Source organism: Leptosomus discolor, chromosome Z (assembly GCF_034619465.1).
Source record: "Leptosomus discolor isolate bLepDis1 chromosome Z, bLepDis1.hap2, whole genome shotgun sequence".
NCBI lineage: Eukaryota > Metazoa > Chordata > Aves > Leptosomiformes > Leptosomidae > Leptosomus > Leptosomus discolor.
This window is the reverse complement of record NC_141419.1, coordinates 14778486-15066843: the sequence shown is the minus strand read 5'-3', so window position 1 is coordinate 15066843 and position 288358 is coordinate 14778486. Positions and strand designations below refer to the sequence as shown.

Here is a 288358-nt window from a genome sequence, read left to right as displayed (position 1 = left end):
TTTGGTGCCATCAGATACTCTGGTAGCAGAGTGCTCTGGAAAAAAAAAAAAAAAAAAGAGGGATGGTGCCAGTAACAATAGCTAATATCCAAATGTGAAATCTTAACTCCACTGAACTAAATGGGAATTTCACCCCATAGCATTATGTCCAGAAATTTGGTGCCGCCTAGATCCCAGGGTGTTACCAGCTCCTCGTACAAAGAGGGAACAAAGAATAATGTTAGAAAAACCCTTTTAAAATACTGCTTTTCTCTCCCAGGTACAAGATGGGCAAGTTAATATTTTCTCTTTTTACAGTAAAAGCAGCTGTGATTTTCTTGACCACATCAAGCACAAAGCTTCTGGGAGTTTTTGTCTGGGCAATGGTATAACTCAAACTAAGTGCTATTCCACATTTAACCCTTTATGAAAGAGATGCTCTAAAGAATTTGCAGGCAGTTTTTATGCCTTTAAGAGTAAGGATTGAGAGTGACATATGGGTTCACCAGTTGGTAAATTACTGCTTGCCTGTCAGTATGAAATAACATTCAAATAATCATTATAGCTATTTTGTGTAAGTACTTTCACTGGCAACCAACGATACCTACCAAGCGTGAGGTGAGATGCAGACTAAAACCTGTAAGTGTAACTTGGCACATGTAACAGTTCCGTGGTGAATTCAGACACTGAATGTGTTTGCAGCTTCACACAAGGTTCTCCATTCCCAGATTTGACATGTTCTGGAGAGAAGAGACAGTCTCTTCCAAAGGGTAATTTTTTTAATTATTAATTTTGGCATGTTATTGAGAAATGGAACTTGTGGCTATTGAATCATGGAGCTCTTTCAGATCAAGGTCAAAAATGGCATTAGTGTGATTGTCTCGAATGAGACCTTAGAAGTCACAGCAAAATCCGCTAAACTCATTAGACAGTGCAAAAGGACTGGAAGACCAAAGGCTGAGACAATGGCAGGGGCAGGGTGGGGGGGACAATGAGCTAATTTACAGTGTCTATTTGTGTTGCAGGTTTGGAAAGAAAGCCTTCTCTGTTTTGTGACATAATAAATTGGGTGGCACAGAACCACTGGACAAACTTGATAGTTCAGTTGCTGCTCCTTTACAGCACTGCCCATCTCATGCACAGTTTGAATTTTGGACACAGAAAGTACCATCGAGTGGGAAAAAATAATCTGACTCTACTGTCCTGGTTTTAAAGCTGGGCACCCCTCAGGCACACCATTCAGTATCCTCTGGTATAAGAGGATGGAGGAGAGAAGGCAAAAACTGTGGTAAAAACAGTTTATGGAGTGTGTTTTTCTCAAGTCTTCTTCATAAAGGCAGCACCATTTATAACCAAAAGTCTTTATTATGGTTTTGGCCCCAAGTGTCCATCTACTGGCAAAGCTGTCCCCGAGAAAAACAACAGCAGCAGTAATGAGAAAAAAAACCACAGAGGAAAAAAAAAGGCAATAAAGCCAGAGCATAGTGCTGCAGATGTACAGATAAAAGCCTCATAAAGTAGACCCCATAAGGTCTGGCAGACCCACCACAGCACCTGAATTTTAACTCACTAAACCTAGAAGCATATAACAGTGCAGTAGTTCTTTTATACTCAGAGCAAAGCTGCTTGAGATATTACTTCCACCCACTAGCAGGGAATGCAATTTATTTGTGTTTTTGATCTTATACATTAAAACAAAACAAAATTTTTCTGACTTCTGGACAAGCAAACTGGTGTTAAGGTTAAGCTAATGCTGTAGCTTTTCAGTCCAGGAATGCACTTCTTATTTGTACTCAAGCCAAGTTCATTCACTTATATTTTCGCTAAAGCCACAGTCTTTTGAAGATGTTGCACTTGGACTTCCTCCCTGCCAAGTTTCTAAATTACAATGTGCTGTGTCCATGAGAAAACTGAAGAAGATTTATTAGAACAAGGTGCCAGAATGTTTCTGTCTCCCCCACATCAGGCCAGGGTAAGTAGTAGCACATGAAAAGACACCATCAATACATTTTGTCCTTCAAATTTATAAAGAAATTTTTTTTCTCCTGTCCTAACTGTGCTTGTAAAAACACTGAAAATAACTTGAAAGAAAATGTTTACTGATGTCTCAGAACTCTTTGTGCACGTCCATTCAAAAAGAAGAGCTCTCTTCAACTCCTACCACTCTTTTGTCATCACAGTAGGCTATAGACAACAGAAAGACCCATTACATCAGTGAAACATAAACTATAATTCTTAGCTTTATTCATGAGAAATTTATTAATTTGGAATTGGTTGGAAAACAGCAAATCAAACACAAGCTTCATTTCAGTTGGATCAAAGAAGAAAAATAATCTAGGATGTGAAGCCTGTCAAAAAGGTCCACCATGTTTCTGTTTCCATGAGGGGGAACATGCCCATTCAGATGTCTGCTGCTTTCTTGTTGAATTGCTGTGCCTGACACCCCAGCCTTAGGCACACACACAATCTTGCCACTACACTTTGGTTTTTTTCCCTTGGACAAAATGCCACCTTGGGTCGCAGTTCTGCAGTTCAAGTCATCATGGTGTTATATGATGTTATAATTCTTCAGAGTTTGGGGGAAGGCAGCTTTTTCATTTCCTTGTTTTGATTTACTTATGTTGATAATTAAGTTTTTGTGAAGCTTAAAAAATATTCCATAAAATACTGAGATGGCACAACTGTTAGATACATACCAAGATTTATATTAATAAATTAATAACTGGCAATAATTACCATTTCACAGCATGACTGGAGACAGCATATTTTCCCTTGTATATGATGTAGGGAAAAACTGTTATACAGTCAGCATTACTGTGTGGTAATGTTGGATTTATTATGGAGACCACGGTTCATTAGGGAGCCTGATCATTTCTTTAACAGAAACACTTTGCCTTTGTACTGAGCTGATGTAAACTTACAAATGTGAGAAGCTCCACACGGAAAGGAGAAAGCTTGAGTGCAGCACACAGAGTATGAGAAAGTGCCTGGATTTTCAAGTGGAATAGAGGTCAGGAATAATATAGTATTGCATATGATACACAAGTTTCCCTTAAGGCACAGTGGTAGCACAAACTGCTACCTCCTAGAAAGAAGGGGTTTTGAATTGTTAAACATTGCATACTAATAACCCAAATGACTTTACTAATTTTCATAAATACAAATTCTGATTACCCTCTTCTAGTCAGGACTTCATGATTTAATGCAAATTGAACATGTCCCACACGCACAGCTGGATTTTAAAGTACGAGGATTGAGTTGCTTCTCAAAACGTCAACAGGTAAAATAAATCTGTCCAGGAAATTTATTAACAATTGCTGCTTTCTCCCTCCTGCTATTTGTGAAAGGCAGTTCTGATGCTGAATGTGGTGAGCACAGTGTGAGTGTGTATGGTGGATGTGAATAGTTCCTTATTACCTTATCAGCATTAGGTCAACAGACAAGCTAGGAAAGTTAATTTTCCTTTGAAACATTAGAATGCAAGTTGGGGGAGCGTAGCAGGGGGAGATTTGTCACCAATTTCACAAAGGCCAGTATTTCACCCTCGGTTTTTTTCAAGACTGAGTTCTGTTCTCAAACTCTGAAATAGAGTCCTGTCCTTCTTAATGTTTTCTTTCAGTACATTTTCATGTTCTGCTTTGACTGTTTAGACAATGTCCACAAGGTGATATCCAAATGGACTGGAAAGTATTTGCCAGAGTCTTCTCTCAAGGGTGAATTTGTCTCAGCAATATTAACATATCAAAAAAGGCAACTGATAAAACTTCTGTTTGCTAAAGTGCAAATTGTTCAGCAATTTGGTTTGTATCAACCCTCTGTTCACTGAAGGGGGAGTCAGGGAAGATCCAGTTTCACAATGTCATTGCTACAGACCCTAAAAGGTGCAAGAAAACAGCCAGTGCTTAACTGGCAATTAATAGTTCATTAAATGATCTCAAGGATCTCCTTTAGGCTATGTAAGCCCTGCTAGCTAACTTGATCAGTAGATTAACTAGGCCACTGGGAGATCAGAAGACTCAAGACCACAGTGGGAGAAGTGGGAGAACCCATCAGTAAGGTGCCATTAGTGTATTGATGTAACCACTGCTTTATGCTTCATCCCAATTTCTTGTTCTACCTGGGAGGTGCCTCTTGCTCCTTCTGAACATGTGTTTAGAGTTCAGTTTCTGATGTTCACCAACTCGACCAAATCAACCACAGCTTTCCACTTGTAAGAACCTCAGAAGCACCTTCCCTGGGGAGGCAGAGTTTTGTCTTTCAGTGTGCACATAAAATATGTCTCCAAGTGCCTCTTCAGACTATTCATCTATATATAGAAATAATCCTAGCGGAGAAAGGCACACCAAATACACACTCGAGAGTATACCTCCAGGATTCGTTCTAGCCAATTTCAACTGTGAGCTCTAGAATTGACTGAATCAGTGTTGCAACTCACATTAGATACCCAGCTCCACAAGAATCCTAGCAAAGATCAGGAAGACGTGTCTCAAACTGGCTAGTAAAAGAAGGTCCTTGAATGATGAAGTAGTTTCAGACAGTACTAAGGCAGCAGTTAGGTTAGTTTTTTCAAATCTCTAAGGAAGTTTTTGGGAGGGAAAGATCAGAGGGGCAGATGTAAGAAAAAAAGTCAACATCCATCTATCATTCACACTTCCTTAATGTTATTGGGCACCACTGATGTCAGTTAGAAGTGTATTAAGTAAAACATCATGTTCACAATTCAGCAAAACAACACTTACTCAAAGGTATTTCAAACTAGACAATTAATTTTATGGTTATGTCTAATTAAATTTTTCCTCAAGTATCTGTTGGAAGTGAGAAAGAATAAGAAAAATCTTGTGCAGTTAGTCAGAAATTAGCACAAATACCTTGAAAAGCCATGATATGAACTGGGAACACATTTTCCAAAAAAATTACCTATTGAAAAATACAAAAAATTGCATCTAACTTCTGTCTCCTGATGTGATTATATTTTGAGGCAGGATTTCTGATCTGAAGCAAATGCTCAGAAGATATTTATGTTTGCTTTTGTTATTGACGTATTTATTTTTCCAAAGAGGAATATATTACAAAATAAAACACATTTTGAATGCACGATAACTTGATTGTCCATGATTTCCTAATATTCCCAAGGTTGTTTTAGATTACCAGTAGAGCAGCATTCCCACTGGCTGGGTCACTTTGCAGGAGTCAATGCTGTCTTTGCTGTTCATGCCTACAAACTCTAGGGCCAGACTTGCTGCGGAATTCACTTCTCATTTTAAACCCCACCAAAAAGTGCAGGTGGCTTTGTTCAGAGCCAAGCAAGAACAAGCATGCGCAGTATGCCTTTCTGTGAAGTGGGAAGAGACATTGCTCTTTAACAAATGTGACAAGGCTAAATTGTTTTCTTTAACTGGATGCCAACATTATGTTACTGCTCAGGAGCTGGTTTTGCTTGCAGCCTGAAGTCATAGCTAAGGTCCTACATCTTGATGCCCCTGGTGTCATAGGCAGGGCTAGTTACAAGGAGCTAGGAGAACAGTAGAAGAAACGAAAAAAGGGAAAGACCTCTGGTACTACTCCTTGCTTTCACTGCTATTCTTTTGTCGGTAATAAAGTTCATGTATAGATGTGGGCACCAAAGTTCATAGAAATGCAAGGCTCGGGCATTTGATCTGGACAAATAATGTGCTAAGGATCATGCAGGAAATATGGGATGGAGCAGGAAACTGAGTCTTGGTTTTTGAAAGTCTAGGAGAAAGTTTAATTACCAGACCCTTTTTTCCCCCAAGTCTCAGTTCTGTCCTACTATTAAAGACATGCATTTTCCTTTGGGTGGCTATGATGGTTTCCTTGTCCATCAGACCCTCTTGTGCTAAAAGGCAGGAAAAAGATTTCAGCTTCATTTTGTGTCCACAAGTAACTCAGTCACAAAGGAATTCTTAGTGGGATTCCACTTGGTCCCAGAAACACAAGTCTGAGCATGCTGTACCATTCATGCCATGGGATGCAACAGATAAAAGTTACTTTAAGTTACAGTCATGCATTTCCACTTTTCTCTTGCTCATCAAATGGTAGCTTACTTCTTGTTTGTCTGTGAAATCTTACATGACTGGACTGCAATCAGATATTCATGTAACAGCACATCTTAATACAGAGTATTGGAGGGAAGCCTGAAGACGCTTTTCAGGCTGGAGAGCAGATATCCATATAAATGAGACCAAGGGAGCAGAATTCTCTCCTTCACCTTGAGATACCGGTGGAACAATGCACAGGCCTGAAGGGTGAATGAGAACATCTGGTTTTATTGGGTTAATATGTTTTCTCCAAGTCTGTATTTTTTCATTGTTGTTTTGGCAAATGGGAGCTCTCATGCACAGTCTCTAATCCCAGTTCTGCTGCAGGGTTTCTTTAGGATGATGCAACACTGAGAGATCTGAAAGCTGGCCAGTTCCAGGATCTCAGCCTTTGTCTGTTTCTTGGAAGCACAGCTCACTCATTAAGCATCACTGAATTTTGCCGGCAACTGTGGCTGTCTGAACCATATGTAAGATAAGCAGATTCACCTTTCCATGGACTGGACTCTAGAGAAAAAGAACAGACAAACTTCTGGCAGAATGCCCTATGTGGTTGCAAATGAATGTAGTATTTCCTGTTCGTGTTACAGTTTCAGGAGCTGGAATAGAAAAAAAAAAGTCTGTTTTGCCATGGAGAGCATGTTTGAGCAAGGCAACCCAATAAAACACTGGCCTAAACCCATATTTTTTAAATCATAAAGCTATGGTTCAAGTACAGTTAATGCAGTATAACTCTAGCTGCTATACAGATGTTATCATACCCATCTAGTTTGTAACATGAAAACTATAGTAAATCTGTCATGATTGCAAGAACACTAGATTGAAATTCTAGGTCCCATAGTAATAATGTGGTAAAACATGCTGAAGTGTAGTTTTATTCTGGCGTCTACCAAATTTATTAGACTGAGTATAGCTTGAGAACCCCGCAATCACGAGAAGAGTGTTGTGATGATTGGGCACAATTCTTAGAGAGTTATGTTAATTTTCATAAAGTGTTCCAGTAGTGCCGGAGATAAAGCTTACTGAATTAAAGGCAAAGTGTGAAAGAGCTAGAGTCTGAATTTGCTCTCACGTGTCATGGTATACACAAAAAGTTTATGTGTGTTGTGTCTGCAGGTTGATAGTACGTTACAGAGTTTATAAAAAGTAAAGCAGTAATTAGGAAGGAATTATTTGTTCAGCAACACTGCAGCCAAGCCTGCCTATTAGCAGGTTTGAATCCTTGGCCCTGTATAACTTGGATGCGCCGTAACATCGAATCAGAAAAAAAGAAGTTTAAAGAGAAAAAAAAATTAAGGCAAATGAACTGACATATGTTTTTGTTCATTGCTACTTTAATACTTTAGGTTCATTTCTTTTGTCCTCTCCTGCCTTTTACACAGAGAAGTAACCCCAAAATTCTTGAATGGCTCTCCTTAAAATCCTGGCTATGACCCACTTTCTCCTGTGGGTCAGATGACACAGCATCTGTGACAAGCCCGAGAAATTAGCTAAGAAGTCACTGTGACAGAGGGAATAATGAATCAGTGGTGGTAACTAAGACAAAATGGTATGTAAGCATTCAGACATTACTACGTGTCTTAATTGTTTCACCTCTGCTTCATAGATTACTGGCAATATTTAGTGCAGCAAGGAAAGTGTCTGAAAATGGATATGAAGATGTACATTTAAACTTATATGAATGATACTATGTACATGAGCACTCACAGTCATCACCTGGTGCCTGCTCAAGGGTCCACGACCATGTTTACCGCTATAGTGCTTGCATTTGAAACTGGCAGTAAAATTAATAAATGTGTGTCTCCAACAGAAGCTAAGTAAAAAAACTGAAAAAATTTCAGGCTAAATCTTTAGAAGATGGTAATAATAGCCTGCAGTCATGGGACAGTAACAGGAATAAGGAGTGGATTTCTTATTGAGCTCTGTGTCATAACATTCACTTTGTAGATTGCGGGTATCCTTTGGAGATTTATAAAGACAGAAAGGGGCTATGGGGATTATCTACTGAGGCTTTCTAAGCCTGTGAGAAAACCAGCTTGCTGGGAATATCACAAGGTGTCTTTTCTGAGAGGTCCTGGAGATGAGCTAATTAGTGGTGGGGAGGGGGAGAGAGAGCCTGGCTCAGTGCAGCTCGGCTCTTCCCTGCTTACCTCTCCTCCCAGGCTGCTGCTTACATCTTTGCTTCTCAAGAGGACAGGAAGTGAATCTTTTGTCTGGTTCCTACGGTTCCTTGAAGGTTGGATGTTTGTCACTATCTTGGCAGTGTCACTGCTTACCCATTGCAACTTGTTTTTCAGCATTGGAATATCTATATATAAATTATATTCAGAGTACATTCAGACTCTACCCCTGTCCCTCTGTGCATCAAGGTATGGTATGCACTGATGAATTAGGGCTCTTTTCTGCTTCTTAGAAAGGAGCACCCAGGGAAAGCCTCCTGTGCTCTTTCCGTCCATTTGTCTCCTTATCTTTACCTCTTCACCAGCTGGACAAGGTTGACAGAGGAACAGGTTTGCATGGCTGACTGCATCCTTGTCATGTCAAAGCATGGACCATGAAGCCAAGGCAGGGCCCTCATTCCCTGGCTGCAAATATTTTGATGCATTCTCTTGGTAATATGTTGCAACAAACTCTTTTTACCTGCTAAGTTAAGATTGAGATGGAAGGCTGAGATGTTGGCAGTAAATGTTTTGATTGCAGCCTGTAAAAACAAGGCTATCAGCTGTAAAAGAGTAAACTGTTCTTTCAAATGTGTATCCTAGTATTTATTGTAAGAAAAGGGCCTTTCTTTCCATAAAATTGTGTTTTCTTTTTCTCTAATGAAGTTCAGGGTAAACAGTGAAGTAAAATCCTGACTTTCAGAAAGTGAAACTAGCAGCAAATGAAGTGAGTGGGGAATTTTATTTTTTTTTTAGTCCTCAGATAAGGATTTAAGGAGAAGATGATGGCATGTATTAAATTAAAGTCCTCAACTCTGTCTGTCTAGTTCACAGTTGTGCAGGTGTGTTGATCTCTGTTAGTGACTCAGATTTGTTCTACTGTTTCTTGTGAAATGTATGCATGTAACAAAAAGCAGGTGGCCTCTCATGCAAAGAGTAGTAAGTTCACAGTCTAATATAGAAATATTCTTCCTTAAGGAATAAGGAATTATCAGGGATAGTTTGCGTCTGGAATTGTTTTTCCTTCTGTGCTTTTTAATAGACTTGGATAAATGCACATTGATTTTAAAAAATTGTAGATTCCTGTCTCAAGTAAACTTTCCAGAAGACGAATCTAGGCATGGTCTGGGGAGAAGAAGTTGGTAAGCATAACTGTCAAGGCTCAAAAGGAGCAGCAATACAGCTGAACCTCACCAGGAGTTTGAACAACTTAAAGAAACAAGAAACATAATAAAGATTCCTTCTTTGAATACGTCAGGGTCAGTAAGACCAAGACTTCTAGGGAGTTTTTAGCACCAATATTTTATAGAGCCAATAGAAGTTCAAGAGGTGTGCTCAGACGTAAAAGACAGAGAGGGCATTCCCACACCAAAACCTTGTTTACAGAAGGTTAATTAAAAGGTCTATCACAAATATGAAGTGCTGGTAGAAAGGGTGTAATACAAATAGGTAAAAGGGTGTTCATGCAAAATGTCTTCCAGTGTAGCTCAAGGGTTAAATTGTTTGAGCTGTTAAAGCCAGAGTTCAGGGAACTAAAAGGTGGCTAATGTAACTCTAGTTTTTAAAAGGATTTCAAGGGATATCCAAACCAGGAAGCGTGATGTCTTTATTTTCTCAGTAAAGAATAGAATTAATGAGCATGGGATAAATCTGGCATTGAGGAAGATTTGACAAGTCTTTTCGTAATAGGAAAGAGCGGAGCACAATCCACTGGAGTCCACAAACATTGCAACAAAGGAGATGAAGTTAATACAATCTACTTGGATTAGCGCTTGGCATTGGCCAGCAGTGTTTGGTAATCTCACATCACAGGCTTTTAAAGAAAGAACAGCGGAAAACACATATTATCCTTCTCCAGAACACTCTTCCAGCAACCTGTGGTTCAGAGAATTCCTGAAGCAGGTGTGGTGTCTTTTTCCACAGCTTTTGGTATTTTTTTTCCTTCCAGGAATACATTGTTTTCTTGTGTCCATGTAAACCTTCAGCCTATGCTGTGTCTTGTGGTAAGGAGTTCCACAGCTTGTCTGCATGTTTTGTAAAAATGCATCACCTTTTGATTTGTTGAACCTGAAAGCCAAGTAGTTTCATTTGTTGCCATCTCATGTTGTATTAAAAAGATGATGGCTATTCCATATCAGGCATGATAAAATGAATGTCAGTCACCTTCCTGTTGCTTTATGTTGTTTTTTTCAAGAATTGACCTTGTTGTTCCCTGTAATTTCTCCTGTTATGCTATTATTGAAGACAGAGGACCAGAAGCACTTGGAGTTTTAAACTTGGAATTACCATGGATTTATACAGCACCAGAATAAGTTGTATGGATTTTTTTTTTGTCCAGCATTCCTTCCCTCTAATTTTGAATACTTTGTTAGCTTTTTGTTTACTGCTGGGTGTAGAACTGATGTTTTCAGAGCTCTCTCACCCAAAGATGCCATTCTAGGATGATAGCAATCAACTGAGAGATTATCACTGTACAGGTGAAAATAATGTTGCTTTTCCTCATGTGTGTCACATCTACCTGCATTGATGTTCACCTGCCTTTTATCACAGTGTTTCACTACTGAGGTCTTCCTGGAAGTCATCATAACTGGATGTGATCTCTGCTATCCTCAATAGAACTGTAAACAGACCCACAGGCTGGGCTTTAAAGCAGTGAATAGTTGGATGTGATTGTCAGAAGCCAGGTGGTATTATTTTGGTTCTTAGTTCTTTGTACATCTAAACATTGCTGAACTGACGTCCTTAAATATGTATATTGTTAGACGTTCACAAATGTGATTTTGAAATGTGAACAAATGCGTCCTTTCCACACGCAGATTCACCACTCCTCTTGAATTAAATACTGAAGTGGACTGGAGTACAGAAGAAGTGACCATGTGAAAAAACATGCAGGTACATTTTTTACAGCATTTATACAGAAGATAGGGTATAGTCAGTTTTCAGATTAGCTTTTCTAATGATTATGTCTTGTCTGGTCATGGAAGACATATCTTTGAACGATGAAGTACAAAATAGTAAATTTCTAGAAGTTACAGTTTAGCTAATAAAGAATGCAGTCAATGGGTTAGTGCAAAGATCTAATCATTTCAATCTCTTTCTTTCAGGTCTCTGACACTGAAGCACTGCAGTAAATTACCCACATTAAAATGAGTTTCATAGAGGCAAACCTTTATCATATTGTGGCATATCTAAGCCTTTGCTGACATTTATCTAGAGGAAAAACTAAAATCAACCATACTATTTGATTATCACAGGCTTGAGTTCATGGTGCTATGATTAAGGCAGTAAAAACATTTTCATCACAGGACTCGTGTCTCTGTCATAGTTTTAAAGCTGAGATGAAAGCATACGGGATCTTACTATAGTAAAAGAGATTAATTTCTTTTTAGACACTTAAATGGAAATTAGGTCAGTTCTGAACTACTGTGCTTCCACATTTCCCTATTTGAGATTAACTTTGATACTGTGGATTTCAGACTGATCAAAAAACCTGTCAATATTTAAGTGTTCAATGAGTTTAAATACATGTGCCTAGAATCTGCTTTTAGTTTGTGAAATAAAACCTGTATAACTTGCTGGTTTTATTCTTAAATTACTTTGCGTAAATACTTACCAAAAGGACGCCCCTTGGTGGTCCCTGTGTAACTATGAGAGCTAAGAAATGCACATAGTGAAATTAATTATCAGCTGGTCAAGTTGTTTTCTGAGGGAAGAGTGAAAAAGCTGAATGTTGTGTTCTAAGAACTTGTTTTGGGCACAGAAATTTATGTTGCTGACGGATTTTTAACATGGATATTTCAGTCCTTGATGTGCATGTAAGTTTCCATTAATGGGAACTGTGTAGATGGATCCAAGATTAAAATTTAATAGAAACAGAAACAGAATTAACCTGAAAACTGTTAAAGCTCTACAGGTACAGTTATTTGTTTTGTTTCCAAGAATCTGGGTACTGAGAAAGGTTAATTTCAGACTTAAGTAAGTTGTAGCTCCAGATTCCCTGTGTAAGATTCCATTGTTGAAAAGCTACTCTATATAGGGTTTCATACATAAATAATTTTTAACATACATTTAATTATTTTTATCATAGCTGTAACATACATTTAGTTATTTTTATCATAGTTGTTAGTACTACATGATGTGAAAAGGACAGCTGTGTCATGCCAAAGATGAGTTATGAATCCTACTGCTATGATAACAGTTTAGAGCAGGAGACGAGGAAGAAGGTGGTGCCTGCGATGAGGTGCCAAGCTGCTGGCAGAAGCAAGTTCAGAGCTGTATCGTTCGTACTCCGTCATATTTGTATATAAGGAGGAGGATCCTTTCAGCACTTTACCCTGACAGTTTGTCATCATGAAGCACTTATACCACACAGCTTTGGACACCAGACAGACAGCATCCAGCCTCCCTGAATTCCCATTTCTTCTTTTTTAAGCAGAAAGTAACTTAAGCAACTCTCTGGTCTTTGAACAGAGTCAAGTTTTGCTTTAATCACTCTTAAGCAAAGAAAAAGTTCCAGCGCTCCAACATGCCAGTGAAAACTGCCAAGTAAGTTTCTGGAATCAGTGTTTTCTACCATTTCCTAGCACTGGTTTTTTTTCATAATGTCAGTGTAACTTTTAATTTGAAATATTTAGCTTCTTGTTGCCTAACTTGCCTTCCACTCCCAAGTTGGAGAACAAGTTTTCAATCCCTAAGTGAAAGCCAGTACTCAGACCTCCAAGCTGTCTTTAACAGCATAGCTCTGCATTCTGATGCATTCTGTCAAGAACCCATTCACGTGGGTGGAACAATATCTTTGTTAAACCACATTTGGTAAAATGTGTTTCCAAGCTAATGCTTTTTTCACAGACATGCCAAGGTACCCCAGACTGGTTTGAAGACTGTTGCATTTGCTTCACATGTGCTGTGTTGTGCTTCAGATGTACAACTACATTTTGTTTTATAGACATGGCCAGCGTCTGTTTAAAACTAACATATGTAACTCCTCCCTTCAAATACAAAGAGCCTTCTCCAAGGAAAACTCAACTTCTCAGGTTTTTTGTTTGTTTCTGATTCATTAGCAACATAGATGTGAAGACTAGTTCAAACTTTGTGGCTCTATCTGTTCAACAATCTCTTTCAGCAGTTTAAAGGTACATGAGAAAGTTTCAATGTACTGTCCTATATGTTCATTAGCTGAAAGTTGTACCATCAAATGTTTTTAATAGTGGCTTGTATTGTCACTTTAAATTAGAATCAAGCCACATTAAAGTATAAAAGTTGTCCTTTGAAAACTAATGTAGACACAAATTTTGTATCCCACTTCACCATGCAGCTCACCCAGAGTGTCTTTCAGGTATGTCTGGTATACTCTCATTCAGTGAAAAATTCTAGCTTGTAGGTCAAAACATGTTAGTGTCACATTACCAGTAAATATATAATTATTTTTCAAATTCCTTCCTCTTTAACTTCTGACATTTTAGTGGAAAATTTCTCAATTTTAGTATGACAAATGTGTTAATTATGAACAACAATCCTATGAAAGAGAGAAAGGAACATGAACCTTCAGAAACTTTATTCTAGACTTGGCAAAAAGAAAGATGAATGTTCCTTCATGGTGTATTATTGCTAACTTTTTCTTTAATAAAAGAAAAGCCTTGTTGCTTATTCACTTTTGCTTGGTTTAATTTCCATAATCCCTAGCTAGATTCTGACCTTTTTGGTGTGGTAGCTCAGTTTCATCACTGAGCACAGCGTATAATGGGTCATATTCTCTTCTCAGTTGCACCCATGCAATGCCAAGCACTTGAGGTCAGTAGGATTATAGGAGTGTAATTGAGAACTTGTTTTGACCCATCATCACATTCTCTTTGGACAACAGACAGAGGTACAAGCTGGTGACATACAGATGCAATATCAGGTAGTCAAAGAAAAGTTTGATCACGTTATAACTAAGCTGGCCTCTGTATGCTTTACAATCTCAGCTCATTTGATGAACTTTTGACAGATGGCTTAATAAGAAACATTTATGCTTTTCATGCATTTGCAAATTGGCTCTTAATTATTCATTATTAGCAGTTTTTTTTACTATGGTAGTTCCTTGGAGTTTTAGGTTGCAGATTGTTACTACAGAAGCAATAAGGACATGACTAATTAAAGAGATCTATTGGGTTCTGCAGTCCCTTGTGTGCACACAGCACACTTTCCTTTAAGATGGTAGTGTGATAGCAAGGTCCTTAGACATAGTTGTCTTAAGACACAATTTATTTGGTGGTGGTGATCTAGTAAAAATATCCAGCAAGAATACCTGTATTCTTTCTTATTTTCTTTGAGCTGTGTAATATGCCACCCTAGAACTCATTAATGCAGCACGGGGGCAGTACAGGTGTAAATAAGGTCTATGTGTCGCCCTCGGTCTTTTTATCTAAAAATGGCATGCAGGTTTGTTTTATCTTTCCTGGAAGTAGCTTTTTTTATCACATAGCTGAAAGCAAATGAGATTCATGAGGATTAGCTTATCATGCAACAGCAACTTTCCAGCACAAGAAGATTGTGTGGGAACTACATTGTTTATGACCATTATGCTTTACAGTCCTTCTGCTATTTGTGAAGTAGTCAGAGGCTCTCACTGTTTCTACATACATGTATGTGCTTCATCTCACAGATTTGTAATGCTGTGAGCAGATTAAAGGAATTCAAAAGCACTAAACCCAGCTTGTTTTAAGGAAGTTCAACACTCCCATTTGTTTTCTTCCACCATGAGTCGTCAGATACGGGAATCGACCTTTGGCTTATTCTTAACATAGAGGACATTCCTTCACTCCTGGCCTTGTCCAGCCATCTCCTCTTCCAGGCAGAGGTCAGCACTTTCCCAGACTGCTCCCTGGGATATGAGCTAAGTCTACAGATCTTCCTGAGAAAGTCAGGATACACCAGCATGTTGGAATTCCCTGAGGCCATAGTAACATTCTAGGGAACAGGCAACCCATTGTGGTGACCTAGTCTGTGTTTCACCAGAAATGATGAAGCCTGAAAGCTCACTTTGCACCTCTTTGCACTTTCATTGCCATCCCAGACCACCTTGCTCTACTGATGGCTTGTCTGTCGAAGTGTGAAGACCTGAGACCAAAGTGATTATGAGACTACTCAATTTACGATGAAATTAGTGTCATCACTTCCAAGTCTCTTCCCTTTGTTTTATGCTTCAGATATTTTCTATTGTGTGAATCACTAGAAAAAAATAATAGATTTGGGAGGAGTAGGAGATATCTTTGATTTTGTTTGGAACAAATTTACATTCAAAATCAGTGACACTTTTCCCAAGAATGCTACTCCACTGTCAAATCTGAAATAAGGTTTCTTTGCTGCCAGGGTCCTGACATTTTACCCTGTAATTATACCACCTGCTGTTTTTTGGGTGGTTTCCCCTCCACTCCAAAAGGGCTCATAGGCTTGTTTTGGGATACTACATCTTAAAATTTCTCCAGGAAATCATGTTATAAAGCAAGTTTTTCCTTAGCTGGAGGGGTTGTCTCTTTTCCACATCTGTTAGCTATGCTGGTGCTTCATCATTCTACAGGAGAAAATACAAGACCAGTGTTTCCCCTGATACCCTCTGGATACATTGATTTGCAGTCTGATGGCTGGCATACTCCTAGAAGAACACTCTTTGTTCTGATCCCTACTCCTACCTCTGTCTGTGTTATCTGTAACCTAGTGACTAAAGGTATTTTTAAGAAGCCGAGGAATGAAAGACTAAATGCCATCAGTCTAAAAGAAGGTCCTGAACCCCAGTCTACTTGCTGGCTAAAACCTCTCATGTAAAGTTTTGATGGTAGTTTCTGATTTGCTTTATAAAATAAATGAAAGTGTATAGATGTTACGAAGGTCCTAATCCTTTGGGTAAGTCTCAGGTCCCTTCAAAGCCTTCAGATTTGGGGTCTTTTTCTGCATAGCCCTTACAGGTATGAGCTCAACACAGGGTCACTCAAACAACTGCATGCAGAGATGTAGAACTCTCTTGCTTAGGGAAGACAACATGAGAGATCAGGTAACACAGCCACAGCCAGGGTTAGGCAGCAGGCAAGAAGGAATGGATTGTTATTTTGTACTTGCATGCTTTACATCCAGCTAGGACATGCCAAATTCGGATTTAAATTAATAAGCATGTTGAAATGCACAGGAAGACAAATTTCCCACCTGTGACTGTGGGATTTTTCCCCTATAGTGTGCATGTGCTACCATCAGTAGAAGTGATTTAGTGGAAATGGCAAGTGGAAAAGACTGTTTTGGGCTTTGGTGAAGGATGAAATGCGCTACTGTTGCAAATTCTACAATTTATTTCAACAAATTTTTGGTTAACATCCTCTTGGGTACTCATGCTCATGACTTCAATGGAAGTCATGGATTACATAACGAAGGGTGGAATTTACTCTGTTTTGAGTCACTAAAAAATGTTTCAAAGATAATATTTTTATAATTAGGTGTTTAAATCTTTGTGAGTTTGTTTGTACTGTGGTTCACTCCATCCCAGAAACTCTTCATTTGAAGTGATTAGTTCAATAGAACAAGGGAGTTAGTTTGTAATCTGGGAAAATATTTCAGATTGAATCAGGCTGAAAAGTTGGCCTAAAAGCTTTACTAGGTTTCCTCCCAAAAGGTATTTTTACATGGAGGTTTCTTTTAAGTGATGGCTTTTTTTTTTGAAGGTTGGAGGAAGGAAGCATATCGTTGATTACACTAACCCAAGGAATTTAATGTTGAAATCAGACAGATTGAACCAGGCTGACCTAACATGACACCGTGTTACAACGTGATTGTACTCCACTTCTTACAGTAAGTTTAAAATAAGTTCTTAATCTTATTGTTATGGAATAAAACCCAATGAAGGACTTATCTGGTGGGAGATGCCTCCTTGCAGTTTTGAACTAGTTGCTCTTATTGAACTAGTGGTTCTTAAATGCCAGGAAGTGCTTTTGCTACTTTGCTGCATGTGCTCTGATCCACCTCCAGGACTACAGTCATTTGGATCAATTTCTGTTTACAGAATAGAGATTTCTGAGCATCTAATATATACCACAGTCTCCCTCATGAAGGAATTCATGAAGGGACTCAATACAAGAATAACTTTCAAAAAGCAAAGGGGAAAAAAATCTATTTTAGTAATATTATTTCAAAATATAAAGTGAATAGAGTGAAATCTGTGCAGACTGCCAGCTTAATAAGTTCTTGCAACTCTGGTCTGCGAAGTTGGAAGTGAAAATTAAAACATAGTTTCGTCTTTATCGTATTTCAGTGCTGTTTATAAATTTTATTGTTGAATTTGCAAGTAAATAGAGGGGTAAAAAAAGGTGAAAAATTCCTATTTGTGCAACTTGGTAACTCAGCTTGATTCCTGAACACCAAGCTGTTTTGTTCAACTTCATTTATTATTTCTAAACAGTAGGGTAATCCTGTAGCTAAATGTAAATTTAAAAGAATGATTTTAATTTCAGTGGATTTGTGCACTGGTAATTAACAGAGACCAGTGCATGAATCCTAGCATGGTAAAAGCATTCTCAGCTATCTATTGATAATACAAAAGAAACACTACAATTCGCTTTGCTTTGTCTCCTGGTATCCTTGAGGATCAGAAAATGAGAGAAAATATATATTTTCCCACATTCCTAAGTGATATACATAATTTAATAGTACATAAACAATCTACAATATTTTTTGATAACTATTGAGTTTGCTGATGTAATACCTCATGAGACGGATGCAAGCCTGACTACATACTAGGCTCAGGTTTGTTTCATGAAATGTTCATTTTCTTGTGTTGTATTTTGCATGCTTCAAAAAATTTGTTTCTGTTCAGAGAACTATTCTGATGCGTTCTCATTGAGACTACAAAAGAACAGAATCTGAAGCAGTAACTCTGAAATTACTCTTTTACATGATTCTGAGAAACTACTTGAAATTATAACAAATAAACATATTTGTAACCTGTGGAATACTCTAGACATCAATGGAATTTCACTGATTTAGATGTTACCTTTTGGAAAGCAATGGCTTATCTTTTGTTCATTATATGTAGCTTTTACATTGTCTAATTGTCTAGCCTTAATTTCTTTTCCTTGCTCTTATTTCCACATTACCAAAGGAGCTTGAACTTGTATGTGAACTACTATTTGATCCTTTCTGAAAATTGGGCTGTTGTGTTATTCACAGTACATTACTTATAATCTCAGGGGAAAATTGTCATTTGCACTTCAATTTTTGCCTAGAACTGAGAGCTCTGATTTTACACATAGCTTGAACATGTGTTTACAGTTGGAGTTAATGTGTAAGTTATTTCCTTGATTGGGATCAAAGCATCTTAAATCAAATCCTTATAAAGGTGGGGAGTTGGATGCTGCAAAATGCAAGCAAGTTGAAAACGGCTAGTATATTTTTGACTTCTTATGGCTTTGTTTTCTGTAAGTCTTTATTTTAGGGATACTTTTGTAATACAGTGCATTTCCTATAAAAAGTATGAATGTAGCAGTAAGGGCCTTTTGCTTGACAAACCTTTCTCATAGCAAATAGCCATGATGCATCAGATTTGCCAAGAGGCAGACCTGATGCCAGGGATTTTAAATTGAGCTTACAGACCCTGGTAATACAAGGGACATGTGATAATATCTCTTCCATTAGCAGCTATTACGATAGCTTTTTCTGCTCTCTGTGGTATAGAGTCTTAATACAATAATCCAGTTCCATTTCTCCGCTACTGTGATGCATCCTCTTGCACGAGTTGTCAGAGATAAGAAGGAACGAACCGGAGAGGTGGGGCTATTTCTTCACCTTGTAACGTTTTTAAACAATTATACTATTCCCTTTGTTATATTTTTGTAAGAGAATGCCAGAGCCTCAGTTAATCTAAGTAAACCACCATTTGGCCTTGAGAGTTCGCTGACAGCTTCCATTCCACTGAACAACAGAGTATCATAAAAGACACAGAAGACACCAGCCTTATATGCTGTCTAAGAAAAACACTGTTTTCAGACAAGCAAAATGTTTTCTGGAAAACTGAACTGCAGCACATGCAGGATAGTGCAGATGGCATTTCTGCATGGCTTTTACAACAGGCTCAGATCCTGGTAATTCTGTGACTTGCATTTTATTTCCAACACACAGAATCTTGCTCTAAAAATGAAAGGCAAAATACATGGTTAACATTGAAACTGACACCAGCTGCACCAGCTATTGAGGGTGTCTGTATTTTCATTGTTTGCAGTTCTCTGTTGCTTTAAACTCTGCTGAACATTAATCATTTGGACTTCAACTTTCCAGGTGAGATGTGTGCCTGAGGCTAACTGCAATTATGAGGAAAATACCTGGATTTTTTTGAAAACAAGAATGAACAAAAGCACTTTATTTTGTTCTTCTAAGAAGGAATTCTGGCAACTTTTCTCTGAGAAGTTCCAGCAACTTGAATGTTGGCAGCAAAAGCTCCTTTTATGATGCATGTTCTTTTGAAAATCTGTATTAATTATAAGGATTTTAAATAGATTATTACTAGAACTCTGGAAATGGTGAAGATATTTGTCCATGTTGAGCATGTTAAAGCCCAGAATTTGGCAGGCCTTCCTAACAGAAGGATTACAGTTTCGCCTGTAATCTCCTACATAGCTGGATTTGGTTGAACACCAGATACAGTAAAGGAGACTATCTCCTGTGCTTTCTTGATGTACTCCAACATTATGGCAGAGACTATTTGACATGGATGTTGACATTAGACTGCAAAAGATTGTTGATGAGCAGTCCAGGGAGCAGGGGCCGGAGGTGGAAACTGGGCAGGGGGTAAAGTGGTGAATGCGAAGTAAAAGTTGGAATCTAGTGGGTAATGAGTGCAGGGATGAGAAGTGGAAAAAGGTGACACAACCTTGAACTGGAAGACAAGAAAACTGGCACCCATTGTGATATGGAAGAAGAGAAACATAGGTGATAAGGATCAGATGTATATAGAAAAAGCTAGGCTTGGCTGAACAAGAACTCTAACCATTGAGCACAAAGATGTAGAAGAGAGTAAATGAGGGCTACTTGTGATGAGTGCAGGTCAGGAAGAGAAAAAGAAGGAGTGAGACTTTTGCTAAATCGAGAGTTGCCTGACAAAAAAAAAAAGGGGCCTACAAGAAGGTTGGGGAGGGACTTTTTACAAAGGCCTGCAGTGACAGGACAAGGAGTAATGGTTGGAAGCTGGGAGAGAGCAGGTTCAAACTACATACAAGGAAGAAGTTCTTCACCCTGAGGTTAGTGAGACACTGGAACAGTTTGCCTAAGGAAGTTGTGGATGCTCCATCCCTGGCAGTGTTCAAGACCAGGTTGGATGGAGCCCTGAGCAACCTGATCTAGTGGGAGGTGTCCCTGCCATGGCAGTGGGGTTGGAGCTAGATGATCTTTGAGGTCCCTTCCAACACAAACCATTCCATGATTCTATGATTCTATGAAATTAGAAATAAGGAGCAGTTGCATTTGGAAATGGAATATGGAAACCGGGCAGGGATACTGCCAATGGCGAAAAATTGTTGTGATGAGGAGAGTAGAAAGGCAGAGGACAAGCTGGAGGGAAGAGAACAGAGGAGGCCGAGAGCAGGTAGGAAGTGGCATGACGCATAGAGTGCGCTCTTGTCTGGAACCGGGAGCAGACCCAGAGTGTACCTCTCCTATCCCTTAGCAAGTATTTGTAAAAATCTGTTTCTCTCCACGCGGCTGCTGACAACACAACAGTGGTTCTCTTGTTTCTGCTAGTGCTGTTCCAGTGCTGTTCTTCCCTTAAGTGGCAAGGCAGAGTGTTATGTGATTCAAAAGGTCTTCATGTGATGACTCACGCCACATAGAGATATGATGTCATACTTTAAGATTGCATTTTCCCCCCAGATCTGAACTGTATCAGAAGTGCTTCTTGAAGAGTTGAGATAGACTGCTGTTATTAATTATGATACTGTGTTTAATCACAGGCGTAGACTACTTTAAAGTTTACCTTTCCTGATTTTTCAGCACATGATCTTTCAGTCTTGCTGATTTTGTTTTACTACTCTGTGTACGTGTTTGTGCAATATGCAGGTGATTTGATGTGACCTAGGCTCTTGTTGTGAAATATCCTTTAATGAATTTTATGTAATAATACTAGAATGCTTTCCTATTCATTTTAGGAAGGAAAACATTGGAAAGTCTCTAATATGACAAGTAGAAGGGTGGGGAACTGCTGATTTCAATGAGGTCCTAGCAGAAGCTGGCATGGTGGCAATATTCAATCATGTAGTGGTTATGGATTAAAAGTAATCCACTTAAACTAGAATTTAAAATAACAGTGGAAAAGAAAGGGAAGGAATAATGGTGGAAAGAGGCTTGTATAAACAATTTCCTTTATAACCAATTTGTATTATTACATTTCAGCTGAACAACAGATACAGTCCAGATTTTTCTGAATACAGAAACCAGACGGTTTTTAAAGCAAAACATTAATCGCACTTATTTACTTCTATAGTGACAGTGCACATTTAAACAATGCATCTTTGTTTTCTTTTTCAAAGATTTATTGAAGTAGACAACTGTTAGTGACTCTCAGGAGCCATTCAGGAAGTCAGATTCAGAGTCCAAACTTGGTGAGGAAACCAGAGGTCTGCTCTGACAGCCCCCTGAAAAGAGGGAATGATCCCACAGGGGCATTGCTGGTGAGGTAAGGAGAGGTAAGGGCAATTCAAATTCATAAGTAAATAAGTGGATGTTGTTTTAGGAGTTCTTTCTTGAATGAAACACACTTATTTGGTTTGTGACCCACCACAAGGTTATTTCTCAGTAGCTTTAAATGGTTTTGCAATTTCTTACCTCTGCTTAATTTATCTGTTAGGTAGCACAGATGCCCATTGTATTCCTGCTAAGACATTCTTGATTGTTTTGTTTGGTTTTGTTGTTTTGTTTTGTTTTTTACATTTTGGAGAAAAAGGTTATTACACTCATTGTTGCCATCAAGAATATTCAGTAGTTTATTTTAATCCCTTAAGTCTAGACTAGAAATCCTGTCATCTGACAGTCTATCTATCTCAAATTCTTGCCTGTACTTTGAGGACCCAACACTGGCAACAGCTGTGAAGGAATGAGAGGACTGGGAGTGAGGTAAGAGGAAGCACAAATAAGCTTTTCAAGTAAGGAGATTGCAAGCAAAGTTTACCCAGGCACATGGGACTATTCATTCAACAACTCAGCTATTGCTGAGAATTACCCATCTTTTTACGACGTCTGCCTTTAGGGGTAGACGTCTTTTCTCTACTCTTTCTCCTTTCCTTCTCCCTACTGTTTTGGATATGGAAGGAATGGGTATTGTGCTTTCTGTAATGTCTGCAAAGCACCACATGAAGGATCTAGGTATGAGTAATTTTTCAGGCCAGATAGATATAGATAGCTTCGGCGACATGAGTGCTGTTAAATTCCCAGAGATACTGCTGCAGTTCTATCATCAGCTTAAGAAATATGCAGGGGGAGGAGCAGGTAAAGTGGCAGGACTAGATTCATCTCCATGGCAATACGCTGATATTTTCTGCTTGTATGTGTGCAGTTTTGTCAATTTGTATTTGAATAGCCTAGTAAGACTACATCTTCACATTTAAGAAGAAGAAAAAAATCACAGTATGAATTAACCTGGGAGAAGTTTTGTTGCATGATTGAACAATTGTGCTGTTTTCTTTGTTATTCCACTTGAAAAATCTTGCTCCTAGGCTGCACTGGAGTAAATAACATTACTGAAAAATTACTATTTAAAATAAGCACGGTGGGTGGCAAAAGTTAGATGTTAAAACCTGACTGGGAAACTTTAAGCATTTGTTGTGCAAATGGATTTGGCTTCAACTAGGCAAGCATAAGTTTGACTCTACCAAGTAATTTTCAGAATGAGATGTCTTTAGGGAATACCTTTCGTTCAGTGTTACTTTTCTAGGAAAGGTGCTTTTGTTCTTTAGCAGGAGCTCTGCTGAGCACCTCCCATGAAGATAAGAATTCAGTAAAAAGCATAATGACTACATGTCAGACAACACAGTGATGAACTGTGTTTCTTCAAAGAGCGAGAAGGAAACTTCCTTTCCTTCCGTTGGTATCAGAAGCAAATCCATAGCCCACAGGACATTTAAAAGTAGATTTTCTGTTTTCAAAGGAGGATATTACTGATAATACAATAATTGCCTCTAGTTAGTTTCATTTGAATTCCTCTCTAATTTTTTGTTAGACAAGTTAATTATTTCATCATTTAAATCACAAAGTGGTAGCAATCTGCTCCGTGACATGTGAAGTTTTTGCTGTAACATACTAATGTATAAATGTGAACAACCTGGTTTTTTTTTCTTGTCTGATAATAACAGTCCACTCTGTTGGCTAAAGTTTTGCATCATATAAACTGCTTGTTCAGAAATCTCACAGGCCTGATTATCTGATGCAAGATTATGGTTTCACATGTTCTTTCAAAGAAAACCAAACACCCTAAATTGCATTTTGTGTGCCCATTTGCATTAGTACAAAGTACATACAAATTGCTAACAAGAACACTAGTGTCCCTAAGTCAGCTTTGCATCATCAAAATACTGCGGTAACAAATCATAAGAATGTATCATAAAAGACCTTATTCAGGGTAACTTTGGTACTCAACATCGGTCCTAATGTGCATTACCTGAAAATTATAAAGGAAAAAGCTTAGTCTTCAGATAATTTTCTGTAGAAAAACATTGAAAGCAAAGTGATGAATGAAGTATTTAAAATATTACAAATTTGAATTTTCTCTTTTTCAAAAAAACATATGGAAATAAAATAAGCTAATTGCATTTGATATATCATTCATTATAATTGATGTTGCCTAAAGAAAGGACTTCAAATATATTCACTTTTCATACAGAAGAGTATTCGAAGTCTATGTTAGTAATGAATTTCATAGCTTTGAAATTCTTGTGACTCATGGTGAATGAGTGATAGAGCCTACTGATAGAACTGTAAACCTAGAAATATTTGGCTTTATTTTTCCTTTAATCACATGCAGGTAGGAGTTACTTTCACTCCCTTCCATGCTAGTCCTAGTAAACTTTTAGGGTTTCCTGTTCTGATACTGTGAACTGTTTGGACTTACATCGGGGTAAAATTTTTCTGGTTTACAGCTATTTTTGGTGGTTAGTAAATGGTACAGCTTGGGTCCTATTCCATGTATTTAATTTGAAGCTATTTCCTTTGTCTCAGGAGCCTGCTAATGGAAAGTTTAGTCACTCTGACAGTAATGAGGAATTGTATCACCAAATTACATCGACAATGTTTATGTTTTCGTTCATGAGAACATTAACTTAAACACAACAGAGTGGTGCAAAATAACTTCCTAGTTTTATTTTGATTTGATAGCTGGGCATACAGTACACTTGAAGTCAAAAGATCCTGAGAAGGTTTTCAATGGTTTAGTATTAGAGTAAAATTTCAGTGTTTTACCTGGAAAGGAAAAGGGCTGTATTCTGGCTCTCACCTAGGGAGTATGCAATTATGCATTGTGCGTTGCTATATTTGGATTAAATAGACACAGTTCTGTGTATAACAGTCCAAGTGCCATTCTAGTATCTGTGTTGCTTGCATAACACTGTGTCCTGCTTGCTTTCTATTTTTAAGGTATTTTTCTGATTATAAAGATTTATATAGATGTATAGAAGACTGGTGTGCAATACTGCTGGTTTCATTATATTAGCTGGTGTAGCCTCCTTCAGAGGTTGGAGCTTCAACCCAGATAAGATACCCTGGAAAAAATGTCCAACTGGAGGCAGCACACAAGTAAGCTTTGGAGAAAATTGATCTTTTTTGGTGGTAGTAGAGCTCAGGGGAAATTGCCAGAGAACACCCAGTCTGAGGGTGCTCATTAGGGTTAAACGTAAAAGATTCCCTGAGATGCTTAGCCCTGAAAATCTTGGAGTATACCTGTTGCAGCATAAATCCAGAACTTTAGGTGGCTGGGAAGGTTTATTAAGAAAAATGTAAATGTCTGTGGAGTTGGACATGGATTCAGTTTGCATGCTAAAATCCTCCTAACAAAGCCTTTTTGTAGGTCTGGCCATAAGTATTTGTACAGGGTTGTAGGTGTTTGGCCATAGAAATGATAAAAATCTGCCAGATTTGCCAGCCCTTTGACCAAAATGCACAAAGAAGAAATGCCACAGAAGTGCTTCCTAAGACACAGAGGTTTGTTCTCTTGGTGAGCTGAACGAGGTTAGGAGAGCTGAAATATGCTGCTTGTGTCAGGGTTAGAAGTTAGAAGGCAAAAAGTTGTAACTCCGACACTGCCTATGCAATGGTCTTCTGGGGCTGTATCTGGTGTGGTGACATTATCCGCAGCTCCTTGTTGTGAAATATGCTTCATGTAATGTTTTCACTTGTATAGCATATAAAAAGGTGCTCATCTCTCCTGTCCTGTTTTCCTGAATGTAGAAATTAATACTAAATGTTTGGCAACATACCCACAGCAGTTTATGCACACAAAATGGATAAAGAGTGTGCCATCTGTTGGTGCACAATCTTGAGCCAAGTACAGTTATGGTATCAACAGTGTAGATTTATTAATTTACACAATCTAATTTATTCTGCTCAATATAGTTACAGTTGCTTGTGGGATTTAGTTTTCAGTGTTTCATAATCTCTGAAAGGCAAGTTTTATGACTAATTGTTCTGTGGTTATTCATATAACCAGTGTGTACGGAGAATTAAAACGGTCTCAAATCCATATCCAATCCTTTCCCTTTATATATACATGAATGTCTTTCTTAAGTTAATAGGAGTGAACCATGCCTAATACAGTTGTGGAAGTCATTGTCAAAGAATGCCATAGGGGCCAAAAGTATAAATGGTTTTAAAAGGATTAGATAAATTTGTAAAGGATAACTCTTTTGGTGATTGTTACTACATAGGATGGTCCAAGTGCTGCTTCCAGCTCAGCAAGTCTCAGAAGTGCTGATGGGTAGGAGCTGGGAAGAAGGGCTGTGTGATGTTCCTGGTTCAAATCTACTCCCTGAAGCATTTGTTCTTGGCCACGACCATGTGTTGGGTTTGGGCTCTTTGGAACTTTGGTCAGGATCAGCATGGCTGCTCTTACATTTTGATCCTATCTGTGTTGTTTTGTCTCTCGGGATTTGGACTTTTTCTTCCCCTGTTACATTAACTCATTGTCAGACAGGGGGAGGAGGGGGAATAGATTCTGGCAGTCTTATTGTCTAGGAATAACATTAACTTCCAGATGGTTCTACACATTGCTTATTGATTTCCATCTTCTAATGATATCAATTTTGTAAGACTTATTTGCATTTACTGTTTTATAGACATGTGTTTAAGAGGAAGAATTCATTTTTTTGTATGTATCCTTTTGATTCTTTATATAGTCATGACTATTTCCTTCTTCATCAATAGCAAACATACAGATTAAATCAGAAATTTATTGGAAGATTTTATAATGCCTCCAATTAGTTCAGCACAATCTTGCAAGTGCAGAGTATGCCTGTGCTGGATGGAAATGTGTAAGTAATAAATTTTACAGTGAAATTACTTTTGTCATGGTCCTAAAGGTAGCATAATCATTTAAGTGCCTGATGCCAAAAAGGTTTCTTTGTATGAGAGACTTCAGGATAACTGCAGACGGATGAAAGCCAATGATGAGTGAAACAACCTCCTATTCCACAAATATCAATAGAATTACCTAACGTCTCGTAGGACTGAACTGCATTATGTTGGTCAGTCTGCCTTGCAAGATTCCTGTCTTAAGGGTTTAAATTTGTTTTCAGTTTGCCAAGGCGAATACATCACAGGAGTACTTGTGAGTCAGCATCTCAGCTGGCTAAGACCAGAGTGTTAAGGACACAACACTGCACTTCCTGCAAAACATTTTCATTTTAAAATGTGTGAAAAGGACAAAATACTTATTTATATTTAAAAAAAAAAATTAAAAAAAAAGTAAAAGAAAAGGGTGTGGCATTTCTTTGTGGTTGGTTTGGTTTTTTCAAAAAAATAGTACATGACAGCGCAATTAGTTTAGGAAATGGTACTAACGTTCATTCAAAAATGCTTCTGTGGCGATTTAGTGGAGACAGAGCATGCAGGAAACCTGTAGGCTGAAGAGGACTGCTCTGTATATGTCTTTACAGTTAGTTTTATATATGGAAGTCATGCAGTGTAATGCAGCTTTTTCATACTCCACATGAAAAGGAAAATGGAACAAAATGATACAAAATGCTGCTGCTGATCTGATGAGTTTTGAGCTGCAGAGTAATTCTGCTAAGATTAGAATGTCCTCCGGCAATTCTCAGCTCTCATGTTGTCATCAGCAGGAGGGCTACTGAAAATTACATGGATTAGGCAAGGCTAGCTGATCCTTATCAGTGGGGCATTTGATGCCTTCTCCTGCTCTGTTGTCCAAGGTGAGGAGGTATAGCTGGGGGTGGGGGAAGAGACGTGCTGCAGGAGACTGTGATAAAAATTGAGGAGATTGCTGGTGGTCTCTAGGACTTTCTTTGAACTGTGCTTAACCCAGGGGTCAGTGGGTCAAATATTATGCCCTGGTGCTGAACACCAGATCAGTGGAGTCATGAGTGGGTGGTGTGGGAGGATAGGGGTAGCACATTTGGGAAGTTTTCTCCAAGGCTTGTCTACAGTGTATGAGGCAGTGTGCAGTTAAATGTTGGTTTACTAGAAGCTACCTTGTCAAGCAGTGCAGCAGGACCTCTTCTGAAGTGGGGTAAATTAACTCACTTGGAGATCAACGTCACACAGCCGAATTGCTTCCAGTTCCATTTGGGTTAGAGATCAATTTGCTGCCTTACGCTGTGTATGCATGTCAACAGGGACCTACAAAGTAATTGGGAAACTGGAGAAAGTTTTTTGGTCTGTGCCAAGAAAATGGTGAAGAATCAGTTTACTAAGCTTTAGGATATGTACATGCTGGGTGTTCAGGACTCTCCAACCTCCCTTCTGACACACAGCTCTTTGGGAACCTGATCAGCTGAAGTGCATGTGCAAAGTTACAGACAGCCATGTGTATGTCCTTTCCAGTGCTCAGATGTCGGGTGTCCTGGCAGTGCATTACACTCATTGGAGCACACTGATTACTAACTTACACAGGCTTTTCACTGGCTGATTCCATTGAAGGAAGCCTCCTGGTAGCCTCCCCCAGAGAGGGATTAGGAACACAGTGTTCTTAGTTTACATTTTTGCTAATGTAGAAAGGCACAGTGTCAGTAAGAAGTGATGGAGTGCTGTGGTGTAGTGTAGTGGTGTCATACTGCTTGAGAGCAGCTGGAGCACAACCGTCAGGCTCAGGTTCCTACCCAGGTCACCCGCTCTGTTGGAGCTGTCTGGAGGTCAGCATTCCCATCCGCACATAAGGGTCTATCTGCTGATAAAAGGCTGCTGCAGACGAGATATGGATTTACAGTGTATCCGTTATTACAAGCAGATACCCTAATAGCTACTGATGGGCTTACCCCCACGAATCTCTCTAATCCCTTTTAAAACTGCTCATGCTCGTGGTCTCCACAACATCCTGTGGCAGTAAGCACCACAAATAAAACGGACTGTATAACAAAGCCAGAACAAAAAAAATCTTGTCTTTGTTTTTTTTTTAGCTTTTCTGAAAAGTTTTAAGCTATGTCCTGATAAATTCACTAAGTGCCCTCTGTCTCTTATGACTTTATAGATTTATGACATGTCCCTCACCAACCACTTCTTTCCCAGGAATTTTATAACAAAAAATTACAGCAAATCATTAGATATAACTTTTTTATCATTAAATTAGAATCAATTGCTAAATTAGAAATACAGAGAGACAAATTTTAGTTTTTAAGAAAGATTTTTGCACTATATTTGTTTCTGCAAGAATCTCTCCATGCAGTTGTCAGGTTAAGTAATTTTTTGCAGGCTTAAGAACACACTTTTAAAGAATTAGTTTTGAGCTATTCCAGAGTTCATTCTGTAGGTTACAAATATTTTGACTTACTTTCCAGATTTTACTTCCACTGGAAGTTTAACAAAAAGAGTACGACATGACAAGCTCTCCCAGTACAAAGTTAATACTAACAATGCTGTATGTCCATCATTGTCCCTCCTAAGTGACTCACAGTAAATGATTAAATGATGAAAGGAAAAAACTTTTTTGGTGCATTTCACTTTGCAATACTTTGAAGATACTGCTTTTCTGATAAGAAATGATTCTGGAACAATTCTAGGTCATGGAAAGGTGAGAGTATCTACCTTGTAATTGCATTTCCATGGAGAGGAATCAAAACCTGAGGAGATGCAGAGGCAGGTCAGCAGTCCCAGTCAGGTATTCTTGTTCACGCTCATTCTTAGCTGCAGAGGCCCTTTCTCATACAACAGTCTGTGCTTAGGTAAAACAAAGCAGGGTGTCAGGCAGAGAAACTGCGAGTTTTATGTAATGGCAAACATGACACAGAAGACCTGTCTGAAAAACAAGTGTAATTCATATTTAGCAAGAAAAGGTACATGGAAACATCTAAACCTTTTTCCCTGCTGGAAGCATAACGGGAAGAGAGAAGAGATTCCCTTTCTTCCCATGCACTGGGGGGAAAAAAGTGAAAAAAAAATCAGTATTTTTCCCATAATTTAAAAAAAAAAGAAAAAAATTGCGTGCAAACTTGGAAAACCAATATTTACTGTCTTTTTTTTTAAAAGTGCCCAATTGAAAACATTTTGGCATGCTCAAGGAGTAAAATCCCACAACTCTATGTAGGTAGAGACAAGGAGAACCTGAGGTAATAGACTAAGAAGCAGAGCTGCTGTAAAAAGGGCTTCATCATTGCCTAAATCAGTTCAGGCCACTTACCCAGTGAATCTGTATTTCTAGGTTCAGAAAAAAATTTTTTTTATAGCATGAGGGGCAACATGTTTTCTGTAATGAAGAAAACAAGAAATACCATCATTTGGCATTAAAACTTTGCATTTTCCCTGGGATCCAAAGAGTCATTCCCTTTGGCAATTTTTCCTTGGGCTGATGTCTCATAATTACATCACCAGGGGAGAAAAACAGCCCCATAAGCCTTCTTTTCCTTTTTTTCGTTTTGGCAGCAGCATCCTTTAAGGGGTCGTCTGCTGAAAATAGTTTATATTTTTAGAAAAAGTGGCACAAAGTGTTTAAAAAGTAAAACCAAGAAACCATAGATTGTTATCTTCCTAATATATATATTTTTAGCATGTTGTTGTGCTATTTTGAGAAGAAAAATTTGATTTTTCTGTAATTAGGAAGGCAGGTGGTGAATTGGGAGAGAAAAGCTGCCCACTGTTTTTCCTATTCTGGTTTCAGTTTAGTTAAATAGGCTGCCATTCCTGCTGTGCAAGAAAATTACTCCCTTCAGTAGCTTGGGACCTCTCCCATGCTGCTCCCTGAGATGTTACAAAAGATTTAAGAGCAGACCCAGTGTGTTTGTGTTGCACATTCATTGGTTCTTGCATGATACTGGGGGGTTTTGGACTTTTTAACTTCATAGTGACTGCCTTCTTACATGTTGTGAAGGTCACATGACAAATGACATAGTAAACAAGTGCTCTGTGGATTTTTCTGGCTTGCTCTGTCCCTCTGTTCCCAAGGAACAATGTGACTGCTGATGCTGATGTTCAAATGTAGGGTCACTTTTGGATTTTCTTTTTGGAGCATCTCTTGGGCAGAGTTCAATTGGAAGGCTGAGAAAGTCCTGAATAAGCACATCTGAATGGAGAAAGTCGTGGGTGACTTAACTTTAAGGACACTGGTAAAGTAGTGACAGAAAACATACATGAGGTTTCATGCCTGGATCTCACCACTACCTCCAAGAAATGAGCTCAAGATGTGAATTTGATATGGATCCATAGTTCAACCCCTTAATAGTCCAGAGGTCTTAGCTCCAGGGATTTGCTTTGGGCTATTTCAAAGACAGAAGTCAACTGAAAAACTTTAGATCTGGGCTAAAGTCTAAATCTAAACAGTCCCAGAGTTGACTGGCATTTGAATTTGGAGTTATGGTTGGAGCCACTGTTCACCTATAAATATAAATTCACTCATAATACAACACAAAAAAGTAAGATACAGATGAGAAGAAAGCTGCACTTAAATGAGAAACAGATTTGTTGCTAGCTCAAATGAAATTAAAAGAATATGGCTGCAAGCCAGCAAATGTATTCTATCGTGAGAAAAAATGTTTAATTTCCCATTTGTGATAACATTGAGAAAATAAATATGGCGTGGTATGAATGTTCCTTCATGCAGCACTTATTGCTGAGAACTGGCAGAGTATGAAACCTTCCTACTCTAGGCTGCTTGCCTAAAACCTCCTACCCCTGCCTTCCCTCTGAGTTGAAAATGCAATAACCCTTTTGAAGACTGTCAGATAAGACTTAAAAAAAGAAAGTTTGCAAGGAAATTACTAGGATTTTTGTACTCACATGTATTTAAGATGCCAGCCACAACATGTGCACATTTTGCAATAAAACACATGTGTCTGTTTTAGTAGAAGGTGCCTTGAAGTGTCAGCTTTTGAAGGCCAAATGTAGAAATCTTTGTTCTAGATATAAACATTTTTGGACTTATAAATCAATAAATTTTAAGTAGTAGAGATTTACCTAGCCTACATGAAGAACATAACACATTTTCAAGCCATAACTGAGAACGAAGGGTGATCTTGACCCCATTTTCTTCCTCCTATTCTCTCCCTTCCTCCCTCCACATTGGTTCTTTTCTTTTTCTTCTCTTTATTTTTTTTTTTTTTTTTTAACCAGTGGATATAAACTACTGGATTCAGTGCTTAAACTGTGAGGGGTGAAAAGTATAGCTTTCCTCATATTTCTGAACTTTCTTCCATAAAAACTTTAGGAAGATGATCTCTAATTTCACTTCCTCAGCATGAAAAGTAAAACATCTGCTTGTCTTAGTTTCCCACCCCAGCAGCTGACTTTCAAGAGAGCAAGTAAGCAATGACATGCTTAAGATTAAAAACCAAAAATCTGCTACATTCATGTTGGCATGGGAGAACAGCAGAGAGATGGAGAAAGGCATACAAGTTTCTATAGCACTCATAATTACAGAGCATAGATAACAGCCTGCAGTTAACACTTTAATATATCCTGGCCCCTGCTGTATTTTTTCTGGCCATTGTCAATGGAAAGTTGATGGTAACAGCTGGTTGGGGATTCCCCTAAAATGAATATAACCAGCTGCTGCATGCTGGGTCTTGCTTCCCCCTTCCTCACATACATGTACTTTGAACATGTGTGTGGGACAAGAGAAGGTTCTGCGATGGGGACAGTTATGACAAGCAGAGTAATCAGGCAGGGCTTTCAGCAGGACTTAGGTTAGAGCACTATGGAAATAACTCTTTTGGTGTCAGCTTGCTTCAGTACAGGCCTTAAGAATAGGGAAGCTGGGGAAGGAGGCTCTGTGTGCTTAATTTCTTATAATCAGATAACGTCTCAGTCCAGTAAAGGATATGACTCTTAATTTAACCCCTTCATCTGTTCAACTTAATTGCACAGTGAAATTGAGCACTTTTCCTTTTCATATTCATTTTCCAGGTTCCCTTGAATGACCATTATTATTATGATGACAGATATAAGGGGATATTCTGCTTACTTCAACTTATTTGTTCCTAATAGCGCCCAGCCAGGACAACCGACTCTTCACCTGTGTGCAATATCTTTAAGACAGAAATTAAGGGCAGTGGTGGAGGAGAGGTACAACTGTCTTCCAGTTTTTGTGCAATGGCTGTAATTTTAAAACCACTGAATTAGGATCCTCTCAGTAATGTCTTATGACATATTCCTCATTGACAAGTGTCTTGAAACATACTTAAGGTGAGATTCTAGTTCTCTGCAGGAAGCCTGTCTCCTTCAGGACCTTATACTGTGTTTCTGTATGAAAGTCAATCTCCTGGAGGGGGCTGGAAAATTCATAGGATCAAAAGTTAATTATTCATGCTGGAAGGGACCTCTGGGCCAATCTCCTGCCCAAAGCAGGGCCAGCTCTGAGGTCAGACCAATTTGCTCAGGGCTTTTTCCAGACAAGTCTTGAAAGCCTCCAAGGCTGGAGATGGCATGGATGCTTCAGGCAGTCTGTTCCAATGCTTGACTACCTTCACAGGGAAGATGTTTCTCCACATTTCAGGCCGAACCTCTCCTGTTTAAATTTGCATGTGTTGTCTCTCATCCTGCCAACACTGTGAAGAAGCTGTCTTAGTCTCCTGGATGACCTCCTTGTAGGTATTGAGGAGCTGCTTTAAAGTCCCCCGGAAGCTGTCCCTTCCCCAGGCTTCCAACAATCCCAGCTCCCTCAGCCTCAGCAAGTGCTACAGCTGCTGACCATCTTGGTGGCCTTCCACTGCATTTGTTCTAGCTGATCAGTGTCTTAAGCAGGAGAAGCCAAAACTACATGCAATATTCTAGGTAAAAGACTTCCAACCACTCTCTCCTTGTCCACAAAGCCAGTCATTTTGCTGCAAAAGTCAATCAGGCTGGTCAGGCATGATCTGCTCACGGTAAGTCCGTGCTGGCTGTTTCAAATGTCCACCTTCTCCTTCCTGTGCCCACAAATGTGCTCTGAGAAGACTTGCACTGTGATTTCCTCATGGACCAAATGCTGACCATCTCACAGCTTCCCAGATTGTCCTTCTGGTCTCTTTAGGAAATGGGTGCAAAATTTCCTATGAGGGACCTGTCTCAATTTCCACAAGCTCTCAAATATGACAGAGAGTGGTCTTACAAGGGCATTCACTTAACTGAATGTGCCCACTATTATCCACATTTTTTCTGGTTTCCCACTTCATTCCTAATGTGATAACACAATAAAGGGGGAGGGGTTGGTCTTTCTGTTCCACAATACAGCCAGAACAGCATGCATTTATCCTTCTTGAAACTTTATTTCAAGAATGTTGAGTGACACCAGGAATAAATTTGTCTACCTGGCTCTGGCTTGTTTCCTTATCTTGCTTATATATGTGATATTTCAGTCATTCTGGCATTCTACAGGCTTTATGAAATGCCAAGCAAATATTTTATTCATTGTTTTGCTCTTCCTCCTTCCTACATGAACGGTTTCTTAATTATAAAAATGTAACTTGGAGGTTTTCTGCTGTTGCATGGATTTCTGCAGATTCTTACTACTACAGCTGACTGTTAGTGGTGACAATAAGATTATGACTAGCAATTTGATAGCTTTATCATTATTCATCTTCCTGGATTTGATAATACATACCAGCTACCACCTTTGTTCTGCATAACTAACCTAGAACATAGCCAAAAACTATTTTAATATTGGAGCTTTTCTGTTTATTTTTGTATTTTCTTGGTGTTGATCAAAACCACAAGTTACCATCTGTCTGAAAGGGAAATAGCAACTAGCTATGCTAATTACTAGCTGAATTAGAAAGTTTTGTTTTTCTTGTCATTCCACTATTTTCAATATACAGAGTGAGTATGGTGACATAAATATCGTCTCTCTTCAGTCAAACACAAATCCTTGATTTATGTAGTCACGCAATGGATTCAATATAATGCTGATATTATAATAAATTCACAGAATAGTTTGTATTTAATGGAAATAGCGTGAATATATGAACAACTCTGGGGGACCTGAAGTGGGGATTTACAGCATGTTACACTCTAGTAACTGCTGTTAGACATATTCTTACCTTGAAATAGCATATACTTCATATGAAGTACTTTACTCTGCACTAAAATTTAGATTACTGTAGGATAGGAAGATATATTCAGCCCCTAGCTGGCATGCTGGAAAAAGGATTAACCGTCTTCCTTGTCCATATTCACAGGTGTGCCATGAAAGGAATGTCCAGGTATAACAGAGGAACGTCTGTTACACCATCTCATCTGTACTACAGACTTTCTTAATGACCTGTACCTTCTATGAGCAGAATAAGAAATAACAGCTTAGACCCTGTGAGAAAGCACTGAGAGAGCACACTGACAGCTCTGACAGTACTGCAGTGAAAATAAAATGGAAGCGTGTTTCCGAAGACAGCAAATTCCTAAGGTAAATGAAGCAGCTGTTGACAGAACACAAAGGACATACTAGTTACAGCTGAGAACGTGAGATGAAGTGTGACTCATCTCACACCTCAGACCAAAATATAAGCTTGCCCAGAGTGGCAAATATTTCATTCAGATTTTAATTTTTTTTTTTTTTTTTTTTTGGTCATTGTTGAACATCTAGCTTTCTGATTAGGAATAAAAACTCAGACTAAGCACAAAAACATGTAAGAAAGGCTTCTATCTGAATACTTTTTTGCAAAACCAAAAGTTAAAAAGTCTGGGTTTATTATATGTTTGCAGGCTAAAAACCTTTCAATACGTGAATATTTTGGCTGAGTTTGCCTAGGCAACACAGCTTTCAGTACTGACCTAAGCCAGCCTTTCACTCCTATTGTGATTTACCCATCTCTAATGATAATGTGAGTAGAGAGATTAGGATAAAACAGGTTTAAACCCTCTTAAGCTGTAAAAGGAAAGGAACCCAAGGATGTCTGGGCTGGTTTCTTCGTCAGAGACAGAAAGTACACACCCATCATACAGTAAACATCTGGACTGCATCAAACTATCTGGGTGGAGAGGGCAAATGTCTTTGCTGAAGGCTTTCATGAAAGATTAAATGTCTGCCTGCTTTTTCAAATATAATCGTACTAAGGTGTCTTAATTTCATATTTGCAATTAGTTTGAAAACTTAAGTTACTTGTTTTTAGCCACAGCTATAAAACATAGAATTGATTTTGCAACAACAGCAAAAAAAAGAGATTTCAATATTTTATTTTGTGTTTAAATTAGAATAAAATCTAAACTTCTTGAATATCCTGTTGCAGAAAAGCAAGTCTCTGCAACAGCCACAAATGTGTGCAGCCATCATGATCATTTTACAGGTGGAAAAAATGCAGGTAGAAATAAATTGAGCGATTTGATTTCCATAAATAAGTGGGGTTTGGCCATCTCTCTCCTGCCCTCAGAATTACACTTTCTCACATTTCCGCATAATGCTGGTCTTTTCCGTGATGTGATAGGAGCTTTCACCTGGTGTGGTTTTAGTTGGAGTGATTTGGGTTAGCAGGTAGCTCTGCAGCAAAAAGGTAGAGAAACCACTAATGGTGCACTGTGTTCCTGGCATGCAGTGACGTCCTGAGAGGCATCCTTGGCTACTCACTCCTCCCCTGTGCCAAGGACATTTCAAGGGCACAGCCTGGCTGTCCCAATAGATGAAGCACCTAACACACTGTGGCTTTGTACTGAGGGTGAATATCATGGCCTAAGTGAACCGAGGTAAAATAAATGATGCGCCCAAGATTAGACTGCCAAGACCCGATATTTTTTTCCTGATCTGAAGATGCTTGTTTCTGTGTCCTGTACACTGGAGGATGCTCTCCCTGATTTTCTCAAATAAATTTAACACTTACATTAAAATTTATACAGGTCTGCCTGCTGCTGCGTGGGTGTAAGTACAGACTATTAAACAAAACGAGTTTTTCCCAGCTGTGAGGAGGCATCGTGGGCTCCTTCAGGAGGACCTAGAAACAAGAGAGTAAAAGACCAGCCTGGCTGTGCTTCCTGCGTGACCTTGGGTTGAGATGCTTAATCTCAAAGAGTTTCCGTTCCCCCCCACCCCCACTAAAACAGGGATATTAATAGCTGCCCGTATCATTGGAGTGGTGCAAGGATTAATAAGCTAATGCCTGCGAGGCTCTCTGGCACCCTGCTGACAAGGGGATGCCTGAGTGCCGTGACAGAGCGCAGGAGCACAGGAGCTCACAGAGAAAGATTTGTTCTGTCTCTAGTGTTGATTAGGGTGAAAAAAAACAACCATGAGAGCAGGGGAGGGAAGACAACAACCATAAAGCCTGAAGCAACTGCAGAGGGTGGGCTGCAGTGCCCAGTAAGGCTAGGAAATGTTTGTCTACAGTGTTATTCTCACCGATTGCATGTGTGTGTGTGCTGTACAAGTTTGTGATATAAATTTCATCCCATATCCATAAGGAGACCTGGGTGCCTTCTGCATGTTGGCATGACATCCTGCATGAGACTCGAGAAATTCAAGGCAGTTCATCTATGGTAGTGGAAAAGTGTGGGAAGAGAGGTGGAGTAGCAGAAGACAAGGAAACCAGAACCACGTGCTTAAACAATTTTGTAGCAGCAGCGAAGTTTTTAGTCCCCTAAGGCTTATGCTTGTCTGTGCCCAGCTAGTCATAAAGGATGGCATAGGTGGGTTTGGTGGATGCTGAGAAGGTATCAGCATAAGCTTAGGTCAGGCCAGACCTGAACTAGAGGCTGTGATTCCTAGAGGCATGCTCATGTACCTTTTGTGGACCCATTGTGCTTCTCGCTATTTCTTTTGATGATTAAATTGTTTTGGTTTTGGGTGGGGGGCAGGTTCTTCTTTCCTCCCCAGTAACTGATCCTAAAGGGAAAATAATATTTCTGTCAAGAACTTAATCTATTAGTTATCAACGACACAGAATAACAGTTTATATTTTGTAAGACATTATTTATATTAAAAATCCCACATGTCAGAGCATTTGGTGGGAAATTCTGCTGCTACCTGGATGAGTGGCTGCAATGTGCGATCGCAGTGTCCAGATGGAAAGGCAGAGCACCAGACTGGCCTGGCAGAGCCGGTACACTGTTTGTAGCTGAGCAGAAGGCTTGTGACAGATGACACAAAAAGCAGAGTACTGCAGTGATGTCCCTTACTTCATGTTTGGTGAATCTCTTATTCATGGCTCTGATCACTGAATGATGCATCCGTCAGTGAAGATGACCAGTCCAGTTCAAGAGGGAGCTTTTGCTGGATCTCAGGGAAAATGGAGGGTTTGCCACTCTTGGAAGAAGGGACAGGTAACTCAAAAAGAGTATAGGGAGCTTGTTAGGTCATGGAGAGGAAAAATTAGAGAGGCAAAAGCCCAACTAGAACTCAGGCTGGCCACTGTTGTGAAAGACAACAAAACATGTTTCTACAAATACATTAACAACAAAAAGAGAGCCAAGGAGAATCTCCATCCTGTATCGGATGTGGAGGGGAATGTCACCAAAGATGAGGAAAAGGCTGAGGTACCTACTGCCTTCTTTGTCTCATTCTTTAAGAGTCAGACAAGCAATCACAAGGTAATCAGCCCCCTGAGCTGGAAGACAAGGACTGAGAGTAAAATAAAGCCCCTGTAATTCAGGAGGAATCAGTTAAAGACCTGCTTTGAACCTGGACATCCACAAGTTTATGGGCTGGATGGCATCCATCCAAGAGTATTGAGGGAGCTGGCAGAGAAGCTGGCCAAACCGTTCTCCATCATTTATCAGAAGGCCTGGTCAACAGGGAAGGTCCCATACGACTGGAGACTTGCCAATGTGATGTCTATCTACAAGAAGAGCCGGAAGGAGGATCTGGGGAACTACAGGCCTGTCAGCCTGACCTTGGTGCCAGGGAAGGTTATGGAACAGTTCATCCTGGAGGTGCTCACATGACATACGTAGGACAACCAGGGACTCAGGTCCAGCCAACATGGGTTCATGAAGGACAGATCCTGCTCAACCAACCTGATCTCCTTCTATGACCCACCTAGCTGATGAGGGGAAAGGTTTGGATGTCATCTACCTAGACTTAGTAAAGCCTTTGTCACCATGTCCCACAGCATTTTCCTGAGAAAGCTGGCAGCTCATGGCCTAGGCAGGTGCACACTAAGCTGGGTTAAAAACTGGCTGGATGACCAAGCACAGAGAGTGGTGGTGAATGGAGTTCAATCCAGCTGGTGGCCAGTCACAAGGGGTGTCCCCCAGGGCTCAGTATTGGGACCAGTCTTGTTTAACATCTTTATTGATGATCTGGATGAGGGGATTGAGTGCTCCCTCAGTAAGTTTGCACATGACACTAAATTGGGTGAGTGGGAATGTTGATCTGCTCAAGGGTAGGAAGGCTCTGCAAAGGGACCTGGGCAGGCTGGATCGATGGGCTGAGATCAGTTGTATAAGGTTCAACAAGGCCAAGTGTTGGGTCCTGCACTTGGGTCACAACAACCCCATGCAGCGCTACAGGCTTGGGGATGAGTGGCTGGAAAGCTGCCCAGCAGAAAAGGACCTGGGGGTGCTGGTCAACAGCTAGGTGGACATGAGCTGGCAGTGTGCCCACGTGGCCAAGAAGGCCAACAGCATCCTGGCCTGTATCAGAAACAGTGTGGCCAGCAGGAGTAGGGAGGTGATCGTGCCCCTGTACTCGGCACTGGTGAGGCCGCACCTCAAATTCTGTGTGCAGTTTTGGGCCCCTCACTACAAGAAGGACGTTGAGGTGCTGGAGCGTGTCCAGAGAAGGGTAACAAAGCTGGTGAAGGGTCTGGAGAAGAAGTCTTATAAGGAGCGGCTGAGGGAACTGGGGTTGTTTAGCCTGGAGAAGAGGAGGCTGAGGGGAGATCTTATTGCTCTCTACAGCAGCCTGAAAGGAGGTTGTAGTGAGGTGGGGGTCTGTCTCTTCTCCCAAGTAACAAATGATAGGACGAGAGGAAATGGCCTTAAGTTGTGCCAGGGGAGGTTTAGATTGGAAATTAGGAACAATTTCTTTACTGAATGAGTGGTTAGATGTTGGAACAGGCTGCCCAGGGGAGTGGTGGAGTCACCGTCCCTGAAGGTGTTCAAAACAATGTGTAGATGTGGCACTTAGGAACATGGTTTAGTGGGCATGATGGTGTTAGGTCAACAGTTGGACTTGATGATCTTAGAGGTCTATCCCAGCCTAATGATTCTATGATTCAATGATCTTTTGAATGTGGAAGGAGAGATAGGAGAGCTTGTGATGCGTTACATTAGGGAGACTTTTGCAGGTGCTACTACTTATTCTGGAGGGAAAAAAAACCTCTCTTGTTCACTACACTGAAGTTCAGATTAAAGTAGAAATGATGGTGGAATAACAGTAGCACTTAGCAGGTGGATCTAGAGCCAAACAGGAGGAGTTTGCAAGTCCTTGTGCTATTAGGCTCTCATTAATAGCTCTTTAAAGTGTTATTTTTCTGGTCCTTTAAAGTGTTTTCCATAAGCTGTTCAGAAGGATGATATCCTACTGTTTTTAGTGAATACACCCCGACTCAGCTGGGACTTCAAGGTTTTTTACTGCAGTGCAATAAAAAAAAAAAAAAAAGAAAAAGAGAAACAAGTTTAAGCACTTAGCTTTAATGACAAACAGCAATTAGTACACTTAAATCTCTTTCTAGCACCTATAAAGCCTTCGGTCAGAGGCTGACAAACTTCATGGGAGCACTCAATGATTTCCCTATTTACATGTTTTTGAACAGCAATATTGTTATCGATATGTCTTAGAGCAAGGCAGGAGTGGGCTATGCCCATTCTGTTGCTACAAAACTCCCTTGTGATTGTATATGGTATGAGTATCTATAGTTCAGCTACAAATTCTACTTAGCAAACAAACTTATTTTATTTCGGAGAGAAGGCAGAGAGACCCTATGCCTACCTGATTCCATGCAGACCTACTGAATCTCAGGTAAGTCCCCCACTTTTCATGCCTGGGACGTTGTAACACAATTGAGATCTTTCAAAATGACAGGTATTTATGCACATATTTGACCAACAGGACACATGTCTTCATGGCATGTACCAACACCAAGTATATTTTTCTTTTTTTGCGACTTTCTTCATCTACTTTTACAGCCCTGTGATTCAGGCTTTGGGGGACATTGGTAAATTGTTTCTATCACTAAGAAAGAAGCCACATGCACTTCAGCATTGTTCTATTTTTTTCTGGAGACTTCACAGTCCAAATAACTCATCAGCAGTTGCGTTCCTTTGTGAGATGTGATGAGAAGTGATTAATTTTTTGATTTACTCAAATTGAGATTTTATATGGATGACTTCTGAAAATAATTTATTTTCTGAAGCTGTATGGGGACTCAAATACACTGTACAGACTAAAGAGCAGCATTTTCCCAGTTGTGTGTCACTAGAGTAATAATTTATTCACCATCCTTATATATGAAAATTCTAATTCACAATACACACTACAGATGTTTGTGAAGCAAAACCAGCAAAAGAAATCTGCTTATCCGTATACCTCTTTGGGGACTTGACACGACCACCATCACAACATGCAAAGAAGACTGGGTTTGTGGCAGAAAAATCCTGCATCCTCATCCGTTTCTACAGGAGGTGAGGTGACAACAGTTTGGGGGGACACAGACCGAAATGCACATTGGGTGCTGAAAGCTGGGGCTAGAAGTAAGGCTGATCTCTGCAAAAATACGAAAGAAAGGAGGACAGTCATGGCTGGAGAGGAGAGCTGGCACCTCTGGTGTGACATGAGGGGAGCCTGAATAACTCTTTTTCTTCTTTTTAATAAAACAGCTCTGGATGTGTGCTCCTTGCTGCTCACACTTAACAATGAGATAAGTCACCCTTGCTTTGCTGTTCCCATAAGCCATGCTAGACATAGAGAGGCAGAAGAAAGGAAAACACAACTTATTTAGCCAGAAGCAGGGACTGGAGGTCTTCCGGAGGCTATGCCCCCGCAGCTGCCAGCTGGCCAGAGGCACCTGTTCAGACCTTATGGGGAAAGGAGCCATGAAGCCAACTGTCAAGAGCTTTTTGCAATGAGGAGCTGATCCGCAGCACAGTGGCTTGCTTGTAACACTCTCATCTTCTGCCTCATCAGTAAGTCCAGCTCCTCCAAATTACTGGAGCTTGGCCGGAGGCATGAGTCTCCCATAACCTGATCTGTGTGAGAGTGACCGGGTGTTGCAGACCACTGGCTGGAGGGGTGCCAGATCCTACTATGGCTTCATCAGATGCTCTGGGAGAGGGACCCACTGACCCTGGGTCAGGCACAGCTGCCCCAGCCCCAGGGAGGGCTGAGTCTGCAGCCACGACTTCAACCCTCCTGTAAATCCCCACTTGGCCACTGTAGCTGCTTTTGGCAGCATTACAGCTCTCAAATCCCTCTCACCATTCTCTAACAACCATGATGAGGTGCTGAGACATGGAAGCTGAAATCCCTGCGTTATTGTTCTCCAGTGAAGCAGACTTGCAAGGGAACATGCCTTGAAAACATCTGGTGTTGGATTGGGAGTTAGGACCAGATATGGCTTTACAATGACCAGATTATTGCACATGAGACCACTGCCAGCAACAGGGCAGTCCTTGTTTAATTCCTTCAGAAACAAAACAAAAAGAACATTTTTTTTTTTTTTTTTTTTCTTAGTAAATGTATGCCTTTGTCTGAAAACTGTATCTTATTCTGGATAAGTTGAGGAAAGAATCAATTTTCTATTATAAGCCTGGAGTAAAAATAAATAATTATTTCCCATATCCTGCAGAAATTACATGGCTATGAATGTCAGCGTAACAGTTAACATTTCCAGTTCACTCTCCTCCCAGTGCCGTGTTTCATTGCATACCAACAGCTGAGAATGGGAAAGATGACACATACTGGTTTTCTGTATTCTGCTCAGTAAGAAGGTCCCTAATGAGAACAAATACCTAATTAATATGAGTACCAGGGCTTCCTGTAAGAAGAAAAAGTACCGATCCATCTTCACTGTATTACAATTTTTCAAAGTAGATAAATAGGAAATCCATTTAATACTGACATGTTTTCCCTAAAGAAAGGTGGACATTCCATTTTCTTTTCAACATAGCCAGTGACACAGTGACACACTGTTGAGTGCTGGGGAATTTGTGGGGGGGAGCATTTTGAAGATCTTATAAGTCTTGCTCTGTAGGAATACTGAATCTCCAAGTATTGTTTATACTGTTCAAAATTTACGTCTTTTACGCACTTGGAGCTTCCTCATGCCATGATCTGATGTTGGTAAAGATTCACTTCCTTCTGACTCTGAATAAGAAGTTTTCCTTGGCATAAAGGACCTAACACCTGGAAGATATTGCCTCTGCCTTGTGATTAGCTCATTTACCTCAAACTTTCCCATTTCTTCCACCTTCCTTGACAGCCTCACTTGTCCAGCAAGTCTTTCCCACTAACAGCTTTTCCCAGAATTGCAGTGTTAAGTGAGGTATGGTATTGGGAAACAGAGGCAAGTTGCCAACGTAGCCTCTTGTCATGCGAACACGTGTGTTGGGTGTTCCCAGAACTGGAAAATATATTGGTACTGAGGAGTCCAAGAGTGACAAGATGATCTGGAAAGAATTGTCTCCCATTTTAGTGGCCATTTGGACATGTAAGAAATAAAAGATCATGTTCTTTGTGAACTAACTTAGCTAACACTTCTAGATTTGTCTAGGAGCCTGTACAAGTTACCATTGTGGGGCTAATGATCTGTAGAGGTAACATCTGTCCATGACACGAAGGTTAATGGAAGCAGTGGAATGCTATATATCCACGTTGAGCCTAGTTATATGCATAAATATGAAAAGCTTATCCCTTATAGTACAAAAGCCAGTCCAGTGCTACATGGTTTTGCTCAATTTTAGTGACTTCATTCCAATCACGCTACTGTCTTGTTTATTCTTAGATTACTGAGTCCAAAATTACCAACAGAGAATTCACGGAGAATGAAGTTCCCACTTCTCACTCACAGTGATGTTTGTGCCAGAAAGCATTTGCATGCTGACTGAATCAGAACAAAATACCTTTTGTATTATCTCACTGATCATAATTAACTTATATCCGGCATATTTAGTACCAAAGACAGTGAGCTGCTGGAAATACGTTTAAGCAGTTGAAAGGGAGGAAGAAACATCGTAGAAAATTCCAAACACTACATACCTTCAAAAAAACCGAAACATTGACAGATAAGACACATTTTTGCTGAAACTCTATTTCCATGAACATGCCTATCCTTCTCTCAGTCCAGGATTTTACAGTTTAGAAATAAAGTGGCTGTGTGAACTTCATACTGTCTTAAAAGGGTCTGTTAATGTTTGAACGTTCAAAATAGTTTCTGCTCAGGCTCACGTAAAATGGTAGAAGAAAAGGGGTGTTGCGGAGGTTGAATTGCAGATGAGAAAGGAGAAGCTTAATTTTTCTTTCTTGACTAATGCTGACCATATAAGGGCACCTCCCACTGGGGATGCCACAGAACAAAATTTGATTTTTGGATTGTGGCACTGGAATGTTTCTTCAAAATCCATGAATGTAACTTCAAAATCACAGTCATTTTACTGAAGAACAAAAAAAAAAAAAAAAAGCAATTTGTCTTCTGAGACAGTTAGGATCAGAGCTGGCCTCTTTCAAACCAGCAAGAGTAGTCCTTCTAGCTCACTTGTTCGTGTTTCTACTGTACAACTGTGTAACAAGAAATTGTACAGTATATTTTGCTATAGAGGCAGGGATTTTCCAAACCCACAACATAAATGTGACTGGGACTACTTTCTATAGCATTTCAGCAGGAGTCTTGTAATTCTATCACAATCCTTTGAAATATCCCACTGAAGACAAAAAGCTTATTTTTAACTTTCTAAAACATAATTTGAAGACATTTTCTAGTGTTATGCTGTATTCTAGCACAAAACCTAATCAAGATAAAGAAGAAATAATGTAATTTTAGCCTTATCTCTTTATTTCTTGTCCAGCGTTATTATGCTAAGGAAGAAAATGAAGAAAAAGCAAGAATAACCAAAAAAAAAAAAAATCAAGAAAATGTTGCTATATATTATCGAATACAGAAAGAAAAGATGAAATAAAGTTTTTGTTCAGGGAATGATTTTTACGAATTGCCACTTAGGTATTATTTGTATTGTACAAAATATTAAAAACGTCCCAGGTTAAATATTTCATGATTTTTTGGCTCACATGACAGAACATTTTTGGGCAAAGCTTCAGCTGGATAAAATGGGCAAAATGGTCATCTTAGTTCTGGTTCTTTTATGCCAATAAAGTGTTGGAAGACCCAAAGAGGACTTGAGAGACTTGTTTTGGGGAAAGAAATTTCCAAGATGCAGGAGGCTTTGACCTCTGATATGTGGTATAAAGTATAGCTCAGCTTGAAAAGAAGGTGATAAACTCATCTAGTTTTTAACCTCGTTTCTTTCTGAGGAAAGTATTTAAAAGATCAGCAGACTTCTAGGTCTCTCAGATGCTAACTATTGGATGCCCCTAGTTTTAGGTTTATTTTGCCTTAGGCTACTTTGAGATAAAATAAACGTAGATCTGTTAACATTTTGCAGTGTCTTTTGTCAGAAGTGCCTATAAATGAAATCCTGAAGCCATTGGAGCTTTTGTTATCCAGGCTTAAATGCATATGGTCTTCAGATAAAAGAGTGTAAAACTTCAAGTTTCCTGTTTAATTTATATGAGTCTTCATTCAACCAGCCGGATTTCTTTGCTAAACATTATAATGCTCACTAAGGGTGAGCTGGAGCTAAGAACTGGAAAAATACCTGGCCCAAAAGAGCAAGTTATCTAGACTGACAAAAGCAACATGTAAATACCTTTCACTGCTGGGTGAGAATCAAGTTAGAGCTGATTGGCACAACCCAAACGTACCATGAAAATGACTGCCAAATGTAACTTTCTTTTATTCTTGTGCATCACATGCATGTTAATGTTCACTTACAGGGTTTGGTATCTTTTAATTGCTCAGGAGTAAGGGAAGGACTAGTATTGTGTGTGTGCAAGGAAGATCTGGAGACAACTGATCTCTGACCTGTATCTTGAAATTGGCTAGTAAGATTTATGAGTAGTTCAGGTAGTGCCTCCCAGCATGCCTTTTATTGCACATATATTTGGGCCTTCTGAGCTCTTTTGCAGGCATCACTAGCCTTAATTAAGGTAAATCACTGTATTTTATCTTCTGTAGCACAATGCTTCTAGGAACTGCATGTTAAGCTTGTCACTTGTGGCTGTGGACACTCGTGTTTCCCCATTTCACAGGTATGTCCTAAACTATGGCTACGTTTTTCACTTTCTACCTATGAGGGTTTTATAAGTAGTGTCTTATGATAGGTCCTGTGAAAGGGTTTTTGACAGTCCAAATAAAATCTCAGCTAAATCTCCTTTAGGACTTTTTCTGGAAATTAGGAAAACTGTTTCCCCTTTAAAGAAGGTATTTTTGTGTGCTATTATGTTATGTTTGGAATGTTATGTTTTAAATCTTGTTTAAATTTCTTCATAGTAGTAATGCAAATCATGGGACAGTATGATTTAATTTTAGATGTTTTAATAAATCTAAATTTTATTCACATTTTTAAGTTTAGAAGGTCATGCTATTACCTACGCTAGCATGGGTCCATGGGTGTCTGAATTAACAGAGCAAACCATCATGTGATACCAATTTTTACCCTTGACATTTTTACTTAAAAGTATGTAATAAATCTTGCCTAGGAAAAGGTTTGATCTTGACCTAGATTAGATCTTGACCTAGAACTAGTATGGGTTCTTCTCAATCCCATCTCATGATAACTTTCCAGCTGACAAGATGGCACAGTAATAATGTATGCTCCTGAGATGCCCTTCTCTGATGAGATATTAAAACAATGTTACCTATTGCTTAGAAAACATTCAGTAAGGACTTTGGTGGTAATTGTTTCCACTAACATCATTAATTAATAATTGCTCAATACATGACTGAGAAAGCTATGCCACTGCTGTAAAAGCCAAGGCTTAGCTCATGCCATTAACATTTGACATTAGACTGTAGTAATTTAGGCCAGCCAATTTAAATATTCTATACATAATTTTTTCAAACTATTTTTTCCATCTCACACCATTGACAAATGCAATAAAAATCAATTTATTCATTGACTCACAGGATTATTGCATACATAGTAAAAGCCTGTATTGAAAGGAGACTGTAGAAATGGTGCTTAAAGTCTAGTACCTGGCTTTGCTTCCAAATTGTCTTTTAGATAGAGGGGTCATCTGTTTTCTTCACCAGGAAAATAATATGCTTCATAATAAATAGCCTAAGAATATCATAAGGCAGCTTCAGACTATAGATACCTTTGTTTACATTTGATTCGTTACTCTGTACATTTTCACTACCTTATTTTTGAAGCAGCTTAGGGAATACTCTAGTAAGATGGATAGATAGAGGCAACAAGAAAGTGGAGATAGGTTGCAATTTTAGTAAGTACATGGAAAAAACCCACAAACCATCTTTTGTGATTTTAAAGCTGAAGGGGCTGATAAACTAGACAAGATGAATGAAAAAGAGCTGTACATGCAGCTATCCTACCAGTTAGAACCACAGTGAAGTTGAGTGTATGAATAACGGTTCAACTACATTGTAAATGGGTTTACAGTGTTGGTATATGAGACTGATGCCTTTGCCATCTGGCATTAGCATTGGCATGAACTCACATTCTTTTTGGAAAACTCCTCTCTGAAATAAATTTGAAATATTTTAGAATATATGTATCTCTAGTCACACATTGTAACGTTGGCATCACACAATTTTCCACTTTAACTTGCATGGGCTTAAAAACATCTTCTCAGACTTCTCCCCAGCCGGCAGTTCATTGATGGACCCATCCTGAAGCTTTATCCTGAAGCTTGTTATAGTGATTTGCTCTCTACAATGTCTTTCCTTGCATATAATTTGAAATAGGATTTACTGTAGGAAAAAAATTGACAAAGTAACCTACTATTACAAAAAATGGCCAGGGAAATACTAGAAATATAACTGTCTTATATTCTAGGGTTCAGGATTGTTTGCAGGTTTGGTATACAAGGGTTTTATTTCCTGTCTTTGCTGTGTGGATGTTCATAAATCATTGTAACATCCATCTTATCTTGTGCAAGTCAGGCTTTAAAAGAGAAAAAAAGAAGTATGAAGTACACTGGAATTTTCTTCAAACACAGTGTGATCCCAATCTTAGTGTATCTCCCTGGATCAGAAATGCCTCTGCTATATTTATGGTACAATAGATACAAATCACAGTCAAACTGATGGTTTCACACCAAAAATATTGATATATTTAGACAACATACTATGTCAGAAACCCACATGTGAACTCCGGTTGTCCTATGTGAAAATCCCACCAAGGTAAATCTGAAAGATTTTATGATGCAGATATTGCTTGGACACTAAACTTCAGCAGTGTTTCTTTGCACGACTTGTTCTGAATGGTAGCTTTCATTTCAGGATTTCAAGTTCTCGGGTAGCTGGAATTTCCTGCCAGTTACGTGCTGCAGGGAGAAAGGGTGCTGTTAGGCACTTTTAGGTGGGGAGTCTTTTATGTCAGCAGTACTTACGAGAGAAAGTCAGCAGCATAAATCACTACAGCTTTGTTTGTGCTCAAATATGGATTTGCTGTTCAAGGAAACCTGCCATTTTAGCTGTCACTTTCATTCCTGTTGTTTTCCTTCCGAAATGCAGGTCTGCAGATTGTAGCTGGTGTGAAAAGTTGGATCTTGATTTTCTTGCAGTCCCCACATTTCGGGCACTAGCTTTAATGAAAAATGACTTCCAAATGTGTTAACAGGTTTCTGGGAGTTCTTCATATATTTCTATTTTTTAAAGCCTTTTTAGGCTGTATTAAGTATCAAGATAGAACACAGGATGCTGTGCCTTCCTGCTGCCGCTGTCCTTCTGCTTAGGATATGGACCTTGTTTCTCATCATGTACTAGTCATCCAGGTGCTCTGCCTTGGTTAATCAAAGTAAAACTAAGGTTTAATTGCAGTGGACTTATTTTTCCTGACTGTTAGCTCACCAACACATAAGTGACCTTTCCACTAAAATTCTCTTTCCCACTTCTGACATCATTGACTCTGTGAGACTTTTCCATGCTTATTCACTCTTCATCCAAGATTGCCAGGTCTCTGGCCTTGTCTTTCTTCTCAGCTGCTCAAAATGTTTTAGATTATTCTGTTATAAGAAAGTATTTAATTTTTTTTTTTTTTTTTTTTTTTTTTTTTTTTTTTTTTTTTTTTTTTCCCCCAACCTGGTGTGTTGTTCTACTTTGGAAAAAAATGAACTTCAGAAATGCAGCTTTTTCCACGGGGAAGAGGAAGAAGTCTAGCTTTTGTCACGTCTAATAAAAAATGGTGTTTCATCAGAAACCTTGTATAGTTTCCGTTGCCCAAATGTCCATGTCATGCCCTGGCCACAGCAACTCCAAGTATCTCTTCTGGTTGTTGCTCTGTGAAGGCATGACTCTAAGTCACACACACCAGCCCAGCACAGATAGCTCGGATGCCCCAGGCTTATATAGTAGTAGTAGTTGTCTCTAGTTGGCATTTAATTGCTCCCCTTACATTTAACACATGATGACCTGTACTGCTGAAGACCTTCATAATGTCTACTGCAGGTTATATTGAAGTGTATTTTCTAGCTGGTTTTAGGTAGTTCAAAATCTTGAATCAAATGAATTTGCAAAAATGACAGTAATCTTTAAGCACATTTTGTGGGAAGCAGAATAAAAAAGCGACCAAGCAGAAGGGATGAAAACACCAAAGAAGCTCAGATTTTAAAATTAACTCAGCATTTGCTTCATAAGGAGCAAACAAGTGAAAGTCTACTGCATATGGTGCACCACATTCAATTGATAGCTTTTGTAGTACTATGTCACTGAATCTGTACAGCTATAATGAATGTTTGCAGCTAGTCCATATTCACCAGAAAAAAGTGAACATTTATCAGGTCCACAGGGCTATGTTAGTGGTCAGGGGAAAAGTTTGAAAGTGGTTGTCTTGGCCCAAAATTTTAAGTTAAAAAAGCAGTATTTTTCTCTGTAGCAGCCTCAGCTGGCAAAATTTCCTTTCATGAGCAGTCATTGGGAGACATGCAGCATTAGTACACTTGGCAGAGTATTTCCCTATGTCATGGACTAATCACTGAGAAAGAGGGCAACATGACTTTAGAGTCCTGGACGCAGAAGAGAAGCTTGGAGCATGAAAGCTAATTAAGTTCCTTCGGTTGCAAGAATTATGTTTGACTGGGTGCTCTACAATTTTTAGAGAGCAAGAATCAATGATAAGGCTTCAAATTCATCGCTGTCTTCCTCAATGACAAGTGAAGTTGGCCTTATTCTAGTATCCTGGAGAAACATGTACGTGACTAATCCAGATAAGAAACATTATTCAAGTTTATTGGTAGCACCGGCATTTCTGGTGGAAATATCCAAGGTTTTAAAATACTTCCTAAATATATAATTTATGGAGGACTTACGCCAGTTTTACACTGCTGAGAAATCCTAATGAAGGGGTCCATGGCACTTCAGTGAAGAGTGCTGGTTTATATGGTTCATAGTCTACAATGACATTCAATCCAAAGACTAGTTTGCGTATGGTTTTAACCAGTGAAGACCTCATGGTGGAAGAAATAAGCACTTTGGAAATTTGAATGAACTCTTACTACTGAAATTGTTTTAGTGCCCAGATTGTCAGATAAAGGTCTGTTATAAGTAAACATGATATGACATAAGATGTCCCTTGACATAATCATTTTCACTTCATCTTGAAACATTGATTTGGCACAGCTAACATCTGGTCCTGACAAAATTAAAACCTAACCATGAGGCTGGGCATTGTGCAAACAGCCTTATCATTGTCATGCGGAATTACAAACCAGCCTGTAGATCTGGTACTTTTGCCACATTGTTAACAGCTGTTTTAATTTAAAAATGTGACAACTTGGATGTCTCTGCAGCATCCGTAAAATGATAATTCATATCCTTCTCTGCATGCATTTCTCTGAGACACGGTTGGGGATTCGACTTTTGAGCTTTTCATGAGAATAGTTTGGTAAGGTTACACTGTAGTTTGCATGTCCTTCATTATTCCAGTGCAAGTGAAGAAAGCTGCTAGTAACAAAAGGACATTTAGTAAACAAAGGCCGGCTGACTTTTGTATGAAGAGCAGATCTGCCTTTTTGTCTTAGTTATGCACAGTGTGGTAGCCAACTTGCTATGTGCAAAAATCCTGGCGCTGGAGAACCAGAGCGAGTCATGTACTTTATCCAGATGTTGTTTAAAAGCAGAGAGCAGCAGAAATGAGATTTTTTGGCTGGGACAGTGGCCTTTCCTCTTAAATTTCACTGTCTTACCTGATCACTGCTGCTGTACAGCACCAGGGATTTCTTATCTTCTGTGTATGGGCAAGGAAAGGGGCATGGTTCACATATTCACCCACTGTGAAAGAGAAGCTGATCGTTTCAGCCAGACAAGTGTTATTCTGTCATCTGCTAACTACCACAGACTCTGATTAGATACAAGCAGCCCTGTATTTGTTCTCCTGCTTGACTGAATTTTGACAATTAGCCATAACATTTGTGCAGGTTGGCAGCAACTGCTTCTGGTTTGATTTATTCCCTACCCCCTTCCTAATCGTAATCAAGTCTCTTTTTCAGTGGAAAATTCCTGTTTCATCTCCATTTTCATGCTTGCCTAGAAAAACACCATTTTTTTTCAACCAGATGTAATAAGAAATATTCTCCTATTTTGAGTCTCTTCGATTTTTGTATAGTTAAGAAGGTGAAAAAACAGATATCTACTTAACTTCTGCAGAATTCACTGGTGTTAGGTTTAATTAATCCTAGCATTTCAGTCATCCAAGCCTTTAGAAATGTAATGGGCCTGAGGAAGGAAAGACTTTCATTTAGTGTTTGTGTAACTTGTAATTATGCCTGTTGATTTCCCTCGTGGCCTCACAGTTTTCCTTGAATCTCTCTTCCAGGCTGCTTGTGGAAAGGAGCCCATGAAGCAGGAAACAGAAGAGCAAGAAACAATGGTCAATGAAAACTAAGTCCTGAGAAAACAAACCCAGTATTCTTTCTTCAGTGTTACAGCTAGAAAAACAACAATATTGAGTTTCTATCTTGTACGCTTCAATAGGTGTCAGTTTTGACTTAGAAAGAGAGGAAAATGCTGGACAAATTACCTAGCAGGTGTGACAATTTCAGGTGAGATGCTATGTCTATTAGGCTTAGCAGAAATAGTGTTATGTGAGTTATCCTGCAGGAATAAGTTGGTGATAACCTAACATCTGAGGAAAAGGAAGTGTTGCACATGAAAATGAAACTAGGAGAGAAGAGAGGCTTCCAAAAATGGAGCACTATTACACATGATAGAGCATTATTCTAATAAAATAGCAGAAACAGGGCTAAGTGGATTCGGGAAGATGCTGGAACAATTTTGTATCAGTTAAAGAAGGGACCTGAGATATGACTTAAAACCATTTTGGTCCTGTTTGGGTCTTGATATTTCAGATACCAACAGTTGTAAGATTAATTCTCAGTACAAGAGAATCTAATTTACATACTCACTAATGGATATACAGAAACACAGAGGAAAACCCAGGGACCAGAGTGTTTTAATTCTGCTTGTGTGTGTTTTATGTTTACATGCTCCTTCTTCCCTTCAGTAAATGTATACTTTTCCTCCAGTGTATGGTATTTCTCTCTCTCCCTAGTCCACACAATCTTGCTTCCCAGAGTATGTTGCTAAACAACTTCCATCAGTACTGTAAATCACAAGGGCAGCTAAGATTAATCAGCACTTTTGGGAGAGGGATAATATCCAGTTGGTCATACTTTTATTGTCATTCTTTATGAGTAGCACGTGGTAACATCATACACATTTGTGAATTGTAAATTTTGTAGATGTGAATGTTGTATGAGAAGTACTGTTCTTTATGATTACATTGAATGGAAAAGTTTTCTTTCCCCTCCAAAACAAGAATATATTATTTTGAAATAAGAAGTATAATGCCTTTTCCAAGACAAAAAGTGTCAATAAGGGTCTTATTTCTAAGAAGAAAGTTTTCCAAGAGAATAAAACAATGATCTGTTGGAATAGAAAGTTTTGGAAGTAAAGCTGATTTAGGCATCCAGAGCGAGTTTGTTCCAGGTGGGCTTGCAACAGAGAAATAACAGCTTGGAAGGTGGAAATGGCCAACCTCTGTAACCGCAGTACAGCAGAATAGTAACCGCAGTATAGCAGAATAGCACAGTACCTGACAATTATATTTATAATCTGGGATAAAGTGATAAAATATCTTCTTAAAGGTATCCCACTTTGAGTTACTATTTAAATGACTAAGGTCTGGACTAAAATTTAAATAGCTAGCACTTGGCTAGAAGACCTCTGAATCCCACTCTTGCAAATATACCTCTCTCTATCTATAAATACAATTTAGCAAGTGTTCTTCACATTACTTGGTGTTAACTCATGGTCTACCAATATTCTTGGCTCTCCTAGAATTGGAGCTGGACAAGGTGTTCCTTTCCTGTCCTGAGCTGCTAGCTCTTTTTTTGTATGCTTAGTGCTGAATGTTACTCCCTGCAATACTGGCAGGTGTTCTGACACGGTTCAATGAGGAATAATACCTCCTTTAAAAAAGCTGTAAATATTGATCAGTAGATAGCTAAATTTCTCCACGTACCTGCAGGTGTAAGAGTACACAGATGAACGGGATGCTGGAGCTTGAAGTACAGTAGCCTTTCAGGTTCCCTGGTTCCTGCTCCAGGCTGAGACCAGCAAGTGATGACAAGAAATTAAAACAGCATAAGGGCTTCTGTCTGCTGGCTAAAGAAGCACCCTACTGCCACATCAGAGGCTGTTTGGATCATATCCTTGTCAGTCTCTCTGCTGGGGGTACTCCCTGATCCTAGCAGGCAGACACTGGGGGAAATCGATGATCTAGAATTTGCAACCCAGGGATTTCAGTGACTTTGTTTTCTTTTTGGCACCATTTTGTCTCCTTTGCGCCATCAGAATGATGAAAAGAAAATGCATGTAGAGAAACTGATAAAGATTTTGCAACAAAAGAGCAGGCAGGGTCTTGTGTTTAACTGTATGCATTCGGCACTGGAACAGAACTCAGGAGATCATCGCAGACAACCTCCTAAAATAAAGTAAGATCATGCATAACTTGATGAAATTTTTTTTTCGCTGACTCTTAAAAGCTTCATGTGAAGATGTCTCAGTATTTCTAATGGGGCTGTGGAATTGCTTAACAGTATACCCAGCTGTTGAAAGCTCAGCTGATTTGCTTTGATGAGGTCTCTAATTGTTTCTATGCCAGTTTCCCCATCAACAGAACGGTATGCTATAATCAGGAGTATTTTTAGCCTGAATTATTCTATCTTCAAAATGCTTGAGATTGCATGTAAAAAAAATCTGTTTAATCTGTTTAAATCTCCTATTAAGAGGAATCGCAGTATAAATCGTTCTGTCACTTCTAGGATCAAATTGTGTAATGCAGTTTCTAGAACTGGATTTAGAGGGATAAAAGGAAAGTCCAAACAGAACTGCTGCTAAGCTTTGGAGCTTGCTATTCTATATCTTTGCCAGTCTAATATTGTCTAAGCAGATTCCACTTAACCTTGTCCAATTCCTGGGCCTCTGGCAGCCTCATCAGTACTAGCAGACCAAACGATGTGCTGCTACCTGGCTCAGGCAGTTAGTCTTGACAGAGGAATTTTCTCAGATGTTCTGTGCCTCTTTCAGAGTCAGGGGTAAAACTGTTTCAAGAGTGAATTTGGGTTAAACAGGGATGGGACCTTGCTGCTTTCACTGAGGATGCTGGAAGACGTGCAATCAATGTGTTGGAGAAGACAGATACCTTGATGCTCACTGCAGCCATAGGAAAAACACGGACTTTAATTTTATCTTTCTGTGCTGAGTGGCATTAGGCTACTTAATCTCATTTGTCCTCACATGTTCACTAATGTTGCTTTCCAACATTGATTTTTTTTTTTTTTCAAAAGTATTGGTTAACTCCAGATATAGCTATAAACAATGGGAGTTGTGGTTTAAACGTATGAAATGTTACACAGTGCTGAAAGCATTCTGAAATGGTGTCTCTCACGTCGCACAAACTGGGTATTCAAAACTAGCTCTTACTGAAGAAAAATCTGTGAGTAATCCAGAGTTTACTGTCCTAGATATGGCAGGGCTTAGGTGAAAGTCTTAAGTCTAAATGTAAGAAAGCAATCAAGAAGGCTTGGGACCTGGGGTTTGGGGCATAACATCCTCTGAGTGCTGAAGTCAGCCCAACATGGCTCTTCTGTGGTTTCGAGAATTAGCTAGTAAGCTCTGGTTGGAGAAGCCTATCTGTGCTGACCACTTTCACTCAGAAATGCTGTTGGCATGCTGACTGCTTTGAGTGTTTATCCAGAAAGGAGACACGGGTTCTTCATCTTCCTCAGCCTTGGGTACTCACCTCCTCTCTGGGGACTGCTCCCACCCTTTGGCCATCCAAGGCCTGTGGGGAGGCACCTTGCAGCTTGCACCCTGAAGCTGGCTAAGTCCCAGGTGAATGATGAAATCCTTCAGATGACTGAAGCAACATAAAAATCTAGTCCATGCCACTTGGTTTTTTTCCCTGCTTGCTCTTGTGTCTTCTTCTTATGTTTATTTTTGCTGAACATTTTGGTTTTTCTCTGTCCCTGCTCCTTCTCACTATGCGTTTTGCATTGTCTATCTTGAATCAATGGGGTGGTCATGAAATGAGTTTATCAGTCCCTAATTGAGCCCAGACATTCTGCCTGGGGAAGAGTTGCAGGGAAAAATGTTAAAGTTAGGGATGTCTGGAGCATAACCAAATAAATATCTAGGTCTGCAGGACATGGACCACAGTAGACATATGCACTGTATAGTCACATATTGCTTATGATGGTGCTAAAACAGCTCTTGAAAGGCTCTTTGTTTTCCACATCTCCGTCTGGAGTCTGAACCCTGGGACTGATAAAGGGCAGGTGGTGGTTTTGGGCTCGTTAGGACACAATCTGCTGGCTCAGCAAGGAGTTGATAAATGACTCTGCAAGAAGAGTGAATTATTCGGTAATGGAAGTGAAGAGGACCAAACTTCCATTCTTGTGCTCAGGTCATGGCACTGGAGCACTTGTCTGTGTATTATATTGTACTTTATTATGACAAGAAGCGATGAGGTCTGTTTGTATATGCACAATTCAGAGCCCCTCACCAAGGTATACTAAATAAATATAATAAACTTGTCATAGGGAGCACTTTTGTGGTTTGTGACCTGTTTTTCCTTTAAAACATATTTTCCAAATGTGAGATGGGTGGTCTGAATGAGTTTAGGGAATAGCCTATAGTTACAATTCTTGTGAGCACATATTGAATCATTCCATCAAGTTTGCAAGCCAGCAAGATCATCACCTCAAATGCACAAAAGGGAAAATCAGGGAAATGCATGAAGTGCCTTGGTCTCCATGGTTGCAGTGTGTTGTGCTAGGAAGAGGCTGCACTATTGTGACAGTCTTAAAATCTAACAGACAAACCCAGGAGAAAATAGATGATAAATGGGAGGAAGCAACAAAGGGAGTTTAACCAGTTGGGTCTTCCTCCCTTTTTAATTAGACTCTGTATTGCTGCTCTCAGAGAGGAGGCACTCTTCCTTGGCAGAGCTGGACAGAGCAGCTCAGGTGTGGCTGAGTAAATATCTCTGTGTTTAGGTTCCCCCAAGGTTTTGGGGCTTACCAGCTGAGTTGTGCTTTATTTTTTTTTGGGGGGGGGGAGGGGGGAGAAATTTAGACACGTGACTGGAGCTTCCAGGGATAAAGGGCACAGAAGAACTGTGCCTTAAATTTTGTACAGAGATTCTTGCGCCATATTCAGCAGCATTCCACATACCCTGGTTAACAAAGCTTCTATGGCTTATGTGTGCTTAATTTGGGGCAGCTATATAGTGCCTTGTATGAACCAAACGTGAAGTGTGGTCTCATAGCCATTTTCTCTGTGTTCTGTGAACGAACTGTGACAAGGTGCTGCCAAGTCATGATGAATTGGTTAAACAGCAGTCTGTAGGTGGAGTTTCAAAAGCAGTTATTTATGGATGGATTTGAAACAAGGAACAGGATGCTGTCTTATAGATGAATGTTAGCCACTTCACATGCATGAAGACCTGCACACAAGAGAACAACATTGTTTATGGGAAGTTTGCTCTCAAGCCCGGTGTTAGTAGGTTTTTTAATGGACAAAGTAAGGACAGAGAACCTTCTGTGTGTCAGTGGGGAAGGAAAGAGTTTAAAATGGCTGTAAAAGCAGAAGTGAGTATCTGGGCAGGAGGGATATGGAGATTGCAGCATGACCAAACCAACAGATCAGTCTATATGTACATTGGTGATAAAAGGAGGGCCCTCTCCAGAAGAAAATGGGAGACCTGGTTACCTGGGATGTGGCTGAGGTACTCAATGACATTTTTGCCTCAGTCTTCACTGGCAAGTGCTCCAGCCACACTGCCCAAGTCTCAGAAGGCAAAGGCAGGGACTGGCAGAATGAAGAACTGCCCACTGTAGGAGATGATCAGGTTTGAGACCATCTAAGGAACCCAAAGCTGCACAAGTCCATGGGACCTGGTGAGATGCATCCGTGGGACCTGAGGGTACCGGCAGATGAAGTGGCTAAGCCACTATCCATCATATTTGAGAAGTTGTGGCAGTTTGGTGAAGTTCCCGCTGACTGGAATAGGGAAACATAACACTCAATTTTAAAAGGGGAAAAAAAGGAAGACCCAGGGAGTTACAGCCAGTCAGTCTCACCTCTGTGCCCAGCAAGATCATGGAGCAGATCCTCCTGGAAACTATGCTGGGGCACATAGAAAATAAAGAGGTGATTGGTGGCAGCCAACATGGCTTCACTAAAGGCAAATCGTGCCTGACAAATTTGGTGGCATTCTATGATGGGGTTACAGCATTGGTGGATAAGGTTAAGAGCAACCAACATCATTTAACTAGACTTGTGTAACGTGTTCAACACTGTTCCACACAACATCCTTGTCTCTAAATTGGAGAGACATGGGTTTGCTGGACGGACCAGTCAGTGGCTAAGGAATTAGCTGGATGGTCACACTCAAAGAGTCACGGTCAACGGCTCGATGTCCAAGTGGAGACCAATGACGAGTGGCACTTCTCAAGGGTTGGTATTAGGACCAGTGCTATTTAACACCTTTGTCGGCAACATGGACAGTAGGATCGAGTGCACCCTCAGCAAGTTTGCAGATGACACTAACCTGTGTGGTGTGGTCGACATGCTGGAGGGAAGGGAGGCCATCCAGAGGGATCCTGACAGACTAAAGGGGTGGGCCTGTGCCAAACACATGAAGTTCAACAAGTCCAAGTGCAAGGCCCTGCACCTGGGTCAGGGCAATCCCAAGGACAAATACAGGCTGGGCCATGAGCGGATCAAGAGCAGCCCTGCGGAGAAGGACTTGGGGGTGCTGGTGGGTGAAAGACTGACTATGAGCCAGTGATGTGCGCTCGCAGCCCAGAAAGCCAATTGCATCCTGGGCTGCATCAAGAGAAGCGTGGCCAGCAGGTGGAGGGAGGTGTTTCTCCCTCTCTGCTCTGCTCTGGTGAGACCCCACCCACAGTGCTGCATCCAGCTTTGGGGCTCTCAGCACAAGACAGACAAGGACCTGCTTGAGCGGGTCCAGAGGAGGCCACGAAGATGATCAGGGGGCTGGAGCACCTCCCCTATGAGGACAGGCTGAGAGAGTTGGGGTTGTTCAGCCTGGAGAAGAGAAAGCTCCAGGGAGACCTTATAGTAGCCTTCCAGTACTTAAAGGGGGCCTGTAGGAAAGGTGGGGAGGGACTGTTTGTCAGGGAGTGTAGTGACAGGACGAGGGGTAATGGTTTCAAACTGAAAGAGGGTGAATTTAGATTAGATATTAGGAAGAAATTATTTACTGTGAGGGTGGTGAGACACTGGAACAGGCTGCCCAGAGACGCTGTGGCTGCCCCCTCCCTGGCAGTGTTCAAGGCCAGGATGGATGGGGCTGTGAGGAACCTGGTCTAGTGGAAGCTGTCCCTGCCCATGGAGGGAGGGTCGGACTAGGTGATCTTTAAGGCCCCTTCTAGCCCAAACCATTCTGTGATTCTATGACCTGAAGCAGCTGGTTTCAAAGGGCTTGTTCCTTCTTGTGAGGAGACAAAGAGGAGACAATTCTTATTACTTCCAGAAGTCACCATGAATCCAGAGACAAAAATCTTTTCCATGCCTGCAGTCTTTTAAGGAGGGCTATCATTATACTATCAGATTCATGTCAAAACTTGTTCCTTGGCAGGCAGACGCATGTCCTATGCAAAGAAGCAGTATGGCTAAGAATACACTGACTATTGCATGCTCATAAACTCCTCTTGTACAAGTAACCCAGTTCAAGCTCGCCAGTGCCAGGCACATCAGCAACAATTATGACAATTGTCATATGACAAAGTGATACCAATACATCTTTGGTATTAGGATTTTATGTCAGTAATAAACAAACAACTCGAACGTCAAGAATGGTTTATCATTTTTTTGTCCTTTCTTCTGAAGTTTTAGCAGACTGGGAGAATCAGTCATGAGAATTTGGAGTTAACTTTTGTTACAAAGAGACAAAGATCAGTGCATTCCCTTGGCTTCCTTTATTAGCTGAAAAGGGTGGAGGAAGGAAAATAAGCATGTAGTTGGTTTGTGAATGTGTGTCTGGTCTGGCTTATTCATGACTGTGATACACATGTAAAATATGCTGGTGGTGCTACATAGTCAAAAAAGCAGCTTGCCAATGCTGTTAAAATACTATTTATTTCCTTTTAATTCCATTGGGTGTGACATTTATGTCCAAATACATCCATCACTTTGTTGGACTTTTCGTTAGCCTTACGACAGCCCTGAAAGGTTATTTAAGTCTTTGCATGTGGGAATGACCAGCTGTGAAGACTTCAGAATTAAAAAGGGTACTTTCATGTTTTGACCTGACTCGACTTTGCTTTAAAACAAGTCTTTTGTATTTTAAAACAGGTAGTTTTTGCAGAATCTAAATGAAACCATATATAATTTTACTCTTTTAAAACCTCCTTGTCTTCCTTTAGGGGAAAATAGAGTATTTTAATCACGGAGTTTGCCAAAAGTAAATGCTGTCCTATGATATCAGACGTGATAAGCTCCTCTGACTATTTCAGGTATGATGTAAATAGATGATACAGAGGACACCATGGAACCTGGTGTAGTGTTTGGATTATATGTGGTTACATCCTTTTGAGAAAGAGATCAATGGCATGCCATAGAGTTTAGCTAGGCCTACACAAATTGGTGAATTGGTTACAACTGAACTGGTTTACACAAATACGGCAATTTAGTGAAATGACGTCGCAGCTGGATACGCTTATGGTTGTGCTGGAGATACACACAGACTGCTTCCCACTCACTTAGCTGAGCTGGAGGGAAAACCTCTTTTCTTGCAGTACGGCTTCCAAAGAGCCCTTTCCAGTAATGGAAATGATGTGATGCAATGAGATGCTCTCATAGAAAGTTTTGCATTTGACAGAGGATCCCATTAAGTAATTACCTTCTCTATTGACATACTAGGAGCTGGCAGGAGTAGTTGTGTCACTGAAAATGTTTATACCCAGATACTTCAGAAAACGTTGGCGTTCCACTCCCATGCCAGTGGGAATGTGTGAGATAGTAGCATACGCTTCGGAAGGTCTTTCTGATTTAGATTAACAAAGTGTTTGACAATCTTCCTACAGCTACTGGTTCTTGTGCAGTAGGAAGCAGTGGGTGAGCTGCAGTGCCACTGGTCTCTGAAGCTTGAGTGAAGACTCAGCTTGATGTTTCATCAGAGGAGCTTGGGCTCCAACTGTCAAACAGCCAAAGAGAAAGGTGCATCATGAAGCAAGAGGTTACTTACTGAGGACCACCTGTGGTCTATCAGCCGATGAATAGGTCATGAAATTTAGGCAGAAGTTGCCTAGAGATACATTATATCTTGTCAAGTATTGATTAACTGGAAAAAAAAACAGATGTGCCTTTGGTCACATAAACCCTTCAGGTTTGAAACAGTTGACAAACCGAAAGCTGAATATAGGTTAGTTCGTTATGTGACATTTGGCATTTTGGACCTGAAGATCCTCCCTGTGCAAAAGCATGTGTTTTCTTCCAACTGTCAGCAGGTCTTGCAGAATAACTACATTTCTCCATGCACTTTGCCTTACTTACGACCTCAGGCTATCAAAAAAAGGGCATTATTGATAAAATTCAAGAACCGTAGTCAGGCAAACCATTCAGGCCACATGTTCAAAATCTTTTTTTTTCAATGTGTAGATGTATCTTCCATACCCAGCATGCTGTTTACATTGCATTACATGAGCTAAAGAAAAACTCCTAGCCAGCCAAGTGCCATCAAATACACCTGGAACCTATATTGGCCTCACAATGTATGTTGAAAGCACTTGTCAACTGTGCCTGGAATTGCTAACAATGTTCAAATAAAACAATAGAAAAGGAAGGAGAAAAAACAGGCTGGAAAACCTTCCTTAACTGGGAATGTTTTGACTAGATAATGTAAAGTTGCCACATGAGCATGAGAAGCAGGTTTAGATCAGAGTTTTCTGGCTTCTGGTGGTTTTTACCAAGGTTAGCATTTTAATCTATTACAAAGATGTTAGTTTTCGTTTTCTTGTCTCTGGAGAGTAGTTATGGCATGAAAGGGAGGAGGAAGAAATCACTAGATCCTGGTGAGCCTTTCTAAGAATTAGATGGTGGGCTCTCCCACTGATGTCAATAGAACTGGAGATTGTGCCTCTGTCATCCTTATTTATCTACTGGGGAGAAACGGGGAAGGATGAAAAGGGTGACTTTAACCACAACCAGTAATCAGAGGTCAAGGCATGTTTTAGGGGGTTCAGAAGTGGGAAAACACCAGGCATAATACTGGAAGTGACACTAATCCTTGATATATTTCTAACTCTCCATTGCAAAATCATATGTTTAATGCTTTGCTTTGCTTCCAGGGACTGCAGAGAATGACTGCAGATTGCTTTATCTGTGAATAATGTCATGTCTTCACAGGCAACCTGAATTGTTTCAGTTGGTGAATGCTCTGGAAGAATAAAAGCCTCAGAGCACTCACAGAGTAAATATTTCCTCCACCACACTGCAACTTCACCTCTTGGTGACAGTGTGTTTCCACTGCTCACTGGCTGCAGTTAACGAGGTAGAAAGAGCATTCACAGAACAATAACATTGTTCTAAGAACACGAAATCTTCGAGCCATCCTTGGATTCCACTTTCTGTTTCCTATGTCTACCCGTTTGCTTATCAGTCTCTCCAGAACATCAGACCTTTGTGGTGATCCCATCTCTTACTCATGCTTTACTCATTTCCCAACATGGTAATTACTGCTTTTCAACCTAAGTCTTCCTAAATCCCTGCTTTGAATTTGAGGCCATTTAGGGTGCAGATGTGGATGAAAGTTAATACAACATTAATCAATGGCAAGTACATGCAAGGGTATAAAATACCCTGTGTACTCAAAGAACACCACATCATGTTTCAGGTTTTAGTCCATCAATTTATTATTAGTCGCACTGTTAAGCAGTACATTTGGATCTGCATACAGCAAATATATGGCCACATTTTGTTGCAAGATAGCAAATTTGTGCCGTCTTAGCAAATCTGAGCTTGGTATACTTTTAGCAAAGCAACAGCAATACAGCTGTGGCAGCACACAGCTCTGTTCAGTTGGGCCTTGGGAAGGGAAGGGTTTAAAGTTGGACTCCCACTCTTGCCGGTAATGCTGTCAATCCACAAGACAGCTCAGGTATGTCTCTGAGTTGCAATCACAAACATAAAATGCTGCTGAGAGAGCGCACCCATCACGTTCCAAACAGAAGATGCAGGGTCTGTACCTGTTCCTTCTGCTTGTGCAACTCTTAGAAGGGAGAACACTTGATATTTTTCAGGTTGGGTAATCTTGATCCAAGGTATGCTGTCTTACTGGAACATGCTCTTCTGTAATCCTATGTCCTTGTTGCTCTACCATTAGCAGAGAAAAACAGATGGGACCCTGCCTCTGATCTGCACTTAAAACCACAGCCTAAACCACCCTCACCTTTTATGCAATGTGTGCAACAAGTACAGATGCGGAAGCTCGTCAGATGTTAAGAGCCACAACGTTGTTTAGATGAAAGGATGAAGTCACAATGTGGAAGTACTTTTCTACAGTGGTAGGCACAACTATAGCCTAATTCCTATATAATCACTACTCCCTTCACTCCTTGCGCACCTTCCAGCACCTCTACAGATAAGATGTACAGACTTGCTGTAAGCTCCTGTATTTCAGCCAGAAATGCATGCTGCTGTCTCCTCAGCCACCTGCGATGGCCATTATTCTACTCTGTCAACTTACATCAAATCCTACAATTGTGTGTCTGCTGTTTTAGGCTACTTTAGCACCTAAATAATTTGGTAGTAAGCATTTCAATTCTCTACTCAGACTAGGACTCATGGCAAAGAGTGAGTGCAAAGAATATTATCCCTGACGCCTCTTCTGACAGAGCCCTATTAGAACTTATTTATTGTTCTTTGACAATGACACCGTTCATGCTGAGAGTTTAAGTATGACTTGCGGTAAAGCTTTACCAAGTGCGTGTGCCCAGAGTTACACCCTCCTCTTTCTTCTCACAGCATTTACACCTTGGTCAAATGTCAAGGTATTCTTGGTTTTTCATGTCTCTTTTACATGGAAAAAAGAAAGCAAAGAAAGCAAAATGGCTTTAAGATTCTAACATGGGAAAACAGAATTATCTTCATATCCTAGTAAAAGAGATGAGGTATCAATCTCATCAAAGCCAAAATTCTGAAAAACAAAGAACTCATCCTGAGGCAAACACCTGCCTAAAGTAGTAATTTCAAAACAATCGAGATTTGCCACAGTTTAAACATCTTGTTTTTAGATACTTTTACCAGAGGCAAGTGTTGAGTGGCCCTACCATAGATGACACTTATCTCTGTCTACATTCATTTCTAACACTTGCATACAACCTAGTACTGCTGAACTTGTGTATTGCCAGCAGCTGCTGAGAAATGTGTTATTCACTTTGCTGCTAAAGTAGCACTCTTGAGCAACCATGAATATCCTGTAAATGTCACATAAAGTGGAAAATAAAAAAAATCCCAAACTAGGAAGCATCCGTGAATGACCTGCATTTAGGAAAAAAAGAAGAACTGCTGTATAAGAAATAATTTTAAGTCTGGACAAAACTGACAAACAGGAAGAGGCCTGTTTGTCCGAACTTCTTCAATGATAAAATGCTGTGAACAGGAAAGGCTTTAGCATTACTAAAACCTAAAAATTTCCTTGCGTCGTTTCACTGGTATTCCAGTGAACAGATAAACGTAAGAGATAATTGAGAATTAACCCGGTAACTAGAACAGCTCTGGATGAACTGGAAATGTGTGAATGTCATACAAACACCACTATTTATAATAAATTCATAATAAATTCCTACAGATATTAACAACTAAACATAATTGCTTAATATAAAAAGTCAACAGATAATTCTTTGCATATTTTGAACACGTATAGACTCGACAGTCAAAACCCAAGACTCCTTAGGAATTTCCCTCCCCCCAGTCTAGGAATGGCACCTTTGAAATACAGAAATGTGTTGCTTTGTTGCTATGTTTGGAGCAGCACCCACCTTTAAAGTTACAGAAGTAGATTTTGCCTCTTCCTAGATCTGCACAGTTTAAGGCTTCTATGTGTGCAGAGTACGGTCATCATCATACAGCTCTGTACTTGTCTGAACCTGCCTGGTTTACAGCCATTTAGCTTGAACTGGAGAAATCTGTTTTTCCTGGCTTCAGATTAGAAGACTTTTGGACAAGTATTTCTGATGGTGATTGAGCTATGCAAGTATATGTGAGGTAATACAAAGGCAATATCTAATAATCACTTTCTTTCTAAATGCGGGGTAATCTGGACCTATGAAACAAATTTTTCAAATAAGAACGACAACAGCTACATACAACAGTGTGTTTTATTGCCAGCTGAGCTCATTCTGATCATATACCTTTTCAGAACAACAAAAAATACTGCTGACAGACAACTGTCTCAAACATAGTCAATGTGAAGTCATACAGTTGTCTGGTGTGAACACACCTGTCAGGCACTATTAAAATAAGTTACTAGATTACGGAAAACTTGCAAAATTATAGAATAAATGCTAATGGCAAGTATTACTAAAGGTAATCTAAATCTTTATTAATAGTAAGTGTAACCTAATTTAGTCGTTTCCTTCAACCTTTAGAATATTGGGACATGCAACTTCCTCATCTGCAGACTCCTAAGAAGCTAACTGTTCACTTAGCTGATTCAGTAACCTTGTTTTACATGCAGCAACACCAACAGAGCCTTTAGGATCCTTTCCTCACAATACTGAAAAAAGTTGGGAAATGATTTACTGAGACCTAGATCTCTAAAAATGAATACTTAAGGTATTTTACACAGAGCAGTCCAGGTTCTCAAATCCCACATCTGTGCCTTCTCAGCAGCTAGTCAGGTATCACTACAATTACGGTCCCTGCCTTTATTCATAACTTATCTTAACAATAAAAATATTGATAAATTATGTGAGGAATTGCAAGTTTAGAAAACAAAAGCTGAATGTAACTTAGCCCAGAGGTCGTATTTTTAGTATGTGAGTATAGCTATCAGAAAACAACAGGAATTGTTCAGACAGTAAGAACTGAAAATGCTTTCCTAAACATATCCTAGTGTCACAATGTTCTTTATTCTTCTAAGAGTGGTCTTATTGCTACTGCTGGATTTATCATTCTTAATTTCCATTAAAAAGGTCTATCAAACAAAAAATTAAAGGCCTTTTCAACTGCATGTAAAAAAAGCTCCCCTGAAACTCAGATATACAATACCCTTTCAAGAGTTACATCAGGAGTGTCAGTACTGACTTGACACTAATAAGTACATGTCATTTGGATTTAGTTACATTATGATCACTAACACTGTACATGATGGTCCATTTGCAGGAGGAGGCGGATTATCCAAGAGACAGGCTATCCAATGTGTGAGAAGAGACTTTTGACACTTTCCCATCTTCTCCTGCCAGAAGTTCTTCTATGCTCTGCTGTCTGGTAGTAGGGCACAGGGGAGACTCTCCAGTTGCTACTGTACAAACAGAATGCTGAAGGCCATCATGACACAGCACACAGCCACGTAGGGGCTCTTCCGTTCACCTGAGAGAAGGGAAAAAAACCAAACGAAACCAAAATTTTGGCATGACTGAACAGATCTAGGCTGCTCCTAGCCTAACATGGTAATTATTCCATTGCACATGCAAATTAATATTCAACATTCCTTAGCTGAAGAAATGCTATTACAATTGCAGATGTGTACTGAAAAAGAATATGCATGGCAGTGGGAAAACTAAGATGTAGGATACGATATATTGCTACATAAAGTTAGAGCTGTTTGCTTTAAGCAAAGGTCAATGTAAGGACTTCTGTCTTACTATAAACCATCTTTTCTGAGATGCAGTTTCCAGGAAAGCATTTTAAAAAAAAAGAAAAACAATATATGGCTGCTACCTCCTAGTGCAAAGAGAGCCAGGAAGCAGACACTGGAAGGCTAATCAAGACACCAAATCTTTTACTGGCTCTGTTGCCCGTTCTGGCTAAGGGCTATTGCTGCTCAAAAGCTGTTCCGTTTCAGCTGAGGTGGACCTAGATGCTGCCTGGCCATGACAGCTGCTATAGGCAGCATGCATCTTCTATGCACGGCATCATGTAGGAGCAGTTAACTGGCTGGGGAGCTCACCACGGCCCAGATGCTGCCAGATGCACGTCTTTTCTTTGGTAGAGAGACATAACGTTGTTAGCATGTGGAGAGGGTCTGGTCCACAGATCTTCAGGTTACTGATAAAAATGGTCAACAGATTACAGCAGTTGCACAGCCACCTCTGACTCAAATTAGTGCTACAGTTTTGCAGGGTAGACCATGGGTGAAAGTTAAGTTTACTGCTTTAACAGACTTGTATTTGGTGGCAACAGCAATCAATAGAGATCTCTTCCCACGCATTTGGTTCAGAACAAAATGTTTTCACTAAACTATGAAAAAAAATGAATCTTAGGTAGGGAACTGTAACACAATCAGAGAGATATTAGCAATGTTCATCAGACTGCTACATGGGCACTTCCTCCATTTAATTAGCCAGGCGTTTTCTGATGAAGCATTACTCTTCAGGAATCCACTGACTTCACTCTGGAGAGCAGAGTCTCCTTCACCTGATGGTACTTCCAGCCTACAAAACTGTCACGAAGTGTTAACACAGCAATGACTCTTTAACGCGAAAAGATTCCTGGTTGAAGCATAAAGACAGAGCTGGAGCTGTTTGCTTTGAACAACATTCAATTTTCTTTTGCTGTGCAAGGTCTTTTGTCTTACTATAAACCACCTTCTCTGAGATGCAGTTTTCAGAGAAACATTAAAAAACCACAACTGCCAAGGCTCGCAAGTCTAGCATTAAGGTGTAATCCTCAGGAAAAAAAAAGTCTCTTTTACAAGCAGGACCTTCAAATACAGGATGAACAAACTTTTCACAGCAAACGAAAAATAAAATAGTGACACCTCCCATAAGCTGGAGTGCCTGCTACAGTGACATTACAAGATGCTGTCATGATCTGGCGTATATTTAATTAAACTTCAAATAACTGAATGAATTAACGTCTGCAGTTTCACATCTGTTTAAAATAAGTTTTTCAGGAAGTCTACCTCCTACAGTTTAGCGTATTAGAATTTTCATATGGGTTATACTTTCCTCCTCTTAATTATCTCAAAAGAGAAATCACCATGTGGCAGGATTAAACATCATTTTGCACAACTTTGGTTATTAAAATCTTAGGCACGTGTGAAAATATTGTTTAAACATACTGGGCAAGTTAAATGTAAAGGAAGCCAGTAGGCATTTTCATTTTTAAAAGCCTGTACTTTCTCCATGCCTTTGTGACTAACACAAATAAAATTATAGGAATCATCTTCAAAGCCCATTTTCCCTACTGAGGATACAGTATTGTTATGTAAGGAAACATACAGAAGTAACAATAAGATGCTACCTTCTCATCTGTTAGTCTGAAAGAAAGTCAAATTGGACCAGTCTAGATGTAAGTTGAAAAGAAATCAAGTGTTTTACACGAAAAAGAGAAAAGGAAGGAGTTCGGTATAGGGCATAAGAGCGCATACATGACCTTGGATGCAGCAAATGCAAACATGTTAATGTTACTACATGATGGGAAAGCAAGATTATATTCCAGATGAACTGCAGTTCTTAACTTTATCAAGTTGACAGGGACATCATAAAACCTCTTGTATACTCTTTTAAATGATTTTTTAAAAACTGTTTCTACGCCTAGCTAATAGAACAAAAAAGTTTGCACTTAACTAAAAAGAAGGTGGTAAGGTAAGGTCTTCTTTTCAACCCTGAACAAACCTTAATGCAGCTGAAATTTGCTGGAATAGCTCAAAATTCATTTCTGACAGCTGCCACTTTGCCAGTATCCTTCAATTACAATGCTAAAATTGGTTCTCCTATTATCTAAATAGGAAAATAATCTGCAATCATTTTAACAACAGGTCTTCACAAAAACTGTTTTTTGCATCAATGCTTTTTGACACACTGAAAAATGTATGTCATGTCCCTTTCAAAGGCTGAGAATGCAGAAAAGGGAACCACCCATTTTTCCTTTAGGTTTAGTGACAAGTAGGAAGATCTAGAATTACAAGCGCAATGTTTCTGCTCTGCATTAACAATGCAATCTGAAAAACACTGTTTTGAAGATGGATTTGTAATTTTAAAAAAATCTCGGATATGCTAAGACTGAACTGCTGTTGCATATTCCCATTTCCTTCTCAAAATAAATTCAGAATAAGGATTAAAATAAATATAAACACCAATGTTACAGGAAAATGTCTAAAATCAGATAGAGCTAATCAGCCTGCATATAGATGCCACTTGACACCAACAGCTTTGTGTAATTCAAAAGTGCACAGAAGCTAACTAAAGAAAGGAGAGAAAAAAGACATTTGTGATTAAACAGAACATTACTCCATTATTAATTCCATGTTGTTTTATTACTATAAGATAAATACCTGGCTTTTGTCAGTAGTCCATTAGAATTTCAAATCGCAGTTTATAAGGCATCACTGACTTCTTTGTATGTTAACAAGAAGTATTATTTCACATTGTAAAAACTGCAAAAGATTTTTGCAAGTATGACACCACGTATACGAACCGACATTAGAAAATGGAGGCTTCCGTGACAATAGGTAAGACAGTCATACCTCGACACCTCCCTTGGCCACCACTGTATTTCACAGAGGTAAACCCTGCATTTTTTAAGATGATGTATTCACTGCTACACGAAAAAAATTATCCTAATAAAATAATGCATACTTTAGAAAAAGCACTGGTCTTAAAGATTTCAAAGAAAAAAATTACCAATCCTGGCGCATTTCCAGAATATTCCGAATAGTCTGTAAAGATAAAATAAATTCATTAGGCTCTTGGTTTAATAAAATAATTAAAGTCAGATGATTTTCTTTCTTCTATGCTGAAACAACCCAAACGAAGAGTAACTTGTCAACTTGACACCCTCTTCGACATCACCAAACACCAGATAACTGCATAGAGGGGTACAGGCTATGAACAAAACAAGTGGCAAGGTTCCTTCTAAATCTAGGAAGGTTTTTTGCATACATTTACTTAATCTGTGCTCCAAATCTAAAGATTTCATTAGAATTCTACATTCTACATTGAAGTACCCCAGACAGAAAATTATGCAAAGAAAAAAAAGCAGAACTAGAAAAATACTGGAGCAGGAAATACCAACAGGCCTCCATGTCATTGCATACGGTAAACTTTTGGTGTTAAGATTTTGAAGCAAGTTTTCCTGCAGGTATAAGAGAAGATAAACCTAAGTACTTTAAATTTAATGCTTTGTAGTCTCTTTTTTGTATTTCCCTTAGCTATAGTAGATAAAAATGCCTTTTCTAGCAGAGTGTGCTCATAGGTGTAATCTGACACAGACTACTTGCATTGAAATAAATAAATAAACAATTCTTCAGGTTTGTTTTCACACTTTTACCAAGGTTTACCTTGCTCATGTCTCTCTAATGCTGCTTTCCCAGAACATTAATTCTCACAAGTGAAATAACAAAGCAGAAAAGCACATCCAAAGTGGATGTACAAGCACGTATGCCACAAATTTATAATTCCTCTGTGCAACTAAAATAATCTCATATTGACTGCTCAAGAGGAACAAGAGCAGTGACTGTTTTAGAATCTGAGGAGGAAGAGAGGAAGATAACTGAAGCACCCTGAACTAGAAGCCCGCTTTCAGCGTTTCAAATGTTGGTCAAAACTGTGTTGAAAGGTTGTCCACAGGAAGGTTTCCTTCATAGTATGACTGGTTGCAATGCAGTAAAACATCTGGATTCAACTATATCGTCTATTTATAGATTTATGGACTAAAAAGAACCTAATTATTTTTCCTCTTTCTCCTGATATGTTTATCACAAGTAACTTCAGCCTACACTGTTTGTGGGGTTGTATCTACTACCTGCTGTGATGGCAGTTCTCCAAGTGCTTTCCCACAGGGCTCTGAACCCATATCCACTATGGTTTGATTACCTGTTTTCCTCTTTACTTGGGCTCTGGCAATTGCCTGGGTTTTTTCCTGCTTGAATGCAGACAGGTAGTTTTGGGCTGCTTTCTCCTGCATACTGCAGCAGTCAATATATCCTGGACTTTTAAAAAAAAAATTTCTGTGCTACTTCACATTTCATGGCCTCTTTTATGCTCTTAGTTTACTTTAGCATCTCCCCCTCTTTCCATTTAGCAGCTTCCCCTTTATTTCTAAAACAAAGGTTCAGACTCGGGCAGGTGAGAACCAAGTGTTCCAATAGGCAGCAACTGACTGTGGGTTTCAAAGTCAAAGTGAAATGCTTTTTGACTGAGGTACCTCTTGCTGACCGATTTACTGTGGACAGCATTCCAACACTTTCATTTTTCAAAGACAGGCTTTTTCATTTCTGCTTTAGATAGTTTTACCTCAAGCCAAAAGTATTTCTGTATACTCAAAGCTCATTTCTTCTGCTTTTATATACCTCCAAAGGCAGAAGTAATAATCCCTGTATGTAGACCATCACACTTTTCCAGGGTAAGAGGTCATACAGTAAAGTAACCTGAAGACATCCATGCACTTTTTGAAGATGTATGCAGGTAAAAAGGCATTCATGTGTAAATCTTATAAAGCAAAATACAGAGCGCTGTAGTACTGTGTGGATGGCACTTAAGACTCTCAAAACTGCTGTTAGTCTCTGTAAAATTAGGATTTACAGATTGCATGCTGCAAAACCAACATAAAAACTTCCACAGCCCAGCATCTCATATCGCAAAAACTTGCCCAGGAACTCCAAGAAAGAAAACATTAGTGACCTTTTCATATGCATATTTGAAGAATCTTACCTGGGAAAAAAACCCTATTAACTCCTTCAGGCAGTCTAAATCTGTTGAATTTGCCTCACAACCTCAGCAATGGTATTTCTTTGCCTTCTCCATTTTTTTTTTCTGACAGTGTGTAACAACATAAAGTTATAACTGAAGTACTGTACATTGTTCCTTACTTTAGAAATCCATCTTCTTGTTGAAAATATGAATTTTCCTTTCTGATGTGAGAGGTACAAAATAGCAGGGAGCTCACATTGGAAGAAAAGCCTGTGCAGGCCTTCTGCTCTCCTGAATTTTTCCATTACTGTTTATCTCAGGTGTACAACTTGCATCTCTTCAAGTCAAAACCTGTTTGATTATTACAGAAATGATGCTGCATTGAATGAATCTGCTCCAAAATAACTCCTCCTGAAGCAACTACTCAATGTAATTGCACTGTTCCTTATTCTCCCCTTCATGTTCACCTCCATCCTTGTTTTGATGCAGGAATGTATCAGCCTGGCTTGCATACCTGCTGTTTTCTGGCAGACACAAGTCAAATGTGCAGAAGCTGCTGCATATTCTTGGCTTTCAGTGTTAATGTTAAAAGCACTGATCATGACAGTGGTGTTGGTTATGTGCAGAACAAAAAATCCAAAGAAATGAAACCCAGCAAGACAAGAAAGGGTTAGTGGGGCTCTAGACTTTGGCTGCTAGACTGGGAATGCTGCAAAATGCAGCTGCCATGTGTTTAGCAGGACAACCCCACTGCCACTGCATGAGGGAGTGTAGGAGACACCCTACTGCAATGCTTATGGCAAGTCAAAGGAAATCTCTGCTGCGTATAAGCTAACATGTCTTTCTGGTTAGCAGGGAAGAGAGAATTATGCATTCTCCTCTAGTTAGCATGAAACAGTAAATCTCCACTTGCTTTCTCAACCTTAAACTCTACTGCTTAGGATAAAGCACATGGAAACACTCAAGACCTGTCAGGGACAATGAAGGTTTAGAATTCTGTTTGGCTTGGTAGGAAAGGACACATTTTGGCAGAAGCCAACGGGATGAAATACAGTGTTATAAGGATGGGTGACATCGCTTTGCAACACAGTCTCTGAACCAACAGAAACTTATTTCTTTACTTACTATCAACAGAGTTAAATCTTCTCCAAGTTACCACTCAGTCAGAAATATAGTGAATAACTATCAACATTTCTCCTCTCTGTCACTTTAATATTTTATTGCTACTTTTTTATGCTATTAATTTGGAGCAGATTAATGATGTAAGATCATCTCTGTGGTAAAATGAAATATCACTAGAATTTATTTTATCCAGTATGTCTAGACATTTCCATTTGAGCATGGAATATGTTAGTGAAGAGGGACAGGGATTTAACAGCATATGAGCTCCATGTAAACATCTACCCTTCAGGAAACAAATTTCATTGCTTCCAGGCCAACGTTTTGTTCTCCAGTACAAAGTAGTCTGTATACGTATACATAAAACAAAAATAAAATAGTATGTCCAACATCTATATAAATACAAACCTACAGATCAAACGCCCAACTCCTCCACTGTGTCAGCACCCTTTGAAAACATTTTATGAAGAGAGTTCTATTGTACTCCAGACAGATTTGCCTCAAGAATAAACAGAGTAGCTCCAGATTAAAGGAAATACTCCTTGCCAAGAACAGCACTAAAATTCTAATCAGTAAAATAAATATTCTTACTTCTTACTGTGTATACCTCATTGACTATTGTTATCTTCCACTAGCAGACACCCAAACTCCTCTTGCCTGCCTAGACCTCCCCCCCCGCCCCCCCATCCTTCATGAAGTCATCCTTTCTTTCCATCTTTTATCAAAAGAAATTTCTCATGTCAGTGGCAACCTCACAGCCTCACATGAAAGGACACAAGCATTTCCATGTTATAACTCCAAATCAAAAAAAACCTAGCGTACTCTGGGTATCTTACACTGCTAGAAGAAAACCTGTGTGATAAAATATCAATTCCAGAGGTTAACTACAAGACAGGTTTTCAGAAAACACTCAAAGTCCTTGGTGACAAGAGTCTACTTAAAACTTGACACTTTTTCTGCAAATGAAATGCAGAAGTGACAGAAGATACTTAGGGAAAAAATAATTTCTTTAACAGCAAATGATCTAATGGAAAAAGTGGACAAGTCAAACACACAGTGCCCAAAAGCCTGTCTATTTTTCCAGCTAGAACATTACCAGCTAGAATTACCTCCTACTTCCACAAATATTGTCTCCCTTGTACTAACATTAGGTGACAGTATTACTGAAATACTATGGACAGCCTCAGTTGTTTCCAGGTCAGAATTGCCCAATCGTTACTTTAAAACCACAGCATTTAAATCACAGTTTTGCATACTGCTGATTACACCCAACATCCAGTCACATTCTTTGCAGCACAAAGAAAACTGGTAGGCCAAAACGTGAATGGGTATTAACAGCATAAATGAGGCACAGATTTGGCTCCATGGCCATCCCCATTTCCCACTGCCCCAAAAATTGTGCTGCTGAGCAGGGTAGAGAAAAACTGTTATGCAGCAGGATTGACCCTGCAACATTAAGTGCATTCTTGGAGAATGGGGAACACAAAAGGAGAAAACCACTGGTCATCTAGGATCATGTACTTTAGGAATAAAAGTGAGAGATGAAGTCAGAGTGACCAAAGGACCAAAAAAAAAAAAATACTTCAGGTTTTGTAAAGCTTTCAAAAACTATTCTACAAATTCCTTCATCTTAGAGAATACAAAACAATGACTTAAAGAGACCATACATAAGGATAGTGTTGCTTATTTTAAAAAAATATTTTTAGATTTTTTTAGTCACAGATTATTGCTAAAGCTGTGTTTTAAACTTGTACCTCTAAAATGCCTATCTTGAAAACAAAAAGCCAGCTTCTACTGTTAATGTTTTCTTACCCAACCTAAGAATCAAAAATAAATCATTACAGCAATAGCCACATGTAGCAAAATGTTTTCTTTCTGTCACTCATATCTGCATCTAATCAGAAAGTTCAAAAACTGGAGTATAACTAATAAAGCAATATTAGCTGTCTTTGTTAGTTAATAAAATCTTACTATGAAATTGCAACCAAGTGCTTGCAAATACCTTATTGCATTCTATTGTAAGGTACAAAATAAAGATTTTTCAAGAAGAGAGAAATTTTTCAAAATAGAATTTGTATTATCACACACCATTAGAATACACTAAAACATCGCAGTTAAAACTAAACAGCTTGTGTATTTTTAAAATGATCAGACTACATACCCAGTTTTATTTTTGTCCAGTAAGCTGGGTGCCAAGGATCTGATATAGGCACAGGTACAAATGAGCAGCAAGACTACAGTCAGTAGACTCTGAAAGTTGAAGATGGCAGACTACGGAAGAAAATTAGAAAAGAAATATTACATCTTCACTGTACAACAACTTCCCTCACTGCATAAACGAGAAAACAGATGATCCCCTAGACAATACCCATTAAAAACAAAAATGAAATCTACAATGCCAGTGAGCCAGAAACTCATAACAGCCCATTGGATGCAAGAACAGATTTTTTTCCTTCTCAATCCATCCCAAGAAGGGTAAAGAAAGAGTAGGCGAAATGGTAACCTTACAGTTTTGCTCCTAGGCATCTGTTCCAAAGCCAGTTTTTCCAAACAGTGGAAACCCATTACAGCAGGCTAAGAGTTACAGAAAACAGATGTTCCCTCTCAGCCAAGAATACGTGTAGCCACAGTTTGCATCAATAGAACATGGAGGTGGTGATGAAAGTGGAGGTGAAGAGTATGACAAGCAAATCAGTTGCAGCCAAGACAGAGAATAACAAGAAATATGTAGGAGGATTGTTAATATACTGCTTTATGAAGACTACACCCAAAATTCAACAGATCTGTAGAAACACATACAGTTAAGCCCACCTGAACTATGAAAAGATAACTGAGTAATTTTATTTTCAAATCACCTTTTGATTTTAAATTTAAAACAGCTTTAAATACATTTACACAAATGTAAATACATTTTTCAGACGTGCTAATTATGCTGCACAAATGGAGGAATTGTCTTAGGATGGAGAAGTAAAGTTCTATCGTTTGACAGTAAAATTAATCTGCCTACTGGCAGTAAGAACAAACAATTCTTGAGAAACTGCTAAAAAATCTGGCTATTTGCTGAAGTTTAAAATATCAGTAATATGCAGTAAATGCATCTCACAAACTTTTTTTAAACTAAGCCACAGTCTTGCGTGGCCAACATGCTCTTTAATCATTAACTTAAAAGCAACTATCATTGCTCATGTGAAGCAATCTCTTCCATAACTCTAAACATTATGGGGGGAGAGAAGGTACTCATGTAAGGACTGCCAGAACTCTATAACCAAGTACAAAATCTGGAAGAAAGATGGCTGATGCCGATTTCCAGCAAGACCACAACAGCATTCCAACAAATAATGCACTAGCAACATTTCGCCCCCCTTCCCAATAGGCTCACTGGAATTTTTAGCAGAATTATTGCCGACCAGTCCTTGTGATTTGTAGCTTCTAATAATTAGTCCCAAATCTGAGACTTAGATTCTTCTTATAATATAAAAATAATCTAGCATGAAGCACAAAGCTGCAGTTTTATTGTTTCAGAGTTTTTTTAACTTTAACTCAACTAACGTTTCGGTCAACTTAACAGCACCAGGTAGTATACTAGGCATCAAACAACCTTATTTTCTCCCTGCTCAGCTACCCTCATCTGCAAATCCTATTTGAACTCAAAAAAAATGGCAAAGCAAATACAATAAATTTACTCTTCATTCTGCAGTTCTGATGAATTTGTGTCTAAATAGCTCATATTTTTTTGTACTGCTGAACCCAGAAGGCTGAGTAGTAGTATTTAATTAAGTGTAAATATTTAGCACTTATGAAGGAATATTACATTGCAGTTTCCTTCTTCAAGCAGAACTCGGTGGGATTTAAGAGCACATCAGAGCTCCCATTTCCATAGCTTGAGGCACATCTCCGTTGATCTGAGCATGCTTTCTTCCTACGACACAAAATTCTACTGTTTTGAAGTTCCGATAATCAAATTTCTCTAAATAGTTAAGAATTATAAAAGAAAATCACAGTATTTCAGTTCAGTGTTGCACTAACATCAAATCAAGAGAGAAAAACGAGTAGCTCTAGTAGAAGTAAAGCCACCGGAACATCCATGACGCTTCTGATACTGAGATGTAAAACCTTGTAACAAAAATATTGTTACCTGACATAGAATTCTCCATGAACCTTATGAAGAAATACAGGAACAAACATATACAACTGCCAGCCTGAATACAAGCATTAGACAGGGCTGGATACACAAACTAATTTAAATGTCTAAGTTAAAGGGGTCCAACAGGCCCCCCATGGGTGGGGAGCTAGCCATTAAGAAAGAACTGCACAGAGAGGCTCAAGGAGCAACTGAATAACTCTGCCTCCGCATGACAGATTTCAGCGTCCTTGAGGGTGTGCCCTCAAGGGCAGCATCAGCCATTGGAGTGGGTGTGCTACTCTCCCTTACTGCCTGAAGCAGAAGCCCTCTTGCATCAGCCGTCCCTCTGCAGGAGCAAAATTCCCAAGACAGCTCCCTCACTCCTCATGCCCTTTCTACGACAACAGCCCGAGACACAAAAAAAGAGACGGGTGAAAATGTGATTATTAGGATGCAGAAAGAAGGTACGCAACGGAGAAAGGTAAAGAGTAAAATGCAACTACACACAGCAGCCGACATGCAGGAAGGTTTCTGCGATGAGTGAGAACATGGAGAGGGGACATTACACAAGTGGAGTGGTGATCTGATACCCAAAGCCAGCCCTCAGGTCCTCAAGCTGAGGCCACTTGCTTTTCTCGCAAGCCACAGCATTTGCTAAATCATGTTTAGTTTAGTATTTTAGCCTAGATAGGCGAGTCATCATTTCTGTTCTACTGTGCTGTAAATAATGGACAGACTACTCACACAGAACAAAACACTGCCTATCATTATCAGTAGGCTCTTGCCTCTGTACCAGGCACAAGCTTTTGACAACTTCAGAAACCACAGAACTCTCAATTCCTCACACAGGCAACTCTTATGACCTACAAGAGGCAGTGTCTCCTGGCTCCTGTGGGTCTAGGAACGCAACAGGGCCGGATCCAGGAGTGGCTGCCTCTCAGCAAAGCCAGATACTCCCTATCAACTGATTAATTCGATCAGTCCTCAGGGAGAGACAGCTGCTCTTGACACCTCACAGTGCAGTGCCTGCCAGAGCTTGGTTCCCATGAATTCCTGCAGGATTTCTCCTGCAGCTGCTTCCCAAGGAGGCTGGCGGTATCGGGTACTTCAACATATGAAAATGGCAGAAGGGCACACTTGCTTCCTCTTAAGCAGGGATTGTAAATGTATACTCATGAAATGTGTTATTAGTCAATCAATAGGGGCAGTATATAATTGGTCTTTGTTGGGCTCTTCATATGTTTCTCCGGATACGCAGCGTAAGGCATCGCTGTAATTACAGACGCCATTCCACTGAAATGTGCTCTGCATTACACATCTATATAGTCACTTTAAAAGCACAAACATGCATATTTTAAAATTTGTTTACGATTTTAAACTTGAAGTGAAAATTTATTTCTGAAATAGATGGCTTCACATTTCACATCTGAAGTAATTCTTGTGGCCCAGCTGAATTCACAGAAAAGGGTAATTTACATCCAGCTGCTTGAAGTGATGTAATTAAAAGCTGCTACAAGAGTCATACATTACTTGGAATCCTTTTTAAAAAACCTGCATTCACATACCAAGCTTTTTTGAAAATGTTGTAATGTAGGTGGGTTCCAGTTCTTTTGGTTAAGCAGGGTTCCTCTGATCAAAAAATAATTAACTGGAATTTTTCAAACATGCTGACTGGATTAATGTAGATCCTGTGACCCACATTCCCTTTATAAGAAAGTTTCAGCATGTTGAGAAATTGATGCTATCTTTTAGACTGTGTCCACATACTGGTGAAAAGACAACTAACTTCCCAAGACTCAGACTGCAAATGGAGAAAAGAACCAGTACTGCTATTTCATTCTTGTTTTAGACAGTGTAAACTGTGGTTTTAATTATATACACTGAAATTTTCTCCATCTGCATCCAGCACATTTCTGGCATGGTGGAAAGACCTGAGCAGTTACATTCTGTGTTACTTAAGTAATTACACTTTCTTGCGCACTCTCCTGTGTGCTGTCTCCAGGTAGTTGTGGAGCACTATCACATGACCTGCAGCGCTAATGAGGTATTGTATTCAGCAGAACTTGCAAGAGCAAGTTTTTTCATAGGTCTATAGAAATTTAAGACTATGGATTTTAGCTTTGAGAGCTACATGCCCAAAGGCTCTTTTAAATCCTTCCTCAAATTAAATCTTTAAAAAATGCCTCAATATTATGTCCCTGATCATATCTCAGTAAAAGTAATTCCACATAATACACCATAGAAATAAAGAATGAATACTTTTGAAAATTTTCCTGTGTTCAGATTAGCAGTGGTGGCACATATTAGAAATACTCATGTGACTATATGGTAGTCAGAAGACAAACGTTACAGCGAGAGACATTTGAATTTACTCCTATCGCAATCTGCTTCTGAACAGCATAGCTGTCAGTGCAGAGGATACTGGGGCAAAACAGGAAATTATAAGGAAAGAATCAGTCTCCAGTTGCCTCTGGAAGACGTCATCGGTAATTCTGCTACAACACAGCAGCACAAGACAGTGCGACAGCTCGTTTCTCTGGGGTGAGGCGAGGGGGAAGGAGGAGCTTGCAGATGAAATAAAAAGAAATCTATGGAATAGTATGTGGTAATAAAAAGTTTAATACATTTTAGAAAGTGGTGATTTAGAGTGAAAAATTTCCTGTGGTTGAGAAAGGGAATCCTGATGGGTCATAACATTTCCACAGCCCCTACCAACGTGATAATAGACAATGTCATTCCTGCAATTTAGTCAGCATTAGATTTACTGCACTTGGGGAGCAGAAAAAGAGGCAGCTCACCCTTCTGGTTATCAACAACTAACAACTCCTGCACTTTGCAGTTCCAATGTGCTGAAAGTAAGGGCACATTCAGATGATTGCCTAAATTTTTAGGGATCACTGGTAAATGTGTATCCAGCCTCCACAGTCACAGATATATCAGATGCGCTGATCCTAAACCTTTTTTCTACAGTAAAAATAACAGCCATAGCCAAGACTTTGTACCGTATCTACCACTGTACTTTTTATTTGCTCCACCACTCCTACGTTGTCTGATTCAGATACTGTTTTGTTCCATGTGTTTGCAGACAGCATCACAGAATTATAAATCACTTAGTGATGCAACCCTTCGGTAGCTCTGTAATAAATTACATCGTAAGTTTTGATGCAACTATATGTGCCTTGGAAGGACCTGCTGAACTTTCCCCTGCCTCATATACTTTCATTTAAAATAAACCACCTGATACGACGGTTCTAGGTGAAAAAAAACACGAAGAAGGAGAACACATACCCCGTGGTGTTGTTCCCCTGGATAGAAGAAAGCCCAAAATCTCCCAGTTTATCTCAACAGACACAGCACTGAAACCAAAGCTTAATCTACCCTAGACTTTCAGTATTCACAAAATGATTACTTTATCTCTGATTGCAGCGTGACCATGATTTCATCTGCGCGTGCTACAAAAAGAGGCCATTGTAGTGCCAACACGTTGTTAAACTTCGCCCCACAGTTACTATTATAACAATTCATGTGGGCAAACACAGATAAATTATTAGAATATTCCAGAGACATGGCAACTGCTTTTGCGTAATATGCTACAGAACACATAGTCCTTCTAGAACAGTTTTATTTTCTTTTTTCCTCCTCAGTAGTATAAAATTGATGGATGATTATGTTTTCTGGAACCAAAGAAATAAATGACATATCTGATCATTTAGCTGCCTTCCTTGTATTAAATGTGAGCAAGGAGTTTACACTGTAGTTAAACTGTGGTTAAGCAAGAGCTGATAAAAATGTAAAAGCCTACATTAAAATAGTAACAGAGGCTTCAAATCCCACCACAGAAAAGTGAAATCAATCTAAGAAATTTTAATGAAGAGGTCCTAAAAAGCTAAAAGAGAAAATGCTTATTACCTAAGGTTTCAATTAAGTACTGCAATTCCTATTTCCCCAGTCTAAATCTAAGTTTTAAGAGTATAATATTGAAAAAAAAAAAAAAAAAAGGAAATAAAACATGTCGGACTACTCCCAACCTGAAGGCCTAAACAATTGCTAAAAATTAATTAAAACATGCACATAATTATATTATTGTCCAGCTTATTCCAAACTAATTTGTTTTCCCACTGCTGGCAAACGTAATCTGATAAAAATTAATGGAAAAAAAAGCATTTGTAAAAGAGGCATGCTAATTAGAACTACAAGAAAAATATAAAACCTGCAAATCAGTTAAGTTTGAAGTGATTATTGGCAAAACTACACTGAAGAACTAAGGAAGAAATGTTTAGGCAAAATCAGTTTGCGCCTAACAAGTATCCAAATACTGTCCAATCAACAGTTCCTGGCTGCCTCAACAAGTATAGGGGGGCTTTTACTTTAATTTTACTGCACATTCACCCCAGTATTTAATTTCCAAGGAATTTAAGTACAATATTTAACACTCATTCACATTTCTGCCTAAAATATTCAAAGTTTGGTCTAAAGTATGTATGTTTGCATTCATAAAATTTAGGCTAAGGCTCAATTAGAGTAACAGGGAATCTGTCCCCTAAGCATTAAGTATGTTGTCTAATTTAAATGGCAAGTACAGCACATACGAAGTAACACATACGCTTTTCAGTCAACTGAAGACTAATACATCTGTTTAAGACATAACCAATGTCTTTAAAAATTAGGCAATGAATTAACAGATGGAACCAGTTGTTCTCTCCTACAAAAGGTCTCTTGACTTTAACACATATTTTTAACTGCAATTCAAATCCAGAAACCAACACTGAAATGACATTTCAAGGTGTCAATGCTGAAAATCCACGCTCACTTGAATTCCTTCTTCTTTGCTCCAATACCTAGACAATAGTTTCAAAACTGAACTTTTGGTGTAAGCAGCTAGCAGATGCAGCATTTCATCAAAAAACCTTACAATAAAAAACTAAGTGAAAGATAACATTAAACTTTTTTATCAGGGTTACTGTAACACACAGATGTGTTGTATGTATGTATGTCGATAGATTTACTCAACAAACACACACTTATGTTAGATGTGGCAGTAAAACCTTAAGATATCTTTTCCTCCACATCTTCATTGCAGATGATATAGTTTGCAATTTTACAAAGCTTTTTTCTCTGCTCTCTACCCCCATTAAATAATAGGAATAATTTCTATAGTTCTTTATTTAGGATGCTGAAGCTAAGCATGTTAGTTTAGTTAACATGTTAAGTTAATATGTTAACTTAGCATGTTACTCTCCAGAGTAACAGGGAACCTAATGGTAGTTTCTGGAACTAGGAACAGAGTAGGTGATAGTCAACCATTGCCACCGAGCTCTCTAAAAGGACATAAATGTGGATTTGTAGCTTTCTTGCCTCTCATGCCCTAAAAATCTGTACATTAGAGATTTATAGAGTGTAGTTGAACAGAAGGAGAAAAATTATCCGTGTAAAGGACATCTTCTCCCATAATGAGTAAGTTCTGGTTTCTCTTGCTGTTCATCGAACTATGCCTAATTATAAACTTGTATCATTCTTATGTTTTTGATAACTGAGCAGCATAGTTTCTGTGAAATTAGCTAACTCTCTCTTCTGAAGCTGCACACCACATCGCTTAGTTTGTTTACCTCAAATTTACTAAAGAATCTTAACAAACAGTAAAAACCGTGTGCGTGAATGAAAGATGCAAGTCATTCTAACACGCCAGCACATTTTGAATCTGATGATATCCTTACTCTAACAAAAGCAGCTCATAAAAAAGTATGAGTTTGTAACAGAATGTGCTATATTTGAATATGAACATGGAAGAAACTCAAAGTTCTCAAAAATACGGAAATATTTTTGCTTTGTTGTATTGAATACTTTTGACATTTGCAATACAGCTAACATTCTACCTACTGGTGTTTGATAAATTTTAGAAAATAATGTTATGGTGAAAGTTCTACTATCATACCAAACTCACAAGCATGAATAAAAAACTAAGCAGTGATTGGCTCCATAGCACAACAGGAAAAAAACGCATGCCTTCTATTTCTCTGAATGTCTCAATCCTACAGAAGGGCCATGCAATTCAAAGCTGAACTGCATTCCTGAACATCCTTACAGAAAGCGTAAGTTGCTGCGTGCAGTAGAGGGACAGTATGTTCTTTCTGTTCCAAAGGCTACACAAAAAACTTATGTTTTAATTTACCTAAGAATTAAAAAATCCAACACATTTTATGTATAGTATCCACATACTCTTTTTTTGTTCAGTAATAGTAGAACCATCTCTTTAAAACATGAAAAATAAACACTTCTTTATTAAGAAAAAACATACTCAGTCAAGAAACAATGAAAAGCTCTGCTAAGCCTCTGATGCCCCATGGTGCTGGGGAGGCCTATAGCACCTCTGTAGGTTTCGTTTGGCAGAGTTCAGGTGTGTGGTTTGGATTCTTAGCATCTGTAAGACAGGTAACATTTTTAGCAAGATGCCAGCTGTTTCTACCTTCTTTTCCTGGTCACCAAGTTGAAAATGAAAAATTTTGGTGAGTTTGAACACCAAGCTCTATGCATCAGCAGAAAAATGTACTCAACACTGTAGCTATTACAGTGAATGTGCACAGTGTCTAACGCTGCAGCCAATAAAAAAAATGTGACATTGACTACTTTATGATAACTTCCTCTTTTGTTCAACTTAGAAGTTTGGACCATGAGTGGAAAATCTACAGCATATAGTCAGCCCATTATTAATTTCATCTGGCCTGTGTAAAAACATGATCCCCAATTCTCGTGATATTAGTGAATAAAATGAAGATGTTTAATAGCAGACAGAATCTCAAAGACATTTAGTGAGAACTGCTCGGCACTTAGCAAAGAAAAGGTTTCTCACAACTGGTATAATTATCGGATTGTTCAGGTATGTGGTAAAATTTGTAAAAGTAGACCCATTGCATCCTATTCTGCCCAAATCAGGACAAGAGATCCATCTTACAACGGCAGAATAAATAGTTTCCTTTGTTCTATAATCACAGTAGCAAAATATTGACACATTTCACCTCTTCTTGTAATTGACACAGAAGTATCTATACTGAACACTCCAAGAAGTAACTCACAACGTGCCTACTCCACAGTAACTCACAAGTGCAGTTACAGATGGTACGAGATCTACCAAGCACCAACACTAGCGTAGTAAGGTGAACAACACACTTCACTGTCCCCACCTAGCCACACCAGGCCTCCCATTTCTCCTTTTCAATTCTCTGACAAGCTTGTTATTCTGATGAGAGGAAAGGTACGTGGAAAGCAGACCCTTCTTGCTTTCTCCTCAGCGGCGTTTTGCTCCTACTGTCAGGTGCATGCTAGAGCTCCCATGGGGGCCAACAAGTATTGAGTGTAGGGATATGCAGCAGTTGTTGCACGATTGGTGGTAAAAGAGGTCTTAGCACCGTCTTACACTACAGATTTGGGATAAGAGTAAAATCCTCAGATTCCCAGCAAAATCAGATTAGCTGGGCAAAAAAGGCTTTATCAAATGAAAAATTTGTTACTGCAGCTGTAACTCCCTGAAATTCTAACTGCTTATTAAAAAAATTCAATGCTTAATGGCATTATAATACTGACATGCAAAAAGTTGTCTATCAGTATTGCAAAATAAATTCACAATACAAAGACACTTTAAGACTGTAAGAAGAACAGGAAATGTTTTTAATCCTATCTACCTATAGGCCACTAGCTACTAGCAAATTTGAACCAGGATTGATTCCTCCTTGTAACTCTGAATAAGCCAAACACAAAACTTTGTACTTGAAGACTCCTGAAAACTCTTGCAGAACAGTGTCTGATTCTGATATGTTTATAGCCAAGAGCTTGGTTTGGATCAGTATTTACTAACGAGTGTTTTTACAATTAGTTATATGACCAATTCCCCTTCCTTCTATAAACCCAACTCTAAGACAGGAACATGTTCGTCCTCATGGGAAGCTCCCAAATCAATTTTTCAGCAGTAATGTGAGGCTCAAGGTCAGCCCTAACCAAACAGTGAAGGGAAAGAAGCCATCTTTGTGAAGTTTCGCAATTTGTTATTTTCTTCATCACCAAATTGCAGTTACAGACACAGATAAGTCTTTTTTTAACATGCACTCGTGTTTGGCTGCAATTCTGCATTTTTGCTACAAAGGAAAGTGAAGACCACCCTTCAGCAGGTGAGAGACTCCTCATTAATTTTAATGTTACTTTAGGCTTCTTCCCTCTTTCTATCCACTAGACCATATGCATGTGGCAAATTTTTCAACCCCACTATGAACAGTTTTGTTGAGTTTTCATACACAAAATTCCAAAACTTCACAGGATAAACTGGCACAATGATTTGTGAAAGTCAGTAAACAATACATATCCTGCTTCTCAATAAATAAAGCAGTTGTGGCATTATACAGCATCCCTTCTGTTTCCAGTAACTTTTTAATCTATTGAGCAGCTTCTACCTGCTTTCAAGTTGGTTTAAGTTAAAATAGTAATTTTTTTTTTCTACCCAGTGAACTCTGAACAGGAAAAAAACAGTATTTTTTTTTCTACCCAGTAGCAGTGAACAGGAAAAAAATAAACACAAGTTGTGCTTTCACATAAATGAAAAGACTGGCAGAAGCCAGCTTATATATACACTGTGTTTGGCAGCAGCTGTCTGTTCATCCAGCAGAAGTTCTGACTTGCTCAATAAGGCTGCGGTAAGTTAGCCCGGGAGACAATAGGATGGAAAGTTCCAAGGGATACAGTCCTTTGGAAATTATACTTCAAAAAATTATGCTATTCACAGAGCTACTGTCTTGCCACAGTTGCAGCTCATCTTCTTTGGAGAAAGAGAACAAATTGGAGGTGTAGCTCTACTCTCTTCTATTTGTTGATACATAGGCAGCAGCTGGTTCCTATCTTACAGTCAACTGTGAGCTCAAAAGAAAGTTTCATTAACTACAGTTCATGACTGCTAATCTCACAAGACAACTTTTTTTTTTGTAAAGAGCCATGAGACCAGACGTAGCGTCATGGAGAATCCTAAGTCCTGGATATGCCATGAGGGTTAGTGTTTTCCCTGAGGAAATTTAAACAGCACAAGACTGAGGAATCTTATTTTCACTTCCTTTGACATAAAATGATAAGAAAAATCTCATTAAAAGATTCTATCTTACTTCAGGTTTCTTGAAGCATACAGAATAACCTCTAACAAGTAACACGGACAAGCGAGGAAAAAAACCTCTCACAAGACCTAGTATGATTGCCATAATATTTTTGCTAAACATTAGTATTATATTTAAGTGCTAAACTGAGAAACGTGAATGATCATGAAGGTTCTCTTGCCTTTTTTTACAGCCTCAAATCCTTTTAAGTACTATGAAGAACATTAAGGTGATGCTGTACTTCTATAGTATCTACCTTTTAAAGCTACTGATTAAAGGTGAGGTATTCACTTTTCTTTCTTCTCTTGTTTTCTGTACGTGTTTTAGATCTTCTGAGGTAATTTATGTCTCTTATCACAAAACCCCTTCATCCACTGCTTGAAGCCACAGATTAGAACAGGTTCATCTAAAAGATCTGCCGAGGTGAGCAACTCCCAGCAATTTCCTGCTGGTGACAAGATCTGGAGCCTAGGTACTTTTTTTGAACTGCATGATAAGAAAGTTCACGAGATATTAATCTTTTAATAAATATGTGGGAATTACAAAAAGATTCAGTAAAGTTGTACAGTATCCATCACTAGTGACGGACAACCTGTCAAGGCCAGGCTGGATGGTGCTTTGAGCAACCTGGTCTAGTGGAAGGTGTCCCTCCCCGCGGCAGGGTGCGTGGACTAGGTGATCTTTAAAGGTGCCTTCCAACCCAAACCATCCTGTGACTCTAAGAAAAATTTTGAACATGCTCATCTTAAAATAATACTGTGTTGAAGTAACCGTTACATACAAACTTTTATTTGTACAGGGAAGCGTTTTCTTCTCTTAGATATTTTGTTGGTTTTCCTCTTAATTTTAAAACAATGTCTCTGCACTGCTCACATAAAAACCTCTGCCTTAGCTAAGAAAGATTATTTCACAGCACAGCTTTAACTCTAAATCCTTCATTTATATTTTCTGTACATAGAATGAAAAAAAGGCAGAAACCATAGAAAACACAAAGGTCAATGCTACTAAGTCTCCAAGTCACCTCTATATACATCATTCACACTTTTCATTAGCAAACAGAGCTAGGCCTCTGGCGCTATTCCTGAAAAACGAGAAGAGTCAATGTCAGGATTCAACTTACTGCTCAAGAAGCAAGAGGTCAAACAACATACGCAATAAATCGGAAGTCAGAAGAAGCAAAAATACTATTCGGAAGGATAACGCACTGCAAGTCAGCGCAAGGCCTGCTGCCCCACGGAAAGCCCGGGCTAGGCCAGTACAGAGGGAAAACGTGTCAGGCTGGAAAGGGACCAAGGCGGGCTCAGACATGCCTGGTTTGCGTTACTGCTAAGCAACGTTTTACGGTGGAACTGGGACGGCTCAGTTCCCGCAGGCTCGCTGCCCCGCCGCGGGGCGAGGGCCTCGGCCTCTGAGGGAGTTCAAAGGCCCAGACGGGATATGGGAAGCCTCTGGGGCGCCACCGGGCCTGGGAAACGTCGCTGATCAGCGACGCGGCTGGCCGCGTGGAGCGGAAGCCAGCAGTGCCGGCGGAGGGGTAGGGAGCCAGTCCCGGTCCCGCGGCGACCCCGGAGCGGAGCAGGCGCCCCCCGCCCGCCGCCCTGCGCTTACCATGGCGAACCGCTCACAGCCACATCACACTTCCGGCGGGCGGGGGCAGCCCTCCCCTTCCCTTCAGGTGCGTGGGTGGCACCGCTGCCGGGATTGGCAGCTGGCGATGTCACTGGCCACGATTGGCGAGAGCGGCCGGAGGGAGGCGGGATGGAAGGGAGAGCGCTATTCTCATTGGCTGCCGCGCCGCCACCGGGAGCGCGACCTTTTCGGTCAGGCGGAAGCGACGGACGGCGGTGCGGGAGGAGGAGGTGGTAGGTCAGGGTGCCCCGCCCCCTCCGCCGTGACGGGGATGGCCGCCGGTGGGACTGGGGCGAGCGGGTCCATCCCCTCAGCTGACCCAGTGTCAGCCGCAGGCCCCCCGGAGCGGTCGGCGGGGCCCGGCTCCGTTCCCCCCGCATGTAATGGCCACGGTGTCGCCCGTGCCAGGCCCAAGGCAGTGCGGCCGTTCGGCCGTCGCCTGTTCGCGAATATTTTTTTGTGGTTGGTTGTTTTTTAATTTTTGATTTCGTGCTGCCGGTTTTCAGCAGGGTCCCGTGTCCCGCGCCTCCCGCCGGGCCTTGGCCGCTGTTTGCCTGCGGGGCAGGGAGCGGGCCGGTTGTCTGGGGTGGGGGGGGGGGCGGGGGGTGCAGCTGGGCACGGTGGAAGGGCCGCGGCCCTCAGCCTTACGGTCCCTGCGGGGGTGAGCCGCTTGGTAGTGAAAAATAAAGACCTTAAACAATGCCTTAATGAGGCTATTTTTTAATAAGTTGCTCTTTATTATAAAGTCAAGGTCCTGTTCTTCTTGAGGTAAAATCCAGGCTGGCTTCCTTTGTGAACTTGAACAGAGGAAGTGGAGTGAGTGGAGCCTGGTCTTTCTGCTCCAGTCTGGTCTCGTATATTTTTGCTCGTCCTGTGTTCTCTCCTTGTAGAGGTTTTCATCTTTCCTTTCCTGTAATTGCACTTACAAAGTCGAGTTGAAAATGCTTCGGTAAAGACAGTACATTTCCTTGTCGTGATCACAGTATATTTTTCTGTAACTGAAGACACAAAATTGTTAAAGGAGCTAAATGTTTTACGTGGCTGGCCTCTTATACTTGCATATAAGAGAATCCTGTGCAACTAAAATGTGCAGTGACTCTTGCATTTGGCAGCTGTTTTTGGCAGTGCTTGCTCTACCATCAAGCCATATGAAAGGGATAGGCCTTCATTTTGGCTTGCCATGAAAAAGATGTGGAATTTTTTTTTTTAAACCAGGAGATTATTATTTTTTAAAGGAATTGGCTTTGCTCTTGTGAACGACTTCAGTAAAGTGAAGACTACATGTGTTTTGACCCGTTCTGTGGAAGAACTTCATTGTGATTATTTTGTATTTAGAGTAAGGTTCCTAGGTGTTACTGTCATGACAAACCTCTGTTCTGAACTGCTATGAACAGTCTCTTCCGCCTTTTACAAGGACGCTTTATCCTGCCGAACTTGAAAAGCATTAACCCTTTCAAAGATGATGGTTTGTTTTGAGGTCGCTGTCATTCTGTATCTTGAAGTACTGAGGCCAAATTGGTTTTGCTTGTCTGTTGACTGCAAAACAGGCTTTGCATTTGCCCTTGGTAAGGGCAAACTAATTTTTTTACCTACCAGAAGAAATTGGGATAACATTTGGTGTACTTCCAGAAGCTGGTGTAGGAGGCTGCGGGGTAATGAGAACATGTGTATAAAACATGTTTGTATAGTGGAATCAAGGCAGTATTCTACTAAAGCAAAGTACTTTAAGGCAGCTGAAACAAACACAATCCACTTATAATGCTGTGAGTGTCTTCTAAAGAGCATTTTATTTGCAATAGTAACTTTGGTAACTACAATTTTGAGTTCTCTGTGAAATTGTAGTTTCAGATTCATAATCACCAAAATGACTTGAATGTTTTTCAGCGTAAGCAGATGTAGAATTTAAGATCGGTTTTCTTGTGTAACTAGTTTCTCCATCCTATGGATTTCAGACATTACGTTGATTTTAGCTTTGTTCTTACTTTTCTCAAGATTGTGTAAGTCTGGTAACTATGAAGCTTTATTAATTTGCAAATTTATTCATTGACTTAATAGGCAATCAGCAAGATGTGTGATCATTTTGTCGTAACACGTTCATACTTCTTACTCCTGTTTTCTTAGTGAATGATATTCACTGGATCAGTTTCTTCTACTCGCATGTCGAGGTTTTGGATGAAAAGTGGAATTCAATTAAAAGGCAGAAAGACAGTTCTAAAAACAGCCTTATTACCAGGTATAACCTGATGTTAAAGTGTTTGATTGATGTCACATTAAGGTAGATTTCTGAAGTGAAAAAAGTTCCAATTATAACCACTGAACAGTTCAACCTCCAATGGTTACCATGACCCTAGATTTTAGAGGCAATAATACTTTCAAAATTTAGGTGTCTCTGAGATGGAAAAAGAAAATTGTTTTGGTTTTCCTTTTTTGGTTTTACTTTTGGTTTCTCAATGTGGATTAGTTACTGAAATAGAAAAATTATTTCTCTAACTGCAGAGGAGACTGCAGCTGTTATTTTGTGGTCACACTGTAGTCAAGCCTGCTTCCATGTGGTCAGCTAGCTTTCTCTAGTTCAGTAGTTTTGTTTGCAAACACACCCTATATGATAATTTTCATATACTTTACATAATTTGATAGTTTCTGATAAGCTCACATGAGGTCCATTGCAGTTTTTTGCAAAAATGTTTTTATTTACCCTAGCAATTTAGTTTTCAAATGAAGTTTCCAAAATTCTTAACTATTTGAAGAATTTTCATTGATTACATGCTGTATTAAAATGCTTTCAGCTGCATATTTTGCTCTTGTGGGAAAAATGCCATTTGATCATTAATGATCTTTCGGGAGCCTTAGTGGCATAATTTAAAAGATAGCATACCTAGCACAACAATGTCTTTTGGGATGCAGCTATGATACATACAGGATATTGATTGAAATGTAAGATTTCAGATGGTGGTACTCCAGTTTCTCTTGTATTTTTTTCTCCTAATGAATGTGTTGTCGTGGAAAACCAACTACAAGTGGCTGAGTTATCTCGGTTGGTAGTATGTACAGGAATTGTCTGGATTGCATTCTTGTCTGTTGAAATCTGAGAATAAATCAGAAGTTTGAACAATTATATTGATCTATATAGCAATATTCAAATAGGTAAGTAAAACCATCTGATGAATACTGGTTTCCTGTGTTGTTTTTTTTAAAGGAGATTTAATGGTATTGGCTGTACTTTGTAGTACATATGTATTAAGAAATGTTTTAGTAGCATGATTTGCCAGTGAAGAGATTGCATACTGCTCAGTCGAGTGTTTCAGCGGTAGAGCATAACAAGGAATTTGTGTGTATAGTGAAAGATAAAAAAAGGTGGCTTCAGAGATTAAGCTTCTAGGTTGTTTTCAAATGCAGGAGGAACTATAACAAAACATTGTCAATTGGATATGGGAGGCTAAGTATTTAGCTTCTCCCTTGTCTTTCAGTTTTCATAAGAAGTAGGAGGATTGGAGGAGATAGTTTAAAAATATCACATGTGGGTGACTGCCATGACAGGTGCATCTGTATAAGTAAGGTTTTGTGCATATTAAATGTGCATAAATGAGGTGAAAAAAAATTGCAAATAAGATATAAATGCAGTTGGGCTTTTTTGAGATATGCTAGTTTCAATGATTGGCAAAAGCTGAAAATGCTCTTTTTGTGGCTTTTATGTCATATTCACTTACTGTTCTCAGTATTGTCAACTATAGGCATGAATGCTTAAAAACTTATTTGCATAGTTGCTACAGCTGCAAATTCGTTTAGCTGTCCCACTGGAATAAGGAGGCGGCAGAATGTGAGAGAGATGTGTTATTCATGCAAACATGTAGTAAGTAGTAGTGTTCTGTATGCTGGCAATGGTATTAGAACGTGGCATTTTGTTTGCTAATACTGTTTTGCGAAAAAGCTACTTATGTTCAGATATGGCTCCTTTTTCTTTCAATTTCCTTCCTCCCTCTGTTACCTAGCAAAAGTGCACACTATATTCACTATAGTAGGATGAACCACAATAGCAGTAAAATGCTTGGAGGTTGCAGCTATTCTGAGCAAGAAAGAATACTCAGTCCTCAGTCTTCACATTGGAGGTTCTTGGGAGGAGTGCTTCATATAACGGTGGGAATTCCTCTACTTAAAAAGTTCTGCTTTTTGTGGCAGGTTACATGTGAATTGCTGTCCTCTATCAGTATGATAAAACTGTGAATTATGTAGGCTGTTTTATAGGGGTCACGTAGAGTCTTGAAAGCTTGAGGAATGAATATTGCAGTTATTATGCTATACTTGATGTGGGATACACAGGTACTGAGTTTATAGTTTGGAGTGCCTTTATTTGCTGGATCACATGATGGTGGCTACATTGTCCATATTTTAGAGAAAAAGCTCTTGCCTATTTATATGCTCAACGTTTTTGCTGCTATACAGAGTGTTTAGAATGGCTTACTATATGAAGTTATGGCATTACAGGTGCTTCAGGATTTATTTTGACATTGATAGTGAAATGAGCAGAGTAGAGAATAGCAGCATCTTGGATCTACAAGATGATTCTAATGTATCTGTTGGTGAAGTATTTAAGAACTAAACGTAGCAAGCATTTTTTAAACACTATTATCGTGTACAAAGATGCATAAAGGATTATCAAAGTTGCCGCAGCATTTAAATTCCATTGATTTAAAATGTTTATCTGGACTAAAACCAGTACATCTAAATCATTACTTACAGCTCGCCGAACAAACCTTTTCCATTAAGACTTATTTTAAAAGTAAAAAAAAAAAAAGAAAAAAAGAAAAGATAAGGTTATATGCAGCTGATGAGCTGGTGCCAGGGTTCCTGCTGCTATAGAAATAGTTATGTTGTGCATTGCACAGGTGACCTTAGCCCGTCTTCTGATGTATCTGACACTGACAATTGCAGTTTTGCTGCTACTGGTGTCTTGCTTGCCATCAGGTTTGCAAGAATGCTGCAGAGCTTACAGTGGTCTGTTTTGACCAATAAACTTCCATTTTAGTAGGGATGAGATCATTTAAAATGGTTTACTGTAGGACACATTGACTTCACTGTACGACACGTTAAATGCTTATGTATGTGCAGTGAGCCTTACAGGGTCACTTGCTGTTTTGTCTCAATGCCTGTTTCTGATGTCCTTGTTATCTTTCAGTGCCGCTTGAAGATGAGAAATTTTAATCCTCACCTCTTGACACCTAGGGCTTAGCAGTAGGTGGAGAATGTTTTTAAGCGGTTATGTTAGAGCTCAGGAGCCTCAAATGAAAAAGTACCACACATCCTTGAAGAGTAGGTGGAATTGCCAGGAGTTTAGGGTGAGATTTTCAAGGTCTCAAATTATTATTTATGTCTTCAAGATTAATAGGATGCAGCTGCAATTTCTTACTGTTGCATTTGGCAAAAAGCATGTAGTGCTTGCTGTTATTGTGGGGAATGTGTAGAATAATATGCATACATATTAAAGTTATGATCTGGACTAACTTCACTAAGGAACAAATAATCCATAGAAAGCTATGGTAAAATACTGTTAAATGGTTCATGAAATGAAAATTTTTGCATCAAAAGTAGGTTTGCTCTCGTTCCATCCCTCCAGTCCCTCTGTTGATTCGAGCTGTGTCCCTTTCCAGGGTTAAGAAACAGTGTTCTTCACCTTATACTGACTGTAATTGGAATGTCTTTGTGGATTTTAGTCTTACCCACCTCCTTTGTCTCTATGCATGAGATGGAAAAAAAGGAAAGATGGCAAAGGGCTCTTGTAAATTTGAAGGTTATTAGTGGAACTTAGTGTCAGATAATGTAATAATAAGGGCTGCTGTCCAAGATATGTCAAGATATAAAATACTTAGTGGATTATGTATGGTACCATGCTGACACAAGCTAAGACAAAGTTTAGAAGAGAGTTACTAAACAAATTAGTGTTGTTTGCTAATCTTAACACAGTCAAATCTGATCAACATAAAAGAACATATTTTACAGGAAAAGTTCCAAGTTGAAAAAATTTTCATTATGCATCTGCCTAAGCGAGGGCCTATGGTGTTACTGTCTTCTAAGGCATACTAGTAATTTCAAAAAAAATTATTTTATTAAATAGTCCAAATTTTGGAAAATTATTGGAATATTTCTGCATCTGCTTTGCAGACTTTGGGTGAGTTTTGTGGGAAAGGATGTCCTCCAACAGAGCGGACAGATAATGTAGAGATTATAAATTAAATAATAAAAAAGGGAGACTGATCTTATGTGATTTTAAGAGTGCAGAGACTGAGAACTTTTGTGTTCTTGATCTAGACATCAGCCAAATTGGTTGCTATCTTGAGATGGAAAAATTAATGCAATTAGAGGAAGAGTGAGGCTATATATCCTATCACAGGCTGCATTTGTTTTTAAAAATGATTCAAATGATTATGAAAGGGATTGTTTGTTTACAGGTCTACAAAAGGATCTTAGAGGCCACCCTTTTCAGCATAGTAGCTGGACAGGAAAGAGGAGCATGGGGCTTTCCAAATGCTGTCAGCTGTGTCAAGCTTATGGTGGAAACTTCACAAAAACCTGAGGAGAGATTTGTGTTGACGGAGCCAATGAGGGAAGCTTAGACGGTAGTTGAAGGCAGCAAACTGTACTGTGTAGGCTTATATTAAATTTCTCCAGCTGTGAAACTTAATGTCAATTACAGAGTACAGCACACAGTGGCCGTAGGCATAATGGAGATTAGGCATAAATGTTAATTTTGGTGAAAGCTAGGCATTGCTGTTATAGAGGAAAATTATTTTTGGAAATAAGACTCAAGGAACCAGCTGAAGCATTCTTGTGTGTGTCTTGACCTTGACTGTCCTAAAAATAGATGTGGATTTTTTCCTCCTTCTTTAAATAATGAGGTAGAGGAGGAATTTTTTAGTATATACTGTTAATTTGAGCTTCATGTTGTGATTTTGGTACTTGGTGATGCAAAACAAATAAGTGTACCTATGGCATTGGAAGGAAGGGAAATGCAGTGGGAGTACTGTACCTAAAACAGTACTGAAACAGTTTGTTGGAGCTGTGGAGAATTGACTCTTCTGCACTAAGGGCTGGATTTTTTTTTTATGCTCAGGTACCTGTATGAGTTCAGAGTCACTGTATTTGTTCACTGTTTCACTTCAGATAGTGGCATGCAGTAGTGGTTCTGTTTAGCTTCTGCACTTAGGAACCAGGAGGTCCAGCAACGTTTAGTGCAACCCAACATACAGTGAAGCCTCAGCTTAACTAATACTTATTTTTGAAATATTTTTCCCTTTTGTTCTGCTTGAATTTCTGACACACCCCCACCCTTTTTTATGTCATCATTCTGTAGGAACAGATTTAACTTATCTGGGAAAGCAATGACTTACAGTATTTAAAAAAACACTTTTGAGACCTCTACACCAATGCTCTATATATTTGCCTTGCAATGATTTACACTTTAAGATCTGAAAACTGTGTCTAACTGGTGCAGTATTAAAGCACTTTTGTGCTATGTTTTCCTAATGAGTACCTAATTGCCCTCTCAGTTCAAGTCCCAGTGGCATTTTTCTACTGGTATGCCCCTGCTGTGTCCTCCTATTAGTCTGCAGATTTCTTTTCACTGCAGTGCAAGCTAGCATTCTTTAGTAGTTGTGAGGGAAAACTAATATGGAAAAACTGGCTTCCTTAAGTAGACCCCGTGCTTGGCATCAAGTGTCTTGGGTAAGGGTTTAATTTTTGAGAGTAGGTTTTTTGGTTTGTGGTTTTTTTTTTCTTTTCTGAGCCCATAGTAAGGAAAAAAGAATCACCACATGAAAGAGGAAAACTGCTTAGAAAAGCAGGAAGCTTATATGTCTTGAAAACCTTTATGTTTTTATGTATAGAACTTAAAATGTAAAAAGTACAAGTGACTCTTGTGAAGCTCTTTCCTTTTTAAATGTGGTTTGTAGACATAGTGCTGATTGAGGTGCTATACCATGAGGCATTAACATTGTATAGTCCTATGCATATGTACCTGTCATGTTACCTGATATGTTCAATCTCATGGCTTGGCATTCAAGGCAGATTAAAGAATCAAAGCTGAACCTGTGGCGGTCTGTGAAAACAGTTGAAATTGATGTTCAGTATGGATGGATACAGATGAGTGTCTCTTTGGCTTACCTTCAAACTTTGATTGCTCAGTCTCATCCATCAAAAAGTAATTAATTTTCAATGCAAAGTGGTAAATATGGCTGAATAAAGAGCTGCAAAATTGGAATTTAAGGTGAATGTCCCAGTTCATTGAATGTGTCTTGTGAATTGTTTTTCTGTGGTTGCCAGATGAAACAAAATTAATTACAATGTTTAAATTAATAAATTAAAGTGCTGTGAGCCTTTTCTTTTCAGGGAGATCAATGTTGCCTTTTCTAGTAGATAAATAGCAAATGCAAACAAAAACGTAATAAAACTTTTGTGAAGTGAAGATGGGTAATGCAGGAATTTTCTTCAAAGAAAATGCCTTAGGAAACTGTTTAGAAAGATAAAGCAATTTGGAGGCTAGGGCTATTTTTTATTATTAATTTGACAGGGACGTGAAATTAAAATAATCCATCTCTTTGAAGAGTCTTGGGTGAAGAGGTGGGAGGAGGGGAGGATATGTAAGCCTTCACATTTATACCTTCTCTTGTCCCACTGAAGTGGCTACGCTTGGTGAAACTTGTTTTTCTAGGTTACTGGGCTCAATTTTTCAAAGCTCTTCAGAAATCTTACATGTATAATTACATCCATCCATATCTAGCTGAACACTGATTTCTTTGTTTCATTTGCCCTTGTTTCAGATTTGTTACTCTTGCATATGGAACTATTGTGGATTCAATAATACTGAATTTATTTGACTTAATTACAAATTAAAAAAAAGGCAGACACTTTAGTGGAATCCATTGCTCAGTGATGTTAAGTCAAACATTACAGAAACATGTCAAACTGAGTGGGATTATAATACGTCTATATGCGGACTAAAGAATAGGAAGCAAAGGAAATCTGTAGGACAGATTTGTTTTGTGTTGACTATACTTAATCCTAAAGAAGACAGTGTTTTGGAAAACAGATGATACCTCAACCAGACTACTATGTTATCCAAATATACATCAAAAAGACATATGTATCTGGGTATTTTTGGATGGATGAAGGGTGGTTAAAAAATGATGCTTTTTTTTTTAAAAAAAAAAAAAATTCCTCAACTTTCCCATACTCAAATGGATAATATGAAGTTATTGAAAACTGCAGAAATGGCTTTGGAAATGTGAATAAGATACCAGGAATTCCTGAATCTTGGTTCTTACTGATCCTATGTGTCAGGTTCAAATGCGTCTGGCAGAATTGTACAGATTTGTTTCCTTTTTTCTGTTTTTTAGCTGCAAAACATATAATTATTTTAGTGCTGTCTTTTCAGAGAGTTTATGGGAGAAATTGATATATATTTACATTGACTTTTTAATTTTTTTTAAATTTTTTTTTTTTTTTTTAGAAAGTAGGTAATCTTCCTTAAAAAATAGTCTAAGTCTAAGGCTGCAGTTTTCAAGGGAAGGCAAAACAGGTGTGGCTCCATGCCACCATTGGCTTTGGTAAGGCCTTGGAAAGCCAGGCTAACCTACTGCTGAAATGGAGTTATAGAATATTTGTTGGGACTTGCATCTCCCAGAGGCAACAAAGGTAGTGAATCTGGGTTTCCTAGGTGTGCCTGCTGACTGCATCCCAATCTGCCCACTTGAAGCTGGTCTGGTGGTTGTCTTTGATCCTTTCTTAGTTCTACACACACTTTTTAGTAGTTTTAGTACTAAAACTAACTTTTTCATCAGGAAATACTTCAGTTGTATGGCTTCGTTTTATTTTTACAGGTTTGTAACATTCAGTTAGTGTATACTGATTTATCTAGGGAAAATTTAGGCTTTTTCTGATACAGATTTTGGAAAGTGAGGATTTGACAGTGTGCACACACTGAACAACAGTGTGGGGAAGAATTCTTAGAAAAGGGTGAAAAAGAAAGGTTTGTCCCTTTTGGAAATCTATCCAGATATGCTCTTATTTGCTAGTATATACTGGTATAATTGCCCATTTAGATGTTTATTTTAATATATGAAGGCTTTTTTTTTTAAAAAAAACAAAACACCTTGTTGTAGCTTAAACTGTCTTCTAATATAGGTGCTTATAAGTAAGCTTGTCAAGCCTGTATGCCTGGAGTTGGTAGTGGGTTAGGTCTGAGACTTCAAGAGGATGAAAGACACCAGGGTGGGCTTTGCCTCTAGGCTACAATTAAGATCAAAGCTTGTTAGTAAGATTCCTACTATAAAGGTTGTTGACTGTCTGTTTACTTCTGTTTCTCCTCATTTTTCAGCTGGTGACTGCAGTAAATAAGTCTGACAAGGGTTGTTCCTTATCGTAGATTCCAGATCTTTTGTGGCAAATCTTACATATCCTATTGGCCCATGGAATCTGACAGATTCAAGGCTGTTGTGTTTTTTTTTTTTTTTTTGGACAATTGCACAAAAAGTATGTGCATGTTTCAAATCCTTTTGTGGCTGCCACGGAACAGTGGGAAGCAAGCAGTGCAAATGTTAGCCATGTGAGTCTTGCTTCTGCAGTTGGATCTATGAGGACCAAATACTGATTGCAGCTGTCTTGAAGTCAATCTCTTGATCAAATGTTGTCATGCAGGACTGAATTTTTAAAACAGGCCGTCTGCACAAAGTTATAAAGTCATTCAGTCACTTCTTATCCAGTGCCAATTTTTGATTAATTTCCTTTATCGGCAAGACAAAGTTGCATTATTGACAGTATTGTGATCCTTGTGCTTTTGATATGTAACAGAGTTAAACAAAAGAACAATTAGATAAATTTTAGGTTGCATAATAATATAAAAATGTGCTAGCCACGTAAATTTCATTAGGAAACAAGGTTCTTTTAAAATATTTATATTCTTTGTTCTTCAGATGTGTCTTTAAGTTACAGCTGAAGGTTATTACTGAATCAATCTTCAGTAACAAACAAATATTGTGGCCAAGAGAATGGGAGGTTATTGTGAGGTGCAATAGGGAGGAAGCTGTATTGTGTTCTTCATGTTTGTTGGCCCAGTCATGTTCTTCCAAAAAGAAGTGAAAAGAGGGAATCCTTATTAGGTTGATAATAGTTCTTGGATTAACTGAGTCATAGTTGAAGTTTTTGTCAGGTATTTTAATCCTCTTCCTCTTGAAGTATTGGAGTTAATGGAATTTTAAATTAACATGAGAGAATATCAATTTTTATGGAATATATATCTAGAAATATTCATAAATATAGACATCTTATTTCCTTCTGTTAGAACATGTGATAATAGCTAGTTTTAATCTTAAAAAGCAGTTGGGAATTTTTCTTGACTGGTTTAAATCTCCAGTAATCCACTTATAAGTAAATATATTGTCTCCTGAATAGTACCTGTTCTCTGATTATAGGTTAACCATTCACTTTCTTCTGATTATTAGATTCTGATTTGTAGTGTATGTTGTGGTCAAGCCAATGACAGAAGGGATCAAATTATAGACTTTAATAGCAGTGTGCTGTGTGTGATGGTCTTCTATTTTGAACTCACTGTAGATAGCTCCCTATTTTTCTCAACAAGAAAGTACTTAAGTTAATTGCTCCATTAGAAGGACATAGTAGCTCTTTCTGATCTGTTAAGTAGCTTTCCCTGCATAGCTGCTGAATTTTGGAACACCTGCAGCTGAAGCAATTTGGAAAAAAAGACGTTAGTCTGCATGGACAAAAGTAAAGTGCTGATGTTCAAAATATCATCAATGATGCTGTGTTGGAGCAGCCTAAAAGATTTGGCTTTTGGTCTATGCCTAGTGCTATCCAAAACAACATATAAAAATCTTTGTGAACCAATTTTAAAAGTGTCTTGTTTATTCAGAAGCAACTGTGAACACTGTTTGTTCAGAGAGTAGACTCCAGTCCATTGCACACCAGCCAACAGCTGATTTCTCCTTAGAAAGAAACGTTGCGTAATATAGATCATAGAAACCAAAGACCAAAGGGACAAAGTGCTAAAGATAAACCGCTCAATCCTCAACTGTTTGAAGGCCTCAATAAAGCCTCTGATTTACAAATTTGGGGTGGGACTCAACTGTTCCACCTGCAAGCTTGTCTCAGATCCTTGGCTCTGACATGGTGAGGTACTGGTATGTGGTGTGACCTCCTGTGCCCTTAAGGAGAAAAATACTGGCTTTCTTATGGCCCTAATCAATCAGTTTATCTGCAGCTTTTCTTTATCATAATTAAGGGAGGAAGAAAATACTGACTGCTCTCATTTTATTGAGAAACTGAATGGAAAGAGCCTACAGAGACAGCGTTGCTGAATATTGAACGGCACTTGAAGGTACTCCTCCGCTCTAATAGACTCAGAGGTGCTTCCTAAACTCTGACAGTCAGTGTCTGATTTCAGTAATTTAGTTTATTGGATAGCTATAAAAATAGTCTGGTCTTATGCAATGGTGTGTTTTGTTTTGTTTTTTTTTTTTAAAAAAAGCTTCAGCAGTGGCTGGACTGTTAAATAGTGAGAGTGCTGAAATTCGGGTGGCTGTTTTAACCAATTTGAGCATTTATGCAGTTCTTACCTTATCCTCACCTTTCCACCCAAAGATGTGAAAGTAAAACTAACTTAAAATTTCAACTCTACCTCATCCTTTATGTTTTTGCCAGTCCTTCATAATGAAATTAAGACTTGGTGGAGATGGGGATGCTAGTAAAATCTTAAAAAAGTAAAATATACCAGCTTCTAGAAGCTTGTGTGACCAGTTCTGTGGAAGTTCAGGTCCCAAGTGGACATCTATTTTTCAGACCCCTTTGTCAGTACATCTGCAGTTATTTTGTTCAGGCTGAGCATCTGGCCCAGAGTACTTAAACCAGCTGTGACTCATGCTTCAGTTGTAGGTGTACTGTTAATGGATTATTTGAGACAATACTCACAACAGGTAATGGTTTGGCATTCGTTTAAAAATTTACTATTTCAAGTGGGACTCCTTTTTAATGTATAAAGGTAGATTCTTAGACAAGCACATGCAGGACTATTGGCTGGAATTTTGCGTATGTGGTGGTTAGGACAATGAAATATTCTGATGAATAATTGGCCTTTTAAACCATTATTTAGCTATTAGACTGAAATGTACATAATTTTTTCATTTTTAGAAACTACATTTAGGGTTTGGGAGATAACAACATCAACATTAACAATGGGAAGCATACCTTGTTGCAGCCTTGATGCTACAGTTAACTCTACGGTTTGTGTATATATAACATCTCCTTTGGAAGTGACTAAAGAAGTGTAGATTCAATCAAATTTCTTGGAGGTGTGTTATTGGTCTTCTGCATTCCTGGAGAGAACGCTCATTGGTAGCCAAACTGAAATATTTATAAAGTGGGGGGATTTTTTGAGTGTGAATTTGGGGAAGGGGATTTTTTTTTAGTGTGAATTTGAGAGGAACAAAAGTCCTGGGACAGAAACTCTGCTAGGAATGTGATAAACCTTTACACACAAGTAGTTGATCTGTGAAGAATCATGTACGCTTGGCATACTGAAAGCTGGTGGTGTGATGGGAGAATATAGTAAGCAGGCAGGTGAGTTGAGATAAGTTAGTTATAAGAAGGCTGTTTTAGTTTACTTCAGTTCTTGAAGTATAGAGCAATATATTTTTTTAATAATGTTGAAAAAAGTTACTTGTGAATCCTGTGAACATACATCTAACTTCAGGTATTCAAATAGGATGTCCGACTCCCACCCCCTTAAACTATTATTTTGGAAATATACTGTTGTATGTATGTTACTAAGTTTTGCCTTTAGAGGGGATGAGATGCATACACTCACCTTGTAGTAAATTAATAAGGAATATGCTCTGGTTTAGTTTTTGTGTTTTTTTCTTTATTAGTGGTAATTGCTGGTTGCTGAATAGTTAGGTAACTCCTTTGCTATTTTTTTGCTGTGTTCACGCTTTAGCCATGTGTGGTTTATCTGTTTACCCAACACTACACTAAATTCTGTAGAAGAGTTGTTGGGAGATTTGTGGAAGAGAGGTTTGGGATTTTTTTTTTGTTTGGTGGTTGGTGTTTCGTTTGGGTGGGGGCGTTTGTTTGTTTGTTTTGTGTTTTTTGTTTTTGTTTTTGTTTTTACAAACATTTAAAAAAAGTAGTAAAGTACAGTATTTTTGTTTGCAGTGATATTTGTATATGCTTTGTAGGTCAGACTGATTTTGATGAAGGAGGTTTTTTCCTCTTGAAGAGAAGTAAATATATTATATTATATACAGCCAAGGATCCTTAAGCTTTGTCTGATGGGTTGTGGAACAGCTGAGTTCTTGGAGATTTCAATCAAGGCTGAGCTCTGCTTTGAGGCAGTTTGTAAACATGTAGTGATAGCTAATACTTCTCTCAAAAGGTCAGTGAGTACAGTGATGGAGAGAAAAGCTGGGACAAAATATTTTCATTTTATGCTTTCTTGTAAAATTGTTCAAAGATGCACAGTAAAATGTGGAGAAGCTTGACAACTGTATTTTGCATTTTTTTAAGAAATATAGAATATTCTTCTGTGTTGTATCTCCTCACTGTGTTTGTTTTTATTAAAGGCATGTTTTACCACAGGTACACGAATCATATGGAAGCATTCTCAGTTCTGTGGACGGGCTTGTCCCTTACTCTGGCAACTGACCTCTTAAAAATTATATCTAAACAGAATCTTCATTTTTATCAGTTCCACATCACTTGAGTTAAATACTAATATGTGAAGGTGGATGCATGGGAAGCACAGTATTACAATATCAGATGAATTTAATCTCAATCCATAGAGACCTTGTTAGTGCATCTTTAAATAAATAAATACATGAATAAATTCCCTGTGTGACTCTTGACATCTCTTTTCCTGACTAAGGACCAACGCTTCATTCTCTTTATCGTCTTATCAATGGAAAATCCAACTCTCTTGCTTTGCTTTCTGTTATAAACAGTCTACATTAAAAAGAAAGCCTCTGGTGTGCCGGTGGTTTTCACTGAATGCTGCTCTGCTTTGTGAAAAGAATTGAATGCAACAAGCAAAAACTCCCTATTGAACTATATGTATGCATCAGTACCTTGTATGCTGTCTGTCCGTGTTGTGTGCAACTCTCTTACAATCTTTAAAAAAGAATTATTAAAGTCTTGAGAAACATTGTATTTCAGAGGAGGACTTTTATGAAAATATTTTATAAGAGTCACTATTTTTCCAGAAGAAGCAAAAGGCAAAGGGGAATCTGGCGGACAAAGGAAAATATGTCTATGTGCTTAAACATACTACACATGTTACTTTATTGACCCATGTCCAGGCAGTTAGTGAGATGCAGATCTTTAAAATAACTTTAGTTCTATTGTCACTAATTGCAAACACTTTGATCCAGGCCTCCATGCTCCAAATATTTAATTTTCTTTTCTTGCTTACAGGTTCACAGACATACTGTAGGTTTTCAGAAACGGCCAGTTGCTTGGTGGTGGAAATAGACCTTTTTTTGGACTTAAACTAATTTTTCAATATTGCTTTTAAGTAACTCTTTAGTTTTTGGTGCATTTTCTGTGAACAGAAACACGGAGTATGACATCTGTAATATAAGCAGTGGTGGTTTATGGAAGTAATTAGTCATCTCTCTTACATCTCCTTCTGCTTCTACCATAGCTTTTGAATCCTAAACTCTTTGGGAAAAATATTCTAAACAGGGAAGTGTTATGGTGCTTATGGGTACTTGAGCTTTAAGCTGGAAAAATAAAGCTAGCACTTTAAGTGTTTGGTGATGAAAATGTAATGGGTAGTCAGGAATCCTGGAAGTGCCTAGTGACCTGTTTTAGCCAAAGTTCATCATGGAACTTGTAGCAGGCACTACCTGATGTTGTTCTTACTGTTTAGAAATGCTATTTGTTAGTGCAAGGTGATGTGTTGTTGTGGTTTAATTAGCCATCAGAAGTAGTTAATGTGTTGTTTCATTAACCTTATTATGTATAATGACTGCATTATTGACAATGCAGCTGTTGTCTAACTGTTAATGCAGCTTTATGCCTGAAAAACAAGTCTTATATTCATATATTTTGTTAATTTTGAATACTGTGCACTTGTCTGGACAAGGGAAAAGTGTTTTTAAATGTTGGTGGGTGCAGAGTTGAACAAAGATCAGATACAGTGCAGTTAACTGCAGTTAAAACTGTTCCTCCTAACCTGAAAATGCCAACTTTTTGGGAGGCCAGTGGTAGTTAAATTTGTATCTAGATGTGGCTCTCAATGTCCAGGAGCAAAGACAGAGCTTCTCTCTACTACTGCTTGAAGAACAGAGTCCTCTCAGGGCCTGAACTGAGCCTAATCATGATTACTTATTGCTGCTGTTCAGATGGAAAACTGGATCGAGCTTTTCATACCTAACCTGTTCAAGCATCATTGTACTCAGTGCATGTAGTTTAAATGCCTCAGCTGAGTTTTTCCTGCATTTAACAATGCGTGCTATTTTAGTGTGTGAGTGAACATGTAGCCCTTTTTCATTCGCTTCATTCTTCTAAAAAAAATGAATTTGAAAGACCAGAACAATTACAGTCCAAAAGAAACTCTTCAGGTACTGGACCACATGAAGCATTCTCAATGAAACGCTGTATAGCAATGTTAACTTCAGAATTGGCTATTTCTTTACTATTCTGTGGAGCAAACTGCCAAATGCAGTTTTAAATTTCTTGAGTATCATGAGGATTCATTATTGTCAGATTAGACTATGTTTAAATACATGGGATTCTTTAGAAGGTCTTATGCCAGGTACAGATTGCGAAGTTACTTTGATATTGAGCAAAAAATTCACTGTAGCATCATAAATGTTGTTCTCTGCAGCACCCATTTTATTAAATAATTTATTTGATGTGCACTACAACCTCTGATTTTCAGTGAAGCTTAGTAGCATGCTTTCACATGGCAGTCTTCCAGATGAATATTGATCATTTTGAACTATATTGCATGTGCTGTATGTTGGGTGATAGTGGAGAGTAAATTAAAAACATAGCCATGGGGAAGTGCTTCAGAACTGTAATTTTCTGTTCCCCAGCTTCTTGGTTTCTTAATTTGGGACTATTCAAATATATTTGATTGTTGGCACTGTTCTTTTAAACCTAACTTACTGTAATCCAGTTTTCTCTTTGGAAATATCAGTTCTCTGAAAAAACTGAATTTGTGAAGGAATGTAAAATAAAATTCTAGGCATGCTTATATTCGTTTTTTTTTTTTTTTTTCTTTTTTCTGAAGCTAGTTATGTAAAACTGCTAAGCACCTCTGGAAAGTAAGCCATTGGTTATAACCAGTTTATCTTGTTTCTTGAACAGGTGTCTGGAAAATGGAGAAGACTTTGAACAGAATTCATCCAGTTTCTGATCCAGAAGCAACATATTTTTTACAAGTATCATGGGAAAAAGATTTAGGCACTGGCTTTGGTATATTACTTAGTGATGGTCAGTGTGCATGGACTGGGACAGGTAATAATGGAAAGAAAAAAATGTTTTAAATTATTACTGTTCTTTGTTATTGTTTTTAAACACTTTCTAAACTGAGACCCACAACTTCCATCAAAAGCTTTTTATGAGCTTTCCCTCTCCCCAGTGATGGAGAAGGTGGGGTTCATGGTCTTCTGGGATGTGTTCAGAGATCTTTCAAATCTGGGAAGACTGCACATCAAATGTAATACTAATTCATTTAGCATATTGCTATGCAGTGATACGTTCTTCCTCAAGAACAGAATTTCTTACAGTGATATTGGAGTTCCACTTCTGTATCTTCTCCAGATCCTTGAACAAATGTGTCATGCAAATTCCATTTGCAGATTATAGTTCATGAAGCATTTAAGTGCAAATGTTTTTTAAATGGCTTCATAGAATCTTAATAATAGAAGATAGCTGTGTTTGGTACTCAGGTGAACTTTTGAGAAGAAGGGACAAGAAAATATTGTGTGTTCCTTTAGAAATGTATCAAATACTTGATAAAAAGCCCTTCTCTCAGTGGCAAAAATAGTTCAGAAGGAGGAAAGAATGATATATTTTACAGCATACTGTAGGCACAAAACATTTTCCTGACGCTTTTTTCTGAATTATAAGAATAGAAGTCCATGTAGTTCGATCCTTCCCTCCCTCCCCCGTCCAGTGGATGTTGTTTCTCCACAGTTCCTACATAAGTCAAGCTTCAAATAAGCCTGATAGATGTATTATTTTTTTTAAAAAAAGCTTTGTGTATATATAAAAGTATACAAACTATATATGTATATGAGTGTGTGTGTGTAGTTCCTGTGTGTAAAAAGAAGCTTAATCATTCATTAACTTTCTTTTTTACTACAATTTTTGCCTTTTTTTATTTCGAAACTACGAAACAAGACTAAGTTAAAATATGTCTACATATGTATTAAATCTGCTGTTCCATATTCCTGTTAACATTTCAAACACACAATTGATTAGGAGTTCCTGCACAAGACAAATACATATATTTCAATGCTGGTTCCCTGTAGTCTGGTATGAAAGGTTTTTCTTCTTTGATTTGGCAATAGGATAGTCAAACTGTGTATTTTCAAAATGACAAAAAGCATGTTAGCATTGACAAATACTTAACCAGTTGAGCATACTAGTTTTTCTGTTTAAAGCTTTTCTGGTTGTTCTTATGTAACTAACTAAAGTCCCCAGCTTAAAATTTACAAAAAGCTGATTCTTTAAATCTGTTATTTTTCTAAGTAAAAGCTATGTCACTGTAACTGGAAGAGGATAGAAAAAATACATAAACACAGTTCTCATTTTGCTAACTTCCTGCATCTGGCAGACTGGATGGAGGATCATTTCGCAAAACAGAGGACCAGTGAAAGCAAGATGACCTCACTCTATTAAAAGGAAAGAAAGGAACCCACAACAGTTTAGCATAAGCACTGGGTACTCATCCAAGGGAGAGTGCTTCTGTTTCTTTTGCAAGAATCTGATCTATTTCTAAGGAATTTCTATTGTAGTATTTCTAAGGAATTTGTAGTCCTTTGAAGAATTTCATTAGAATGTGACGTTCTTGTGTTGAGACTTTCCTACTGCACAGATCTGTGTTTTCATACACTCGTTGTTCTTGATGACTTTTTTTAAGTTACTACGTCATGTTTGGGACCGCTTAGCTTCTAAATTCAAAACCTCTGGGAGGAGGGAAAGCAGTGGTCAGAAAATTCTTGCTGTGGGAAATCCCTTTTGGGTTTCTCATGCTGTGGATTATTTTGCTTGGCAAGACCTACCAGGAAGTGAATGTGAGTTGCTGATGGAGTTGTCTTTTATGGTTTTTGTATATTTAATGTGATGATGAAAAGTACTGGGAGTCCTATTTAAGGAGGAGAAATGAAAGTAAATCTTGGGGGGGCAGAAGTGCACAAGTACACAATATGATCTAATGTATTCACTTGGTAGCGAGTTGAAGGACTACAGGTATATCGATTCATACAATTCATGTTTCTCTAACTATTGATCAGTTTTGCTAGTTTTAGAAGGTAAAGGAACATGCAGCATGTACAGGAAATACAGGAGGGAAAAACCACAGTGATCTATTACAGTATGTTAGTATTGTTTTTTAAAAATTTATCTAATTTTTCTCAGTGTTGAAATCACTATTATAGACCTCTTTTTGAAAGTTATTTCCAACTTACTTTTTTTCTGCCCCGTTTTGCCTCATACTGCAAGGGATTCCACATTTCTGTCTGTACTGTTTTGGGGGACTTAAGGGGATTGCTGATGTACTAGTGGCCTTTACTCTCTCAACTCTGCCTACTGTCCTGTACAAAACATAAGCTAGCTAATGAGGAAATGATTGGTGGCTGTAGCTTATAATAAAATAGAAATGTGTTGCTAATAAATTTATTACCTGCCTTCCCCACTGAATTCTTGCTTTTTGTAGTGGTTTGTTATCTCTGCAAGATGAGTGTTGAACATCACCGTAGCCCTAATTGTTCACTGACTTCGAGGCTGATCTTTTTTGCTGACAGTAGTTCCACTGTGTCATTCTTATATGAACATTAAAAGTGCTGCTTTCAGTTTTAAAATACAAGATGCAGCTGACAATTGTTAGTCTTAAGCCTTTCTTATATCATCAGTTTCATGCTTAATATACGTTTTAAAAATCTTGGAAAATACTTTTACTTCTTCATCTGACATACTTGCAAGTGTTCAGTTACGTTGGGGCTGAGGGGTGAACATTTGGCTTACAATGAGGTAGGCAAGAACTGATGGCACCTGCAATGGCTGATGTAAGTTTACAGCCTCCAGCTTTGCAGCACTGTTTGTAATGGTACCAAGTCCTGTTCTGAATTCCATACCTGTCAGTCTTAATGTGTGAGGGTTAATGTACAACTGACTTTGACTTGGCAGGTGCTTTCTTGTAATTCTTTTCATGTTTGCAGTGCTGCATGCTGGCTTTGCTCTTGTTCATGTACCTGCATGCCAGATGCACGTGTGTCTGGTGCATAGGGAAGGAGGGAGTGATGCAGTATTACAGCTAAATATTGTGGCTTTGCACTCAAAGTCCTGTTCATAGGACCAAGTACTAGCTGGATATATATGTGGCCCTTTCTCAGCCACTTTCCCTTCATGTATTAGGAAAGGGGTGTACATATTGGAAGAAAGATGGTTGTGATGTCCATGCAGTGAAAAAAGGATTCTGTTACACCTTTATCCATTCTCTCTGTGTCCTATGTTCGCTTTCCTAAAGATTTTTTAGTGAAGAGGGCTGCTGCTTACTTTTTGCTCTGTTTAAATTTGTCTTGTTGGGTTGTAGGATTAAATTTGAAAAATGTAACATTCTTCAAATGATGATACTAAAATATTTATATTTTGAATGTCTAGTTTATTAGGAGTGTAAGAGTATTTCAGTGCCCTAAAGCTCATCAATATTAGGCTGATTACAAAAATGTTTGTGTATGACTGTCTATTACGTCTTCTATAATGGACAGACAAATACAGTTTCCATTTTGGGAGATAAACTTTTATGGAGAGCACACATCTTGAGTTTGCAAATCTGTAGGGACATACAGTTATAATATGCTACACTTCTCCCTGGCCTCTCTTTTCCGCCCCCGCCCTGGTGTTTTTTTTTTTTTTTTTCCTTCTCTGCAATGTAGATAATGCAATTTAAAAAATAAAGCTAGATGTATCTTCTCCAATCTAGTAATAGTGATTGTGGATTTACCTTATTTCTGGTTTGTTCTAATGCATATTCCTCAGCACTCCTGTGTTCTTTTTAATGTATAATGACATTTCTGCAATTTCTACATCTGCTGAATGTTTGTGTTGTTGCAGATCTGGTAAAATGCTATGTATTGAGCCTTGTCCTTTTACTTTGTTAGGCTAATATGTGTGTGACAGGTTTCCTCATGTACCTTTAAAAGAAAAGGGGACCAGAGTCTACACGTTTTTAAGCGTATTCTCTTAAGAATAATATGGGGAACTTTGTGACAGACTTCAGACTGCCATAGGCCTGACATTACATATCTTATTGTGACAAGGACTGACTTGCTTATATTTATTGAGCCTAACTCTATTCTATTTTTTTTTTTTTTTTTTCTTCCCTTGTCATAACTTCAAAGTGGTTCAGTATCCTTGCATCCCTTTGCCTTCTGTCTTTTAAAGGCCCTAACAGATTTGAATCTGCCTCGGAAAAAATCCTTTGTGCTAGGGGATAACTAATGTGATTCTGACCCACTAATTTAACCTTGTAACCAAGTGAATCTGCAAGCTCAGATTTTCCACAGAAGGGGGTAGTTTCTTCTTCTGTCAACTTTTGTTTCTTTGTGGTGGTGACATTAGCATGCTCTCTCTTGCTTCCTGCATCTCCTTTTTCACCTAGTTGTCCGCCTGTGCCTTCTGAACAGAGTAATAGACTTCAGTGTTACGGACTGACATGTCATACCAGGTTTTGCAGACATGTGGTAATCACTTTAAGTGATTAGCAAGGTAATATTTCAGGTTTTGTGTGTGCAAAATAGTCGGTGTATCTGTGAATAGATGACCTAACTGATTATTGTGACCTCTTATTAAAAGAAAGAACAGCACAAAAGTCCCAACAAAACCCTCCTCAGCTGAGTCTGAGATCAGTAAAGTCTACATGTTTTCCGTATTTTGAGATGTGTAGAGAGGTGGACTACAAAAGCTAATGCTTGGGAACAAAGATGAGCTGGTTGAGTAAGTCAAAGCTGGGGACAGCCTTTTGCTACAGTGACTGTTGTGTGGGTAGAGTTCAGGATCATGAGAAGAGGGAACACAGTAAAAAAGCAAGATAACAGCCCTAGATTTCAAGAGAGCATACTTTGATCTCTTTCAGGATCTCTTTAAAAGAATCTCATGGGATATGGCTCTTGAGAGAAGAGAGGTCCAGGAGAAATGGCTGGTTTTTCAAGGCTCCTACAAGCTCAAAAATCATAGAATCTTAGAATCATTTTGGTTGGAAAAGACCTTTAAGATGGTTGGACTTGATGATTATCCTAACACTGCCAAGTCCACCACTAAACCACGTCCCTAAGCACCATATCTAGATGTCTTTTGAACACCTCCAGGAATGGTGACTCCACCTCCCTGGGCAGCCTGTTCCAACGCCTAATCACTCTTTTAGTAAAGAAATTTGTCTTAATATCCAATGTAAATCTCTGCTGGTGCAGCTTGAGGCCATTACCTGTTGTCTTGTCGTTAGTCATTTGGGAGAAGAGACCAACATCAGCCTCGCTTACAGCTTCGTTTTAGGTAGTTGTAGAGAGCAATAAGGTCTCCCCTCAGCCTCCTCTTCTCCAGGCTAAACAATCCCAGTTCCCTCAGACGCTCCTCACAAGACCTGTTCTCCAGACCCTTCACCAGCTTCATTGCCCTTCTCTGTACCCACTCCAGCACCTCAATGTCTTTGCTGTACTGTGGTGCCTACAGTATTCGAGGTGTGGCCTCACCAGTGCCGAGTACAGGGGCACGATCACCTCCCTACTCCTGTTGGCCACACCATTTCTGATATAGGCCAGGATGCTGTTGGGCTTCTTGGCCATGTGGGCACACTGCTGGTTCATATTCAGCCGCCTGTCAGCTAGCACCCCCAGGAACTTTTCTGCCTGGCAGCTTTTCAGCCACTCGTCCCAAAGCCTGTAGTGCTGAAATGGTTCATCTCACTGGAACAGGAAATTGAGCAAAGGTGGTAGGAGGCCTGCAAGGAGCTCCTGACTAAATGCAGACAAAAAGGAAGTGTGCAAGAAGTGGAAGCCAGGGGAAGGTGGTCAGGGAGGGGTATAGAGAGACCAAGCATGCAGGGACAGGGTTAGGAAAGCCATAACCCACCTGGAATAGCATCTGGCAAGGGATGTGAAGGGCAACTAGGACTTCTGCTGGCTAATCAGCAGCAAAAGGAAAATGAGAAAAAATGTTAGCCTGCTGCAGAAGTGGGCAGGGGGTCTGGTGACAAAGGATATGAAAAAGGCTGAAGTACTACTCAGTGCTGTCTTTGCTGGTAAAGATTTGCCTTTAGAAATCCCAAGCCGCTCACATCAGTGGGAAAGTCAGGAGCAAAGGAGACTTACCCTTGGAGGAGGATCAGGTTAGATAATATCTTAAGAAACTGGATGTCCACAACTCCATGGTACTGATTGAATGAGACTATGAGTACTTGAGGGATCTGGCCCATGTCATTGTGAGGCCACTCTTGATTATTTTTGCAAGGTAATACTGATCTGGGGATGTTTTTAAGGACTGTGAGGAATGTGTCTCCTATCTTTGGGAAGGTTAAGGGGATGGATCTGGGAAACTGGAGGCTGGTCAGCGACAGAGTGTTGGCGGAATAGTCCTGGAAACCGTTTAAAAAAATACTACATACAAGATTATGAGTAGTCAGTATGGATTTACAAAAGGGAAATCATGCCTGACCTGCCAGATAACCTCTGAAATTACTAGCTTGTTGAATGAGGGAAGGGCAGTGGTGCTTGTTTCTTTTGGCTTTAGCTTGCGCGGGTTTCAACAGTGTGTCTTCTAGCACCCTTGTAGACAAACTGGTAAAGTATGGACTAGATAGATGGAACAGTGAAATGAATTGAGCTCAGCCAGTTCAAGCAGATTTCAAAGAGTTGTGATCAGTGGCATGAATTCTAGCTGAGGGCCAGTTCCTAGTGGCCATGTACCACAGGGGTCAATACTTTGTCCACTAATGTTAAAATCTTCATTAATCACTTGCATGATTAATCACTTGCTCAGCCCTGGTGAGACCTGTGGTGCTATGTCCAGTTCTGGGCTCTTCAGTATGAGAAAGACATGAGCTTATGGAATGGAGTCCAGTGACAGTCCATGATGACTGAAGGACTTAAGCATCTGTCATGCTAAGACAGGTTGAGAGAGCTGAGACTGTGTAGCTGGAGGAGAGAAGGCTCAAGGAGATTTTGTCGATGTATGTGAATACTTGATGAAAGCAAGTAAAGAAGATACTTCCAGCCTCTTCTCAGTGACATCCAGTGAAAGGACAAAAGGTGATGGGTACAAACTGAAATACGAGGAATTCTATTTAAGCACAGGAAAAAAGTTTTTTACAATAGGAGTAACCAAGCACCAGAACAGATTGTCTGGAGAAGATGGGGTGCCTCAGTTCTTGGTGATATTCAAAACATGGTCCTGAGCAACTTCTATAGTTGACCCTTCTTTAATCGGTGGAGTTGGACTAGACAATCCCCGGAGGCCCCTTCCAACCTCAACCACTTCAAGTCTGAAAATAAGCTAAAATTAATGAAGGTGCAGAATGAATCCAGAAATCCTGAAGTGTGTGAGGATATAACTATTCATAGCAAATAATTAATCATTTACCTCTTTGCTGTATTTTTAGATGATGGATTCATTTGATACATACTGTCTCCTTTGCTATACAAGGTTAGCTACTGTGTCAAGAAGAAGATTGGAGAAAAATGAGGCAATTTGAACAGGCTCATGTTTGATTGAAATGCTGTTCTATTTCTATCAGTATGACTTTGAAGCATCTGCAGGCTTATGTCTCAATATGAAACTGTCTTCAGAAGCATTTGTATGGAGAAGAAATAGAGTTATTAATAGGGGGTTTAAGTGGGATACTTTTTTAAGTCACTTGCAGTTCTGTGACAGATGTATTTTGGGGTTTAGGTTTTTTGTTTGTTTTTTTTTGTTTGGTTATTTTTTGTTCTGTGTGGTTTTGCTTGCTTTTTCTGATTTGGTCTTGTTTTGTGGTTTGTTTGTTTGTTTGTTTGTTTGTTTTTTTTTCAGGCTGTCACAAACCACTGTTCTTTTGCGTACCTTGCTCTCTCAAATGCTGGGCAATTGCTAGAAGGGTCTAGCAATAAGAATAAGCAGGGGTAAATGACAATCTAAAGTAGTCTTCCTCAGAAGATTCAAGTAAATGATATAAAATCCTACATTGGTAGGCTGCACAATAAAGCGTGCATTGCATTATACACATCCTATCTTTAATTTAGAGTCTTTGCTTATATCTCTCAATGCAAGAAATTCTGCACTCTTTATTGAGATTGTTATTCTGATTAACATTTGATCTCTAAACGTACTGAGGAAAGAGTATATAGGATAAAATAAAAAAGAAGGAAAATAATCAGGGTCCCAGGTGGTAAAATCAAGAACTGTTTCTTGCTACTCCTAGTGAAAGATGATGAGTCTTGGTAAGCTGCCATTTCAGTTTAAGGGTTAACCAAAATAAAATTCAGGAAGAAATAAGTGATCAGAAGCAGAGGGGGAAATGCTATCATGGTTCTTAATGTCAGTACATCTTTATTGACCTGTTCGGTATCGCGTTCAACCATTCTTCATCTTCAAAGGAATGGAATAAAATTTTCTTTGTAGACCTAATGTAATTCAAAGTAGAGACGTATCCCTCATTTAGCGGTCCGTGAATGTTAGCGGTAAAACATGGATTCTCAAGTCTCTAGGTGTAGCTTCATTTGTAAATTGACAGTTTGTTTTGTTTTAAGGTTGTAAGTTACAAACTTAGAAAAGTGGATCAAAAATGTGTGAGGAGATAGTTGCATCTGTTGTCTTAGAGGGTTTAGATTACAGGCATTCACAGAGAACTGAGGGCACAATAAATCATGGTTAAAACATTCCACTGTCTATTGTAAAGTTAGCGGTATTCGGAATAACTTTAGACAAGTATTGCGCACTAGTAGCAATAAACCATTTTCAGACAGGGGAAAAAAGGGCCACAACTTAATTCTTTTGAAAAATACAGAATTCCTGATACATTTCCGTTAGTGTCTGGCACACTGGTGTATGTCAAGGAAAGAATAGTCTCCTAGTATTTGCCTGCCCCTTAAGGGGGTGTGTGTATGGGTGTGTGTGTGTCTGTATGTACATATAAATATATTTTCATGTTCACACAGATAGAAGTGTTTTTCTTGTATGTTTCTTTTTGATAGTGTCTGAAGCTGAAATTTCTAGGGAGGCTGCTGACATGGAAATGAATAGAGAAAAGTATGTCGAAGAACTGAAGAAAGCACTGATAGCTGGAGAAGAATCAGCTGGCAAATATAACTTTGCTATTTCAAGAGATGAAGAAAATACGGAGTGTCAATTCTCCTATGAAAGAAATCTGAAAGATGGCTCTGTAAGTATAGTTAAATGTTTAGATTTGACTGTTAAACTATGAGAAGGACCTTCTTGGTATATTTGTGTATATTACTAGGTTCTTTAAAATCAAATAGATCTGTGATACCTATTTCAGATTGAATGAATATCGTGAACTTGCCATGGGCCAAACTAGAAATAAGTTTGTTGTTTCCAGTCAAAACTTGGTATCAATAGAACTAGTTCTGTGTCACTTTCTTTAATGCTATGAATAAGAGTATTACTTCTCTATTTAAGTTTTGGATTACTGTGGTGATAGGACAAGGGGTAATGGTTTCAAACTGAAAGCAGGTAGATTTAGATTAGATGTTAAGGAAGGAGTTCTTTACTGTGAGGGTGGTGAGACATGGGAACAGGTTGCCCAGCAAGGTTGTGGCTGCCCCCTCCCTAGCAGTGTTCAAGGCCAGGCTGGATGGGGCTTTGAGCAACCTGGTCTAGTGGAAGGTGTCCCTGCCCATGGCAGGGGGGCTGGAACTAGATGATCTTGAAGGTCCCTTCCAACCCAAACCATTTTGTGATTCTCTGATTTATGTTTGGTTTTGTTGGGTTTTTTTTAAGCAGAGTATGCCTCCATGTTGGAGCTGCAGTTCCGTATTAAGCTGACAGGTTACATAAGATGTGACTTTGTTTTTAATTTTTAACTTGGGAAGTGTGCTTACCTTTTCAAATTCCAGCCCCCAGTGCATTTCTGCTCTGCATGTTTCTTCTTTCTTCTCTCTCTAGACTCACCTAACTAAGGAATATTACAATTTAAGTAAGATTATTTTCAAGTCCTAAAATATTCTTTTAAAAAGAGCTTTTCTATTAGTTTGAGTATTTTGCAAGCTAATACTAAAATTGTTTCCTGCTGGAAATCCATTACATTACAACTGGGAATATGGTTCCATGTTGGTTTCTTGGCTGCAAAGGAAAGGACTCTCTTAAAGCAAGAAAGAAACCAGTATAATCAGTATCTCTTGACAGTTTTGATTGTTTCTGGATGTGGTTTGGTGTTAAAGACTTTCTGGGGAGGAAGCAAAATTAAGGTAATCCTCCTTAGTTGTATTCTAATTTTTGGAGAAGAAAAAAAAAATGCTCTGCCTTTCCTGAGGTTTGACACAGCTCCAATTGTTCTAGGATAGCACTCAGCCACTTTAGTGAAATAATTTGGGTTTAAAAAGCACTGATTTAAAATTATGCTGATCCAGTTCAGGACACAGTTCTGCAATCAGTTTCACTGGCATTATCAAGGAGGAGAGAATTGTGGGGAGAGAACAGAGATGAGATCGTAAGTGAAGAAGAGTAGGAATGTGTTTGGCCCGATCTTTTTTTTTTCCTTGGGGAAAAAAATCTAGTATGGAGTTCTGTCTGGGAGCAAAGTGTCTAGGGATTATCCTACCTGCTTTGTTTGAAAGGTTTTCTTCTTCAGACCATTGGGATATACTTTTCTTCTTGTGTACTTAATTTTGGAAGGTGTCGCCTTTTAAGAAACTAGCAGAGGTATCTGATTTGTAACAAAACCTAAGCCAAAACAGAGAAGTTACCTTCTCTGGGATCTGTCTGTTGGAAGTGGAAGGTGGAAATACTTGTTTCTTCTAAATTAGAATTCGGCAAATAATGCAGTACAGATATTGGTCATAAACCTAAAATGGAGTATGTGCGTACTTCATGTATATGTATCTTTTAGATGAGATGAGGAAAAACTTACTTTAAAGAGGTGACCATTCAGATTACCTAATCAGTAGCAGCTCAGTTACATGCTTATTGTCAGAGTCTTGGCTTCATTATAGTAAGCAGAGGAAGAGAGATGCAATGGAATGGAGTTCAACTCCCTAGGAGTACTTCATTATAGGCTTTTTCCTTGTGCAATATAGGAAATTGCAGTAAATTTGGCTCTTGACTGACAGGTGATAGAAGTCTTCTAATCTGCATTATCAATATTTCTGTGTATTTACCCAAGGTCTTATGGGCTGTATACCCCCTCCTTGACACTTCTTGTGAGCACACAGGGCTAAGTGCTGTTCACAAAGTGTCTAGATCAAAAGTACTCTATTACAGGAGGATTACAGGGTTAGGGCCAAATTGTACTTAGAAAATAATACCATTAATTTTAAAAATCCTGTTTTTCTTGTCTGTGTCATACTTAATGCATTCTAAATACCAGACAGATGAAATACGTACTATATATTTATTAAGGCAAAATTATCTTCATATATGTGGGACCACCTAATGTATGTTTCTATCAATTAAGGCTTACGAGAAGTTTAAATCAGATGAAAACATCTTTATGTCAATTTGGGAAAATAATAATCTGGCCAAAGAAACTGAAAATATGAAATGTCCTGATTGATATGCAAGTTTTTAGCTTCGGGTGTCAAAAGAGCGTTTTTAGAAAAGATGTTGTTTCTTGGGTGAAAATACACTTTTTTTCCCTGCTGTACTAAACAAATGCCAAAGCCCTTGTCAGAATTACAAGTAACTTTCAGGTGAGTACATTTCAAACTTTTTGCAAATTCTCTGTGAAAATATTCATGATATATATCTTTCAGCATCAGATTAGGAAATTAATTGTCCTGCGCTCTGTACATTCAGAGGGCTGAGATTCAGCTTTATGGCAGAGGAAGCCTAAAGAAACTATTCTGCAACTTAAACATGACTTAAATTCAGTGTTTATCTCTTATTGATACTTATTTTTCGTACTGGGTATTTGTATTTACATCCTTCGTTTAGTCATTATGAGTGTTTTCTCTTTCTCTTTTCGAAGTTCAGCAACTCTGTATGTAGGTAAATTACAACCTTCCCAGTCTTGGGAAGAGCATTGTGTGGTGGGGAGAGGGGGTGAAAGGGTGATGATGGCGACGTGTGTGTTGAGAGAGGGGAGCTTATGGTTAAACTGTACTGCATTTCTTTTGTTAAAGTGTTACCTGCAGTCAAATTGAGAGATGCAGTTAGTCTTCATGTTTTTGATTAAAAATGTGAGCATAAAGGAAAAGAAACAATCATTTCCAATTTTGACAGTAGTGCACATAATACTACTTTCCAGCTCCCTACTTCTCCTTTCATACTCCATTATATTATTAATTACCATTGTTAGAAAAGACCATTAAATTATCAGGAATAATTAGAAGATTAATATACTGAAACCAATGATTTTATCATTTGATATATAACAAAAGGAGAGATTACAGAAAAGTATGCATGAAGATGTGGTTGGTTGTGTATGAATACTGGAGGTGTTGCTTAGTCTTAAATAATGAAGTTAACAATCATTTTAGTTGAAAAAACCCAGTACTTCTGAAATGCATTGTTATGCTTAGTGAGCTATAAAATGCTTACCAATTTAGGCAGCTGTCTGTTATTGCAAATTTTTTCATCCGATGAGTATACAGGTGTCCAAGAATAAATTTTATTCTCTTGGAAAATCAGTGTGCCTTTCGTCAGAGGTATATGCATGACTGTATATGCAAACTTGATTACTTTAATAAATTTTCATGAAGCCTACCTACAGTATGGTGTTGATCACCAGCAGTCACTTATGCCCATCTGTCTTAGCCAGTTATTTCCAGTTCAGTGCTCTCTATCCGGTCTGGATAAGCCACTAATTCCTATTAAAAAATGAAGAATAGAATTTCTACAGAATAACTTGCCCTTTTTCTTCTGAAGACATCAGAGTTTCAGTTTTGTCCTGCACCCTTATTTACAAATGATATAACATAGTCTATAAATAATTACTGTATGAAAAGGCTATGAAGTTTAGGTACGTGATGGGTATACCCCAACTGGAATGAGCATGTTAAAAGCATCTTAAGAAATTTACAGTGTTGAATTCTTGCAGCTTGAAAGACAAGTTGCTGCTTATTCTGTCTCCTTGTTAAGAAAATTCATATCTATTTGTAGAGACCATAGCTTAAATGGATAATCTCAAATAACATTCTTGATGCATTTATAATTCATATTAGTTAATAATAGTATGGTGTTTACTAATTTTTATTACTTTAATTCGCAAAGAGAATGTGTCTGAGAAAGCAGAAAAAGCAATAAACTACAACTCATTTTTTTTTTGTGTATCATATCCATCTGGGAGATTTATACTGCTACATCTGTGTACCATCTTGCTGTATCTGTTGGTCCCTATTTCTTGCAAATATCTGCACATGTGAAACATACTCTGTACATGATTAGCATGCTTTGTATATAGACTAGAATCTTAGTAAACAAATCCAATTTGTCATAAATAACAAAAGCTTTCATATGGTAGTGCATCAGAAGTTAGCGTTCAACATTTTAAGCCTTAAAAAATAGTGTTTACAGTGTTACAGATCAGTAATTTAATCATTATTGACTGATGTGAATTAAAGTTAGCTGTGTCACCAGTGTCCCTTGATTTTTCTCTTGATGAGCATAGTTTTCAGCTTGGTAGTTACCAATATTGAAATACTATATATATGTTATATAATATATAATCACATACAAAATTTTCAGGGGCTTAGTGAATGTATGAATCTGAAATACTCTGTTTTCAATAGTCTGTTCTTCTGAGATTTTTTTTTAGTTGTGCACTCGGGTATTTGTTTTCCGGTCTTCAGTCAGAGAATATCTGTAGGTGATTTTGGACTAGTGACTGGTAATAGTCACTTGATGATGCAAAAATGTGTTAGATACTGAATTTTTGTTTCTGTAACTGTACTAAACTGTGATGCTTGAAGTAATTTTTACCATCTTTGGAGCATCTTGCTAAAGATCTGTTTCCTTAAAATATAACTGTGTACCAAAACTATATTGGGCGGTCTATAGGAATGCAAGTAAAAGTAACAGGTTGTTGTTAAGCGAAGGAAAATGTAGGCGTATTATTGGGAAATATTTTCTGACGTTTAAATTTGTTTTACTGCTGAAGTATTTGCCAGAGGAAGTAGTAGCTGCCCCATTGTGGCAGTCACTTAGAAACAGAATGGACAAAGAAATGGAAAATGCACTGTAAGTAACTATCCTGCATTGGTACTATAGCGCATTAGGTGACTTAATAGGTGTTCTCCATCCCCAAAATGACACATATATACACACACAGTATGGAGGATGTGGTTTATAGATGTTGGTTGTTCAGGTTTGTAGTGTCTTTTGTAGTCTAGATGGAACATTTGACAGTGGTAAGTATGACAGATGATCTTCCACGATAGCAATAAAGGTAAGCTTACAAACAAGCCCTTGAAGGTCAGTTTGCTTTTCCTTCCCTAGCTCATAGGGAAGAATAATTATCCCTTATTTGCTTATGGAAGTAAATAAGTTTAGAGATTTAAAACTTCTCTGTGTTGCTCAAAATTACTTCTCCCTCTTTTGTACTGGCTCATTAAGGATGGAATCACATTTGTTAGTCAGAACTGTATTTTGAAGGTCAAGGAGATCAGCAGCAACTTAAGGAAGCAGGCTGCATCCAGACATGAATTCCTTTTGACAATTTTTTGTATAGCTTTTACTGTCATCATAAGTAAAGATCAGGGGAGTGATTTACAGCATCTGTGTAACAGTCATTCAGAAGACTACAATTTACAATCTAATTCACCTGTTGTTTATTTGATGAACAGGTAGGTTCCTTCCATGAACTGATTGATGTCTACCACCAAAGCTAGATGCTTAAATGTGAATGCTGCAGCTACTCCAGTGTTACTCTGATAGGATGAAATGAAACCTGTATCTCCAAATCCTTTTAAAAGGGTTTATAATGGTTAATATATAATAATGATGTATATGTAAGATTTATGTTATGAATGTATCTTCTTAGGTGCTGATGGGTTTTTTTGAATGGAAGGAAAGCTTCCCCAAGTCGCAAATAATTCATATCTGATTTAGAGGAGATATTTATGTAACATGTTTATTTTTCAGTGTCATAGTTGCAGGTAGGTTTAAAAGTAACAGAATAAGAATCATAGTCTAATTTAAGGGAAGTCCATAAGGATTTTAGTACTTTCTTTCTTATCTGTTTGAAACAGTGATCAACAAAGATAAGATGCTGTTTGAGTTGTGGAAATACTTGTTCTAGCTGTATCTCAGCCTGATGTAGCCGAGCCTAAAAAATTATGCCTTTAAAAATTCTGATGTGTTTGTGATTTATCTCCCTTATGACAGGTGGCTTTGCCGTAGGACGTTCAGCACTCTGCCCTTAGGAACTGTTTTTAGGGTGGTAAGGGCAAAGCAGACTGTTAAGAGTCACATTAAAATAACAATGGGTTTGGTGTACAGTGGGACTTGTGTGTCAAGCCAGCTGCAGTGCAAAATGGGCCACACACACAGAGATCTCAGTAAGGGGCCATTGAGGCTGGGCCAGCTAAACTGCTGCCACCTAAACAAACACCATCACAGAGTCAGTGATTTAGTGCTTGATCTAAGTAGGTGACCACTTGGAAGTAAATCTTTCCAAGTACTTCAGCGAGTCACTCCACATATAATAAATAATGGAAATCCGGCAAGACTTTTTTTTTTGTACTGGCAATTAAATTGATTAAATAGCCTTTGATAAACAATTATTTGAGTGCTAGTGGTCTTCTTTTTTACAGTAATGTGACAAGCTCTGGTTTTTTTTCTTGCCTTTTGTGTAAATTTGTAAACAGGGAGGATATGAGCTTAAGAAATTCCACTTTAGATACAATACTGTCGCTAATTAGGCTGATGGAAGAGATGCTGTTATTTGTCTCTTCCATTTCCTGTGGCTGCTTTTCCTTCGTTGGTTCTCAGAGGTTATTATGAGTTTACTACAAGTTAAAAATAATTGGAGAAATCAATGCTAACCAAAACTTTTTACAGCATACTGAATGAATGAAGTAGATTTGGTAGAGCTCTTTATGCAGTCCAAACTGTCTTGGTTCAAGGTTTGAATAATTACTTTTCTCTAAACCGCTGAGGACATGTTGTTTGGATAACAAAGGTCACTAAGAGTTCAGATTGTTTCCCAGGCGATTCAACTAACTGCTCAACTGAAAAACAGAAAGGTGAAATGATTAATTTTTAGGTCAGTGTAAAACCAATGACTGTTCTGTCATTTGCATCTCTGTACCTCAAGATTTAAGAATGTACACTTGAATGAATTTTTCAGAAGCCTGGTTTAGAAATAGCTTACTAATGTACCTTATATAATAAAACCGTTGTTATCTTTTGCGTAATCTCAGACTCCTAAGTGCTATGTGATTTTCCCCATCTCACCTGATGTGTACCTCTATGAACCCTTCAGGTCTTGTAGGTACACTTTAAATGCAGTGGATCACCTCTGTAGCCTTGAGGTAAGAAATGTTTTTGTGGTTTTTTTTTTTTTTTTTAATTCCCCCACCCCCACCCCCCTCCCCCGCCAAGTATTAATATGTGTGCAATATTTGACAAAAGTCCTGGAGAATGAAGTTATGCTTGTTTAGCAGTTTGATTGTAGTAAGCTATTTAATGGTTCAGCTATGTGATTGCTACTTTGGATAAGCAATGGTTTGGAGAACTGTTGGGGGAAAGTACATTTAAAATACCAGTAGAATATAGCTTTGAAAATGGGGGATTGTTGAAACAAACACTGCAATGAATAAATACACCTCCAGTTTCTTTTTACCTGTTAGGATTTGTGGATTTCACTGGAACTATCCAGTTGGAAAAACCCAGTAGTGTAACTGTTTTAAGGCTTACTGTAAATGACACTAAAAAGGTCATTTTCTAGTTTCATGGGTGCAATGATTGTCTAAGTATATTAAAAATAACCATAAAATGTTCTTAAAATATAAAAATAACAGCTATTGATATGATTTATACAAGAAAAATTGTCAGTTGTCCTTTCTCCCTCCTGATGTTATTCTATTGTCTTCCCTCCCTTCTCAGTTCCTTCAGATTTTTCCCTTTTGGCATACCTGCTGTGCATTTCAAATGTCTGTGTGGACATCAAGGCTTACTTTTACTTGTACAGCTGAGTACAAATGCTTTCATTTTAGGAGGAAAATCTTTAAATCATGACATATTGACAGGTCTTTGTTTCCCAAGAAAAATATAGAGGACAGTAGGTGCTCTGGAAAAGAGATTACTGTGTGTGGGTTTTAAAACTTCACTATGAGACTCCAGTCCTATATTCTCTGTAAAGAGGAACAACAGTCAAAGCCTGCAGAATGGCAAGAATCTCACTTATATTTCTCTTCAGAAACACTTTTACAGCTCCGGAGGAAGCATTCCTCTTTCTACCTACAAAGGCACAGGAAAACCCTCAAGCTCAGCATAATAATGTTTTGTTAAGTTTTGTGTTCACTAAACTAGCATCTTTACCAGTATAAAGTACTGAACGGATATGTTTTAACCCTCAAAACTTTCAGTAAATCCTTCCAGTTAATTTCAACATATATACTAGTTCTGCTGCAGTCACTTACTGAAATTATCCTGAAATGTAAGAAAAGAGCAAATTTGAGATTTCCAGTATTTTTAAAAAACTGGCAAATACAGAAATATCTCTGCGTAATGTGATGCAGAAGTAAGGCAGCAGTAGTACTTGCAGTGAGGAAGATGTTATGCTTCCTGTTGTTTTCTTCCCTGAAGTTGCAGTGTAGGGGGCAGGGAGTGGAAGAAACCATCCAACACTGAGATATCAGCAGGAAAAGAAAAATTACACATGTCCTCATGTCTTCAAAAATAAACTGCATTCTCCCATCCAGGAATTGCTTTTGTGGCCTTTCTTAGCAAATAGCATCCATTGCATTGATATTGGATATGTAAATCTCATCAGATTTAGTTTCCTACATATTATGTGGAACTTGAAAGGGAAACTTTTAGGTGAGAAAAGGTCCTCTGGTTTGCAAAGTGATTTTCTCCAGTAGTAGTTTCTATCAGTGAGCAGAAATATTTCATTTTAGTTTTGTCTTGCATCTCTGCATTTTCTGTGTTTTCATAATAGAGGCTGTTTATCAATGATTTGCGTACTGAGGTACAAGGTATATTATAGTTTGTATGTGTGTGTATACATATAAACTGGTAAGTGTGGGTTATTGTGCCCTTAGTCTAAACCTTTTTTTTTTTTTTTTTTTTCCTAAGTAGAAAATAGTGCATACAACATACTTTTCCTTATTGGATGATGCTTAATATATTTGCAGTTTAGCTTGGGATAAAATTCTAACTTGCCTAAAATGACTTAATGCAGAACTCTAATTACCATTCTTCTCAAATTTTCAGTTGCTTGTTACATTTTTATACCAGTTCTTTGTGCGCTTAGTTGATTGCTGTACAGCTCACAAAGCAGTAGGAGAGAGATTTTCATGACTTCATATTGAATGTGTTACCTTGCAGTTGTTTTGTAGCTCTTCAGTTTTCACTAGAAAAAGAATTTGTTATTCTAGTCCATCCCAGAAACATTATATGGATGGCTTTTGCTGTTTATTTGAAATAAAACTGATCATACGCTTGCGCTCTAAGCTGAATCTATATTCTTCCCCTCTGAACTGTATCATGCTCAGTTTATGCACCATCTAATGTAGCTTTTAGAGACTTACTAACTTGAGCTATTGATTGATAGTTACAGCACAAGTAAAAGTTCTAGTCTAGATGAGAGGTCTAAGCCCGAGGTAATGTGGTGAACCTAGAAGCCTGAAGATACATAGTTGGAGAAAAATTATGAACTTATCTAGCCTTTAAGTACTGTTTTAGTCACAAGTTAAAACTGTTTAAGCTCAAGAAAAATCCTATTGAACAACCATGCATATCATGACAATGTGTCTTCTTTTAAATAACACAGGGGCAGCTGATAATTTTTTTGAGTTTTTTTTGGCTAACAATTGAAAATAGAAGAATTGACTATCATCTTCTACTTCCCTGGGCTCACAAAGGCATTAAAACAGTGTAGTCCCGCTACCTGCTTTGAGAAATTGATTTTCTAAATCAGTCATTCTTTTTTTTTTTTTTTTTTTTTGTTAGTGTTACTGAGATGGTATACTGAAATATATTGAGCAATGTAGTTTTAGTCTCATTAAGAAATAATGAGAAGTTGTTTAGGTCATAGGTTGAAACTGAAGTGTTAAACAAGAATATGAATACTAGTGACTAGCAAATGGAAGGATCTTTAAGAGGATGTTTCAAATATACTCATGTGTATTTAGGATCAAAGTTATATATATATAGTTATAATCAAAGATGAAAATTTTGCCCTGTGGCAATGGAAATTGTTGTACCCACTGAAATGGTACCTTGCTTCATATTGTCTGTTGAATAATGAGGATTTTTGTAAAGTCAGTCATCATAGTCATCCGTTACTCTCCAAACATCCCCCTGCCCCCAAACTGTAGGGAGACTGAGTTAGCAATATTCTGTATTAATAATGAATGTTGTCTCCAAGCTGACAAGGTTTAGTACTTGTTGTAAAGCAACTACCTGTCTCTGGATCTTGTCTTAATCTTCTGGGTCTTGCTCTCAGTAAGGTAGCACAACTACTTCCTCTGTGATTCCTTTCCATTGAGACTTTACCTATGCTGTTACAGTGAGCATGCTGGAATGAAATCCATGCCTGAAGGTAAAGTAGTAAGAAGCATCTCTCTCTGGTCACTCTCATCCCTGCTTGTCCTAGTGTGGAGATGTCCACAAAACAACTGTTTTATTTCCAAAAATGTCTCTCATGGCATGTCAGCAACAAAAAAAAATTTCAGTACTTAAACACATTTGTGGATTTTTCAGGATTACTTATGAAGAAAATTTTTATACTTTTGAGATCTCTCTGTGATCTGTCAGTATTTTTATTTTTAAAAATATTTAGTATTTTGTTTTTACATGCACTGATTGATATACAACAAACTAATTATATTTCTGGGAGACACAGCTGAATATTTTGTTAGCTGTGATGGGGCGCAAAAATGTATTTTCATTGGCTGTTAGTAACGAAATGTGAATTCTCTCTTTTTCGAGAGGTCAGAGAAATAATCAGCCTGCTGGTATACTTCTGTATTACCTTGAAAAACCTTTAAACTACATAACTAACTGTTCTGCTTTCAAGAGTCCTTGCAGGCTATGAGTGAGTTATTCAAGGTATTTCAGAAAATGATGTTTTAATAAGGCCATTCTTTGGACAAGTGGTAACAGAAGTATTGTGCTAACCAGTGGAAGAGATGTGTTATGCATATTAGGTACCTGACATAATTTTAAAATTCTTATTTCAGTGATACAATCCGGGGATAAAACCAGCATGTGTGCAAAAAAGAACATCCTTTCTCTGGAAAAGAAAGCTTATGTACCGGTCCTTTATCTTGAGAGAGAATGAGTAGAAGAAGCAAACCAACCAAAGCTCTTCCACAGTTGCCTCCAAAATTCCTCAATTAGTAATGAAGTTTGTTTCTCTGCTCTTTCTCTGCAAGCATGCAATATATTTTGTAATAACTTTAGTAATTTTAATGGAGTTTTAACAGTTTATTCTCAACTCTATCACTTTATATTTTGTTATTAGAAAATCAGTGTTCATCTCCACCTTTAATAGCACCTAACAATACAAAAAGGTACATATAACCAGTCAGTGCTCTAACAACTTAATGACTGAGGGCATCAAAGAATGCAAATTATTCAAGGTAAAGGCATTCTTAATTTGTGGTAAAAATAACTCTGCCAGATTGTGTGTGGGAGGGTTGGCTGGACAGGACTTGTCTATTAACTCTTAGGCAGGCTACACCATGATTTTTGAGTGTCAAAACAGATTCAGGGGGCATTAGAAATGGACGAGTACACTGGTTTTGAGAGTGAGAACAGTGAGGCGAACACTTGGGTGCAACAGCTTTCACAAAACCGTAACACATGTCACTACTAAAATCTTGATGAAGGCCTGACTGTGTATGTTACAAATGAGTTCGATTTGCCGTGCTAATTTAACTTTCCTTTCTGTCTGTGGTCCTTGAGAATTTTTAAATCCATTTTTTCTTTGTGGCTAGAATGCCAGGAAATTGTTACGTTACGTAGTATTTACTGCAGGGTAAGAGTGAGACCATTCACTGTGACTAAGTATCTTGACTTGTGGAAAACAATTGAGGCAGATATTGCGCTTATTTTCTTGACATTTTATGCTTTGGTTGGTGTGGTATATCTCTGTTGGTTCTATGGGACAGACATAAAAAGTGGGCACTACCCCACCTGAAAACCCAAACACAAGAGGAAAGGTGACAGATGTACATCTTTGATGGCTGACTTTCTTATGAGGAAAATAAACCTCCTTCTCTGGTGGTGGCAGCAAAGTGTTGCTGCCTTTAATAGTGAAACTAGACTGTGAAGTTCTAGGGAGGGATTTGAGCTGAAGATGTTGCCTGGTTCACAGACCTTAATAGCAGACATGATGCTGATACCTGTATTGGCCTAGAGAATAAATGGCAGCATCTGGAGGAGTCAACATCTCTGTTCTTTAGCCGTACTAAGCTTGAGCAGACAACGAGGTATTCAGGAGATAGGCTGAGGGAGGTATGGAGTCTGGGAATGGAAATGAGACTAAGAGTCACCAACTTAGAAAGAAATGGTGAACCTGAGTGTAAATATTATCATCATGGTTTAACGTACAGAAAAATAAAGAGACCAAGCCAAACAGGAAGCATGTATTTTAAAGCTGTCCTTGTGAGCTAGCAGTTTAAAATAGATGCTTGGTCAGAAACAGGGGAAAAAAAAAAGCTTAACTTGTTTTGATTTTAACTTATGTTGGACAAGCTGGTATCTAAAATTGACATGCTAACATTTTCTTTTACCTTTATTACTAACAGTTTTTAAGACTTGGAGTTGGGAGTTGGTGTATTCCCAGGTTTTACCTGTCCTAATCTGGCTGTGTAGTTTGTCTCAAGTTTGTCGGACAGTACTTACATAATGTGAATGCAGTGGTTTCTTTCTGGTGTGCTGCCAGAGCTGCATGTGTTCATCAAATGTTGTTTAGCCATTGCAGCATATTTACACCACCTGGAAATGCATGTGCTTCCCTTCCTGAACAATGGTCTTGATTAAAGACCACTATTATTGAAAGACTAGAAAGAGTAGTATACATAATCAGTAGGATGCCAAAATTAGAATTACGCATACATTTTTCCTAGCCCTATCATTGCACTTGGTGTAACAAGCTTCCAGGGTGTACCACATCTCTGAAACTAGTACCTTTATCCATGAGCTCTCTTACCTCTGTATATATTATTCAGAATCCAAATTGTTTAAAGAGCTTCAGGGTAGTAATAACAAATCAAGGGTCATCATGGAGAATTGTAAGCCTATAGGAATTACCAGCTATCTTTCAGTTGTTAGTAACTCCATTTTTCCAGATCTGTCTAAACAGAAACATCCACAAATCCATTTCACTTACGCCTTTCTTCATATTACAAAAGCATGGGCTTCCACATTTTTGGAACAATTTCTTCATTGTGTTAAAGCTCCACTGGCTTTTTGCAGTTGGTGCTAAAAGAACACGTAGAGTATGCAAATACATTTGAAATGGTGTTAATCCACATGATAAGAACCAGAAACTGAAGTGTGCCTGGTAGCATTCTGAAAATGTGTGCGTTCACAGATGATATTCAAGAAGCAGGAGTATGTATTCAGTCACACTTGTAAAACTGAGCCGATGTTTGTTGAATGACATAATTACTCAAGTTTATCTTTTGCATTTGTAATACTTAGTATGTTTCTTTTAATTTCTAGTAATTTTTTATGCCAAACAAAGATGTTTTGTTTTAACAATACTGCTTTTGTTGACAAGTTGATCTTTTGTTGTTCATTTATTTGTTTTAGGTTGTGTTTTTGTTTGTTTGTTTGTCGGTTGGTTTTTCCAATGAAAGTCAGTAGCAGGGCAGGGGGAAATGTCTATTTTCAGGTTTGCTGTAGTGCTTGATAAAGCTGTGCTAGTTAACCCCAGTATTCATAGAGCTACTTGAGGGAACTCCTGTGGATTTTTCTCCCTTCTTAAAACCATTTTTTTTTTTTTTTTTAGAAGCGGATTTAAATTATTTATTTTTTTTGTCCTCTGGTCGCAATTTTAAGGCTTTAGATTGGTCAAAGTCTAGCTGTCTCATGGTGCATCTATCCAGACACACAGTCAGGGTTTATGATACTGCTCTTTCAAGAGTCTTAGAGTTACCTTGTTGAAAGAGAAAAAGAGAAGCTCGAAACTGACTCAATGACAGGTCTGTCTGCCTGTCAGGGAGCTTCTGGACCTTCCTAGATAGGCTTACAATTTCATGATGCCACCGTGTTTAAGTGAGTGGAGGTTCTGTGTGATTGCACAGCTAATTCAGAGGTTGATAAAAAAGACTTCTTATCCTTATAGTCTTCCTAGTAAATTTATGGCAGCTGACATACTTGGTTTTGATTCATCTCAGAACTTTATGAAAATATTGGTACAATCAAATGTTTCTCAGTTATCTGTCAGTCTAGGATTTTAGTTAATTAGTTTTTAGTTCTCTGTTACTTTTACATAAAGAAACACTTGTATTTAATGGAGTGTGAGTGACTTAACTTGGCAGCTTGTGCAGTACCCTCCACAGAGAGGCAGGGGCAAATTTCATCATCTGATAGAGTTTTCCTGCTACTGGATGTGTCAGTCCTGGGGACCATGTGCTTGAAATTTGGTTGCATTTCTTCAACAATAGCTCAGGTTTGAATCCACAATTCCATCCTTAATATTTCTCTAGGTATGTTAAGTTTCTTCTGGTGATAGTTTTTTTTTCCCCCGGCATGGTTTCTGAACTATTACAAGAAGGAGCTTACCCCACAAGTTCAAGTGTGGTACTTGAAGTATAACTGCTGTAGACCATTCAATTGGAGTAGTACTACCTAGAAAGTAGCTCTCTAACCAAACAAGAAAGAATACAAAAGAAATTGTAACAAATTACAAAATCAGTTGTTTGTCTACTTGAGCATGGAAATGATGTAATTCAACAAATGGCAACTACTTTAATTGAAAAAAAAAAAAAGGCCCTAGATATCAGGTCACATGCCTTAGGAAAATAACACATAGATTCCACAACATGTGAGCGTTTTACTTTCAGCTACAACTTTAACCTTGATCTGGACCATGACATTGGAAAGAAATATATTTCCATATGGTAAAGAATTTATTAATACTTGTTAAAATATTCATGTAGGTTTCTCAATAACTAAGGCATAAAACTGTTAATGCTTCAGTAGTCTGGTGTGTGACATACAACCTCTGTGTCTTATTGTTTTCAATACCTTTGAAGGGAAAATGATCAGTAAGAGAAAGTTGTGTTTATCATATGCACTCATTCTTTTTGAGAGCTAGAATGACACAACTTATTAGTATATGATGGAAGGCACAGATATACCAGGCTATATTAAGTGCTTTATAGACTTAATTCAGGATGATAGCAATATGCCTTAATTTTGCGAAGGAAATACATATTTTGCTCTAAGGTTAAGGTCACAGCTGAGGAAAATTATATAAAATTATGAATTTATTTTTAAAGTGTTGATTTGGGTCGTGGGAAATAGTTTTATTGAATAGACAAGTAGTACAGACTCAACTAAGGCTATGAATATAAGTTTTCTGTTTTCTCTTTTATTGATATAAATGAATGCCTATCCTTGATTTCTGCTGTAAATTCGAAAATTTCAGTAGTATCACTCTAAAATGGAATAAAATTTATTTTTTCTTGTCTAAGAAAAGCAATTTATGATTCATTGGAGTAGTTTTGGCTTAGTTGCAGGTTGGTAGTCTTTTGAATTTAGTAGGATTGCTTGCATAAGTTTTAAAAAGTTCCTACAAATTATGGAAATAAGGTAAAGGCTATAGACGTGTATTTTCTATTTCTTAGAATTCAGAAAAAGAAATTTATAGTGTGAAGTTAACATTTCTATGGTGGGACTCTCGAATGCTTGAATCCTTAATGGATGTTGTATAATTACCGTTTTCAAAGTACTGTGCAACACAACATGGAGATCTACATTCTTCTTGCATCTATTATTAAAGCTTTTGGGTAGTGCTTAAAAACAGGTTATAGCTGACAAGTAATGTAAATTGACTGTTGTTAACACCCAAGCTATGGACATTTGTTACTTCAGAAACTAATCCTGTCTCTTACATTAACGCAGCTTGAATTATGCAGTGGTCTTAGTAGTTGAAATGGTCTGATGTTTCTACAGAAGCTCCATGGAAGCTTGCACAAGTTGTAATTAGTTTTGAAAAGCTATATTTAATCTCTTGAGGAACTTATTTGGTTTTTTTTGAAGGAGCATACCTTTAAAGAAGTGAACATATATTTTTACTTTATAAAACAGCGGGAGGTGTTACTTTGGTAAGGCCCCAGTAAACCTGATTTGATAAGGAGACAGTCAGCTATAGTATAAATGTTATCTTTAAAAATATTTGGTAGATTGCAATCTTTTGTATTTATCACCTGCTGGTCATCCTGTGGACGATATATTCTCTGTATTCCACAATATTTCTTACAGGACAGTCTAGCTATAATCTCACAAGGGCAGAAAAATAAGTGTTGAAATACTGATAAGATTTCTTAGTTCAAAGTATTGCAAGCTCTTAATATATCAAACATTTTTATCAATGTTTGTTGTAAGAGATTGTCTTTTAAATTTATAGCCACCCAGTTGTTTCTCTCCTCTTCATCAGACCAAAGGTAGGCAAAGTCCTGAGATCCAGGCAAATGGCATACATATTTCTTTTAAATGAGGCTATAATGTCTTTGGGCAATGTACTGAATACAGCTTTGTCATTGTTTATTGGTCAGATTGAAAATGCCACACCAAGGGAACATTTGAGGCCCTTATCTCTATTTGAAAATCAGAAGTTTATGATGATGGTTTTAGAAAAATTTGTGAGAGGCATTGACGAAGTCAATGTGAGAGGCCATGCAGGGGAGAGGGGTAGATTTAAAACAAAAAAGGAATATATTTGTTTATGGGGGATTTTTTCTGTGTCTTGAGTGATGGGTATCTTTAATAATCACTGTTATAACCTTCTTGCTTTGATTATATTTCTGAAGCAAAAACTTGATAATATCACAATGCACACATTCTGTTCTAAGTTTTTCTCTTTATTTTTCTGAAAGAAAGCCTACCCCCTGTCTCAGTGGTATGCTGTAGTATCTGCATATGTTAAAATTTCAATATACATTTTGTGTAGCAGACTAAGGCAGAGTCTAGGATCTCTTCAGTTAATGCATCAGGCAAGTTCTTTGTTGATCAAATCAGGACTCTTTAGTAGGGGCCAGGTGTAGGGTAAGAGGGATTCTCCACATAATCTTCCCTTCAACATCGTCCTTAAAGTAAGGAGAGAAGAAGAGAGGCTTGTCATCCAGCTAGTCCCCTTCATTTCACTAAATTGTTTTTTATGCATCTGGTGGCCTTTCTCCACTCTTCCTTAGTGACCTTGTCTTAAAATACAGAAAATAAAGGGGCCAATAAAACCTGAAGTTGTAACTAAGAAATGTTGAGCCCGTAGTGGTTTTTTTTGCAACAATTAGGAATTTCCCAAGTGTTGTCTATAACCAATAAACTCTTGGTTTCCCCTGAGGTTGGGTGTTTAAGTTGGAAGATCATTCTGTTACAGATCTCATCTGCTCTCTTCAGTAAAGAAAAGTGAGTATTCATAGCCATGGCCTAAGGAGAGTTGTTTAAGAGATAAGATCTGGTTTCCTTCAGTGTTTGTTTTCAAGGATTATCTTTTGGTCAGAGTAGGTGCACAGCTGTTTCACAGGTCTTAAATTTTCCGTTCATTATCAACTTGACACCTACAGAAGATAGGCGAGATCTGGAGTTTCCATCAGTTCTTTCCTGTGGGCATGGGAACTAATTTTAGAACACTTGGTAGATAAACAGTTGGACTGATGATTTCAAAGCATTTTAGGTCACATGCCAGTATTCTCTTGTTTTAGTTCATGCAATATTTTAATAGATAGAGATGGCAACATTTGCAGGCAATGGCATACTAAGACACTAGATAGTTTTACGGTAGTGCTATTACTTGTAAGCACTTCAGTTTGGAGACCTTTATCTCAAATAAAATGTCTTTTTGCTGAAAGTTACACTAGGAATAACACCAAAAAAAAATGCTGATTTTTTTACTGAAATCTATTTCTCTTAGTCCCCTACATGATGACTTTTAAGTCTAGCTGCCTGTTGTCCTTATCATCTTCAGGGAGACTTTGTGAACATATTATCTCTGAAAAATCTAAGTGTGTGTTTTTTGTTAATTGTTTGCTTGTTCCAAACTTTATGTGAGAAAGCTCACATAAGTGAGAGTGATGTGCAGTAGTTAAGTCAGTTGTAGAACAGATAGCCGAGAAGAAGAACCTGGAACTTTTAACTTATTTGTCAAACACAATTACATGTGAGTTTAGGTTTCAGAAATTCTGTTTATTGTTCAGTCCATTAGTTGGATCCTGTTGAAACAAACTAACTCGGCTGAGGTAGCGGCTTTTCAGCTGAAGTTTCTATTACTTCAGCTATGTGGTATCCTCATCTGTTGAAAATTACATATCAGTTCAAAACCAGTGCAACTCAAAATTTTGTTTCATTTATTGAAAGGGGAAGTGCAAGATATCAAGGGAGGGCTTGGTTCTCGTATTTGTGCTAACCCTTAAAAACTGGCCGCTAGGTCAGCCGACTTATGTCTCAATAGTTTTGCACTTACACAGCAATCATTCTTTACTATGTCTTACCCAATGACTCAGCCCAGGCAAATTTCCATCCCCTTTTCCACCCCACTCCCCTGGGTTAGTCATATGCAATTTAGCAGTATTAGAGAAGCTGTTTCTTGGCTCTCTCTGCAGATAGTTTCGATTATCAAAAGACAAAAGGACTCCCCTCACGTATAGCTTATATCCTGGGGACTTACTTCTGAACAGAATAGGAAGCCAGTCTGTTTCTTTCCTTTTGAAAAAGTCACTGTGATAAAATTAGTATCTGGATTTAGTAAAGAAAAATGTAGTTACAGTTTGCACTACCTTCTGTTAGCACAAAAATCAGCTAAAAGAAAAAAAATATCTTAACTGAGTCTGTCTGTCATGGTCCGTTTATAATATTAATCCCTTCTGCATTATTTTCACATTCTAGTTTTCTGTTATCTTGCTTTTTCAGTTCCTTTCTTGAAGTTTATTTCTTAGTATAGATATAAAATTATCAAACAGAAAAACAAGACAACTAAAATACTGAGTTGATGCATATTACTCCTTAGAATTACGCGAGCACATTATAAACAAAGAATTTCCATGGCTTGCCTTCAGTATCACAGTTTAAGCTGCTTATATGGTATACATCTGTGATCTTTTGCCAGCATGCTTGGCTGCTGCATGGGCTTTTTTTGAGTTTAGAGCTAACCTCATTATCTGTCTTCCCATCACTCCAGAAGTTATGAAACTCTTGTGCTTCTTTAGATGGCTGCCATGAGGTGAGCTACTAAAATGTTACAGAAGCAAGGAGATTGATTTAATAATGCTGCATGATGGGAATGAAGGTTTGTGGTTTTTTTTTAAACCAAGACAAATACCTTTGAGTTCTTTTAGGTGTGTGTTCTGTATGTATAGATGATGGTGGATTTCTATACACAGATATAAAGGATGATTGATGCTTCATTGATTCACTTGATTTGTGCTACATTGCTTTCAGAAAAGGTAGTAACGGCCATACAGATGGTTGAATCAAGTATGTAGATCTACATCAACAACAGCATTTAGATGGTCAAAAGTCTCATTGTTTTTTACTTAGATAGCTCATTTAAATGAGGCTTTTCTTGCTTAAGTGGGAGTATAAAATACAAAAGAATAGATGGGAAAACGTGAACTTGATGGGTTTTTTAAATCAGATTAAGAGTAATAAAAGGGAAAGGTCTGCAACTGGTAGAATTATGAGCAGAAATTTTTTTTTTTTAATTTTCTTTAGAAGTACTAGGCTTATATTCTTGTTAGGCTTACTGTATTTCTGTTACTGCATAACGATGAGAAAATGTTACCAAAGCTTCAGAACAGGCCAAGATATTCCATTAATATTTCTCTTCTGAATCTGAAAAGCAAAAATATTTGTGTGTCACAAAAACAATCCATTAGTTACTAAGGAAGATATTACATAGATGAGAATATTTAAATTATCATCCTCCTCAAACAATTGGTGTCCAAGAGAGCAAAAAGAATTGGCTGAACTGATTTCTGGCTTGCTCAAGTAAGGTTTTAATGCTAAATCCTTGGAAGTTATGGAAGACCTGAAAACGTGCTACTGTGTCAGCATACAGTGGGTAACCTATCCCACTTGTCCATGTTGAAGTGTGAAGCTGCCTATGCTGTAGTCAGTCTGGAATTAAAGTAATAGGCAAGTCTGCTAAAATACTAAGGGATTACAGAATGAAAATGTAGTTGTTGCTGGTAAACTTACTTTATTACAAAACCCCCTGCGTCTCAGAACATCTTAGGAGAGGATCAAGTTTTACATTCCTGTAGGTAGTCATTTACAAAGAGAAGAAATTAAAGATCACTTAGACTGACCTGAAAGTGAAGGAAGGATTGTGAAGGAAATCTATGGATGAGGGATATTGCAGTAGACTCTTTTTGAGGTGACATAGCATAGTTTTCCATAGTTTACATGAAACCTGAGGATTTAAGACTCAAGGAATTAAGTATTAGCTATGGTTCTTGCTTTTGTACCATTCATCAACTCTGAAATAAGTATTGTATGTATTTCATTTCTAAAGACACTACTGTAGATAGGAAGCCTCCAAGTATAAGTGTTGTAAAAGCATTTGTAAAACAAGAGTGCAGCAAAGAGTAATGGGAGACTATGCTAGAAGCAGCAGCTCTGAAAAAGATTTTGGAATCTCGGAGGCCAAACAGCTTAAAAAGACCTTCCAGTCTGATCCTGTGGTAAAATGATCCATCTTTTTCATAGTTGTATGAGTAAGGGTAGGGAGTTGGATGTTTTATTATATGGAGCACTTAAGACTTATGGTAGCATATTGGATTCTGTTTTGTTGCCTCAGTGTTTTTCAGCATAATTCTAAAAACATTGTATGTATAGTGAAAAGCCACAATGGCCTTTTCTGTCAAGTCACAGGAAAGGACTATAGCTGGAAGCTGAATCTGGGTAAGTTTACGTATAGCAAGTAATAGAGGAACAATAGTTTATCCTCTTAAGACTTGTCATAGGCCCTTCTTGAGGACAGTTACAAAAAGTACTTTCTCTCAAAATGAATTTCTAGGCTGTGAATGTGTAATACTTTATTGGCCTGTCAGCTGTAGGATCATTTGTTACTCCCTTGAAACTTTGTTTTCCCTTGAAATCTAGAGACATACCTACAGGTTGTATTGGTGATGTATCACCTCTGTGTTTTAATGTGTTTAGAGAATAAAATATCAGTGAATTCCCATGATATTTTTTCAGATCTTGTAATACTCTGTCTTTGTCCTACCTTGGTTTGAAACTTAGGAGGATCTAACTGGCATGTAAGTTCTGCACTTCAGTCAACTTTTTTATTGTCTATTTCTTTTCACCTTAAACCATTTATGGTAGTTTAGGCTGCAGATCTGTGGAACTGATAGAATAGGGTTCACACCACACCCCACACCCCCCCCCCCCCAAATATTCTTTAAAAATCATAGCCTCATGGATTGTGCTTTCTTTTTTTTTCTTAACCATCTAAAACTGCAGCCTTTTGGTGAATTAGATACGGTAGAATAAAATCAAGACATGAAAAGTGTATCATAAGTCAAACATTTTAAAATGTGCTGGGAAGTGATATGGCTCGTCATTCATAGATCTGTTTTAAGGCTTATCGTCTGCATGGTGAAGAAATGTGGTATCACTTAGACTGACATGGAGAACAAATAGGACTGTGTAAGTGCATTCCGCGAATTGTGGAAATGGCAGTAGGTTATCATGAGGAAACCAGGCAGTTTCTTGATGTTATGATGAAAGCAAGTTGAATGATGTGATCTCTTTAAGAAAACCAAAACACCTGAGCAACTTGAGAATTTAGCAGAAAATTATTCTCAACATAGGGGAAATATTTTAAAGTTTCTTTAGAGCAGCCTTGTTGAAAGGGGTTGGGGGAGTTTGGGCTTGTAGTTTTTGCCAAGCCATTTTCCTGTGTTTGAGAACATCTTAGCGCAATTTGAGCAAAGGACAAAACGTAGAAATTGGAGATGGAATTGTTATGTTTTCTGTCTTGGTATTTGTGTTTTGTGGGTGCTTTTTGATATCTGGAAAAGCAGATGATTGTTCTCCCAATAAACTTTTGGTGGTGGCATTATTAATGGACAAAGTAGTCGTGTGGTTGTAGCTGTGATGGTTTAGATACAGATGATTTAAGGTTTAGGAAATAATCTTTTGTTAGATAAATTTTGTGTAGTTGGGAACTCTGCAGCATAGTATTTCAGGTACGCAGTTCTTTATCTATGAAGACTGTTCGTGTATTTTTTCCTAAATGCATTGGTTCAAACAATAAACAGTATTTCTTTGTATACACTTTCGGCTTTTACAGTGACCTTTTAAAAAAAAAAGTAAGAAAAAGGCTGGTTTTTTATTATGAAATTTAATGGCATAGAGGACTGCAGTGTGAAAATTACGTGTGTTGCTTTAATTGCTTCATTTGCAAACTATGAGCAGGAATTCCTGTCTATAAGACTTACGTATCGTACGGTTTGCATATATAAATTATAGTCCATTACACAGATCATGCTATTCATTGCTTTGCTAGAATGGCAATGAATTTCATGCCATTGCTCAGATGTTTTTTAAGTTACTGTTGGCAAATACCTTCTCCTCTCTCCTAGAGGAAGAAGAAATGTATTTAAAAATATATTTACAATTTAATCTCCTAAAGAACTTAAAAGATAATATTTTAGTATATTTCTTAATGAAATTTTTGAGATTAAAACGGTATATTTTTTTTAAGAAAAAAAATTCAATCATTTAATTACGCATTCTGGGCAATCCCATGATGAAATGGGGTTGCAGAGGGAATGCAGCTGTGAAACCTTTGAGTTAGATTGAGTATGGTGAACAGAGATTGCCATGCTTCAGAAGTTGGATGGGAACATAGTGATGTACTAACATTAAATATGGGAAGGCAACTGTTAAATAACATTGACATCCGTGTAAGTTTTATAAGAAAAAATTTTCAAAAGACCAACTGTAGTGTCCTTTAGTTCATAGGTAGCTGCATTTGAATGAGTCTTAAGATTTGTGGAAAACTACGATAGCTAATGTCAGTTGCAGTTTGCTTGGCCAAGTATTTTGCATGGGAAATTGTGTGCTGTATTTGTTTCATAAGCAGAACAAGAGAGGGTGATGTTTTGATCAATTTCAGTTCACAATTATATTTTTAAATGTACACAGTATTTTTATTGCCCAGTAAGAGCTTTTAAAAACCACACTTAGATTATACTACAACCATGCAAGAAATTATATTTTGCTTCATATAGTGTGTGTTTTTGTGAAAAGTGACTTTTCTAGGCCATCTGATTTTCATACTGCAATAGGAAATTTTTTTAAAGTCTTTAAAAATTGCGTGAACCACTTTTTCTCAAGTGCATTGTATTTATGTGCAAGTCAGAGTTGCAAGTGAAAAAAGGAGGACGTGAAGCAGGATACTTATGGTTGAGATACATACCTCAGTGAGATGAACTGACATTAGATCATCAGCTTCCCTCTGGGGAAGACAGAGAGAGGGACTGGGTTAAGCTGGGCAGTACATCTTTTCATTAAGGCAGAACAGCTGTAGTTTGACATTTTAGTGCTCTAAAACTGGGATTGGCTTAAGTATATTTTGGATTCTTTCAGGTCTTGTGCATTCTGAGTCCTGCATCCTCTTTGGCCTGAAAACATCAATGCATGTACAGCATAACACTGAGAAAAAAGTGCCTTTAACAAATGTACTTTTCATGTAATGTTTAAAACAAACGGGCAGTGTATTGCTGTGGCAACCAGACAATAAACAAGTGAAAACAATACAATCGCTCTTAAATTCACAGTATGTGGGCAGTTAGTTCATTTAACAAGATTATCTTCTACAGAGTCTGGTCACAGTTTAATAGCAGCATTAAATATTTGTATAGATGTCTGATATTTCTCAATCTGTCTTTTATTCATACAAGTTTATATTTCAATAAACATAAGAAAGATTGTGTGAAGATTTAAGATGATTGCATAGAAAAAGAAAGAAAAGAGCATGAGGATGGCTCTGATGATCTTAGAAACCTAACAGAAAATGTCTTGTTTTATTTTATTTTTTTCCCTTCCAGACTTCACCTCAAGTTCATAAACGAACGAACAAAAGAAGTTAACCGGGTCTTTAGTCTATGCACGTGTACCTTAGAAATGCTTGTTGCAGCTGACACAAAGCCTGAGCTGGCAGGCGGGGAGGTGAACGCCTTGTCCAAGACAGGGTGGTTCCTGTTGGTTACTCAGCCACTGGACAATAGCAGTGGAAAAGCTTGCAGCACTGCTGTATTCACCAAGTTCTTGACTTACGAAGGACTTCTGTTTAGCTCTGGTTACAGACCATCAAATACTGAATGATTGCTCTTTCCATTCTTTTATTGTTTATAATTTGTTTTTTGAAACGCCTTTTAAAGCTTACATTGGTAGGTTGAAGTAGTTGTAATGTTCTAATGTGAGCTACTTTGGAAATACTCTATGCTAATCTCTAAAAAGTTTCTTCAATATTTATAACTTTCTTATCAAATCTTTACACACTCCAGATGCTGCATTCATCTATCTTTTCATGACTATATCCAGGCTATGTTGATTAACTTGGATGGATCTAGTTTCTGCTGGTCTGGGTAATGAAGAGTAAAACCTTGTATGCTCCTTGGGTCATATCTACAGCAGCTATAGTATTTATAAAGAAGAACACAGCAATGCCTATGACAGCTATATACTGTAGATGGTCAGCTCCTGATATTTCTCAATAAAGTGGCAGCCAGATATGAAGTGTGCCTTGTTGCCTCTTGAGCCACTCACTGTGAACAGGCAGTTTTAAGAGTTACTATAAGGTAATCTTGACTCCCATACCTAGGTTATTTTCTGCCTCCTAACTTGTGTTACAGGAGAAGGTGCACAATCTTTTGATCTGCAGGAAAGCAGGTGTTTTAATGACATCTAGTGATTTGTATTCTTAACATAGTTTTTAAATTTTGATCCAGTTGGAGTTGCTTTAAGTCCTTTTCCTCTAACTACCTCTGTTGTAGGCCAGCAGTCTTACTGAATAGAAGTTTCAGTCTTTATTTGAAAGAATTTTCTTTCAACTTTGTTACTAAGGCTCATATAAACTTACGTTTTATTTCTTACTTGGCTTGACTGAAGAACCACAGAGAGACTCCTGTGCTCTGTGTCTCTGGGGCTGAAACGTGGTGTACCTCCTTTCCAAACCTGATGGCTGTAAATAAAAGGTTCTGAATGAGTAATGAAAGTATGGTGTATTTATGTCAATTTAGAAACAAAACACCATATTAAGGGCATAATTTTTGTAAGGAGAAACATCAAAGTGATGGTCGTATGTGGCTTGATCAAAGAAATACACATCCTCTGAGCTCACTTCAATTATTCAGATTAAGATTGTGTCTTTCATTTAGAGCAGTTTTAGAGTAATGCTCATTGAAGGTTTGTCTACACTTGAACTACTGTGATGATAACTATTTAGCTGAGTGAAGGTGATCGGGGTGTGCAGATCACTTCAGCTGCACTCCTGCCCATTTCTGTGAGGCACTGTAACGTCGAGGGGCAAACTCCTGGCTCTTTGAGCTCTGTCAGCTGCAATATTGGAAAAAAAAAATGAATTAGCTTTCAGTGCAGCTTGGAGAAATCTTCTGTCTCCTTCAGGCTGTGATGGGATAGAGAGAAAGCTTTGATGGATTAGTGGCCCTTGAGTGGAGTGATCTGATAACCTCTTTGTGGAAAATGGTCTTATTAGCATATGAGCTATTCTCGTTCATCCTTTGACATATACCCTTTGACAGGAGGGAGAACCCAACTTGAAAAGAAAGTCTGGTAAATTTGAGTTGAGGGGTTTTTTTACATGTACCTAGAACTTTAGGTCAGCAGTTGTTTTGTAACTCGGCATACGGGGGGAACAACCTCTGTATCTGTAAGCAAATGGGAAGATAACATTGCAGAAAAAAAGAAAAAGATCTGTTGATTAATTAGGAGTCTGGCTTTAGATAGGCGAAGATTTCTGCCACAATCTTACTGGCAGAAGATAATTTCTGTGAAAAGTGTTTCTGCCTTGTCAGGGGGGAGTGACCTACTGGGAGTGGCAGAAAAACCTGAGGAAAAAGTCACAGCTGCATCATAAAAGCTCCTCTAAAAATCCAGTGATTCACTGGTGCTGCCTGATGCCCTGAGTCACGGCACAGGGCGGTGTAGCATGCAGTTTTACGAGCCAGCTCCATAAAATGGACACAAATTAGTTCGTGGCTACTGAAAAGAATGCCTTTAATAACTCTTCGTTCCACACTACTAGATGCAAAGAATAATGCAAGCTGACAATAATATTAAAGAAAAAATAATTCAACTTTTTAAACTGATGTTATTTACAAATTGGATTAAAGGTGCTGTCTGCTACCTTTTTTTGATGCTTCCCAGGAAGGTGAAGTGCAAAGTCAATTAGCAGACTTAGGACTAGCTTTCTGATGTTGGTAAAAGGGTTATTATACATGAAAAATAGATTCAGACTCCTACAAGGGCTGTAGGCATGATGTTGGCTTTGTTGGGGTTGCATAGAATTCTGGGTGTGTAAAATTGTTATAGAATGAAATGTACAGAGAAGGAAACATGTAAAAAAATTAATGAACATGGGGCTTAGCTTCCTTGACGTTGCAGTCTACTTCCTATATTTGTTGATCAAAGTATAACTTTTAATTATGCTTTAGATTTTTCCTATGGAGTTTGTGTGCATTACTGTGGCATCTAGACCCCTTGTTTTAGATCATGTCTTAAAGAATTATTGGTACGAGAAACATCCAACCTAAACAATAATACACAAGATTTGAAGGGGAAGCATGTACATTTTTACTGATTTGTTTGTTTATTTAGAGCCCAGCTCCCACAGTTGCCTAGCTGACCAAGAATTTTATCTGTCATTGAAATTTTGAGAGTCCCCATTGTGAATGTTATGGAGAAGACTTAAAAATACAAAATTTAAGAGCTAAAAAGTGTAGGAAAAAATAGACAAAAAATGGAATTAAATCAAGTTAATACTTATTTCAAAACTTTTCATTTTAAACTGGTATTGTAATTTGGAGATGATGAAGAACCTGGCTTATGCTTTTTTTTGGGGGGGTTATTAATGTTGAAGTTTAATGTGAAAAAAGCAAACAGCATTTTGTCCTTGCAGTGCCATTACTAACATCATCCTTCACGTCTCTTTCTGAATTACAATGATTTGAAATGTTTAAATGAGAAAGGACAAATCCCAAACCAAGGAGAAAGACAGATTGGGGATGGAAGGCATGTTTGAGTCCAAATAGAGGAGAATGTGAGTAAAAGCTGGAGAAGTGCTCAGTAGCACTGCCAAAGAGCAAGAGGAAGTGGGTGTTGTGCTTTGTTAACATGCATTCTCAGTGACTTCTAAGAATCTCTAATCTAAATATGTGTTGTTGGAGGGAAATTTGAACGTGTGTGGATCTTGGGCCATCCTCTCATGGAAGACAGTTTTTCAGATGACTTCAAGGTAAATAGTAATGATTTATGTAACTCTGGAAATGTAAGTGGTGTAAATAGCTGATTTCTCTGTCAACTGTAAACTGCAAAAACTCTGCTTGGTTTCAGGTTGACATCAAATAACTCATATTGTCACTCTTTTGTGTAAATGTTAGAAAAAAAACAACAGAAATTGAGAACAACATTTAGTTTTCAATTAAATTCTATTTCTAAGTTGTTTTTTTAAAAAAAAAAAAGTGAAATGGCAAGAATTCTTAGGTAATTTGAGATAAAAAACTACTTTCAAATTAGAAAATACTTATTTGAACTGATAAACAAACTTGAAAAAATTGTTGGAGGGACAGTGTATGGCAAACGCATTGCTTCAACTAAATGGTGGAGAAAGGGAGAAAAATAGTGGAATAGTGGAAAGAAAAAGTGAAAGACTAACTTCTAGTTTTTATATCTCACTTCACAGTGGAAGTGGTTCGTGGCAAATGAGACATAATGAAGGCCACACTTGCAGAAAGATATCTGTGTTTTCTAATGTGCTTTGTGAAGTCTAAGAAATAGTTGAAAGATCATAGCTTTCCTGGATTTTTAACAATCACAAGATAATTATTCTAACTGGAATTGTATTGGATTTCATCCTTTGCTGAAATGACAGCTTGTGTATGGGGTATTTTCTGTTTTCTTTTTGCTGAAGACAGAGTTGGCCGCTTAGAGTATGGAAGGAAAAGATTTTGGAATAGGCGCTGTGATGCTGAAATGGAAGTATTTCAACAGCCCGACAAAGTGCATTTGTAATACTGTGACATTTATTTCTGCTCAGTCATCTTTCCAGTTAACACCCTAATAGTTGAAACAGCATGTAACAATACAAAGTAACAACTGGTAATGTGTGATCAGATACCAATATGATCATACATTCAGAAAAGATAAGCCAAAATAATGAAAAGCTAAAATTTCCACAGACCAGGTATGAACCCATAGATAGTAGTACTTATTTTCAAAGCATTGACCAATACAGATTCTGAAAGGTATTGCAGTCTTAAAAGACAACAAAAGTTAAAATGTATGTTATTTTTTAAATTTGCATTTTGAGTTCTGTTTGCATAGGATGCACTGTAATCAAATTTCTGGGCTTCTCAAAAACTTCCTCATATTACTAATTTCTCTGACCTTTTTAATAAAATATAGGAAGCTGCATTGCTTTCAGTTGGTTTCTTCAGTCACCATCTTATTCTTTTGTTGGATCATATGCAAGTGAAAAGGGAAGACACTCTAATTTTTTTATTTTTTTTTTTCGAAAGTCGTGTCGTATTACGGTCTAGCAAGAATAAAAAGCATAAGCTGGAGTGGAAAACTACATTGACATAATTAGAGATCACTACTATACAGCCTCTTAAGTATTGTATAACTGCTGTTAAAATTCTGTTAAGCTCAAGGGTCTCAAACTAAAATACAAAACTTCCTAAGTAATTTGTGTGTGTATGATGATACACAGAGTAAAGGGATAAGCAAAAGGCAGAAACAGAAAAGACTTTTGTAAGTAGAGTGGATGCATTTTATTTTAATGATATTAAAAATAATGTGCATACCCTATATTATGAATTCCCTGATCTAGTATCACCTCAGATTTTATTGGTTTACTTTGAGTTCAGTGTAGAAGCAGGCATCTTGTCTATTTGTTCATATTTCCTATTAGTGGAAAATAATAATAAAGGTAACGTGGTAAAATTACACAGTCAGTATATCCTATATTTTAAAGGTGCTGTAAGAGTACATGAAAGATTGAGAACCCACAGTACTGTGCATATTTGCTGATACTAGACTTTAAGTTGTCTGTGAATTGGAGTAGTGCTTGAATAATTTTCCTTTATTTTCTGGCCATGGTAACCATGACAAATTAGTCCAAAACATTCACTGTCACTGGAGAACATAAATCTTTCTTTCGAACATTTTGCTGTATGCAATTAAAACAAACAGTTTTATTTCCTGTAAGCCCTTGTGAAATAGCCATTATGAATCAAACATTGAGAGTTTCACACTCAAGCATGAAAGTCTCTGAACAATGTATATTTTGGTACATATTGAACATTTTCTGTGATCCCCCATAAATAAATCCAGGAAATGTCTATCCCTTGAGTACTACCTTCATTAAATCTAGAGCAGCTGTTGTTGAACTTGCACCCAAACATATAATGGAGCCCTTAAAATCAAAAACTCTTTCATGACTGGCATATTATTGTAAGTCATTGTAAACATGCATTTGTTCTAAAATAGGTCTGATTCTATTACTACTACAAACTGGTTGATGTTATGAAAAATGGCACTCTAAACCCATATGCGCTGGGATATGATTAATATCAAACAAACTTGTATTAGTCTTTTGGTGGGGAGTTTTTGGTGTTTTGTTTGTTTGTTTTGTTTTGTTTTTTCCTGTGGATTGAGTATTCTACAAGATGTCAGAGTGGCAGAGAAGCTTGTTGTAATAATGTACAAATTTCACAAAGTTATGTGATACCTTCCTTAAATTATGGTGATACCATGATTTAAAATATTAATGATACAGAATTATAATCCTCTTACATTCTTAGAAGCCGAGTAGGGCTAAATAGCATTAGTCGGCTTAGTATTTGGACAGGAAATATCTAGGAAATTCCTGTGTACTCTGCAAAATGATATTGATGATAATATGGAAATCGGCATCAGACTTTAGACAAGATGAACTCCACTGGTCCCTGCTGCCTATATTGTTTTACAATAGTCAAAATTATTTCTCCATTATATCTGCTGACACCATGAAATAAATAGCTTCTGACATGAATTTTTGTGTGGCTGCTATTTCTTTTTGTGTGACTTAAAAGCAGTAATTCAGTTGGCAGAAACAGTAGCAGTCACAAATTAGCTCAAGGCACAACATCAAGGTCTGGATCAAGGCTTCCAGAAAGTTACGTATTGTTTATTCATCTGGTTTCTGATTTTTAGCTTAATTTAAAAGGCTTCTTATGATAAGATCAGTAAAGTCGCAGTAGGCTATTATGAAGTGTAGGGAAGCTTCAAGGAGGAGAAGGACAAGTTCAGAACAACAATGAATTAAGTTGTACAAAAAACATTGATTATATTTCTTAGCTAAAAGGGATGAAATTGCTCCTAGTTTTGTATATCATTGCTTTTCACTGCTTGACTGCCTTTCTTTAAAGACACACTTCATTATTTTCTTCTGAAGACCTACTTTTCTGGGTAAGTGTATTCCTGATTTGATAGGATGATTAATTGGCTTGTTTTTCTTTAAGCATTATTCAGATTTAAGCATTTCACTGGAGGAAAATTTTAATTTCATTTTCTCTTTATGGGTGCATTTTGTATGATGCAAGTCCCATTTTCCTCAGTTATCTTAGATGGATGAAATTACATAAAGTAAGAATGGACTTAGTAAGCTTTCTTTATTGTATACAGTATTTATAATTGCAGCAAGGAATTCTGTGTCAATGCATTCATGTATGATGCACAACCTTTTTCTTCTGGAGTCTTTTGCAGTTGACTTGACTAAAGACAGATCCTTCTCCAGTTCCTAGTATAGCACAGTAATACACAACAGAGGAGCCTTGGTGAGGCCATATCTGGAGTACTGTGTTCAGATCTGGGCTACCCAGTTCAAGAGAGACAAGGAACTACTGAAGGGCCATGAAGATGATGAGGGGACTTGAGCATCTCTCCTGCAAGGAAAGGCTGAGAGACCTGGTGCACTTTAGCCTGGAGGAGAGCGAGAGGGTATCTTATCAACACTTATACATATCTAAAGGGTGGGTGTCAAGAGGATGGGGCCAGGGTCTTTTCAGTGGTGCCCAGTGACAGGACAAGAGGCAGCAGGCACAAACTGGGGCACAGGAAGTTCTGCCTGAACATGAGGAGGAACTTCTTTATGCTAAGGGTGACAGAGCGCTGAAACAGGCTACCCGGGGAGGTTGTGGAGTCTTCTTCTCTGGAGATATTCAAAACCCACCTAGACACAATCCTGTACAACCTGCTTTAGGTGAACCTGCTTTAGCAGGGGAGTTGGGCTAGATGATCTCCAGAGGTGCCTTCCAACCCCAACCTTTCTGTGATTCTGTAATACTAACCATAATAACATTTACTGATCCAGAGGGTGATGATGACCTCAGGATATTCTCAGATACCAAAGCAGGTGTAGGCTGAGCTTGTTCCATGCTAGCAAATCGTGTTTAGGGGGACCTGAACTGTCATTGTCTATCTGGATCACAGTCTGCTCATACATCTTCTCCTGGAAATTCCTGACAATGGTGTATGTGCATGATGATGCTTAAAACAAAGTTCTGGTACACAGCAAAGGGAGATTTTGCTTTGTTTTTCTTCTTTGCCTGAGATAAGGCTACAGGTCTTCTGGATGCTAGAGGGTGTCAACTTCCTTATTCAAAATGTCCTGAAGTCAGTAGTTTCTGCTATTAACCCCAAGAGGGAAAAAAAAAAATCTGGGGTGCCAGTGTTTAGGTGGCGAAAAAATTCTGTCCTTCATCTCTGGCTATAAGTAGGAAGGTGGATATGCTGAAAAATCAAGTGGTAAGAGTTTGTAACGGTGAGGTTCACCACACTGATTTTCCACAGCAGCTGCTATCCTTCATTAAGTGACAGGAATTGTGAGTTCCTCTTGAGCAACCTGTTGCGTTTCTGCACCTGCTTCTTTGTGTTTGCTGCAGGGGGAATGGCAGTGGACTGCAGAGACTGCTGGCTTTTCAGCAGTGTGAAGAAATGCAAAGGACAAAGAGCTTGCTCTTGGACCGTAAGCTTTGAAGGAATTTGAGGCTTATTCCTTCTGTGAAACACTAGCTCTCTACAACTGAGGAATGCGTACCTGTGGCCATCACAAAGTGATGGCCCAGCATTGAAAATGCTGCTGAGTCAGTGTGACCTGCAAGGAGAGCTAGAATTCTAATCTGGTCCCAGTATTTGTAAATGTTTGCTCAGTAAGAATCTGTCTGGCATCTGGCTTCATATATTGTGCATGGGCAGGCACCCTATCTGTTCAGAATAGCACTGAAGACTGGTGAGATTCGATGTTTCAGCCATCCACACATCATTGGATCCAAGAGTCCTTTGCGAAATCACAGTCTTAAATAGTATGACTCCAATTTAAGGAACAAAAAGAATTGTAGCAGTAGAAAGTCTTCCTTTGATCTAAGTAGTGTTTTCTTTTTCAGTAGAATTACAACTGTACAGCTCAAGTACTTGTGCTAGGAGTGCAGGGTGATATGCAGCATGAAGATCTGGTTTCAGCAGCCTAGTTTCAGCCAAAATCCCATGCCTGCTGCCTGGTTCTGGATCCATGGTGTTTGTCTGAAAGAAATAGTGGACGTAAGGGCTTAAGGTGCCTGAACCAGGCCCAGGTTTTCTCTCACGTCTATCAGGTGTTTCCCCTTCCTGCCTCCCAGTAGCTTAGTTTTTGCAGCTCTGTGGAGCTTGTCCTTACAGTCCTTATGATACGGGCTTTTCCAGAGCTGGAGGAACTGTTTCATTTAGTTCTGTAACACTACAACTTCCTAACTTGTGTGTCAGAAAGTGACTGCTTTCTGGGTAAGTCAACCATTACAGTTAAGCATTTGATTTGTGTTATTATTTGTTTTACTTGTGGCTTATTTAAATACAATATTGTATTTGCTCATGACTGTCCTTTTAATGTGACTATGTCTAACTTCAGGTTTGAGAAAGAAATTATCAAGCAACATTTGCTGTAATGACCTTCATCACTTTCAGGTGGCTTAAAGTAAGGGGAAAGAAATTATTTAGCGATGTGGAGCATCCTCACTTAAGTTTTCTTTATTTTAATGATTGTTTAAATCTTGGTCTGACAAAAAATGTAGCAAACTCTGAGGTTGGTCTGTATGGTGTTTGCTACTGACTACAGTACACTAGTCTCACAAAACATGAAATGGTATTCCTCACTTTGCAAGTTAGAAGCAGGATATTGACATCCCCCCTTCCCCACTGCCTTTTTTTTTTTTTTTTAATGAGTACTTATACTTTGGGGTTTGGCAGTTACGAGCTATTCCAGTCTGCTGTGTTGCTGCTCTGATTTGTCTCTCACTTGTGTTTCTGTGGGCTGGTATAGTCTCTTTACACTATTCTTCTCAGTCTGGGCTGTGTCATGCTACTAGTCATTCCAGCTCAGCTATGTAGAGCTTGAAAGCACTACTTCCTTAAGCTTATAGCTCAGAATAAATAATCACATCTTATGTGTTTAAATTAGCTGTCCCAAAATGTGGTATGGCTTCTTTTGAAAAGTTTTTTCATGTATATCCATGTGCTTTACATGCACAAGATGGGATTTGCTTAAAGGAGCAGTTCCATGGGTCTTGTACATGACTTAGAAAACCATTGTGTTATTCTAATGGAAAGCAATTTCAGTGATCAGTTTGGTAGTTTCAGAAATAGTGGTGAACCTTGTCTTTGCTGTTTCCTCAACTCTGTATAGATTTAGATTTTATTTGGGACCAGGAAGTTTTTGCAGATCTCTAGCTGACCATGCAGTGAACCAGAGTGTTGAGAACCTCAGTGAAGTCATATTTGGCAACATGGAGATAACTACTTGCCTGAGGAGAGTTCAGACCATGTAAGTACTTGCTTTATGGCAGTCGAAAAAGAACCTACATGAACATATCAGATCCTGTTTAACTCAGGACATTCCATTGTATCACTGAGTAATGTCCCTTTGAAACTGGAATACTGCTATAAAATTAAACAAAAATCGTAAAATTAGGCTTTTTGGTACTCTCTCTGTGTGCAGGCCTCTATGTTGGGCACTTGTCTACATAGGATGCACTTTGAGTCAGTTACTCTATCACAGCTTCCTGGACAGGACACTGATCACAAAGTCGCCAAAACCAGAATCTTCCCTTAAAAATGGTTGAGTTCTCAGTAGTACTGTGATCCTTCACAGATATGTTGTCTCGATAGATCTTGTTTTACCCATATATTAGCATACTGATTTTTAATGCCGATAACCGGTGGTTAATATATGACATGAAGAGACATTTTGAACTTCAAGGGAAAAATTGCCTCTCCATCTTTGGCTATTGCTTGCATTTGCTGCTCTGTGTGTTCCTTTGCAATTTGTTGCTAACTCAAATATGTATGTTTATTGAATTTTGCCTTGTTTGCCACCTCACTGTGTGCATTTTTTGTGGGGTTTTTTTTTTTTGTTGATCATTTTAAACAGCACTGGCCAAATTACAGTTTCTTTAAGATACTCCACTGCAAGTATTTTACTAATCTGGAATAAGATAGTGTGGGTGTTTAAAAAAACAAACAAAACCAAAGTAAAAAACAATCCAAAACCAAACAGAAACCCTCACCATTTTCTGATTCATAAGAAAGTTTTAGTTGTTCTACCATTACTACTATAGACTACTAGATTTCAGAAAATCAATGGATTCTCCTTTTTTGCACTGGTTCACTGACATGTAAAAATAAAGCAAATAAAATATAGAAATATAACAGACTTGAGAAACGCTATTTTCCTCTGCTGAAATTACAGTAAAGATGAAATTAAATTCTTTGGTTCTTTCCCCATTGACTCATTTCTGTGATAAGTAAAGCATACTGCTGTTGGTCTCTGAAATGTCTGACAAACATCCTGGGCTGCCCGGAGAGAGTCTGTCTGTGTCTCTGGGTTTGAAAGCATAGAGCTCATGCTTTCTAACTACATGGTCATATAAAGAGGACTTCACTCTTTTTCCCTGGATCCCTGAAAATTTTTGCCTCTGTTGTGTTGTGCAGATAACATGATGTGGATCCTGTGGATCCAGGTGATGTAGCTATATGGTGCTTCACATAACCAGCAGCTGCAACATATCCTGCCACCTGGCTGAGCAGTCATCAGAGAGAAAACCATGCCATCAGGTTGGACTATGCATGAATCTAACAATGCAGATAACCATAGAGTGGAAAGAGTAGGTGGACTGCCCTGTTGTTTCATAGCAAGGTCGGTTGCTGCCTTAGTAATTGGCTTGATTACTTTTACTACTGGCATTTGTTTCTAATGTTTTATAACCATCCTAGTGTTGATGAGTCAGTCTAGGTACAAAATATGTTCACCATATCTTTTGCTAGTAGTATGATGAAGGAACCTATTTCACTGACTCATCTGAAAAATAGTCACACCTTTCTGAACCAAGTAGTGTACAGAACTTGTGCAGGACCGATTCAGGAATTCAGATCCTAGTGAATTAAAATTCTGTACCTTCAACAGGCTGTATATTAATATGTTGTAAAACACTTTCTTTTGAGCTAGTGAGTAGTGCTGTATAGAATTCTGACTGTGAGAAGAAATGCCTGCCTTCTTCCAGGATTGTCTTGGCTTCAGGAAACATCAATTGACTAAATATTTTGCAACAATAATTTTTAAAAATAGTATTATGTGAAAAAAATTAAATGTTTTGTTTGTGTTCCTAGCAACCACTTTAGTCTAATATTTTTATTTGTTAACCATATTTATTTTGTGGATGAGAATTTATAAGATTTTAGGGGAAATATTTTCTGATTGAACCCAATCCAATTTTTGGTCTCAGTAAAGACTTCCTTTCTGAAAAGACACGTATTATAATTTCATCTGTTTTAAGCATTAGGTTGTTTGTAGAGAAGAGTTTTTTCTTGTCTATAGATATATAAACATAAAATCATTAGGTTGGAACAGACCTCTGAGATCATCAAGTCCAACTGTTGACCTAACACCACCACGCCCACTAAACCGTGTCCCGAAGTGCCACATCTACACGTTTTTTGAACCCCTTCAGGGATGGTGAATCCACGACTCCCCAGGGCAGCCTGTTCCAATGTCTAACCACTCTTTCAGTAAATAAATTATTCCTAATATCCAATCTAAATCTCCCCTGGCACAACTTGAGGCCCTTTCCTCTTGTCCTATGTCTTGTCACTTGGGAGAAGAGACCGACCCCCACCTCACTACAACCTCCTTTCAGGCAGTTGTAGAGAGCGATAAGGTCTCCCCTCAGCCTCCTTTACTCCAGGCTGAACAACCCCAGTTTGCTCCACTGCTCCTCATAAGACTTGTGCTCCAGACCCTTCACCAGCTTCGTTGCTCTTCTTTGGGTATGCTCCAGCACCTCAATATCTGTAGATCCTCCTTGAAGGCTGAAAACGTATTGTGAACTGCTGCTTAGCCTGGACAATGTGAAATACAATATTTTCCCCGAGTCATTCCTGTACATAAGTATGAGGTGTTGGCATGGAGCAGTTAGAGAATGACTTTTAATAACGACATCTTAATTCCTTAACTTTACAGCTGCTGTTTCATTGTATCCTTCTGTTTAGATGTGTATCTAAAGGAAACTGGGTAGGAGGTTGGTAATTTTGTGCTGGGAATTGTAGTTCTGAATAGACTCTCACAATGGTTCCTGCAGAACCTGTTTTGAGAAAAGTGTGTCGAAAGATGATACTGGTCCTGTCTATTTGGGGTTAAAGATGTGCTGCTACTGAACCCGTAAATGGTTCAAGCTTGACCTGTCTTCCTTGCACTATAGTTTCACGGGAGAGTTGGATTTGCTTGGTAGGTCTTTGTTAGGATATTACCATCTGGCACTGTGGTCACAAGCACTTTACTGCTGTTGGAGGAAGCAGCCTTGTGTCAAAAAAAGGTGGCGGGGGGGGGGGGGGGGGGGAACCAGGCCACCACCACCCCAACAAAGTGAGAATCTCTGTTAACTGTAAAAATTTGTCCTACTAGTACTAGAGCATTTTAGGTCCATATAGCGAGGAACAAGTTTTGGTTGTCAAATTTCTGCGTCTCTGACAGTGTTTTATAAGGGAATAGATGCAAATACTCCTTGATTTTTTTAAATACTGCTTTGTTTTTTTGTTTTGTTTTTGTTTTTTTTTTAATGCTTACATAAAATAAAGATGTCATGAAGGCAGTTACAACAATGTAGGTTCCTATATGAAGACAGAAGAGGTGTTCATTGAGGAGGACTAGGAGGGCTCAGCTTCTATGCATAGGATCTCATTCTGTGCATTTGAGCCTTAAAGGGGGTGGGGAAGTCTCTTGCTGGTGAAGAATTCAAACAGTAAAAAAGGGACATTCATGTAGACAGATATAACTCAGTAAAATTTATTTCACATGCATTGCATTCCTGTATTTGAGCTGGTGCTTCTTTCCTCCTGCATAAAAATAGGAGTTTGGCTTTTTTGTTTTTCTTTTAGACTCATGGATGGAAAGAAATATGCTATTCATATCCTGATAATTTACAGAGGTGTTTATGTCCTTCTATGTACTTAACACTACTTGTAATTTTTTGAGATTTGTCATGTTCACTACATGTATCTTGTGATGCATTGAGTATTTCCATGTTTGTGGGTGGGACACTATATGTTCTATAATGTATGCACACATGTGTACTATAGTGTATGCAGATGTTCACCACATAGCTCAGGTATGTGAGTTTAGTACTGTAGAGGAAAAACTTAAATCTCCTGTTTTCTTGAATGGGATAAAATAACTCAATTCAAAGGACTTTTTATTAAGTAGTCAGATGTTTGGATCTTAAAGGTTTTAGCAAGTGGCTGTCAATGTCCTGAAAGGATGTTGTAAACAAAGGGTAAAAAACCACTCTGAAAACAGTCAATGGTTGTTCTAAATGAATCCTGTGTTATTACTCACATTGGAAAATTGTTTGTAGTACTTAGCTGGGAACACTTTTATATTTTGCCTTGGTCTAGGCATTATCTCATGCTTATTCACGTGGTTATACATTTACTTTCCAAGCAAAAAAATATGTGCAATCATTGACCATATTCGGGGGGGGTGGGGGGTGTCAGACTAAATTACTACAAAATGTTGGCATGTTAGTTCCAAGGGTGTATTCAAGACGCACTTTATAGTTTCCATTACTTCCCAAACCTAAAGGTCAAAGTTTGAAGGGAAGTAGCTCCCAAGACAAGTCGTTTTCATATCTGACAATTATTACTCCAGACACTTCAGTTATGTTTTATTAAAGTTTTTTTAAGAAAGTTGCAGTCTGGGTTTCACATGTAGGAATACGATCAGTTGACAGGTAGTTTTAAAATACTCCCATTATGTAGCAGCTCACACATAATGTGGTGGTGTTTTTTTAATCTTGGAAGTATTAATCATTCATATTTTGTTACCTTGGAACTTTTACTGACAGTAATGTCACAAGCACTCCTGCAAACCTTGTTTTTATTTTGGAGATTTTTGGTGAAAGTACATTTATCTGGATCTATCTTTCATAACATTTGTAGAGACTTTTCTGGAAGTTATTAAAAGGGTTGCGTGAGGGTTTTTGTAGTGTTAAATTTTATGCTATGTGATTAACTGTTCAGAAAAAGAGCTTCACACTCCTACTTTAAAGATTTTCCTTAAATAATCTTTGTTCTGTAATAATTTTTGAGTTGGAAACCTGAACATAAATGCACAATATTTGAAAAAAAATGCCAGCAGATTGCATTAAAAATCCTTGGCAGGCATCCTTTCATACTTTTGGAAGACTCAAGCCTCAAACACAAGTAGGTTACTGTGTGATAAGTTTGTGTGTCAGTTGATTTATGGTAATGGCCCATGTTCTGCTCTTAGCCTGTAGTAAATGCATTCTGATTTAAGCTATCTTACTAGGCTTTACCACTGAAATCTAAATTAACATTGTTGTGAACTGTTCATGTATGTAAGCCCCGAAACCTGAATCCAGACGTTATATCTAGAGTCCATTGTATTATTGCCACACTATAACTTACATGAAAAACAAGGAAGAAAACAAGTTTAGATCTCCAAGTAAATGTAATTTCCTAATTCATTTAGGGCAGTTTTTAAAATAATAAAATCTGCACGTATTTTACCCTGCTTCCTAAGGAAACAAAGCTTATGTGATCACGCTGTGTGCCTCTGCTCACTGCCAGTCTCTTACCTCCTCCCCCTTCCCCCCAGTAACTTTTGAAACTACTGGCCAATTTCAAACAGATTTGACAGGAGTAAAGGTCTCAAAGATATCAAGTTCCTACTAGTTTCATGGAAATAGGTGGCTGGATGGAGAAGAGAGACCCTATTCATATGTCTGCTTTGGAAAAAACTGTGGAATGAGATCAACTGTATTATTAGACACTAGCAAATCCTCATGGGAAAGAAAAGTTATGAATACACTAAATAAGGGAAAAGCTTTGACTGGGTTTTTCACCTTCTTAGACATTAGGGGATCCAGCACAAGAGTCATAACCATAGGAAACCAGCCTTCAGTAGTTCCATTGCTCACAGACCTGCTTGCTACTCGGGGAGGTAGGAAAGTACCTGATTATTCCTGGAGCCATTAAATTAATGAGGAAAAAATGGAAAAGAAGATCTTCTAAGGATGTTCTGCTACACTTTTCTGTGTAAACTCACTTGAGAGGAAGACTGGTAGCAGAGCTTTGAATGGACAGTGTTGCCTGAAGTATAGAAGGGAATGATAAAATAGGAGAAGCATAAAAGAAGATACAGTGCTTGGATGTATGCATAAAATACAAACCTGCGAGTTTTTGCGTGGTTGAGTAGTAATTTCATCCCAAATTCAATAAACTGCTTGAGTTGTTTTTTCTTTACATAATTACAACTCTGTTACCAGTATTTGTGCCACTATAATGTGTAGTTCCCTGTTCTGTATTTATTATTCTAACATGTAACTAGTGCACCTGATCTTTCTGGAGCTTTGCTTTTGGCCTTTTTACTCCAATAGCTCAGGTTTTTTTAGTGAAGTGGAACACTGTATCTGATTATCATTGGGAAAGAATTGGAAGAAATACCTAATACTACAGCTGCTGAATATTACCCCTGCAGCGTGTTTTAGTATTCGGTGTATTTCTAATCTTAAGGGATTCAGCTGCATAGTAGTCAAGAAAATTGAGGGGAAAATTGGTAGCAGTTTTCTGTTGCTTAGCACCTTGAGAGATGAACCTTACTTTAATGCAAATGCTCTGTAATTTTACTCAGTTCATGCCTGTTTTGGAATGTATCTCATTTTTTACAAAGGTATGATTTGGTTCTTGTCATGTATATGGATTTAAGGTTGGAGGAGGAAGTACTCCTATAAGCAACAGTTTTTAGAGTATTTTTGGGGCCATGATTACTTTAGAGCACTTTAGGGTAGTGATTCATAGCCTGGATAGATCTTGACTAGACCATGTCACAGCTGTCAAAATTCAGAAGCTAAAGACCATTTCGGCATGGGTGGGATTAAGCTTCACAGAAGTAGCTGAGTGTAGAGATATGTGAAATATGATGTTTCTGAGGAGCGTAAATGTTAAACAAGGAAGTTTTCCAAAGGCTTTAAAGAAAGACGTGTAGATATAATACCACTCATGAAAGAAATAAATTAGTTTCTTGCTTGGTAGATGGCTTACTGGCACCCCCACAACTATTCTTACCTATCTACATGGCTTGCTTTTTTAACTTTTTTTTTTTTTTGTCAAGCAAATTCTATGTGCGTTTTCTGTGTATTTGCATGGTCTACTTATTCCTGGTATATATTGAGGATTACATGCATAATTCTGGTGATCCACAGTCAAGAAATGTATTTTGAAACTGGGAGGAAGCCTAATATGTGGAATTGAGAACCTAACATATGTGTAGCCAGAGATACAATATTGAGCTTTAGTTCAACATAGTAAGTACTGACAGAGAAAAAAAATTATCTATAAATAACTGGGCTTGAATACTAGACAGGGAGAAGAATGCTATAAACTAAGGAACAGTGTCTGTCCAAGAGCAAATAGATAGAAATTGGACATGTGTCTGTTTAGGAGGCAAATTAGAAAAAAATGTCCGAAGCAGCTTTCCAGGCAGACTAGTGAGACTAAAAAATTCTTTTTAAAACTTCAATTAGTTTATGTGACATTGTTTCCTGTGATTGCAAAGAGCTGGCCGTAGTGAAGTCTCAGGAAAATGATGTTCAGATTTTGGTACAATATCAAAGTCTTCAAAGAAGTCCTCCTCCTCCTTCCCCTGAAAAGAGCAATGTGATTTTATGTTGAGAGCTTCTTCCTGGAATGATCTCAAATACAGAGAGTCAAAATGCAGTGCTTCCAAGGACCTTAATGAGTTTCAGGGAAATACAAGTACGAATAAGAAATTTAGGCTGCTGAGCGGAGCTGGCTTTTTCGTGTTACTGCTTTCTTCACCACAACAACCCATCCAAGAGAGTTGGCCTTTATGAGACTGCTCCCTATCAAATTCGAAAGTTCACTGAACTTGAGAGAGGTCCCCAAACAACTGGAGAATGGCAAACCTTCCCCTTGTCTCCAGAAATGCTGGATTGATGCTCAGAGAAACTACAGGTTTGTCAGGCTTATTTTGATTTCTGGCAAAGTCGTGGAGCAGCTCCTCTCGCAGCATATTTCCATGCACATTAACAAGAAGGTGGTGATTGGGATCTGTTGGCATGGATTTACCAAATGTAAATCATGCCAGACCATGCACACTGTGTCTGCCTCTACCATGCCTTCTATGATAAAATATCCGGATTTGTGCCTGAAGGGAGAGTGAAAGATGCCATTTGTCTGGACTGTGGCAAGGCTTTCAGCACTGTTACCCACAATACTATGTCTAGGTTGGGCTGTTATGGTTTGGATGGGAGGAGAACGAGATGCATATAAAACTGGTTGGATGATGGCAGTTAGAGGACAGTAGTTAGTGGGTCATATGGACCTGGAGTCTGGTAATAAGTGGAAAGCAACAGTGTTCTCTCCTGGGACCTGTCCTGTTTCATTATCTTTAACAGTAACTTGGAGGAGATGATAGGGTGCACATCTGTTGAGTTTCCAGTTGACACCAAGCTGAAGTGACCAGTGGATGCCCTCAAGAGCACGGTGCAACCCAGAGAGGCCAAACTGGGGGAATGGGCTGACAAGAGCCATATGAAAGTCAGGGGACAAATGCAAAGCCCTACTCAATGCTGGGAGAGCCTCTGCAATGGGGTGGTCTTGGGGATAGTGAGGCTGGGGAGTAGCTCTGAAGGTAAGGCCCTGGGTCCTGGTAGGCAGTGAGCTGAGTCTGAGCCTTGGCAGCAGTGGAAGCCAACAGCATCCTGGGCCATACCAACAGGAGCACAGTTAGCAGAGCATGTGAAGGGGATATCCTTCTTTGTTTGGCATTAGTCAGTTTGATACAGCATCTAGTTTGGGTTCCCAGCGCTGGTCAGCTGGGATGAATCCGATGGAGAGCTATCAAGGAGGTCAGGGGCTGGAGCACTTGCCCAGTCAGGAGAGCCTGTGGGACCAGGGCTGCTTTAGCCTGGGGAAGGGTTAGTCTCAGGTGTGGCCACCTAGTATCAGTATCTCCAAGGAAATTATTGAGCAAACAGAGCCAGGCAATTTGCAGTGGTGCAAGTTAGGAGGATGAGGGACAGCAGACATAAATAGAAACCACAGTTTCCAATGGGATATAGTGGGTAAGTTTTTTGCTATTAGGCCAGTCAAGTGTTGGGACAAGTTGTTGGGAGAGGTTGTGTGGTCTGTATGCTTGGAGGTGTTTGTAAGACCAAACTGGATAAAGACCTGAGCAATCTGATCTGACCTCTGAGCTGGCCCTACTTTGGGCAGGAGGTTGAATTAGAGACCTCCAGAGGTCTCTCCCAATTAATGACTTTGTGAAGAGCTTTCAGAATAGGAATCTGCTTCCAATCTGACCCACACTGCAGTGTACAGCTTGATGAGGGATGGATGGAATACCTTGTAAGTGACAGAGCCTTCTTCAGCCTTATTTCTACATCTTTCCCCAGGATCTAGATAATCCATCAAAAGGGAAACTTGAGATCTCCTTCTGCCGTGTGGCTTGGTCCTTCTTAATCTAGTAAAATACAGTGGCTTCTCCTGCAAACCTGATAGAGCAGTATTCCAGGGACTACTGTGGTTTCCTCTGCACCAGTAAATTAAAATTTCCTGGGAATGTCCCTAGGCACAGAGACCAACTGGTGGGAAACAATCTATGTCCGTGCTATTAAACTCTCTCAGCCTGCAGAAGAGGGTAGCTGCAGGCAAACTGCCTCTTGGGAGTGGTCCCTGGGATGCTCCAACTCTTGCAATGTGCCTTCAGAGTGTTTGGTGAAGTGATCGCTGGCATGGGCCAAGGACATGCTGTGACCATTCTAGTGCTTAGACATATATAATACTAGTGCATTCTAGTACCTGGCAATGTTCCAAATTTCTGCTTAGTTTGCTGTACAATTGTAGCTTCCTTGCACTGCAATCATTAAGGGGGCCACAGTGCCATGAATGTGTGGGTTTGAGGGTGTGAGAAACAGTGAAGCACTCTCCAAAATATGTGGGAACCTCTGCCATACAAAATAGTGAAACCAGATGGAATTTCATCTGTTGATACGGAGCTAATATGATGCCAATTTATGTGGAAGGTTTCTGCAGCGTGTAGTAAAAACCTGAGAAAAATAACAATTGCTTATGTCAGCTGTTTTGCTCTAGAATAGATGTAATGCCTTCATCAAGAAGGAAGACGCTTGGGGTTTTTTTGAGGATGAAGTAGTACTTCCCTCATAAATAACATTTCAGGAGGGAAAGGCAAGAATGGAGAAAGGCAGAATTTTTATCTTAAACTTGATTTTTGAGATTGGTGATCTTATTTTTATACTGACTGATGTAACTGGCAAGATTTCTTGGCTTCCATGGTACTCTGTAATTTTTCTAGCTTCCTAGAGTTTGCTGTTACAAAAGCAACTTCTGCTTTCACATTGTCATCACTGTATTGTGCAAGTCTAGTGTACGCATTTTATTACCACACCCAGGGATGTCATGGTTACTGTTGAATGATTTCCCTGGAGATAATAGTGGCACAGCTTTAAAAAATCAAGAGCACTCACTGATTGACTTAAGAAATAAAAATGGTATAATGCTTTCCAGATTCCAGCCTGTAACAATACTTTCTTTGTATAAGTGTCAGCATCATTCATTTGTAGGTCATATTCTTTAACCCTGTACATGAATTTTCATTAACGTTTTCCTCTTTTAAATTCATAGGTATTTTCATAGTGAAAACTTATTTTTTATCAAAGTATTGATTTTTGGTACAGAGTCTGTGCATATGTGGAGTAGAAGAGGTAGCTGATACTTAACTGGTAGTAGCAAGGCTGATTCTGGAAATCACAGCAAGAGTTCCAGCTCTCAGCTGAGAAAAGAACGTTGCTGTGTCTTACACTGCCTATTGTAATACAAGCATGAAAGGGACATCTTACTTTTGAATTAATGTAACGTTCAGTGTTGACCTGTATGTTATGGTTAATCTTTAACTCTGATGAAGAATTTACTTTCTGTACCGGCCATAGGCAAGATCATCAGTAGGTGACTTCAAGATAGGTTAGCTGATAGCTTTCAATATCTCATCCTAGCAAGATTTTCTAGGTATAAATTTGTGCAAGTGTTGAAAAATAAATGACTAAAGCATTTGTTTTAGTTTGGCTCTTGAGGTTATTAAGATGGCTTTTTGAGTATTGAAAACACATGGTTTCAGACTGTGGGGTTTTTGTTAATAAAAAACATCCTGACGGGTCCTCCATCCTCCCTAGTTCCCAAAGACCCAGTTGAACTGGCTTTGATAGGTAGCATGGAAAGACCAAGCTCTAGTAAGACTGAGCTCTGTCATGGAAATACCTGTCCTAGTGTAGCTCCCTTCTAGTGTAGCAAAGGCATTGAGAGATGCTGAGGATAGGAAGTGACAAAAGAATCTGTTATATGGGTCTGCAGGGCTTTCCTGCTTCAGCGCAGGGGTCACATCTGCTATGACAAACTGCAGGTCATGATAAAGACAGAGAGAGACTCACAGCTGCTCCACACTGGTGGGCTGCTGTGGAATATTTTCCCCCCCTCAAATTCTTCATTAGTATTTCCCTCGTGAAAGACATTTGCTTAGACAATACCTTGCAGGAGGCAGCATCTATCTGCAGAAACGTAGGCATTACTAACCACGCTAACCCAACTGGTTGTTAACACAGTTTGAAATACTGTGATTAGAAGCAGAGCGCAAGGATCTCCGAGTCCTACTCTGAAGGCGTAGGAAAAGTGGAAGATTCTGTTACAGGCTGTACATTGACTCGTACAATTAAAACTCCATCAATTAGTTCACACACTAGGAATGTTTTAGTTTCAAAATCAGACCTAAGTACCTCAAAGTGTACTCTCTGTAAAAAATTATTTGTTAAATCTTTTCAAAATAGAGAAGGAAAAAGCAAAATATTATAGGCTAGGATTTAAGTATGTAATATAAATAGGAGAGAGAGAGAGAATGCCACTATATAGCTGCTATAGCCTGCCAGGACAAGAAAGGACAAAATCTTTCTGTCTAAATAATTTTTTTTTTTTCCTAGCTTGGTGAAGTGTGGAATTCCTTATATATATTTTGGATAACAAATACTGTTAGAAAGGATTGTCAGGTTACTTAAGTAATACAGACAGAAATTCTGGCCAGCAATGCAGACACAAAGAGAGTGTCCAGCGTGATTTTTTTTTTTTTAGACTGATAAGTCATAATGAAAAATTGTTGATTTGGAAATCAGCTTGCTGTTAGTATCTTGCTACAGATTATGCCTCAGAAAAGAGAGCATGCAGACATTTCTGTGTAAGTGGCTCCTCCTTTCATTGCATAAACTTTTGGTGCTTATTGCTTTAAATATGATAACTCTAATTTCTAAGGGAATGTAGTAATGCAAAGATTATTTATCGTATATATGCAAAGTTAAAATTCACCATCTCTATAGAATAAAGTAATTTTCATGTAGTTTTAGAGTTGTCTATTAAAAATGTGTTGGCTCTATTAAAAATGTGTTGGCTTATATTTTAATAACCTTTTTTTCCTGTGTGAAGCATCTTCCTGTAAACATCAGTAACTAGTAGAAGAATTACTTGAGAAGCTTTTCAGTTTACTTCCAAAATATTTTTTGTCTTATGGTTGAGATCACCTCTTTCTTCATCTGTGGAAGACAGTGGGCAGGGAGAGAGGTGATGGGAAAATGACAGTTTTGTCATAAGCTTATAATTCTTGTTTTTATTTCTAAGCTTAAAATACTGGCCTAATTGATAAGTGCTGAGTGTGGTTTCTGATTAAGGGAACACAACTTTCCAAATGGTTCTGCATTCATCTTCATGTGTCTTTAAAACACAACAATTTTAAAAAAAAAAAAAGCAACAAACAATAAAACTGATGTTGAAGAGGAGCAGTGTATCAGTCACAGTCAGTCTGTTGTTGGCTGGGACCTCTAGCAGATCTGCTCATCCTCTGTATAAATGAAGTGTTTAGTGCTTCACTGTTTTACATAATATATTCTTGAATGATCTGAAAGAGGAAGTAGAAAGCACGTTAATTACATCTGCAAATGAGACGAAGCTAGAAAGCTGCAGCAGGTGGAAGAATGGCAGGAGATATAAATTTATCCAGAGATTAGCAATGTGCAGGTATTTACAAAATAAGGCTCACCTTGGAAATGTTATCCAAATCATAGACATGTTATATGTAAAATTAGCTTAGTGAAGTATTAATGTTGGGCTTTCACTCATGCAGTAAGCAAGATCTATTTATCTTAACACCCCACTCAGTTAACTGTTTCTTACGGTATCCTAGTCTTTAACCGCTGCTACTGAATATTTGTAGAATTGTTTCCAGTTTCACTACTGTGGTTTTGGTGATGAATGAAAAATAACTGCACTGTTCCAGAGAAGGGCCACAATGATCATAGGACTTAGAAGCCTGCCATATGAGGAAAGGCTGAGAGAATAGGGGTTGTTCAGCCTTGAGAAAAGAAGGCTCAGGGAAGACCTTATCACCATGTTCTGGTATTCAAAGGGCGGCTCCAAAGAAGACAGACACCCTTTTTACAAGGAGTCACATGGAAAAGCGGAGGTGTAATGGGTACAAGTTGCTCGTGGGGAGATTCTGGTGGGACACAAGAGGAAAATTTTTCACACTGTTAACAGTCAGCTGCTGGAATAATCTCCCAAGGAAAGTGTTGGATTCCCCAACATTGGACACTCTTAAGATTCAGCTGGACAGGGTGCTGGACCGTCTTGCCTACACCATGCTTTTGACAGGGAAGGTTGGATCAGATGATCCTTGGGGTCCCTTCCAACCTGATATTCTATAATTGTGTGATTTCTTGGTTTAATTGTAAGCAAAAAACAAGCAATATGTGGAAAAAACAATGCCTCCTTTTTTATGACACCACCCACCCTAACGTTCAATTTTTATAGAATTCTGTCTTAATCAGTGCTGCAAATTACATGTCTGTCCTAAATTCAGAATCCTTGGATCTAAAATTGTGCTGGTTTGTGCATCTGCTCCTTTACCAGTTTGCTTTCCAGCTTGAAATGCGAGAGGACTCCAGAGCAAAACTGTCCTGAGATTTTATTTTCTTTGTCGTTTTCTGAATGGCTCGTGTTTTGCCATGATGCTTTGAAAATGACATGGATCTGGCTGCCTTTATGGCTTTTCAGTCTGTCAGCACTGGGCTTTTTACAGGGGTGAATGCCAATCAGTTGTAATTTGCTTAGATAACAGTGTTACTATTGTTAGTGCTAACATTTCTGTTTGTTACGTAGGCGGTGTAGTAGCTTTTTGTAACAATCTCATGTTGAAGAAACAGCCTAAGAAGCTGTTTTGGTAGACTTAATATCTTGTTCTGTGTGAAGGAGGCAAAACAAAACCGTATATCCAGTATCACCTTATTTTTGGCCTAATTAGGGCTGTGGTTAAATGTCCCATGTTTTTTTGCACTAAGGTGCTGGAGATTGTTGCAATGTAATACATATAATTTGCTTCTAAAACTATCGTAAGTTAAGATTAGATGATTGAGGGGTGGTGGGTGGAGGGGGAAGATACAGAATACTTGTTTGGCAGAAGCCCTATGATTTTATTTTTTTTTTCGGTTGATATGTGAACACCTGCTTAATAAATTCAAGCCTCCTGGTCATTGGCTTGCTTTGCTTATCTTTTATGGACTTCCTAGAAATGATTCGCAGATCACAGTGTGTAAGACACAGAAAGCAGTACAGTGAAGTTTGATGTAAAAGAGTACATAACAGTCAATTGCTTTGTATAAAAACGGAATTAAAGACTAAATTAAAGACTAACAGTTACTGTGTTAGGCTTTCAAATGAACACCTAAAAAGATGGCCAACCAAATTCATTTTTTCCTTGTAGCAGTGTGGCAAATCTGTCTGGCTCACATGTTAGCAGCAGCCTATCAGGCTGACATGCGCTTCTTCCTCCGCTCTTTACAGTGTGACCTCTCCCCCTCTCCGTTTTGAGCATTCATCAAAAAAGGTAGCATGCCCAGAATCCTGGTTTGATTTCTTTTGGTGTATCAGCTTTTATAAAAAGGACATTGTTTTTCCTTGCAAATTTTCAGAAATCCTTTCATGGCAGAGGTCTGTGAAGATGAGGATGTATTTTGCAGTTTCAAAACTCCACGTTGTACTAATCGTATCAGTTTATGTTTAAGAGGCTGAACTGGTGTTTGTTTATAATTACAGTTGCTTTTGAAATGTCTACTGGAGGTTTGGCATGATTTTGATTGTGAGTGGAACCAGGCTTTCAGCTGGAATCTATTGTTATTCACTTTAACCTGTTTTGTGTTTATTCATTTTTTATTCCTTTGTGCTGAGTCCACTGTAATTTGGACAATACTTATTTGTCTGATTAAACATATTTACCTATACCTTATCTCTGTTGATTATATTAAAAGAATAAGACAAAAAGATGTACTCTTGCTATTTCCTCCATAGTATAAGATTGTGTTGCTGTTTATCTGTGCTACTGTTCTTCTGTATCTCTGCGGCTAGTATTCAAGTGTGGCATGAATTCTTTATCCATATAGTATGGTGGTGGCTTGCAAGTGATGAAAAACAGTTTCCTTTACGCAAATGACCGTCTTTGTTAATGCTGTCAAACAGCAAGTGTGATATTCAGGGCATACATGTCACCCTGTGCGTTACTGATAATGTAATCTAACTTCCAAAAATAAATTAAATGCATATTTTCATCTATAGCCATCAGATGTATGTAAGCTAAAGGAAAACAACCTGTTAGGGACAGTACATGTGAATTTGGAAGAAAGGTCAGTGGCTAGTTTGAAATTAACCTTTTGGGTTTGCTGCATTTTCTGATAAATTAACCTTGCTGAAGAAGCAGGTGATGGTATCATGTGTTGTTGCAGAGACTTTCACAGATAAAATGTCTAAGTTGAAGGACTATTATTTGTTTCAAACAGTGCCTTAAAAGTCTTTATGAGCAATTTTTACAAGACCCTTTTCAGCAAAACCTTATGTATAGTAGTAGTAAACTTCACTTTTTAAAAAGTGATAACAAATGCTACACTTTTTTTTTTTCCACGAACGTCTTTTATTTAGTTATTTTTCCATGCCCTCACAAGTAAAATAAAGTGAGAAAAATTAATGAAGTGGCAATTCTATTTTTATTTGGTGAGATGCCGTGATACAGACTGAACTCTTCCCTAGCATGTACCTTTTATATTTGTAATTTTTTTCGAAGATGTTATTGCCGTGTGCTCAAGTTAAAAAGAGGAGTAATAGTTCTGTTCATAGGGAAATGCCATAACAGTTATGTCAGTCCTTTTAATAATTACAAGATGTGAGAGAGAACCCCTTCTCTTTCCGTGTACCCCTCACCAACTCGATGTTTCTGCATCCGTTTCCAATCAAAGCCAAATCTTCTTGATACCTCTTTCCTGAAAGATGTGCTTCTGCTGTAGTTTAAGATGGCCAGTGTGCCATCCAGCCCACATAGCTTTTCTCTTTTTTTGCTCCCTCAATTAGTTTTTTTCAAGCCAGGCAAATGGTCGTGCTTCTAGATGTGGAGAGGCATCAGAAAAGCCCCGTATGGCTTCTGTAGGCTCTATAAGCTGTGGAAGTGTGCCTAAAAGGTAGTTCAGATTCCCCATCTACCCATTGCAGAGCACCAGTCAAGTCCTTCATTTCTGGTTTGGTCTTAAGATAATGTGTGTGAACCTTTTCAAGCAGCCTTAATATCCTTCTTCAATTGCCTCAGACTGTCATGTTGAGTATTTTGTATCTTCATCCAGCTTTGCATGATTATAGTTTAGCTGATACTGTTTTGTATATTTGGTTGAGCTATTCCTCTTTTAATGTAATAGAAACAACAGTTTTCAGCTGTTTCTGCCAGAACAGGTAGAACAAATCTGTTCAGACCTCTTGTATATCCTATATAACATCCCCATTGCTGAAGAAATACAGCTGTTCATTGTAGATGCTATCGGTTTATCTCACTGAGTTATCGAGGCTACCTATTTCATTGAAGGACTCCTTTTATTAATAAGAACTTGCTGTCTGAGCCCTGAAGAGGAAAACTTGCGGACTAGTTTTCATCCATCAGGTGCACGCAAGCATTATAGAGAGGTGTCTGTAGTCCTACTTTAAATCAAAGGTAATTAATGTCAACTTGTTTTATCAGTAATGATTATGTAGTTGTGTTGCTGCTGTGGGTACCAGAATTGAGCAGATGGCAAGAACATATTTGCAATACTGTTAATTTTGAGTTCCTGTGATTCTGCATTATGTCAAAAATGCCTTTTATATAAAACTTGTGGTTGCACCTTCACATTACTGACCTCCTCTGATCTGTACAAAAGCAGGTTGTTGCTATATCATGTTACACTTGCTGCATGGCATCTCTTTTCCTCCCCATTAGAAAGTATGTCAGTGCTTACATCCTGTGCCTATTGAAAGACAGGTGACCATTAAGACCTATTAGCTGCATAGATAGTTGGCATGTATGTTATTCCAGATACTCTTGTGACAAATTTATTATATCACTTTGAACTGGAGGACTGTAAGGTATTTCTTAATGCTTATTTGGTACGTGTTCAAGTTTACTGGAGCAAGGTTTTGTGATCTTTCTAGTACAGATGAAGTAACTCATTCTTTCCTTGTGTCCTAGTTTAGACTTGGATCTCTGAAGCTACAAAACGTTTCGAGTCCGGCGGAGGTGGTTAGGGAGCTGATTGGTTACTGCCTGGACTGCCTGGGAAGACTGCAGGCAAAAACCGAGCACCTGCAAAAAGAAAATGAAAGGCTTGTCAGTGACTGGAGTGACGTGGAGAAGCGGTAAGTTTAAAAGTACGTTCACAGGTGATACCTGGGAAACCCACAAATACTTTTATACTGCCAGTGCAAACTTTACTCATGAGCACTTTTGCAGTCATACGCAGAAAGGAGCAACAAATTTTTCTTTTCTTTACAAGTGTTTTGAGTCCATGTATCTACAGCCTATGTAGTTGTGGATCTCCTTCCTATGTCAAAGATACAATTAGTATTGCAAACTTCGCAATTAAAGCATGTTTTAGCTTTATGAAGCAAAAAAAATTAATTACCTCTTTTCTGTGGAAATCTCCCACTTTCTTCCGGAAGCGTTTTCTTTTCCATTATTTCCTATAATTCTTCGGACTAGCAGTTTAAGTTATTTACATTTTCAAGTAGGAAATAAGTTGCCATTGCTTTAATCTGTTTGCCTTGTCAAAGCATCCAGAACTGGAAAACAAGTGTGTTGTTGTAGGAAAAAGTATCATTATTTTATGAGAGATTTTTATAATTTCTGTTGCATTTATATTCTGAATTATATACCACTGCAGTCTGTACTGAAGTCTTCTGTGCTTATTTCAATTACCATAAAATGGTTAGCTCATAAATCAGAGGTTTATCTGGTTTTTCTATAGCTTTATATGAAAAAACACATTTAGGAAGATTGATGAAAGAATGTAGCTAATTGGTGTTAATTTACCTTAATAAAAGAGAGCTAACTTTTGAGAGGAGTTAGTTTTGTTTCCCTCTCATTAAAACGAGCAACAGTTTCTCTTGACAATCTCCCTGACAAGCATATGGCTTTCCTAAAGTAGTGTTTTACTGCTTAAGAGTTTATTGAACAATAGCGTATTGTGTAACCAGTGTGCTGTACTGCATTACATGCTGATGTGTAATAGGCATTAGTGCTTGTATCAATTTCCATGGTGGTGTGGCACTTTTTAAAAGTAACCCCAAAGAAAAAAAAAGAAATCACAGCTGCCTGACAGCCTTTGCTCTCCGAAGCAGTGTATTCAAGCTTTGAGAGCTGGTCGTTTTCTTTAGAATGTTTATATTTTGAATAGCTGAAATATGAATTTTCAAAATAAATACTGAAAGTTGTATGGTCACCAAAATTTGGCCATATCTCCTAAACGGAGAATAAAAATACTTTTAATCTGAACGGTGTTGGTTTTTTGGTTTGCCTTTGTTTTTTTTTTTTTTTTAAATTCTTTTTTGCCACAGCCTAGTCTACCCTGCTGTCTCTTTTTGCTCTTTTGACTCCAAATGCTGAACCTGGAGTTGAGTTTCTTGGAGCTGAACAAAAGCTTTGCCTGTCTTTGTTCAGTAGACAGGATTTCAGGTTTTGCATTCTGTATCACTTGCGGTATTGACTGGTAAAAACCCATCAAATATAGAACATGGTGTCGAGAATTGTGCGTCCTCTTTGCCTGGAGCTAAAGCACATCAGCTCCAGAGTTTCATCCCCTGCAGTTCCCTTTGCTTAAAATCTCTTTCTTCAGGACTCATTAGAATGAAAACATAGCATGCAGACTTCCAAGAGCTGTGTTTGTTCAGTTTAAGCAGGGGGCACTGCATGGAATAATTCAATAATCCCATTTCCATTTCCCTACTTGAATTTTCTTGGCCATCACGAAGACTCTGTGAGCTCTGCTTGCCCCATAGCTCTCTGGGGTCTTTGAGGTGAAAACTTGCTCTGGTTTCCATTCAGTCTGTAAAATGTCAAATAAGTTTAATTCAAGAGACTAAATCTGCTTAGTGAGCAACCCGTAGGCTGAATACCGGCCCTGACCTGCTGCTGGCAATCATCTCAATGTATATGAGATAATCTGCTCAGCTGTAAATAGCATGCTGCTGGCAGCCCTGTGCCAGGTACAGAAATGGTTCCTGCTGCTTCCATCTGCAGTTCAGGTTCACGTAAATGGGAGAGGCAGGAGCAGGCCAAAAAAATCCCTTTAAAGAGAAACCCCTTGCTTGATCAAATTGTTAAATTAGTTATGTACTCTAGTCTGAGATGTTGAGAGTGTTTCTGGTTGAAGCTCCCTTAATTTTCATCATCTTACTTATTATGATGACCTAAGCGTAGGATTTTACCTGGCTAGACGTTTCCCTGCTTTTAGGAAATGATCCTTACATAGGTGACATCAGTGTAAGTGTTATTGGCTAGCTAGACCATTCAGCACTTGATCTAAAAACATAAAATAAAAATTACTAAGGCACTATCTGGCAAGATCTAAATAGAGAGGCTGTGGAAATTTTCAAAAGGATTAGTCTGAAAATGTTGCAAGTGGATACCTGGGGGTGAGTGTGTGTGTGTCTGTGTGTGTGTGCGCGCGCATGTGGGTGCACCTCAGGGATGGATCAGTTAAAATACCAGACCAGAATAGCTATTGTTTTTATTTCATATAGATAATTAAGATGGTAAATGTAAAGTAATAATAATATGTAGCAAGATAATTCCTTTGCCAATAAAACACAAGTTAAATATCTGATTTGGGTGTGGTGAGTATTTTGTATCAAACATCCGAAGTCAGTGTAGACAAGCCAAAATCACAACAGCTGCTAATTTATGTTGTGGTCAACTACAATGATAGTATATTTAAACCACAAACAGCTTATAAAAATGCAGGGTAGGTAGTTTGGTGCTTGAAACTGACTCTTCAGCATTAGCTCATCAAAATTCAATACCATTGCCAATGTTGGGGGAAGGGTGAATCTGAAATGTAATAAAGCGGTACTGTGAGACCAGTAATTATTTTAGAGCACTAAGGACAAGGATAAATAGCAGACATTGAATTTTTTTCTTTCTAGTATTGGAGTGTGGAAAATGTATAAATGCCATTAAGTTACATAGTTCATGTTAACCTCTGTGAAGCGTGTATGATTGCTCTACATTTAGGCAGTGCTTAAGAACTGGACAGTTACCTTATTTTCTCAATTGCTAATCATAACCATTCCTAATACTAGCTGCTTTCAGTAGGCTGTGCAAGCTTTTTGATGGCTATCAACTTGTGCATGTCTGGCACATTAAAAGCATTGCACTTACGTAACAGAGAGATCTAAGAATATAGAAATTGGAAAGCACGTGCAAGTAAGACCTGCAGCACTCTAGCCCTTAACTTTCATTTATTTTCATTGTACTTGAAAGTTGTCTTTGAGATGAACAACTTCTTTATTTGGCCTGGGGAGATGGCATTTTAGTGAGAGAAGTCACATACAGGCACAAGCATGTGACAAATTGCAATTAATGTTTGTATTTGTAACTGATGAGGTATTGGAATGAAACCAAGCCAGCTTTGCTTAGTGGTCACGTAGTTCAGGTAATGCATGCCTGAGTGAATCCTAAAGGCTATGCAGAGTTACCAGAGCCACCCCAGACACATAGACATTCTGCACAATTAATGCATCCCTCTTCCCAAGCAGCAGAGGACTGTTGCTTTTTACTATTCCTCTTTTAAGTATCATCGTATTCCATGTAATATTTTTATAGACAGTATATTTTAAAAGGCTTATAACTTGCAAATATAGCATTAATGTAATACTACTTTACACTGATTTAGTATTATGCAAAATTAATGTCTGGAGAATGTATTTATATATGGATGACTTTAAACAACAGGAAAAAATCAAAACCAGTGTTCATATAAATGAAAATGATCATATAAGATTAACTGATGTCATACTACTAATTGATTTTGCCTGCAGAGAAGAGTAAATATTCTAATCTCTGCATATAGTCAGTATGTATATTTCGAGATGCTAATATTTTGCTCCAGAGGCTGAAGAAATGGGGTAGGCTTGCTGTAGGTTCCTGTACTGTGCTTCCTAAAGTCCAGACAGCATCAGCTTTACTTCATTGAGAGTTTAGAGTTATGGGGATTTTCATCAGTGGCTGTCTTTACAGGATTCACTGTAGTTATCTTATATGGGCCTCAAGGGCCTCACTGAAGCTATCTTATATGACACCTTTTTGGCCAAGTCAGCAAAATCTCTCAATGTAACTATTTAAACCAGCCTCAGCTGCTCTGACACAAACCAGTCCTTTGGCAAAACAAAAGCGCAGTAGTAAGTACTTTCTTTAGTTAATATAGTTTCGTTTGTCGGAGAGGAGACTTTTCTGTAGGATTTGATACAGTCAGGATTACCAGATTTTACACAAAATCCTTGCTTTCCATTTTTATGTAGATGTTTCAAGCGTGTAAATGGCAATTTACCCAAGAGCTGTATTTATTTTTTTTTCATTTTTTTTTTTAAATGGCTGAGTTCTACTTGTTAAGTGGAAGGCAATTCCTTTCCTTTCCTTTCTGCTTCCACACACTTCTGAACCCTGTATTAGGGTTTATGATTCTTTGTGAATTGTCTGTTTGTTCCCCACTAAACAGTTAACTTTCCTTTTGTAAGTGGAAAGTCTCTTGGTAGTTGATTAGTACGTATGATCTTTCATTTAGGAATTATTGAACCGGTCTATATGGTAATGATGTTCTCCTATTTGCATTTAAATTAGATGAATTATTTATCAACTACCAAGCATATCCCTAAAGCATTGCACAGTAGACTTAATACTTCATGAGATTATTTTCGATTGTCTTTCCCCTTACATCATATGTGATCTAGGAACAAAGTAATCAGTATTTACAGAGGAAGTCTGTTGAAATTTCTTACCTTACAAATTAATATTTTAAAAATCTGTTACATGTTTGGATTTAATAACAAAAGAAGTCTTCTAAAGTTTTGTACCAACCTTGTGCAGGTTGGTGAAAAGAATGTTGTTCATAAGTTATGACTGTTTGCTTTAATACTGTAATTACTATGATCACTAAGATTATAAAGATGTTTGATTGTTATGAATACAGCTATTGAAAGGTTTGTAGTTCAACCCAAGGACTAAAAAGTGATGAAATACAAGAAGTAAATATAGGATTGCATTTGCTATAAGTCACTTAGTTTATTGTGTTTGCTTATATTTGCTTTGCTTACGAGACAGTATGCATCCATATCCTTAATTTTGTATTTCTATTGTGCTTCCTTTTATTGACATTGACCTACCTACAGGTGCACATTAAACCTTTAAAAATGCAAAGAATATTTTACTCTGAAGATATTAATTAAGAGCTTTTACAACATTTTTATATATATTGTGTTTTGTCCTCTACTAAGTAATTGTGATTGGGTGGGGGAGCCTGCCTAGTGGTGGCTGCAAGTGTACCAATATCTCAGCTCTGTATCTGTGTAATTTGAAATGGAGTCTGCAGCACTGGAGTTATTAGCATTATGTTTGTCCGAACGCCTGTAAGGGGTTAGGGATTACAGTTGCCATCAGATGTTGCTGCAGTCTCCTGTTGAGCTTTGCCAGGAGCTGGTTTCTGTACCTTGCCAGCTCACCAGAACAAGACAAGCAAGGCTGTTGATGGAAAATTGTCAGGCAAAGGTCTGTATTACCCACGTCTGCCTCAGAAGTCCTGACAACAAAACGGTTCTGTAGCTGTCCTGGTTGCTCAAAGTACTTGCTGGTCATCTCAGCCCACGTTGGAGAGTAGTTGCCAATTTCTTGTTTCTTTCTTTTTTTTTTCCCTGCTCAGATGTATTTCAAGTCAGAGTGTGTGGTCCAGATTTGGGATCTGTCAAGCTTAATCATATCTATTTGTAATCTTGTTATGTGTATCCTGCTAAGCCATGCCCACTATGGTGAATTCAGCAATGAAACTAAAGAACACTTACCTATTTAAGTTTTAGTGTCTCAGATGCATGTGTGCAAGAACCGATCAAAAGAAGCATAAAGAGAAAAATTTCGCTTGGAAACTTTCTACTTTTGATAGCAAAGTTCACTGTAATTTTCTGTGGGGAAAAAAAAAACAACTTTCTTCTGGCCTCTTTCAGACACAAGATGCTGGACTAGTTGTGCATGGTTTGGTATGGGGATTCCAGTAATAGGAAGGCTGGCCTCACTACAGAATTTTCTTCCAGGAAACACAGTTTTAAAAAGAAATGGTGTAACAGCTAATTTTACATTGTAGGCTGGAAAAATGTGTGGAAGCTAAAGAAGAACTAGAGGCAGATCTTTATAACCGGTTTATTTTGGTGCTGAATGAAAAGAAGGCAAAGATACGAAACTTACAGAAGTTGTTGAACGAGGCTAAAGAACCTGCAGCAGATGCCAAGTGTACAAGGTATTTCTTAATTTTCCTAAGTTACTTGATATCATACTTCATGCATATTTGAGGTAAGTTTAGTTTCCATTTCTTTGTCTCTAACAATGAGTGACAGTTCTTCCTGGCTAAGTGCTTGGTTATCCAAAACGATACTGTTAGTCATGAAAGCAGAGGATTCTTTGTGGTGTCACTGTAAATAGCATATTTCTTTGGATGCTGTAGCCAAGAACTAAATACTCAATTAATTTGTCCTCTTCTTTTTTTTCTGTTAGGTTGCAGTTGATTTTCCAAACAGATCATGTCTCTGCCATTTCCATAGGTGGTACTTTCATATGCATTTTCCCTGCCTTATTTGTTTCCTTTTGTCCTTTGGGAAACAAAAGTATCTAAATCTAGATGGTTTTATATACTCTTTATTTCAAAAATATCCAGAGAAGATGAAGCATTCTAATGCTACCTTAATTTGTTTGCTATTTTGATCCCGCTGTTTTATATCTTTTTACTGTCTGCCCTTGTATTTGAATATGCTAAGCTGTTCAGAATGGGGACTGTATGTTGACATGCATCAGCTTGCGTTGCCTAATAATTATAAATTCTTTCCAGAAATAAAAGATGGCAAAAGTGTGGTTTTTTGTAGTTGGTTTTTGTTGGTTTTTTCCTAGGAATAGTGTAGCTACCACTCAGATGGCTACAGGGAGAGAAAATGACTATGATGGCAGCACTGATGAGGAAAGTGAAAATTTAACACGAGCCTCATTACCATCAGGTAAGACAGAATGTATTGTCTTTGGGAAATATCATAGACAGACCAATCACTTTATGTGAATAAACCTTAATGAAGACAAAATACTACCTGACAGATTGCTCTCTGACACGCCAACCTGCAAGCATTAAAAATATCTCTCTTGAAGCAGAATATAATACTGGCATTTTCAAATTAGAGAGAGGAAGTTTAAAAGCATGTTGCACAAGTGAAGGTACTGTCATTTCTTCCAAAATGACAAATTACACACTTTACAGAACTAATGACAGTCTAATAGTATCTGAAGCGTCAACAATTCCATTTTAAATTCTAGGAATCATGATGTGTATGCAATGATTGCTAAAATGTAAAATGTAGTTCCTGACAGTTTCAGTAGTGTTTAAAAAGGGGAAAGAGAGGAGATTTAATAGTTATAAAAAGACCTATGTGTATAAATGGAATAAAAATATATTTATAGCAGAATTAATTTTAATTTGTCAGTGAATTTTTAGCCTCATGAAGGTGCTCATGAAACTTAATTTGACTACTTTTTCCAGGACTAGAGACTTGTGTATAAGATATGGCAATTGCCCATGGTACAGTACAAGATATTTAGCTGTGAATCATAAGAAATTTTGGCATATTTTGGCAAACTAGTAGGAATATGCAGGACAAATGCTATCAAAGTTTTAAAACTGCATTGACAATTGCCATATATTTTTATATATATATGTATTTCCCTTCAGGTCTGCAAAGTTTGCTATGGGTACTCTCACTGGAGCTTTTTATTTCCACCATAGGTAAAGGTAATCAAGACAAAAACTTATGGGAACCAGAAGTATTCAAGACCCTGATACCAGTAGTATTCAACTTTGTAACTCATATGGGCCTGTTTGTTGAGGACTTTCTAATATAATATAAAATAAGCAAAGCTTTGGACAAATGTAGAAAGTTACTATTAAGGGAAGAAATTATTTTGTATTGTACTATGCTCTTCAGTTCAGAAGTCTTTGCTGTCAAGTGGTCTTTGGTCAGTTCAGATCATGTGGGGAGAAATACTTTGTGTTTAGCGAAAAGGCAAGGCAAGTGGAAAGTTGATTCTTTTGGAAGATTCAGTACTACTTAATTAGATTAGTGAGAATTTTGAGACAGACATATGTATTAAAAAATGAAAACAAATCCCCACTGCCCTACTTCGGCAATCATGAGGGACTGGACTCATCAATGTTACAGGAAAAAAAAATAGCAAGTGTATTTTTGAGTTGTAAACATAAATGTGCTTTCTGCTGCCTCTGAGGGATACAAGACTCAGGATTTTTATCATGACTAGAGAGTTCTTTCAACTGCAAAATTTGCAAATAATATGAAGACTATAAACTTAATCCTTGGGGTAACACACTCAAGTGTTTCAAGGTAATGGTATTTTTTAACATGCACAATGAGTATCATTTAGGTCAGTTGATACTCTTCCTGTGTACACAGCTTTCTCTTTCCATGAACAATTGAAAAGCACAGACAGGAGCTGAATACTGGTGTGGTCCAGGATTTTCACATGCAAAAGAGGTCTGAGGCAGGCTGTGTCTCTGTGAAGAAGACAGTGATTCAGGGGTGAGTGGCATGAGAGGATAATGAAGCTCATAGCTACATCAAACATCAAGGACTGTAAGGCATAAAGGACAATACAGATAATGTTAGGTTTTCTTCTGTTTATCTGTAGTTTTCCTGTCTCTTAGTCCAGCATTACATTTCTTTTCCTTTTGAATTTGGAATGTCATTGTGTGGGTTGCAAGAGTCAAGGAGAATGAAAGGATTTTTGAGAATGTTTTAGTAGATAGTGGTGAAAGCCACAGTCAAGAGAGAAGATTATAATTTAGAAAGTGCTTTGAAGGAAAGTGAAGGCAGATGTGTGTATGGACACATGTACACTTATACACATACATGGACACATATTAAGCATTCATTTGTATGTCTGCATGTCCAAAATTTAAAAAGTGAGAAGCTGGTTGTCATAAATGAAATTCTCATTTTTCTTCAGGAGGTGGCTGAAGAAAGCCACATGATATATGGAAGAGAATCTCTGGCTAGGAGGAAGAAGGCCAGTGATCAGTCTTCAAGTCGGTTGAGAACATATATGCAGCTGTTATTGATAATATTATGATAAATGTTATGCAATGATAAAAAAATCAGTAGTAGTTGAAAAATCAGATGTGTTCAGTAAGTGCTTTTGGTTTGTGTTTAGAGGGGAAAATTAGGTGTAGTTGCATCATAATGTACTTCTGTTCTAGCAACTAGAGGGGACATGAAACAGCAGCTGTGAAATCTAGATTCTTTAAAATTAGCCAGTCAGGATATATTGAACTGCAGTGTTTAAAAACCTACCTGGAAATTTTTCTTAGCTACCAATAAGTGGTTGGGGTCAGTTCGAGAATTTTTAGGGGCATGGAGGGCATTCTAGGGGCTTTGGAATAAAGCTGCTAATATTTACAAAAGAAAAAAATAAATGAAATGACACATTCATTTGTGAATGTATTGATCTGGTGTTGATCTGATGCAAATACTGGAACAAGCCTCAATGAAGAAAAATGCTAAGAAAAATAATAAGAATGGTTAATTCTAGTCTTTGTAAAGGTCTGGAAACAGGAGGCTGAAAACTAGGTGCTTAAGTCTTCTGTGATGAGGTTATCAGATGGCTGATGAAGGTAAAAATTAGTAAAGTAGTAGACTGACTTTCATAAGATATCATGATGCACCACATTTTAATCAAGAAATTGAAACATGGAAATTTACACATAATAAATAGATTCTCAAATGAGGTAATAGGTCTATCTCAAAATATAAATGGAAAGTTATTTGAGAAAGTATCTGAGGAGTGTGAAATCAAAGATGCATATAATATATATAAACCGATTTTTGTTTTGTGTTACACCAACTATAAACAAAATGTATGCATTTTAACACTGTGTAATGCCATGATTTCCAGTTCTTTGACAGCTACGCTTCACTTGAGAGTACCAACTGTGTCTCAAGCTTTGCTGTGCCTAGGTCCTTCTGCCACATAAAGCCGGGTACCTCCAGGGGTTGCCATCATCTTCCCCATATGCACCCATCTCGCAAAGCCAAGAGCTACTTGGACAACTTTTGCACTCTGCTCTATATTGCACCCATTCTGGCATGGTGGCACTGTCCTGCCTGGCCTTACAGGAAACGCGCTTGGTCTTTGCCCAAGTTAATTCAGTTGGTCTCTGTCTGAACTCTTACCAGTTTATAATTTCCCAGTGCTACCGTCCTCACCTCATAGGGAACCACTGGTTTAGTGTCAGGATACTTGCGAAAATAAAGAGCATATAGAAAATTCTCTGAAGCAGCAATGACTTTATTTAAGGAAAAAAAAAAAAAAAGACATTCAGTGCGAAAGTAAATAAGCAGATTTGCAATGTTTGTGCAAAAGGGACCGTTGAGTCAGTATATGATTTGGCCCCTTGATGCAGTGCTGTGTCAAGTTTGGACATCAAGACTTGAAGAATAATGTTAGCAAGTTGAGGATGATGAAATTGTGATAACAGTGGAGGGATTAGCAAATGATTAAAATAAAATGCTGAGAAGGATCTTAAACGATCATTGTTTTTGTGGTCTAAAAGAAACTACATTGCAAAATGATGTGATGGTAGATGGTCTTTCCATCCAGCAGATAGAGATGTTTAATGAATAAACTGGAACTTAACATTAGACAAAGACGAAAGTGGGAGATTATTCCTGACACGATAATAAACTGTTGGAACAGTTTGGAGTGGGTTATGATGGGTTCTGTCCGTCACTGCCAGCACTGAAATCATGATGGCGTGCTTTTAGTAACAAGATCCTGTTCATATAAGCACGAACTTAGAAGTGTACAACTGAACTTAAAAGAAGTGTACAACATATATTACATTTGGCATTGCAAATGGCTGTTACTGTGAGAGCCTTTCCTCTGTAGCAGCAGATGAATCGCAGAATAAAACCATTTCTTGTGTCTTCAACTAAAATGAGTTTATTCATGCATGAATACTCTGCAAGGCTATCAGGTGAGTTTTCAACTTTTGCACAGCAAGTGATTACAGTTATTTGTTAAGCTTAAAATAAATTTTGTGTAGAGGCCTTTTCCCTATAACAGCAGTTAAACTGTAACCTAAAAGTTTACCTAAAAATTCAGGCTTTTGGCACTTACTGTACCATTTGTAGAGACGATTTATGGTTTGCTTTTTGACAGCAGTTTCTACTTCATAGCTTAAAGCCAAAATCAACTGAAGCATGGTAGTGTTTTTTGTCTGTGATCTACACACTGATGTAGTTAATGCTTTGTATTGTAAAAGAACAAATTAAAATTGAAATACTAGGTATTTTAGTATAAAGCACTCAGGAAAACAACTGATATATATGACAAGTACAACTTTTAAAAATAGTACATTTATAAATAATACTGTACGTCCTTCTGTACAACAGCTTTGCCTGTTGTGCCATGACCACGGGGGAAATATATTTGACATACTGGTTAGGATTGTGAATGTGACATTAAAAAAGGCACACAACTCGTGCTTTCACTGCAGTTTAATAAATTTTTAAGCAGCAGCTATATATGATGTACCAGCTCCTTGTAAATGCTTGTGAGCTCTTGTTTGAGAGAGTTTCTGAGTTTTCAGAGGGAAATCCTCCTACTGTTAAGCAGTCCTTCATGAATGGGGAGGTGCGAATGTTTCTTGTGAGCAGGAGGCTGCTTTTGGTTTGTTTTGTTATTTGTTTTACTCCACAGTTGGTAAGGTTCTAGTTGAGTCACCAAAACCAGATATAGTTGTTACCTTCACTACTGGTACTTCAATGAAGTTCCAGCAACTTTGCAGGCGCCTTACACTTGAGACTGCTGACGTGCTGTCTTCTTGTTTCATTCCTCCCTCTAGTCTTGCACTTCAACTCTTTAATCAAATACCTGATATTTTGTTCAGCTTGACTGGTGTCTAGCATTTTTAGGGTCATCATTTTTGGTTGGGACCACTAAGTCCTGTGGCAGTGAAAAGAATGATACACACACAGAGATGATAAGCACCTGGAGAAGGCTTGGAAAGATTACAATGAGATGTTGTTTGGAATAAGTCTGTAGTTCTTTTCATGTTCTGTTGCCAAGAGGACCTGTTTGGGGTATTTTTTAAAGAAAAAAAAAACCCTGAAGGCTGGAAATTGCTATTCTGTATTTCTCTTAGCACGCAAGCGTGATTTGGTGACTCAGCATGATGCCACAACACTGATGCAAGAAGTTTCTGTCACTTTAGAAAGCAGAAACCTTATACTGATTAAGGAAAATCCAGAACGCAACCCAGCTGTTGCTGATTCCTCTTTCTTCTGCTCAGTTATTGTTTACTCTAGCTAATGAGCCCTTTCTCCTAGGGGACCTAAAGTGACAGTAAGATTATCAGACTAAGAACACATCATTTGATGTCATGATTAGCAATTGTGTCTTTGTGATACAAATTAAACCCTTTTATTAACTGAAAAATACTTTAGTGGTCCATGTGTCAGGAAGCTTTTAAAACAGGAGTAAGGATTGGGTGAAAATTCACCATCTCTGCTTCCTTCCCAGGAGCTTGAAAGGTAAATGAAGGGTAATAGTTTCCCTCTTCACAGTGTTTGGAAGGTGACCAGAGAAGAGGTTATTCCTCTTTGCAAGTATATGACAAGACTTGCAGAGAAAGATGCTATATATTGGGATCATAGAATTATAGAATGGTTTGGACTGGAAGGGACCTCAAAGATCATCTAGTTCCAACCCCCCCACCGTGGGCAGGGACACCTTCCACTAGACCAGGTTGCTCCAAGCCCCATCCAACCTGGCCTTGAACACTGCCAGGGAGGGGGCAGCCACAGCTTCTCTGGGCAACAAGTTCCAGTGCCTCACCACCCTCATGGTGAAGAATTTCTTCCTAATACCTAATCTAAATCTCCCCTCTTTCAGTTTGAAACTGTTACCCCTCGTCCTATCACTGCACTCCCTGGCAAACAGTCCCTCCCCACCTTTCCTGCAGGCCCCCTTTAAATACTGGAAGGCGCAGTAAGGTCTCCCCAGAGCCTTCTCTTCTCCAGGCTGAACAACCCCAGCTCTGTCAGCCTGTCCTCACAGGGGAGGTGCTCCAGCCCCCTGATCATCTTCATGGCCCTTGTTTGGGCCTGCTTAAGAAGCTCCATGTCTTTCTTCTGCTGAGGAGTCCACAGCTGGATGCAGCACTGCAGGTGGAGTCTCACCAGAGCAGAGCAGAGGGGGAGATTCATCTCCCTCGACCTGCTGGCCACACTTCTTGTGGTGCAGCCCAGGATGCAATTGGCTTTCTGGACTGCGAATGCACACTGGCATCTCATGTCCTGCTCTTTATCCACCAGTACCCCCAAGTCCTCTTCTGCATGGCCTCTCTCAATCCCTTCATCCCCCAGCCTGTAAGGATACCGGAGATTGCCTTGACCCAGATGCAGGGCCTTTCACTTGGCCTTGTTGAACTTCATGAGGTTTTTACAGGCCCACCTCTTTAGCCTGTCAAGGTCCCTCTGGATGGCCTCCTTTCCCTCCTGTGTGTCAACCACACCACATAGCTTGGTGTCATCTGCAAACTTGCTGAGGTTGCACTCAATTCCACTGTCCATGTTGCTGACAAAGATGTTAAATATCACCGGTCCCAATACAGACCCTTGAGGAACGCCACTTGTCATTGGTCTCCACTCAAACATTGAGCCATTGACCGTGACTCGCTGAGTGTGACCAGCTACCCAATTCCTGATGCACCGACCAGTCCATCCAGCAAACCCATGTCTGTAGTTTAGAGACAAGGATGTTGTGTGGGACAGTGTCAAATGCCTTACACAAGTCCAAGTAGACGATGTCTATTGCTTTTCCCTTATCCTCTATTGCTGTAACCCATTGTAGAAGGCCGCCAAATTTGTCAGGCATGATTTGGCCTTAGTGAGCCATGTTGGCTGTCACAAATTTATCTCCTTATTTTCCATGGACCCCAGCATATTCTCCAGGTGGATCCAGTCCATGATTTTGCCCAATCCAGGCTGAGCACAGAGGTGAGACTGACTGGCCTGTGATTCCCCAGGTTCTTCCTCTTTTCCCTTTTTAAAAATGGGGGTTAGGTTTCCTCTTTTCCAGTTGGTGGGAACTTTGCCAGACTGCCATGACTTTTCAAATATGATGGATAGTGGCTCAGCCACTTCATCCATCATTTCCCTCAGGACCCACAGATGCATCACATCAGGTCCCATTAGGATAATGGTTGGACCTGATGATCTTAAAGGTCTTTTCCCACTGAAATGATTCTATGACTTGTGCACCTTCTGTTTTCTTAGATGTCTTGAACCAAATCCTCTCCTCCAGAGGACGGTTCTTCTTTCTGCCAGTCCCTGCCTTTGCCTTCTGAGACTTGGGCAGGGTGGCTGGAGCACTTGCCAGTGAAGACTGAGGCAAAAATGTCATTGAGTACCTCAGCCTCCTCCATATACTGAGTAGCTAGGTCTCCCATTTCCTTCCAGAGAGGGCCCACAAATCTATAGTATATATGAAGGATAATATAGCAGGTGGGAGATAAAAAATGGTAGAAATTATTTTACAATTTATTATTGTTATTTTCAGTTATAATGCTTTTATATGTGACTGCCTGTAGACAAAATAAGGATACTGGGCACCAAATTACAGTCAGCTTGCTTTCTCTTTATTTAATTTTCTCTTGCTTTTCTTATAAGGAAATATATCCTTAGTCATATTTCACATTGAAATTGGTGGAAGTTACTGCTCCTTGGGTAAGAAAGGATCTCATCATCTGGCCTGTTGGATTAAATGAAACTTTATATTGTGTTCTTTGTCGTATGTATGGAAATATTCCATGTTAGAATCCTTTCAATGCTCATACTTTTCTACATGTTTGATAATGAGGACAGATTCAAAATTGGTTCTAATAAACTTGCTGAAATGCTCAAAATAAATAAGAGCAAGCACCTTTCCATTTTCCACTGGTTTACTATGCAAATGTTCTCATCCCCTTCATTCAAGTTCCTGCCTTTGGGATTACATGTTGTGCCTTCAGGAGGCTATGGCCTGTTACATTTAATTAGTTCTCTTGTGTAGTCTAAACCACCGATGGCTTGATGCTGCTGGTTAATAAGCTTTGATCAAAGTTATTAAAAAGAAATGCCTATTATAACAGCACCCGACTGTGCTGTGCAGTTAAAGTTCCATCTGTGAAGACTTCTCTTTTAAAGCATATTTTAAGGAGTTTTAGAACTTGGCCATTTTAATTGACTTGAGGCTTAAATTATTATTTTGGTTTTTTGTCAAGCTGTAATTGGAAGTGGTTCATCCCAACAAATAATCTCATTTTCCTCTCCGTTAAAGCTGTAGAGACCCTTTTTCTGAAACTTGATATTGATCCTTTTTTTTTTCCCCATAACCTGATACAATAAAACATTTGCAGTTGCCAAACTGCTTTCCCTCTGTATTATACCAGGTGCTGTCATCAAAATGCATTTACAACACAAATACCAATATGCTTCATGTCTCTTTAAAAATCCTGTTATGAACATTGCACTAAGAGGGATTAATAAGGTATTACTTTATTACTATGAAAATTATAAAAACTGCTTATACCCCTGCATACATCTTCGTTGTACGTGCTTCGGGATATAAAGTGATATAGATGAATGTGGTTACCTCTAAATTAGTCATTATTTATTTAGTGGATATCGTAATGGTGATATAATTGTAATGGATTTATGCCTTGCAAAGACTTTTGCAGATTACTAAATTTGGTGATTGATCAAAAAAGTAGAGTGCTTAATGACCGCACTTCAGGTTAGATGCCACAGCATTGATTGATATAAAATTAAGAAAAATATGTTGGTGTATTATCCCCATAATAATAAATGTTACATATGAAGGAACTATTTCCTTGATGAGATGTAAAATTTTTTGAAATGTAGTTAAAGCTTTGCTTAAATCATCAAATTAACTGTCTTTATAAGATTTAAGTTAAAGTGTAAGACTCCAATTTTAGAAGCATTTCAAATCCAAGCTAGAAATTCCAAGCTTAATGCTTTTCCATGAATACTGGAGGTTTTTTTCCTCCACTTAAAAACAAAGCTAGTTTAAAAAGTTCAGCAATATACATTTCAAACAGAGATGGAATAATTTTATATTTTTGCTTTAGGTTTAATATATCCATGCAAAGAGGAACAAATAACATAAAGTTCCAGTCATTCAAAATAAAAAATAATGTCAAAATCAAATCCGTTAATGAAGCAGTACCTTTATAAATTCTACGTTCTTCTATGAATAAAGAGGTTTTCCCCTAAGGAAGCGAACTATCTATAGATTTGTACCCAGCTTGCTGGAGTTCTAATGCTCCGTCTACATCTCTTCGGTGTGTGTTGAACTTGGCTATGGCTTGAGAGCCTGAAAGTATTAAGCAGCATTAGGCAGAGATTACAAATCCTCATTGTATTTATGATGAGTACCAACATGTTCCTATGGGGCACATAAAGGAAATGTAGAGCCTCCTTATGTTCTTGGTCATATTTCACACCAGTTTGATGTGTGCCCAAAGGCTGTAATTAGAGCAGAGCCGGACATAAATTCTGTGAGTCAAGGTACTTCTGCACTGAGCATGCACATTCTGATATTTTTTCCTTTGCAAAATCCTGTAACTTGACCATCTACAAGACAGCATTAATTCAGTAGGACCCTTTCTTTGTTTTCTTCTCCTCATGAACTACAGAAGACCTATTTCAACACCCCTTGGTTGAGAATGTAAATCATAAGTTGTGAAACTATAACGTTAGTGGTGTTGGAGCGGTGCCATGAACAGCCCTGTTCTATTTCATCCTCCTTCAATAAATAGTTAAAGAACAACTGCTTATCAGGTAAATAGGAATCTTCTGCTGATCATCAATAAGCTGCCTGCAGTAATCCTCATTCTAACTCTTTTCTTTGTTCTTGTGCTTTTAAGTCACAGACTTTGTGTGTATTTGTTTAGTATCCGGCATAATGGTGCTTTTGGGGTCTGTTGTAATTAAAAGAACTAGCAATAATTATTCTTCTTATACCAAAATATGATTCAATACATGTATTATGGACCATAGAGATTTTTGAATCCAATGTACAGTGACAACAGCACTTTATTTTCATCTGTGCAAACCTGTCAATGACACCAGTGTATCACACAGTTTCATTATGAACTTCATGCCACATGCCTGCTCTAAACAAATCTTTGAGTTGCTGGTCATAAATTAGTTCACCAGAAGGTACTGTCAGTGGCATACTTTTCCTGGGGATTATTTGGGAAAGGTAAAAACTGAGCCAGACTTTTTTTTTTTTAAATTCGTTTTTTCAATTTCTTTTGTGAAGGATGTTTTACTTTATCATGAGTGTTATAGTTTAACTGCTTTTAGTGTAGATAATAATCAGGTCTGATTTAATAGGAATTTTTTACTTTGTGTTCATTTCGCAGTATTTATTATGATAGTTTTCTTGTGCATGTTTATGGAGCTAGGTATTTGCTTTTGATATAAATGAATATAAATGAAGTATAAAACCATTCAGACATGTAATTCAGAGAGGAAGAAAGGCATCAAAAATATTTAGGTATACTTCATGGTATACTGAAAACAAATAAAACAATTCACATGCAAATTACACGATGCATTTGTATTCCATTCCCTCTTGGAAATACGGATGTACTTTAGAAAGTTGATTTTGGGCTTAGCAGTATCAGCTCTTAGAGAAGCATCCTTTCATCAAAGAGAAGAGTTGGTTCTTGAGAAAAATGGTTCCTGCAGGGGTACTGATAGCAAGTTTCTATAATCCTGAACATTAGGATAAAACCCCTTATCTTCAACTGTTGAATAGCCTTTGTATCAGTTGCAGCCAACAAAGCCCAAATACTGCAGATTCTTGCAGACTGGAGAGTCTTGTGTTCAGTGAGCAGCACATTCAGGCTAAGCTTTCTGGCATGACTTGAAACCTGTGGCTGTTGCACATTTTGTAACAGTTCTTCCCGCTTTAAGATGAATATTTTGTAGGTTGTTGTCTTAAACTTCATGTTTCATGTGTGTTTTGTAATGGCTAGTAGTGACTCAATCAAAAGTTGCCACTGCTGTTACCACACTGATTTTTTTTTTTTTTTTGCACAGTAACAAGCTTCCACTTCTGAATTTTGAATGTTGCTTTCTCTCTGACAAAATGCTAGAAGGGCATTTACTGTGTCCACCTGTGTAACAACATTCACTGTAATAATTATCTTAATTACTTCTCAACTGTATTACAATGTACCATTTGAGCAAGCAGCCTATCTTGATTAAAAGCTGGGTTGCTGAAGATTGCACTATAATCTATGGCTGTTTCCCTGATTTATTACTTTTCCAGGTTAAAGCATGCATCCTTGTTTTTGCCTTGAAATTTTCTCAACTGGACTTCACACTGTGAGTCTGGTAGGTCTTTGCTAGATTTAAGAGTTGGTTTCCCTGTTTGAGTTTGCTTCCTGTAGGCCTTTTTGGTTTCTTCAAACTCAGTAGATACTCAATTGGAAATGTAGTTTACATCTAAAGAAATGTCAAAATTTTCCTACTATATAAAAGAAGAATAGAAAAGGCTTTTATTTTCTTTTGATCCTTTAAAAAACCTATAATTAAGAAGAAGGAAATCCCTTTACTCTATGAGCTAAAAGCCATTAGTGTAATACTCCCCTAAACTTTTGGTGTGGGGTTTTTTTTTTTTGTGTGTGTTGGTTTTTGTTTGGATTTTTTTTGTGGGTGTGTTTTTGTTGTTTTGTTGTTTTTTGTTTTTTTTCCTTCTTCCCTTCTCTCTTCTTCTATCCTGCTTATTTTACTGGATATTTTTTGTTACTTAAGTCCATCTCAAGTAATAGGTGCTGTCATATAATCACTTTGTTATTTGTCCTTTAGCTTTTATTCTTAAAATAGCACATAGATCAATCTAAAAGATATTGAATGATAAAATTTTATTAGAAAAACGTTACTTTAATAGAAACCCTAAGTGATAGCTCTAACTGGTACACAAATTCCACAGAAATTGTTTGCCATGATGCCAGATTTCTTGGAAAGCAGGTTTTTGTTGAGCATTGTACTGGAAAGCTGAGAAGATGCTTTTCATCTTTAGGAAGAAAGGCTCTCCTCCAGGACCCTTTTCCTCAATCTGCTTAACGCTACGTACATAGCATACACAAGTTTCATGTAGAATATTAAGCATTTGTAAAACTTAGAAGGGAAAAAATAACTTTAAAATAATTCAGAGACAATAGGCAAATGACATCTGTAATAATTACTCCAGGTTTTATAGTGCATTTAACTATATTCTGCTTGTTTTTAAAGATTAACCTGAGCTTGTTGAATTATGCTCCTTCACGTACACAGGCCAAATGATTTCATAAAGAAGCTATAGGTTACAAAGCCTGTGTTCAAGGAGATCAAGCGTTAAGTTACACATTCTGAAAGACAATTTATTCACATGTGTCCTGATGGAGAAGAGGCATTTTCAAAACTGGAGCTGTCAGCAGCATCGTACTAGTTTTTTGACTTACAGTATAATTAAAGGGAACAAAAGATATAATGCCAAATCCAAAGTATCATAAACTGTCTTCTGCCTTTTTTAATTGGATGGAGACTGGAACTCGACGTATCTGAAACAGAGAGACGATACTTACAAATGCCTCATTTTATTTACATAGTTCTTTATACATTTGATTTATTTACTCTGATATGACAAATACAATGTGATAACTGCAAACCCTCTGTAAAGAGCAAAATGGCAATTTAAGAGGTTCAGAGCTTTACATATATGTAGAAAGACGAGTGCAAAACCCACTTTCTGATATTTTGCAGTATATGTTCTAAAACAGGATCATTTTTGCTGTAGTAGGACTAAATCTTTATCTGAAAGCTGTGTGTTCAGATAAAGTGATGATATGGGTCTTTGCATCCTGAATATGACTCCCCTGTCTTAAAAGCTAAAGATCTAAATTTTTTTTAAAAAGGGTAGATTTAAATAAAAGCATGGTCAAAGATGGATTAGTCTTTCCGCAGTTTTCATCCCCAGTTCACAAGTCTTTACCTAGTGACAGCTTTTCTGATATTCCAACGAGACGGCAGTTAGTAGGTATGATCTTGATCACCTGGGACTAATCATCATACTGAAATCACTGGCTCTTTTTTTTTGTATTCTTCACAAATGTAAACCTAATAATTCACCTTTGCCAAGAAGGTATCCCTGTAGTCAAACTGCTAACCTTTTATTCCCTTGTAGTTTATAAACATGTCATTAGTAGCTCATTTATAACTCATTCCCAATTCCGTCAGCATGTAAAAAAACACACAATCACTCTTTCCATATAAACAAAATTTGAATGCTCAGTGAGCTGTGCTCAGTACACATTGTTCTAGAAATTTGTGCATTTGGATATCTAAATGTAAATCAAAATGGGTGCCCTTTTTTTAACTGCTTTTTTTTTTATCGAATGTGAATTAAAATATAGGATTTAGCCCTTTGTATAGATATAGATTAGCACAATTAAAATGAAAATGGTACATTAGCATCTGTTTATATCTACCAGTACTTTGGAATATATTAAGAATAGAATAAAAATTTAAAATTGCCAGTTATTCTGTAATAGTATGTCTTAGACTCTCTTAACCAAATAACTGCATCAATCTGAAAAACACAGCCAAAACAAATTAGTCTGCATTGATGTCCATTGCAGAAAACACGTTTACTATGGCCATTTCGAATGCCTCCCACGTTGCTGCCAGGGCATTCCTTTGTTTAATTTGGGATGAGAGATTATTTTTTATTTAGTAAAAATATTAAACTTTTTAGCACACAAGTGAGTAAGCACTACATTGGCAACTTTGCTGATAGCTAATAATCTCAAGTTTCAAGAATGACCAAAGTAACTTCCATGATTTCAGTAATTAATCAGTCAATGGCTTGGAAAGTTATTGCATGCAACCAATTCAAGCAAGACCAAAAATCTCCAATCTCCTATGCTCAAACTTCTACAGAGCAGGCTTTTGGATTTCAATTTTGGCCATCTTCAGAAAACAGTATAACCTGAGTGGGGAGAACAGTAAATGTGACTGCGGCAGAGGAACTGGGTGGGAAAAATACAGAATGCAGGAAAATAAGGAGAGATTAGATTGAATATAAAGCTACATTTAACACATGCAGGTTTATGTTGGTGTAGCTTTTCTTACACAGATCTGAAGTCTGTTGATTACTAGAGAAAACTGCTGATACTGAACAAATCCCTGTTATATATGCTTTTGACAGTAAAATACTGGTTTTTATTCACCACCACCACCTTTTTGCAAATCAGAGGAGCATTTTGTGTAATTTTTATACCCTCCACCACATTCGTTTGTTTTCCTCGTCTTCATCTCACCATGCACCCTCTTTTGCCTACAGCTTTGTCATTATTTAACTCATTCATGGCAGTAAGTTAATTTTTGTCTCTGTAAGGAACTTATTTGCTTCAAATGGAGAAATTAACTCGACTTGTAGGAGTACGCCTCCCAGAAGTGCTTTGGCTGCTAAGCTCAGCTCTACTCCGGCAGCTGAGACTTTGGATCTTCCAGGTCTGTTTACCTGGCTAAACTATTGATTTTGCTTATAAAGTGCTGTCCCTAGATTTCCTTCTACTGATACTGCAAACTGCAATTGTCTCCAATTCAATAAGGCAAAAGCAGAACTTGTTTGGAATCAGCCATATGGTGAGCTGTTGTCTCAGTCAGGAAAAAGTAGCTCTTTAATCTGTAGCCACAAGTTGAATTCTCACTAGGATACTTATTACTTAGGTTCCTGGCAGAGAAGGGTCAGGTCATGAGTATCTGATTGCCAGCAATTTCCTTAAGACCTTTCCTGGGAAACATATGAAGCTGGCAATTGAAAGGCTTTGGAGTAGGAGTTGAGAAACACTATGAGAAACAAAGGGGTTAGCCTGTTTGTAACCTCCAGGAGTTCTTGCATAAGGGTAATGTTGGCATTCTGGGCGCTCTCAGTTCCTTAAGGTTATTTTAATTTTGTCCTACCATTTCCATGTTTTGTGAATGTGGTTCATTTGCTGAAGACATTAATTTAAAAGAAAATATGCAAAAACCTAAATGCAAAGTAAAGCTGCTGTGTGTGCTGTACTTGAAAGTAGTTTTCTTCATTACATTTCACCAAATATTAACTTACTTAGTTACACATAAAACTTGGTCTGTTGAGGAACAATATCATTAACTATGTGGTTTACTAGCAGCTCATCACTGCTGCTAAAAGCATGAAAACATTTTATATGCAAACTTTAAATTCAGACAAGACTTTCAGAATTTTGATGAAGATGAAAGCTTCACTGCTCTGTCTTTTTTTCTTTTAAGAGGTGAAGAGAGAAAGTACATTATAAAAACACTTGGTCATTTCCATGAAGCTGCCTGATGGCCCAGGAGACACGGAAGGAATATGTCTCACAGCACAAGGGAGAAGATTTGGGACACGTCTCTGAGAAGTGAGACACTGGCTTCTTGCATCATTGATCAGTCAATGCTATGAGGAATGTAGATGAAGGAGCTACATAGCAAAATGTATGCGTTCGTGTTTGAAACAGCATACATAGCGTTATATGACAGAGAATCTAACAGCTAGATTGTGTTCCATAAGAAGGATTGTTCACAGCAGAGAACCCCACAGGCAACTTTGGAAAAATCTCATGAAAGTGCTTTTCTTGCAAAGCAGTTGCCTTTCGTGAACCACTGGATGTCCTTTGTTAATTAAGATACTTTGTTCTTGGCTTCCAATGACTCCTGTTTTGTAAATGTGAAGGGTTTGCAGCATTTTTTTGTTGGGATTTCCAGAAACACCATATTGAAATGGGAAAGATAAAAATGGATGTACAATATGAAGAGGATATTTGGTAGTAAACCATTTTCTTGGCCAATTTGTTTTTTAAAAAATCCCTCAGGATCTGCAGAACAGGACTGTGTGTAGATCCCCAATGCCTATGGCGTTTACTTGGCTGATATTCTTGGTGTGTAATTGCAACACAGCATGTAACAGTTGATTCTGTGTTTAGTCCTAGTGCTAAACAAAGCTTAGTAACAAGGGCTTTCATTTGACAAATATCACCTGCCTCTCTGTTTGCTGTGAAACATCACTTACATTAATTGCTTGGCATTGGCTTTCATCTGTATCCAAAAGTGAATCCTCATCCACAGCTTATTCAAACACTGCTGCTTGGTTCAAGTTAGTGTTAAAAGCATTCAGTTCATTGTTTGCTACTTGGTGAAGATCTGTCACTCACTCCCAGTTTGCTTTAACTGAAACTGATTGTAGGCTGCCTGAAGACTCAGTCCCCTATTTCCTCACTTGACAACAGCAGATCTGAGTCACAATTCCCAATGCTCATTTGCTTTAAACCATGTAGCAAGATGTGCTTAATAAACCTGCCTACAAACACTGCTGCTTGTTTGTGTGGCTACTTCGTGAGAAGTGAGCCTTTATGCAGGACATTAAAAACATGTTGATACTTGTCCTCCGGTGGAAGCTGCTTGTAAATTATATCTGGTTTGAATTGAGTTCTGTTCAGCAAAAGGTCAACTCAAATATTGTCATCTGCCTTGATTTTAAAAAGAAAATTGTCGCTGGCATAGCTTAGCCCTTTTCCTTAAAAGATGTTTATACTGTTAACAGGTGAGTTGTCGTGGAGGTACAGCACCCAACTTAACTGTCAACTTGAGGACTCTGGTTGAATTTTTAGAGCTCAGGTAACTGGGTAGTGATTTATCACTGACATATCAGTTAAGACTCCTGTCTTGCCTGTGTTAAGAGTAGCACGTAACAAATAAGTGGTGGATTTTCAGGAGTATTACTGAAGTGGCCAGTTGGCTTTCTGCAAAGCGATGCAAGCACATAGCCATGGGGGTCAAAAGAGATACAACATATGCCTCATAACTGAAGGAGGAACAGCACTGAAGAGTATCCTCCATGCAAGAAAGTTAAAATACTTGGGGGTAAATAGGGGAGAAAGGCAAAAAAAGTATGAATGGTTAATTTCTGAGAAAATGGCAGAGGAACAGAAGTGACTTTACTGCTGATCTAAGTGAATGCGTTTGGCTGTTGATTTAATGACAGCAGAAGGGTAAGTTAGGCAAATGTCTGCTTAGCGTTTTGTTAATTGTGAGTGTTGAAATACAATGGCTTTGGACAAATACAGCTACTGCTGGTTTTATATTAGACTGTTTGATAGCTAAGACTTTGAGCCTGTGTAGAAAGCTGAACTGATACTCAGTGATGGAGCAGCTCCACTTCTGACATTGAATTACAGAGAAGATGAGAATCATGTTTGTAGATGTAGAATTTAGATGTAAAATGCAGATGGGCCTTTAGATTAAATGAATTTTCAATCACTACAAAGGGCTGTCATTCATTTTGTATGATGTGCCCTACTTTTATTTTACTTTGTTGTTTTTTATGTCCCCCCATGTTTAAAACTGTATCATTAACCAATAAAGTTTAGGAATGTTTTCTGCTAAGTGTTTGTAAACTCTGAGAATATTAACGTATCACTAAACAAGCATAAGTCACCATCAAGATGCAGAAGAAAATTAAGCATACAGAAGAAAATTAAATGTACATCCTTTGTGAGTGCCCAGGAGGGATAAGCTCCTATTGTGCATTTAGCTTTTGCTGATGAAGCTTCTTATATGAGCATGTTTTATCTTTTCATCAAAAGTAGGAAACAGAGAGTGGTTTTATTTCTGGAATTTCTAGTTTATATTTCCAAGAAACAGCTGAGGCTTATAGCTTTTAGGGAGATATAAAAAGTGCTTCTGGCCTCCAAAAACTTGATAAAGATTTTTGGCACTTGTGACATGCATACATCTGTCTTTTCCATGTGATCAGAGATGGAGGTGGGTCATAAATGATGGAAATACTATCTTCGATTTCCCACCTGCCTGCATCTAAACTGCTATTTTTGAGAAAGAAATTAAAGGTGTTGCTGAGCTGACCATTACACTGAGCAACTGACATCAATTATTGCAGTCTGATGACATTGACAACATCAGACCAAGGGTAAAATCAGATCTCTTATCACGAATTCTATCATATCAGAAGTCTCTTGCCTGTGAAACAGGTTAGGGAGTAGAAGATTCTCACTGGAGATTTTTAAGGGCTATGAGTGCTTTCAAGTTATCCTTGAGATATTTGGACCGTGAGATTGATGTCAGTCATTTTCACAAAGTATCTGCAAGGTCAAAACTGTGATTGGCCTTTCATTTGTGCACTTGTGTGAATTATATTGCTATTGACCTGCTTACTGATGACTTATTCTTTGCTTGGTTACAACACTTAGTTCAAGAATTGCCTAGTAAAAAAAACCTTCTTTCTAGGCAAGTGAACATCAAAAAGCTGTTTAAATGTCTGAGGACGTCCTGATTGGCTTTGTAGCATAATTAAATTTTGGTAATCTAGGAAAATAATAGGCAGAAAATCATAAGTTACATTGAGAACAAGCATCATTCCCACTGCATCCTGAGAGAAGGAGAGTCTTGTTGACCTCATGCTGGACCTTTGAGGAGGTAGTCATTAAGCTTTGGAGAGCTAAGGAGAGGAGCTGATTTATTGTTTCCCTGCTTATCCCCCAAGACAGGATAACTAAGGATAGAAGAAATACAGTCATCCCATTGTAGGTGGTATATCATCCTTCAGTGTATTCCTTGCTTGTGAGGTTTGCCTGATGTTTAGGGGATCGAAGTTGCTTTTATGTGCAGAGAAGGCCAACTCTGTGAATGTTCCATTGTTCTTTGAAGTGGCATAGACATTGAAGAGCTATACTGAGCATCCATATAAGCAGACACTTTCAGGAGATCTTTATATTTTATGGCTAAAATACCTTAATTTAAATAGTTTACTAAAGCTACAGCCCCAGTAGGGCTGTGTCTCTGGCTTACTGAGGAGAATTTTCTCTGCTTGAACAATGCAAAATTGCCTTAAAATAACTCACTGGTAAATTCCCCCTGGGCAGGAGACTGTCAGCAAGTTTTGTTCAGCTGGAAGGAAAGGAGTGGGCACAGGGAGACTGCATCATCTGGGGTAGATGTGCCTTAGCAGGGCAAGGGGAGGACCCACAGTTCCTGTCTTCTGGTAAGAGACAAAGTAGTAAATTTGTGGTGCAGATTAGGGATTTTGCAGCTCTTTTACGAGCTTGAAGGAAGGAACCATGCATGTTTCCCTTTAAGCCACACCATCTTTCTGCAGCAAGGAGTAGTAGTACAGGACTGATCAAGTTGCATTTTCATTTTTAACTTTTTTATGAACTAAGGTGTCAGACAGGAAGAAGTGGTACTGCTTTTTGGTGAGTGTAAGTTCTTTCCCACTTCATCCCCCTGTCTTAGTGTGGCTTGCTAAAATACTGTAGTACAGGAGAAAAGTCAAATCACATTTGTTAACAGTAGCCATTGGTTTAGTCAGTCCTCACCCTTATCTCAGTGACAGTGTATTAACCCTGACCTGTACCATATATCTGTATCCTGTGTCTGGGGTAGGAAACTAGAAGGCAAAACAAAAAACAAACCCTTCCTTCCAGCAGTCTGTTGTCTCAGAGTTGAACTGCCTGGGTCTCCTGATTACTCAGGCTGGATCCATGCTGTTGCCATTCAGAAACACACTGACACTTTAATTCGTGACCACATCTCAGAATAAATCATCCCCTTGTTGCGCATGGATCTGAGGAACTTTAAAATTCTTGTCTGGGAGAAAGCAGCACTTTGAACTGCTGAGCTCGCACAGTGATTTATGGTAGGAAAGATTCTGAACACAGTTTCTGGTAAAAAGGGGCTTTATTTTCCTTTTATATCCTTTGATAACAAGATCAATGCAGTACTTGTTATTAGTAAAAGTAGTTTTAGTGAGAATAACAGGTGGTTTTGTAGTAAAGACTACTGAGACTAAATCATGAAGGTACATATCATTTCCCTTTTTATGCCACCGAAACAAGAGGCTCCGAAATGGCTGCCTTGATACTCAACCATGCAGGCTAACGGCAATCCAGGAAACAGCTAGCTGCCTGGGCTGGGAGCATTGTAGCATCTGGGAATGTCCTCCTCAAACTGGTCTGGCCATGCAACTCTGTCTGATTTTCCAAGGTTGGGAAAGATTTATTTTATCAAATGGAATTTTATATTCCAGGATAGGTATAGTGTGTTAATGAGTTAAAACGGAATGTTTTACAGAATAGTCATGGTGATGATTTTTCCTTGCTAATTCAGAGTTTGTGAGGAGAAAAAAGAGGAATCAACTGTAAGCCCATTTATATAATTAAAAAAAAAAAAAAGTACGAAATTACTATGTACAGCTTTTACTAGAGAAAAAATGCTCAAGAAGGATTCCAGGTGTTTCTCAGGTAATGATATTATTCAGCTGTGATTTCAGGAAATACAGTGTAAAATGACTGTGTTCATGCACAGCATGCAATTAGTCTTTTGCTTTGTTTTGTGTATTTCACTAGCAAGCCATCCCAGAATAATACTCTGAATTCTCAATTGGTGTAATTCATTATAGTTCCATTAACTACCAGAGAGGCTACTCTGGTTTATTCTGGCTCTGTTTCTGTCCAAAGTGTTCAATTCTGAATATGTAATAAAAGTGTTAGTCATCTTAACAGCCGTTATTCACATCAGTATTTTGCCCAGTCCTGGATGTTTTAATGTGTTTTTTGTTGATCAACAAAGAGGGTGTTGTGCACCAACAGGGTATACATGGGCAAAGATTAGATGTATCTTTCTCTGCTTTTGAACTTTGTTCTGACATTTTTACTCTTTTGCATAATATTCTGGTCCTTGGATACTCTAATCAGAGCTGGTCTTTCTGGGAGGCATGCTGCCTAACTAACAGTCAGTACCAGTGACCGTGGGACTGAGGGCGGTACTGTGAAGACTTCCTTGGTTAAGCTTGAGCAGACAAGGAAAGAAAACATTTTTTTAAAATGTCTGATTTGGAACTATGTGTGATTTAATTTTTTTATAAGTCAGCTATACCAGTATAATAATGATTAAGCCATTCCAATAAAAGAAAATTACAGGTTCTCAAATGTCTGTTTAGACAAGTATTATGATGGTTAGAAACAATATTGGTTAAAGGCAAAAATTGTAGCATTAAATAATATCAACATTATTAATTCTACAGATCAAGCTGTCAAATGTAGTACTGGAGTACAAGTACATACTTGCAAGATGTAGCCTGTAATGTGAGCAAAAGTCATACTGAGATTCTCTGCTGTACATTTCTTTTTTTCTTGGAAAGAGTCAAAAATCAAATTATACCATATTTTCTGCTTGTAGAACCTCGTTATGGCTTTCTGTCATCCCACACTTCAGCCATTTAACCTGGTGACCTTATTCTGATTTTACGGTTAGTGAGCTTAATTCTGTGAGTCTTTGTAGCCTGAAACACTGTTTTTTTTTCTCTTGATTCTTCAGAAAATGTGATTATAAAATCATGCATGCTTTCTAACATCCTCAGCAAATTTTGCTGGAACTAACCCACTACTGTTCTTTCTTTGAAGACATCATGTTTTTATAGTATTTCATCACTAGAATTTAGTATGTGGTTTATATCACAGTGATACCTTCATCTTCTCCCTGCAGCAAGGTGCCAGAGGAAAAACTCTTTTCAGTCTAAATCAATCTGTTAAATTGTCTGCTGGTTCTGACATAATGATTTTTTTTTCCTTAATTTCAAGCAGTGTATATGTCATTTATTCCTGTTCTTTAAAAGTGTGGGAGCAGTTTTTGGAACGACTAGTGAAGCAAAAGTTTTTAATCTGCCATTTCCACTTGCTGAATTCATGTTTTGGATCCCTTCACAGTTTTGTAAAATCAGTGTTGCCATGCTGCGTTTTCCCCACCTCTTATTTCACAGATGACCAAAGTTATTTTCTCTTGCCGATAGTACAGGATAGATTAAATAATTAATTTCTATGCATTTCTTTGCAGTTATGTTGAACGACCTGCACACGTATTTGTGGTTTTTCCCTATGTAAAGGAGGTTTTTGTCCCTTGTCCTTTGCTGATCTTCTGGAGTACTATTCTGATAAACTCAGTGTCTGTAGCTTGAGCCATGTTGTTGTGCAGAAAAGAGTGTATTCACACTCTTTGTATTTAAATCCCATTTTCTCTAAGCTTTATTTAGTTACAAGGAGACTATATTACTTTTTATAATGAAATAACCTTACTGTTACAGTGACTATTGTTTTGGAGGAATTTCAGGAAGTGTTTAAATCTCCACAGGGCCTTTATAATTTAAATTAATTTCTCGTGGTAAAGGTGCATAAGAATTTCCCAGTGTGATGAAACTACAAAATACATTAAATATAGAAAAGTATTTTCTTCTTCCATATAGATATTTTGCTTGCATAAAATATTAATCAAATGTAAATTATCCCTATATACAGATATCCCTTTTTTTAGTATCACTGCATGTTGTTGGAGGGCTGGAGACATTGCATGAAGGTTTGCCAGTCCAAGCTGCGTTCTACCCTTAACTGATTTCTGAGGCTACTGCACACTGCAAAAGGTTAAAGTGAATATCAGAAAGGCTTAGTAGTAAGATTGTTTATCAGAAGGAAATAATATGTTTCCTAGGCTTGAACAGGTGTTGTTTTGTGCTATCCAAGTGTGTTTGGTGATTTAGGTAATCAAAAACCTGTCATTCCCATCTTAATAAAGAATTTGTGTGGTGCCTCTTGGCACTGGTGACTCGTAGCGACAGGGGCTGGGGAAGGATGCATGGAACATTAGCACAGAGCGTGATCCTGTTTTTCCTTACTGAGGAGTGGAGTTTTTGCCATGTGGAAAGACTATCCCAGAGTTAGTAGATCCCAGGGGAGCAAAGCCAGTTCTGTATAATGAGTCTGGCTGTGACTCTTACCATCACACCACACAATTACTTCATCTTGCATCCTGGCTGTGCATCTCTATTGTCTGACTAACTTGGGGCCAGGCTATTTGCCATAGTCTTTCACCATTCATCTTCACCATTACCCTTTAAAAGTTCCCTGAATATCTTCCAGTTTGTCTGTAACAATGTGTTTTATAGATGGTTTCATGATGTAGGTTAAAGCTTCTGAAATTGAGCTCCTTCCTAACTGCATCTTCAGCTGTGGTCTGTTAGTGGTGAACTTTGCACATGTGTACAGCCCAGCCAGATCAGGAGAGCCCTGCAGATGTCCAGGGACCTGATGAAGAAACTAGCCCAGGTCAGAGTGTGAACACTGGTCTTGAGTCCTATCATAACTTTTATGATCCATTCACAATGAATAGTAAATGATGTATGAAAGTTAAAATTGTGCTATGTAGGTGTCTTACGGACTGCATTGTAAGTGTCTAAAAGCATCTAAATAGAAGTTGTTATAGATTAAACCAGTCTCTTGATTCTGATTGAGACATGCTGATGGATAACTTTTTGTTCATCATATATTAATATGTCTCGTACATGATCAAATTTCGTGTTCATTGCTCAGTAAATGTTATAATAAATATTAATGTATTGCTGCTCTCAAAGTACTTACTGAGATCTTTAAATATATTATCAGAACCTCTTAGAATAACCAAAATTACCTGTAGCATTTTCCACAGCAAAATTATCCTGTGATGTTGATTGAAATTGTGCCAGTGCATCTGCCATAAAAACATTAATGTCATGTCTGACTGAGACACATGCACCTTCGATGTTCATCATTACTGAATCCATTATAAAGACCTTAATGGCAGCTGTGTATAAAGACAGGCCATAATGACATCTTAAATGCTGTCTTTAAAGTCACAGCGTGAAAAGCCTTTTAGAAACACTATATGAAAAAAGCAGGTAGATAACAGCAATTTCTGGATAATATTCATGGTATGTCTTTTTATTTAGTGGAGGTTTTATATACATTTCAATAGAAATAAATGGGTCCAGAAAGCTAATGGTGTAAATAGAACTTTGTTCCTAGTGAATGACATTTGAGACCTCAGGTAATCTTACTTGTTTCACAGCAAACAAGAAAATGCATGCCAAATTTGGAAGTGTATAAGCTGGTCATACAAAATTTAAAAATATACAATAGAAATATAAGGTCTAAAGCATATTAAATTTGGAAAAAGAGTATATACATACAAAAAGCACAATATAAATATTCTAAAAATCCCTTCTGTAGCAAGATTATTTGGTAAGGGCATGAGCTTCTCATGAAATAATCTTTAGAAGGAAGGGGTCTGGACTTTGTTATCATAGAATCACGGAATGGTTTAGATTGGAAGGGACCTCAAAGATCATCTAGTTCCAACCCCCCCACCATGGGCAGGGACACCTTCCACCAGACCAGGGTACTCCAAGCCCCATCCAACCTGGCCTTGAACACTGCCAGGGAGGGGGCAGCCACAGCTTCTCTGGGCAGCCAGTGCCAGTGCCTCACCACCCTCACAGGGAAGAACTTAGTTTTAATATCTAATCTAAGTCCACCCTCTTTCAGTTTGAAACTGTTACCCCTCGTCCTATCACTGCACTCCCTGGCAAACAGTCCCTCCCCACCTTTCCTGTAGGCTGGAAGGCTGTTCTAAGGTCTCCCTGGAGCCTTCCCTTCTCCAGGCTGAACAACCCCAACTCTCTCTTACAGGGGAGGGGCTCCAGCCCCCTGATCATCTTCATGGCCCTCCTCTGGACCTGCTCAAGCAGCTCCATGTCTTTCTGATGCTGGGGGCCCCAGAGCTGAACACAGCACTGCAGGTGGGGTCTCACCAGAGCAGAGTAGAGTGGGAGAATCCCATCCCTTGACCTGCTGGCCACACTTCTTGTGGTGCAGCCCAGGATGCAATTGGCTTTCTGGGCTGCAAGTGCACACTGCTGGCTCATATTCAGTCTTTTCATCCACCAGCACCCCCAGGTCCTTCTCTGCAGGGCTGCTGTCAATCCATTCATCATCCAGTCTGTAACTATGCTTGGGATTGCCCTGACCCAGGTGCAGGACCTTGCACTTCGCCTTGCTGAACTTCATGGAGTTTTCACAGACCCACCTCTTTAGCCTGTCAAGGTCCCTCTGGATGGCCTCCCTTCCCTCCTGTGTGTTGACTGCACCACACAGCTTGATGTCATCATCAAACTTGTTGAGAATGCACTCAATCCCACTGTCCATGTTGCTGACAAAGACATTAAACAGCACCGGTCCCAGTACCGACCCTTGAGGAATGCCACTTGTCGTTGGTCATTCGGTCATTGAGCCATTAACCGTGACGGTTTGAGTGTGATCGTCTAGTCAGTTCTTTATACACCTGGTCCAGCTGTCAAATCCAAGTGTCAAATGCTTTGCATAATGCTGTCGAGGACCTTGTATAGTCACATTCTGGACAATGCCCTCCTTTTACTGTTCACCCAATGTACTCACTTTGTGTCAAATTTTGCTAAAGGCAGAAAGAGGAAAGGGGGATAGATGGAAAAGAAGGCAGTACTAAATCTTACAAGCTTCACCCAAAATTTTTGGTGTATCATCACTGAAGCCCAGAGGATGCTGGAGCAAAGCATGGGCCTTTCTGACGATGTCTCCCAGAGTCACATCTAACTTCCCAGTTTTTCACTTCAGTATTCAAGACATTGAATATTTTGGGCAGTGGTTTACTCTTTAAAAGGTTTACTTTAAATAAAAACAAACAAACAAACAAAAATCCTACAGTTTTGATCCATGAGTGTATGAATTTATTTTCTTAATTGCATAGTTTATAATTTGACATGACCTTTGATCCTGTCAGTAGTACTATTTGATTGTATTACTAAGGCTTTATTCTTTCGACTGTTTTCTATCAACATCGATTGGAAGATTGTAACACTTCATAGTCTTTCAGATGCCAAATATTCATATTGGCCATCAGAGTGGCTGTCTGGGCTGTTATATCCCAAGCTTATTTGTGATAGAGCCTTGCTGGACAAAACTGGCCCTTTCCTCATGCCCACGCACTGCAAGACACACAGTTTCCTCCACAGAGGGGTAGTCTCCCTGCCCTCTCCATCCTCCACAGCCCCTATGCACATGCACATAATCAGTGTCTACAGGAATAATAATACCTTTTTAAGTGCTTTTATGTTTACAGAGGTGCCTCTCTCCTTTGAACCTGGCTTATGTGATCCTTTTCATTCCTAAGTGTCAAGATATTTATAAAGTTGAGTAAACTTTGCTCATGGTTTACACACAAGGAATTAAACCATGGATGTTCATCAAGGTCAGTGGTAGGGTCAGGAACAGATCCCATGTACCCCTGAATGCAGTGCAGGACCCTGTGTGTTGAATGACTTTGGTCTTTAGAAAATCATTTGTGGTATCAGATGTCAGTAGATTGTGAGGTTGGGAAAAAAATATTGAGCTTAACTTCTGCTTATAGATTCCAGAAGATTTTATCCATGCTTAGGCATCTAAGTCTTACTCAAGTATCAGCAAGTAAGAAATATTCCCTAGGAATGTGATGAAAAACATAATTTCACATTAACTCCAAAACAACTACCTGTATATAATGTTGTCTTTTAGTTACCACAGCCATAGACGGAATTAAAATTGGGGAACTAGAGTGAAAAGCATGTTAGTAACTTTCTCAGTAAGCAGCCACCCTTGACTGCTTCCAATGCTATTGTTAGTGATGTAGAACAACTGTATAAACTGCAGGAGATGCTCCGTCTCCTTTTTACTGATTCAATGTTTCCTCAACATTTTTCCTTTGTCGATGAAATTTTGAAAGATTAGCCTCTATCCAGTCATTAGTTATGTGCGTTCACATGTAAGGGTAGTTTTAATGTAGCTATGTTGTGTCCCAAGGTTAAAACTGCCTATCTTTATGAAAGGACATAGTGCTTTGTCACTAACTTTTAGAGTAAATTATTTTAAAGCCTGAAATCTGTCTTTTTGTGTCTCAAAGAAAACAGATAAGACCACGTATTATGTTGCTGTATAAATAATGTAAGTAGCAAAATAGCTTCTTGTGTGAATGTAGTATTTGTTTAAACATTATTATACTTCCTTACTAATATATAATGAAGTATGGGCAGGCAAAGTTCCTGTTTAAACAGATTTTTATTTTAGATTTTTCCACCTGAAACATTTGCTTAACCTGAAGTAGAAATATCTATACCCCAACAAATGGAATTTATAATATAATGGAAAAAAATCTTACAGCAGCTTAGAAGATACCACACAATAAAGCTATTGGTAGAGGTTAGTAATTTGTCCAACATAAAATGCCATCATTATGAAAACATACATTTTCCAGAGTTATTGCAGTCTGTGGCTCCCCTTGAGTTTATTGATTTCTTCAAAAGTTGTTTAATGGGGAAAGAAATAATTCTCGAGGCGTAAGAGTGTAAACTCTAGCTGTTGCAAAGCACTATGGTACAACTTCGGGGCACTGGGTAGGTTATGGCCCAAGTGCAGCTCACACTGTTTTTTTAAGAGTACTTTCAGTACACAGAATCAGATCTCTTTGGCCTCATGATCCCTGCAGGGTTCTTAGTGAATAAAATATGTGTTTCAAGATGATGATCTTCTAAACCAGCTAGCTTTTATGTACATTTCCAGGAGGCAGACTGGATAATCTAAAGACTATTCAAGCACAATGGCAACCCAGCACTTTATCCAAAGAAATAAAAAATAAATGAAAAAAGTCAAAATGCTTTATAGTTTACAGATCTTTTCAGTCACTGTTATATGTTTCATCATCCAAGAAATACTGATTTGGAGTGAAGAAGTTATCACAGGGGTAGCTATAGTTCTTACAAATGCGTACCCAAGGGGTTTGAGACTTACTGTTAGTATTAATTCAGAAGTCCTGTTTCGAAGTGCTCATAAATAGCTATGCTATTTTATTTTCACATTCTAAACAGCATTACGGGTGACCATGTTACGTGAAGATTAAGCAAATAATCTCTTATTCATTTGAAATTGGTAAGTAATATAATTACTATTATTCAAACTCTTCTTTAGGACTGGCTTTCAGACGTCAGGCTCCACATTCACACAGCTGGGGGTTAGGCATAATAATAAGTGTTGTCTGACATATGGGGTAATCTTAGAGGTGACACTTGGAAGCCCACCACTGTCAGTGCCAGGGCCTGGATCAGGTGGGTGGGTCTAGTAACAAAAGCTGTAGACACCAGCAAAATTTACTAGAGCAAAATTTATGCCGATTGGAATTCGAAGCATGAGGTCTATGTTTTACATGCCTGGTGAGAAACGACTTTGGGCTCCACAACATCACATTGAATTGAAAGATCACAACCCAGAAATTTTTTCAAAGCTTTTCTTAGCTTCATGTTTTCAATTCTTCCATCTTTCTTGTTGTTTTGTTTACTTGACCTGCATGCTGTTTATTGTCTCCTGGGGCTGCTGCTCAGAAGCCTCCTACCTCCACCCTGGGTGGTGCAGATGATCCAAATAGGACATCAAGGGAGTCCAGAGAATGACTGCAGCAAACAGTCACACCCGGTACAGTGAGCTCATCTAAACCTTGTCACACAATGACGTTTTAAATGCTCTTGCCTGAACTTGGATATGCTGATGTGCTAGATGACGGTGCATCCAGCCACGGTACACAAAAATTAGCCTCGTTGGGCATCATTAATACAGAGTTTCAAAAAGATTCATGGTTCAGAGATGGAAAAGGATTTCTAAAACTGCTTGTAATAAATCTGGACTTTCAGTGGGTCATTGGAAGGCTGAAGCATGCTGTTGCTGAGCAGCCTAACTCATTACGAAACAGCCTTTGGCTAGTCCAAAACCACCACAGCATCTGAGTTGCCAGCATTGCCATTGCTTTTGTCAAGCACCCATAAAAAATAAAGCAGAGAAAGCTACTTCAATTGTTAGAAGGTTTCAGATAATAAAATTGTAATCTCTTAGCTTTCACCACTTCATAATGGAGCCTCTACCTGACCTATGTCAGGAAAGATTTGAGCATATTATAAAGATTTCTGTTTGTGTTTTAAGATAGCCTCTAATTTTTAGAGGCTGGAACCACTACAAATATATATAGCTGTGTAAACCACTGTGCCTGGGAAGATCATGGAACAGATCCTCCTAGAAGCAATGCTAAGGCACATGGAGGACAGGGAGGTGATTCGAGACAGCCAGCATGGCTTCACCAAGGGCAAGTCCTGCCTGACCAACCAAGTGGCCTTCTATGATGGAGTGACAACATCAATGGACAAGGGAAGAGCTATGGATATCATCTGTCTGGCCTTCTATAAGAGCTTTGATATGGTCCTACACAACATCCTTCTCTCTAAATTGGTGATATGTTGATATGATGGGTGGACTGTTTGACGGATAAGAAATTGGTTGGATGGTTGCATCCAGAAAGTAGTGGTCAACAGCTCGATGTCCATATGGAGATCTGTGACAAGTGGCATCACTCAGGGGTCTATACTGGGACCAGTGCTGTTCAGTATCTTCATCAGTGACATAGACCGTGGGATTGAGTGCACCGTCAGGAAGTTTGCAGATGATACCAAGATGAGTGGTGCAGTTGTCATGCCTGAGGGGCAGGATGTCATCCAGAGGGACCTGGACAAGCTGGAGAAATGGGCCTGCACAAACCTCACGAAGTTCAACAAGGCCAAGTGTAAGGCCCTGCACCTGGGTCAAGGCCATCCTTGGTATCAACACAGGCTGGGGGATGAAAGGATTGAGAGACGCCCTGCAGAGAAGGACCTGGGAGTACTGGTAGATGAAGAGCTGGTCATGAGATGTCAATGTGTGCTTACAACCCATAGAACAAACTGTATCCTGGGCTGCATCAAGAGAAGTGTGGCCAGCAGGTTGAGGGAGGTGATTCTCCCCCTCTGCTCCGCTCTGGTGAGACCCCACCTGCAGTGCTGCATCCAGCTGTGGAGTCCTCAGCACAAGAAAGACATGGACCTGCTTGAGTGGGTCCAGAGGAGGCCATGAAGATGATCAGGGGGCTGGAGCACCTCCCCTGTGAGGACAGGCTGACAGAGCTGGGGTTGTTCAGCTTGGAGAAGAGAAGGCTCCAAGGAGACCTTATAATGGCCTTCCAGTACTTAAAGGGGGCCTACAGGAAAGATGGGGGCAATCTTTTTAGCACGGTCTGCTGTGATAGGAGTAATGGTTTTAAACTAAAAGAGGGCAGCTTTAGACTAGATATAAGGAAGACATTTTTTACTATGAGGGTTGTGAAACACTGGGACAGTATGCCCAGAGAGGTGGTAGAAGCCCCATCCCTGGAAACATTCAAGGTCAGGTTGGACAGGGCTCTGAGAAACCTGGTCTAGCTAAAAGTGTCCCTGCTTATTGCAGGGTGGTTGGACTAGATGACCTTTAAAGGCCCCTTCCAACCCAAATTATTCTATGATTCTGTGATTTTATGTATACTGTAAGGATTTTCAGGATTGGTGTGTTACTGATGAATCATAAACTTTGTCAAAGTTTACAACTAGGGACTTTCTTCAAATTATGACATTGATAAAGTATTTTTAGCAGCACACATTATTATGGATTTTTTGAAAATTAATATCTCATCTGATGAAGTACATATGGTTCATTGAAATATCCCATAGAAATGTATTTTTGAAAGAGGGATGTCTATTAGGGATCATGGACTTGTTGATTAAAATTAATAAGCTCTTTCAGAGTCTCTGCAGATATTTATAAAAACATGTTCTTTTTTTCACCTCTTATATTTTCATATATGAAAATAGACTTTTTTATGCTTCCTGATCAAGCTTACTATTTGCTTGTCAGATTTACCCGGAGTTTTTTACCATCTAGTTTCCAGACAATATGAACTGGTAACAGATGAGCACCTGAGTTGTCTTCAATAAATAAGCATTGAAGGATGATAAGTGTTGATTTCTTTGATGAAGGAAACTGTACGTCAACCAGATTTTTATTATAATTTGATAAGTTTCCTTGCAGGCTGGAAATAAGCACTTTTAATTAAAGAAAAAAGTATTGTATTTAAAAGGCTTTTGAAAAAAGATGACATCAGGAAAAGAATAGGCTTTGGAAACAGAGAAGCCTGCATGTTAAGACTTAGGATGCTTTGTCAGTGGTAATACAGTCTAGCAGGGTGAAATGTAAACTTCCTTACTGAACTGGATACAATTTATAAATTTTGTATAGCTAGATCTAAACTTTTTGCTGGAGCTGTTTTAAAATGTGTGTTCATAAACACTTCCCATGGAGATATTCTTTATAAAAATAAATGTTAATAAGTAACTGACAGAGAATTTATAGAACTGCAGTCTCAACCGCCTTAGGGCCCCAGGGGATTATGGTACAGTAAACCCATATTTATACAAAGAATGAAATATAAAGTAGAACAGAACAAAGGAGATGGAGAATGGTTCTTACTGTTTTCTTAAAATTAAAATGGTGACATATTCCTGTTACTTTCACTGAAGCATATGCATGAACTGTAAATACCGATGTTTAATTTTGGATCTCTGACGGATCTAAATGGATCTGGTTTTTATGAGAAATGCCTGATTATGGCCAGAATGTGTATATACAGGGTAACTGTAGCATAGGTAGAAGTGGTGTTTCCTGAATTGCCTGTCAAGAATGACTTAATCCTGCTTTGCAGGAATTGCCTACATCAGTGAGACATATTCATTTCCATACCCATTCATTTAGGAGACTCTCTGCTGAGAATGTCAAAGAGATGCTAATTATTATCAGCTACAATGATCCCTTAGGAATTACGCTGAGATTGAGAAACCACATAATTACTGAAGTTAAACTATAGTGAAGGATTAAAGTGATGAGTTCTGCTCCCTTTTTTTTCTTTCTTTCTTTGCTTGGGGAGCAGCTGTCACAGGCAGTCCTGATGCTTTTTAGGTGATCATTTTCTAACTACTTTGTCCTCTTTCAGTCTGGTTTATCTACTACCAATGCTGTGCAAGAGCTGAAGCAGGAGAGGCAGTAATTATATGGGCAGCCTGGTTGTTTCCCAAAGAAACTATCCTGGAGAAAATGGCGAGATGCTTGAGCAAGGGACTGATTTTAAGTTAAATAATCTGCTTCACTGAAGAGAAACAGTAGGACTTGGAAGTTCAGTTGGGCAGCTCTATGGAGCAACACATGCTGCCTGGAGCTAAGCAGAATTGAACCAGGAAATTCTGTTTTGTTTACAGGGAGCTCTGAGAGGAATTTAGGGGACTTCAGTTAATTTCTGAAAATCTGAACAAATTTTCATTACGTCCTTACTCTTTTGATGAAAAAGGAATCAGGTAAATTTTCATTTGGAACAGAAGTTAAAACTGATAGACATTTGTGCTGCTGTTGATAAAATCTCCAGGATAGGAGATCATTTTAAATAAAGGCCATTCCTTTTCTTGAGGATAAATACCTATGATGTCCTTTATAAGTCTTTCCTGTTCCATTCCAATCCAAAAATAAAGCATTTTTTTAATAACTACAGATTCTTTATTGTGAGCAAAGCAAGTTTACAGGGCTAAATATGTTTTAATTGGTGATACATGCCAGAAATGTGAATGTTCCTTGAGTCCATTTAACATTGATGATGAGTTTGAAAATTACCTTTTTATGTCCTGATAATTCAAGCAGTGTTCAAATATATTTTCCCTTGCAGTGTTTCCTTTTCTGGACTGACTAGTTAACCTAGAATTGGTCCTATGTGTTATAAGCAGTGGGACTAATCTCGTGGGATCTGTGGCCATAGGGCTATATTTGCAAAGGACACATCCCATTCTAGAGTAACTGAGCATGCTGAGGAATGGGTCCTGGCAGTTTTCTGTATTAAGAGTAAAGGTGTCTTCTGTTTCCAGGTCGTCACCATTACAGGACTGTATTGATTTAATTTCATCTGAACTCTTCCAAACCAGTGAAACCTATTTTTACTTTTCAATTTAAATTATTTTCTGAGATATACTTTCTTATTTGAAAATTCCCTCTACCCACCAAATAATATCAGTCTTCAAAACAAACAACAAAAAAATACATCAAGAGTTTCTATTTAAATTCTTTAATCTTCTTAGCACAAATATTCTTTTAATATTTGAACTATGATTCCCTTTCTTGCTCTCTTATCAATCTTGTTTCTTGCAGTCATTCACCTGCAGAAGGTGTGTTATATAAGGGGAACATTTCCTTTTCTTGATCAGCATTTCTTGTTTTAGATGGTTTAATTAACTGGCTTTCATCAAACAATACTCTTGTCTGTGTTGAAATTGGTACTGTTCTTCTCAAAGGTATAACAATCATTCATATTGTTTTACATAATATCAAAGTAAAATATTTAATTTCATGAGAAGCCAAGGAACTTTGCTTTCTTAAAATGGTGATGAAATTTAGACAGAAAAGATTTTCCAAATTAAAAGCTAGATTTATGTTCAAGACTATCTCATTTTTCCAAATTATTTTGTGTCGAGCAGTGAATAATATTTTGGTGAAGCTTTCTTTGGCTTTTAGTCAAGTACTATAAATGAATTCATTAATGTGAATTATTTTGGGGCAGCAGTAGTGGGTGTGTGTTTGAAGTCTTATGGTGATGCATGATACTTTGACCTTCAAGCGTATGCCATCTTTTCATTAGCAGTTCTAACCTAAAAGGTAGTTTCGCTGAAAAGAAACAGACAGACAAAACAAATAAAACCCCACTCTGTGGTGATCAGCCATTATCTACGAGCCAGTCTACTACTACTTGTAAGTTTTTTGTGAATGAGAAACGTTCTTCTTGGTACTATTAAAAGAAACATTCTTACAATTACAGTTCTTATAATAGAAATTGTCGACTTTATTGCAGTTTTACTTGAATCATTTAGGTCAATATTTTTTATTCTGCTTGGTTTTAATACGTCATAACAGCAAAATTTGTTTTCATGAGAAAAATTAGATTGAGACCCTTTCCCAGCCTGAAGTTGGCACAAATGCAGTATGCTGCAAAGATGAATATTTCTCTTCCATTTTTCTCACTCAAGCACCAGTGGGACTGTTGTAGAAGACAAACAGTATTTGTGTCTAAACAGTAAACAATGCTGACCATGAGGGCCATGAGCACCGTTGCATATTACACAAGTAAAACCACAGACACATTATTTATTTAACATCAGCATTATGTACGTTTTTGTATATGGATATACTTTTTGGCAAAAGCAAAGAGTGTGGGAAGAGAACAGCAACCAGGAAGGGTAAGAGCTATAATAGTAAAATTATTCAAGTTTATTTGGTTCTTGACAGTAAATGTGTTTTAATTAAGAAGGGGCTGACTTTAGGAAGTGATATTGGAATATATAAAATTGTATTAGTGTGAATGTTTGATATTCTACCCTGAAAATGCTGCCAGTAAATAGTAACTAACAATCATGAACGTATTTTCAATATTTAACATTGGAGAAGTATGCACAGCTTGTTAACGTTTAGTGTGGAGAATTAGGCTGTAATTTAACACTTTTCAGCATTTATTATAGGCAACATATCTTGTCTGTACTGAACTTTGCAACCTGTGAAGTAGCTTCTGCCTTGGAAATGTGTCAGCTCATACCTGTTGTCACCCTACGAAGATCTGTGAGTCTGTGATGTAGTATAGTGCACACTGGTAAAAGCTAAAAGGTTCCTGTATTTAAGCATATGCTTCATTGTAAACAGTAGTTGCACTGTGTCTAGGGACATGTTTAATTTAGCAGTGTTCTTGGTCAGAAACACTTTTTTTTTTTTTGAGAAATGTTACTTGTGGGTTGCTTATTTTCTTCCTGTTTCATTTTCAGAGGATGCGGATTACAATTGAAAGGAATGAAGAAATAGGACCCATTATTTGCTTTCTGTGAAAACCTTTGGAATTGAATATGAAATTATGGTGTCTTTAATCCATGTGAAGATTAAACCTTCCTAAAACACACAGAAAGTAATAATCAGGGAAGTTACCGTAACAGCATCAGCCTCAGTCACCACATTATTATTTAAAGTATTTCAGTTGAAATGTGTACTGTTCTGGATATCATTATCTTGAAATTTCAAAGTAATTAAAGATTTTATTTTTAAAGCAGGCATACCAAATGAAAGCATGCTATAGGATGTTGATAGCTGGAATAAAAGTCTCAACCTATCTTCTGAGTGCTTTAATAGCAAGGAAAGGGAGGGGTTTAGCTTAAGGAAGGATCTGATTGTCTTGACATTTGAGCTTCGAGTAGGTAACTGTCAAAGCAGAGAGAGGATTGGTTTTTAAGTGTAGATAATGCATCTTTTATGAATTTACATGATAATATAAATATGAACCAGGTGTGAAATTGTAGTTTATGCAGTAATGATGGTAATTGAAAACGTAGGTAAATGAACCTGGACAGAGCCTACTTTGCTTATCTTCATCAGAGGACTCAGTAGAAACCTAGATGGGTTGTCAAGTTTTGGGTTGCGAGGTCTTGGTTCTCCCTGTTTTCCTGTCAGACTGCAGCTACTCTTTGTCACTTTTGAGAGGTTTAGGCTGAACCAGGACCACCTGTTCCACGGGTAGAGCAGTAAGCTGGTGTTACCGCTTTTTATGCATGGGTTTGCTCCAGATGGATGATTTCTTGCCTCACTGAACAGACATCAGGCATTCCATCAGTCTTTATGCCCGTTGTCTTCAAGGAGTCTGCAGCAGAACCTATAAGGATTTGTTGCCTGGAGGTCTGTGGTAGCAGAATGACTAGTACATTACAAAATACAGTGCTTGATCACAGCAATAAGCTTTTCTCAAGGGTTTATCCTAATGAATATTGAAATTATTTCCTTTTTTTCTGTTCTGGGTGTGTATTGCTGTCTATACTGCAGACCAAGAGTCTGAACAAAGCTATGCAGTAGGTAGAACACTTAAGCTCCTTTCCCTGAGCCACGTCCACATCTTCCTCAATTACTCTGTAGGACACAAATACTAACATCAGGTAGGTGAAAACTGGACTCTATAGGCTACCTCTCCACTTACTGTAGAGTCTACAGAGAGGAATGAGGAAGCTGTCATATATTTCTGGTTTATAACTGCACATCTTTCTCTCCACTGACTGCAGAGAGATGTCAAGGGAAGCTTATCTTTCTAGTTTAAATTTGGTCTTTCTTAATTTTCCTTTATGTCATCTGTTTGTTTTGACACCAGCTTCTGTCAAATCTGGGACCATCCTATCAGTATCGAGACTTTAATAAAAATAAACAATATTTTAAGAATTGTCCCATAATACTTCAAGTTCTTTTCAACTTTAGTCTTTTTCCTTTTAGGAGCACCAGAACGAAGACATTCCCTTCTGGGTAGCCCAGATGTCATTGATACCGCTCCAAGAAGAAAGCGAAGACAAAGGACAGCAAAGCCTGCTGGGACAGGAGCTAAGATGGCTACTGATGAGACACAACTGCCAGCCAAGGAAAAGTAAGCAGTTTTCAAAAGTGTTGAAATCTTTTTATATCTAAAGATGTTGGAGGATTTGTGGTTTGGTATTTTTTGTGTTTTCTTGTGCAGTTTAATATTTCAGTCTGAGTACTGTTGTGTGCATTCCATATAGTCATTTACAGTAATTTTACCCAACTTTGAAGAGATGTGAATGATTAAATTCTCAGGCCCAATGACTTACTGATTTTAATACACCTCTGAACTGACAATTGTAAACTTCTTTTCTTTAGTTGACTTGGATACTTTAAGGAAATAGATTGAAGCCTACTAAAACAATGTTCTGTAGGTGACTGTATAACCCTGCAGGCAAAGAAGGATGCATTTATAGCAAGTGTCAAACTAAGATGGAAAGCTTCAGCTAAATTGTGTCGCAGAAAGTAGTATCATTATGAGTGTCTTTTTTCACAGTGAAGGTGATCAAAGACAGGAACAGGTTGCCCGGAGAGGTGGTGGAGTCTCCATTTGTGGAATATTTGAGACTCAGCTGGGCATGGTCCTGGACAACCTGCTCTGGTTAAGGGGGGAGGTTTGGCTAGGCACTCCCCAGATGTCCCTTCCATCCTCACCATCCTGTGATTCTGTCATTGTGGTTTCAGTGGAATATAATTCGCAATACCACTCTTAATAGATCAGGATAGATTTCTTTGGAAAATAAGATCACTGGGGAGAAAAAAGAATTCACTCTTAAACACAAAGGGGTCAGAATTTATAACAATAGAAGTCTTTTTCTTCTTATGTCACTCTCGACTTTTGGAAATATTTTCACGGTATCTGGGAGGTGTTTAGTTATCCAAGGAATTACCTCAGAGCTGCAATGTGATTGGTGGTATTTTCTTCAAAAACTGATCTCTTTTTTTAAGATCTATGGCAAGTTAGACTTGAAAATACTTACATTCCTTTTTAGCTGTAATATACAACGAAAATAAACTGTTTAATTAGACATGGACACAAGTAGACTTCAAAGATATTTCCCATGATTAGAAAATATTTCAGTTTAAATCAGCAAGTGAATTATCTTATTTTGACATGGAAGGATAGATCCTATGTGGTGCGAAATGCTTTATCTTAAGCTGATGGTACACTGCGGTCCTGCCCAAAATGTTTTGCAGTATTGTGTCACTTAGCAAAAAATTACTAATCCAAGCAAACCACCACAGCCTGTTGCGTTGGTGGGGAGGCAGGGGGGAAGTTAACCTCTAAATTCCTTCACCTTTGGAAATGCTCCATCACAAATACGGAAGATGTACAGCCGTTGAAAGCATGTCATGCTTTTCTGTTTGGCAGGAGGATCAAATGACAGATTGTGATCACATTTGCAAATGCATGAATGAATCCTTATTTCTGAGCTCTCCTACACAGACCTGCAGAAAGATTTGATTCTTTACTCGTAATGTAAATACTTTAAGTTGCTATCACATAAAATCATATCCCACGGTTCTTGCTTTAACAAACTAAAGCTTATTTAGAATTATTTTCCATTTGCAAGTTTTGCTGACATCATCAGCGCGTTTTTTTTTCATGTTTATCAGGCAATGAAAGGGCAGGTACAAACCAAACATCGAGAGCATAATGCTGTCTTTATACTGTTGCATCTTAAGTTGATCGATACAAGATCCTAAACAAGAAGAAAAAATACCTCTTCACTGAAGGAGAGAATCCAAGTTTTTCTTTTCTTTCTGGTTTTCAGATTGTTTTTTGAAAATACAGTATTTTTCAACACAGTCATCACATAATAGGAATTATATCTTAACTTTTATATATTTCTCCTAAGATTTTAAAGTATGGTAAGAAAGTACCATTTATGCTTAAAGTTAAGAGCATCTGAAGTAAATACTGAGTGACAAAAACCGAAAGCATTCTATGTCTACAAATATTTTAGATTTATGGATGTTGAGGCTAGTTATGTGGCAATTCTCTAGTCCTTCGGAATGAAAATATATTCTTAGATATGACCAAGAATACTGAGAAGAATGCAAATAAAAATCTGTTTAACATAGAAATTAGAGGAAAAGGAGTATTGCTTTTCTCGTACTTTGTGTGTGGGTGCAGTGCCAGGAAAAGGAGTTGAATTGTATTTATCTATGTAGGCATTAGTATTGCTGTGACAATTTGTTCAATAACTAAATCAACATTTTTAATGAAACTTGGAAATGTGCTTTGTATAATGTGAAGCTTAGCGAAAGTCGTATAGACATGAGATCAGCAAAGAACTGAACTCGGATTTGTGGAACAAGGTTTGCTAAATGAACTGTTTAATTATTTGCTGAGATAAAGAAGTTCTTTAGGATAAAGTAGAAAATCAGAATAATTAGTTGTTCAGTGAACTGCCAAGATTCAGGTTTATCCAGCTCTCTAGCAGATTGTTTTTCAAATCTGAGATATCCACTGCAAGGAAATGCTTCTTTAGGCATGCTACTTATAGCTGATAACAGTCAAACTATGGCTCACAATTTACACATTTTTAAAATGCGACAAAGGATGGTTCATATAGTTCAAAACATGATTGAGTCAGGAAGTAAAATAAAATTATTTTGATCCCAGTAAACTGTTATGGTATTGGTGACTGTAACTCAATATCTAGCAATTTCCTAAGGTGCAAAGCAGAGATAATATGTAAGTCAAGTTAAGATGCAAATTCTACTTTTCACAATTTGCATTTCATACGTGGAGGAGGAAAATTAATAAAAGCAATCCCAATCCACAGTTAGAAATTGTGCTTATTGATGCATTACCCAAATCTCTCAGGGGTCTGCATATGAATAACACCATTAGCTATGTAGAATATGCATCCAATATAGAGGCTTAAGTGTATGGCCTGTCAGCCTGAATCCTACAAATAATTGTATGTTTCTGTAAGAATTTAATTTTAAAAGTATTGGAACCTATTTGAGAGAAGATAATACCTACTGAAGGTGACATTTTTAAAAAATATATTTTTATAAATTAAGCACAGTCATTGAATACAGAATACTTTGGGTAGCTTGTCCAATCTGTAGTCACAGAGTACAGTGGAACCCAACCAGTGCTGGAGTCTCTAGAACTAAACCAAAAGTAAATAGGTAAAAAGCTACCTTATCTAAACAAATATTTCTTTGTTTCCACAAGTAAAAATCTATCTTTCTGCTTTGGTTTATCAAAATTGTTTTTATTTAAAGATGTAAGAAAAGCAAACCCTTTTTTTTCTGTCTGTCATTTCTTACTAATAAAGTATCTAGTTTTATGGTCCTCATTAAGTTATTCTGTATGTTTCAAAATTTAATCCATTCTGGCTGCTGTAAAGTGTTTATAATTTCTTTGCTATTGAATGTGTACATACTGTTGAGGATATGTGCAATTACAGAAGTGATTTGGGGGAAAGCATCTTAAATACAGGAAAAACCTTATTATGGAGGAAAATATGATGGATTCTCCTGAGAATGAGACAACCAAAAAATGTTATTACAGAGAAAACACTTCATAATTCTGACAAGCAAGTGTAAATACTTTTAATTCAATTGCCTTTTCTATAAAGAAATATGTGTTTACACCAAGCACTGTGACTCTGACTTACTATCTATTCTCCATGTCAAAAATTTCATATGTATGTCTAGTTTTGTACATTTGATGTAGCTGTTACACTTTTTTTTTTAATTGAAATTTGACTTTTGTTGGCTTGATACTTCTTGCTTGCTTGATAAAACTAAGAGACTGTAAGAATCAGGCCTACATTTAAATTAAAGGAAAGATATGCTTTCCTTTAACTTTAGTATGTTTGGTTTTGCTGAAATACTGAGATGCAGTCATAGCCCCACTGAATTTGATTGGATCTTTGCCACCAGTAATTTAATTCTTTCTCTTTTACATATGAATGCTGCTTTTTCAGAGAGCTCAAAGTGTTCAACATGTATCTAGGAGTCCTCAGGAACATCTGTATGAAGTAAAAAAACATATTCAGATTGCTGACTGGGTATTTGGAAGTGCCAGGTGTTTCCTGGGGGTGTTTTGTGCCAGTTGCATTGCCATCATGTGCTCCATCAGAAGAGGCCAAAGAGAGAATGTAATTTTTGCTTTAAATACGATTGTTACAGTCTTCACGCTCAGTGTTTGTTCTTGACTTAAAGGTCTGATTAGTTACGTGTGTAATTGTGGATAGAACTGCATAGTTGTTGATTGTTAATGATAAATGTGGGTATTTTTGATTTTCATACATCTCTTTGTGTACCTTCAAAAGGTTTTTACAGTCTTCGTAGGTGTTAGGTATGTATGATTTATTTGAAAAGAAAGCTCTTAGTGTTATATTCCAATACTGTAATAAGCTGGACTTGTCTTTCTTTTGATAACCTTCCACCCCTTTAAAAGCACTCAGAGCCTGTGGTGCGCCCCTGGGGATCATCTCTCTACATTTGTTTAATTTATTGCTTGTGGTTCACATTTTTAAAGTCCTAATGCAAGGTTTATTTAAAATGCGGTTTGCCACCGCCAGTGATTCAGGTAGCAAAAACACAGATTTGTCCTGGAATTTGGCATTCTCAGAGGGTTACACATAGACATCGGTATTACTGTCTCACACAACAAGTAATTCTTTCTCGTAAAGGCTCAACCAAGTGAAATTTGGATTCCGCTGAAAACAATACCATAACCTTCCATGGTCCACAGGGGGTATAAAGTTTACGGTACAGTTACCCTGTTTTGAGAAAAGATATATTTGAGAGTCCATGTTGACATGTCACTTTTTTATTCATTAAGTGTATTTATTTAGTACAATTGGAGAGACCTTGCAGAGACTTGCGTGGTGTGACAAAGCACTGTGATCACTGGTATATCAGTGTGTCAATATAGTGTCTCTGTACAGGAGCGATAAGCTCATTCGTGCTCTAATAAATTTATGGAATGCAATGTTTAGAAAGTTTTTGATATTTAACTCATTCAGGCTGAAATATAAACAGGTTAAGAAGTGGACAGTCAGGTTCATTTGAGACTCTTATGTGAGAATCAAACCAAAAAAATTTTAAATAGCTGAATTAAGCCCTTTTTGTGTTTCATTCATGCTCAGCATTTTCTTACACTTTGGATGGTTCCTTTCTTTCCTTTTTTGCCATGACGTCAGTAGCAGCAGTCGGTCACTGGTCATACCAGACAGACTGTTTTGATGCAGCTGTGCAAATAATAAAAATTGTGCTGTAAGTAACTTTGTGTGGCCTGATGGGAGCTTTGGTAAGTGAAATTCATCTTCTGAACAGTTACCTGTAGGTATTTAAGGTTGCATGAGGTTGGAGTAGAAAGAAGAGCTGTGTTTAGTACCTGTGTTATGTGACTTGTGGATGTAAAAAAAAGGGTTGTCTTCAGGGGAAAAAAGGATGGAAGCCTCTGATTTCAACGCATAGCAGTATTTGAAAAAAGAGTTGCAAAAAATCTAGAGTAATTCCATGTTCAACTGGAATTAATAAGGCAGAAATAAATACAATACAGTACAGTTGCTTTTCTCTTGATGGTGCCCTGGCTTTCTGTGCAGTGAGTGTCTTTGTTTTAACTGAGTGGCAGATAATTAGGTTTCCACTGTCCATGTGGGAATGGGTGATTTATTTCCGTGGGAAGTGCAAGGAATTCTTGCCCTCAATCACCATTTCTTCTGACTCCCCAGGGAAAGATGGGAAAATATGAAGGCTGAAAGCCCAGGGCAGGGAAAAATGAACATTATCTGCTGACCTCTGAGGTTGCAATTTCTCCTGAGCAAAGTCACTCAGCCATCTAGTTCACAGCACATCTCACCAATTTTTGTCACTGATAATAGCCTAATAATTGACTGCTGATGGAGAAGTTATTACTCAGTAAGACTGACAGGCCTCTACCCTGTGTTTTCTCAGGGCATGTTCTTTAGAGCAGGATTTTATTGCTGTGACAAATCTGGTGAGATGTATGTCTCAAATGATTAATCTATAATGTATTGCAGTGAAACTAGTAGCTGTGAGATTATAAGAGGATAGCTTAAAAAACAGAAACATTATTTTCTTCCGTTACCTTTCTGGTAAAATTTTGGTGGGTTTTTTCACTTGCCTTTCTAACAAAGTTTTTATATTGGAATGATGTTTGAACTAAGTTTTATATTTTTAAGTCTCTCTTAGGTAGAATGTGAGTTGTTATAATTTATCATTTTGTTAAACACTGTGATATGGGCTGGAATACTTTAATGTGGGAGGCAAAAGAATTGCTCCTCAGGAGTAAATTACAGTAAAAAGGAGGAGAGATAGTGTGTGATTGAGCTAACCAGCAGTGCTGGAATATTTTTTGGCTTTTTATGTAGACCAAGCTACAATATTTCAGTTTTTTAGGGGGAAGGGTGGGAAGTAAGAAACAGAGATTGCATTAAAAAAAAATAAGGCAATATTTAAAATTCCTTGTACATCCTTGTGATTAGTTTATGGCAGCAAATGGGCACTCTTTTTATGAATACTTCTGTAAAGGGCTCTTGATGATGGTGTCAATAAACCTCCATTTCCTAAACCAGCTTTTCAGGCAGAATTACTTTCACATTACTTTTAATAGGAAAAAGCAGGTAATGTAGATGCCTAAGATTTTGATTGTACACGCTGGCAGGAGATTTAGACTAGACTGATGGAAAGCCTAAGTAACCATGCTTGCCAGCTCAGTCTTGATGTCAAAAATAGACATCATGGAAGAGAATGAGATGAAAATCTGGCTATATTAATGAGATAAAGCTGCCTCAAATATCTGTTTTTCTTGTTCATTAGACTGATCATGAAGTATGTCTTCTTTACTGGATTAAATTAGAGTATTTCATATAGCACAGCTGTCTGTGAAGACCAGTAATCCCTTAACTCATTACGGACCCCAGGAAACATTCTGGATTAAATCCCATACACAAAAATACACTAAAATTCAGGATTTGGGAAATGATTTCACAAACACTTGCTCCTGCTCCATCGAGGTGATTACTCAGCTTCTGCTTAGTTTAGTGCACTTTTCAAAAGTCAGATTCACTGAATGAAGCTATTAATCTTTTTATTTTTGTTTGTATTTATCCTTTTTCTGTACTTAACCTTTTCCCCATGAATCATCCTTTTTTCTTCTCTCTGCCCCTCCAGCAAAATGTCCCACCTCAGCAAAGCAGGGCTAAAAAGCTACCATTTAGAATTAGCAACACTTTTCAATATCTTTATGCTAAAATAAGTGATCAATCCTTTGTATGGAAACCACAGAACTAAATCCATGGAACTTATTTTTCCAGTAGGGACTTTGCTTCTCAGACATGAGAGGCTGTGTCTAGATAGAGTATTTGTTTTCACACATTAATTTCACTGATTACTGTTGACTGTGAAGACCTACATCCAGCCAGTAAGATATATCCTATCAGGCTTAGGTGACCTGCTAGACTGCTTGTATATAATGTATAATACATAATACATTCAGTAACGTTTTCTGTGGCTTTCTCTCCATCTCCTTTTATGTCTTTTATGACAAGTTCATTAGATTTACTGTTTTATAGTTGCCAAGGATGCCGTTGAAACAGAGTAAGATACCAGGACATTTCCTGTTCCAGACTGCTTGAAATCTAGTGCAAAAACATAGGAAAACCTAAGAGAAAAGGACTCTAAGGAAACAGACTTATGTAATCCTGTACCTTCTGCCTCAGAAAGCAGATTGATCTTTCAATATGACTTGGAGAAGGAGCAAGAAAAGGTCTGGAGAGGAGTACAGCAAAGGGTGAGAGATGACACTGGGTACATTACTGAGCAGATAGATGAGAGGGAACATGGTGAGAGGCACTGATTTGTGCATTTGTTTTCCTATTTATCACATACATATGTTTCCCCAAAGCAGTACATTAAGCACTTGAAGTCCATGACAATGGATTTTCAATAATATTTAGAGCATACCCAGGTCTAGTCTGCATGGATAAATGTCCATAAATTTATATTCTGTGACTAATACCTACAGTATGAGCAAATGCACTTTCATGGTCCTTTGAGAGGACTCATCTGTTTCTGTCAACTTGTATCAGGATTCAGCATGACATTAATCAGTATCTTTTTTGATGAGTTCTGCCATCTGTGGGAGGGTATATAGCACATTCTTATGCATCAGTCTAAAAACTTGCAGAATAAGAGAAAGAGTTGGACAAATTTCACATTAGTTCTCTCTCAAAATAATTTAATTACCCGTTCAGTCTCCTTTAACATAAATAAAAACAAAAGCTTATTAGAAGCTGCAGGAGGTACAGAATTAGATTAATACAATCCTTATTTACATAGAATACTGCTGGAAGACTTCCTTCATTGCTCAATAACACTTATAAAAATCCCTTAATTTGTTCAGCTGTCAAACCATTCATAACAATTTTCATGTAGCTATTGCATCATTCAAGCTTGTACCTATGAACAGTAATTTGAAAATTAGTTACATGCTTGTATTCAGATTGTTAACTGTATAGCAACTATTATAAGTGGACTTGGTATAAAACTGAAGGAAAATGGTCAGTATTCAAAAACGATCAGCAAGAATCAATGTTGTGATGCACGTTAAATAGCAGAAATGAGATAAAATCAAAGGCTCTTCAAAATTACCTCAATGATTCAAAAGACATCAAGTACTAAGGTGATTTCAAATCTGACAATAGTCTAGCCATTGACATCAATATTTCATCCTGTATGTTTAGAACTAACCCAGTAATTATGACTAAAACTGAGGAAAAGAGCCAAATCTGCATGTAAACACTACTGTTTGGTGAGGGTAAGTTTCATTTTAGATTTCATTCTAGAGATAGATAAGATTTCTAATGTGCTTCTTTAAAATCTAGTAATTGTTAGAGAGTATAGAAATAAATATTTTGTATACGTAGATATCAGAAAGAGAATTTGGCATCAAAGAAAGAGACCTGTCTGTTAAATTGAAAAAATGGTACCTCTAGCCTGTGCTTCTGTAGAAAAGAGTAAAGAAGGTATTTAACTTGAGAAAATAATTTGTGAGAATGTTGTCAAAAAAGGTGGTAATTGTAGAAAAAGGTTGAAAGAAATTTGGTTTATGTTTTAGAATGTCTGTTTCACAAAGAGTGCTTCGCTGAATTTAGCAAGTTTGAAAAAAAGATCTTTTTTTCCATATTGAGAAGGTAACACAGATTATTTAAAAATATCAGGTTCTGAATTATTGTTTGGCCACAGGAAGTGTTATCAACAGTTAATTCACATTGTGATCTGCCCCACTCCACTCCCCAGATTCCTAAGGAACACTTTAGAATATTTTCAGCGTAGTTATTTTTTGCTCACAGATTAATGTAGTACATTATTCATCACTTCAATGTTCCGGTGCAACTTGCTAAACCTTGAAGTTGCACAAATGTAAAACTGAAGTAAAGTGATGATAAATCATGTCACTTAGTTTCTAGTGATGATGTGAACCATTCAGGCTATTATTGTTTTTTTCTTTCTGGAGTTGCTCCCTGGATAACTATTAAACTACATGAAGAAAATTCTACTTTTATTAAAATATCCTGAAAAATTATATATTTTTGTAAAGAAACTCCTCAAGCCTTTAGGCTAAAATACACTACTAAATAATAAAACATTCTACATATAGTTTACCTACTGTATTTGCTGTGGATCACGAATACAGAATTATTGTTCTGCTCAGGTGCTGTATGACTATCAAGCTGTACTGAATCATCAGGTTAAGAAAGAATCCCTCAGTATGTAAATATTCCACTGTATTTATATGTCTGTGTAGCTACAGCATTGCCTGAAGATGTTCAATGAGAAAAAAATCAGATTATACCCAGTTATGTTGAAAAATCCAAAGTGATAGAATCTGAACAGCTATTTCACTTAAAAGTAGAAACAGATTTGAAAACACAAACTGAAGATCTCCAAACAAAACTAAAGTATCACCAGGATAAGTTCCCTGTTGACTCTTTAAAGGATTCAAAATACTTCGTGAGCTCCAGATTCAAAGTTTTGAAACAGCCAAAAGCATCATCTTTTTGTCAGTGCTACTATAAGCAAAACTTCCAAACCAATATCCCCCAAGCAGTGATAATGATGTGGGAGAGAAGCAAGGGAAAGAACAAGAGCAGAGGGAAGAAAAACAGTTTTTCTACACTATACGTCATGTTTGTACAACTTGCCATACGGGTACGTGTTGCACTTCCCAAAGCTGGAAGCAGCAGTGCTTGGTTGGGCCAACAAGCTGCTGAGCAGCACTGTCCTGTTTGCCCCTCTGCGAGCAGGTGATGGCTGACAAGTCTAAACACAGATAATACTTACTGACCTGGCTGCCCATGGGTTCGGGTATACCACCACGACCCAATCAAACAGCTTGACCACAGCTCTCGTGATGTGCCTACAGATGCACCACATAGGTTTTGGGCGTTTAGCAGCTTTGGTTGGGTGGTTGCTGAGAGTACCCTGGTGGGGAGGTAATGGACATGGTTGTTTTGCAATAGGAAGGTGAAGAAATTAAAAACATTTATGTACATAGCAAGAGACTTAGAAAAATTATGTCAAGGCACTGAAATAAATGGGGACGGGATTGTAAGAGCTGGAGGGGTTGTAGTGATATGGGATTAATGTTAGAGCAATATAGTGTTGCCAAACTGAGTCTTTATTCACTCTTTTGTGTAAGACCTCTCAGTCTGCTACTTTCTCCTATACAGCGTAACACTTGAGAGGTGTATAACGATGGCCTTCTGCATGCCTGATATGCATATACACCTTTTCTTCTCTAAATAATACCAAATCAACCATCACATCTTAGGACAGAAGTATGAATGCTTGTTAGACTGTTTATTCAGTATGACTTGGTTGCCAGAGACCACAATCCTAAGTTCACAGTGTCTCTAATGAAATGATTTGCAAGGTTGAGATGTTTCTCATGCTGTTATAACCTTTTCTTAGGGTAGATATACAAAAAAGTCAATGTTTCATGTTACTCTTAAGACACTGTTAGCCAGACACTCCTCTTTTTCATGGTTTCTTGCATACCACTCCCAGCACTGCACTAACTCCTGTGTCCTGACATGTTCTTTTGCCAAGCTAAAAAGTGACGACTTATTTCTTCATTAGTTCTAACCTTTCCATTGCTGAGGTCCCATTGCAAAACCAGTTCATATGTAGATAGGTCATACTGAATAAGGTGATATGTGTTACTGGCCTGTATATCTCCTGATGTTAGCATTTGACTGATCAGATTTTTTACAATTAACAAGATAAAGACAACTGCAAAATGACCTGTCTTTTCAGAGCACTGAAAGTGCTTTTCAAAGTTAGCCCAACTTTCAGATCAGTGGCAAATCTCCTTTAAGAACAAAGTTGAACCACACTAATTGCTTGAGAAAAATTTTCCAAACTCCACTTGAGATTCACGATATATCAACTGCAAGCTATATTTCTATTCAATAGAGAAATATGCGAGTGAAAGAAAATGCTAATTTGAGGGACATTTGTATTAATAAAGTTCAGTATTAATTTTTATAGATGGTAAACATGTTTGAATGTTGTTGGCCAGGTAACTTTGCATATTCTATGCAAGCCTTTCAAATTACTTGAATCTTCCTGAATCTAAGCTGGCTTTTCATACTTTTGTTTCAGATCTTCACCTTTTTGACAGACATTACTATCTTGAGTAATGTTTAAGCATAGTATTTAGTTTTAAAACATTCATCTGGTATTTATTTAAATGCTGTTACCTTAGCATTAAAATGTTGAGTCTCGGTTAGGACTTCCAAATCTTTAGCATTAAAATTTCTGTCGCACCTAAAATTAGTGTCCTTAGCAGGGCACAGACATTCCAAATGTAATTGAGTTCTCTGCTTTTAAATATATTCCTTGGCTGAGTCATGTTGACAAGTGCTTTTCATCTTGAAAACTTTCCAGTTGTTAGACAGTCAATTTGACATGGAATTCAGAAAATGAACCAAAGTGGAGCCTAACACTGTCTGCATAAAGGTGCACCTGTGTGTAGGTAAACTTGCCGTCACCTGACATCTCCAAATATTATTCTTCCATTGTATGTTCTTACAAAAGTGTGTTGTCTCCTGTAACACAATCTCTATTGTCTGCTAAAGCAAAATGTGACTGCCTTAATATATGTGAAGAAACAAGGAAGAAAAGAGAAGTCAGATGGTTTTGCTGAGCAGTTTCACCTAAACATTTCAGTGTACAAGACAGAAACACAAACATAAGATCCACAGCTGAAATTCTTTTCTTGAGGCAGCTCATAACCTCATAGGTAGCATCTTGGAATAGCTTTTGCAATCCGGTCTACTCCATTTTTGGTGTCTAATTCAGGCAATGACCTCACCTCAGTTTTAGGTCTGGCCAAAGGTAGGTCTTGTCTGACAGATGTGCCAGCCTATATTTCTTACAGGATTAATTGACAAAAGTAGGTACCTTGAAAGAACTGTGAATAATGATCTGATTCATCTAGTTTAGATTCAGCACAGTCTCCATTAGCTGCCACTTAGTCCCTCAGGGAACTTGAGGGAACCAATAGGAAAAGTTAGGTTCTTCCATCTGAATTTTTGAAAGCGGCTGGATTTGGACCATCTCCTGGAAAACAGATGTAGTTCAGTCTCTCAGGCTGTGTAGAGTCTAGCATCCTGTTTCTCACTGGGCAAGTATTCTTATCTAGACTTTGGAGAAAAAGGGGGCACTATGTGGTGTGATGTCAAGCTTAAAATGAATTTTAAGTCTAGGTTTCTGAGCTTCTCTAGGATAGATTCTGTTGATAGTCCTGGAGCTTGCCTGCTAATTCTAGATTATATCAGAGCTCAGCACAAGGGTACTGCAGGACACATGTGTAGCTGATGGTAAATTCCCAAGAACATTTCAGGCTATGTAAGGAGCTGCTTAATCATTTCAGATGCTTATGAAGTTGGGCATTCCTAGAAACTATGTAGACCAAATAGCTATTTTAGTTGTTAAGTGGGCTCTTGGTAGACCAAGCTCATCCAGAGGTTTAAAAAATTTTATAAATTAATTTATAGGTTGTTGATTCAAATGTATTGAATCGTGTTGGTAGTGTGAAATCTTATTTGAACTGAAAACTTCTAAATTAATATTCAAGATGATTTATAAGCTTTGATGACAAGATCTATAGTCCTGGAAGCCTGATACTCTTCATACTTGGAGAGAAGTTAAATAGTATCAGTGGAGTGACAGGACATAATCCAAGTCCTCTGTCTTTAATAAGTTCTTACAGATATTATTAACATGTAAATTCTTCAGTAGTGTTATCATGGATCTATTGGGAGAGAAGAATTTCCAAGTCTTAGAGAAGAAGGTGGGTTGTTGGGTTTTGTTGTTTGATTTTTTTTCAAAAGACTTTGCTTAGTTTTACACTATGCAAAATTAATTTTTAGTTAGCCAGGGAAGGAATCCTGCAGGACAGGATATTACTGGGATATAATTGACAAAGTTTTATTTTAAATGTGTGAGCAAGACATCTCCCTAGACTTTTGTCTTTTACTTCTCAGAAACAGGAACATTTAAATTTATACTCTTTCATTCTCCTTCCTTGTTTTACATAGTTTTCAATATGGTACCGCTTTTATTTTCTCATTCTTCTTCATCTTTCAGCAAAATGAGTTCTCCTGCCAGTAACCAAGCTGTCACATAAATAATAAAATTTGTATTAACTTGAAAGGGAACTAAAAGAGTAATCCACATTAAAGGATACAATAGCAATTCAATCTAGGTGTGAAGCTTACATGAGAACTAATAGATAATACCAACTCTGAAGCTACTGTTTTTATTATAACATTTGATTTCAGAAAAATTTTACTGTAGATTTTAGTCTACATAAATTAAATGGAATGGTGCAGAGCTTCAGCACAAGGCAAATATTCAAGAAAAAATATAATACGTAGACAATCTGTACCCGTTCAATCGGATAAACAGGACAACCTCCTAGGTAAATGATGATTGACAGATCACAAAGCTCTCTGGTGTTTAATTATATATGAACTGACATCACAAGGATGGCACAGATGTGTGACAAGGGCTTAAGCAGCAGGCTTCAATTTTATTAGAAAGCACTTCTGAAGAAAATGTAATTAGGCATAAGCAGTGCATGGGTATAGATAGGGGACAGAAAAGTTCTTTGTCTGTTTAAAGACTGCGTTAAGCAAACTGCTAGGAGGCTAGAGGTGTAGAGCCTGACGGTTTCCTTCGCCTTTCCTAAAGCTCAAGTTGTGTCTTGTAGCTGGACTTGACCATTGCTCTACTCCCACCAGCTTCTGTTACACCTTCCGTGTTAGAGAGATGGCTGTCTATGTTCTACCATGCTAGAACTTTGCCTATTGGGAGGTTTCCAAAGTCACAAGTTATGACAAAAGTTGAATAGTATCCATCTTGGACAATATCTTTTTTTCTGATGCTGTGAAGACAGTAGAAAACCTAGTCCAGCTTCCTCCTTCCAGGAAAATTCCTTCTTACTCCTGCCTGTTTCAGCCGGGTAGCTATGCTATATAAACTATGGACTGCCCTACAGAGTACTTTGGTATCCCTTTACTGTGGGCAGGTTGCTGAGCTTTCTCTGGTTGAAGGAGACAAACAGATGAGGTCTCAGCTGAGCTGTGGCTAATCAGTCTTCCTGCTTACCTGATCAACTTGTGATCAGATGATTTAAGAAGGTAGTGGCAACTGTAGGGCAATAATCTACTTCATCCATGTCTTTTACTTAGGCCAGTCAAATCCTCCATCCATCCAACTGGGGAAGCATTTCTGTGTGTGACAAATAAGTGGGATGCACAATACATGGTTGTCCTGTGCTAAAGAAGCTGGTTTAGAGTGTATGATTCTCGTTGCATCCCTTTACTCTCATAGCTAGACTCCAAAGCTAGATATATTTCTCTCCCTGTATACTTTCCATACATTAGACATTTCCCAAAACTGGTTATAGTGGGGCAGACATTTTCCTTGCTCATCACTGTACAGATCTGATTAAGAATAGATTACCTCTTCTTTCACTGTGAATAGGTGATCCCTTGTAGGCATAAGACCTCCTGGAGCCTTTATGAATCCACAGAACAAGATACCGCCTTGTCCTCCCAAGGACCATGCAGTACTGCGTTAATTATGTCACAAGTCAGTGCCTCGTAGGATGACTCGTCTAATCTAATCAGTCAGGCATTTGTCTCACCATGGTGCATTGGCACATATACCTCTTTGAGTAGCTTCCAGCAATTACTGTAGGCTCAAACCTAGTTCAGAACAAATATGTGTATTCTGTCCATTTCAGGCGTAACCTGTTGGCTGCTGTGGTTGGTCAGCGACTGATCATTAGCCAAATTAGTGTGGATTTTACTAACAAAAGATTCAATCTTAAATAAACTGTATTTTGCCTGCATTCAAAAATCAGTGAAAAATACTTCATGAACTGAAAAAGCAGGTATATGTTAGAACAAAATGTCTTCTACAGTTGTTTTGAATTCTGAGTTAAATTTATTTTTAAACTGTGAACCTCATCACTGGAATACTTATGCATTTTCTTTTTGGCTCATAAACTATTAATTAACAGCAGACACTTTGAAATAGACACTTTTTCTTGCTTTTCTATTTTAATGTTTCTTATATCTTCTTTCTCATACCTCTAGGTAGCTGAGTACACCCACTGCTTTTCCCTGAAGCTAATGCAAGTATTTAAAATTCAAATTACTGACAGACAAGGATTGCTGTTCAAACAAGGCATCTAAATGTTCGCAAACACCTTGATGAGTTCTGTGTTCAGAGGGCGTTAGATCAATGAAATCTGTTGTGTGTTTTTATTTATAGTCTCTTTCCTATCAATGGAGTTGTCTTTTACGCAATCTCCAAAGCCCAGTCTGACAATTGCTGTAGTGTTTCAGGTATTTTATATACTTACCTCTGAAATACAAAGAACAGAGTGATAAATATTGCATGCATGACATGTGGTTCCTAGATTTATTAGTCAACACAGAAGGTTACTGTTTGCAGTTTACAATTCTCTTTTTACATTCAGAAAACACAAATATTTTCTCTTTGAATGCACCAGAGATTTCTTAGGCTAATTTTACTGTACCATGTATTCTAGTACACTATACCACTATTCATGATATTAAATGATGCAAAACTATTATACAGATGATATGGTACCTTTGTAACCCTAACTAGAAAGCAACTGAAGATTTCTTGAGCATCCATTACTGTTCTAGTAATGAAAAAATTACATGCGGCTTGTTGTCTGAAAAAAATAGATACTTGACAGAGTGCTAAGCATAATAGAATGAGCCTATAGAAAGGAGGTCACTTGGATTTGGAAAAAAATTCTTTCTAGCAAACGCTTGATCAATATAGGATGAATAAATGGATGAGTATAGATACTTATCAAGTCTGAAATAAATATTTTTCCTTTGATATATGGACCCAGCCTCCTCACTTAGTCTTCTCAATTGTAAAAATCATTTGGAGGTGGACCCACTTTTAGCCTTTGTATGGTTTGTTTATACACATATCAGTTAGGTGCATACTGAGCTACTGCAGTGGGCTTACCTCCTTGAATATTTTCACAGGGCCTCTGGTTTCCTATTTTTTTTTAATCACACAGTCATTGCATGTATGCCTTCCTGAGATTTTTAGTCAGAAAGAAAGTGAGTGTAAAAATATTAATTCTGGAGGACTGAATCCTCTGTTATTTCAGAATGCAGCTCTTATGTTGGGCAATGTCATGATTGCATGGAGTAAACTGCTAGATTTTGACTTTTGTGGATTGAAATTTAAATTTCCTATTGTACATTTCACAGGAATTATTTTCATGGGTGATTTTGATATGTGAGAAAAGATGCGACCAAAATCGTAAGATCACAGTTCATAGATAACCTGCAGGGCTTTTTTAAAGAAAGACTTTTTTTGGAACTAAGCAAAATTTCATCTGTATTTCTTTTAAATAGCATGAAGTTTTTTGTTTGGGAAACAAAAAGGCATTTTGTTCTCCAAAGAAAAATGATGGAAAATATAATTACTGATCTCTTTCTGTGGTCACACAGACTGTTAGGACATTCATCATAAGATAACTTCGTAAAGAGGCAGTCTGCTAAAGCTTAAAGTCCACAAAAGGCAGTGGCAACAACATAATTTCATCCTGATTTAGAATTTGGCCTATGACGTCCGTTCAGGTAGATTAAGACAAAAGAAGGTAGGAAGCCACTGTGTCCTGTGCCTCCCTGAAAGACTGCAAGAATCCAGGGGACAATGTGAGACAAGAACAGTAGGTCTTGTGTATAATCGTGTAGGAGAGGTCTGTCATGTCTCTGGAGATTGCTGTTCTGAGAAACCCCACCTTCTCAGGAAGCTACTGTTGATTTGGAAGGGAATGCGTCTCCTTTCTAAGGGAAAAGTTTTTACGGCAGAGTATTGAAGCATAGGCTGCGTTCTTGGTGTATATGGGAACAGTTTCAGTGACATCAAGAACAGGATGCTGGAATGTGGTCCTTCAAGCTGGTGTGTGGTGAAGAAATCGGCACGCATGTGATGTCTCACTAAAACCACCAGTTTGAACTGCACTGGGCATAAATATTTGCATTGCTGCTTTAAGTTAGTGAAAGCATAATAATACAACAAGAAATGCTCAGAAATGCTGATGACAGGCAGAGAATACTTGCAATGAAGGTGTGGGGAAGTACTAAATTCGCAAATATGGATAGAGAGTGATTCTCCCCCTCTACTCTGCTCTGGTCAGACCCCACCTGGGGTGCTGCATCCAGTTCTGGGAGCCTCAGCGCAAGAAAGACATGGACCTGCTGAGCGGATCCAGAGGAGGCCATGAAGATGATCAGGGGGCTGGAGCACCTCCCCTATGAGGACAGGCTGAGAGAGTTGGGCTTGTTCAGCCTGAAGAAGAGAAGGCTCCAGAGAGACCTTATAGCAGCCTTCCAGTACTTAAAGGGGGCCTGCAGGAAAGGTGGGCAGGGACTGTTTGCCAAGGAGGGTAGTGACAGGATGGGGGGTAGTGGTTGCAAACTGAGAGAGGGGAGATTTAGATTAGATATTAAAAAGAAGTTCTTCACTACAAGGGTGGTGAGACACTGGCACAGGCTGCCCAGAGCAGCTGTGGCTGCCCCCTCCCTGGCAGTGTTCAAGGCCAGGTTGGATAGGGCTTGGAGCAACCTGGTCTAGTGACAGGTGTCCCTGCCCATGGCAGGGGGGTTGGAACTAAGTGATCTTTAAGGTCCCTTCCCACCTAAATGATTCTATGATTATCTTTGAATTTGTACGTGCTGGTAATCCACTATGATTCCCATTCATAAAGCATTATGAGCAATCTATTGTTTTTAGAGGAGTTAGATGAGGATTTTAATGAATTAAAAATGTACCTTGTTTATCTATGGAGAAAAAAGCTTTCATCTTCATTCCCTCAGGTCCTTGTTGACCAGAGTATGTGCTGACCAGAATAATGTGCTGAAAATTACTTGAGAAGAGTAGGAGCAGTTTATCACTAATCTGTTTCAGGCTTGCCAGAGGTGATCTCTCATTTTTGAACTGTAGCTATTGAAGCTCAGAGGGGTGGTGAGTGAAAATGGGCAGGTGAAATTATTCAGTTTAAGAACTGCTTGCCAGAAGCTGCATTCCTAGGAGTGAGGTTTTGGAGTGCATGAGAACTACTGAGGCATCTAACTCCCCCTAATTATCATGGAAGGAAGATGTCTAATCATACATGCGTGGCGAGTTTAAAAACCCCTTCATTCACTTTTCTAAGAAAGTGTCAGAATAGGAAGTTTGAATTTCAGCACAATGAATATAATGAGGTCAGGGCAGCTGTGCAGCACTCATCATTCTTCAGATAAAAGGCCAGTCTGCTCTCACTGTGGAACATTTGCCATCCTCAGACATGTATTTTATCCACTTTTCTCTCTGGCAAGTGGACAGCTTAGTCGCCCTGGTATTAACAGTACTCTGTGCTTTGCTATAAGCTTGGTTACGCAGAGAAATTATTGCAAAATAAGCTATTTGTTTAGTAAGCGAATTTAAAGAGCAGTGATATTGCATAAGTCCCTGAATGACACTCTTACTCCACAACTATCCCTTTTTGTGCACTGGCTTTCCCCAGCTCCAGAAGAGACAAAGCTGGACCCCAGAGAGGCAGTCTTACAGCTGAAGAGTTTCCACCTGAGGAATTGTTCTTCTGTTGCTCTTCCTGGGTGTTTAAAAAGTAGGAAAGTCCTGACTGTTTCAAGACCTTTGAAAAATGTTGTTTTATCAAATAGATGTCCTGCTTTATAAGCTTGCTGATGGTGTTAATCTCTAGGAGGTATTTCAGCCTGATCAGCTTTTAAAAAAGAAAAAGTCTCTGGAGCTGAGAAACCTGAGCATTTTGCTTGTTTGGAGCCAAATGAACTAAAGTAATATGATTTAAAATTTGCTTTATTTCAGCTCCTGGGTAATGTCGGTAAAGTTATCTGGTTTGTGCGTATACTGGCACTATGTTTGGCATTCAGATATCTGATCTGTATTTTTCAATATTTCTGCAGCTTAACCCACAAGATTACAGCATGAGTTAAGAGTAAGTAATGTTATAGGGCAGGATTTGGAGTGCTGCTCAGTCTGAACACAGCACAGCTGGAGAAATAATGCGAAAAGTAATTCAAATTTTTATGGAAAACATGAAGAGTTCTTACGAGAACTGCAGGCTTCTGAAGCGCAAGAAACTGTACCATATGTGAGACTGGCAGAGAGTGTTTTTTGGGGGAATATAGTCCTTGGAGAAACTGGTCCTGACAGTTTATCAAAGGCACAAAGCAAGACAAACTGGGAAAAGTAAATAGACCGACAGAGCTGCCTTTGTCAGGACAGGTTTGGGATACAATGACCTTGTGTTGTTGTTGCTTCCTGTTATAGCTGCGGCAAATGTTCCTGCCCCATCTCTGCTAGTTGAGCCCTTTTAGTGCACCTGATTACTCCCCTTTCATCTCACTACTCCTTTCTTCAGTTGGGGTCAAAGGTAGGGGGTGAGGGGGGCATAAAATAACAAAAGTTTGACCCAGAGCTGATGCTGTTATGCTGCGGGCTTTTTCATAAATTTCCCATTTTCTATGTGTTTGTTTCACTGAGATGCCAGAATTCCGGTCAGGTCCACTAAAGTATGAGCTTCATCAGCCCCTTAAGACTGGCTTTTTTAATGGTTCTGGTTTCCTATGGATGCAGGCAAACATTTACTGGGATACATATATGTGCCTTGGCTCGTTATCTCTCAGGGTAACGATGTGCTGTGTTCAGTCAGCATCTATAAAAACCTATAACATCTGCAGCACAGTAAACATCTCAAATAAAAAATTTTGGTGCAAACTATCATTGTAGGTTTCCTTCACTCCTGTAGGCCTCATCTTGGGCAGAAATAACTGCAGAGTCTTACATGCTCTGAGAGATGTGCTTGCGGTTGTTTTCAGCCAGTACACATGCATTCTTTAATGGTATCCATTATTAGAAATAGGCTCATGTTGAGAAAGCCTTAAAAAAGCAGAATAGAGCAGAGTCAAAAATCAGCATACATTACATATTATTTACAGATCATCTGGAACATCTTTGCGTTCTCCAGGAGGAGTTAGAAATTTTCTTCCAAAAATAATTTTGCTGTTTAAGAATTCCTTTATGCCCTAAAACCCTTGAAAAGCTGCTTGTTCCTATTCTGCCTGCAGGCAAATTATAAAACTTAACTGCTCCAGATAGAAAGAGGACTTGATACTTTTATACTTTCATGGCTTTGATAGGGCGTACTTTGGAAAGCAGATTGTATGAGAGGGATGCTGGGAGCAAAGAACAAGAGGAGGTGAATTTCCGTCTTTTCTTCTTCCAGGGTGTAGAGTTGATGACAAAAATCTAATATACTGAGGTGTGCAGGGCAATAGGAAACAATTTCTTCTTTACTTTGTCAGGTATCAGCTGCATGAAGGCCACTGGAAATGTTGTTCATGCCAAACTGCTTTGCTTTGAAAGCAGGGAATGCAACTACCCAAAAGCTGTAATCTAAGTCTTCCATGTGGAAAGATGTTTTGGTTTAGTTTTGTTGATCTGTTGGCTTGAATAATAAAGCTAATTATGATTAGAAAGTCATCTTTCCAAATGCAGTAAATTTACTATAACTAGAAATGTCAGCTTTGGAGGGAGGACCAACCAAGTAGTAACAGCCGCAAAATTTGAGTGAGCTGAGTAGTGCTCTGTAATCCTGTTCCTGTTTACTAACCATATAAGCTGACACTGGGAGCTGTCTGCTGCTTGTTTTCTTCTCTAAAGTGCAGTGCTGAGCTATAAAACCAATCTGATGAAAGCCCTTAAGGTCTAGTGGGCAATAACTGAAACAAAAGGTACAGTTTTCTTTCAGCACGACCAACACAACATTTCTTTGATTAGATAGCTGAAAGTTAAAGTAAATAAAGGAAGAAGATCATCATTTGCTCTTACTTTGGGAGCAATTAATAGTCCTTTGATAACAGGCTATTTCCTTTTTTCCGGCTTTTGCATTGCCCTTTCTTTCCTTTTGCTGGTTAAGCACTCTCAATAGAGATTCATCTAAAATTGTGGGCAGTAGAAATCCTTATGGTTTTTGTCTTTTCCAGGTGATTAGTTTTGGGGGGAGTTCTGTCTGTTTGGGAGTCACCTTTCTAAAAAGAAAAATATAAAAGGTTTTCTCACATTACTTTTTTACTTTCCCCTGTAACTAACACAGTTAGGCTAAAACGTCTTGTATATCCTGGATGGAAGATATAGTAATTTCATTTTAGTCTATTACACATGTATTTTTATCTACTTCAGGGTTGAGTGTTGGAAAGTTCCTGTGTATCAGGAACAAAAATGCAGCTGAGGGAGAGGGAAGAGAAAGTTACAATTAGATAAGTTTCTGAAATGAGAAAGTATATTACATATATCATATATGCTTTCTGGAAAGGGTTTTTTTTCTTCTTGCCTAATGAATAGTTATCTTTTTTCTTAAAACCGTGCTCATACATCAAAGAATTTTATTGTTACAAGTGCCATTAAATTAGATATGCTGTTATTCCACTTAATACTGGTGATGGTACAACTTTAGCAACAAACCCAATATTTAGCAATCATGCATAATTAAATTTGTAGGTTTCACTCTTCAGCTGTGCATTTGTTTACAGTCTTAGCTTGCTGCCACATAGATACCCATTCCAGGACTTGAAACTGGTTTTTGGAATTTTTTTCAGTGTTTCAAATAACACTAGAACTGACAAGTTGAAATCTTTGTCCAAGTTTAGATTCACTTTGGTTTAGTCCAAGCATAAAAGCTATTTTACTCTCATGGTAATGATGTAGGATTTAAAGCTTTTCATTTTTTTCATTTTTTTCCTGACCATTTCTTTAGACAGATAGCTTTCAATCTGTAATTTCCAGTTGGATATATTTATAATCTGCAAAGTCTTTGTTTTGTGTATGCCCTCAAGAGGAAACCCATGCAGCAGCCATACGCAAAATCCTTTTCAGGTTTGGGTATATGTTTTAACAATGTTGGAAGTGGTAGCTTAAAACAGCTTGTTGATTTGTAAGAAGGAACTGCAAGTAAGCAAACTTTTGCAGAAGCAAATCCAGAAATTATTCACATCAGACAAGCTCTTGGGCTGCAACAGGGCATTTTTCTAGTCTTATTCTTGTGAACATGTGAATTTCTGACCATTTTTTCAATACCTTAGAGCTGTGCTCCATGGGTGGTAGATAGTTTCCCCACCCTTCTGCAATGCTTACCTTACTTGGAAACATTAAAGCACAGAAGCAATCTTATTTTTAAAAATACTGAAAATCCACTCTGGAATTGCAAGGCTTTACACCCGACACTTGACATGATCTATTGAAATCAGTGTAAGGATCCAGCTGATGATTCTTGCTGAATTGTACAGTGCATGTTAGGTGTGAGGTTATAAGCCTGGTGTATCCAGACCCAGGCTGAACCGATTTCCACATCTTGTTCAAATAGGTGCAATCAGGTTTGGAGGTGCTTCCTGCCTACTGTTCTTGCATGTGGATGGCCAAGTAGTCTTTTGAAGATGTCTATGTCGTGCGAGAGCATCCACACGATTGCTCCTTCTTTTCTCTGTTATCCTTTTTCTATTTATATGGGTTTGTGTGTTTATGGCAAAGAGCTTTTAATGTTCCACGAATTTATTGCCATCAGATGACTAACGTTACAGCACTGCTGAGACCAGATCACCCACTTGGAGGTTAAGACAGAAGGTGGTTCTCAGTTCCCCCTGTGCTGGCATGACAACTCTTTGAGTCATGGTCTGACTCATCTTTCACCCCCTCAGAAACCCCAGACCTACAGCACAGGAGATTCAGAATTCCTCATTTGTTTCTTTCATTTTTTTCTTAATTACTTATCAGGCATAGAATACTGGTCCTGTAAAAGTAATAATTTTTAACAGATTTGTTTCTTCCCTTAGTCTATACAGAAGGTCTCTTCTGCTACCGCCTTCATCTTATGTCAGCACTTAAAATGAACACTGAATCTTTTTGTTTGGAGAGGTTAGACACAGTGACTCCCAGTCTGTCTACTTCTTTAACTATGAGAGAACACAAGCCTTTGCTGATAGCCTTTATCTACTTTTAAAAGCCTTTCCAAGCAGCTTGCTGGGTTTTTTTCTTTCTTTTTTTTTCTTCTTTTTTTTGGTGTGTGTGTGTGTGCATTGGTTTTGCTGTTTCCTGGATTAAGTCTTAGCCAGCAGCTTTTAACCAAAGCTCGGTTTCCCAAATGCTGTATTTCATCAGCTTATTGCAGTGACACTGATTTTGTCTTGTGTTTTTAATATTTCTTCTGTGAAACAAGGCTCAATTTTTGTCTCTATTCCTGACAGGTAACATCTGATACCTTTAGGGAATTAAGTGGTTCTCTTAATCAAGTAGAAGAAGCATTTTTTAACCACTACTAAAAAAAAAAAAAAAAAAAAAAAAAAAAGGGGGGGTCTTTAAAAGGATTGAATGCTTTAGGGAAATGCTATAGCTGAAGGCATATGTTTGAATACCTAATGATATTAGGTTGCTGCTAGATGTTATAAATAGCATTTGTTTTGCTGTCCGAAGGTGTTATGCCAGCAGTGATTGGATTTCAGTTTTGGTGAGGAAAATGACTGTATTAATTTTTTTTTTTTAAAGTCAGTATTTATGCAATAGCTTGCCTGCAAAGGAGCTGTGTGGAAGGGAAGGCAGAATTATATAGGACAAGTCACGTCTCAATCCTTAAGCTCATGATGGAGCTGAGAGCTAGCATGCTTTCCTTTCTGCTCTCAACACCAATGTCAACCCGGTTTTCAGAATCTGAAAAGCTGGAACACTGGACCCTTCCCACCCATCTCCCCCACTCATGTCTGTTTCTTTTTCACATTGCAACTTTAGCTTGCAGAGATCATTGCTGAAAAATTAATTAATTGCAAATTTTTAAAACTCAAAACATTAGCAAGGAAACTGAAGAGTTTTGATAAAGAATTTATTGTGTAGGTTAATAAGGATCTGGAGGTGCTATTTAATTCGTATTTCTGAATTTAGACAAATTTAGACAAATTTGATTGTGCCATTGTGATACTGGTTTGATACTGTTCCAGAAAGACACATATTGTAAAGATAAGGACTATTTTTTTGTTCATCTGTTTCAGAATTTTGTGATACAAATATAGTACCCTGAGAAACAACATATTTTAGCAGACATGCATGGACAAGCCATATGCTGACCCTGAGGTATTCTTATTCTTTATGGTGGTATTAGTAAAGACACCACAAAATTTGCGTAGAGGTAATTAGTACTTTTCCCTTAATTCCTAGCTGAGTCATTCCTCAGAACCGCGTTCCATATCCAAAACTCAAGAAGAATATGCTTTCCTAGTCCATAAAAAGGGTAAAATACACCCAAGATAATTTTTTTTTTTTTTTTGGTATCAGAATAAGAAGACTGAGAAGTGAGTGCAAGTGATAGCTTTGTAGCTAAAGCCTGTGCCTGTTCAGTTCACATTGTCTGAAAGTCTAAAGGAGGTTAATAGAACAACACACAAATGTGAAAAACAATAATTTTTTTCTCACCTATTTTTTTTATGCCATATTCACATACTTCCCAAGATACACAGAGCTCTATTTCAGGTAAGGGAGGGGGAATAGGATAAGAAAAGCCACATGAAAAAGGGTAAAATTTACATATCAGGAAATCGGTAGGACTTAGTGAAACAAATCTATTACCAAAAAACCAATAACACTTCTACTAACCTGGTGGATTTTTTAGAGGATAGGGTTTCTGCACATTCAGCGTATAATCAATAATAAGGCTGTCTATAATATTTAAATTACAGCATGCACCCAGACTGCAAAATGCACTTGCATATTTAATCAACATAGCTGACATCTAAATATTTTGTTTATTTGAAGTGCTTTGACAAAATAAAATCAACTTAAAAAAGAAAAGATGGAAAGATTAAAATTAAATTATATTCAGGTTTCAATTTCTTCTGCAAACTGGTCTGACACATTCAGTCCTACTTTGTCCTCTGCTGAGGTTGCCAAGAAGTGTGTGAAATAGCAGTTGCAATGGTTACCATGTTATACAGATACCCACCACATTGGTCTGCAGTTGGGGCGACCAGGTCTTTGGAGGATCACCACAAAGAATCTTTTACTTATATCCAGCTGAGAAGAGTTTGATATTGCAATTGCAAATCTGATTATTTTTGTGAAAGTTAAGTTCTTGGTTAGTACTTTTAATTCCATGTTTCAATAGGCAAGAGATCTCCATATCAAATGTTTCCTATTCTGTTCATGCTAGGAAGTCACTCTTCATAGCTCTAGCTCTTCCACTTGTCAGGTATAATATTATGTGCATCAACATAATGGGAATGTATTTTCATCAATACTAGGAACCATATTAGCTGCTGTAGTTCTGGTTTTGTCATCAATGATACCTATTTAGTTGAAACTTCTGCAAAAGTAGATTACTTCTCAGTTTTATAATTAAAATAACTTTTATGAGTGTATAAGAATTTGAAAAAGCTTTATACCATCCGAACAGTGCCTTTCCTGTAAAGCATTAGACAGTAGTATAAAAGTGATGATTCAGGCTAGTATTTTATATTTGTACATCAGATGAAAAGTAGTATGGAATGCCTTAAAAGGTGAAACACAAGTGTTAACAATATTCAGGTCAGTTTGCATAGGTCATTTGATTTTTAGAGTTGCCATGTTGGTAACATCAGGACATTTAAAAAATAAAAAAAGCTAAATCTCTTTGTTTTATTTCTGTTTCCTCATTTGATTTGATACTTTACCTTATATAAATCAGTGAAGTTGAGGAGTATGTTAATTTGTATCAGCTGAATCCTCTGATCTGAATCTTCTAAATTCAGCTATGACGAGGCAAGCAGATAACACATTTTCCAGGCCGTTTTAACTTTATTTCTAACAGTTCCAGTGCTATTCATGGCAAATTGAGACATAAGTTCTTCACAGTATTATACACCTGGTACCCAATTAATTTTCCTGCCAGGCTCATTAACACAGTAGATATAGCCATTTGTTCCCTCTCTTTTTCTGCTGGACTCTTTTATTTCTTTGATCATTGCCCTACAAAGCATTATTAATATTTAATTTCTTCACTCTGTGAGTCCCTTGGAAAAAAGAGTCAATATCTGTGATTTATCTTGGCTTCTTAGTGGTATCTTTCTCTCAGAGAAACAACTCACATATACACACTGAATTTCAGGGCAGTGCACAGATTTTGTGGATTATCCCCATCTTTAATATAAAGGGAAAATGCAACTTGAATTCCAAGTCTGCAGTAGGGTGAGCTTTTGGAAGCTTTATATAAGCTAGTACATGAAGTTTGACCGATAACAGAAATTTTTCTGGTTTATCATAACATTTCAAGTACAATGAAACAGGAGACATTAGATATTATAAGGGATTAAAGTGGGAATAAACCAATCCAAATACTCTATAATCTTCATTGGTTTAAGATCACTTACTTCCTGTAGATGTCTTTGAGCAGTATTTTCATCCATCCAAAATGTATGCTTCAGTATGACCATATCAAAAGGTATAAAAATATTATTTAACAAGAAATTGCCAGTTTTTTTTCCTTCTTTAGTTTCTGTTACTGTTGTGCTTTAAATATATATTTTGGTAGAGTGGAAATTTTCAACCATACTTTCTAGGATCATTAAGCTTGTATTTAGTAGGAGTACCTTTGGGATTAGAATGAGTGGCAGCTCATAAAATTCAGAGACATTGGAGACCTCTGTCTATGACTGACATGAAAGGCATTGAATTGTATGATTTTAAGAGTGTTTGTAGAGGCTCAAGGCAAAAGGGTATGCATTTATTTAACTGTCTTTTCTGATACACTATGTAAAATACTCATGTATTTCGTTTTTGTTTCACAGCAGAATCATCTGTAGCCCTTAAAATATCTAATGGAAAGGTTGAAAGGGATACAGCCTGTAGCATATTTCCAGGAGAGGGGGAAAAAAAAAAAAAAAAAAAAGAAAAAGAAAAAAAAAGAAAGTCCCTTGTGGAAGGTGCTTTTCTCATTATTGTGAATTGGATAATTGTTTCATTATCTGAATGCTACAACTTCTTTTCCTTTTGTGATTTACTTGTCTGTTTTTCCTCCAAGCTATTAAGCATAGAGAAACTTTGTTCACCTACTATCCTCTGTAGGATACAGTGAGTCATTTGGTTAAACACATAATTTATACAATGTGAGTACTTAACTCCACTCACTTGTTTGGCGTGGGTGTAACACGTGCTTGGGTGTTGCGTAGGTAGCTCTTGCACTCTAAGTGGCAATGTTGGTTTATCAGATGGAAGAAAGATGCTGTTTGTACAGGAAGCTCTCAGCTGCCTCTTAGCACCCACCATACCCATGGCTATGATGAGCACATATTCCTCCTCCATCACTTCTAGCAAACTGATGTGGTGGTTCTTTGTTCGTCTTGTCTCCATTTAAAATGTGTTTCCACTCTGGCATTAGTTTCTCAAATAGCACAGGGAATGCTATTTGTAATGGAAGATGTGCTGCTAATATAAACCTCTGTGGTAAAGAATCATGGCCAGCTTTAAAACTTCAGTAAATGTAAACATATTTTATGAAGTTTATAAAGTTGTAAACAGGAGCAATTCTCATGAGAGAGTATCATGACAGGGATCTTCTGAACCTTCTGAAAATCTGGTCCCACTGAGGATCCCAGTGGAAGTTGAGGGGGTTTTTATTGTTTCTATGTTGTTGTTGGTTAAACTGGGTTCATGGTAGGTGATAAGCATCTGGAAATAAACCCCACGTATTTTCTCACCTAGCCTTCTGAAATCTATGCTGCAAGAGGCCTCAAAGCTGGTTGTTCATGAAGTCTCTGTAGTATAATTCCATGAGAATATCCCCCTTTATTCTGTATGGGTAAACATGGTGGCTTCAAAAGTGTAGTGTGGATTTAAAAGAAGAGTATAATAGAAGTTAAGCAAGTAACAGATCTGCATTAAGGACTGCGTGAATGGTAGACTTAGTGGGAAAACAATAACAATAGGCATTTATATTTTACTCTTAAACATGTGGAGCTCAGATTTATGAAGCAGGCTGGTGCATTTTGAACTAACATTGAATTTACCTCTTTTAGTTCATAAAATCCACCTCTACTGCTAGGGAAGACTCTACAAAACCAACATAAATATCAGACTGTTTTCGTATTCACTATGCAGCACCCTCTAAACACCCTGTCTACATTCTTCAGTCTAAACTGGTCTCCTGGGATACTCTTTTCTTTAACAGTCTGCTCATACTTCAATGGGACTCCTTGATGTAGTAAGCACTACACCTGGGAGTAAACATTTGCAGGATTCGGTCTTGGATTAAGAAGCATACAGAGAGGTATAGACTACAACACAAGAAAGAGAAGGATGAGAGAAATTATAATGTCCTTTTGAAACTGTATTTTATGACATTAAGTGATTTATAAATGTTAAACAGAAGTATAAGGGATGAATTTCCTTGTGTAAAGGAAAGGCTATTTTGGAGTTTGCTGGGTTTTTTCCTTCCTTGTAATGCAGAGAGTGATGCCTTTTGGAATTTGAATCCTGTCTTTTACGACCTATCCTACCGAGTCACTTTATAGACATACACCATCTTAACTTGGTGTGGATTTCTCAATTGTTCATATTGTTGAAATAAAAAATCTGCCATTTGTTACCTTAATATTAGTACGACTTTCTCAGTAACTGTAAACAAATTTGGAAATATCTTCCTACTAGTTTTCTACTTACCAGAAAACAAAATATAAGAAAATGTGTAATTCCTTTATGCTAGAAATGCTCACTTTTGTGTATTTGTTTTGCAGAAATAAATAGTGCTGCAATAAATTTGTGAGGGAAGACAAAGTATAGTGGGGAGTATAAGAACTTCTGTAACTATCACGTATTCATCTTCCTCCTTGGTAAAGTCTTTCCATGCTGACCACAAAAGTGTTGCAACTGAAGCTGCTTTATTTACTACAAAAACTAAACAAGTGAAAACAACTACGCAGAGCCAAAGATGGGAAAAGAATTAAAGTTTCAGAGAACAGATTAATTAATCTCAGAGCACTTATGTGTTACAGTTCAGAGAAATTAGACACTAGACTTCATTGTGAAATGGAGAAGATAAGAAAGAGACCCTTTGGAAAAAAGAGATAGAATTTTTTATTCTGACTTCATGTAAATCCACTGTCAGTTTGTAAATCAACAAGAAAAATACAGCAATTCTGCAAAGAGTTTTTTGTCAGTGTGGGATCCACAGATCAGCTGGTACAATTACATGTCCATGGAAAGCTATTTATGACAAAAGAGAAATCCACCTCAAAGTAGATACTCATCAGTCTTTTTGTATTCCATGTAATTTCCCGTTTTCACAGTCAGGCATCTTAATATCACTGCGGTCAAGTACGGAAAACTCAACCCATTATTGCATCCCAATAAACTGTAGCTTCTTAAAAAGGCTGTAATTCAAGACATTAATCTTTCAATTCTATACCACTTCATATTCTTTCAGGTATTGCTAAAGGAAAAAGTGAATTAGATCTGCCTGAATGTTTACGTCAAATGGTTATATAGCAAAAATTATTGGAGTTTTTTTTGTAGTTATGTTGCTTAGCTGAAAAGAATGTTTTTGGAGAGATGTTTACAGGTTGCTTCATACACCAGAAGCCATATTGCTTTGAAGTTTTGAAATCACTGTCAAGTCCAAAGACAAGCAAACAATTTTGCACAGAATTTACTTCATTAATACAATCTGGTTTATATACAAAGATGAAAATTTAATTGTTCATCAGATGAGAGCATAAAAAGTAGCATTTTCAAAGTTCTCATCAATTGCCATATGTGATTACTCCTAGTATCTATTGTTTCCATTCAGCTGTAGAGTGTTGAGCAGACTTTTGAAGCATCATTTGAATAATAATAATGGTTAAGTCATACAGTAGGATAAGTCTTTTGGTTGCAATGCAGATTACACCATATAAATGCCTTGGCTTTTTGCAATTGTGTTGTTACTTTCAGGGTTAGCATGCATAAAAGTTACTATGTCTAATCATTGCATTGTACATTACTTTGATTGGCCTAAATCGGAGAAAATAATGTTCTACATCATGTGAGCCAACCATTATTAAACCTGCTTTTCCCCACCACGCACTCCCATATGTACAGTTTATTGAAGAGAATGATGGAACGACACCAGTGTAAAATAAATCAATGACTTGATTCAGGATGAAATTAAGATGTTAGTCCTTCCTAGTTGCATGAAAATTACTCAGCCATGCAAGCCATAGCATTAATGAAATACGAGTCTGTGACTAATAGTGTCACTCTAATTTATTGTGCTTCCCTTTGTCCCCACTCTCTGATTTTATACGCTGTCAAGTAAAAGAGCCAGCCATAGTGGTCTTGTTCTGCAATGACTGTGCTTTGCTGTGGCACCTAATGTGGTGTCAGAGGCGATACTCTTCTGTGTGATCATGGTTCAAATCTAAGTCAACCAACTGTGTGCATATATCAAAACCTATGCTATTTGCTGTTCCTTCGTGGGCACAGAAAATAATCTCTTCTTCATTGCTTTCTGACTGCAATAGCTTGTCATTTCGACATCATCTAGGGAAGATACTGATACTATCACATCTGATATAAAGCATGTGCAGTTCATAAGAGGCAAAAATCATCAAGTAAAAATGGATTAAAATGTCCTGTTGAGATTTTTTTTCCAAATGATACCTACATGGTAATATCTTTGCTCTCTGTAATCCTATTGATTTTGTTACCATAGTTATTTGAGGGAAAAATGTTATACCTACTTGAATTTTAAAATAATCAATGGATAGAGTTGGTTTGCAGTCTTACCATGAATATCTTTTATTTGACATACACTTACAAATTCTTTAGCACTGGCTATCAAATCTTGATAGGTTGCTTCTCTCTTACCCTGAGCAATGCTTGTAGTGCCGTGCTTGGTTTGGAACGTCTAATGGGCTGGTAAATAAAAGAAAATTGGCATAGTTGCATGTCTCCCATACTGAAGTGTCACTGAAAAGTGTTTTCTAATACAGGAGAGAGTAATCAGATAGTTTAGAGGCACAGACCAGAGTAGAACTGGGGTTTTTTTTATAGCTCATGGGTACTGTGTTTGCAAAGATGGCAACATAGGTATATTGGAACTGCTCTAGGAGAGATCAGTGTGTGAACACTGTTCCCACTACAACTGCAAGGAAAATGCTTGTTATTAAGAATAAAAAAAATTATTTATGTGGTGGCAGTGATTTCAAACAATAGCTCTCAGGCAACTCTGTAGGAATAAAATGCTGCAGTGTATGATGAGAAAGTCAATTATTGATTCAGGCTGATAAAATATTTTTCTTTATCTTTTGAGAAATCTTACTACATAGATGCTATGAATAAAAGTTTGGCATTTCTAACATGTTGAGAGTCCCAATAGATGCAATTCTTTTTTATTACAGAAACTGTATTCTCTTCTGTCTTATTTGCTCTTTGACAATGTATGTGAACAGAGAACTGCACATAGAAGTGCAGAAGTATAATTCTCTGGTTTTCTGAGACTCAGGCTACTGAATAGGTATCATTGTATCCATGTCTCTTGAGAAAAAAGCACTGCAAAAACTTCTTGGAGCGTGTTTTTGGTGTGCAGCCTCTTACTGACAGCTGGAGAGAGAAATGTCTTCTGGCCTTTTTATTGCTTCCTCTTGCTGTATGCTTTTCCTATCAACTACCTCATAAATGTTTTTCTATATCTGGCACAGATGATGCGCCTGATGCGTCTTGCTCAGGACCTCATCAGAAAGAGACACATAATTTTAATCTGTACTGAGAGAAGTGGCGACTTTAAGGCAGCTGGAGGCTAGGTCTGAATACCAGTCATATTCCTTAATATGAGCACTTCACAGTCCCTTTTGTTCTCTGATTTCAATATATGCTTGATGTTTCATGACCAATTCGTATTTATTCATGCCAGTGCCAAAGTTTGTCCTTTGTCATCAATAGTTTGTATTTGTATTTATCCCTGCCTTCTTCATATCTAGAAAGTCTTCCTTGCCAAGACGTCTCCATTCTACACATCTCTTGGCTTGTCTCATTATGCGACTAGTATGCTAAAGTGCTTCAGATTTCCAGATTTGGCTTAAGAATTCTGCGAGACTTTCGTCTGTCATTTCACAAAGATAGATGAAATTCGCTGTGGTAGGCATTAACATTGAATGTTATGGTACTTCTCAGACCAGGATAAATCTCCTTTCTTGCTAAATTCATCGTGATAGGTCCTTCCTTCATGAAGAGGGAAGAAAGGCATGCATATTCAGTGTTCATGTTTGTGCTGCTTGTTTGCCATTTAAGATATTTATTTGGGTTATTTCACAATAAAACTAAAATATTGTTTCCTTGTTCTAAGTAGGCTGGGGAGGATAGTGATACAAGGAATTATAATTTCCTATTTAAAAAAAAAAAAATTAGGTCTACTGTAAAGAATGTAAGAGGTGCTGACATCAGGGTGGTCTGGAATTGTGATTACATGAATTACTGCATGTGGGATTTGAAAAAAGAACAAGTTAGCAAAAAAGACCCTAACTGTATTGGTATTTGTAAACTATATAACTAACTTGCAGAGACTGATGGAAAAAAAAATCTCTTTTGCCTGTAACAGCAGAGATTAGCAGTAAAATCATAGGTCATTTTTTACAGTACATATATCACATTGCAAGACAATACTCGTTTCATCCTAGGGATCTTTAACACTATACTTTGGTTCTTGCAGGAAGCAGTACTATAACTTGGGGTTTTTTTAAGGGAAAGCATAAACTTGCTTATGGGTAGATGTTTAAGTGTTATACAATATGGCTTTAAACTTTTCCTGCAACTAAAGCTTAATCCAAAACAGTGAAGCACATTATCGATTTTATGATTAACTGGAACATTTTTTTCAACAGGCCTATTCATCTACTTAAATTTAAGCACATGCTTAAGTGCATTGTTGAATCAGGGCCAGATGTTATGATGAAGCAAAAAACCCACAAAAATGCCTAACAGATAATATTCTTATTTCTCGGATTAAAATGTTCATTTCAAGAAGAGGAAGAGCTGAAATATCAGTTAGCATCAAGCACAGGTGAAACAGGCATCTGCTTAGGACATTGCTGTAGGAAGCTGGGGATTGCTTGATTTTCCTAGGACAGAGGAGATGAGATTGATTATTCCAGCAGTATTTGCAGCTTGACTGGGTAGTTCCCTGCAGATTTGCAGCTTGACTGGGTAGTTCCCTGCAGATCCTGCTGGACTGAGAGGTCAAGCTACCAGGAGCTGCAGCTACCGCTGTGGATGATTAAACTGCCTGAGACAAAGAGGTCTTCGGTTCCTGATGGCCCTGTCCTAAGTGTACTTAGCAGCCCTAGGTAAACTGAGGAAGGAGCAGGAAAAGCAACAGGCCTATCTGCTACTGCCCACTTCCAGTCCCACACTCAGTCTCCCCACAGCCTGTAGTTTTCTCTTTCTTAAGAGAAAACTAAAAACTAAAATTTCCATTTAAACTTTCTCCCAGAATATTTTTGTTTGCATGTTAAGTTTTGCCGATGCTGCTAATAACCTCCGACATCTGGACTCAGGGCTGTTTCATTATTGGTTGTGCTATTATGAGCTCTGTGAGTTAAAATTGGTGCTCTTATGACTTGTTTGCTGTTGCATGCAGGTTGTGACACCAGTAGCAGCAAGTGCGCTGTTGTGTTGCATAGGCACCTCCATCGGATAGATTTGTAGCATAGGATGTTTTGCTACAGAGCAGAGATCAAGTGTCCGCTTAAGGAGCAGAGCTGTGTGGTCTGGGCCATCCTGTTGAGCTGTTAGGCTCATGTCCAGGCTCACTACAGCTCCTGCAAACTTCAGAGGGAGCTTTGGGCTGAGGTGGAACTTGCTCTTGCTGTAGATTACTCAGCTAAGCTTGTGATGGTGACAATATATAGACCAAAACATTGATCAGTGTGCCATATTGATAGGACTTTAGTGCTACCAGGTACAACCCTGAACAAATGCTGGCTTAGGAGGAGTGGGGATCTCAGTGTGAAACCTGGAGGTAATGTTGAAAACTGAGCACATTAATAGGACAGTCCAGGAAAGGAGGACTATCCTTAGGCGAATAGGTAGTTGTGTTTCTCTTTTTCCTTCAGGTTACATGGTGTCTTCCCTTTTTGTCCCTGAATTGAGCAAAGCATCTACACAGGCTACCAGCAGTCCCATACGAATCCTCTAGCTTTTTAAAGTTAAGTAGGTGTTAAAGTGCTTTGTAACATCAAGGAGTCTTAGCAAGGAGGGGGAAGAGGCTGTTGTGTTGTAAACGGTATAGCTGCTATGGACACTACAGTGACATGCAGAAAAAGGGAAGGAGGGGAGGAGGGAAGATACACACAAGTTTTACTTAATATTTAAATCATAACTGTGATTAGTGACCTTACTTCCTGTATTTGTTTAAATAACAGGGAAGGAAAATATAGTTGTTTTGAAACTGGCAGAATATTCCTGTGTTGTGTTGCATGCTTTGTCCGTGAGGTAAAGTTGCTTATACGTGCAATTATCTACTGAAAACAGTTGACCTCATGCTCATGTATCCTAAGCTATTTTGCAGACTGCTACAATTCTCATACAGAGCGATGTATGTTGTCTAATGATTTGTTAACTTTTCACTTCTTGGCCCATGTTTAACTCTAAAACCACAGTCCTGTTAATTACAAAGAATCTGCGTCTGTGTTTTCTTTGCCTTGTGGGGGAAAAAATTAAATGTTAGGGAGGAGACTTTGGGTTTTCTTTTCTTTTTTTTTTTGTTTCCTTCATATAAAATGTTAGTGACCTGTGGCAATTTCCAAAGTATTTCAGTTTGTTCTCTGATGTTTAAATTGAACTTTACATCATTTGTTATAGTGACACCTGCTGCCCTTGTAATGGTTAAGTGTATATGAGTACATAGAACCCACTTTTCAAAAATTTATAACTCTGCTGTAAAAATTTTGTTCTGTGCTGAAATTTGACATGCAGGCTTTTTGACTAGGAACAAATTATTCTTTAAAAATGTGCTGGAGAGAAGTTGGTCATTCATAAGAGCTTACTGTGCAGTAAAACCAAACTGATTTTACTGGCATATTTATCTATTTATGCCTCTGTAACTTGGAATACGAGCAGAATGAAATAATGTATTTGTTCACTTTTTATGTCTTTAAATCTCAATTCAGGCTTCTGCTTAGGTCACTGGTCTAAATGGATCTGGTTTTCTTTTCCCAGTTCTTCTGAATATTTTGTCACAGACACCCACCGGACAATTTGATTAAAGATCAGCCATTTTCAAGCAAGGAGCCCAGCTGGTTTCAGCCAAAGAACAGGCATTCCTGGATAAAATCTTGGAAAATTCTTTTAAGTCTGTCCCAGTTTCTAGATCTTTAAACCTGCTGCTTGTGGAAATAGCAACAGGTGCTTTTCTTTCATGTTAGAGTTGGCTGTTTCCTATAAATATTTCTCACAGTACTGAAAGTAGGAGGCAGACATTACCTGGGAAGGTAATCACTGCTGATAGGTACATTTGTTTTATTTAGCATTATCACTTTTTTAAAATGGCTATGAGTTTTCCAGCATGTTTGCTGAGGATGCTGTGATCACCTCAAACATCTCTTTTACAGTCATCCCTTGCAAACTTGCTCTGGTAGTCCTTATCGTCTTTGTAGTTATCTTTTACCATTAGTATAAATAAAAATTGTTTGGCTTTTTGTTTGTGTAGTCATGAGAATACAGGAATGTTGGGTTTTTTTTTCCCCAGAGCTCCGTTGTCATCGTTTATATACTTTGTGCCAGGAAACAAAACCTGAAGCAATTTTAACACATTAAAGTGCATGGAGGGTAATATTCAACTAAAAGTACTATATCAATGTGTAGAAAACAAAGCAGGTTGAACTTGTATGATCAAGTTAACAGAGTGAAACTACGACAAAGTGTACTGTACTCCTGAAATAAACTAACTGTATCTAGTAAAGTATGCCCCTTTCCTTTACATGTTGTTTATTCACCTTAAGTTTCCCTTGTGTCTGTGCAGACTGTCCTGAATTCATAATGATGTTATATAAATAGTATAAGCACACTGTAACTGCAAGGGGATGCCTTTGCGTCTCGGCAAGATGCATTTTGACGTGCTGCTGAGGAGAGTGGTTATAAATACCAATAATACTGACACAGATACTGCAAATCCTCATATACTAAAGCTGGGTCTTAGGAAGTGAGATGTGCTTGAGTTGAGAAGTGGATTGAGGATGACCTGCAGAGTGACTGGAAGGTCTGCTCTGGTGAGTGGAGCCCGGGAAACTGGTCCTGAGACTGTGACTTCGGGACTGTAGGTGACTGCAAATCCCTGGAGGGCAAAGATTGTCTTAAACCTGCATCTCACCCTTGAACATGACTGGCATACTGTTAATGAGCAGCTTCATCTTCATGGTAATTCAGTAACTAGCAACAGCACCAGCTTTGGTGACTGTTTATCCAGAGTCTAGACATTTTATACGAGTTTAGGGCTCCCTTCTGTGTTTTATAAGGGAGGCAAACACACATTTTTTGGTCTTGTGGTAGCATGACGGGTGCATTGGCTATGTGCTGTTTTGCCTAAACAATCTCCAAAATAAGCAGTCTGCTGGTGGTTTAACTGAAACTATGGTTTAGCAAATATGACACACATGTATCAGCCTCCACCTGTGGAAAGCAATAGTGGGAACACACCTAGCACTCATAGTGTTATAGTACAACAAGCATAAGCTGTCATACAAAAACATTAGATAGTTGGATAGAATTGATTTCTATCTTTGTTAATCCCTGCTTTAACAAAGTCTTCAAGAAGATCAACTGCTGTTTTTTATTCTTTGGTCTGAACTTTGGAGAGGGACATTAGTCCAGAAAAAGAGGGAATATGACAAAATACCTCATAACGTGACCCATAGTAAATAGGTTTGTTGGAAAAAAAATACAGGTAGAAGTGAAGATATGCCATCCACCTCCCTTTGAAGTTATGCTTGCAGAAAATTTGTCACAGAGGTTTCTGAGTCAAAAGTTGATAGACTCAAAAAAACCCCTTGAGCTAAATCGTAGACCTAAATGGTAGACCAATCCTGGAGAGTGCTGACTGCAGATCCCAAACAAACAAAACATGTAAACATGAATGTAACCTTCAAATTTCTGAATAATTCCATTGACTTCTATGGTAAGTGATTTATTGGACCAGGACCAAGAATGCAGCATTTTGGAAGAGCAAACCTCACCAACCTATTTAATCCCTGCTTTAACAAATTATCTGAGTCTATTTCCTTCCTTTGTCTCCCCAGTGCTCATTGACCCCTTGGGCATGTGCTTTGTATTATAAACGCACAAACTATGAACTGTGAGTCCCTGAGGGTGCTGTGAGACATCAGCTTCTGTGGTCAGAATGGATGCTGCACAATATCATCTGCAATAACAATAGCTTGCATTCTTCTTAATTACCTGTGGTTTAAAGGTGCTAAAGTGTACAGAAATACTTGGTTTTTCTTTGTGGAACAGAGCATTTGAAATGATACACATTAAACTCAAATGTATGAAATGCTAAGTAGAAAAGTACAGGGGGCTTTTTATTTGTTTTTTGAATAATTAATACCTAAGCTGCGTAAACTTAAATGCCATTTCATTCAGTATTGAACAATTCCCTGCACCAGATGTCTCTAGGAAGTCAATAATTCAGTAAGACAGTGTTTATACAGTGAAAATCGGTGTAAAATACATACACGAAATTGCAAACTGGACTAAGTTTCTGTTTACATTAAATACATAAACAACAGAGTCATTTGAGCTATATTTTGTGTGTGTAACACCTACAATGCGTACCCCAGCTCCTATGTGTACATAGCCTGCACATAAATATTTCCCATTAATGTACTCAGTTAGTAATGCTTTTTAGGAAATCAAGTGCCCATGACCAAGGACTACGCATAAAGTGTGTTGATGTGAAGTTTATGTGACAATGGTAATGGAGCATGTTTCCCCTTACAGATAAGGATACTTTATATAGTGCTTTCCATCTTAAAAGCATTTAAGAAACATTAATAGTGCAAGCCTATCAAGGGCAAAATAATCTGAGACGCAGATTCCTATGAGTGAGAGAAACCTTGGAAAGCATAATGCCAAAAGAGACTTAAAAGTAGTAGCTGACAGCAAATTACACATGAATTTACAATACTGATTCAACAGCAATAAAGACCAATTCAATTTTAGTCTAATAAGCAGAGGTTTCTTGTCACTCGGGATCTGAAGTCTCGTTAGCAGAAAGAAATTGACAGCTGGAGAAGTGGAGAGAAGAGCAGGATACGCAGGAAAGGTATTTGGAGCCTGGATTTATAAGGAAAGGTTTTAGGTTAAATGCATGCAGGCTGGCTAAAGGACAACACAGGAAACATTTGATAACACTTGAAGGGTATCAACACAAAGCAGAGAATGTAGTATGAGAAACGAGTTTAAGTAAGATGACTTGAAGTGAGAAAGACAATATGTAAATTGGACAATATGTAAAGAAATTGTCAGTTATATTTATTGACTTGCAAAATAGTGTTTCCAGGGAAAAATGAAGCAGCATCTCTTCATTTAAATCTTCATCTCTTTGTCTTTTTTCGTTTAAAACTGTACTGCAAAAAGACTAGTAATGAGGAAGAGTTCTTCTGTAGCAGGAAATAGATTAGTTTGATGAACTCCAGGGAGCTTGTTTCTCTTCACTGTCCTTTGTAAGGAATTACAGGTAAATAAAGACCCCTCATCTAATATGATATTCTGGAAAACCGATGTAAATAGAGAAATTCATTAACTTGTACGTGCAAGAAAGCCAGTACAGCTCTAGATTTGTAAAGAGAGATAGACGCAAGCACTGAAGTCTCTGGCAAATTTCTCTTTTAGTTGTCAGGGCATCCTGCCTCCTCGTCATGCACCTTGTTTTCTTAGAAATTATTTGTATAGATAAAATGCGTGTTCTCCATTGGTGTTATCTCTGTGCTTCTTGCAGTCACACTTTAGTGTTGTGAGATCAGATGAGCTGAACGTGGTGTAAGTTGAGATTTCATTAAGGGCATCAAGGCCACCAGTTCAAATGATACTTACTGTGCTGAATGGTGTCCAAATCCACATTAGGAGTCGTTTCTGCTGGAATGAGTTACTGTGATTGAAAAACTCGTCTTTGTCTGTGTAGAAAGACCCTTGCAGTATTTTCGGTACCTAACTCATATGCAGAAAGTACGGATATGTGCCTGCGCTACTGTCTGATCCTGCAGTTCTCAAGTGATGCTAATGATGCTATTTGGTCTGTCCAAAGGAAAAGATACAGTTTTTGAAAGCATTGAAAACACTGGAGAACTTAAATCTCATGGTTTAGACACTTAGGAACAAAGCTCTGTTCTTTTTTAGGGAATCTGAAAGCAGAGATAGATCACGAGGGTAGAGTGATCCTGTAAGCATAACACATGAACAGGTTTATAAACCTGTTTAAGATAGGCAGTAGGAAAGAATGTATCTGACTTTCTGTGCTGCTTCTCCTTCCATCAGGGGCATGTGGGAGTGGGGCTCTTCGACTAGTTGAACTATAATGAAGAGAATAATCCTGTGTCTGTGAGCAGCAGCACACAGAAGAGTAGTGCTATGGGATTTTTTTAGTTTCAACCATAGCGTTTCATGGCACATATGCATCTTTTGTAAGATCAGTACAGCTGAGTGTATTTTGTAAAAAGTCTGCTTACATCTTTTAATCTGAGCATTTTGTTGAATATATTCTTCAGGTTTTTAGCCGCATCCTCTGTGGAATCAGATTTCTAGCTCTTGTGGACTGTATTTGCAACTCTTTATAACGCTCAGTGCCTCTCTGGGATTTCTGTCTGTCACTCTCTTGCACTACACACAAACAGTAGTCTGCCAGGTGAAGCCCAAGGTCTTTACTTTTAGGGGTCCAGGAGCTGCAAAAGCACAAGGGCTCAAGGGGCAGAGAATCTGATGTTCTGGACTATAAAGGTATGTGTAAGTCTGTCTGGCACTGGTAGCCGGCCAAAGATGGGAAGAGTGTCTTAGTCCTTGTGTTCAGATCCCTGTGTAAGTGTTTAAAGCCTCTGGTTAGATCTAGGTGGCTGGTGTATGGTAGGATAGCCTTCTCGTTGCTCCTGTCAGATCATGCAGAACTACTGTACTTTGGTATATGCATCTGTCCATTCAGTTTCATATTTTTTTCTGATTCCTTCTATGTTCCCAAATCATCAGTTGAATCCATTGTGTTCCTTATTGATCTAGACTGACTAGAAGTGCATTCTCTGTGTGTTTGGAGGAGCTTCAGCTCTTTGAATCTTACTGCAGGTTCCTGGTACCGGGAGCATTGTTTCCGGTAGAATTATGGTAGCCAATATGAGATTCCATCCAAAGTGCAGAAGATCCTAATGTGCAGAATTACAGAAGAGATCTTGAAGCTTCTGAGGCCTCAGGCAGCTTGAACCAAGTGCTCTCAGAGAAGGCTAGTAACTTTGAGACCTATTAATGTGAGGGACCCCACTGACAACACTCAAGAAGAGTGAACTATTAGAAAAGAAGAAAAAGAGTGAAAATTTTTGTGTGTCCACCACAGCAAAAAAACCCCAACCGTGTTGCTACTGAGATGTACTCCGTGCTGGTCTTCTTCAGAACAGGTCTCTTTTCACACATTCCCCCCAGTTATGGGTTAGGGACGTTGCTTGGTGAGATGCCTTGTCAGAAATCACAGGGGCTGTTGTTTTGCAATTGTGGTCTGATGTTGCCTAAAAATTTCTCCTGGAGATTTAACTTCACTGGAAAGTGACCAAAGATTCTTTCCCCTCTGAAGTTCCTTCTATGAAAGCTGTGGCTGGTGGCTGCAAAAGATTCCATAAATTCATCCATTTAAACCTCACCCATGCCAACATGAGTTCAAATTTGTGCTTTTTCTGCTTCCAGTGATTTTAACAATGCATCAACAGGATGTAGAGTGGAAAATACCAATGAAAACCAAGTGCTGTTTGCATTGCTGCTTATGTTATGCTATATGCATCCCCTTAGCTGATTTATTACTTTCACATTTTGCTCTGTAGGTTAAATTAAGTCCTTATCTTCTGAGTGAGTGGTTTTCTTCCAGCTTGAAGTGTTATTTCTTCTCTATAATAATGCCTGTGGCTAAATGCACAAGAAATTTAATGGCAGGTTTGATGTAACAGTGAATTTTTTACACTGGTTTGATAATCCCGAACAGACTGTATAGCAGTTTTCATTCACTTAATTGCAAAATCTAGAAGAGATATGCTATATGGTTGATTTCCAAAATTTAAGGCTTCAGGGACAAAAGTTAAATTTTCAAAACTTTTCCTACTTTTTCTAATACTCTTAAGAAAATGCTTTGTCTTATTACTTGGCTGATTTCCTTGAAATGTTGGATTGTGGAATGAGGTTTTGTTTAAACAGCTCCAGACCATGCAAGTATTGTGTTAATGCGGATGATTTTAGGAGTAAACTGTGTTCCAGTAAAAATACAGCAATAAATTTGCAACCTACGATTCTTCTTTGATCATTTAGATTCTTTGGGATTTGATTCCCAGCATTGCAAATTGGGTCAGTAATTGATAGTTCATTGTACTGCTATATAATTCATGTTTTTTGCAAAACCACAGCAGAGGCATGACTGCCTCCTGGCTCGGGTGAAAGGACCGATTAGACAACAGGAACTTTGGATCACTGAACTGCATCTTCATGCTGGGCTCTCACACTCTTGGCACAGTCCAAAGACAGAGGAGTTTGTAATCCTGGCTCAGCTGTTTGTGCACCAACAGTATGGGTCTATAATGTAGAAAACACTATCAAAGGCTCCCCTTTGATATGTAGAAAATGAGGTATGTGGACCAAAACCAGAAGGAATAGGCAAGGAGGTTTGTTCGTTCACAGGAATCCTTATAAAATCAGTCAATTGATTGTTCCATGCAAGGTACTGAAAAATTAATGCTAGTGCAGACTGACAGCATTGGATTTCAACTGTGCGTGGAGAGCATGGATGTAAAGGAGGCGAAACTGCTTAGTCCTTGGATTTGTGATAAAAGCAGGCACATTTCTGAAGGTGTGTCCTGCTTTTTGCTGCCCGCAATGTTTGTAACGTCCACATGCTGTACAGAGAATGTGTGTAGGGAGGGGAAACAGAAGCAGAGGATTGTTTGTGAATAGGAGATCCTAATTATTCTGCGAAATGTGTCTATAAAAGTTCAAGTCATAAGAAATATAACCAACATGATACCTTTATGGAAAATTAATGCCAACTAATCCGACTGAGTTCAGAATGTGATCTGTCTTTATTTCAATGATAATCCCCTTAATCAAAAGCCTGCATTTCTTACAATGTCATCAGTACAATGAAACCCTGTTTACTAGTCTAAGGAAATAGTTATGTCTTTAGAACGAGTTTTTTGTGTGGGAAATCTGCCACGGGCATGTTAAGGTATTATTCCAAAGAACTGTAAACCAAGAAATAGTTTATGGTTCAAATCAAATCTCGTAAATCCCAACCTGGAATTACTCACCATTAGCTGTGTTAGTGAATGTCATTTTCCAAAATCAATTTTGTCGCTTTGGATTATTTTCTGGGCACTACATGTCATGATTGTTTATCTTGACAGAAACCAAGATACACTCCTTTCTGTTCTAAAATTAACTGTTTTAGTTGAAAAATATCATGTAAGGATGAATTGCTATGATAAACATATGCAAAGTTATTTTTACGTCTTTTGTTGAGGTAACTGTAATTCTGTTGGAAATTTCTGTTAAACTTAAAGCCATGGCTGTCCAGATCAGAGGACTTGCTCCAATTAATATTCATTAAATGCTCCTTTAATATACAAATATATAGAGAAAGGCATGTTTGATCATTTGGCTTTGTTAGATTCTTTTAGTAAGTTTCCAGCAGCACAGAAATTAAAGCCTAAGTGATTAATGTACTGAAACAATTAGCTTTAAGTAAAAGATTGTCTCGGAAAAGCCTTTTTATTCACCTTGCAGTTATTGGTTTAATATTTACCTGTTGCCTGTCTTTAGTGTATTTGCCCAGAAACACGAGATCAACTGTACAACAGAAACCAAAAAAGCTGAGAATAAAGACTGTGCTGTCACAGCAGTGAACAGCACAAGTCCTCTGTTCCCTTCTTTGACAAGACTCTCGAAAAACAAATTTAGGTTGGTGCTTACTATCTTCATTTTTTCTCTGGTAAACATAAAATAAATGTCTGTCTTTCCTTTACACGTTAGACAGTCCTCCCTATACAGTGATATATCTGGTATATTTTAAAGGGAAGTATTAGTGGCTTTGTTCTGCAATGGGGAGGACACTTTTAAAAGCTTGGGTGCAAATGAGAGTATAACCTGCATTTCATTTTTTGTAAATGCCAAATTAAAAACTGTAAAAGTTCCTTTTACTAGAAATGGTTAGTTGCTGTTAGTCTTCTAGATGGACTTCAGACCCACCAAGATACACACCCGAGTGTCGGAAGAGACAAGGAGGGCTGATACTGGCTCTTGGTAACAACTTCGGTGCTGCACCAAGCAAGATGCACACCCTTCGTCAAATGAAGTCCTGTGTGAGGTTTTTTGTCTGTCCCCTGCAGATCAGACCGTGTCTGGCCCAGGTGCACTATGTTGCAATATTCTTTAGTATTGGATGTAAGACCTTTGCTGAACATTGCCACATACCATATAGTTTGTAAGCCTTTTTTAATGTCTCTTCCAAAACATTAGATTTAAATTTGAGGGAGACCTAATGACTTTCTGACAATGTATGTGGTTTAGCCTCTAAAATAGTCATGTCTAAGAAAGACCAGAGTACCACTGGTGACACGAACATTGCACAATAAATTTCAGGAAGGGCAGCAAATGTTGCTAGCCATTTTATTTGTCACAAATAGGAAAAATGCTGTGTGTGGGCGAGTATAATTAGGTCATTGGTTTATGAACCCAAAGCCCTAGTTTCTCAGTGTTTCTTAAAAGTAACGTGGATGTATATTTAATATGTCTCCTTGATTTGGCTGAAAAACATAGCCAGAAAATTCCTGACTGGCTATACATATAAATAGCTTCATAGACATAGATTATTCCAAGGAGGATTGGCAAGAACATATCCTCATGAAATTTGCTCAATAGCCTCCAATTTCAGATACCATGAGACTGTCAGGCTTTAAAATGCACCCTTGGTGCTACAGAGCTCCCTGAATAGCTGTCGTGTAGGGGACAAGTTCAGGGGGTCTGTGGACAACAATTATTTGCTTGGACTTCTTGTGGAGGTAGGATATTGCAAGACACGATGACTGCTGGAGCCCAGAGGCTGCAGTTACCTAACAAACTGACTTCAAGATATGTTGGAAGAGTCTGTTTCCAAATCTCCTGTTTAAGGTTGTTTTATTTTTCCCTTGAATGGCAGGGTTGGAATCTGGCCTTGCAAAATAGTCATTAGCGCAGCGTGCATTACTTATCACTGTGGGTTTCTGCAGTAATAACAGTTTTACTACATACATACTCTGGTTTGTCCCAGTAGTCTTTTCAACAGACACCTTGACAAATCTTTGTTCTACGGTTGCATACTCCTTGCTGGGTTTTTGACTTTTACTTTTTTTTTTTTTTTTCAGAAGATTCTCTTAATTTGTGCACAAAGAAGCACTAGTAACACATTAACTCAGCAGACCCTTTAGTGGTTCTGGGACATGCTTGTCTGTTAAGGGAGGTCACATTTGGAAAGGGTAGCAGTACATCGTCTATTGGAGGTTCTGCTAGAGTGTGGAGTACATAACCTTTGCAAACTGTTCCTGCCACGAAAGCTGCCTTTTCTCTAGCTGGCCCAGATCCAGCTTTTCCCAATTTGGACCCATACTGGGTTTATGCCAGCCAGCTACTGTCTGCCTGTTCCCTTCAGAGGCAGCACTTGGATTTTGCCATTTGGACTGCTGGATGACTAGGGTGGAAGCAATAAATGAAATGCATGGAGAGGCACGGTGGGAAGATAGGTATTTTTGGCACTCGATTGGAACAAGCTGCATAAGCCACTGCGGTTTAGACACACATGTGCAATGTGACTATTCTAAGCCTGTGCCAATAACAACTTGCTTTTACTACATAGCATGACATCTGCTCACCTTTCTCCAGCAGCCACCTCCAGTCTGCCAGTGACAGCCTCCTATAAATGTGATTTTTGTCCAAACTTGTATTGCTTAGTTAGGAGACCCATACTTTTCTCTCCCTCACCCTGGTTTGTAACAATTCAGTCTTCATACATATTAGCATTGCAGTAGGGATGGGTGTGATATTGCTGGGGCAGGCAAAAACAGAGTCCATGCGGCAGCCAAGTGCTGTTTTCTGATAACACAGAGCAGCGTCCCGGTGGTGTCTGCTAGTGAGCCTTGGGGCACCAGGGTGGAACGCGTCTCATGGGTCTCCTAAGGGGCTTGTGTGCCTTTGCAGCTGCTTTTACCTTCTCCAGATTATGGGATGGAGAGAGGGGGGAGCCCCAAAGGCCATTCATACAATGATGCAATACTCACAGCATAATTTTCCTTTTATTTCTTTTTTCTTTTTTGGAGGCATTTTAGCAGCACAGAGCTTCATCAGCTTCAAGCCTTGTGGAGGACAGTCAGCTCTGGTGAGGCAGACAGTATCTGTGAGGGAATTTGAATCACCTGGGTTTTTTGCTTTAAAGAGAAGTGTCTTTGGATTCATTATTGCCTTTATTGATTTAGTTCTAGCTGTTCACCTCATTGATCTGGACTGTGCACCAGAGACAGTTTCACTATAGTTCTTGTCTTTTCAGCCAACAATTAAAAGAAAAAAAACCCACACCTTTGAATTAAGAATCATCTGTAAGAAGTTCTTTATAGGAATGGCTAGTTTTATCATACTTTTGTTGTCTGATTTGTGGTTACTGACATGTAATAAACACACAAAAGTGCTGAGGATGAATGACTCAATGTAATAAAGTAGTAACTTTCATTCCTCTGCCCCTGCCCCCAAGGCTTCATTCCTTTTTTGATCCAAACTTCAAAAGAATTGTCCTGAGTGTTCATGTTATCCCAGTTTTCATCCCTCTCTGTAAAAAAGGGATGGCTGAGTTTTTTCCCCTCTCGTTTCTGAAAGGGGTAATACATAAATCTTACAAGACGTATATCCTTTCATGATTTTCTGCTGTTTAAAGGCTTGAGAACTGGGTGGTTTTGATAAGCCTCTAGTCCAATTCCAAGCCTTCTGAATCTGATAATTTTTGTAATGCTGGGAACAACTCTAGGACGCTTACAGGAAGCAAAGTAACATCTTATGATACAAATTCTACCTGGCAGCCTGAGTATTTCTTTCTGCCTTGGTTTTGCAGCAGCTTTAGTAATCAAATAAGAGTTTTATTCTTTGTGTCTTGTCTGCCAATTCTTTCTTCTGTCTGTGGAGCACTTCCTGTTATGAAGAGAGAGTCGGTTAAATGTGCCTGTCTGTTCATTAAACTGTTGTGCAGGGAAGAACAGAAGTACTTTTAAGTCCGAACAGCCTCCCTTTCTGTAGGTGTAGGGATCTTATCTTTGAGCAGCAAATGATACTATGCCCATAAGTTGCTTTTCTATTTAGTGCATTCTACCCCTTCTGCCTGGGGACAGCTTTGGTTTAATTCATTTGCTAAACAGTCTCCTAGGCTGTAGATTAACACATTACTTTTTTGTTGTTGTGATTTTTTTAGCTAACAGATGAAAGTTGGGTTTAAAAAAAAACACAGTAATTGTCACTAGCTGAAGTCATTAATACTAGTTTTATTAAAGTCTCAATTGTTCTTCATATACCGTGCTGATTTATTTATAGTTTGGCCACACCTCCTCTTTGCTGGAGGCAAGCAGATGTGACATAGATAGTATAGAAGGCACTTTAACACTCCTAGATCCAGAGCTGGCGTTTCCTTCTGTGGTCATTCCTGCCTAGGTTATGCATCTCTGCCAGATCCCATCACATTATCTAGGTCCCTTATGTAGCCCTATGCTGTACTCTTTTTCACAAAGTTTTAATGCACCTGGCCTCACAATGAGAGAGAAAATCTTTCTGCCCTTGGTGTAGAATTAAAACACAAATCAAGGTGGAGTATTTTTTCCACTGAAGTTGACTGCACACGTCGTAATTTGTTTCTGTCTACTCACTGGCTGCTCTGCAAGCTGTTCCATTCCAGTTCAGATTCACTATTGACTGACAGGTGTTGTTTCACAAAATATTTGAAACAAACAGGTAAAGTAATGTCTTGTGAAAGATCTGCCTCCTGGTGCATCCAGTCATCTTTCAGGATGATTTTCACCATCACAGGGGCTTCAGCTTCAGAGAACCGAAGACGGAGTTGATGTGTAGAGTTCAAGGAGCGTCTGGACAACGCTCTTAGTCATAAGGCGTAGTTTTGGGTCATCCTGCAAGGAGCAGGGAGTTGAACTCAATAATCCCTATGGGTGACTTCCAACTTGAGATATTCCAGGATTCTATGATTCTGTAGACTTGACGGCACTTCTCTGTGGGTGCTGTGCAGCTAACTCCACTGGGCATTAGAGGAAACACACAGTAGGTGCCATATTGTCAGTGTCACTGTCTATGCCATACTTTACTTTCATACAGATAGGATGTAGAATGCACCTTGTTTTGGCAGTTCAATATTTTTTATAGCCACAAAGCTTGTGCAACTTGGAAGTGTGTGCGTAGGGCATTAGCATTGGTGCTAGTTTTGCAAGCAGCTGTAGGAAAACCTTTAGGCAGAATATATTCTGCTGATAAATAGTATTCAGGCTAAACCTAATGACTCATTATTATTTTATATTATTTCATTGTTTCCTCCACAATGAAACATGTCTTTAGCCTGGAAAAAATAGAAACAATTGATAAAATTTAGATGAAGATGCTTTCTAGACCCCCGAAATTTCTTGCACTCCAATCCACCAACAGCCTCCAGGCCCTTGTCTTATTTTTTCACTAGTAATATCCAAGAGTGCAAGACAGGTCCCTTCCTGAAGAGTTGCTATGACATGATGTATAATTTATTGGTGCTTTGTGTAGTGTTTCGGCATTCTGCAGTTAAATGGTCTGTTTCCTTGGTCTCATTGCATTCTCAACAGAAAATGGCTTGCAGCCTTTTTCTTCTAGAATAAAGAAAGCATAAACTCCAAAGAATTACATTAAGCTTGAAACTTGACAGTTTGACAGCACCAAGCCCTCACCATAATTGCTTTCATCAGTTCCCACCAGATTTAGCATAAGCTTTTATTACTGTTGCCTGAATATCTTATTACAATTAGCAGTAACAAGTATGAAAAGGTAGAATGGATTCCTCTTCTCATAGCAGCTGGTGGAAAGCTGGTCAATCAGTTATTTTACAAGCAATGTGGGTTATGAAACAGCCACACAGTCAAACAGCCTTCTCAGTTTGCTGCTTTATTCCAAATATCTGTCTGTATCATGATTTTTACAGGGATCAATATCAATAATTTTATTATTTCAGTAATGTTTCTCTAAAATGTTCTCATAATTAAAAATCTGAATGGAATCAATGTGTCAGCACCTATTAATTTCTATATTGATTCTGTTGCATGCTTTACATTGAGACAGTCATTTACAGTGAATGCTGTGTACCTGACAGAACAATGCAGAAGCAATTACATACACAGTAAATATACAGATATCACCACTGAAACCTAACCATTGAGTAGGATGTGCTTTGTGTTTGTTTCCTTGCTTCTGGTTTGTGTCAAAACCTAATAGCAGACACAACCCGCAGACACAACTCGAACAGTCTTGTTTGTTTAGGTTTTTTTCTGCCATTAAAGATAGAAAGCAATAAGATGGCCATATACTTTGAACTACTGTCTCACTGGTAAGTCCAGACATGTTGAGGGGAAAAAAGTGAATAGGTTAAAAATAAAGTCCACTGACCTTCTGCTGAGTCTTGGGAGGCTGATGTTGGTGTGTTGCGTACAAAGAACCTATGCAAAGCAAAATACAGCCAGTGGGGAAACTCACATCTTTTATGACCAGGCCTATAATCTTTAACAGGCCAGAGTATGTATGTGTATGTACAATACAGTCAATTGTTGTGGTACATATTGTTAGTAATAAAACTCTGTAGAAGATTCACTCGGGGATTAGGAGGGCTGCGTGCCAGCAATGTCACAGAGGTAGTTGCAACTTACCCCGCACTGTGCTGAAACAAGTGAAAGCGGGAACTCATCACCCCTGAGATGAGTCCTCAGAGCTAAAGAGCTTTGGTAATTCCATGTGCAATAATTTAAAAAGTGCCAGTGACTTAGTCTAACTCTGCTCTGAAAGAAGCTGATTTTATTAAAAGGAGAGCTAAGCTAAGCTCGAACTGAAAATCAAGGCTTGAAACTGAATTCTCAAAAATTCCTCTTTTTTTTCCTAGTGATACCATAAATGCTTTCTGGCTGCCAGACTTATTGGAAAGCTCTTCAAACAACAATTTTTATTTATAATAACACTTAAAAAAAATAAAAGGCTTTTTACATGACTAGGTTTTTTAAATTGTTTGCATCCATTTGTACTCTCTGAACTGCTCATTCAGATCACGAGAATTTATGCCACGGCTGAGGCAGTTATGTGCTGTGTTTCAGAGGGGAACTTCTCTGTTTTGCTCTTTTACTTTCTCTCCTTTGCAAAGATACCTATTTCAGACAGAATCAAGATTCAAAATATTAAAACTGCCACAATCTTAATTAACAGAAGACAGTGACTTCTCTGCCATGTTGACCTATAAACCTACTATCGGTTCTTATTTTTTCTCTGGAAGGGAAAAATAGAGACATCAGGTGAGGAAGTGTACTTGAAAAATGTGTGTTACTCTTTTCCTGTTTCCCAGTACTGTCGTGTGAATAAAACCAGATGGGTTCCCCGTAAGTGGACCTGTTAACAATAACCCAAGATGCAGGTATAACTGGATTTTCAGTGATTCATCTGTATAGCACACTGGGTTGTTTTTCACATGTACACTATGATTATTCTACTCTGATTGACAACAGCCTTCCCCTAATAAAGTCCCAGTTGCCCACCTGCATGATGCTCCCTTTTCTCTTAATGCATTTGTGAGATTAAAAAATCCTTTACAGCACTGTACTGAAACTCACAAAAAGACAAGCTATCTAAATTTGTCAGTGGTGCAGCACCAGCGCAATTATCAAGGTTCTCTGCGGGTTAAAATTTTATAAAGTTTGTGGTTTGAACCAGACCTGTACAAGAAAACTTTGGCGGAGGTATTTCAGGTTTATACTGATATATCACAACGGAAGATAAACTCTGACTTAGGCTGCAGAACTGAAATAGCTTTGTAAAGAAAATTATTGTACATTGGTATCTAATCAATTTTGTCATGTTTTCTCCCTTTTCATTGTATTCTATGTTTTCTGCTGTGTTTTTCCTATTCCTATGTATTCCCTTCAAGATTTTGGGAATATTAGAAATTTATATGGGCTGAGGGTGGGACAGGGCCATTTTGTGAAAGAGAAATGTACTGAATGTTACTGAATACACAGAAATTAACCCTGGCTTAGGAAGCCTCTGAGCTGAAAATGTTTGGAAGCTGGAAAAGCACTTTGTACTCTTCAAAGAGCATCTGCTTTTGGCTGCTGTTGGAGAACGTGTTCTGGGCAACGTTGGGTTGACCCAAGGACAGCTGTTCCCACATTGTAGACATCCGGTAAATTGTCTTCCTCATTACCTGTTTCAGATTGGCCGACATGGCCTGTTTCTTCATTGCAGGAAGGCACTGATTTCAACCCAATGCAGGTCACAGTGACCAAAACTGATGAATGTTTTTTAGGTACCCTGTGTGTGAAATAAAACTTGCTAGTGTCCATGCCTAGTACCAAGTAAGATAGGTGCTGAGCAGGCTTCGAGGGTAAAGCATAAGGTGATCTCTTCGAGTAAGGATGGTGAGCATAGGAGCATGGTAGCCCAAAGGACCTTGGCTTACGATACCAGTGTTGCACGTTCTCATGGTTGCATTTGTGCATCTGGTTAGTAGTCTTAATGAGCCTGATAGTCCAGCCTCAGCTGCCTAAAATCTATTGAAGACCCTGCTCTTAATTTCCTGATTTGACTAAGTGTCTCTGAAAGCCTGGAGCCTGAGAAGGAACATCTGATAGAGGGACTTGTGGTGCATGGGCTCCTTAAAACTGTGCCTATGTTCATGGAATGTTAGTAATCAGAAATTTCCATTTAAAATAGAGAGTTGGTTGCTGTCTTTCAGCTTGCCACGATCATTAATTTGTGTCTTGTAACTCCTGTTCATTGGTCATCTCGGTTCCTTTCTCAAAACCAAGATGGGTGGCCTGCTAATGCAGAGACAAGTCTTGACTGGTGGCCATTCTGGACTTCCCTCCCTTCCACCATTGTGGACAGATCTACAGCAATCCCAGCACAGTTGCAGCCAGCTGGGGTGTGACTGATGCTGGTTTAGCACCAGTTAAGTCTCTGACCTTCATTACCATAGCGCTGGGGGAGGTCTGTGTGTGTGTGAATAAGCTGAGACTGTCCCTTGAACCTGGTACAACATGTATGCAGGACTGTTCTGTCACAAAAGGAAATTCTGAAATTTAAGGGCTAAAGGATCTTTCTGTGAATTTGACCATTTACAGAAATAAAAAGTGGTGAGGCTCATTAAGAAGAAAAAACCACTTTATAAAAGAATTTTTGTGAAAGAAACACAGAGGGCCAGTCCCATTCTTTTAGTTAGTTGGGGTTTTGTTGGTTTTGGAGGTAGTACAACCTTTCTTAAAAAATCTTATAGTCTAGACTCTTTTGCAGCATTTACCCAGCAAGTAATGACTTGGGTATTTGGTCTATTGTTAAATGCTCCTGGTAAAGTACTTACTGCAGATATTGCTGCTTAGGCAGACCGTGAAAGCTGAAATGGATGGAGACCAGTTGGGGTTTTGGAGGAGAAAAAATGGCTTCTGAAGGCTGCTGTTCAGAATGTCTTACAGCAATTGCATCATGAGCTGCAGATGATTCATGATTCATATAATAATGGCAGATATATTTTGAAAGTGGCTTCTTTACTCTATTGAGTAGACATTTTAACAGCTTTCTAAAGGGAAGATTGTTAAAGCATCTTAACCACATGTCCAAAGTAAAACGAAGTCTTACCAGCAAATTAAGAAGTTCAGTAGTCAGAGCCAGGTTCTTCAGCCCATGTTCATTTGCTTTATACACCCCAAAGTAAGGAATAGGGTAGGCATTAGGTAGACAAAGCCATGTCTGTTCTCTACCCTGGATGAGGAGATGTCTCAAGGACGGATAAGGTATGATGAAAATGCAGAGGAGAAAAAGTTCTATTTTAGCCAGAAAACACTGGCTGTTGCAGTGTCCAGCTCTGTTCTGTCTCAGCCAATGGTACCTATTTTTACTTTTTTCCTTGTGTTTTCAAAGGGCTGGATGTGGTGTCCCCTCTTCTTTCTTTTTTCTTTTTTTTTTTTTTTTTGGTACTGCTGTTTGGACATGTTTTAGCTCTCACAGGTGTTGCTGTAGGCAGGGATCTGATCTTAAATATCAAAGGTTTGATCTTATTTTAGAGAAATATGAATGAATTCAGAACTGGCTGGGGCGGGGGCAGAAGGAACATAGGAGAGGTTGAAGGAAAGTTAAGAGAAGCACAATCCTTGGTACTAAAACAATTTTATATTCAATAGAGACCTATTAGAGTCCTGTCAGAAGGGGCAAAAAGCTTGTTACACTTTATCTGCTCTACCTTAACTTGTAAACTGAAACCTGCTCCCAGTTTATTCAATTCACTGCTCCCAGATTTATTAAGAGCCCACTGCTGCTCTGTCTTTCCAAGTGCATTTTTTCATTAGAAAATACATACATTCATATCCATATACTGTACTGATCCAAAGTAGTTTTCTGCAATAAGCTGGTTAAAGTGAATGTTCCAAAACCTGCTGAGCAGATCTGTGGATAGTAGGTAATCTGGGCAGTAATAGGTTTTTACTGATGCCCACGTATACAAGTACAAATTGTTCAGCAGAGAGAAAGAATTTGCTTAATTCAGTCATAGGAGTTTTTAAAAGATCATTTTTAGGATTACATCCATAGGTTGTCCTACATCCTTCTGAGAAGAGGATGTTTGTAGCTATACCTAGTAATTAGTAAAGATATCAGAGTTCCCTAATCTAGTATTAAGAGAAAATTTCTCATCATATGAATACTGAACTAATCAATTTTTCTTTAAGAATAATTTTAATTTTATTAATTTGTGAAGTTGTGGGTTTCATTCTATAGCAGTCAATGCAAAGGGCTGACCCCAGAGAGTTGCAAGCTGAGGCTGTGGTTCGGGAGGCTTTGTAAGCACATGCTGTTGAAGTCATTGGGATTTAAACAGCCACTCAGCTTCGGTGCTGGAAAGGAGTCTAAAAGATGCGGAACACCTGAAACACAATTTATGTTTTAGGGTTGCTGGATTTTCCTCCAGTGATACGCTTTTATTTTCATGATTTGATTCAGTGTGGTTTTGCAGTTGTAGCTGACATCTGCAGGCTTCACATTTTCAGATGGAAAACCTGTCCTTCCACACTCCACCACTGTGCGACGGCTGCAACAGCCATCTCGACCCCTTCTGTCCTCAGGGACAACAGACGGAGGAGCATGAGGACACACATTTCCTACACGAGAAATTGGTTCAGGGATTTTTATTTGCCCCCTTAGGTCTCTGGCTACTGTTTACGATCACCCTGAGGGGATAAGAAAGAGTTAGGGAGAGAAAGCAGCTTCCAGGGTTTGACAGCCTGGAAAAGGATTATGACATAATTTAGCCAGTGCTGATGTTATATAAATGTGTATGTGATAAATAGTGCTTAAGGACTATGAGAAATGGCTTCTAGCATTTGCCAATAAATTTGCAATGTACTGGATTCATGGAAAACCTTGACAAAATTCCTAAACGAACCAAGTTTTCCTTTACTATATACTCTTGCAGTTAGAATTAAGAGATTTGTGTTCTTTCCCCAGTGAAGGCAGTGGTGCTAGTATGTTCCTCAAAGTGAATGTAGTCTAGTTTATTTAAGCAAGAAGGAGTTTAAGTGGAAATAAGCCACAGAAATGTGTGCCACTTGTCTAAAACAAACATGGTTTAGGCTTTTCCTTATAAGTGACATCTATTATTACATTTTGAAGTAGATCTTTGTTAGTAAGCATCTGCAAGTGCGTTTGATCAGATTAAAAGATCCAAGACTATATTTATATTACTAAACTGGAATGTTCTTTTTAAATAAGGACCTGCACCTATGCCAACTGAAGTTAATTGGGAATTTGCAACTGAACGGACGCAAGTCCCTGAAAAAGTACTGTCAGCATTGTTCATTTATATAATGTGTTGTCTGTGCAGCCATTTAGACATTACATATGGTTTTCCGAGGATCTTTCTAGACCATCTGGTTCGTAGGACTAGATAAATAGTGGATGATTAATAATGTTGAGAACTTATCTAGACCAGTCATTGGAAGTTATATCAATATTAAAAGTTTTATCAGTAAGCGATATATGAGTATCTTCTCATTGTAGCAGATTTGTTTGTGAGTTTGTTCTTGCTGCAGTCACTATATCAACTTCTGTGATGTTTAAGGGATTCCCAGTTCAATTTTCTCCCTCAGAAGGATTCCAGGGATATGTAAAGAAAAAAAAAACAACTTGTATAAGCATATATCAAAATTATCCTCCATTTGATAGTTTCTAGTTCTAGAGAACAAAGAGTGGTGCTTGCAAGAGCTTAAGACAGTGTTTAGCAATTGTCCTGTTTTTTTAAGTTTTGCTTGAAGTTTTGTTTATTGAGGGAATTCCAGACTTATCTTACTGCACAGTGGTTGTGATGAATGCAGGTGCAGTTGCAGCTTGGCTTTCAGCCAGAGGTGGAAGCTTATTAAGGAACATTGATTCCCTGGCTGATTATTAAATTTGTGGTTGCTGCATTAAAAATATTCTTCATTAACTGTGTAATTGAGCAATCTTATTACTATCTGTCTGCTGACCATGAGTGAGACTAGACTGTTTGCTTCATACACTGACTGTAGGAAACATTCCTTCCACACATAGAAGGTTCTCTAAGAGGGATGGAGACAGTATCACTTAAGCTAGAAATCATTTTTTTCAGCTATTTCTTGAGTATTTTTCTCTAGCCTCTGTGAATTTGTGTTGGAGCCAGGTACAGCTTGGGCTCTGATGATCTCTGACACCACTGCTCTCTTCAGATGATTGAAATTGGCAGAAAAAAATTTCATTTTCTTCAAGAATGTAACTTAGGGAAAAGTCCATCAACTGTAATTTCAAATCATGAAGGTGATCGTATCCAGCAAGTTCTTCATGAGTTGCTGCAATTTATGTTTAGATCAATTAGAAATATTGATTTTAAATTTTCATATTATTTCTAGGAATAAATGCCACAGAAGACTATTATTTGGAAGTTGAATACTCATAATACTGCCAAAACCTAGACCAAGTTGAGTTTCATTTTCCATTTTAAATTGAATTTAAAAGAAAAATAGCTTTAGAATTCACCTTATATTGTAGTCATTGCAGCATTTCTGTAAAGGGGAATTTCATTGTCTTTTTGATCACAGGTAGTTTCAATTTAGTCTACTTACATTTTTAATATTCAACTTTAAAGAGGTCCGTCTGCACATAGTGTTCTTGATGCATCTATTAACATCAGAGGCTTTTCCCTCTCCTCCATTACACTGTTTCTTTTTCTTTTTGTGGTTGAACTTTGCTCTTTTTGGCCAGTAGCCGTAGGCAGTCAATATGATATCTCCCAAGAGCTCACACCACAGGGCATCGGCTATTCAAGTCCAAGGTTTTACGTGTAGCCATGAGCTTTACTCAAAGCTCCTTTCATAATTCTTCCTTGATAACAATGGCTGATGAGTACCTTTCTTCTGAGGACTTTGTGTGAAGATCATGTTTATACAGCCAAAACAGCAGATTGCTGATAAATGGAAGAATCCAGGTTTTTCTCTTGGGGTGAACTAAAAGCAACATCTCTGGAGCACAAATGTTGCTCTGAGCTTTTGCCCTGTCAGTCGCAATGCGAGTGTTCAATAGTGTTTGAGGTTCCTCACTTTTGTTCCTATGTTAATGCTGTAATGACTACCAATCCTCTGTTCATGAGCTGCTGCTGCCACCTATTTTTTATGATACCAAAGAAGGTATATATCAGATTATATCCTCTGTTAATATCTATTCATGGTCTTAAGCCTTCATTTTTTTCAGATAAATGACAAAAGTTAACTGTTAAACAAAGCTAACAAAAGATATACAGACTGAGAATTCAGCCTTTTCCTAAAACACTGCTACACACCTTCTGGCAGAGCTAAAATCTCCTTTCTTAGTAAAATGACAGCTTTTGATTGGAACTGATTATTTTAATTTCTAAAAAATTAGGAAAATAATGTAATGATCCAAGGACACAAGTATGCCTCCTAGATTACCTAAGTTTCTTGGGAAACTTTTATAGCTCTGTTAATTTACAAGGGTATTTCTCTTTCAAATCCCATCAGAGTTACTCAAGAACAAAAACTTGAGTAAAATCATGACTACAACATGCCAGACTGGCTATACAAGCGTAGATAAGTGTGAGAACCTTTCATTTTTCCAGCAAGAAGTACCTCAAGATGAGCAGTTGTGCTGATGTGTCAACTTGTGAGCTAATTTTCGTTCAGCACAGCTACAACTTGCTTGATCTTTTTGCCACTAGGAAGTGGCACATTTAATCGTGTCATTTGTAGCAGTCATGTAGGAGATTATTTTCTAATTCATACTGCTTCACAAACTTTATCCCGTGGATCTGGCCTTCTGTTGCAGTAGGAACGGTACTGTGTGGGTCTTCTCTGGAGTCTGTGTGAACTCAGGAATAATTCATCACAAGAATCAAATGGGAGTGGTCCATCTGTCCCACTGCAAAAGAAGGTGTTGCGTTTCCTCCCAAGCTATGTGAAGCCATCATCCTGCACGACTTTGAGTTTCTGTGCTGTTTAGTTACTGAAGTGTTGTGTGTCTTCTGTTTCTTAGGCTCTTACTCAGCTGTGGAAAGAAATACCAAGTAATGTAACCTCTTCCTGCCAAATCTTGGGCCAGAATCTCAGCTGGTTAAGTCAGCAGAGCTCCACTGACATTATTAGTGCTCTAGTGATTCACACCAGCTGTGGATCTGGTCTTCTGTCTCAATTTATGAAGGGCTTGAACTAAAAGTCAGGAAATATGAAATGATCTCTTGGAGTCAGCAGTTCTCCAGATGTGTTAATGGAGTTTAAGTTTACCAAAAGGCAAGACTTCAAAAAGTGATCCCACAGAATAATAAACTTTCAAGAAGAATCCCTTACTTACAGGCTTTTTGGCAAGAGAGGACTATACAACTCACTGCAATTTAAAGAAATTAACTCAGTTATGCATCAGGCTATGGTAATACAGCTTCAGTGAGAATCCAAGATTCAAAACAATTTCACAGCACAAAGCAAGCTGTTGGCATTCAGTGAATAATTGCCATGAAAATAGGAATCATCAAGTCTTAAAACCAAAATTAAGTTGCTTATGAACTTCATATAAAAAGCCTGATGCTTCCACTTTGCAAGTGTAGTTGGCTTTATTCGCAGGCACAGTATTACAGCTTTTGGAGACTAAATGAGGACCGCGTTGTTACAAGAACACAGAAGCTTAATAGATCTAGCTGTGTGATGTTAAAACTCAACAGTGATTTGGCTTATAGATGTGTACAGTGTTGAAAACAGTTATTTTAGCCAATGAGGATAAAATTGTTGTTGACATTGCTTAAGCACTGTCAGGCTTACTTTTCAAAGTCAGAAGATGCTGTAGTAGGTAAAACCTCAAAGTCAACAAATACAGGGTCTCAGAGGTGTTTTAGTCTTGTATGCCTTGTCTTATATACCTATATGGCATATAAGCACGTGCTCTAAAACAACCTTCTAGTGCCTGAAATAGCCTCTGGTGGTACAGAGGTATTCACAGCCTGATTTATTTGCTGATGAGACCTTTCAGAATTAATTAAAATGATCAGTCTCTGGTTCCATGCTGTGTGATTTACGTATGTTCTCACTGAAGATTTAATGCTCTAGATAAACCTAGAAAGGTAAAAGAACAACACACTTTCAAGAAGTAAACTTGAACGCCACACTGTGTTGGGGTAGGCTACCTATATTTAAAAAAAAAAAAAAGATTAGGCTATCAACAGCATATCAAAATTAACAATAATAATCAATAAGTTGATTGGTAGCATTCAGAACAGCATGGGATGATCTGATCCTGTTGACCAGAGGTCATTGGCTAAGGGTCTGGTGCTGACAGGTTTGTTTCACAGTTAGTCCAAATAACTTTTGATGAGACACACATCTGTCTAGATGTCCCTACATACCAAAAGGAAAAAAAAAATATGCTTGGATACAATTTATTCAGACCTGAAGGAAAGTGTTTCTGAAGAGTTCAAGAAAAGCAAAGAAAGCTAGTTAGACTTCCAGAGGAAGTAATTATCATAATCTGAATATACCAGTACATTGAATTTGAAGTGGTTTGCAAAACTGAGGTGATGGATAGAGTGGTGAGGAAATCCGTCTGAATACTGAAGAGCTCTTAGAAAGTGCTGGCACCCAAGAATCTCAGCATTTACTAGGCTTTTGCTGGTTCCCCAGGAGCACGAGTGGGGGGCTCCAAGGGCTTGACAAACTTGAAGTGTCAGAGGTTATGAATCACGCAATGTATGGGATCTTAGGAAGTTCTTTGAAGATTGCAGTGTTCTATAAAAACTTCCACTCCCTAGAGATTTCTAGGTAGAAGTTCTGGAAAACTTGGGTTTGAATCTGTTTGAAAACAAATTTTAAAGGAAAAAAATTGCTGAATTTCACTAACTGTATTGGCTCTACAGTGTGGAGTGGTTGAAGGCAAATGCTTTAATTAGTCTGAAAATTAAGATTGCTTTTGCATGCCTCATTGCACTAAGCCTTCATATGGCAGCATTTGAGAGTAATACTTTCCATCACTTCTGTCTAGTTCTTCCCAGCCTGGTGGCTGATGTGTTGGCCTTGATAATCTACAAATTTTTCACCTTCTGTCAGGATTACACCAGTGCAATATACCTGGGTATAAAGCCATCAACACTTAGGAAACTCCAGCCAGTCCAAAATCCTACAATACAAACACAACACGCCTGCTCCCTGCTTCCTACACTGATTCCCTACACCATACTGAGCCAAGATTAAGAGATTACATCTTGTTTTCAAAGCAGCTAGTCACATCAGCTTTGTCACTGAAAACATCCATATCTGTGATCGATAATTCCCCTCTTACAGCTCCCAAAAGTAAAGTTGTCTGTGCAGGATTCAAAGATTTTTCGTGGATTCAGCCTATACATGTAAGATAGCTTCCTATAGGGATCAGAAGCTGTTGCAAATGCCACCATTTTTGGAAAAACAAGATACCTTGCCTTCTCAGGCATAAGACAGAGCTGCCTTTACCAGAATGGTGTCTCAGAGAGAGAGGAGAAATAGTGAACATGGGCTCTTGGCAAGTGCCAGGAGCTCGTATAGCCGAGAGACATCTAAATGCCTTATATTGAGGAGGACAGTCAAAGGAGTGCTAAATAGGGCTGACTGATGCAAAATAGCATGTTATTCAATGTAATGGATTTCAGATTCAGGCATGAAGCTTTCAGGTAGGACTCTGTGCTGTCCAGCTGTCTGAAGGCAACCCACACCTCATCATACACATATCGATGAATGGCGAGTGCTTCTATTTCCATACGTTTATAGCAAATGTAAACGTAACATATGTACAGGGGAAGGTTGGGAATTTGAAAGTCCCTGAATATCTGGGTTCGTGTCTTACGGAAGGATTTTCTTCATTTGCCTTTCTTTTCTTCTGCTCTACTCTTTGGAGAGAGGCTTGCACCTTCAGGATGTGGACCTTGGAGACAACTCAGTCTGATTCTTCATATGCCTCCATGTCAAACTGTTGGACAATAGACACATGGTGAGCACCAGCAGAAAAATTGAGAGCAGTTAACAGGTTAATACTACTGCATTATCCTATGCAGTAGCAGAAGAGCAGATCCTCTGTATGTTTTCTGTATTGGTTCTCTCCCTAACTCTCCACGTGGAAATTGTTGGTGAAATGATCATTCTCATGGTCCTAAAAATTGTAACAAAATAGCTGAAGCCTTGACATTTATAAGCTGAATTTCATCTGTTTGTTTTGCCATTGCCATCTCAGCAAGTAATTAGGTCTTACAAAAAGCACTTTTCTCTTACATGTAACCTTAACAAAAAGCTCAAAGTACACCATTAAATAGTTACCTTGGCCGTGTGTATGTTGGAATTGTTTATATCTGTATCTAAATTTGTTTCAAATCTCTTTGCTTTCTGTTTCCAGTCCTGATCTGACCTCACAGAAGACATCAGGCGAGCATTCCCTGGATGTGATGTCTCTTGAAACACTGGAAAACACTTGCGAGCCAGAGGACCTCTTTGATGACATCTAGCTACATGATGGCTGAGAAACAGAGAAACTGGCACTTCTAATGGAGATAAGCTGTAAAACTAAAAGGCTTTGTTATAGACACTGAGCTGAAATTGTTACTCTGAGGTATTCAATGACACATTGCTGTGATCGTCCTGCACTGCGCTTGTCCCCATTCTTCACTAGGCAGTTGTAGACCCTTGGCCTGCTAGGCTTGGTTTGTGATGGCCTTGAAATCAGTTTGCCCTCTGTGTAGATCTTTTGTCATGTGTATATGGGGAAGGAGAGCACCATCATAGCATTTTTACATCCTAATAGTCTCTGGCTGCTGATTATATTCAGAACCAACTGATTTCCAGATGTTCCCCAGAGAAAGTCAGATGTAAAAAAGATTAAGGCTACCACTGTACTTACCTTATATACTGCCCCTTTCTTGAGAAGCTCATCTTAGACATGGTCTAGCTAAATCATCTTCAAATTTCATTGAGCTAGACTGTGAGTTTAGAATGGTATCTTCTGATGTGAAGCATCCAAAGAAAATGTCCTTTCACATTTTACTTGAAGATTCTCTGCGGCATAATGTGTTACAAGTTATTCTTGCTTTTGGGATTAAAGTGCTTATAAAGTCGATATTGACTCTATTTTAACCTTCTGTAGAAACCCATAGCCTTTAAAATTGTCGATTTTGATACTTCATGATTTTTCTTAAGGTGATTTCTGAAAAAATAAAATGCATTCTAAAAGTATATTAACTTTGGTTTTATTTGCTTAGACACTCTGTGAGTTAAGTGACTACTTAGCAAAGTCTGTTAATGCATCACCGTTTCCTGCTCAAAGCTGATGCATTCATTTAGATTTAAAGCTTCATCAAAGAAAAAGTTACTAATGTTCAGCAGTCAAAATCAAGTGTACAGAACTTAGTATGCATGTCAGGTTTATGCTTTGCAGTTTTAAGAGCCTGAATCAATTCTTGTTTAAGGCAGAGGAAGCCAGTTCTTCTGTCTCAGAAAGGATGTGATCCAACAAGGGTGTTAAACGTGAATAATCCCATTGCAGTCAGCAGGACTATGCAACATAGTCCTGCTTCTGTGCTCTATGGCTTGCAATGGACCTTGGAAGCTACTTGGTAATTTTGAAATGGCAGCTTATTTAGGCCCTGATTCTACTAAAATTCAATCCTATATTTAAGTAAAAGCATCCATGTCAATATTTGCAAGATCAGGGCCTCACTGAAGAACCTACCTGAGGATCTGGGAATACTATATTTAAGCATTCCTTTCTGAAAAAAACATGGTCACAGCATTTAAAATTCACAAAGGCCTTTGGGACAGTGTTATAAATCACACAGAAAAAACATGAATGGCCAAAATATTTTGCTTACTACAAAGGCTTTGTGACTGAGAAATGACAGGATCACAGAAGACCTATTCATACACCCATTCATAGACATTGCCTGATTTAAAATCTTCCAGTGCTGATCTGACAATGCTTTCAGCAAAAGTTTGTATATAGTTTCAGTTGTAATGTGAAAATGTTCCATGGCTTAACCCAAAATACAAGAGCTTGGTTTAATTGTGCCTGCAGCACAAAATGAAGGTAAATGGAGCTGAACATCCTGCAAAACTCTGCTTTCAGGAAAATGTTGGTTTCTAATATTAAAATTTTGTTATATAAATAGGAAATGTTACACACAGTTGGCAGATGTAATAAAATCTGTCCGAATGTTTATTCTTTTCTCTTTTTTGGGGGGTTTATAGAATCAAGCCAGAGGTTGAGCAGAAAATTACTTGATGGCAGATACATACCTTGGACTGTGTGAGCACAGGTGTGTCGTCTGGTTAGGGTAGCTATGGTACGGAGCCAGTTTCCAGTCAGCTGAGACTGTTTGTAAACACAGGGACACCTCATCTCCCCTTAAAGCCTACTTACAATATGTCAGTCTCCACAGCCGTGTGAGAAGTGTTAACAAATGCTCCTTTCTGAAGATTTATGTGAGAAACTATTGCTTTGCTGCTGATAAGATTCTATTTTCCAGTTGACTTTGAAGAGAAAAGACCCACCGAAATGAGCACAAATTATTTGTGAGAGCAGAGGTACTATTGCAAAAGCTGCAGAAAATCAGTGAAACTTCTTTATGATGCATATTTGTCCCCAAGAAGTGGGGACATCCACTCGATCCTCAGACTCGTTCATCCCAATGCACTGAAACAGACACAATGGCCTTCATTGACCAAGCCAAGTAAAATCTGTTTCAAATTAACCTGTGATGTTTGGGAAGGAAACTCAGTAATAACGCCTTATAACATATTTTTTTAAAACCTACTAAATTAATATGATACTCAGTGCTGCTTGGTTAAGTCTCTGAGAAAAGCTGCGATCTTTGCTATCCCTCCATGCCAATGGACTCCTGCTGCAGGGGCCTTCCAAAGCTTACAGAGACAAGGGTTCCCTTGTGAGTCAATAGACAGTGCTCCTATTCATGTATGGAACATAACGTTCACCTGTTTCACAATGGCATAACATCTCCTAGTTTATGTTCATGCTGTGATCCACCATAATCCTTGGCTTCTTCCATTCCGTTACTAATTAGTTATACGTTTTTCCATTCTCTGTTTGTGCAGCTGACTGTTCCCACATGGGTTTAGTAACTGGCATTTGACTGTATTGACTTGCATCCCATTTTTGTAGCTGATTTCTCTAGTTTGTCAAGATGATTTTGAATGCTCATTCCTCCTGAATTTGTTATTATGGCTGGACATAGAATAGAACATTCGTTCTCCATTGCTAACATCCAGACCATTAATGAAAGCATCAAAAGTTGTGGACTTAAGCCTCACTCCATTCATCATTCTATTAGTAGAGCTACTAAACTTAGACTTACTTTGTGCGCACGGTTTTCTAACTCACCTTTTGGAAGACCATGTTTTCCAGGCATGCCTGTAAAACTGTCACATTAAATAGCCTGACGTGAGATGTCAGTCAATTGCTTCTCCCTTGTCCAAAATATTTTACTGGTGATAGAAGACAAAATAGAGACCCGTGCCGCCAAATGGTTTTTCAAGACAGGAAATTAACCGAAGTTAGGAAACGCAGATCAAATTTCAAAGGCCATCCTTAATTAATACTTCTCTTTGATATTACTTTGTAAACAATTTCTCAGGTAGATTTTTTCTTCAGTTTAAACTGTGCTTTTGGGGAAGATAAAACATGTAATTGTTTCACAGGACGAGAACCATGCTATCTGTCATTAAAGGTTTAGACTCGTCTAGAGTTTTATACTTTTAATGTAACTACTTAAACAGAATGTGTGTTTTTATGCATAACAATTTGTCATTTGAGGTCTGGGTTTATCCAGCACATCTTTTAGTTCAAAAAGATTTACAATATTTTTTCCAAGAGAAAAAAAAATTGTTTCTGAACATAAAAAAAGAACCCTCTTTTTTTGAGGAAGTGCTGTATAAAGTATTGCCTTTGGGATGAAAATATTATTTTGATTTTGAGATAACATTTTGGCAATCTATAGTACTATCTTAATTACTTTCTCACTATTATTCACAAAAATAGACACTCGTGTGTATATACATATGTATTAGATATATTGTTCTTCCTTGCTTTGTACTTGTAACGTATAAAAGAATGTGTGTATAAACATGATTCCCTGGAAGTGTTTAGTATAGTCTAGCTGGCTTTGATAGCTTCTGCAGTTTGATCTAGCAGCCTGGAGGTACTTGAGGAAAGAAGAAGCCTTTACACATGGGAATTCAGATGCTGGGATTTTATGAAGCTTTCTGCACTCACCTGGCAGCACCACTAATGAATGCTGCAGTCCCATCCTACTGCAAGTCTCTCTTGTCTTCAATGCTTCTACGTATGCCAGGTGCCATCAAGGATTTCTTCTGAGTCTTAGCTTTATGCCTCTGCTGAGACTTAAACAGTGGGTCCTAGCTGGAATAGTCTTCAAAATTAGGCAACAAATACATTAAAATATTTTAATATGTAAGCTGAAAACTACTGTCCTTAGTATCTTCTGTTTGTGAAGGTCCTCTCCCACATAGAACTGTCATTTTTTTTGAGAGAGACTCAAAGGAATATTTCATGGGAAAATTTAGGTCCAGAGGCTGACATCCACTCTAGTACTTTCTGAAGGGTGTGAAGGTACATATTTAATTATCAGGTTTTATGCAACCACTATTGTTATAGTATTTGTCATGTAGCAGTCATCACTACAGCATGAAATACCTATGTGCTCTGAGTAAATGAAATAATATCACATTGTCCTTCTTTCCCTGCTTAATTAAGAATCACTTGAAAGTCCTGTCTCTCATTTCTAGTGCATAGTTCTGATTCACAACAGTTGAGCCTGAGCCCTGGATTTAATCAAAGCATCTACCCCAGTTTTCTGTAGCCCATTAGCTTCTGTTTTCTTTTTGGTTGTTACAAGATCCTCTTTGACTTTCAAGGTAGTTGAAAGGTGATTTTAAGAATCAATTTTAATTTTAGCCAAAAGACAATGTTCTAAGCAGAAAAGACTGGAGATAGTTGCACACTGTCCTCCAGACTCACCTCCTACTGGTGAGCTCAGGCCATGTAAAACATAAAAAGGTAGTAAAACACATTTACAGGACTATTCACAAGCCCCATATGGACAGCTGATTCCAGTGGGAGATAAAGATCACTGCCCAGTTCAATTCAATGCTGTTCTCATTGTCAAGCGAGAAAGAAAACCAACCGAGGCACAGCTTTGCTAACACTTTGAAGTGCAAAGGGAAAACCTATGTCATAAATGACAAAAACTGGCAATGGAAAAGCCCTACCCTGTTAAGTCACCTGATCTCCCTTTTGCCTGACTTCGGGGGAAAAACTTCAAGATTGTGCCCAGAGGTGCTGGTCAGAGAGGTGAGGCATGGGTGGAGCTTGGGAAGGAAAAGAGCCCAGTTCCTCCCGGGGTGCTGGAGCTGCTCAGCCACCCCATGCTGGAGTGCTCCGGGTCAAATTGGCTTTGCATCCTGCGATGAGGCCAGGAACGTTCAGCACAACCGATAGCCTAACTTAGTATCCCAAATGGTGAGAAGGTGCTGCACATGAAGGATCTGAGTGAGTGGAAAACTCTCTGGGCTGGATTAAAATATATGGGTTGAGATGTTCAGGCTAAGACAGTCACCTTGGCTCCTTTGGCAGCAAGGAAAATTCGGGTATCTTCAGCTTACCTATCTTGGGATGAGATGACTTGCCCTCTGGTGCTACCCCTCTCTTTCTCTGTGAGTATTGAGGGTACATGGATGGCAAACATTGAAGCTTGTAGCTGCTTGAAGCTGGGTAGATGATCATGGGTGGCCAGTTAGCCACCATTGTGGCTTCTTCACTCCCGAGAGCAATGAAGTGGTTCAGACTACCTGACATGCAGGGTTATCAGACCCTATCAAGGTGGTGGCCAAAATAAGTCACAGTGCACAGCGATGTGTCTGTAGGCAGTCAGAATCTGGTCCCTTGTGTTCCACCTGGGCACAGCCAATGTCTGGACCCCCAAGGCCTGCCAGTGCAACACTTGAGGAAGACATGTTCTCATGCTGCCTTTGCTGCTGCTTGGTCTCAAGTATTGTGCTGGTATCAAGCAAAGTCACCTCAGAAAGGATGCTGGCTTTTAGATTTCTGTTTGCAAAGACACTGGAAGAGCTTTTATGCCACAAAGAAATAAGGAGACAGGGAAGCAAAGAAGTACATGTATTACATACTCATTAAAAAATATATCAAAATATGAAACACTGATCAAGCACAAATCCAGCTGCTATGACACAGGTTAATTTGTTCAGGATTCTTGATATTCCGGGTAATTCAGAGACTTACGAGTTTTCCACATCATCTGGTTGAATTTTTTTTCTACTTTTGACTTCCTGCTATATTAGGAAAGGTAGTACTAGCAATACTCTCCTGTACCGTTTCCACATAGCGAGCACATGGTTAATTTTCCTTTATGTGGAGGGAAGAAGTTAATCTTTATCCTTTCCGGTAACCTGCTGGAGAGGCTGCTGGCAGCCCTGGAGTGCACCCTGATCTAAATACCACTTGCTCCATCCTTCCTATCCTCTGTCTTGCAGCCACATCCAGAAAACCCTACAACCTGTTCTGAACCCAAAGGGCATTTGTGAGTATATTCAAACTGAAATGCTGCCAGGAGGTAGCCCTCTCAGCGCCAAGCACAACTGCTCTAGCACTTGGTCTTCAGCAAGATAGAGTCACGTTAGTGTGGTATGGTCCAACTTTCTTCGCTACACTCAGAAGCATCGTGCGGAGCATCCTGGGGAGCTGCTGGCATGCGCGAGGCAGACAGGGCTGGCACACAGGTAGTGCAAACTCCTTCTGTGAGTGGAGTGGTCAGAGCAGAAAGGATCCTGCATTCATACAAGCTGCTGTAAGTTTACTTTGGAAAATCAAAACCTCATTAGACATTGTCTGCAGGGAACTTTTACCAGACATGTTGAAGTAAAGTTCACTCCACCCTCCTTTCAGCAGCTGTGGTGGAAGCCAAGTGCAAATGTTATATTAGGTGTGGACGTAGCGAGTGCAGCAGTACGACCAGTCCTCAGGAATGGATATGTGAAGCTGAGCACTCAGATGCTTGACACACGTAGAGACCCCTGATATTAAATAACCAAGGTTCAAAACTGAAGCAAACAATGTCTGCCACATCTATGCTTCTCCTGTGATGATCTCTCCACAAATGCTGGTTAATTATTCTCTACAGCTGAGGCAAGAGGCAGGTTGTAACTGTCACATAGTACAGGTGACTGAGGATGAGTAGCCCATTTACCCCCAGTTGTCCATGAAGTTGATCACATGAGGTTCACATGAGTGTGGAGAAGGCTCAGCAATGTGGAGCACCGGTCTTCTGCTTGAATCAGACCATCCTGATCTCATTTACCCAGGATATTGCACTACAGTGATTTTTAAATCAGGGAAAAGTAAAAATGCTATGAATCTTTCCTACTTGTGAGTTAGAAGCATGTGTTCCTGCACACCATTTTTTCAGCCAGACAGTCTGTCTTAGGTCAACTTTCATTCAGTGGTCATGTTCAAGGCTCACCTTGCTAACCACATTTCTTCCAAAGGCTGTGGCAGGTCTGTGGGAAAAGAATAGCTGAGAGTCCATTTCTGAGCAGCTTCTCATCCTCCCCTCATTAACCACGCAATGTGGTATCAGCGTGGCTGATAGAGAGAAAAGCCTATGTCCTGCTTCTTATGTCTGTGGTTATTTTAGTTTTATGACTCCATCCTTCTCACAACAGAGACAAAAACAAAGAGATGGGAAATAAAATCAGCTGTCTAAAAGCTGTACTAATAAATATCTATAAAAATAATATTGGATTCCCAAGAACAAAAGAGCAATTGAGACATTTAACGTAAACATCTATAATAAACTAATCAGAGCTGATTTGTGGCGAGAAATATTTTAATGTGCAGAGGCTTGGAGGAAGTGAAATAATTTCTGCCTAACACTTGGCTTCTTGCAGCCTGTCTCATTCCACCTCACGCAAGCTTTGGGAAGATGTGACAGACCTCCTCATGACAAATCCAGGAATGCTGGGTCTTCCTCTTTGACTTCAGCTGAGCTGAGCAGCTAAACTGGATGATGATTTATTGCAACTGCTCAATAATAAGCTGCAGCAAGCCCAGAATAAGCTGTTGTTTTGCATTTTTTATAATCTTGATTTTGCTTTCAGTTTTGTACAGAGGAGCAAGCTAGCAAGTTCGTAGTTTGCAGCCTTCTTTCTCCAATTGGAACTGCTGTGAGTACCTTTCCTGTTGCTATCGCCAGTTTCAATGGATGGTTCATCTGCCTTCAGGTAAGCTTTTTGCATCTGTTAGCAGGTGCATTTGCTTAATTAAACTTAATAGGAGGCATGTGTAGGCATATGATTGGGATTCAGGCCACCAGAGGCCGTAGGATCAGTCAAAGGAAAGACTTGAGCAAGACTAGAGCAATTTCTTTTTTATTGGAGCAGTTCACTCAGATCCGAGATGGAGATTCAGGTACAATTCCCACTGCTTAGAGCTGTTTCCTGTTGTAAAGTTCATGGACAAACTTGCTTTCATGACACCAACGCATACATGACGTGTCAGTAAGATTCACAGAAGTGATGTGTGAAGTTCCTCCTAAAGAGCAGGAGCCCATGCCATGAAACCTGCAGACTTGCTTGGTGCAAGAGTCCTGTGGAGGGGACATCTCTGAAGTTGAAGTCCCCGAATTAGGCAGCTGAGACCAAAGTTTTATGCATGAAACCGCTGGCAATTCTCAAAACAATGGGATGTGGGAGGGTGACCCTGTTTGGTTTCATCATTCCAGCTCAAGACCATAAAATGAGAAATGAAACTTAGCTAGCACAAGGAAATATGCAAGCCAAAAAAATGAAATAGCAGTCTCTGATTTCACAAAAGATATACATAGGTTTCACAATAACCTCTTCATATCTTTTCCTTTCCCCTCAGCACATAAGTGATTTTGAGAGAAATAAAAAAAAATCAGGCTAAAGTGGAGGCAGGCACATTTTGGGCAGCTTTTTCTGTTTCCTGGCTCAGGGGAAAACGTTTAAATCGATGTTCACATCTCGGTCAGGCTGGTCTGAGGCTCTTTGTTCTCATTGCTTGTGATTGTAACACACTCGCCCTTTCTCTCACCGGGACTGTGTTGCCAAATAGAAGTTACTCCACACCCAGCCCTGTGATTACAATTTGAATAGAAAACTGACACAAAATAAAATCCCTTTGAGGGCCTCAAAAATGTCTCAATAAATTCTAGTGACAGTGGTGCTTTTTCTTTATTTGCCTGGCTAGATTTTTACTTTAGCCCTTTTGTAATGAATTGCTTTCCATTGTAGCATGTAATTACTTGACAGATTTTCGCTACGGGGGGGTCTGTGAGTTAAGTCCTTACCTCACTGCAGTCAATCCTAAACCTTACGTGGACTTTGGGGAAGCAAGGATGTGACTCACAGGCTTTTCAATGTTGATAAAAATGGTCCTGCATGGATAAGGTGACAGACTAGAAGCAAGACAGTGCATAGAGGCACCTTACAGGCAGGAGGGCTCTGATGGTTAGGGTAATGTATGAAAAGGGACCTCACTTAGCCATGCTTTGGAGGAATGGGGTAGTCAATCAATATCAGCACCATCACCACTATTACCAACTGTATCTTCAGAAGAACGCAAGGAACGATGGGAACAGGGCCAAGCTGACTACATGGGAATGGGTTCCTTTGACGACATCAAGAAGAAACTTCCTATCTACCTTCAGCAGATTTGTTTGTCTCAAACAGTGGTGATGCAAAGACTTGTTCCAGAACTAACAGCTAGAAAGCTGTAGATGGTGGTCAGTTACACTTCCTAGTAGCTTGACGAGTTGAGTTTTTGAAAAACGAGAGGTTAATTTTTTTGGTTACAGGAGAGAAGAGCCTAGGTTGCAGGCTGTGGTACCACTGGTGACCCCGATCCCAAAGATGAATGCAGTTTAGGAGATTGACCCTGTCTTCCTGCTCTCTCTGCTGAGGGATGATCTGAGTTATCCAGATGTGCCAAAAACAGGACTACGGGCTTTGGAAAACTTCTGAATTAAACTCACACGCCTACAAGTTTAATTGAGTGTAGCTGCGCTGAATATAGGATTGACTGAAGACCCACAAGCCTAGGCAACCAAAAAGTACCTTTGCTGTTAAGGTCTTTGATAGATCGTTTTGTGATTTTCAAAATCCTGAGCAGAAATACTAGGTCACTTTTCAGTATCCTCTGATGTTTTTCATCCACAGAAGGTATGTAAGAGGACTGTAACATAAACGAAAAGGGTTTAGAAGGTAGCATGAGGCAGTGGGGAATGCTAGAGGGAGCGAGTAACAGAGCTTCAAACGTAGCTAAAGAAGAACTGACAAACAAACTGAACAAACTAAAACAAACAAAAGGAAGCAGCTCTTCATGCAACCACTGGAGCTCATTGCCAAAAGACAAGGTGGATGCTAAAAGCTAACACAGCTCCAAAAGGAAATGGGTCAAGTGTATCGGAAAAGGGTCACTAAATGTTGGCCCACGAGTTCCTCTGGGCTGACAGTGTCTGGGGGCTGAGAGAGTACTGGGGGAGAAATATCATACATATTACTCTGTTCCTACATGTCTCTAAGCAACTGCTTCTCACCACTGTTGTGGACAGATGCTGAACTGAGTAGACCAAGCTTTCCGTGACTGTTCCTACACGTACAGCTTATTAATAGGTAGCTGTGTGCCTTGCCTAGGAAGTAAAGCAGTTACAAGAGCAAATGGGAAATTCCTGCACAAGGTGGTGTTGTAATGAACCTGGGGAGTGCTGGCTTACAACTAATGAATGGTTTTATGAGGAAAGCAGGTTGTTATCTCCTCAGTGCTCCTCACTCCCCATCTCTTATGTGTGTAGCCCTGCTCTGCATCATACAGCAGCACCAAGTGTGATCATTGTGTCCTTCCACACGAGGTCAGAGCTGAATCTGGCCCTGCACTAAATCATCTTTTCAGTCTCCGGAGGTATTTGGCACAGCGAAGTGAGATGTGTTTCAGTCAATGTCAAAAAATTTCCTATTCAGATATTTAAATGTGTTGCTGTCAGGGCACCATGTAATCACATTTTAAGTGAGGTGCATGTGTTAGCAACCAAAAAGCCTTTGCTGTGCAAGTCAACATCTGGCCAGCTGTTGACATGGACCGGTATCAACCCATAAAAGGGTGACATTAGGCACATGTACAACTGCAGAGCATCCTTCTTGTTGGTGGTCAGTGGTAGAAAAATGCAGTTTCTGTTCCAAGGGCAGGAGCTGTAACCTTACAGCTGGATGAGATCTAACTTCGTTACAGCCTGTTGTCTACCCGTGTGTCTTCATGTAAAACGTCTTCATCTCCACTTACTTTTCCACACACTTGCATAATGTTGCCCTGTGTGAAAAACTTTTCTTGTGTTTCAGCCAGAGAGACACATTTCACTGGCTAATTATAGTATTCGGTTTCTGTGGCCAAGTGCTTTTGGATTAAAGTGCAGTGTTCTTGAGATATTGTTATTACGATTGTTTGATTTGATCATAAATGGATAATAACAGACCTGGTCACAGGAAATCAGCCCCCATAGCTGTTTGTTCCCTCCCCTGCTCTCCCTGCCAGCCGCATTGCTTAATCTGTTGGGAAGATCATTGCAGCGCAATTGCTTTGTTGGCTGTCTCCATTAACGTACCAAACCCAGCAGCTTAGGGAGGAAGATTGGTCACAGTGCCTCGTTTTCCTGTTCATATCTCACACCACTTCATTAAAATTATGAACATGTTGTGAAATGAAAATAAATATAATTTGATCTTATCCGGTGTAAAACTAGCTTAGTCATTCTGAGATAGTGGCTGTCTACTTCTGTTAATTACATCCTGACAGGCCTCAGCTTGAGACTTTTAAGGCATCACAGGATTTTCTGAGATCTCTTGATATAAACTTTTTTTCCTATAGTGCAGGAAGAAGGGCCAGAAAAAAAATTTTGTTCTTAAAGATATTACCACATTCAGTCCATCAGTTGAGATGTGAGTTATACTTATTCTCCATTATCTGGAACATGGGATTTGTCTTCAGAAAACCTGTTGGCCGTGTGCTCGCATGCCACCTTCATAGCTGCACTCGACAGTGTACACTGCCCTGCATTGGTGCCTGTCACACTGGGTGCCGAATCTCTCCAAAGACTAATTCCTTCGAGACTTGACTTGACATCAAATAGCTTTTGTCAAGGAAAGTTCTTCTCTTGCTCCCTCAGAGTGGTCCTACCTTCAGGAGCAGCAAGCATCAGCTGGTACCCCGTATATGCTGGAGGCTAATGCTCAACAGTTCCTCCTCTGAAACATCTCCCTTCTGTGATGGATCTACTAAAAGTCCACAGCTGAGATCATGTCTTCATGCGGTCAGGAAAGGAAGACAAAAAGGCAAACCCTGTTTCTCATTGGAGTCCCGCCCTGCAGGATATACATATTTCACCTTTGTTTTCATACGTCATGTTCTTCTCTTGGATCTCTTGAGCCATCCTGTAATACATGGTAGATCTACTCAGTGTACTGACGATGACAGTGCTATCAGCAGCGTTGTATTGCAGATACACCTGAAGAGGGCATTGGTTTCTCTATTAGACAAGTAACCAAACCTTATACAAAAAAAAAAAAAAAAAAGCTAATTTAGAGGGGAATATTCATTACAGAAACTCTGGGAAGCAATGTTATTGTTTACTGCTTAAAGCATTTTTTTCTGTGTTGAATTTAAAAATGCCTTGGAGAGTCCAACAAGTAAGTGTTAAACCTTCTGTAAGAAACACACATGGAAATGGAGAAAGTTGCTAAGTACAAGCCAATGCTGGATACCTAAAGCCCAGAGAGAGAACAGATGTTTTACCACCTGCACACTCTTTTCTACCAGAAAATAATTCAGATTTGGATGCTCCACATCGGAATACTTTTTGTTTCTTTTTTAAAGCTGACTTTCCTTCTCCTGATATTTAAACTGTAAGCAGGGGGAGGGGGGGGGGGGGGGATAAAAAGACATTAGTATTATACCCCAGGTTTGTGCAGCGCTTACAGAAAAATGTTAAAATGAAGTTTCTGTCTCTTGGGGTTAATAACGTATGGTTAGTGTAGGGTTGTTATAAAAAGAACATAGTTACAAGAAGAGCATATGGCCAAATAAAAGAAGGAATCCAGCCTTTCAGAGATGGTGTTCTCATGGAAAGGGAAAGGCGAAACTTGACTGGAGCATAGACATGTTGTTAGCTGCAGCTAAGCTGCTTTAACGTCCAAAATACAAGCATGTTTCTTCAAGACATGCAGTATGCTTCAGTGGTGATTTTTTGATGAAGAACTGCATTTCAGCCATAGGGGTGAGGTTTTAGGGAAAGACCCTCATGAAGGACAAACTGTAACACAAAGTCACTGAGGGCAAAATGTGTAAGGATTGGCTTAGAATGAGGTGAAATCTAATGAGTATGCCTTGCCTAGCAGGTGGGAGGTGATGGAGATGGTTCCTAGGGGATCTCTCCTCTATGTGCTGATGGATCAGAGTGCAAGAGAGTAGCAGGAAAGCCAGCCACAAAAAGACTGAATAAATGAGTAAGTTAGATTAACACAGATACGATTTGTAGGTGTGGATCTTGGTAGGATCTGAGCTAACAAACAGAATTATTTTTACGTACCACAGAATCATAGAAAGATTCGGATTGGAAGGAATCTCTGAAGATCGTCTAGTCCAACCCCTCTTGGACATCTTTCACTAGATCAGGTTGCTCAGAGCTCAGTCCAACCTGACCTTGAACATTTCCAGAGACAGGGCATCTACAACTTGCCTTTGATTCTGAAGATGCATTGTCATTTCTGTCCTCTGTCACCCACACAGGAGCTCTCAGCTTTGTACTGCAGTGATCCTGCTGAAGACCGCAGGCGTTTTGCCTCCCATTGTGCAGACCGTGGCTTTCTAAGCACTGTCTATAATATAACGATAGCTCATACTCTGTGAGCGGCACCGTGCCTAGACACGACAGTGCAGAATACTTTCATTTCTAAACAACTAGAAGAGAGTTTACTTTACTGACAGATAAAGATAAACAGGAGGAGGCAGCTGTAAAAAGAATTCCATTGACCACTGACCTGAAAACATGTAGCTTTCCATAAAATAAGCACAAAAAAAAAAAAAAGGTGAATATTTAGACTCTGCAAAAATACTTCCTACAGAACCAAGCCAATTAATTTTAGGGGGTGATATGAAGGGAATATATGAAATGGGAAAAGGCATGACTTTCTAGGCTGAATTACCATACATTGGTATTACTGCTTGGACTTCTTTACTCTCTCAAATTAGACTAGAGCAGATGCCCTAAGTGCTTCTGACTGCACATGGACTGAAGATCAGTTCTAACTCTGGCTTCACAAAACAAGCCCAGATCTACACAGAGTAGGAGACTCCTGTTCCAATGCCTTCAATAATCTAAAGAAAATTGTTAGTGGTGTAGCACTGGATGTGGTCCTGATTTTATTGGTTCTTTTGGTTTTGGGGTAGGGTTTTCTGCTTGGTTTTGATCAGGTTTGGTGTATCACTAAAACAAATGTGTGTGTGAGAGGCGAGGGTGTACGTGGATGCCATCTTAGTCAATTCTCTTCTTCATTTGCAAAGACCAGAAATAAATTTAGTGATGGCTGCAGTTAATATATACAAAGTTAAATCACTTCTAAGATAGAGAAACTTACAGCAACATGAAAATTGATCTGTAACCTTACAGCAAATAAAACCCCTGATTTTAGGGGTTTTTTTATCCTTCCCAATCACCTTCTCCTCAACAGGTGCCTGAATTTAAATCCAGTTGCACTTAGTTGGCATAACAGGCTGATAAATGACAGACGTCTCAGGGATTAGGTTGGCATCGCGAAACACAAGAGATTTTTTTACCTGAATTTGTCTAAATACCTCTGAAATCTTTCAAGAACTCTGGTACCTGGGAAATGTGCCTGGGAAAGATGACCAAGCTCTGTACATGTTCTCTCGAGGTCAGATTGTCTAAGCACTAACCTTACCTGCTATAAAGTTTAGACCTAAACCTGAACATCCATCAGATCCTTCCAGGAGGCTATCCCTGGTATGTAACTCCTGTCCAAAACTCAAGCTTTATTGTGACACAGCTACAGCTGGCTTAAGTCCTAGTAAAAAACTTTGAGCTTTTGTATAGTGTTTCTCTCAGTTATCGCCTGTGTTTAGATGGAGCCTGAAGGCTGAAACCAGGCCTGGTTTTGGGAAAAAAAGAAAAAATATGAACCAAAAAAACTTTAATGTCAAGCCATTCATCTTTTAAAAGATTTCCTCATGGGAGATTTTACACTTACCTGGATGCCATAGTGCAGGACTGCTACTCAACCACTACAGATCATCTAATGTATACTCTTTCTTACCAATGTCAGATTGACTGGTCCACAACAAAGAGCAAAAATCCTAAAGAAAATCTAAGGAGAGAAATACTGACAGCAAGCTCTCACAAATAAATGGTTTCTCAATGAAGACTGACGGAAATGAATGGAAGTCCTTGGGCTGGTAGAAAGTGCCTGTAGAAACCATATACAATCCACAGAGCCCAAAGTAGTAGTAGAAGATGGATACACCAGGCCAGATTTGGTTAGAGATGCATCTGAAGAATGTGTAAAAGGGGTGACCACCATCAGACATGTTACTAAGCCACCTGCAAAGGCAAGCAAGCTCTTAGTGGTTGCAAGGAGGCAGCACTTACAGCTCAGCTTTGGCGATAACACAGCCTCGGAGAGCAGCTCGAAGCACAGGCAGAGCTGGCTCGTGTTGGCAAAGGTGCTGCATAGCCAGCCTTTTTCTCTGAAATCACAGATCCTTGCAGATGCCCAACACAAACCATCTGATCCCAGGGTGCTGCAGAGCATCAGCACCCTCTCATTTCCTCTTAGGTGGCGTAGCAGCAGGGCTCTCATCCAGCAACAGCCTCTTCTTTTGATGCTGCAGCCATATCCAGGGTGAGCTTGTGCACAGCTCAAGCACAGGCTTGGTTAGGGCTGTCAGACCTCTGCATCTTGGTTTGCCCCAGGGTTTGGATGTCTGAGTTGCTTATGGATCAGCTGCTGGCATGTCACAGATTGCAACATGGTATTTTAAAGCAAATAAAAGATGGCTTTGCATCCAAGCTCCTGCTGTATACCTTCTTGATACCACATCACTATAAATCCAGTGAACTTAAAAATAGTAATTATAGGAGAGTGAAATGCTACTTGGAGAAGATACTGTCGTACACTCAAATAGGAAAACTGTTTTTGTTTTCATTTCCAACTGGTGGACTAGTTATTAATGGGAAATAACAACCTTTCTGAGCTTAAAGTTGATGTATCACTTATGTGGATTAGTTTGTTAGAACTGGCTAAAAATTTATTCTGTGAAACGTACAGATGTGATGATATCATAACATTTAGAAATACAAATTTTATTTTTGCCAAGTTGTTTGTCCTATAAAAAAATCCCAGAAAGTCCAGGAAAAGCTGAAAACCAAAAGGAAACAGAAGTCCAAGAATTCCTTCAGATTGTTTTGAGGATTTCCATTAAGGCTAGATTTTTTGTTCCTCATTTTCTTTAAGTTAGAAGTCTAAATCCAAAGCAAAATTATTTTTTAAGGATGAGAACATTTTGCTTAATCCCAAAATAATTTTTGAGTTGACTGAAAGCAACAAACATTGGAGCAGCCTGAAATAAAGGTCTTGTTTTCTATTTGTTCTTTATTTTGTTTTGTTCATCTAGCAATTAAGAAAAAAAAAAAAAATCTGTTCTCTCAGCTCTGGTTATGGGCGAAAAGTGCCAATAGAGCTGCTGGGATGAAGCAATGAGGAGAGTGTGACCTTTCCCCATCCTCCCCAGATAGCCTGACTTTCTGGGGGATAGCCCAGATCTTCTGCCCTTGGGGCCTTCTGAATGTATTTAAGAAAGGTGAGGGACAGAAACTGCCTCAGAGGTGAGGTCATCTGTGATGAACAGTTGCTTTAAAAGTTACATTTTTACCATCAACATCAATAAGCTTTTTCACGCTAAACTTTTGTTGTTTTTATACTTGAAACAGTTTTTTTCAAATATTCTGATTTATAACTTACATTGACCAACACCAACGGATGGATACTGCATGCTTATTACACAAGTTAAAATGTGCCCTGCTTGGGCACCTTCTTGGTGGCAAACCACCAGAATTTTGGTATTTGACATCTACCTAGTAGAAATCCGCCAATTCAGCTTAGTAGGGATCCCCTTGGGACACCGCCTTTTTATACCAGTTGGACGTTCTGTAACTGAGCAGTTCTATAAAGCTTTTGCTGGCACTCACCACACCTTTTCCACTGGAGAAACAATATACATATCATCATGAAAGTGAAAAAAGAGTGTTTTCCAATGTATTTATATTATCCAGTGGAATTGTTGTTATCTTGTTAGTGTGTCGGGTTTTTTTTATCATGCAGAACATAGAAGCAAAAACTGGCTGACAAATATTATAGTTGCTTTCAAAATATGAAACAAATGGATCCTACAAACATCAGCCAACAGCTACACTCTGGGATTTGTTTTGAATGCAAAAGAGACAAGTGTGAGCTGAGAAATTAAGTCCCATAAATCTATCCTGTGCACATTGCCAGTTTATTTAAGTGATACAGTGTTATGTTAGTTGAAGTGATCATAGGAGACTGCTAATAGCAAGTGATTAGTTGCTTAGGCATATTTATTTAAGAAATATAATAGATTAAAAGCCTTCTGGTCAGAGTAGATACTCCATCATCTTTAAAGTAAAATAATTCCTGCAACTTATGACTTCTTTTGTCATAATTCAGGCTTTAAAACCATGAATCACAACTGAATTGCTGTTGACTGGGCTGTAGGCAGAGACATTTCTAATGGTGATAGGAAGAAAGTGGAAATTTATGATTGCTGATCTTACTTCCCTCTTCAAAAAGGTTTGAAAAGAGAACACTGAAATGCTAATTTCTAATGTCCCCATGCCTCTGACATTTTCAACTTTAAATTATCTCTTTAGCAATTGAAAGTGCTATCACATTATATAATAGAAGTGTTTGCTTTACATTTTCTTGGTAAGACAGTGGAAAATGATATGTGTTAAAAAGACAGCAATAACATTTCTGTGACCCCTGTGTATTAAACTCTTTGTATTATTTATTGCACTGACATTCTACGTAAGCATCATGAATGTGATACTTGAGCGTAAGTGGTATTTGAGGCTAATTACAAAAACACAGCATAAAAAGAAAGAGAACAGAAACTTCAGCCATTGTGTGCTGATCGCACCAAAGCCTGCAGAAACACAAACATGAAAGGCTGATTGAGGTCATCAGGACCAGGACTATCTCTTTCACCTCATTCTTGGCAGCCTTCTGATAGTCGTATTTCTGCACACCAGTTTGTCACTGCTGGGTAGGAAACTATTTACAGAATAAGCTGCTAAAAGGAGTGAGAATGGAAAAAGATGACCTGTAATTTTTAATTTAAAGTGGGGTTGGTCCCTTTTTCTATATACACATGGCTGCTAACAAACTGTGGTCTTTTCTGTGGATCACAGTATAGGCTAGTGCTCAAACAGGAACAAAAGCAACCACTCCTCAGCTGCCAAAAACTAATGTGTTGAGTTGATTTTCTGGAAGTGAGACAGTA

At 38.4% G+C, this 288358-nt stretch overlaps 2 protein-coding genes across 2 annotated transcripts; one reads left to right on the top strand and one right to left on the bottom strand.

Annotated features, from left to right (window-relative positions):
- Positions 1–64862: 64862 nt before the first annotated feature.
- On the bottom strand, positions 64863–87348 carry TMEM167A (transmembrane protein 167A). Its single transcript, XM_086479598.1, has 4 exons — positions 87333–87348; positions 74638–74747; positions 69351–69385; positions 64863–66093 (listed from the first exon to the last, which is right to left on the bottom strand). The coding sequence occupies exons 1-4, from the start codon at positions 87333–87335 to the stop codon at positions 66023–66025; spliced, it is 219 nt and encodes a 72-aa protein (XP_086335724.1). The 5' UTR covers positions 87336–87348; the 3' UTR covers positions 64863–66022.
- Positions 87349–87555: 207 nt separating this feature from the next.
- Positions 87556–270227, top strand: XRCC4 (X-ray repair cross complementing 4). The gene is made up of 8 exons (XM_086479703.1): positions 87556–87586; positions 104724–104873; positions 113804–113991; positions 165571–165737; positions 171725–171877; positions 172522–172625; positions 208898–209042; positions 270047–270227. Exons 2-8 carry the CDS (start codon positions 104735–104737, stop codon positions 270153–270155), a joined length of 1005 nt encoding a protein of 334 aa, XP_086335829.1. The 5' UTR covers positions 87556–87586; positions 104724–104734; the 3' UTR covers positions 270156–270227.
- The last annotated feature ends 18131 nt before the right edge of the window (positions 270228–288358 follow it).

What these genes read in the sequence shown, in the direction of transcription:
- TMEM167A (XM_086479598.1), bottom strand. An exon ending in CTGGACAAAAATAAAACTGG is followed by an intron (nt 69,386 to 74,637) that starts GTATGTAGTCTG and finishes TTATCTTTACAG; the next exon opens with ACTATTCGGAATATTCTGGA. An exon ending in CTGGAAATGCGCCAGGATTG is followed by an intron (nt 66,094 to 69,350) that starts GTAATTTTTTTC and finishes CCCTTCTCTCAG; the next exon opens with GTGAACGGAAGAGCCCCTAC.
- XRCC4 (XM_086479703.1), top strand. Translation starts at nt 104,735, where the DNA reads ATGGAGAAGACTTTGAACAGAATTCATCCAGTTTCTGATCCAGAAGCA. An exon ending in TGGAGTGACGTGGAGAAGCG is followed by an intron (nt 165,738 to 171,724) that starts GTAAGTTTAAAA and finishes TTTACATTGTAG; the next exon opens with GCTGGAAAAATGTGTGGAAG. An exon ending in GCAGATGCCAAGTGTACAAG is followed by an intron (nt 171,878 to 172,521) that starts GTATTTCTTAAT and finishes GTTTTTTCCTAG; the next exon opens with GAATAGTGTAGCTACCACTC.